The sequence below is a fragment of the Aquarana catesbeiana genome, linkage group LG01, assembly GCF_042186555.1.
Source record: "Aquarana catesbeiana isolate 2022-GZ linkage group LG01, ASM4218655v1, whole genome shotgun sequence".
Lineage (NCBI taxonomy): Eukaryota > Metazoa > Chordata > Amphibia > Anura > Ranidae > Aquarana > Aquarana catesbeiana.
Genome location: NC_133324.1, coordinates 924,006,055 through 924,249,847, shown reverse-complemented (window position 1 = coordinate 924,249,847; position 243,793 = coordinate 924,006,055). Strand labels below are relative to the sequence as shown.

Sequence of the window (243,793 nt, the reverse complement as noted above, 5' to 3'; positions counted from 1 at the left end):
AACCAAATGCGGAAAATCTGAATCAATTCGAATTCGACTTGAATTGAATTCGAAATCAAATTTATTCTATCCGAAATTCGAATTTTGGAAGATGGTTATATTCTTTCTATTCCGTTCTATTCTTTTGTTTTTTTCTATTTTTTACTATTCTATTCTGTTATTTTCTATTCTATTCGAATAAGAATTTTTCTATTCGAAATTTGAATTTTGGAAACCAGTTATATTGTTATATTCTATTCTATTTTATTATTTTCTATTCTATTCTTTTCTATTCAAATTCGAATTATTCTACTCCAAATTAGAATTTTTGGAAGATGGTTATATTCTTTCTATTCTATTAAAATGCTATTCTATTCTAGTCAATTCTATTCTTTTATTTTCTATTCTATTCTAATCTATTCTTTTCTATTCTATTTGCATTTGAACTATTAGATTTGATTTTGGGAAATGGTTATATTCATTCTATTCTATTATTTTCTATTCTATTCTATTCAAATTTGAAGCAACATTTTTATTGTTAACTTACAAGGTAAATGTATCTTTGAAAAATATTATTTTTCATTTTGTTGGACTAACTATAAAAATGGATGCGAACTGTACAACAAAAGCAGAAAATGTATTTGTTACATAAATGAAAGCTTTTTATAGAACATAAATCAAATAAACATTTTCTTTTACATAGAAAGACCTGTATTATTATTATTAAGTGGAAGACAGGGCTAACCACAACTATTCTTAGAAATGCAGATTTAAATGAATAATGGGGCACTGGTGAGCAGGTTACATGCCCCACTTCACAGTCTCCTTCTTAACATTTACGATGAATAATTAGTAGGTTATTATAGTATTGATATCCCTTCTGCTTGTGCATTGTGGAGCCATCTTCTCTATGTTAACAGAAGTCATTAAGGGCGGAGACCAGAAAATGCATCGCTATAGGTAAAAAAAGAGAAATAAGAATTAGTGCTTTTGTAAACCAAAAGTGACTGAAGCCTAAAAGTCCAGAATAAACTTTAGCAGCAACAGCAAGCAATAATTAATTTATCTATATCTCTATAGGGGGGGGGGGGGTTGCCTAAAACTGGAGAGTGCAAAATCTGGTGCAACTCAGCATAGAAACCAATCGGCTTTTCCATTGTCAAAGTAACCCCACAGCAGTAAAATCTGTATATGCAGCATAGCATGCTTGTTATACTCACTGTGGAACTTAAGGGGTTAATCCTCTGCATTGTGTAAAAAGGCTGTTTTATCCTGTATGCACAGATCCTCCCTGCATTGTCTATCTTGGGAAGGCCAGCTAACGCAGGCAGAGTAGCCGACCTGCACATGCTCAGTTGTGTCTTTTATGCTGGAGAGAACATCTCAGAGCTAGCCAGGTCACATGATAATTGACATCACACATGTGGACGTGTATACAGGCTGCAGTGGAAATCTCCTCCTACCTGAACTCTCAGCACTGGAGAGACTGTGCAGTTTATCACTGACCGTGGTATACAGATCAGCCAAGGGTTTTTTCTCTCCCCCCCCCCCCCTTTTTTTTAAAGTTTTGTTTGTTTTAAGTTCTACAAAAAAAACGAGGTTGTATGTGCCTAACACTAGGTAACTGCATTATATGTACGTACATGTTTGATTATACAAGTGTGGGAAAATATGTGTACCCCTTATTGTAACTCAGTTACCCATTATTCTTGTCAATAAAAAAAAGTTTTGATTCATGCAGATCAGCCAAAAAGGTATATAGTGGCGGTATTTTAATGTAAAAAGAAGATTTATAAGCTGTGGGCACTGTGGTGGGGGGGCGATGAACTATTTTCATATTACTGGGTATAGTAACACTTTAATTGAACAAGCCGAAGTTAGAAGCTGAGTGGCTACCATGCACAGCTGCACCAGTTTTTGCACTCTCCAGTTTTTAGTAAATCCCCCACATCGTCATAATTTGCCTGTCTAAATAATTTGTACAAGTATTTTAAGGATATGGAAGGCATTTATTGGTAATGTTTTAATAAGTGCCATGCTCTTTTTTGTATTCCTAGGCTGACAAATGTAAAAACATATGTGTGTGTGTAAATATATATTTTTTTAATACTGTATTTGTGTCTTATTATTACAGTATTAAGCAGACACAAAGTATGAAGTTAGGGCTGGTGTGGCCCCTACAATCTGCCAGATTTGTGCAGACCCTTACAGCTTACATGTGTCATAGCTATGATCACATGATCGGTTCCTATTCGTTAGTAGAGGCCAGAACCATCAGACCTAACATGATCTGACATCTAGGAGCAGGTTCCTGTAAACACAAATGTTAGTTTAAGGCCCACTTAGCACCAGCATCAGTTTAAATACAGACTACAATTGGGAACAGTTTAATTATAATACAACGGGCAAACATTTTAAGGATTCGTAGATGGGGCATAAGGACAGGACACCGGCTTCTGCTCTCACAGCATCCTTGCTGCAGGCTGATCACAAGTCTGGACCATCACAAGATGTGGACTTTGGCTGAAAGTGTACATACCAGCGTGCAGTACAGCATGGAATTAATTTTACCACACTATGTCTATGGACTTGTTTGTGACGATTTTACGTTAGCAAAATAAGTGATTATGAGTAACAAATGCATAAAAACCCAAAAAGTACATACTTTAAAATTAAAGGGAACGCCAGGAAACTATTTTGTTTTATTTTGAAAATATGTTAAAATTTATTTTAGGTTTTTTTAGTGCTGTCTTGGTTTTGTGGGTCGGAATTTCCCTTCAATTCCTACTTTGTCAGCAGGAACAAAGTGATAGAAAAATGACTCTGATGCCGTGTACACACGACCGGACTTTTCGACGGGCTGAATCACGTCGGACTTTGACGACTTTCGACGGACTTCCGTCGAATAGGACTTGTCTACACACGATCATACCAAAGTCCGACAGATTTGACTGTGATGACCTACGACTGGACTAGAATAAGGAAGTTTATAGCCAGTAGCCAATAGCTGCCCTAGCGTTGGTTTTCATCCGTCGGACTAGCATACAGACGAACTGATTTTTCTACCGGACTCGAATCCGTCGGAAAGATTTGAAACATGTTCTAAATTTAAAGTCCGTCACATTTTCAACAGAAAAGGGTCCGCTGCAGGATCCGATGAAGCCCACACAACGGTCGAATTGTCCGACGGATTCGTTCCGTCGGACAAGTGTGGTCAAAAAGTCCGGCCGTGTGTAACACGGCATTATACACAGAGCTGCAAATATACTTTTTTAGGCTGGGTTCACACTATTGCGAATTAGAAAGGTCCTGTGGGTCCGGTTCAGGTGCGAATTAAGGCAAAAATTGGACCTAAATCGCACTTGAACCAGTGAACAGGAACGCACCGGACCCCATGCTGTGAACTGCAGCTGCACATATGTGAACTCGGCCTTGAGCAAACCTGCATGTGGCCCATGTCCACGGTCCAATTGAGTTTTGCTTCAATGGTGTCTTTCCAGCAGCAAAAGCTCTATTTTCCTTTGTTGCCTGCCACTCTTCCAGCTGCAGAGGTATTACTCTCTGGGTATGGAGCATGTGATTCACCCCTTATAACAGTGCTGGTGATTAGCCCAGTGTTGTCACATGTGAGCCGTGAGAGTCTACAAGCCCTGTGTAAAGCCCTTGCTAAATTGACTCAGAGTTTTATACAAGGCCCTTTCCTCACTTACGGCTGCTGAACAGAGCAGCACTGAAGGGCAGAAAAAAATAAGTATTTGCGGCTGAGGATGGGAGAATTTAAAGCGGAACTAAAGGCAGCGGAACTACTTACCTTTCCTCAAATGGTCTTGTTCCTTGTCGGCGCCAACATCTTTTTCTGTGTGCCGGTTTTCCGCCATCTTTATCAGCTGCGAATGCGCAGGTCAGTTTTCATGCAAGGGGACGATACGAATAGGGAGGTGAGCCCTGGTTCACACTGATGCGATTTGGCATGCGATTTGATGTGTCAAATCGCATGCCAAATTGGCGGCAATTGCCAACAAAGGCAGCGTCCGAATCCCTTTAGGTGATTTCGGGGTGCGATTTCCATTGACATCTGTGCAGAAACCTGCAGATGTCGGGACTGACATGCGGAAATGAAATTGTGCGAGTTCAGTTGAACTTCCCCGGACCTGTCTAAACCGGCTCCATTGAGAGCTGGTCACACTCGCCTGTCATGCGCATTGGATGTGGGGAAACCCACAGCCAATTCACATATATGTAAACCCGGCCTCAAAGTATTCTTTTTAATTATCACAGTTTTCCAAAACTATTATTTTCTGCGGTCCAAAAGCTGCATGGCTTATGTAGCAAGGTGGCTAAGAACTGTAATGCCTCGTACACATGATCGGATTGTTGGCCAACAAAATCGTGGAATTTTATCCGAAGGGCGTTGGCTCAAACTTGTCTTGCATACACACGGCACACAAATGTTGGCCAACAATTACGAACGTAGTGACGTACTACGTGGTTTTTCAGCTCTTTAGCGCCACCCTTTGGGCTCCTTCTGCTAATTTCGTGTTAGTAGAAGTTTGGTGAGTGTTGATTCACACATTTCTTTTCGCGTTTTTCATTTAGCGTTTTTCATTTCGCGCTTTTCAGTTCGTTTCTGAACGGCCGTTCGTCAAACAGACATGTTGGGAATCGGAGGAGATAACGTGTTATTTATTATTGGCTTTGGAGTTATTGCTTATTTTTTGGGTTGAATAATAATGATTTGATTTGGTATATTTTCTATATTTTTGGATGCATAGAATGCACTTTTTGGTTAAGTTCTATTGGCAGAGGCAAGGGACACCAACACAGTTGTATCTTTGATCTTAAAAATGACGGGATAATGGTGTTGTGGTAACTTGCCCAAAAAAAAAACATATTAATATTATTCCTGATATCACTAGAAAAAAAAGCCTTTGAAAATTTGTTTGCAATACCTCCATTAGTATCACCAGCAAAGCAGCTTCATTATTATCCCATTAAAGAAGAAGAGAATTGTGCACTGCATTTTGAGATTTCATAATTTGCCACGTCACGAATGTTAATTCTCCATTACGAACGCTAGTTTACAAGACCGATCGCTTCTGGCTCATCCTTGCTTCCGAGCATGCGTATTTGTACTTTGGACTTTTGTCCGACGGACTTGTGTACACACACTCGGAAAATCCAACAACACACAGAAAATTTGAGAACCTGCTAGCCAACATTTGTTGGCGGAAAGTTCGATGGAGCATACATATGGGTCGGACTTACCGCCAACAGCCTGACATCCAACTTTTCCCGTCAGAAAGTCCGATCGTGTGTACGAGGCTTTACTGTCTCGCTGTGACATGCACAACATTACCTACATGGAACGCTGGCCGTTTACCTCAGAGGACTGTTGGGAGAAACACCATAACCCAACTATCTGAACATGTCTCTCGAGGTCCCTTTATGACTGAAACATGAAAGTTTTGCTCAATAGCTCATGTTTATTGTAGGGATTTTGGCTAATTTGGCCAAAATTTGGAAAGCAACTATCTCAGTTGTATGGCTACTGATAGTCTGTGTTCTTTCTGCAGTAACCAGGGGGTATCAGAGTGAAATGTACCCATCTGAAGGCAGTATAGAAAATTTCAGAAGATTTTTCATACATGTGCAGAATCCTCGTTCCTCAAAGCCTCGCCCCTTTGCGATTAAGCCCAAATTATTTTTTATTATCGTGTCACAGTGCAAAATCTTGCACCTCTGCAACCTACATATAAGGCAAATATTGAAAAAGCTCTTCCTACCACTTGTCCAAAGAAACAACAGTTCATGCACCTATCCCCAACTAATCATTCCAATGCTTCACTTCTTGCCTCATCTCATATCTCTCTATTACAGATACTAGTGTGCACCTACCTGATAAGTCCAAAAAGTGTTCTCTGTTTGGCAGCATTTGCAAACGCAATCTGAAAAAAAAAAAACCACAGGATTTTTTATTTTTTTTTAACCTAAATGAAAAAAAAAAAGAGGTTTATACTGCCCCGTGCATGTGCCTATAGCAAGCTGTGTGCTTATGGAGACACATCTGTGGATGTGCTCCTGAGCTGGGCTGTGTGCATCCATAAACACACACACACAAACACAACATGGCTTTGCCCCACCCCCCAGGTCCCTCCTCACAGGATTTGATTGATACCAGCAGATGCCAATGGCTCCTGCTTCTGTGCCTGGGAGAAGAGGGAGAGAGACCAGTGCTGCTGCAGAGGGGCACAGCGCTGGATCGAGAAAGGGAATGCCGTAAGGTAAAAAATCTTTAGGCTTTAAAACCACTTTTAAGTGCAAAAAATTGAAATTTCCGTTATATACTTGTAAATACTTTGTGCCCCCCCCCCCCATCTTCTGCATTTCCTCTCATCCTGCGGCCTTTCCTTTGAGGGCGTAACATCCCATGGCAATCAACAGACTGGTCAGAGAATATTCCAGGGCATTTCAAGGGCAGTAACCAATCAGATTTCAAATTACTAGAATAATCTAATGTGATTTCTGGTTGCTACACATTTCTGCACTTTGCATAATATTATTGCCCTTTTCTTCACCTTCTCCTCAATGAAAAAAATGGGAATGCAAGAAGGGTTTTATTGTGATCCATTCTGAGGCTATGTTTCCACTAGTGCGTCCCCAAAGTCGCGCGATTTTGCCGCGATTTTTTACCGCGATTTTACCGCAACTTTTTACCGCGATTTGAAGCAATGCCTGTATCTATGGACCTCAAGTCGCATCAAAGTGGGACCAAAGTAGTGCAGGGACTACTTTGAAGTCGCTGCGACTTGAAGTCGCACAGATATGAACGGTACTCATTGGAAATCATGGGAAACAATTTGTCATGCGACTTTTCAGTCCCAAGTCGCATGAAAAGTCGCACTAGTGGAAACAGAGCCTGAATGAACTGTTCCCAGTGTAGGCTTTTCTGTGTTGTTCATCTAGGGACACAATGGGGGTTGATTTACTAAAACTGGAGAGTGCAAAATTTGGAGCAGCTGTGCATGGCAGTCAATCAGCTTCTAACTTCAGCTTGTTCCATTAAGCGTTGACAAAGAAACCTGGAAGCTGACTGGTTTCTATGCAGAGCTGTACCAGATTTTGCTTTTGTGTTAGATACTATGGCTTATATCACTGCCTACAGTAAACTAGAGACAAAAAATTAGGCTAGCCCCCTAGGAGCCACGAACCATGTCCTTAACTACCTCCAGCCCGCCATATAGACAAATGACGGGCGGGATGCTCTCCCATTCTGGGACGACATCATATGACGTCACCCCAGTCTCGGGGCACGGTGTCAAGTCACCTGAGACCAGATGACATATGCACTCCGTGGGAGTCAGGAGTGCACCGCTAAGGTAGTGGACCCTAGGACTGACTGCTGCGGATTGAACCCTGGGAGGTTCAGGAAGCAGCTCTACTGGATCACTAACACAGATGCCACTGGGAGCTAGAGCATAGATTCCCCAGGGCTCGGAGTCTAAGAGCCAGCAGGTGTTCACCAGAGCCTCTAGTGGTAAGGATGGACTGTGCTGCAGTCTGTCTCCAGGTCGCGGGTCCCAGGGTCTCACAGCTCACGCTCACGGTAAACTACAGGAGAAGAGGAAGGAGGCAGCAGGTTGGAACAACAAGGATAGTAAAGGGATAAGCCAAATGTCGGCTGACTAGCAGACAAGCATGAACATAACACGCCAAAGGTCAGGGTAACAAGCAGACAGGGATAGTCGAGAATAGGCCAAGGTCGGTAACTGAAATCAGGCGTAAGAAACTCAGCAAGTACACACGAAAGCTAACACACAATGGTTGATCAGCAAGGTTGTCTTGCAATGCCCAAGTTAATATTGTGTTCCTAATTAGAGGCCAGGGTGGAGCTATGCTGAGGGAAGATTATTTAAACAGTCAGGTGAGGGTGGCTGGCCTCTAAAGGTGAACACAGGAGGAAAGATGAGCTGACAGACACACATTACTGCATAACCATAACAGTAACCCCCCTCTTACGAGGCCTCCCCCTCCTCCGCCTGGGCCCAGGCTTAAAGGGAAACTCCAGATGGAACCTCCCCAACAGACGAGCAGCAAAGACCTCAGATGCAGTGATCCAAGACCTCTCCTCAGGACCAAACCCTTTCCAATGTACGAGGTACTGAAGAATGCCTTTACGGAGCCGGGAATCCAAAACTTGACTAACCTTGTACTTTAGATTATCCTCAGAGACCGGAACCAAGGTAGGGAGAGGATGAGAGGACTTATTGAGGACTAAAGGCCTTTTAGGAATGGGTAAGGGCATGAGAAGACCATCAGGAGTCTGAGCAGGGTCCCCCAGACCCTTAGAGCTGAGCTGGACATCCAGCACAGGACCATCAGACTGGGCAGAGGTCAGTGGATCCCTGAGGTCAGGTTGGTTAGAAGGTGATGTGTCACAAGAGAGCCCAGAAAGAAAGGTTGAAAACCCCACCTGACCGAATGAGGCAGTTTATCCAAAGGATGGATTGAGCCTCTTAGACAAGTTTGAATGGACTTAGTAGTAGTAGGGTAAGGCCAGGTTACAGAAGGTCCTGAATAAGAAGAAGAAGGAAGCTCACTGGGCATAGGCTGGACTGGCATAACTGGTGCAGAGGCCGTCTGAATAGCATCGCAGGGCGTAGCGACTGTGGAACTGGTGGATGAGTTAACCTGGCTGTGCGTCCAAGGGAGTCCAGGGACAGGCAAAGGTAAATGGCCATGCAAACTGGAGTGAATGATCGGCTCAGGTTCACAGATGGGCTCCTCTTCCAGAGTGCCACATGACCCAGAGAGTGCCTCAGCCCGACTATTGCAAGAGACACCCCAGAAATCGCTATATGCAGCGGGAAGAGCAGAACATACTGGGATGGTGGCAACAGGAAGTTTCTCTTTTGGGGTGACCTTGAGTAGGCAGGAGGAAACCCAAGTCAAGATCTGTCCAGCAGTCCAGTCAATTTGTGGAGAATGGAGCCGTAACCAAGGAAGACCTAATATGATAGGAGATGAAGCCTTAGGTAAGACAAGGAAGGATATCCACTCCTGGTGGAGTGTCCCTACCGACATCTTAACAGGGAGGGTCTGGAAGCGGATAGGGCCCCCTGGGAGAACAGTGCCATCAATCGCCAAGACCACCAATGGCGTTGAGAGGGGCAAAAGGGTAAGTCTCATGGAAGATGCAGTTCCCCAGTCCATGAAATTGCCAGCGGCTCTGGAAATCCAGATATGCCGAGACCAAACGAGAGGAAGCGCCGACATGAAGGAACACAGAAAGGAGAAGACGAGGAGGCGAAGGTGATATTTCAGGGTCCAATACTCCAACTCCAGATGTATTAGCCCCGAGTGTTTTTCCAGACAAAGAGAACAAGTATCACGAAAATGACCTTTGACCCCACAGTAGAGGCACAGGCCCAGAGTTCTGCGTCTAGCGTGTTCTTCGGGAGATAACTTGGTTCGGCCCAGGTGCATAGGTTCCTAGGCAGGCATTAGGTGCTCCTCGGAACAAAGAGAAAGGACAGGGAGCTCAGGCTGCCTAAAGAACGGGGAGTGCTGGCGTCTTTTTTCCAGAGCCCTCTCCTGAAAGCGAATATCGATCTGGTTACACAAGGTGATGACACCGTCCAGATCAGCAGGGAGGGATCTTCCTGCTAATTCATAAAGATTATTCACAATGGGGAATGGCGCTCCCTATAGGATTCTATGGGATGATCATCTACAGCGAAGGGGGAGGTGGGGGGGGGGGTTTGTTATCCCTTTGTGTCCTACTGTGTGATAGTGTGAACTATACCAAATATCTGAATGAAGTTTACAAAAACACCATAACCCCTAGTGGTGGTTTGCGGTACCACCAATAAATTGTGCCTATATAAGCAATCTTAAGTGATAAAAATCATAAAAAATCATAAAAATGTGAACACAAGAATATAGAAGGTGTAAACTAGACACCTAGAATTGTAATGGAATTTCAAAGAAAAACCACCATATAGTATAGTGGTTTGGCATTTAACAGAGACATAAAAGTGCACCTCTGCCTAATAGTACAAATATATACAAATAACACCAAAAAAATTATAAATAGTGATCATAGTCCATAAGATGATGAATTTTTGCAAGAAAACCAGTGTTCAAATTTTCTTCAAGCAAAAACCGTGACTGGGGTGCTTTCAGATGTTCATAGTGACTTTTGTGCTCCCCCTCAAGGGTCCCCACTCACCGGATCCAACAACCCCAAAGGGGCAAACAGCATAAGATTATCTCCTCCACGATCTCCTCACCACCGCGGTCATGTAAGGCGCCCAGGGTAGTCTCCACTCTCCGTATTGATGATTAGATTATACTCATAGTAGCTCTTGTTTCTGTATATCCTCTTATATGGGGATTTAATTCAAAGCTATGTTAAAAAACAAAAAATCAAGAGAAACAAGGGAGTTTCAGTATGAGGAAACCCTTGTCACTTATTAGAGTGTGTGTCAATTCTCTTGACATTGTTGTAATGTCAACAATGTCAAGAGAATTGACACACACTCTAATAAGTGACAAGGGTTTCCTCATACTGAAACTCCCTTGTTTCTCTTGATTTTTTGTTTTTTAACATAGCTTTGAATTAAATCCCCATATAAGAGGATATACAGAAACAGGAGCTACTATGAATATAATCTAATCATCAATACGGAGAGTGGAGACTACCCTGGGCGCCTTACATGACCACGATGGTGAGGAGATCGTGGAGGAGATAATCTTATGCTGTTTGCCCCTTTGGGGTTGTTGGATCCGGTGAGTGGGGACCCTTGAGGGGGAGCACAAAAGTCACTATGAACATCTGAAAGCACCCCAGTCATGGTTTTTGCTTATAGAAAATTTGAACACTGGTTTTCTTGCAGAAATTCATCATCTTATGGACTATGATCACTATTTATAATTTTTTTGGTGTTATTTGTATATATTTGTACTATTAGGCAGAGGTGCACTTTTATGTCTCTGTTCAATGCCAAACCACTATACTATATGGTGGTTTTTCTTTGAAATTCCATCACAATTCTAGGTGTCTAGTTTACTCCTTCTATATTCTTGTGTTCACATTTTTATGATTTTTTATGATTTTTATCACTTAAGATTGCTTATATAGGCACAATTTATTGGTGGTACCGCAAACCACCACTAGGGGTTATGGTGTTTTTGTAAACTTCATTCAGATATTTGGTATAGTTCACACTATCACACATTAGGACACAAAGGGATAACAAACCCCCCCCCCACCTCCCCCTTCGCTGTAGATGATCATCCCATAGAATCCTATAGGGAGCGCCATACCCCATTGTGAATAATCTTTAAGTCTTTTGGAGGTTACTTAGGGAAGCTCCTTTCAGGGGGGCTGCATACCTCAATCCTTTGTACTAAGCGCAGCCATTATACACATTTATTATCTTCCTGCTAATTCATCCTTCACTCTATCAGAGAGGCCATGTAAAAAGGTTGCAACTAGGGCCTCATTATTCCAGCTCAGCTCAGCAGTCAAAATACGAAAATGAAGAGCGTACTGTCACACAGAAGCGGACTCTTGACGGAGACGTAAAAGAGCGCTGGCCGCTGATGAGACACAACCCGGTTCCTCGAAGATATTCCGAAAAAGTTTCAAGAAATCAGACAGGCTAGAAACCACTGGATCATTCAGTTCCCACAAAGGAGCAGCCCAGGCTAAGGCCTCGCCGGACAGAAGGGATATAATATAAGCTACCCTCGCCCGATCGGACAGGAAGTTTTGGGGCTGGAGTTCAAAATGAATTGTGCACTGGCTAAGGAACCCCCTGCAAGCCTTGGAGTCCCCAGAGAAACGGACCGGAGTTGGCAGTTGTAATGAATGTGTGGCTGCGATAGGTGCAGTAGCAGATAGCGGCTGAGGTTGTTGAACCGGGGGTCCTAATGAGGCCTGAACCTGTTCAAAACGAGGTGCCAAATCCTGAAGGAATCGCATCACCTGGGTCTGATGCGATTCCTGGGTCTCAAGTCTGCGAACTAAGCCCTGCAACGAATCATCTGCGGGTAGCAGCACAACAGCCATGGCTGATTAAACTGCCAGGTCACCTGAGACCAGGTGACAGATGCACTCAGTGGGAGTCAGGAGTGCACCACTAAGGTAGTGGACCCTAGGACTGACTGCTGCGGATTGAACCCTGGGAGGTTCGGGAAGCAGGTCTACTGGATCACTAACACAGATCCCACTAGGACCTAGAGCATAGATTCCCCAGGGCGCGGAGTCTAAGAGCCAGCAGGTGTTCACCAGAGCCTCTAGTGATGAGGATGGACTGCACTGCACTGTGGCTCCAGGTCGCGGCCCCCAGGGTCTCACAGCTCACGCCCACAGTAGACTACAGGAGAAGAGGAAGGAGGCAGCAGGCTGGAACAACAAGGATAGTAAAGGGATAAGACAAATGTCGGGGCGACTAGTAGACAAGGATAAACATAACATGCCAAAGGTCAGGGTAACAAGCAGACAGGGATAGTCGAGAACAGGCCAAGGTCGGTAACTGGAATCAGATGTAGGAAACACAGCAAGTACACACGAAAGCTAACACACAATGGTTGATCAGCAAGGTTGGCTTGCAATGCCCAGGTTAATATAGTGCTCCTAATTAGAGGCCAGGGTGGAGCTATGCTGACGGAAGATTAAACAGTCAGGTAAGGGTGGCTGGCTTCTAAAGGTGAACACAGGAGGAAAGGTGAGCTGACAGACAAACATTCCTGCATAACCATGACACATGGTGATCGCTGGCGCGCTGTGTCCCTAGGACCCAGATCCTATTAAAGAGCCAATGGTGTGGCTCTTTACCCATGTGATCCACTATGTCCAACCACAGCTGATCACATGTTAACACGGAAGTCACGATAATTGGCTCTCCTCGCCTCACACTGAGAGTGTGAGGCGAGGAGAGCCGATCAGCGGCATCTTCCCACAGGGGAGACTGTACAGATAATCAGTGCCCTTCACCTACAGGGGGCCCAGGGGAGTATGCTGCGATTCTGGGGCCTACACGAGTGACGTGGAGGGTGTGGGTAGCAGCTAGGCGACATTTTATGCAGCCTGACCAGTGGTCTCCGGCGCACCCGCTATGGGGGAACCCCAACCTGCCACACTTCCATACCATTCTGGACCCCCACACATAGGCCAGATATGGTATTACAACCTTGAGCCATGTTATACCCCAGGGTGTGTTGATATTGCTCTCAGACCTACTGCTTAAGTACAACCTACCTCAATGGATGAGGTTCAGGTACCTACAATTACGACACGCTGCTAGGGCCCAGTTTCCTCGATTGTCTCTCTTCCAGGCTGACCCCATTGAAGAACTTCTGTCTCCGGGAGACCTTAGTAAATCCCTCTCTACTCTATATGGAATACTCCTGGGCACCGACTCCCCCAAGATAGAAACATTGTGGGAAATATGGCAGAGAGACATACCTTCACTGGACAGGAAGGATTGGGAGGACTGCCTGGAGCACGGCCCCAAGCTAGTCATCTCTTCCAAAGACAGGTTCATCCAGGTGAAATTCCTACATAGGATATACCACACACCCTAGAAACTTCATCTGATTTTCATGTGGGTGCATTTTTTAACATGTTTTGGAAATGCCCAATTATATCGACCTATTGGACATCGGTGTTCAAGGCTACAACTGTCCCTTTTGGTTCTACTGGAGCTGGCCCTACTGGGGGTTCATGAGGATGCACAGCGCCCTCATCATTCCAAACCGTTAATTTCTTACCTTTTACTCTATGCAAAGAAGGAGATTCTCCTGAAATGGATCTCGCCCTCCCCTCTGGCCCTTTCCTCTTGGGAGGCACAGATAAATGAGGCCCTGCCTATGTATAGGATTACTTATATAAATAGTGGCTGTCAGTGGAAATACGATAAAGTGTGGGCCCCCTGGACCTCTACCTAGGTTTAATTTGGCAATTATTCATCATAGTTACTGTGTTATATAGGACTGTAATGCTCCGGCTAGTAGCCCTAATCTCTATACAATGTGCTAGAGGTACTTGATACGTTACTGCATATGTTGTTCGCAACACCTCTACTATTCATCTACTTGTATGTGTTTACTTGGTTTGAAATGTTATGTTCTATGTCAACTTGTATACTGTATTTACTTTACATGACAACAATAAAGCACATTTGAATGTTAAAAAAAAAACCAAAAAAAACAAAAAAACTAATTTATGTAAATAATGAATCGAAACTAATTTTTTTCGTTCTGCACATGTCTAAGCGAAAGAATATGTTAACTATTGTTTAAATAATAAGAAAATGTGAAGTTCAGGATGAAGAGTGCAATCCTCTTACCTGTATCTTTATCGGCCAGGTGAGTTTACTGGTATGGACAAAGAACGTGACATTGGGATTATTACGGAAGTCAAATTCCTTACTGTGTAAAGTACGTTTATACGTCCTGACATTGCTCATGGAGACAATGGATCTTTGCTTCCCATCCTTTGTATCAGCTGCAATTAAACAGGATATTATTAAATCAAGTTAGACAATAGTGTACCAGGTGTCTGGGGTTTAAAGGACAACTGTACCTTTAGTGTGATTTTTCCTGCATCCTAAGTGCAGCCTACCCCTTTCCCCTGCTTCTGCTATAAGAAGCCCTGGCTGGAGTCACGTTCCTAAAAATTCCCACTGGGTCCTCTTTATCATGCACACTCAATTCATTCCTATGTGGAGTTGTACTCAAAACGGCCGCCAGTGGTCAATTCAGAATACAGCTCTCCCCATAGATATGAGAGGGATGGTTGCACTCATGCCCAGAGTGAAGAGGACCAGTAGGGGTGCTTTAGGGATAAAAGGCTGTGCGGCTTGGGAAAGGGCGGCGCAGTGAACATCAATGGAACTGGGAATGGAATGTAAGTACTGGACGAGGTGGACTGCACTCACGGGATTGGGGGTATGCCTTACAGCAGGGATGTCCAACCTGAGGCCCAAGATGGCTATGAATTCGGCCCAGCGCAAAATCATAAACTTACTTAAAAATTTCGATTTTTTTTTTTGGGGGGGGGGGGTTTCTTTGTAAAAATGCATTTACACTTAGTAAACACATGCAGCCGAACAAAATTTGACAGTGCCTCTTCTCTACTGGACTTTTAAAAGTTTCTTCCCCATCTTCCCAAAGAAAAAGATCCCATTCTTCACAAATATGCCTTACTCATGTTATCAGTGTTCGGCAGCACATACAGTATATTTGTGAGAAACTATTTTCAAGGATGAAGCACGCAAAGGGCAAAATTAGAACCAAAAGATCTGATGAGCACCTTGAGAACTCATTGAGAATTGCTACTCCATCCATCCAACCAGATACTGATAAAAACAGTGTCAAATTTCGCTATAGTTTTATGTTGCCCTCTTTTACTATTGTAATAAAAAATATTACAAAAATATTATTAAGATAGGCACATTATCTATATCAGTGATCGTTAACCTGCGATCTGCCCGACTTTTTCTGCTCATCAGCTATCCTTATTGTTAGTGTATTTTATGTGTGACCCAAGACAATGCCTCTTCTTCCAATGTGGCCCAAGAAGGTCAAAAGGTTGGACACCCCTGCCTTAAAAGGACACCTTCTGCTAAAGCCGGGGTAGGCAACCTTAAAGAGGTGGAGATCTACCTGAACAACATGGGAGAAGTCAAAGATTACCTGGCACAGTGTCGCCTCCTCACACCTGATTTAAACCTCTAATTGCTATACTACCTTGTTGCCATCGTGTGCACTGCACGGCAATCATGGGTTTAAATCAGGTGGTGAGGAGGCAACATATCGCTTCTTATTTCCTGCTGCTGGAAACTGCTAGCTGAGATAAGAGGTGGAGTGCAGGTGGTATCACACCGCATGGGACAGGAGCCAGAACTACAAAGGAGGCATCGGCATATGCGGCTCTTGCTCCCTCCAACTTTAAAAGTAGTCCCTCTTTATTGCACTCTGATGCTCTGGAATGACGGGTCAGCAAGCTCAGACCACAATCTACCAGTCACCTGTCCGCGATCTATTGGTAGATCTACAGGTTGCTGACCCCTGTGCTAAAGGTACCGTTTTTATTTGGATAGACTTTGAAAAAATAAACCAAAGAAAAGGACATGAATGAATGAACCCTCATCGTAGGGAGAGCAGGACAAAGACAGTAATGACAATCTGACAGAAATTGGAACATTTCCCGTCCAGACAAAAAGCAATGGAAATCTCCAGACTGCAATAAAAGAATCTCACGGAAGAATGCAGTAGTGATGTTGGGGCCGGTAGATGGCACCACTGCACGTGTCAGGTGTAGTAAGTATCTCAGCACCCCCAAGTATGTCTGATGTGAAGATTCTGCTAGGGAAAGCAAAAATTCCAGGAATGGGCAGCGGGACAGGAAAGTAAAAAGTACTTTTTTTGCAATATAATGTTTTGTTTGTAAATGTATGTTTCCTAAAAACAGGTATTTTCATGAACTCATTCAGGGCAAAAACACAGTCATTGGTATGTAGAGGGTCAAATACAAACTTTTAGCAAAGTCATAAACTGAGGAGATAAAAACCTCTTGGTTTCACAGGAAGACATACATAAGAACAAATCACCCTTGTGGGACTGCATGTTATAAGGAGGAGGGTGACTTGGGCTTTGAAGTCTACAGGAAACCTACCCACAAGAAACCAGTATCTGATTTTTGACTCCCACCACCCACTGGAACACAAACAGTAATGGTAACAACAAAGAAAGATTCTAAAGACAAATGTACAAAGACATTTTGGGAGTGCTTTGGTTAGCTTTTGGCTATCCAGACTGGGCTTTCATTAAAACATCCGCAAGGTCAAGAATAAAAACATTGGGCCATTAAATAAAGGGTACAAGCAGAATGCATGGAGTAATATATTCATTTTGTATGTTGCTGGAGCTTCACGTTTTTTGTTTTTTTTAACAAGCATTGCATCTCTGTGTTTTCAAACCCAGTAATACACTAAGAGCCCTTTCACACCGAGCCGCCTATAGCGTCGGCGGTAAAACGCTGCTATTTTTAGCGGCATTTTACAACCAGATTTGGGGCGCTTTTACCCCCTGCTAGCGGGCGAGAAAGGGTCGGCGGTATCCCAGCACTGCCCCATTGATTTCAATGGGGAGCAGAGGTGGAGGAGCTCCTTCATCGCTCCAAAGAAGCTGCTGGCAGGACTTTTCCTGACGTCCTGCCAGCGCACCACTCTGGTGTGAAAGCCCTCGGGCTTTCACACTGGAAACAATGAAGCAGCTGTTTGAGGGCGGATTGCAGGCGCTATTTTTAACGCTATAGCGCCTGCAAAACGCCCTCGGTGTGAAAGGGGTCTTTGACTGAAGTTGGTACACTGAGACAAAAGCTTGTACATCCAAACATTCCAGAATCCAAACACAAAGTATCTTGATCAATGTAGTTATGTGCAGTCAGTGTAGTGGGTAATGCAGGGACCTATATATTGAGAAGACAAAGCAACCTTTAACAAACGAATAGGGTGAACGAATATGAGGGTAAACTCTACCTTAGAGAAAACAGGATGTTTGTACTCACTGTAAAATCCATTTCCTGAAGTTTACTGGAGACACAGGAAGTCTTTCACTCTTAGGCTAAAAAAACTGTAGGTCAGCCCAGATAACCTCTCCAGCAGTTTTGTAGCAAAGCAATAACAAGAGCATGAACATAATCACAGAGGGGTGAATGTGTGTCCCTTAATGGACTCCAAGAAAAGGCTTTTGTAGCGAGTACAAAAACGCTATTTTTTTCTCTTTCGCTGAGGGACAGCGGAAGTCTTTCACCTTTGGACATCAAAAAGAAGTGCAACTGAGGGGTGGATAATACAGCAAACGCTCCCAGGGCCAAGAAGAAACAAACAATCAAGAGCTGGAGACTGTCTGCAGCTCAGAGCTTCCTGAAGGACCTTACACTTACACCCTAAGTTGGCATCAGACTAGACCACTGTGTCTTATCTGGTGGAGCTACCTGCCAGTTTTCTTCACTTGGTATATAGATGGCAGGTAATGAAAAGTTCTGTCCAGGTTAGCATCTGATCTACCTCTCTTGCTGCAGCAAGACTTCTGGCTCCTCCCTAAAGGCTTATGAACACAATTACTGCAATTTTGCCTGACTGAATCTGGATTCAATGACCTTCTTAGCAGGATGGTCTAATGCTGCAGAGACAGCCAATTTGCCTGAAGTGCCAAGATGTTGATCAGAAGACGAGACTGCACTGATAACCAAGTCCCATGCATTGACAGGGCGCCCAAGACTTCTTCCCAGCCCAACAGGCTACCATTCCTCATGAGGATGTTCCACAAGGTGAGAAGAAGGGACTTCCCTGATTCCAGAGCTGGATTCCTAAGCTACGAGGTCATGGAACAACCTGGTTCTTGGTGCCAATATCAGTCTGTTCAGGGACTTGACTGACTTGTCTCCAACACAACATTCTGTTATCGTGAAAGGACTGAAGTGTGAAGTGGCATTGAGCAAACTGGGCTCCCTCGAAGGAGGCTACCATCAGGCCGAAGACTCTTAAGAAAAAGAGTAGGGTCAAAGAGCTTGAATCTGGGATTGTAGAGTCTGAACTTTCCCCTGTAAAAGAAACACTCTGGCCTGTGCTGTGTCCAGGACTACATCCAGATACTTTAAACAATGAGTTGGTTCCAACGCTGATTTCTGAAGGTTTGGGATCCTGGATTCTTCTATAATGTCTGAAGAGTCAATTTTAAGTTGTCCGACAAAGCCTGCACCTACTGTTCCCTCCAATGGAGGACATATCCCACAGTGGAGATGCCATGATAGTGAATTAGGGCTTTTTAATACTGGGGTCATCACCTTTGTAAACACCTGAGGCATAGCTTCCAACTGTCCCTGTTTTAGAAGGACCGTCCCTGATTTGGAACAAAGTCCCTCTGTCCCTCTTCCCCCCCTCATTTTGGTCTAATCTATATAGTTCTACATAAAATGCACTATTTTATCTTTTAAAAAGTGTTTCCCAGTGCTAAACCTTTCAGCCTATTTCTAAATTGCTGCATTTGTGAATTTCAAAAGCCAGTATACTGGAATAGTAGTGGTAAAAAAATGCACTTGTGGGTTTAACTAATAATTTTTTTTCTATAATTCTCCTTTAAGGGGGGCGTGGCAGGGGTGTGTCCTATGCCTACATAGTTTTTCTAATAGGTGTCCCTCGCACCCATCTGAAAAAGGTGCAGACAAGAGGCCAGAGAGCAGGACCATGAACTAATAGTGTAGGGGCCCCACAACGAGCTGTAGAGAATGCTGATGTACTGAAAAAATAAGGACATGTAGGGATACGTCCTTGATGCCCACAGAAGCCAGACCTGGTGGATTCCATATGGAATTTCTGGGGTCGAATGAAGAAATTAAAAACTTTAAAATCAAAGATGGGGCAGATGCCCTCTTTAGATTTGGGAACAGTGAACATATGGGTGTAAAATTATTGAAACTGTTCTGGCACAAAAATTGGGGCAATGACATCTTTATCCAGAAGACCCGAGGGGGCTCAGTTGAGATCTGCTAATCTATGTGACGACACATGAAGTTTGGAGGTTAGCCAAAAACTATTCAAATTACTTGAAAACCAAGCTTGGCGGTTGCAATGTGACAGCCACAGGAACACCAAAAGACACTGAGTGTTTCTTAACATAAAGAGGAAGAAGACTTTGCTGTCTGTTCTTTAGTATTCTTTATTTGGGTGCTCTTATCATATTGGCATCAAGAGTAGATGTTGTCCCTTGAAGGATATGCAGATCAGATGCTTCTTGGATGTGGGTTTCACGATCCAGCACTTTAGTCAAAGTGTTCTATGTATGCGCACTGACAGGAGAGTCATACGAGAGATAAGCCTAGACGTCTTCAGCAGGCCATCACAACTAAAGTTTAAAGCTTCAGCCATTTGTTCCTAGCGTTCTATAGGGATCAGCTGCAGCAGTGCTAAGATGCCTTTTTCAGGGATTTTGTCCAGTCAGCCATGGTTTGGCACAGTAAAGTCACAGCCAAGATGGGATAAAGAGCAGGGCCTGTCAGTAAGAACAAAGCTCTAGAGCAGGGATATGCAATTAGCGGACCTCCAGCTGTTGCAAAACTACAAGTCCCAGCATGCTTTGCCTCTGGGTGCCATGCTTTTGGCTGTCAGAGTCTTGCTATGCCTCATGGGACTTGTAGTTCTGCAACAGCTGGAGGTCCGCTAATTGCATATCCCTGCTCTAGAGAGAACTTTCAACTGTTTATTGGTTGGGTCCTCCACTGGTATGGTAGACCCTTTGTTAGATGGGACTGTAGGGGTAGACTATTTTTGTAGAGATAATAAACGCTTGGGGGTTGCTAATAGCTTGTCTGGGTGTTTCCAGCCTCAAGAAACAGTTGTAACTGTAGGTGCAATGTGGATTCAGATACAGAATCTGCAGAAGGTGTGGGGGTGTCCATGTGGCCTCTGTGTCACAAGACAACTGGGTGTTTTGGGCCATAACGTCTAGAATGACTTAGTTGAAAACCTCAGCCACCAGTAGGCGCGCTGCGAACACGCCTGGAGCCATTAGTAGAGTTTGAGATGAGGGGATCCATTACAGCTGGACTGTCCTCCCTATCTAGAATCAGTCATGTTGTGACCATGATGAAGTAGGGTAACCTAAGGCTCAGGGTAAGAGGCAAGGCCTCAGGTATTCAGGAAACCCAGAAATCTGGTAGCAGGTGGGAGTTGGATAGCCAGAGGTGAACAAAGTCACTAAATGCACAAAGGATTAAAGTCCCACATGGCTCTTTGCTAGGGTTGCGACTTTTTCTTCAAGCCAAACCCGAACACCTTAGTGGCCTGGGACACCTTGGGGTGCCCCAAGGAAAGTAGTAATGCAATAGCTTGCCGCAGCGAACAGTGAATGTGACAAAATTGCTCTTGCTGACATCATTGCCCTGCCCCCCCCCCCCCCCCCCCCCCAGTGATGCCGAACCTGCTCCCAGGCAGCTGCCTGCAGCTCCCAGACGGCAACAGATTTGTGTTTAACTATCTTGGGTAGCCACAGCCCGATTTTAAATAATGTGTCCGGGTTTCAGTCCGCCTGGAACCTGAACACATGATTCAAAACACGGACTATCTGGGTGAATCCCAGATAGGTGGCAACCCTACTCTTTGCAAGCAGGAGAAGCAGAAGCAGGGAGATGTTTCCTCAACACCATATAGCAGAGTGCACATGCATGCGACACTCAACCCGTAGGAAGATGTCAGCACTCAGTCCCACAGTGTTAACTCCTTTCACAAAATGTGTTCTTAGGTGCCTAGCACCCTAGGTTTTGAGGTTGCTACTAGTGTTCAGCTCGACTGGCTTACTCACAAAGCGAGTCTTCAGAGTCAGGGCAAACACTGAGACAATGCCAGCAAGTTTGGACCTGGAAAGCTTTCTTTGACAATCTTTTTAATAGAACTGCCTGGAAAAGTTCAATAGTGCAATACCCCGGGTTACGAACAAGATAGGTACTGCAGGTTTGTTTTTAAGTCGAATTTGTTTGCAAGTCGGAACAGTACATTTTTAAGTGCAACTCCAGCCTGTGCAGTGATGTGGGATGTTCCGGGTGCAGTCATGTTATTTGGGGCTCTTGTGGCCATGCAGTACTGCAGTGTGGGATGTGTCCGGCGCTGCAAGATGGCCGCTCGGCAGTACCTGAGACCAGTGTGGAGCGCAAGCGGCCAGCAGTGACATCACGACACCTCTGTTTCGAAGGTGAAAAACTTCCTGTATAGCTCAGTCAACAAGAAATATGGACATTGATTCCAGAACAGTGAGGTGCATATTTTGGACAGAGGACAACTGGTCCACAAGAGGTGTGAAAGCATCCATGTACGTCATATCTAATGTTCATTTCCTATTTTTGCTGTTTTTTTTTTTAACAGAAGAGGCTATTTTTGCATGTTTGCCTTACCATATTTCTTTTACACTTTCAAAGGCCTTGTTTCTATGAACAGTTTGTTATTATGTATATCTACACAAGGAATAAATTACCATCAAAGCTTGTTGCCCAAGTGATATTCAGGTCAATGCTCTTTGAGGCATTAATATAAAAGTCCAGGTCCCGATTTCGCTGTAGCTAAATAGAGGAAAAAAAAAAAACAGGTTAAGATACCACAATGATTTCCCTCTCTAACACAAAAAGGTGCACTTAGGAACATTGGTAGTTAAGTACTTAAATTAAATGACAACCCCATACTGTGATTTCTTAAATTTTTACAAAGAACTGGCAGGAATCAGTGCAAGACATGGGTGGCTTTCTGACATTGGTGCTGCTAAGAAGCAAAAAATTAATCAGTTTTGATTCCTACAAAGGCATTGGAGCTACTTAAATAAAAATATGGAACAGCTAATCTGAAGTCCAAGAATTCCTGCAAAAAAGGATTTCTTAAAGTCAAAGTGTGATGATGAGCTGGGCTCATACTTTCTTGTGCCTCAAAATGGGTTAGTGCCGGAGCCCCATCGTGGTTATGGACCAATAGTGGGGAGTGGGAGATGCAAGAGAGCAGTTCCAAGCTAACCTTGAGGAACTGAAATAACTATTTGTAGAGCATATAGTATTTCCTAGGGTGCCCTGCAAGGTAGGTTACATAACCCTCTAGGTAGGGTGCTTGCTCTTAATGTCAGCTAGAGGTTTATAGTGAATACAGGACCACTTTATGTTTGTAGTCAGGGCCGCTGATAGGGGGGTACAACCGGTCCTCTTGTTAGGGGGCCCGAGCACACAGGGGGGCCCACACAGGGAGGGGGATTAGTGATGGGCGACAATTGCAGCACTCTTCCTCCAGTAGCTGAAAGCTTGTCTCTCCCCTTCTCCCTGCTGCCAGCTTTTATCTGCTGAGAAAGAGACAACCCTCCCTTACTAATTCCCCTCCCAGCGCTGGCTCTAAAGTTAGCTCTGCTCATGAGTTTGTTATCTCTGTAACTTTGTTTCTCTCTCTCTCTCTGTCTCTCTATGATCTCACCTTCATTTCTATTTATTAACTCAGTTTTATCTTTTAGATTTAGCAGGAATTCTGAGAGTTATGTTGTATTTGTGTCTGCTAATAATGATTTTATTGTATTTTTAGCAAAATATAGCTTTAATATTTTCTTGGGGGGGGGGGGCTGTCAAGTAGTCTGTCTGGGGCCCTACTATTTCTATCAGCGGCCCTGTTTGTAGTATTTGCCTTTTTTGGGGTTTTTGAATTCACCCATGGCATTACTGCTTGGATGAGATAAACTGAACACACACACACACACACACACACACACACACACATTACATATACCAGGCATACAATTTATTAATTTTTTTGATTTTCAAAAAATCGGTTTATTATGTCGATTTAGTTAAAGTGACATTAAAGCTTCTTTTTTCTTGTATTAAAATAACAAACATATTGTTATACATGCCTACTCTGCGCAATGATTTTGCACAGAGCAGCCCGGATCCATTTATTCTGGGGTCCCCCACTGGCGCTCCTGGCTCCTCCTCTTCGGCGGCTGCCCCCATAGGAAGCGTCCACTGACACAGACAGTGTGGCTCGGCCCTTTCCCCGGTTCCCCCATCACAGAATTTAATTGACAGCAGTAGTAGCTTATGGCTCCTGCTACTATCAATCTGTCCATTGACGAGGGGGAGAGTGCTGCTGCTCTTGTGCACATCGCTGGATCGAAATTGGGCTCTGGTAAGTATAAGGGGTGTCTGGGGGGACACATGCAGCACAGAAGGTTTTTTTTACCTTTATGCATAGAATGCATGAAGGTAAACAACCCTAAGGTTTTAGAACCACTTTAATCTCCATTTCAAATCAGTTCCCAATGATTACTGCCACCTAATCACTTCAGGCACCTGGACTTGGAAACATCCGTGCTGCCTGCAATCATCCAGTATTAAGGCTGACCACACATTTTATACACAATATTCTTGTAAAATGTTCCTTTAGATTTATCCAAACCATATAATATGAGGTCAAACCTAAACACTATCAATTTGTTATGTAATCAGGCAGGCCCTTCCAATGCATAGTTAAAGGGTAACTCCACTTTCATAGCAAAAAAATAAATTGCAAATAAAGAAAAAATAATATAGCGTATACAATTGCGACACAAGTCATATTGTGATTGAATGTTATTAAAAACGACCTTTCCTTTTCAATCTGCAGGGCTGTAATTTTCTGTAAAATGCAATATGGTTACCTGGTGGTGTTCTGTACCAGATGGTGTAGAACGCCCCCCAGAAACATCTCCTGCTTGTGTGATTGGCTCACTGATTTTCCCAGAAGTCTACAATAAGAGCCCTTTCACACTGCTCTGTAGCAAAATCGTGGTAAAATCGCATTTTAATTTTTACCGCGGTTTTGCTGTGTTTCATATGCGTTTCCTGTGCGTTTTTGGGTTGCCTGCACATGTGACTCAAAAACGCACCAAAAATTCAAATTGCGGTGCATTTTTTATGATGATTTTGCCGCAATTTCCATTAATTTCAATGGTAAGCTGCATTTTTGGTGCAGTTTTCAACACTGCATCTAAGATACAACATGCAGAACTTTTCAAAACACAACGCACCCACAGCGCAGTGGTGTGAAATCCTATATAAAGGAGTTGTAAAGGCAGAAGGTTTTCTATCTTAATGCATTCTATGTATTAAGATAAAAAACCTTGTGTGTGTAGCAGCCACCCCAGCACCCCCTAATACTTACCCGAACCCCATCTCTCTCCAGCGATGTCCACAAATGTCTAAGCTGTCTGGGACTCTCCTCCTGATTGGCTGAGACACAGCAGGGGCAGCACTGGCTCTTGCGGCTGTCAATTAAAATCAGTCAGCCAATCAGGGAAGAGAGGGGGCGGGGTGGGGTCGTGTCGGGGTTCCGTGTCTGAATGGACACACAGAGCTGTGACTCAGCTCCTGTGCCCCAATAGGAAGCTGCTGGTTATGTGGGTGCTCGATAGAAGAGAAGGATCTGGGCTGCCCTGTGCAAAACCACTACACAGAGGAGGCAAGTATGACATGTTTGTTGTTTTTTTTTAAATCATTTTTTTTACAATCACTTTAAAGGGAAACGTTTTTCTTGCAGAGTAAAAAATGCAGGAAAAACATATCAGTGTGAAAGGGGCCTAAGATACAAGTCAGATTTCAGGCATCCCCTGCAACAAAAATTTTATTTTTGGTGAGATACTTGCAATGGTAAATATCTTCTAAAGGGATGCAGGCTCAGCTGCTTTCCTCATTAGAGCCCTGCAGGTGCTGCAGCTGGTTGACAATTGGGAAACCACTCCCATTAGATTTCATTTCCCACATGGACACAGACACACACACACACACGGATTTCTTCAGAATTACAAAAGGTAGGAATCTGCAACAAAGTTTTTAAAATCCTTGTAATATAAATTGATCACCGAGAGGGGAATGTTTTTTTCCTTACATGCTGTTTGTAAGGAAAGCACTCTAGGGAGATGTAGTTCTGGAGGTATGCTTACAGTGCCTTGAAAAAGTATTCATACCCCTTGACATTTTCCACATTTTGTCATGTTACAACCAAAAACATAAATGTATTTTATTGGCATTTTATGTGATACAGATAGACCAACACAAAGTGGCAAAGTGGAAGGAAAATTATAAATGGTTTTCAATTGTTTTTACAAATAAATATCTAAAAATTGTGGGGGGGCATTTGTATTCAGCCCCCTTTTACTCTGATACCCCTAACTAAAATCTAGTGGAACCAATTGCCTTCAGAAGTCTCCTTATTAGTAAATAGAGTCCACCTGTGTGTAATTTAATCTCAGTATAACTACAGCTGTTCTGTAAAGCCCTCAGAGGTTTGTTAGAGAACCTTAGTAAACAAACAGCATTGTGAAGGCCAAGGAACACACCAGACAGGTCAGAGATAAAGTTGTGGAGAAGTTAAGCAGGATTAGGTGATTAAAAAAAATATCCCAAGCTTTGAAAATCTCACGGAGCTCTGTTTCATCTAACATTCGAAAATGGAAAGCGTATGGCACAACTGCAAACCTACCAAGATATGGCCGTCCACCTAAACTGACAGGCCGGGCAAGGAGAGCATTAATCAGAGAAGCAGCCAAGAGGTCCATGGTAAATCTGGAGGAGCTGCAGAGATCCACAGCTCAGGTGGGAGAATCTGTCCACAGGACAAATTAGTCGTGCAATCCACAAATCTGGCCTTTATGGAAGAGTGGCAAGAAGAAAGCCGTTGTTGAAAGAAAGCCATAAGAAGTCCCGTTTGCAGTTTCCGAGAAGCCATGTGGGGGACACAGCAAACATGTGGAAGAAGGTGCTCTGATCAGATGAGACAAAAATTGAACTTTTTAGCCTAAAAGCAAAACGCTATGTGTGGGGGAAAACTAACACTGCACATCACCATGAACACACCATGCCCACTGTGAAACATGGTGGTGGCAGCATCATGTTGTGGGGATGATTTTCTTCAGCAGGGACAGGGAAGCTGGCCAGAGTTGATGGGAAAAAGGATGGAGCCAAATACAGGACAATCTTAGAAGAAAACCTGATCGAGTTCCTAAAAGACATGAGACTGGGGCGGAGGTTCACCTTCCAGCAGAACAACAACCCTAAAAACACAGCCAGAGCTACAATGGAATGGTTTCGATCAAACCATATTCACGTGTTAGAATGGCCCAGTCAAAGTCCAGACCTAAATCCAACTGAGAATCTGTGGCAAGAGTTGAAAATTTCTGTTCGCAGACGCGCTCCATCCAATCTGACCTGAGCTTGAGCTATTTTGCAAAGAAGAATGGGCAAAAATGTCCCTCTCTAGATGTGCAATGCTGGTAGAGACATCCCCAAAAATACTTGCAGCTGTAAATGCAGTGAAAGGCAGTTCTACAAAGTATTGACTCAGGGGGGCTGAATACAAATGTACCCCACACTTTTCACATATTTATTTGTAAAAATTATTGAATACCATTTATCATTTTCCTTCCACTTCACAATTATGTGCCACTTTGTGTTGGTCTATCACATAAAATCCCAACAAAATACATTTACGTTTTTGGTCACAGCATGACAAAATGTGGAAAATTTCAAGGGGTTTGAATACTTTTTCAAGGCACTGTATGTCCCCCCCCCCCCCCCCCCAGCAGCTGCCCTCTGCAAGCATGGTGATGATGTCACAGGTAGTGTTAAATGCTTTTTCTTGCTACAGGAACAAGTAAAAAAAAAGAAGTAATGTTGGGACATGCTCTAGAAACAGAGGTTTAGGGGTACATTTTGAGGAACGTCTGGACTTATATTTTAAGTGTTCATACACAGTAAGCTTCCCTAGCAAATTTTGTAGCTGTGATATGCATAAACAGAACAGAACAGAACACACATTCAAAGAGGACCTGCCTTTTCTGTTGGAAGAAAAAACTCTTCACCAGTAATCACAAAATTAAGAGCTGTGTAGTGATAATCGTCTTCTGACGTGAGGCTAAAGGTGAACTGGTAGTCTACCAGCAATGAGTCTGTGCAAAAGAAGAACATTTCATGAAAATAACAGGGCTCAATTTTACATATAGAAAACATACAGTACTGTGCAGAGCACATCCAATTGTTAAAAGGCCATTATCTCAGAAAATAATGTTTTCTGACCACTGTATGTGTGTATAGTACATGTAATGCTAGCACACACACACTATACTAAAGCTGGTAACCTATACAAAGAGATAAATACATATACAGAGTGTAAAATAAGTATTGAACACATCACCATTTTTCTAGGTAAATATATTTCTAAAGGTTTTATTGACATGAACTTTTCACCACATGTCGGTAACATCCCATGCAAACCATACATACAAAGAAACCAATATAACACAAAGTGCACAAATACGGCCCAAAAGCACCGCTCAGCGCTAAGACTAAATGATCCTCTTAAAGTGGTGTTCCGGCCAAAATTATACTTTTTAAATAAAAATACCCCTATAATACACAAGCTTAATGTATTCTAGTAAAGTTAGACTGTAAACTAAGGTCTGTTTTGTTAGTTTATAGCAGTAGTTTGTTATTTTATAAACTTACAGCAGGCCGTGGCCATCCTAAGTGTGGGCATCTGAAGCCAGACTGAATTTCTTCCTGGATCTCATCCTTGCAGATCTCGCACATGCTCAGTGCAGCACAAGCAGTGTAATAGGTTTCAGGTCAGGTTTCCATTGCAACGGCAGTGTCAGAGGAAGTTGCCGCCCCTTCCCAGAAGGCATTGCAAACAGGAAATGATGCGAAGGGCCACGGCCAGGGAGGAGGAAGTGAAAAATGAATACAGCAGATATACAGTAGGTGCTGAGAAAATTTTTTTTTAAATATCCAATTCGTTTACAGTGCGCAGTTTAGTGAGGGATGCTAAAGAGTTGTAAAAGTGGGTGGAACTCCACTTTAAGGTGGTAAATGTCAAGGTTACAGCCTATAATCTTAAATTATAAAAATTAGCAGCTACTGAAAATAAAACAAATATAAAACAAATGGCAATTAAAATTAGTCCAAAATATCATGCGACTTTAAACCACCATAGCAGCGCTCATGTCAATCCATACGCTTATGACACGCTTACATACAATTCCTCATACAAGTAAAAGAAAGCGTCCCATGAAGTGGTTTCAGGTGAATGAATCAGATTTCCTTATAGGTGATAAAAGTTCATAAATCCATGCACCAATCACCCAGGCTTGTCACCACGTGAGGAGAAACTCGCCCCTTTGGGGTTAAACTCACCAGAAATCTGGTAAAATCAAGCATCCCAAATATATCTTTATGTTGCCACTTCTCGGGAGTATCCACTGACTGCTAGTATTCCTATTAGGTGTGGGCAGCTCCAATAAACCAGGATCATATGAGAAAATAAGAAATCATATAGCGTCATCCCGTTTGATTACTGAAGTCAGAAAAGACCCCCCTTACAGGTTATACGTACAAGATAAAACAATTTTCATGAAGCAAAAAATGCAAACCGTACCGTTGCCACAGATCGCCAGCTACAGGGAGACATCAGTGTCAGAAAGAACCGCCGCTCTTGGCTGCTTCCTGGTGGTTCCCAGCTGTCGGTGACCCGCAAACTTCACTTCCGGCTATTGTGTAGATCACAACTGAGGGTGTCCTCAGTCGGAAGTGACGAAACGCGTCAGTAGCGTGATCTTCACGATAGCCGGAAGTGACATTTGCAGGTCACCGACAGCTGGGAAACACCAGGAAGCAGCCAAGAGTGGCGGTTCTTTCTGACGCTGATGTCTCCCTGTAGCTGGCAATCGGTGGCAACGTTACGGTTTGCATTTTTTGCTTCATGAAAATTGTTTTATCTTGTACGTATAACCTGTAAGGGGGGTCTTTTCTGACTTCAGTAATCAAACGGGATGACGCTATATGATTTCTTATTTTCTCATATGATCCTGGTTTATTGGAGCTGCCTACACCTAATAGGAATACTAGCAGTCAGTGGATACTCCCGAGAAGTGGCAACATAAAGATACATTTGGGATGCTTGATTTTACCAGATTTCTGGTGAGTTTAACCCCAAAGGGGCGAGTTTCTCCTCACGTTGTGACAAGCCTGGATGATTGGTGCATGGATTTATGAACTTTTATCACCTATAAGAAAATCTGATTCATTCACCTGAAACCACTTCATGGGACTCTTTCTTTTACTTGTATGAGGAATTGTATATACGCGTGTCATAAGCATATAGATTGACATGAGCGCTGCTAGGGTGGTGTAAAGTCGCATGATATTTTGGACTAATTTTAATTGCCATTTGTTTTATATACAAAGAAACCAAAACAAATAAGTTCACAAATTAAGTTATGTGTAATAAAATGGAATGACACAGGGAAGTTGTTTTGAACACATGAAGGAAGGGAGGTACAAAAAGGCATGGAAAGCCAAGACGCCAGCTGAAATCTGTCAGGAAATGCCTTACAGAAGGAATCTTGCTGCTGGTACACGTCTGCAAGCGCCAGTGCATGTGCCCGGGTCTTGGCCCCAGATGTCCTATTTAAACTGGGCTTGTAAACAGAGTCAGTGCTGTCTGATCTGCAGCTTCCTGTGACCCCTGCTACCTGTAACTTGCTTTGAGATCCTATTCCTGTGTTCTGATCCGGTTTGCCTTTGACTATTCCTGCTTGCTGCCCGTACACGACCCCGGCTTGTCCTTGACTTTGATCCTGCCTGCTTCTCTTATTACCTCGCTGTCCGCCTGTTGCCAACCAAGCCTGTACCCGACCTGCCTCTGCCGCTGCACCTGTCCAGTTTCTCTAACCTGTATGTGCCTGTGTCTATCTGTGCTCCAAATCTCTCAGGACTGATCTGCTGTCTACTGCTGCTGTGCTGACCCAGCTCCTCTACTGCTGCTGTGCTGACCCAGCTCCTCTACTGCTGCTGTGCCGACATCTCATCCCACCAGCATCAGGAACTTCGGAGCAACTCTCCTGACTACCCACCTGCCAGGCACTCATACTATTCTGTACTCTCAGGTCCCCTGTCTACGCTATCATGGGCCGCGAATCAGATACCTAAGGGACGCCTTTGTCTGCATTACTGGGCTCATCTATAAAGGTACGTGGAAACGTGACACTATCAGTAATTAGAAAGCAATCCTGCCCCTTGTCAGTGCAAATTAATATCAGCGGGTTCAATCTCAACTGATGGCCTATAAAAAGGTGTCTCATTGCCAAGGTGTCACACAAGAAACATCTCATGATGGGTAAAAGCAAAGAGCTCTCTCAAGACCTTCACAACCTTATTGTTGCAAAACATGCTGAAGGCATTGGTTACAGAAGGTTTTCTAAACTTCTGAATGTTCCAGTGAGCACTGTTGGGGACATAATACGGAAGTGGAAAGAACATAATTTTACCATAAACAGGCCAAGACCAGGTGCTCCTCGCAAGACTTCTGACAGGAGTGAAAAGAATTATTGAAGGTTTGTCCAAGAGCCAAGGACCACTTGTGGAGAGTGTCAGAAAAACCTGGAATTAGCAGGTACAACTGTAAACAATAAGTAATGCACTCAACCGCCATGGCCTGTATGCACGCTCACCACGCAAGACTCCATTGCTAAAGAAAAAGTATGTTGAAGCTCATTTAGCCCTCATGCACACAGGCTGTTAAAAAAACGTTATGAAAACGCCAGTATCTTTGCAGTGATTTTTTTAAACTTTTTTCAGCTTTTTTCAGCGTTTTTGCAATAGCGTTTTTGAGCGTTTTTGAGCGTTTTTCCGCGTTAGCGTTTTTCCGCGTTTTTTTTTTTTTCAAATTTTTTTTTTTTTTTCAATGGATCAAAAACGCTAAAAAACGTTGGTGAATGACGTTTTTGAGCGTTTTTGAGCGTTAGAGCGTTTTTACAGCTGAAAAACGTCTTTCAGAACCCACTGATCCTGGGTTTTTTTTACAGCTTAAAAACGCCTATGCCACTTGCAGCTCAAAAACGCCTAGGTGGGCATGAAGCCATAGACTAACATAGACAGGCCTTTTTAAGCTGCAAAAAAAGCTCAAAAAAGCAGCTGTAAAAACGTCCGTGTGCATGAGGACTTAAAGTTTGCTGCACAACATTTAGACAAGCCTGTGAAATACTGGGACAATATATTCTGGTCAGATGAGACCAAAACTGAACTCTTTGATGTCATAATACACACCATGTTTGAAGTTCAAATGGCACATCACCACAAAAACAACCTCATACCAACAGTGAAGTTTGGAGGTGAGAACATCATGGTGTGGGGATGTTTTTCAGTATACAGTACTGGAAAACTTCATATCATTGAAGGAAGGATGAATGGAAAAATGTACCAAAGACATTCTTGATAAAAATCTGCTGCCATCTACCTGAATGATGAAGATGAAACGAGGGAGGACATTTCAGAAAGACAATCAACCCAAACACAAAGCCAAGGAAACTCTCAATTGGTTTCAAAAATAGGAAATAAAGCTGCTAAAATGGCCCAGCCAATCACCTGACTTGAATCCAATCGAAAATCTATGGAAAGAACTAAAGATCAGAGTTCATAGAAGAGGCCCACGGAACCTTCAAGATTTGAAGACTGTGTGGAAGAATGGGCCAAAATCACACCTGAGCAACACATGGGACTAGTTTCTCCATACAGGAGGCGTCTTGAAGCTGTCATTACCAACAAAGGATTTTGTACCAAATAATACTTACATTTCAATTAGCGTGTTTAATACTTTTTCCCTGTGTCATTCCATTTTATTACACATAACTCTAGTCTTTTGAACTTTCTGAACGTATTTGTTTTAGTTTCTTTGTATGTACGGATTGCATAGGCTGTTACCGACATGTGGTGAACATTTAATGTCAATAGCACCTTTAGTAATATATTTACCTAGAAAAATTTTGACGTGTTCAATACTTATTTTACCCACTGTATGGGGAATGCTTTACCCACCAAGGGATTTATGCTGTGTACATGCATTCCACGACACAAGGTCATTTAGGGTCTACAGGCAGTCACGAACACCCGAGTTACGAACGACTCCTACTTACGAACGGAGGTGGTGTGCAGTCACTGCCGGCCGCTTGCGCTCCACGCTGGTCCCAAATGCCACAAACAACCTTCTTGCAGCACCAGACACATCCCACACTGCAGTACTGCATGGCCACAAGACCCCCCAATAGAATGACTGCATGCGCAGAAGCACCGGGAACATCCCACATCACTGCACAGGCTGGAGGTACACTTAGAAATATACCCGTTCCGACTTACAAACAAATTCAACGCAAGAACAAACCTACAGTCCTTATCTTGTTCATAACTCGGGGACTGCCTGTATTTATAAAGATTGGTTGGATGACTCTCTCAAGCATTTGCCCAGCCCTCATTCTGACCATACTTTGTTTAATATATTACTTTCCTATAATCATCAGCTCCATCTACTGGCCATAATGTGGTATTTTTCTTGATTCAGGCATTTCAGCAAAAATACCTCATTGCGACAACTAGATGGGGCTTTCATAGGAAATTAATATATTAGGTAAAATAGAGTCAGAATTCACAAGGGCTGGGCCAATGCTTGTGATATTCGTACAGCCATTTTTTTTATTACTAGAACCCAGTTTCCATATACACACCATCCAAGCTGATGATGTATGACACTTGCTGTAACTTTTAAAGGACACATCCTTTTATACTGTATACTATACTATTATTTCTGTTATCAAGATATGTCCAAAAAGCGGCTTGGATCAAATGGTAAGAATGTGATTTCTATGACTAGCTTTAGGGTCCATTCACACCAGTGCACTGCGATAAAGCACACTGCACTGCCAAAAATGCTGCATGTCTGATAACTGGCCTGTTGTAGTACATTAGGCAGTCTGTTAAGGTGGAACTTCACACTCCCAATTAACATTGATTATTTTTAATCCTCTTGCTGCTAGTAAATAGATAGGATAGTATATCATATTTACTGTTTTTTTTTTCACATTTCCACAGTTACTTCCTGGTTTCTTGTCTAGGCAAGTTGTGTTATACATCCCAGGAGCCTTCAAGAGGGGAGGAGAGGAGGAGGAGTTTTCTCAGCTAAGCACACTCTCCTACATGCATGCTTGAGTTAAAGCGGTGTTCCAGCCGCAAACTTTTTTTGAAAGTCAGCAGCTACGAACACTAGCTGCTGACTTTTAATAAGGGCACTTACCTGTCCAGGGGGCCTGTGATGTCGGCCCCCCCAAGGCCGATCCGTCCATCGGATCGGGTGCAGGCGCTGCCATTCTAACTAAGGGAACCCGGCAGTGGAGCCTTCAGGCTTCACCGCCAGGTTTCCTACTGCACATGCGCGAGTCGCACGGTGCTTTCTGAATGGCCCTGTCGTCTTCTGGGATACACAGGTCCCAGAAGGCAGTGGGGGAACAGAAAGGAAATGAAGCCCTGGGCCAAAGAGAGCTAGGACGGAAGTATATTATGTACTTCATTAACCGCTTGCCGACCAGCCGCCGTCATTATACTGCGGCAGGTTGGCACAATCCCGCGAACCATCGTAGCTGTACATCGGCTCATTGGATGGGGATAGCAGGCGGTGCCGATGCAGCGGGGGTGCCGATGCTCGGGGCCGACAGTTGCGATGACCGCCAGCCACGAGCGATCACGGGCACGAGGGACAGAACACGGAAGTGTGTGTGTGTGTGTAAACACACAAATCCCTGTTCTATTCTGAGAGCAGTGACAGATCGTGTCTTCCTATTAGCTAAGAACCACGATCTGTCACTTCCTCTAGTCAGTCCCCTCCCCCTACAGTTGGAATCACCTCCCAGGGAACACATTTAACCTCTTGATCGCCCCCAAGTGTTAACCCCTTCACTGCCAGTGACATTTTTACAGTAATCAGTGAATTTTTTAGCGCTGATCGCTGTATAAATGGCCCCAAAAATGTGTCAAAATTGTCCAATGTGTACGCTATAATGTCGCAGTCACGATAAAAAAATGCAGATCGCCGCCATTACTAGTAAAAAAAATAAATAAATAAAAATGCTATAAATCTATCCCCTATTTTGTTGACGCTATAAGTTTTGCGCAAATCAATCAATATACGCTTATTGCGTTTTTTTTACCAAAAATATGTAGAAGAATACATATCGGCCTAAACTGAGAAAAAATAGCTTTTTTTTTTAAAAAAAAGGGGATATTTATTATAGCAAAAAGTACAAAATATTGTGTTTTTTTTTTTTAAATTGTCGCTATTTTTTTGTTTATAGCGCAAAAAATAAAAACCGCAGAGGTGATCAAATACCACCAAAAGAAAGCTCTATTTGTGGGAAAAAAAAGAACGTCAATTTTGTTTGGGTGCAGTGTCACACGCCACGTGTGACACGTGCAATTGTCAGTTAAAGTGACGCAGTGCCGAATTGCAAAAAATGGCCCGGTCATTCAGCAGCCAAATCTTCCGGGGCTAAAGTGGTTAAAGGTAAGGAAGTAAAAAAAAAGAATAAATTTGTTATCCAAAAACAAGTGGTGGAGGGGTGGTCTTTCCTTTAAGGCCAAGTTGTAAAAGTGGGTGGAACTCCGCTTAAAGGGCAGATGGATTTCAGGAAGTAAATGCTACTTTGACTCATTTGCCCTTACTTGAGATGGCCACGGTCAAAAATGCTAGGGGGGTGTTCTTCAAAGTGATTTCTCAACAAAATAAAGCATGGAGAAATGGATGGAGGGGGGAGTTTACTTTAAATGTTAAAAATGATCTAAATACTGTTTTTGGTTTGTGGTGCTCAGATGCAGTGAAGATCCGCTTTAAAATGAATAAACTACCTTGAAGGCATATTTCAGCTTAACAAAAAAAATAGGCACCCATATTGAAATAGGAAAAAAAATGCTTTTTAAATGATTTTTTTGCATTTGAGCTTTCAAAGCATCGCAATTACAATTACTCTGTCGTGGGTGCAATGCACAGGTATCTGCAAAGACTCTTTTCCCAGCAGCAGGTCCATACAGAGGTACAGATCTTTGGTTATGGGGCTGGAGGAAGTAAACGATGGACTAAAAGTGCTTTGATCTGGAGCACACAGTGCAGCTGGGGCGAATGCCACTTCTGCCCCCCCCCCCCCCCTTGTCCCAGCCCTGATATCTACAAGTCCCTTTGCCACAGTAGTATCTGGGATTTGTAGTCTTTCATTCACAGATTTGTGTGATTGGGTCTATGAAGGCATGATGCAGCTATGGGGGCAAAGCCATGCACAGCTGCACTGCATTAAAAAGAAAAAAAAAAAACAGGATGCTTTGAGAAGAAACCTAAGATTTAGGTAAGAGAGTTCGGGGCTACAGAATGTGACCATGTTTCATGGTACCCCCTAAATATGGGGGCAACATGAACCATGGTCAGAAAGGTGGACTTAGCCTTTATTGCAGGTCAACGCACGGCATAAAGCATTAGAGGATGATGTCTATAAACTCTAAGGAGAGAATTCCAATACCTCAAGACCCTAAAGAGCTGTATATTGGTGGAAATGATCTAACACTTACAATAACACGTTCCTTTTACTGCGTTGCCTCTGTATCGGTTTGTAACATCACACCTAGAATATGAGGAAACAAGAAAGTCAGCTTTGTAATATTGAAAATATTGACTATAGTACTAATACGGAAATGGTTACTAAACCCAGACATAAAAATGCAGTGTATTGTAATGTAGCAATCATTGGATGTGATGGCTGCATTCGTTTGCCTTTTTTCAGGCTCCTATTTCTTTCTTTTTCACCCAGCGATTGGCCAGTAACATACCTTCTGTCTTATGCCGTGTACACACGGGCGGACTTTTTGGCATCAAAGGTCCGACGGTCTTTCCGACGGACTTTTGACGGACTTCCGAACGAACGGACTTGCACACACACAATCACACCAAAGTTCGACGGATTCGCACGTGATGACGTACACCGGACTAAAATAAGGAAGTTGATAGCCGGTAGCCAATAGCTGCCCTAGCATCGGTTTTCGTCCATCAGACTAGCATACAGACGAGCATACAGACGAGCGGATTTTTCGACCGGACTCGAGTCCGTCGGAAAGGTTTGAAACATGCTCCAAATCTAAAGTCCATCTGATTTTGGACTGATAAAGTCCGCTGCAGGTGCGATGAAGCCCACACATGGTCAAATTGTCCGACGGGTTCGTCCCGTCGGACCAGTCCGGTCGAAAAGTCCGCCCGTGTGTACACGGCATTAGGGTGGTTACACTTACTCCTGCACTGTGCATTGTAGCCACCGTTGGACAGCAGCGTTTTCAATTAATGGAAAGGATCGTGTTAGATGGACTATTAGATTCAGATGTACTTTATTAGTGATTAACAAAGTAAAGCCATGCTCCAGCTAACACTTTTTAGACAGTTACAGCAGCAGTTTTGTTCTTTCTTTTGGGATTATTTTGGTATTACATAAATGAATAAAAGCTGATCATTGTGAGCCTTAGTCTAGCTAGGACTAAAGCCCCGTAAACACACTAGTAGTTTTTTTCAACCAGGCAGGGCTGAAAAAAAAAAAAAACTTTCCGACGTTAGTACAGCAAACACTCCTGCTGTGCTACTGTGGTTTGACGGGGGGGGGTGTCCTCCCCCTCCAGAACACTCCGATCAGTGCGCTCAACCATTGGCTGACAGCGTTGATCAAGCACCGGTCTGCAGACCTTTGTCGGTCATGCCCCTTCAACAGGGGATTCTGTCGGACCGACTCCAGTACACACGGACCGAATCTCAGCTAAGTTTTATTGAGCCAGCCTATGCCGCCCGACGTTCGGTCCATGTGTACTAGGCTTAAAGTGGTTGTAAAGTCTGATGGTTTTTCACCTTAATGCATTCTATGCATTAAGATAAAAAACCTTCTTTGCTGCAGCTGCCCCCAGAGTGCCCTCTTTTTCTTACCTGAGCCCATCCATTCCAGCAACGAGCAACAGCCCAGCGACTCCAACCTCTGTCTCTGTCCTCATTGGATAGATTGATAGCAGCGGGAGACATTGACTCCCGCTGCTGTCAATCAAATCCAGTGACAGGAGAGTGGGGGGCAGGGCCAAGTCCTGGCGCCCACACGGGTGCCCCCATGGAAAGCGGCTCTCCGTGGGGGGCACCCGATGAAGGGGAGGAGCCAGGAGCACTGGTGAGGCACCCCAGAAGAAGAGGATTGAGGCTGCTCTGTGCAAAACCCTTGTACAGAGCAGGTAAGTATAACATGTTTGGTATTTTTATTTAAAAAAGTGCCAACCTTTGCAACACCTTTAAGGCTTTGGCTGAAACACGTTGGCTTTTTAGTGGGTTTGATTGGATGTCCCAGATTGCTTATCTTTTACCAAATAAAGCACAGTGAAGGATTATTATCAGATTCCAGCTTTCTCTGTTAATTTAATACTTCAAGGTTAACCAGTTCAGCTCTTTGGCTGTAAAGTGAAAGTAATCTGGCAGCTGTATAGCCGCCGATCCCTTTCAAAGTGCGGAGGCACAGTTCCCCCCCTCCTGTTGAAACTGGCATGAAGTGCATGCATAGGGAATAGCTATTTTTGGTTGCCATGCCCTGGAAATGCATTTGTGACAGACTCACTCGGGACAGAGGCTTTTTGAGGGGACTGAATGCTAGCCTCTTGCCTACTGACTATGGGCCCTGGCTTTTAAGGCAACACTACTCTTTGTCAGGCATATGCCTGTGGACCCTTGGAGTGATGTTACTTGGGATTCAAGTCCATGTCTCCCCAAGACACAGACTCTGGGATCCATGTTAAGGGCCTATATGCCACATTTCCAGCAAGGACGGCTTCACACTGTGGGACTCATAGCAGATGCCGATGTCATCAGCAAGCCACCAGTCTGGGGTTGTCTGCTATAATGTGTTTATTGCAAGTAGGTCTAGTGTGCCTCCTAAGGGTCTTTCACCCATTGTTATTTGTGCCAAGTAACTCAGCTATTGTCTACTAGCACACTACCCTTGTGGGCTGTGTGTACTTATGATAATGTGCATCGTAATGGGTGAGCTCGCTGACGGCAAGTTGGACTTGAATAGTCTGGGTGGGCACTGAGTCATCCAGGTGTCTAATTAAGGTCATGTTTAAATTATATGTTGGTTGTTATATTATATATTATATTCCTGTGTGCAGGTTGTATTGTTAGGGTAATATGATCAGGAGGGGGAATGTCCTCCTGGGGTGTATAAAAGCCTGTATTCATGTTCAAGTAAACAGTTTTTATCCTGGTTTACTCCAAAACTGGAGTTGTCTAATTCTTGAGGTGACTATAGCCAGATTCACTGGTCTCATGTTCCAGAGCTTTGGGAATCAGCTTCTTGGCGGGGATACCCAGTTAGAGTGTCCAGAGTCCGTTACACCGCTCACAGACGGACCCCAGCGCATCTAGTGTGAAGGAACCATTAGTGTTAATGTGATAGCAAATCTGTTTTTTGGCCATGCCGGGTAAAGCAAGAGGTTTTCTTTAATGCCCTTTCTCTCCTTCCCCAGCAGCATATATATAATTTTTCTTAACCCCCCACCACCACCACCACCATCACTTCACTCCGCTCAGCCTTAAATCCTGTAGCATTATCCATCCTGGAACTAAAACAAATCAGAAAATTCTTGGAGGTCCAAAACAGATTGGTACTCACAGCTGACACTCTTTTCCTACGATCCCTTTTGTTTTACAGAGACACCTATCGCTGTTGCACAAAGTGGCATGACCATTGCATTGGCAAGCTGTTGTCGAAGAAAAAAAAAATGACAAGGAGGAGTATTGAGATAAAATGGTCCAACGTGAGAAGGCTTAGTAGAAAGTTGTGAAGTTCAGTAGCACAGGTTTATTGGTTACTCACGCTGGCAAGATCCCCCATTTATCGGATTTCCTTTGTAACCAGGGATGCAGGTATCGCAGTTCTTGCCAGAGGTCAGGTTCTCGCACTTTTCACAGATGCTTTCATTGATACACTTGCTGTGTCCGTTACACTGGCAGGCTACAAAGACAGCACACAGAAAACTTTACATTTACTGTATCTAAATTAGTCCTTTTGAAGTACCACTGTATCTGTATACTACAAAATCAGTCTGATGGTACATGGGGCCTGCATACACAAGAACCAAAGGGACATGGGTAACTTTCCATATAACAAAGTATATAGTGGGGTTTTTCAAAGTATAACTATAAAAAAGATTAATAACACACTACAAGATAACATAAAAAAAAAATCAGCTTTTGCTGCAATACTCACCTTCCATCCATAGCTGTTTCCCACAGTACTTCTTTTCCTCCACAAGATGTTCTCAGTCTTCTGAGTTGCATTATAGCTTTTTCTGATCCAGGGCCTTCACAGGACCATCCTCAGCCTGTGATTGGACAGTGAGAGGAGAAGGGAGCTCCAGTCCAGTCCAATGTTCATGGACTGTTCATCTCCCCAGTCTGAAATAGGTCAAAGAGGAAAGTTCCCACCAAAGATGCAAGGCATCAACATGTTCAGGTTGAGGCGTTTACAGATTTTTCCCTGACCCTCAACCACAACAACCGAAAAAGGAAAGGGCAGAAAAGGTTGTTTCTCTACTTAATATGGACAAGCCTCCCACCTGGGTTTCAACTTGCTACCCCTTGCAAACTTTGGGTTTTGACCATTACCCTATCTCCCGACCTAAGGGGTAATAGGTCAACAGTCGCCTCATCCACTGAGTTGCTGTTATACTCCAGAATCGCTTGCCTGACCCTCCTCAACCGAGCCTACTGTTTCTGGACCAGCTGTTTGGTGTGCAAGGAGATATTGATTACTGAGTCTCCAGTAATGAGTTTTTAGAAACCATGAATCAGACTGAGACAGAAGTACAGTTAAAGCCGGGTTCCACCCAAAAATGGAGCTTGCACTTTTCGGAATCCCCCCCCCTCCGGTGTCACATTTGGCACCTTTCAGGGGGGAGGGGAGAGCAGATAGACTGTATAATCCAGGTATTTGCTCCCACTTCCGGGCATAGATAGCCGCAGTATCCGCGGATATCTTTGCCATATCCGGCACCTCCTCCGTCCCCCCCGCTGTCTTCTGGGAGACACACAGCTCCCAGAAGACAGCAGGGACCAGTGGGATCGTGCAGTGTGACTAGGGAACCAGGCTGTGAAGCCACAAGGCTTCACTTTCTGATTCCCCTACCAAAGATGGCAGTGCGAGAGCCGAGGGACAGATCGGCTTCGGGTGCCGACATCGCGGGCGCCCTGGACAGGTAAGTGTGCATATTTTAAAAGTCACCAGCTGCAGCATTTATAGCTGCTGACTTTAAAGAAAAAAAGAAAAAAACGGCGGAACTCAGCTTTAAATCACACTTGTTTAATAATAATAATAAAAAGGTAAACAGAGTAAACGTAGTCAAAACATAGCCAGAGTTCAGGAACCGCAATGGATAGTCAGACAAGCCAAAACGTCAGAGAGTCAGAGATGAGCGTAGTAGAATCTGGATCCAGAATTCAGATCCAGAATCTGGAATCTGAAGCCAGAAGGAATGTCAGCAAAGCAAGTCTTTAACAGGAACACAGGAGAGCGTCTCTAGAGATGTGACCAAGGCGAAGGCAGAGATCATCTGGGCTTGACAACTTAAGTAGGTAGGAATGACGAGCAGGATATCATCAACAGGTGAGTCACTGTGGAGAGCAAGGAGCTGGCAATTCGCTGACAGCTGAGCGGCCAGCTTTAAGAAGGAAGGGCTGAGCCCAGCCCTGACACGAGTCCACAGGCAAACAACCACTACGCCCAAACATCAGGAAGAAAAGAGTGTATCCCATGGCTTTGTGTACTGTAAAATTATAGGCCCAGACAACTTCACCCACATGCTGGTGCCATCAATCCTGTTGTTCCTCTGTGGATGATATGGGGTGGTGTGAGAATTTTGAATCCCACTGAGCTGACACAGTTCGTTGAAAACTTGTTGAGACTCAAATCTGACAGGATTCACTCCAGGCATACATACGGTTGCCTGAATATGCACCAAAGTGTACTATAGAGGCATGCATAAGTTGAAAAATCTTCAACACAACTGACTGAGGGACCACAACCTGGAAAATGTGCCGCTGATCAGAGGGGATTCGAGCCCGCTGGTACAATACTCCCTCTAGATTTCTAGGCAATCCTGGATCAACTGTCGGACTTCAGCTGAAAGGGCTGAAGATGTTCTCTCGGAGAAGGCTTCTTATGTCTGCAAAGGAACTGCCATATCTGTGAAATTTACAGGTCCTGCCATTGCAAGGCAGCCCATTCTTCTAGATTTACACAGCATTGGCGGGCATTTGGGTAGCATAGACGATCAACACATTCCTGGCGCTGCCTGAACTAATACAGGAGCCAATACTGGTGTACATCTCCCTGCGGCTGCTCTACAGGTAAGCGAGATAGGCATCCACGCTGCTTTGCAGCTGCCCCAGCTTGTAGTTGATCTTGTAGTAAAAGCGAGCCAACCGTGCCACCGATCACCTGCTGGGTGGAGTAAAAACTACACCTGTCAGTCCCTACAAGCTGGAACACCCAAAGCCCCCCCTGGATACACAGGAACAGAGCCAGGAACTTTGGCAGGGAGATCTCACTATTTGTAATATTGAGGGTATAATAAACTCGCTCAGAACTAAAGGATCGATTTTTGGATGTGCTGACCCGTTAAAAAAAGAGAACATCACAACACTGTGTTTCTATGAAGCTATTAATAGATGTATCCGCTTGGACTATAGGTTAAGATATTCTGGCAGTTCACCATTTTTGTTACAGTACCTGGACACGTGATAAAGGACCAGTTCTCTGCAGGACATATGCTGGCATCCAAGACGATGTCCAAGTTGCTGGACTTTGTAGTTGCTGACCTGCTGGCCAGTTCTATTGGTCCGCGGTAAGAGCCCTCCATACATTGCCCTTGGCCTGTATTACTGGGGTCCATACACCAGCCACAAGCAGGTTGTTCCAGACACTGAGCACATGTATGATATCCAGAACAGTTCTCTGCTGCAGAGGAAAAAAAGAAGAAACAAATCACTGGAGGAAGCCATGTAGAAGAGAATACAATGCTTTGTATCTTACCCTGGTGGACTCCATTAAGGGCTAACTCCACATTTCATACTATGCTACATCCATATTTGTTCTTGCAAATATGGTGCATTTATTTTTTTATTTTTTTTTGCAAAATGTGGACCTAGTCTTTAAAGTGACACAAAAAAAATCTATTCAAGTATGTATTCTTAACTCAAAAATCCTTCTATTACTTTCAGCCTCTACCAAATCTCTAAATCTCTTTTTTACTGCTGTGGTCTGACCTCCTGTAAGAGGGAGGCTACATTTCTTCTCCATGGTCACACTGTATGTAGCAACATATCCATCCTCTCTTACTCTCCCCAGAGATGGGATGTGAACTATGGACTAACTTGCACTGCTTGTTCCAAACAGATGGAAGCAGTGGCAGCTGGTGCTCAAGCCACCCCCACCCCCTCCTGTCGCTCGCTCTATCGCCGCTTCACCTGCTCCCCCATCGCCTGCCAGGCCCCCCTGCTAGCCCTGCATGTACCCCATCCAGGTTGCAGCTTCAGAAGCTTACCCCCTGTGTCTCCTCCCCAATTCCCAGCAGTCGCTTCTTCTCCCGGCCAATCAGGACCTAGGACTCGCTACCAATCAGGTCTTAGGACTCCGGGCCAATCGGGTCTCGGGAACCGCTACCTGATTGCCCGGGAGGAGAAGCAAGATGACATTAGTGAATATTATTTCGCTAATGTCAGACAACTGCTCCCCGAACTCACCCTTTTTGAAGCCAATTAGAGCCTCAGGCACTAATCATGTGCTTAAAAAAAAAAACCCATTGAAATCCATGCACCCTGCATGTAGATTAGGAGCCAAGCGAAGGGATTAGGGGGTGGCGTCCCTGCTCCCTGGATGAACGGCCGCCACTGGATGGAAGTGAAGGGGAAAAGGAGAGGGTCAGGAGCTCACAGAGCACATTACAAGGAGGCAGAAAAACACAGTAAGGCATCATTCTCACGAGGCGGATCCGCTGCCTCGGTGTCCGCCTCTATCCGCCAGCTCTGCGGGAGATCTCTCCGTTGATCTCCGCTGAGCCAGCGGATGACAGGTCCCTCTCTGCTCACTGAGCGGGGAGGGGCCTGTCGAGCGCGGCTGCTTCCTATGGAGAGATCGGACGAAAACGGACAGCATGTCTGTTTTCATCAGATCTCACCCGATCCAATCCGCTAGGGATGGATGCGAACGTAGGGGCATCCGTCTGATTTTAGCAGATCGGACCGGGTCGGATGTCACCGCTGACATCTGTCAATCCATAGACTAGCATGGAGCGCCCGTTCAGGTCCGCCGTCAAAATTGACAGGTGGACCTGAACGGTCCGACAGTGTGAAAGGGACCTAAGAAACAATTTCATGCAATAGATTGCTGGGACATTTAGTGGTGGACATTTATGTATTATTTTTTGGAGAATGAGACAATTGTTTAGTGTCCTTTTAAGCTTATTCAATATATCAATGCAAAGTGCAATGACAATATATACAACTCATAACAGACAATTCTAATTTCCATTTTAAATTAAGATCATTTAAAAATTCTACTTGTTAAAAAGAGAAAGATTAAAAAAAAAAAATGATTTTGATTAGTGGAATCACTAATCACTGGAAACTGCATTTTGCTCTCTGCCTAAGTAAATATTGCCTGCTTATGAATGCTGCCAATGTTTTCAGTGTAATTTGGGAGTATTGGGTTTAACTGTAAGTATTTAAGCCTGTACTATCAGCTTAGCAAAAACCTAGTTCCATGCTGTCTATGCAATAACATCCCATAGACTTGAAGGAGATGTACCCTTACAGCAGAAGCAATGTTCTGTGGAAGGTTTATGGGACAACAGCTCACATCTTCAACCTCTCCCTCTCCCCAGACACCTTTCCCTCCCTGCTCAAACATGCACTGGTTACATGGCTGACATTTCCCCTCGGCGTGTCTTCCGGGTATCGCGGCTCTGGCGCTGTGAGTGGCCGGAGCCGCGATGTCGTCACTCCCGCGCATGCACGCGGGAGACTTTTTTTCCGGCAAAGTCCGGCGGCTGCCGGGCTTTCAGCCGAGAATCCCCTGTGCGCATGCGCCGCATGCGCATGATTTGGCAGCTCATTGCGAGGGGAATATCTCCTAAACCGTACAGGTTTAGGAGATATTTTTTTTACCTACAGGTAAGCCTTATTATAGGCTTACCTGTAGGTAAAAGTTAAAAAAAAAGGTATACAACCGCTTTGAAAAACCCGCAATGGACCCCACCTGTTTGAATAACTTAAAGTGATTGTAAAGCTTCGATTATTTAAAAAAAAAAATAACAAACATATCATACTTACCTCCACTGTGCAGCTCGTTTTGCACAGAGTGGCCCTGATCCTCGTCTTCTGGGGTCCCTCAGTGGCTCCTCCCCACATCAGATAGCCCCCTAGGAGAAGCGCTCTCCCGGGGGTTACCCTGTGGGCGCGCTCCCGAGTCCATCATTCGGCATCCATAGCCACCGAATGTATGACTCGGCCCAGCGTCATTGCATTTGATTGACAGCAGCGGGAGCCAATGGCTGTGCTGCTATCAATCTATCCAATCAAGAGCCGAGAACCCCGGGCAGAGGCACAGCGCGTCCCCACTGGGTGAAGTTCCAGGGCTAAGGTAAGTAAAACGGGGGGGGGGGCTGGGGTGCCGGTCACTGCCATCTCCCTGCTCCTGTTTGCCTCCAAGCTTCTTGAATGCATTGTGGCGGCTGGTGCTCAAAATTTTTGGGGGGGTGCAAACAAACTGAAAAATTCTGAAAAAAAAACCACATCAATTGCAGCCTCACTGTGCCATGAAACGCAGCCACTGTGCCATGAAACCCAGCCACTGTGCCCATCGAATGCTGCCACTGTGCCCATCGAATGCTGCCACTGTGCCCATCGAATGCTGCCACTGTGCCAATTCCTTCACTGACTTCCCCTAGCCCATCGTATAAAATTCTAAATACTAACCACAACATACAAGGCCATCCACAACATCGCCTCCAGCCATATCACCAACCTCATCTGCAGATATCGCCCAAATCGCCCTCCGCTCCTCCCAAGACCTCCTGCTCTTTAGCTCCTTTGTATCCTCCTCCCATGCTCAACTCCAAGACTTCTCCATAGCCTCTCCCACCCTCTGGAACTCCCTGCCCCGGTATGTCCGGTCAGCCCCTACCATGTCCGCCTTTAGGTGATCCCTGAAATCTCACTTATTCAGGAAAGCCTACCCCACCTCCACCTAAGAACTGTACTCGGGCCACCTTTATCAGATCTCCCCCTCCCTTTAGATTGTAAGCTCCATGAGCAGGGCCCTCCTGTCCCTTCTGTATTCAACTGTATTGTAATTCTGCTGTCCCCCTCTACATTGTAAAGCACTGCACAAACTGTTGGAGCTATATAAATCCTGTATAATAATAATAATCAGTATGAAGGCAGTACAGCACTCAGTTTTTAACAGCAGGGCTTCAGACAGCATGGGAGGTCGCAGACGTAGTGTGGGTATAGATGGACTTGCGTTGGGTTGGATGGACACAGCCCTGTGTATTAAAGTGGATGTAAACCCTTGCATATACCCAGGGAAGTGAACAGCCTCAGATGATACACAGAGATTAAACAAATCTCCCTACATAAGTTTTACATGTATATCTGCTGTCTTCGGCTTGCTATATTCTTTAGAAAGCAAATATTGTGTTACAATTTGTTGTTCCTGTTTCAGCAGTGGGAGTGGAGTCCTGTCATACACCGTGTGAGAGCTGATTGGAGAATGGGCACACACCCCCTCCACATAGGCAGAGGAACGTAGATACTTGCAGAGCTGTGCTGTGAATAGACCACCTCTCTGCTAATCTATCTCTACGCACCTACCCCGACACAAATTTCCAGCTGAATGAAAGAAATTGGCTGCACCCCGACGCAATAGAAGTCCATTTATTGAATATTCCATAAAAGGGTACATGGCACACACAAACAGGTGTGATGGCCAGAACAGTGGTGGATGCGTTTCACACAGCTACACTGTGCTGTAGCTGTGAGAAACGTGTCCACCTCTTTTCTCTTCAGTCTTCCATGGCAGGCAAGCCCGGGCTTGTCCCCTTACGAAGAGTCCCACCCCAATTGATTTCATTTGAAATTACTCATCTGGAGCGGCGGTCTTTGTTATATCTCACAAATTTCCAGCTGCTTTTATCTCCAGAGTTGGAGACCTTGTCAGAAGTTATGCTGATAACAGAGGAATGGAGCAGCAGAAAAAAAAACGTGACTTAGTGCTTTGGAGAGAGATAAGTAAACGCTACAGATTTATGTTCCCAAGTCAGATTTCATGAATGGGGTTTACATCCATTTTCAGGGGGCTAGGGAAGAGGGCTGAGGGTTTTTGTTTGTAAAAGGTGTGCATGTACTTTCAGGTAAACACAGGCTCAATAGCTCAAATAAACAGAGGTCTATGTGTAAAAAAATTCCCATGTGGAGATCTTAAGAATTTGCACAGGCACAAATAAAATGATTGCCATGTTGTTTGTAATAGGATAAACTCCTAGGATCGTCAGCGCCATCTATTGGCCACAATGCAATATTTTGTTTCAATTAGGTATTTCTGAACAATACCGCATTTTGGGTACTAGATAGAGCTGATGATCATAGGAGATAATCATATTACAAAACAATATGGTGATCTTTTGTTGTGCCTGTGCAAATGCTTAAAACATTTGCACATTGAATTGTTTATACATAGACCCCATAGTGCTTACTGCAATACACTAAACCCTCCCATGAAATGACTATACATTCCCTCTAAAGGTATACAACATGCAAAAGCACTCTTAGCCCAATTAATTGTCCCCAGTACAACTGGTTTCTAATATTTCAATGAACAGAATTTGGTTTGCATGCGTTTGTATTTTGCATAGTGCCAGATTTAAAGCTCAACTGCAAGCTCAGTACCTCTACCTACAATAGTCCCCTCTCCCTTCTGATGCTTTTTCAGATATCTCCAGGCCAGTTACATGATGCCCGGGGTCCTCCTCTTTCTCTGCTGATGCAGAAACTGGCACGGACGTGATGATGTCTGCATTGCTCTCTGCTTTAATACACTATGAATGAAGGGTGCAGTGGGGGGGGGGGGGGGGCAGGGCCATGACACCCATTCATTTATAGTATGTCATCAGTCCTCTGGTGGAATGACACATGACACTAATGCCGCGTACACATGATCGGAATTTTGGTCGGAAAAAGGTATGATGGCTTTTCCTACGGAATTCCGCTCAAGCTTGCCTTGCATACACACAGTCACACAAAAGTTCGCTGAACTTTCGACCGTCAAGAACGCTGTGACATACAACACTACGACGAGCCGAGAAAATTAAGTTGAATGCTTCTGAGCATGCGTCGAATTGTTTCCAAGCATGCGTGATTTTTTGCGCGTCCAAATTGCATACAGATGAACGCATTTTCGGGTGGGAACTTTTTCCGACCGAAAAACAGAGAACCTGCTCTCAATCTTTTGCTGGCTGGAATTCCGCCAGCAAAAGTCCGATGGAGCATACACACGGTCGCATTTTCCAAACCAAAACCTCTCATCGGAGTTTTGCTGACAGCATTTCTGATCGTGTGTACGGGGCGTTAGACATCTTGTGGCAGAAAAGAAGTACTGCTCGAGACTCCAACTTCAGTCTAAAAGTTTTCCTTTTTCTTTTCTTTTCAGCACAACAGACTTATTGGCTGGCTTACTAGGTGAAAATAAGGTAGGAAAAGCCTAAAAAAAGAAAGCAAATGCAGCCATTGCATCTAAGAATTGGTAGGCTGCAATAGAATTCATGTTCGCTTTTGGATTTAAAACCACTTTAAGATATGTAGTGCCTGCTGTTTATTTTGTAAAATCTGGTGCGGGGAAGGTTTCAGGGAGGACTGGAGGGATTTCAAACAAGGAGTTGGGATTTAGGTGGAATTCAATTAAATACTGTATGCAAACATACCACAAAAAGCTGCACGCACAGTTAAAAGTATATATGTGTATTGAGAACGATTAACAAATGATTCCCACCATACACAGTCAACCAGATAACAACATTATTTCATGTCATCTGCCCACCCTCTACACAATGGATCAGCAGGATACTGCAATAGAAAACATGGGTGTCACCTGACTAGTTATGCAATGTGGTATTAGAGAAATCGCAAGATTAGCTGAACAGAATTACAAATCCTTTGGCAAGTAAACGAGTTAATTCAAGATCTCGGTGAAGTCCTTGCACCTCTCTCTTTACACATGAAGCAGTTAGTTCTTTATCCCTAAATCAGTAAGCCACCAATTGCCCCACTCTCCTCCATAATATGACATCATACGAGAGAGAGAGGGAGAGACAGACAGACAGACAGACAGAGAGAAAGAGAGACAGAGAGAGAGAAAAACAAACAGAGTAAGAGAGAGAGAGAGAGAGAGAGAGAGAGAGACAGACAGAGAGAGAGAAACAGAGAGACAGAGAGAGAGAGAGAGAGAGAGAGAGAAACAGACAGAGATAGAGAGAGACAGAGATAGAGAGAGACAGAGAGAGAGAGAGACAGAGAGAGAAACAGAGAGAGAGAGAGAGAGAGAGAGAGAGAGAGATATTTGATCTTCTAAATCAAGGGTTCTCAAACTGGTGGCCCTCCAGCTGTTGCAAAGCTACAAGTGCCTCTGTCTGTGATAGTCATGCTTGTAACTGTCAACCTTGCAATGGCTCATGGGACTTGTAGTTTCACAACAGCTGGGGGGCCGCCAGTTTGAGACCCCTGTTTTAAAAGGAAGAGAATATACGTACAGGGATTGTTGACCGAGCTGACCCACCACTCCATGCACTGTCCATATGGGAAGTTGGGTACGTAAACATCGGCATCCACACACTGTTTCATGTTAGCACACCACATGCAGTCATAACTGCCGTTGATACACTCTGAGTACTGCGTCCGGGAGGCACAAGGAGTCGGGCACGGCCTGCTGCTTTGTCCAGCTACAAGTCCAAACAATTAGAGTCAGTTAGTTAACAGATACATTAAAATACACTAAATTCAAGAACAGATATATACAAGCTAGGGATCAAGTGTATGTAAACCCTACCAATGATCTTCTCTTATTTACTCATTTTTGATCTGTTAAATTCACCATTAAAAGTACTTTATCTTTTTTTTTTATATATATATCTTTTTGATAAGCACAGAAAAACAATATATATAACAATTTCCCCAATTTCCCTTGGGGATTAATAAAGTATTCTGTAAAATACTGGTTGATCTTAAAAGTCTCAAAGCTACAGACAGCAGGCTGATGCCAATTAGTTCATAAGCTTAGAGCAGCCATTCTCAACCAGGGTTCTGTGGAACCCCCAGGACCCCCCCCAGAGGTTGATAGGGGTTCCTTAGGCTCTGGCTGATTGACCTTCAATTCGATGGTGATTGCATAATTCCAGCTCCAATGTCACTTGGCAAAATGTTTTACTTTTCTGTAGGGTGGAATTTTGACCACTAATGTAAGGGGGGGGGGGGGCTTTTTTTTACTGACCACTAAATGTTAGCATCTTTCCTCCCGCTGACCTACAATTAGTTTGTTTTAACAAGGGGTCCCTGAGACCTCAAAGTTATTTCAAGGGTTCTTCTGGGGTAAGGAGGTTGAGAAAGGCTGGCCTAGAGCCTCTGCAGTAAGCATCAGTACAAAATTGGGTGATTATGGCCACAAAGTCTTGTACAACTGCAGTACAGGCTCCTGACAATAGGAGAGTGTAAGCTGGGGGTCACCCTTAGCAGTGGGACCGTGCCCTCTGTGATTAGATACAGACATGTAGGGACCCCGTGGTACTGATGAAACCAAGCTCAGGGTATGAGGTACAACCTAAAAAAAACCAAAACAAGCTGGTAGCAGGTGAGGGTCAGATGGCCAAAGGTGGCCAAAGTCACTGTGGATGCGCAGTAGGAACAGGCCATATTAGGTCAATGATGTCACAAGCATCAATATACCTTTGTATACTTGCAGCTGTGGGACATGGAATCTCCCATCCGCAGCTAATTAGCCCAGCAATGACAGCTAACTTCAAAGTTAACAGGGGTCTCTTTTCAGGTGATTGGATAACCAAGGTTTGTAAGTAAAGATTATGAACTTCTTTAGAAAATTAACCAAATGTTTGAATGTTGAAATCTCAGAATTCTAAATAATATCTCAGCATAACAAATTAGGTATTAATCTCAACCCTGAGAACCCTTTTCAGTGGCTCCTCACATCTTTCACCTGAAAGAAACTGCCCTTCATTCTGGACAGATCAAATACGTGTACCCTGACCTCTACTGTGGCCATCACCATCCATTGACAGATCATTTTTAAGACCTATGTTTTGAAACATCAGGAGCGTATGTTCCCTGTCGCTGCTCACTCTCCCCAAGCAGTGGCAATTCTTGGGCTCTTCATCACTGGACCTTGGTTTTCCAGGGCTCTAGGCTGCCATTTTGTCTTTAGTCCACACCTTTATCAAGATGCATAGGGTGGACGTGGCTGCATTGGGTATGCTAGCTTCAGGCATAAGGTCCTGCAGGTGGCAGGGTTTTCCCTGCTTTATTTTGGGTGTCCTTCCCTCTCTGCTTTTATACATTACTGAGGAAGAATATAACAATGCTGTATCCTCCAACGAATGCTGGAGTAAATAGGATTTTGTTTTACTGTAAAATAAATGTCTTCAGGAATTCAGGGAACAGTCCTGCTATTGCCCTTATAGTTCCTTTATTCTATTGGCCTGTTGTCATGGAGTGGGCCCAGGTTACGTGATGACATCGCTCAAGGAAAGTTGGTTCATGACAGCCTGGGCTCACAGAAGGTGGTTTGAATGACACAGGCTGTCATTAATTTGGGATACTGGTGACATCTAGTGGCAAAGAAGTTCTGCAGGGGACAGCTCCAGATAAAAAGGTAAAAAAAAAACAAATAAGTTCTGATTTAATAATTTTTCATTATTCACATGAAAGAGGTCAGCTTATTGTAAATACTCTTAACAGTATAAACTGAAATAAAAGTATATGTATAAGTGGGGAACACATTGAAAGTTACAGCTGGACACATCATTAACTTATCAATACTTATCAATAATTGTTTTGGTTCATAGCGCAGGTGATATCATAAATTTTGAATCTTCTAACATTGTATTAATGTTTTAAAAAACTTTTTTTTTCTTTGTAACTTCCGATTCCAATTCCAATTCTACTGTATTTGTACATGGTAACAAATTTGCTTACAGTATTACTCATGCTGTTATATCACTGAAAGCCTGCCATACCTTCTGAACAATAGAACCTTTAGGCCGGGTTCACACTGGTACGACACGACAGTCGTACGACTGTGGATCCAACTTTTCCCTGGGACTTGCAGTCCGACATCCAACCGACTTCAATGAACAGGGATCCGACTTTGATCCCACACAGTACAGGCACTGTGTCTGGTATGAATCTTTAGGGGAACTCCATGCCAAATTTGTTTTAAAAAAATGGCATGGGTTCCCCCTTCAAGACCATACCAGGCTCTTCAGTCTGGCATGGATTTTAAGGGGAACTCCCCCATGCCGAAAAAAACGTTGTGGGGTCCCCTCCGAAATCCATACCAGAACCTTATCCGAGCACGCAGCCCAGCAGGTATGGAAAAGGGGTGGGGACGAGCGAGCGCCCCCCCCCCCCCCTCCTCCTGAACCATACCAGGCCACATGCCCTCAACATGGGGGTGGTTGTTTTGGGGCAGGGGGGCCCTGCGCCCCCCACCCCAAAGCACCCTGCCTCCATGTTGATGGGGACAAGGGCCTCTTCCCGACAACCCTGGACATTGGTTGTCGGGGTCTGCAGGCGGGAGGCTTATCGGAATCTAGAAGCCCCCTTTAACAAGGGGGCCCCCAGATCCCGGCCCCCCACCCTATGTGAATGAGTATTGGGTACATTGTACACCTACCCATTCACCTAAAAAAAAGGGTCAAAAATAAAACAGAGTACACAGTTTTTTCAAGTAATTTATTAAGGCAGCTCCGGCATCTCTTCCGATTTCTTCTCACTCTCTGGCTCTTTTCCCTCCTCCGCTGACGTCTTCTGCCTCTGCCGGTTCTTCTCCGCTGATGTCTTCTAGCCCTCTCCAGTTCTTCTCCCTCTGTCCGCTGTCTTCTTCCTCTGCTGGGTCTTGTCCGCTGTCTTCTCGCTCTTTTACCGGGTCTTCTCCGCTGTCTTTTCCCTCTGTTCTTCTTACGATGTTGACTGGACGCTCTCTCCAACTCTAATGTTAGGTGCGCAGTGTGCCACTACTTATATTGGCATGGGGCGGGGGCCTGGTATGGTCTTGGAGGGGAACCCAATGCCGTTTTTCTTTTTAATTTGGCATGGAGTTCCCCTTCAAGATCATAAGAGCACAAGTCGCTTGCCAAAGTCGGATCAGTTAGGACTGCAATCCAACTTTGATCGGACTTCAGTGATATTCAATGGGCTGAAGTAGGATCAAAGTCGGCCCAAATTAGGGCAGGGAGCATTTTCAAAGTTGGACCGACTTTTGTCGGACCAGTTAAGACGGCTCTCATAAGGAAACATTGCTTTTCACACGTCATGCCACATGAGCTCCCAAAGTCGGAGCGTTTGTCGTACCAGTGTGAACCGGCCTTAATGATGTGAAACACCCACAAAGCCCTGGTAGCCAAATGTGCAGCAATTTCCAATTTTGTAATAAATTTCTTTTCTCAAGTGTAATTAGTCAGTCCCTATGTTATTGAAGTACTGTATAACTAAAGGTAAAACTTTTTTGTTTTAGTTTTGGATGGAGTGGAGAGGGATAAGAACACCTGTCAGTATTTTTTTTTTGTCCCCTGATTTACCCTCTCTATTTGTCCGGTTTACCATTATCTTTAAAAGTAAAAGTAAAGAAAATCCCAAATTTTGGGTTGTGGCCAAAAAATTAATAGAGGGGAAATCTTCCAATGGTGACACTAGTTCTGGTAGCCTGGGGGCCCCAAGGGATTTTCTTTGAATTTGCGGGGATTTCCTCTCACTTCCTGTTTGGCTGTGGGACAGAAAGTGAAGGAAAATTTCCAAAATGGTACACAGATGGCAAAAAAAAAATCTAATGAAATTATAACCCTCCTTTGCTCTTTCCAAATGAATAAAAAAAGTTTTGCCTATGGTTCTACTTTAGGCTTTGTTAAACTTCCTGTTTACTTTCTTGTCTATGTACACACAAGAAAACATTTATTTAAAAAAATCTGACAACCTTTAAGCTCTGTACATTCCTGATTGCGTCGATCCCACTGGCAGTTCTGGTCCATGGAGCAGCTCTTACAGCTAGTCTTCTTGTTGCAGTAGAAACTCTTCGGACATTGCTCATATAATGCAACTGCCCCCTGTCAAACAGAAGATACCCGTTACCCCAATAATTTAAAAACAAAAAATGTCATACTGATAACCCCTGTCACACTTTGACCCATAACTGGGCTCATCGGGTCTTAAAAGCCCATTCTCTGACCCACCTACAATTGGGACGGAAAGTATTCAGACCCCTTTAAATTTTTCACTCTTTGTTATATTGCAGGCATTTGCTAAAATCATTTAAGTTCATTTTTTTCCTCATTAATGTACACACAGCACCCCATATTGACAGAAAAACACAGAATTGTTGACATTTTGGAAGATTTATTAAAAAAGAAAAACTGAAATATCACATGGTCCTAAGTATTCAGGCCCTTTGCTGTGACACTCATATATTTAACTCAGGTGCTGTCCATTTCTTCTGATCATCCTTGAGATGGTTCTACACCTTCATTTGAGTCCAGCTGTGTTGATTATACTGATTGGACTTGAATTGGAAAGCCACACACCTGTCTATATAAGACCTTACAGCTCACAGTGCATGTCAGAGCAAATGAGAATCATGAGGTCAAAGGATATGCCTGAAGAGCTCAGAGACAGAATTGTGGCAAGGCACAGATCTGGCCAAGGTTACAAAAAAATTTCTGCTGCACTTAAGGTTCCTAAGAATACAGTGGCCTCCATAATCCTTAAATAGAAGATGTTTGGGACGACCAGAACCCTTCCTAGAGCTGGCCATCCGGTCAAACTGAGCTATCGGGGGAGAAGAGCCTTCGTGAGAGAGGTAAAGAAGAACCCAAAGATCACTGTGGCTGAGCTCCAGAGATGCAGTCGGGAGATGGGAGAAAGTTGTAGAAAGTCAACCATCACTGCAGCCCTCCACCAGTCGGGAATTTATCGCAGAGTGGCCCGGCGGAAGCCTCTCCTCAGTGCAAGACACATGAAAGCCTGCATGGAGTTTGCTAAAAAACACCAGAAGGACTCCAAGATGGTGAGAAATAAGATTCTTTGATCTGATGAGACCAAGATAGAACTTTTTGGGCTTAATTCTAAGCAGTATGTGTGGAGAAAACCAGGAACTGCTCACCAACTGTCCAATACAGTCCCAACAGTGAAGCATGGTGGTGGCAGCATCATGCTGTGGGGGTGTTTTTCAGCTGCAGGGACAGGATAACTAGTTGCAATTGAGGGAAAGATGAATGCGGCCAAGTACAGGGAAATCCTGGACGAAAACCTTCTCCAGAGTGCTCAGGACCTCAGACTGGGCTGAAGGTTTACTTTCCAACAAGACAATGACCCTAAGCACACAGCTAAAATAACGAGGGGAGTGGCTTCACAACAACTCTGTGACTATTCTTGAATGGCCCAGCCAGAGCCCTGATCTCTGGAGAGACCTAAAAATGGCTGTCCACCAACGTTTACCATCCAACCTGACAGAACTGGAGAGGATCTGCAAGGAGGAATGGCAGAGGATCCCCAAATCCAGGTGTGAAAAACTTGTTGCATCTTTCCCAAAAAGACTCATGGCTGTATTAGATCAAAAGGGAGCTTCTACTAAATACTGAGCAAAGGGTCTGAATACTTAGGACCATGTGATATTTCAGTTTTTCTTTTTTAATAAATCTGCAAAAATGTCAACAAATCTGTGTTTTTCTGTCAATATGGGGTGCTGTGTGAGGAAATTTTCCATTAATGAGGAAAAAAATGAACTTAAATGATTTTAGCAAATGGCTGCAATATAACAAAGAGTGAAAAATTTAAGGGGGTCTGAATACTCTCCGTCCTAACTGTATACTCAGTTTTGCCCTCCCCTGGTTCTGTTACTTCTTTGAGGCCAGAGTCCAAACCCTGTGTAGGCTACATATCAGATGGTGTAGGAGCTTACGCGGGGTGGATGTTGTTCCTCCTCACCGTACAGTGTTCAGGTCTGGTGACTGGCTGCTCAGACCTAAGCATTGCATCCTAGGAGGAGGTTCCTCCATACCGAAAAGTACCAGATCTTTTTCAAGGGTTCAGAGAGAGGGAGCACTGCAATGGTAGACAAAAGTGGGTGAGGTAGGGGGGCTTTCAAGAGACTCTGTCACTGTGGCTTAAATGGGCAAAAAAAACCTGAGTTTTTTTTTAACACTAAAGAAGAGGTTATACGTTGCAACCAAACTGGAAAATAAGTTACACTATAGGTTAGAAAATCAAGCAGCATTGCTGATTTTTTTTCTTCTAACTACAGTACATGTGCCTGCAGATATCCAGGAACATTCGCCCAATGTGGCCATTTACCAATAATTTTGTGAACGTTAAAGTGTAAATAAATGCATTGATTTAACAGTTTCAAAAACAGTTACATTCCTGACATGTACAGAGAATGTAACTAATATTGATTGTGCGCTCAACCAAACTGTCAAACCATCAAATGTCTGGTGTCATACCTGACCACATGTGCACCATTATGGCAGCTGAAGATCAAACAGAGGCCAAGATGGCAGCTTCTTTGGCTGAAAATGATAGGAGGGTTTAGTTCCACTTTAACATGTTCTACAGGCACAACCATGACCCCAGACTGATTTCCCAGCTAAATGTTCAGCTGTCAAGTCATGAACACATGGTGAGCTGCTGTCCAATGTTTATAGGTATCTAAACCCAAGAAAAACATGTAATCTAACTATAGCGCTTTTGGCCCTGGGGGCTCAAAGCACTTATTTAGTAAGGCAGCCATCTTTACCCAATTAACCTTTGGAGTGTAAGAAGAAACTGGAACATCCAGAAGAAACCCACGCAATCACAAGAAGAACATGCAAACTCCATGTAGGCAGTGTTAGCACTCCAATCTGAACCTGCAATCTCTGCTGTGTCTGCCAGTATCTCTTCTCAAGTGTGATCAGTATCATTTCTTGCCGAGCCACCTGAAATGCAGGACAGCTCCCTGCCCGATTTCTAAGACAACCTTCTCTTGTATCTTGTTTTTCTTGAACCTTAAACCCTTTGCGACTCTCATGAACTTCCTATTTAAGCCAAGCCTTTGTACTTCGTGTTTGCCAGATTATTGTGCTCTCTCCAGCCAATATCTTGTTCTTGTCACTCCTGCTGCTGTACGTATCTTCGTTACCACTCATTATGGACCTTTGGCTTCTTCCTCAACTACGCTTCTGCTTGATCCCAACCTGCAACCCTTTGTTACCGAGCATTGGCTTGTTTACTGACTACGCTTTTGCTTGATCCCTAACACCTTTATCTGCTACTAGACCCTGGCTTGTTATCCTCCTGGTGGGTTGATCCTGAAGGCCGCGACTTGGTACTAACACACAGCAAAACCCAAATACACCTTCAGGAGCGGTTAGTGCTTTGACCCTGCACCTCCGATGAGCCTGCGTCATCCACCAGGGTGACCTGCTTGTATACCTATCCTGCTAGTCGGGGGAGCCTCTCTGCTGCTATAGATATCAGTCTCTGAGCCTGACCCCTGACCATGACAAGTGTCGTGGTCAAGATTTGGACCAAGGACCCTAGTGGTGCAAAGCAAAAGTGCACTAAGTAGCAAATGTCACTATACTGCATCTTGCCAATCCTTGGTTGTGGTGGCTAGCATCGTTTTCCTTTCTCAGACTTGTTATCCCTCGTTTTTACCTGCTGATCCTGCCAGTAACACATTTCCTTTTCTAGAGTGAAAATGCTCATTCACTGTACTATGTCAATAGGGGAGCAGCATTGTCACCCTAGGACATGAAGTGTGTTAGGAAACACCTACATAGGGGGAAATTGTTGTGTGATTCATAGTGATGATCCAGCTTGGGATAACAATGCTGAATGCAGAGGATATAGGACAGCACTGAATTTCTGGCAGGATCAACAGACATTTTTTCACACACTGTTATCTGTATATTTTATACATTTATAAAAGTGCAGAACAAAATGCTTTTGATTATATAATTACTGCCCAAAAGGGAACACATAAGGGAAGTTAATTGCTAGGGTTCCCTTCCTCTTTGCAAACATTCTCCAAGCTAAACAAGTAACCATTTACAACCAGTCTGTAAAGCAGTGCAAAATATATTGGCATTATATAAACAGCAATATTAGCACGAGATACATGCAAGACTTGATTATTTCCAAGAATTGAGTTACTGACCTGACTCGCTGTGCAGATGTTACTAAGAGTATTACACCGGTCATCACACCACTGGCAGCCATTTGTATTTAGCGTGCAGCTAAAGCAGTCAGTATACTGAGTGCAGGTACTGTCAGGGTCTGGATCTGCAGGACAGAAGAAATATATAGGGGACGAAAAGGGTGGTAATCACAGAATGGGTACTTGCATTCCACTGTGGAAGGCAGTGCTTACTTTGCTTTTCTCAATCCCAGAAACTTGTGGGCCACCTAAAATCCATCAAATCAACTTCACTTCTAATTTTTGAATGGGGACAAAGAATTTCTGTTCACCTGGCGACTGTTAGGAGGGATGATTTGGCGGGAACGTTGGATGGCTTGTCCGTTTGACTGTTGGTGCCTTTTTCCCTGGCGTGACGTTAGTGGGCGGCTGTGTCCATATAGGCTCCATTCATGAGAGGCTGATATACTCTGGTTGTTTTATCTATTCTCTATGCTTCACTTTTGTATCACTCTGGACTGGAACTTTTATGGTTCAGTTTCAGGTAATTTATTTTCCTTCACCATCATTTTCATTTGGCACTTTTAGGTATTTGGCTCCAATCCAATTTCTCGCATGATTCTACTCTCTAACTCTAATTATTTATGTAACCTCTCTGCTCCTGCTTGGACTTCACTGACACTTCTCATTATAATAATACTGTATTATCTGTCCTGCCCTTTACCAAGTACAGGACACGTTACACAATTTATAAACTATACTGTTCTCATAACTAGGGATGAGCCGAACACCACCAGAACCTGCGAAGGGACCGAAAGTTTGCACGAACTTTAGAACCCCATTAAAGTCTATGGGACTCGAACGTTCGAAATCAAAAGTGCTAATTTTAAAGGCTAATATGCAAGTTATTGTCCTAAAAAGGGTGTGGGGACCCGGGTCTTGCCCCAGGGGACATGTATCAATGCAAAAAAAGTTTTAGAAACGGACGTTTTTTCGGTAGCAGTGATTTTAATGATGCTTAAAGTGAAAAAAAATAAAAGTGAAATATTCCTTTAAATATCGTACCTGGGGGGTGTCTATAGTATGCCTGTAAAGTGGCACGTGTTTCCCGTGCTTAGAACAGTCCCTGCACAAAATTACATTTTTAAAGGAATAAAAGTCATTTAAAACTGCTTGCGGCTTTAATGTAATGTCGGGTCCTGGCAATATGGATGAAAATCAGTGAGACAAACGGCATGGGTACCCCCCCCCCCCCCCCCCGTCCATTACCAGGCCCTTTGGGTCTTGTATGGATATTAAGGGGAACCCCTCACCAAAATGAAAAAAAGGAAAGGCGTGGGGACCCCTGACCCTATATACTCTGAACAGCAGTATACAGGCGGTGCAAACAAGACAGGGACTGTAGGTTTGTTGTTAAGTAGAATCTGTTTGTAATTTTGAACTGGTACATTTTTAAAGTGTAGCTCCAGCCAAAAAATCTATTTTTAAGCTTTTTGCAAAACATAGGGAAGGGTTATCACCCCTGTAACATTTGTTTTGCTGTCTGTGCACCTCTTCAGAAGATTTCACCTCACTTTCTGTCCCAATGACAAATGTTTTTTGAAAATTTGGGGTTTTTAGTGAAACAAGGATTGATGATAAAGCATCAGTGAAGAGGAGACACGTTTTTTCCATATTAACTCTTACAGGAGAGAATTTCCCTTCCTATGGGGTAGATTTCATCTCACTTCCTGTTGTCTCCTTCCGTTTGCAAGTTTGTAAGTTGGATGTGTGAAAGTGCCCTATATACTCTGCAGAAATTGGGGCCTTAGGTGTTGGTGTTGCCACAACACTGTAAGCCCCCACAGTTACTGTTGGTGGGCGCAGGAACAGGACTGCTGTGAAATTTTAGATCAAGAATTGTAATTACATGCCATTGTTGAACAGTGGTAGAAAAATTGGGCCTTTGGTGGTGGTGGTGTCACAACACTGTAAGTCCTCACAGTTACTCTTAGTGGGCGCAGGAATGGGCCCTGCTGTGAAATATTAGATCAAGAATTGTAATTACATGTCCCTGTTGAACAGGGGCAGAAAAATTGGGCCTTACACTGGTGCCACGAAACTGCAACCCCTCACAGATGCTATAGTTGGAGCGCAGGAATGAGCCCTGCTGCAAAATATTGCATCAAAAATTGTAATTATACGCCCTAGTTTAAACAGGGGCTGAAAAATTGGGCCTTGGGCACTGGTGCCACAACTGACCGAAGCCTCAGCAACACGTCGTCCAGGAGGACCAGGAAATTGTAACCTCCCAGGCTCTGGAAACGCGTTGCACAAACCTTTCTGCAAGGCCTCCCGAAGATGTTTCATCCTCTGCTCCCTCTGCGATGGCAAGATAAGGTCCGCAACCTTACCCTTGTAACGTGGATCAAGGAGGGTTGCCAGCCAGTAATCATCCCCTTGATACCACGAATACGAGGATCCTTCCGCAGGCTTTGCAGGATCAGGGAGGTCATGCAGCGTAGGTTTGCTGAGGCATTCGGTTCAGAGTCCTCTGGGTCACTAAGGACGACATGATCCGCAGCCACCTCCTCCCAGCCACGTACAAGTCCATGGGTTTCTTCGGACTGTAAATGATCCCTTGAAGACTGCTGCTGATGCTGAGTGCCAGGCTCTACCTCCATGCTGACACAATCATCCTCCTCCTTCTCCTCCTCCTCGTCCTCTTCCTGTGTGATCGGCGGGCATGCAGAAACACTGTCTGGATAAAGGGGGCCTTGAGAGGTAAGGAAGTCCTCCTCTTCCTCCCTCTGTTCTGCCTCAAGTGCACTGTCCATTATTCCACGCTGCGTATGCTCCAACAGGTGGACAAGAGGGGAAGTGTCACTGATGCATGCACTGTCATTGCTCACCATCCTTGTGGCCTCCTCAAATGGTGAGAGGACAGTGCATACATCCCTGATCATAGTCCACTGGCGTGGGGAAGAAAAAAAAAAGGTCCCCTGACCCTGTCCTGGTGCCATAGTCGCATAGGTACTCACTGATGGCCCCCTGCGTGTGCAGCCGCTGCAGCATGGCTAATGTTAAGTTCCACCTGGTGGGCATGTCACAGATTAGGCGGTTCTTGGGCAGGTTAAATTCCTTTTGGAGGTCAGCCAGCCGAGCACGGGCGTTATATGACCTGCGGAAATGCACACAGACTTTCCTGGCCTGCCTCAGGACATCCTGTAAGCCCGGGTACCTGCCCAAGACCCGCTGCACCACCAAGTTAAGGATGTGAGCCAAACAGGGCACATGGTTCAGTTGTCCCTGTCGGAGGGCGGAGAGGAGGTTGGTGCCACTGTCGCAAACCACCATACCTGCCTTAAGCTGGCATGGCGTCAACCACCTCTGAACCTGCCCCGGCAGAGCTGATAGAATCTCTGCCCCAGTGTGGCTCCTGTCCCTCAAGCACACCAGCTCAAGCACCACATGGCATCTTTTTGCCTGCGTGCTTGCGTAGCCCCTTGAACGCCTACGGAGCACCGCTGGTTCCGAGGACAAATCAGCTCAGTAAGAGGCCATGGAGGAAGAAGAAGAGGAGGGGGTGGAGGAGAGAGGTGTGGCAGAATCACCACTAGTAGAATTTTGGAGGCGTGGTGGCGGAACAACCTCCAACACTACTGCACCCTGTCCTGCATCCTTCCCAGCTGCCAGAAGAGTCACCCAGTGTGCGGTGAAAGATAGGTAACATCCCTGTCCATGCCTGCTGGACCATGAGTCAGCGGTAATATGCACCTTACCACTGACCGCCCTGTCCAGTGAGGCCAAGACATTGCCTCCAAATGCCAGTAGAGAGCCGTAATCGCCTTCTGTGAGAAAAGGTGGCGTTTGGGAACCTGCCACTGAGGAGCCACACATTCCACGAACTCACGGAAGGGGGCAGAGTCTACCAATTGAAAAGGCAGCAGTTGAAGTGCTAGCAATTTAGCCAAGCTAGCATTCAACCACTGGGCATGTGGATGGCTGGGAGCGAACTTCTTTCGGCAGTGCAGCAGCTGGGGCAGGGAAATTTGCCTGGTACAATCTGACGTCGGTGTACAGATAGCAGATTGCCCGCAAGTACTTGGCTGTAACACACAATTATACACCTTCATTCCTCTCAGTGCAGGTTTCAGAGAGGACTGAAGGAATAGTGGGGTTGGAGATCCCAGCTGATGAGGAGCAAGGAGAAGTCCGCTTTGTTCTTTGGTGTGGGTCTTTTAGGTACGCTTGCCAACGAACTGCATGGCAGGTCAACATATGTCTGGTCAAGCATGTGGTGCCCAAACGGGTGATGTTTTGGCCACGCGAGATACGCTTGAGACATATGTTGTAAATAGCAGTGGTGGGATCTGATGCACTCGTCTCAAAAAAGGCCCACACCAAAGAACTTTTGGAATAACATGCAGAGACAGTAGCACCCTGCACATGCGGAGCTCTGCGTTGTGATGCAGTCAGTGTGCTGCCCTTAAGCTGGCCCCTGGAGGGCATCCTGCCTCATTGGAGATGTGCCTCCTCCTCCTCTCTCCTATCAGGCACCCACGTGGAGTCAGTGACCTCATCATCCCCTCCCTCCTCATCACTGGAGCAAACCTGGCAGTATGCTGCAGCTGGGGGAACATGACTGCCAGATTGCTGTCCTTCTTGGGCACCCCCTCTCTCTGGGCTCACGTTACTGCCTTCCTCTAGCTGGGTACCATCATCGGAGCCTTCAAAACGCTGGGCATCCTCCTGGAGCATGTGCCCAACACTATGGTCAAACAGTTCGGGGGACTCCTCAGGAGGACATGGTGGGGCTAGGGAAGGAGTGACTGATGCCATTGAGCCGAGGGAAGGGCAGCTGCTTTGCCAGACAAAGTACCCTGTGCCTGAGTGAGAGAGGATGAGGAGGATGAGGATGGCTTGGTCATCCACTCTACCAAGTCTTCCGCATGTTGCGGCTCAACGCGGCCAGCTGCGGAAAAAAAGGACATGCGTGTCCCACGGCCACGTGCTGATGAGGATGCACCATCTCCACGACCAGCACTGTTGCCTCTAGACAGAGCCTGCTTGCCCTCTTTTATTGGCTTGTGACTGTCTGCCTCTTCTTGTTGGCCTTCCAGACATACTAATGGCCTGCAATGAGATGTAGCTGCACAAAGCTGGGATGAGTATATACAGTCAGGTCCATAAATATTGGGACATCGACACAATTCTAATCTTTTTGGCTCTATACACCACCACAATGGATTTGAAATGAAACAAACAAGATTTGCTTTAACTGCAGACTTTCAGCTTTAATTTGAGGGTCTTTACATCCAAATCAGATGAACGGTGTAGGAATTGCAACAGTTTGTATATGTGCCTCCTGCTTTTTAAGGGACCAAAAGTAATGGGACAATTGGCTGCTCAGCTGTTCCATAACCAGGTGTGTGTTATTTCCTTATTACCCCATTTACAAAGAGCAGATACAAGGTCCAGAGTTCAGTTCAAGTGTGCTATTTGCATTTGGAATCTGTTGCTGTCAACTCTCAATATGAGAACCAAAGAGCTGTCACTATCAGTGAAGCAAGCCATCATTAGGCTGAAAAAACAAAACAAACCCATCAGAGAGATTGCAAAAGCATTAGATGTGGCCAAATCAACTGTTTGGAACATCCTTAAAAAGAAAGAACGCACCGGTGAGCTCAGCAACACCAAAAGAAAACAACTGTGGTGGATGACCGAAGAATTCTTTCACTGGTGAAGAAAACACCCTTCACAGGGTGGCCCAATCAAGAACACTCTCCAGGAGGTAGGTGTATGTGTGTCAAAGTCAACAATCAAGAGAAGACTTCACCAGAGTGAATACAGAGAGTTCACTACAAGATGTAAACCATTGGTGAGCCTCAAAAACAGGAAGGCCAGATTAGAGTTTGCCAAACAACATCTAAAAAAGCCTTCGCAGTTCTGGAACATTCTATGGACAGATGAGACCAAGATCAACTTGTACCAGAGTGATGGGAAGAGAAGAGTATGGAGAAGGAAAGAAACTGCTCATGATCCAAAGCATACCACCTCATCAGTGAAGCATGGTGGTGATAGTGTCATAGCGTGGGCATGTATGGCTGCCAATGGAACTGGTTCTCTTTCTGAAGTGTTTCGGCCAATATTATCTGCTCATATTCAGCAAAATGCTTCAGAACTCATTGGACGGCGCTTCACAGTGCAGATAGACAATGACCCAAAGCATACTGCAAAAGCAACCAAAGAGTTTAAGGGAAAGAAGTGGAATGTTATGCAATGGTCAAGTCAATCACCAGACCTGAATCCGATTGAGCATGCATTTCACTTGCTGAAGACAAAACTGAAGGGAAAATGCCCCAAGAACAAGCAGGAACTGAAGGCAGTTGCAGTAGAGGCCTGGCAGAGCATCACCAGGGATGAAACCCAGCATCTGGTGATGTCTATGCGTTCCAGACTTCAGACTGTAATTGACTGCAAAGGATTTGCAACCAAGTATTAAAAAGTGAAAGTTTGATGGATGATTGTTAATCTGTCCCATTACTTTTGGTCCCTTAAAAAGTGGGAGGCACATATACAACTGTTGTAATTCCTGCACCGTTCACCTGATTTGGATGTAAATACCCTCAAATTAAAGCTGAAAGTCTGCAGTTAAAGCACATCTTGTTTGTTTCATTTCAAATCCATTGTGGTGGTGTATAGAGACAAAAAGATTAGAATTGTGTCAATGTCCCAATATTTATGGACCTGACTGTATATATATATATATATATATATATATATATATATATATATATATATATATATATATATATATATTGATACTGCAGCTAGCAGAATCAACTGCCTCCCTGTAGTATTATTAGTATGAGAACACCAGCAATTGTCTTCAGGTAGCTTTAGGTGCACACTGTGCAGAGGACACAGTACACTAACTGTAAATACTGCAGCTGCCTGCCTATGGTATTATTAGGATCAGAACAACAGCAAATGTCTTCAGGTAGCTTTAGGTGCACACTGTGCAGAGGACACAGTACACTAACTGTAAATACTGCAGCTGCCTGCCTATGGTATTATTAGGATCAGAACAACAGCAAATGTCTTCAGGTAGCTTTAGGTGCACACTGTGCAGAGGACACACTACACTAACTGTAAATACTGCACCTGCCTGCCTGTGGTATTAATAGGATCAGAAAAACAGCAATTGTCCTCAGGTAGCTTTAGGTGCACACTGTGCAGAGGACGCACTACACTAACTGTAAATACTGCAGCTGCCTGCCTGTGGTATTAATAGGATCAGAACAACAGCAATTGTCTTCAGGTAGCTTTAGGTGCACACTGTGCAGAGGACGCAACTACACTAACTGTAAATACTGCAGCTGCCTGCCTGTGGTACTAATAGGATCAGAAGAACACCACCAATTTTCTTCAGGTAGCTTTAGGTGCACACTGTGCAGAGGACACAGTACACTAACTGTAAATACTGCAGCTGCCTGCCTGTGGTATTAAAAGGATCAGAACAACAGCAATTGTCTTCAGGTAGCTTTAGGTGCACACTGTGCAGAGGACACAGTACACTAACTGTAAATACTTCAGCTTCCTGCCTGTGGTATTATTAGGCTCAGAACAGCAGCAATTGTCTTCAGGTAACTTTAGGTGCACACTGTGCAGAGGACGCACTACACTAACTGTAAATACTGCAGCTGCCTGCCTGTGGTACTAATAGAATCAGAAGAACACCACCAAATTTCTTCAGGTAGCTTTAGGTGCACACTGTGCAGAGGACACAGTACGCTAACTGTGAATACTGTAGCTGCCTGCCTGTGGTACTAATAGGATCAGAAGAACACCACCAATTTTCTTCAGGTAGCTTTAGGTGCACACTGTGCATAGGACACAGTACACTAACTGTAAATACTGCAGCTGCCTGCCTGTGGTATTAATAGGATTAGAACAACAGCAAATGTCTTCAGGTAGCTTTAGGTGCACACTGTGCAGAGGACACACTACACTAACTGTAAATACTGCACCTGCCTGCCTGTGGTATTAATAGGATCAGAAAAACAGCAATTGTCCTCAGGTAGCTTTAGGTGCACACTGTGCAGAGGACACAGTACACTAACTGTAAATTCTGCAGCTGCCTGCCTGTGGTATTAAAAGGATCAGAACAACAGCAATTGTCCTCAGGTAGCTTTAGGCGCACACTGTGCAGAGGACACAGTACACTAACTGTAAATACTGCAGCTGCCTGCCTGTGGTATTAATAGGATCAGAACAACAGCAATTGTCTTCAGGTAGCTTTAGGTGCACACTGTACAGAGGACACAGTACACTAACTGTAAATACTGCAGCTGCCTGCCTGCCTGTGGTACTAATAGAATCAGAAGAACACCACCAAATTTCTTCAGGTAGCTTTAGGTGCACACTGTGCAGAGGACACAGTACGCTAACTGTGAATACTGTAGCTGCCTGCCTGTGGTACTAATAGGATCAGAAGAACACCACCAATTTTCTTCAGGTAGCTTTAGGTGCACACTGTGCATAGGACACAGTACACTAACTGTAAATACTGCAGCTGCCTGCCTGTGGTATTAAAAGGATCAGAACAACAGAAATTGTCTTCAGGTAGCTTTAGGTGCACACTGTGCAGAGGACGCAACTACACCAACTGTAAATACTGCAGCTGCCTGCCTGTGGTATTAATAGGATCAGAACAACAGAAATTGTCTTCAGGTAGCTTTAGGTGCACACTGTGCAGAGGACGCAACTACACCAACTGTAAATACTGCAGCTGCCTGCCTGTGGTATTAATAGGATCAGAACAACAGAAATTGTCTTCAGGTAGCTTTAGGTGCACACTGTGCAGAGGACGCAACTACACCAACTGTAAATACTGCAGCTGCCTGCCTGTGGTACTAATAGGATCAGAAGAACACCACCAATTTTCTTCAGGTAACTTTAGGTGCACACTGTGCAGAGGACACAGTACACTAACTGTAAATTCTGCAGCTGCCTGCCTGTGGTATTAAAAGGATCAGAACAACAGCAATTGTCTTCAGGTAGCTTTAGGCGCACACTGTGCAGAGGACACAGTACACTAACTGTAAATACTGCAGCTGCCTGCCTGTGGTATTAATAGGATCAGAACAACAGCAATTGTCTTCAGGTAGCTTTAGGTGCACACTGTGCAGAGGACACAGTACACTAACTGTAAATACTGCAGCTGCCTGCCTGTGGTATTATTAGGCTCAGAACAACAGCAATTGTCTTCAGGTAGCTTTAGGTGCACACTGTGCAGAGGACGCACTACACTAACTGTAAATACTGCAGCTGCCTGCCTGTGGTACTAATAGGATTAGAACAACAGCAATTGTCTTCAGGTAGCTTTAGGTGCACACTGTGTAGAGGATGCACTACTGTAAATACTGCAGCTGCCTGCCTGTGGTACTAATAGGATCAGAAGAACACCAGCAATTTTCTTCAGGTAGCTTTAGGTGCTCACTGTGCAGAGGACGCACTACACTAACTGTAAATACTGCAGCTACCTGCCTGTGGTACTAATAGGATCAGAACAACAGCAATTGTCTTCAGGTAGCTTTAGGTGCACACTGTGCAGAGGACACAGTACACTAACTGTAAATACTGCAGCTGCCTGCCTGTGGTACTAATAGGATCAGAAGAACACCACCAATTTTCTTCAGGTAGCTTTAGGTGCACATTGTGCATAGGACACAGTACACTAACTGTAAATACTGCAGCTGCCTGCCTGTGGTATTAATAGGATCAGAACAACAGCAATTGTCTTCAGGTAGCTTCAGGTGCACACTGTGTAGAGGACGTACTACACTAACTGTAAATACTGCAGCTGCCTGCCTGTGGTATTAATAGGATCAGAACAACAGAAATTGTCTTCAGGTAGCTTTAGGTGCACACTGTGCAGAGGACGCAACTACACCAACTGTAAATACTGCAGCTGCCTGCCTGTGGTACTAATAGGATCAGAAGAACACCACCAATTTTCTTCAGGTAACTTTAGGTGCACACTGTGCAGAGGACACAGTACACTAACTGTAAATTCTGCAGCTGCCTGCCTGTGGTATTAAAAGGATCAGAACAACAGCAATTGTCTTCAGGTAGCTTTAGGCGCACACTGTGCAGAGGACACAGTACACTAACTGTAAATACTGCAGCTGCCTGCCTGTGGTATTAATAGGATCAGAACAACAGCAATTGTCTTCAGGTAGCTTTAGGTGCACACTGTGCAGAGGACACAGTACACTAACTGTAAATACTGCAGCTGCCTGCCTGTGGTATTATTAGGCTCAGAACAACAGCAATTGTCTTCAGGTAGCTTTAGGTGCACACTGTGCAGAGGACGCACTACACTAACTGTAAATACTGCAGCTGCCTGCCTGTGGTACTAATAGGATTAGAACAACAGCAATTGTCTTCAGGTAGCTTTAGGTGCACACTGTGTAGAGGATGCACTACTGTAAATACTGCAGCTGCCTGCCTGTGGTACTAATAGGATCAGAAGAACACCAGCAATTTTCTTCAGGTAGCTTTAGGTGCTCACTGTGCAGAGGACGCACTACACTAACTGTAAATACTGCAGCTACCTGCCTGTGGTACTAATAGGATCAGAACAACAGCAATTGTCTTCAGGTAGCTTTAGGTGCACACTGTGCAGAGGACACAGTACACTAACTGTAAATACTGCAGCTGCTTGCCTGTGGTACTAATAGGATCAGAAGAACACCACCAATTTTCTTCAGGTAGCTTTAGGTGCACATTGTGCATAGGACACAGTACACTAACTGTAAATACTGCAGCTGCCTGCCTGTGGTATTAATAGGATCAGAACAACAGCAATTGTCTTCAGGTAGCTTCAGGTGCACACTGTGTAGAGGACGTACTACACTAACTGTAAATACTGCAGCTGCCTGCCTGTGGTACTAATAGGATCAGAAGAACACCAGCAATTTTCTTCAGGTAGCTGTAAATACTGTAAAAACACCTGCCTGCCTGTCAGTAGGAAGAGAATAACAGGAACAGATCTAGCTAAACTGAATACAGTGTATATATATATATATATATATATATATATATATATATATATATATATATATATATGTACACACACAACACCTAGCATGCATATATATAAACAATACACTGTAAGTGCAGCTAACTGACTGGCCTGCCTACTCTATCTAACTTAAATCAAATGACACTGTCTCTCTGTCTATCTCTCCACCGCCTCAACACACTACACAAGGCCCCAACGGAAGCGGCCTTATATAGTGTGGGGCGTGTACTAAACCCCCTGAGCCATAATTGGCCAAAGCCACCGTGGCTTTGGCCAATTATGGCTCTCTGTACAGACGGCGCTGTGATTGGCCAAGCATGTGGGTCATAGTGCATGCTTGGCCAATCATCAGCCAGCAATGCACTGCGATGCCGCAGTGAATTACGGGCCGTGATGCGCCACTCGAATTTGGCACGAACGGCTCATAACGTTCGCAATTCGACGAATGGAAGAACAGGTGATGTTCGAGCCGAACATGGGTTCGACTCGAACTTGAAACTCATCCCTACTCATAACAGTCCTTGTTTGGTTTCAGCACTCATGGCTATCCTTATTGTTCACTTCTTGGATATCTACCCCCATGGATGGTTTCCTTGTTGGGCTTTGGGCCACTCTACGCCACCTCAGCTCCCAGTGGTGATGCCCTTAGGGGGTCTCCGATCTGTAGTGCCATACTCTTACCATATAGTTAGATCTGTAAGTACTTTAGACTGTGGGGACTTTTTATGGGTTTAATCTTTATTCATACGTCTTATTATCAACCCCTTTTCCTTGGCAGGGTCAGACCATACAGATATCTCTACTATTATATATTACACAATTCAAGTCACGTACATGCTCCTGAATCCATGAAATGCGTAGAGCTGTATAATGCCGTGTCTTTACTTATTATACGCAAATTATGTGATATCAACTGTTTACTCTATGTGATGACCTGTTTTTATTACATGCAAATTTGTGTGTGTGTGTATATATATATATATATATATATATATATATTTATTAACGGCATTGATCCCATTACGTTATCATGTTTAGTATTATGTACCAGATTATTGATATTATGATTATTAATTTCTGTATACCTATGAGCTTCATTTAAAGCCCCTTTCACCATTCTTATTTAGACAGGGATGGAGGCACTGGACCTTACCAGGTCACCGCCTCATTTAAAGTCCCAAATTGTTCTGTTCTTTTCCTCATAACTTCTAATTTTACTCCCTCTCCAAGAAATCAGCACTGCCTCCCTTCCTATTAAAGAGAATATATAGTGAAGTAGAAAAGAGGCCACCACAGATTACTTTTTTCTAGGTAAGGTAAAAAAGAAAAAAAAAATTATAAAGCATTGTCCAATTTGCTCCAATAAAAAAAAAAAATCCTTATTGATGTCCTAAAGCAGGGGTCTCCAAACTTTCTAAATAAAGGGCCAGTTTATTGTCCTTCAAACTTTAGGGGGCCGGACTGTGACCAGTAGTAGTAGAAAATGTCCCAGCGTCAGTGGGAGCAACAATGCTTGCCAGGCTTGGGAATAGGAAAATTACATAGTAGTAGCCAGTAGCAGGAGGAATAGTATCCTATCATTGATATTAGTTGAAGGAATAGCGCCCTCGATGATGTCTGTGGGAGGAATAGTGCCCCATCATTGGTGATAAATTGGAAGAATAGTACCCTGTTGTTGGTGTCAATGGGAGGAATAGTTCCAGATCCTTGGAATCAGTGAAGGGAATAGTATCCCATCATTGGTGTCAGTGGGAGAAATTATCCCCCATTGTTGGTGTCAATGGAAGTGGGAGGAATTACTGTATGTGCCACTGTTGGTGTCAATGGAAGAAATAGTGCTTTATAGTTGGTGTCGGTAGGAGAATAGTGTCTTGTATCAGTGGGAGGAATGGTGCCCCAAGGGCTGTATAAAGGCAAACCAAGGGCCGCATCAGGCCTGAGGGCTGCAGTTTGGAGACCACTGTGAGGCAAATTGAATACCTTATAAATAATAATAGCTCATTATATTTTGTGCATTTACCAAAACAAACAAGCCTCAACCATCTACAGAATTCCCTAGTTACACCGATGATCCTCTGACTTCAGTACAAAATTAAAGTGACACTAAACTCTGGTTTAAAAAAAAATGTTTTCAAGTATGTATTCTGAACTAATAAGTACGGCTGTTTGAAGACAACTTGTTAAGGGTCGGTTCACACTGGGGCAACACGACAGCCGTCCTACTTTGGATCCGACTTTGCCCTGCGACATGTGTCCGACTTTCAATGAACGGGGATCCGACTTGGATCCCCGCCACTGTGTTTGGTATGAATCTTTAGGGGGAACTCTGCGCCAAATTTTTAATAAAAAACCGGCATGGGTTCCCCCTCCAGGAGTATACCAGGCCCTTGGGTCTGGTATGGACCTTGAGGGGAACCCCCTACGCCGAAAAAACGGCGTGGGGGGTCCCCCCCAATCCATACCAGTTATTTTTCATGCATTAATGTTTATTTATAAAACCTAAATATTATATAACTATAACAAATCTAAAACAAGGGATACAAATATGTATAAAAGCAACTAAAATGAAACTGAATCCAAACCATTATAGGTTTCCTTTTAAAACAAAGAAAAAAAACCAAAAAGACTGATGGTCTCTTGAATTGGGATGTATTCAGCATTTAACAGGAGCGGTAATAGAGTAATAGTTTGATCACTGCGATGGATACAGACATGGTTAAGGAGGATCACAAAGAATACGTACATGTGATAAGAGGACATGATGTCATGGCATCTTTTTGTTGGTCTGGAGATGCTTGTTCCCATGACAAACACCGAGATGTACTGCTGTCCCAGACACAGCGAATTCCCGGTCCTGCCCCCAAACAAGAAGAGCTACTTGTAAAAGCTTCACAACTCGTAGATGTGAACATCAGGACGTCGCTGAGCAAAAGGCTGTTGAATCCTCCAAACACAAAGAGTGTTCTGAAAGAGAGAAATGGCCTTACAAATGGACTTGCATTGGAGTCAGATGTGCTCCTTAATCAGTATGACTATATAACCTTAAAATGAACCAAAAACTGCTTCAACAGAAACTAGCCTGAAACATTTGTAGCGCTGGTAGATTTACAATCTACCGCAGGTTAGGTAAATTTAGTAATTTGGGCGTTAGGAAGGTAAAAGTTCGCCTCTGTTCCAGCTTGGCTGACATTGTGTGTGTTTCCGTGCTGACCGGTGGGTGTCGCTGTTGCCACTGGTCAGTGTTGGAAAGGCAACGTGTTGAAGTGTATAGATGCTCCTCTGTCTCGGAGACAAGCTCGGTGGAGGTGGTCCTCCGAGTTGCATTCTGGGAAGAGGGTATTTATGGGACAGACGCCATATTCTGGGGTCGTTTTACAGCCACCTGCTGGACCTCCTGGCCGACAGGTATGCGTTAGGGAGCTACCTCGTGGTCCTCCGACCGGGAGGCCCACGATACAGCGGCCCAGGGGTGGGTCCAGAGGCTTGTCTGGGGCCTACCACCGCAGCCGAGGAATGGTCCTAAGCTATCGGTCTTGTGTGACGAAGCTGGACAGCCAAGGAAGATCCCAGGGGAGGACCCGTCTTGGAGAGATCACGCGGTGAGCTGGTCTATGAAGGGGCCTGGTGACTCGGTTGAAGGACGTATCCAAAAGAAGTAACTATACAGCATAGTGTTGCCGGTTCGGCTTAAAGGTTCAAGCACTGTGACTGACTTTCACTGCAGAAAATCTGATACATCCTGTGGCAGAGGATCGTACAGATTTATTCCCCCAAGCGAGTCTGTGGCAAAGACTTTTGATTCGTGCTACATACTGGCTGCTAGACCGGTGAGAGAGGCCTATCCAGACGAGCAAAGAGTGTGTCCCACAAGGGGAGCCCATTCTACATAATTATCTGAATTCTACCGGGACATTTGTCGCTAAGATTCTATAAGAAGATATTTGCGTTTCTCCTGAAAGTTTCCTTTTCCGCCTCTTTCCTGCCACTTCCTAAAGTTTGACTGTTTAATAAAGCATTGAAAACGTACTCCAATGTTGGTGCGTGTGTCGTCCAGCAGTAAACTCAACGGAACCCCTAGACCCGGTGTCGGTGAAACAGAGGGAAGCAAAGTGAAGGTAACAGACCTGCTTAAACCAGCAGCTCCGCAGAGAGTTATTGCTACACATTTTTATGGTAAAACTTCTTGCACCTCATGGCGTTGGTTTTCAGATTCCTGTTCTTCAGTGGGGCCCCAGAACCTAAGCCAATGCTGGACACAGGGCCTTGACTTCTGCCAAAGTTGAGAAATGGCTCTGACCTCTCCTGGCACTAAGTCAAAATTTCACTGGGCAGTAGAGGCTTTGGCATTTCACATTTGATGCTTAAAGCATACTGTACATGTACGTTGTCCTTTATTCTCTCCTTGCCCGCTGAGCTTACATAGAACTGAGGACTGTGTCTCTGCCTCCATGGCATAGTGTTTGGCCGAAGGCCAAGCACCAGCACTGGCAGAAAGGGAAGTCACATGCTGGGAATGAAACAGTGAAAGATCCATGGAAAGGTATGTGTTGCTGGAGAGGGGTGCCTTGCCCTGCATTTCAAGTTGCTGCTTCTTAAAAGTTCTTGTGCTTGGGATTTTTCTTATCAATTGTATTCACAAAACGAAAACAGTTATTCGTGTTTTACCTGTTTCTTAGTACTGCAGAGTGCCCGTAGCGACTGACATCCTGATGGAGTGCAAGTGGAGGCAGTAATCTCCAGCTGTCACAAGCTGATCAAAGCAAAGAAAATATATCAAAATTATGCATATTGTTAGCTCCATCTAGTGGCTATAATGCCGTATTTTTTTCAAATACCACAGTCAATATAATACTGCATTATGGCCACTAGAAGACCTGGCGATCATAAGAAATACACGTATTAGACACACTACAGAGATTATTCAAGATGGCTGTGCAAATGCGTATCAGATAATAAACTCTTCTGATTCTCTCTCACTTTCTAACAAACCCATGTGTAGCACCCTCTATTGTGCTAAAATTGATTTTGTTTTGTTAGTGTAGTTAAATTTGTTCAGGTTTGGCTGGCAACAAAGCCTGTGTGTTTTTTCCTGGGTTGAGCAAAGATCCAGGGAGGGGTGGATGGCTCCCAGGCAGCATCACTGAGACCTCCCCCCTACTTCTAGAAGTTACTGGAAATTTTGAGAGGAATGGGAAGGGAGGTAAGGTGGAGCTGCCTGGGGTATTCATGAGGGCCCTGACCAATCCCCAACAGATGGGTTGGCAGGGGGAGGACCCCCTTAAATACTCAGGGTCAGCCCAGCTAGGGGCAGTGGAGTTTGGGTGGAAGCTGGAGATGGAGTGTTAGGCTTTCGGAGGCCTTTGAGAGTTACCCTGTTTCCCCGAAAATAAGACAGTGTCTTATATTAATTTTTGCTCCCAAAGATGCGCTAGGTCTTATTTTCAGGGGATGTCTTATTTTACCATGAAGAAGAATACGGTACACATTTATTGATTTCCCACCCCCTTATGATCCTCCTGTGCCATTTTGACCCCCCCCCCCTTTAAATCCACCCTGTGTCATTTTAAGTGAGTCCCCCTCCCCCCACCCCTGTGCCAGTGAACAGTGGATTATTTAGTCTCTCCCCCCTCCCACCTTCACCAGACATTCCACCCCCCCCCTTTACCAGACATCCCCCCCACCCCTTTATCAGATATCCCCCCCCCCCACCTCAGTCACCCCTGTGTATCTATGCCAGATTCCACACAATGTGCCCGACTCCTGCCCCGTGTGACTCACTCACTGTCTAATTGTGAGTCAGCCAGACTCCATCAGGGCAGAGCGAGCAGAAGATGCCAGCTTGTCCTGGCGGTGGCACGGACTCTCTGATTTAAAGAGACCTCGCATTGCCTGAACAGTTCCGGCTCCGCTGTGGCCAATCAGTGAGCTGCGCGGCGGCGCCCGCCTCTACGGTCCAGAGGAGTCAGACGCTTTAGGGTAGCTTTGGGGGCCTTATTATCGGGGAGGCCTTATTATCGGTGGGATGCCTTAATATCGGCGGGATGCCTTATATTAGAGCGAGAAGCAGAACTGGAAGTAGGTCTTATTTTCGGGGGATGTCTTACTTTCAGGGAAACACGGTACTCCCTAGCCTGGGGGTGTGAGGTGAACTCAGGCCTGGGCTCGGGTGCAGAAGGGACCCTTCTCATGACACATGGAGGGATCCTGGCCAGGACGCACGGGAGCAAGTAGAGGGCAGCAGGAGGATACTGTCAGGCAAATCTTAAGGGTGGAAGACAGCCAGGTGGGCTGGTGAGTGTTACAGTCGGGAGGACTGAGAGACAGCCTGAGAGGACTGGGTGAGAGCAGTCTGGGATGGGAGCCAGTCAGGAGGACTGTGGTGGAACGGGCAGGAGAAAGGGGCAGCTGCAGCCAGGCGGGCTGGCAGTGCTGGGAGCAGTAGCCACAGATAGGACAGCTGTGCACTGGGACTTTCTTTGCTACACCATAGGGGGCCGCGGTCCCTGCCTGTAAAGGGCATTTGTTACTGGTCTAACTGAGCCGATTGTTAGACCATGCAAACAGTGCCAGCTGGTCCTGGGTGTTGTAGTTCCATAAGCAAGTGTTGTGCTGGAGGAGAAGGAGTAAAGCAAGTATGTGCAGGAGGCACAAATACAGTATATACTGTGTGTATATAGTTGTCCCTGAAGACTTTACTACATTGATCAAGTGGGCATCCCATATTCCTCATTCCTATGCAACTTTAATCCCCTAAATAATAAAAAACAAAAAAAAACAAAGCTGCTCGGACTGTTTCCTGACTCCGTGTGCTGTGGAAAATGTGGTGTGCCTGGCTGTTCTGGGTGGTGGAACCATTTCACCAGTGGCTCCTGCAGGGGTAGTGCTACACATGTAAGCTATGAATATCTTAAGAGATGATAGAAGCTGTCCTATTGCTTGCTGTCATTGTACTGTGTGGGGCAAAATGTATGCTTCATTCATTCTCCTGTGAAAGAAAAAGAAGCTGTCATACAATGCTCAAGTCACATAAATCCTTGTTTATTGGCCCAGACAAACACAATGACAGTCCCGCCCATGGGACCCAATGACAATGAGAATCCCTTGGACAAGAACTGTGCTTATGGTTGTCTGCGCCAATAAAGTGGCAACAAAGCTAATAAAGGGTCTGGAGGATCTTAGTTATGAGGAAAGGTTGCGAGCACTGAACTTATTCTCTCTGGAGAAGAGACGCTTGAGAGGGGATATGATTTCAATTTACAAATACTGTACTGGTGACCACACAATAGGGATAAAACTTTTTCGCAGAAGAGAGTTTAATAAGACTCGTGGCCACTCATTGCAATTAGAGGAAAAGAGGTTTAACCTTAAACTACGTAGAGGGTTCTTTACTGTAAGAGCGGCAAGGATGTGGAATTCCCTTCCACAGGCGGTGGTCTCAGCGGGGAGCATTGATAGCTTCAAGAAACTATTAGATAATCACCTGAATGACCGCAATATACAGGGATATGTAATGTAATACTGACACATAATCACACACATAGGTTGGACTTGATGGACTTGTGTCTTTTTTCAACCTCACCTACTATGTAACTATGTAACTATGTGACATGCTCAGTGTATGGCGGCTTCTTTCTCTTCTTCCTGTGTATTTGGAGTGTGGATGGTTTTATCTGCCATCTGCACCCGGTCCTCAAGGTAGAGGTTTTGGCTTAGGAGTGGAGGAGGAAACCTATTATGCACATTTATTCATTCCCATTCCCCTGTGTTGTGGCTGTATTGAACTCAAACGTATATTTTTGACTCTGGTGTCCGTTTATGAAGCAGTGATCAGCGGTGATCCCGAGGATCACCGCAGATCACAGTCCATAAACAGTTTATGAAACAGTGATAATCGGGGGAGAACATGTTTGAACTTGTTCTCCCGCCGATTATCTCTACACACAGAGAATCCTCATTGAATGACACAGTAACGGCCAGTTTATGAAGCGGTGATCTCACCGCTTCACTGGCGATCTGTATCAGAATTCACACTCCCAGGTTCACCAGTTCAGAGGTGGTGAATCGGGGAGTGAAGAGGAAATCTGGGGGGATCTGAGGGGGAAGGAGGAAGATTTTTAACTTCCTTATGCCTCGTTCAGACCCCCCAACACTGTAAGCATGTCCCCCTGTCATATTTATGTGTATACATATTTATACATATATACATATAATGTGTATATGTATATATATATCATGTGTGTGTGTATACATGTATATATAGTGTGTGTGTGTGTATACATATGTGTATAATGTAGGGGGACACATTATTTTATTAACATTAATCCACGCCGTTGAGCGGTGATAATTTATCACTGCTTGATAAACTGACATCTGGTGCTGTAATCTCGTAAAGTCTCACGAGATTCCAGTATCAGGGGACGTTCTCCACTATTTGAAGCATTTGTAGATCACTTCACTCCTCCAAAGGTGAAGCGATCTACACCGCTTCATAAACTGGCACACAGAGGAGAAGATTCTTCACTGTGAATGCCGGAGAATGAAGCAGTGAATAGATTTCACTGCTTCATAAACGGACACCTTAGTACAATGCATCTATAATATATACAGATCAGTAAAAAAAGTGGCGTTTTTTACTCTAACGTGCAAAAGGCCTTAATGATGGATGTATTTTTATACTAGTGGAAAGGGATTTTTATACTGCGGATATACAGATGAATATTAGAAAATTACACACTGTAAGACCAATAAAAAAAGGATTTTTAATACAGAAATGTTGGCTTACTGAAAAGTATGTCCATGTACAGTATAGTATGCACTGAGTACTTGGTTGGGGCTCCTTTTGCATGAATTACTGCATCAATGCGGCGTGGCATGGAGGCGATCAGCCTGTGGCACTGCTGAGGTGTTATGGAAGCCCAGGTTGCTTTGATAGCGCCTTTCAGTTCATCTGCATTGTTGAGTCTGGTGTCTCTCATCTTCCTCTTGACAATGCCCCACAGATTTTCTATAGGGTTTAGGTCAGAAGAGTTTGCTTGGCCAATCAAGCACAGTGATCATTAAACCAGGTATTGGTACTTTTTGCAGTGTGGGCAGGTGCCAAGTCCTGCTGGAAAATTAAATCAGCATCTCCATAAAGCTGGTCAACAGAAGGAAGCATGAAGTGCTCTAGAATTTCCTGGTAGAGGGCTGCGCTGATTTTGGACCTGATAAAACTAAGTGGACCAACACCAGCAGATGACATGGCTCCCCAAATCATCACGGACTGTGGAAACTTCACACTGAACCTCATGCAATTTGGATTCTGTGCCTCTCCACTCCTCCTCCAGACTCTGGGACAGTGGCGGCCTGTCCATACGGGGCGCAGGGGCACCGCACCCCTAATCCATGCACCCAGCCACTAATTTACACGCAGGGCACCAGACGAATGAATTCAAATAAGGTTTTTTTTTGGTTTTTTTCAAAGCACGCGATTAGAGCTGGAGGCTCTAATTACTTTCAAAAAAGGGTGGGCTTGGGGCACAGAGCCCTGCGCTCCGAGCCTACCCACTTGTGTGACAATAGCAAATTAATAATCGCTATTGTCTTACTGATTTTCTTCCCGGCCAATCAGGAAGCAGCTCCTGAGATCAGATTGGGCGAGAGGAGAAGCACGGGCTTCCATTCTCCTTCCTCCTACATCATCCAGGCGCGCCTGACATTTTGGCTCAGCTCCCCTGGTCTTAAGTCCCGCTTCCCGCGGGGGTAAGTGCGGGGATGGTGGGGGGATGGACTGTTTGCCCTCCCAAATGGAGCACCAGCCGTCACTACTCTGGGACCTTGATTTCCAAATGAAATGCAACATTTTCCACAGTCAGTGATGATTTGGGGAGCCATGTCATCTGCTGGTGTTGGTCCACTGTGTTTTATCAAGTCCAAAGTCAGCGCAGCCCTCTAGCAGGAAATTCTAGAGCACTTCATGCTTCCCTCTGCTGACCAGCTTTATGGAGATGCTGATTTCATTTTCCAGCTGGACTTGGCACCTGCCCACACTGCCAAAAGTACCAATACCTGGTTTAATGATCACTGTGCTTGATTGGCCAGCAAACTCGCCTGACCTAAACCCCATGGAGAATCTGTGAGGTATTGTCAAGAGGAAGATAAGAGACACCAGACCCAACAATGCAGATGAGCTGAAAGCCACTATCCAAGAATCCTGGGCTTCTATAACACCTCAGCAGCGCCACAGGCTGGTTGCCTCAATGCCACTCCATAATAAATGCAGTAATTCATGCAAAAGGAGCCCCAACCAAGTATTGGTACTGTAGACTTGCTTTTCAGTAAGCCAACATTTCTGTATTAAAAATCCTTTATTTATTGGTCTTTTGTAATATTCTAATTTTCTGAGATACTGAATTTGGGGTTTTCACTAGCTGTAAGCCATAATCTTCAAAATTAAAAGAAAAAATGCTTGAAACATATCACTCTGTGTGGAATGCATCTATATAAAATAGATGCGTTTCACTTTTTGAATTGAATTACTGAAATAAATTAACTTTTTGACGATATTCTAATTTTATGAGATGCACCTGTATGTATCTCTAATAAGGACACAGACAGGGGTAAAAAAATGTTTCTAGTGCAATAGGCACCCATAGACATAGGATGGGTATTTCAGAATAGGCTGGAGGTATTTCAGTTTATCACCTTATCTCTTTGTAATGGGAGGAATAGCATCCTCATCTGCTAGAAAATGAATTGCACACGTGTGTGTATGAACTACCCTACTGCTGGGGACTGTACCAGAGAGATGTACCATAATACCACAAAAATCCTGTATCAGACATATGGAGACCATCATCCATAAACAGTACTGGGGAACCAAAACTAGCTTCAATCTGAATGCAAATCTCTCCTACTCACCCATGTCATAGGCCAAGACGTCAGAAGAAAAACACTTTGCCCCCTGGCTGGTTTGTGTGTCATTGTGGGTGTTCCCGCCAAACACCAGCATGTTGCCACTCAGGATCTCCGCCGTGTGCAAGAAGCGAGGGAAGCGGCTATATTTTAAGATTTTCCTAGAGAAAATAACGATGGATAGCAAAACATTATTATTTGCACATACTGTATATCTGAAAACCTTTTGCTGTTAATCTTCTAAAACTGCGTTCATACTTATGATTTTTAGTGCATTGTGTAAAAAAAAAAAAAAAAAAAAAAGAAGAGAAATCCTCTTTGCCACATTGTTCCTTTCCAGTTTTTCATCAAAACACACCACACCTTAAAAAAATATAAAAGTGATACTGCCTTCTTGGATCCAGGTGGCAAGGTATATCCAGCACATTTTTCAGCTTGGCCCATCATCCCCCATAATTTAACTTACTACATAATCTAGACCACTGGGCTCCAAACTCCGGCCCAGGGGTCAGATGCGGCCGTTTACTTGCTTTTATCTGGCCCTTGGGGCACGATTTCATCTACTGAAACCAACAATCGGACATAACCCCCCCCCCCCCCACACACACACACACACACACTGAGCCCAAAGAAGAAACACAATTCCTTTCACTGACAATGATGATGGGGCACAATTTCTCCAAATGACACCAATAATTGGGCCCAATGACACCAATGATGGGGCACAATTCCTCCCAATGACACCAATGATAGGGTACAATTCCTCCCAATGACACCAATGATAGGGTACAATTCATCCCACTGAAACCAAGGATGTGGCATTGTTTTTTTTCCACCGATGTCAGGACCTTTTCTACTTCCAGTGACCACAGTACAACCCCCCTAAATTCTGAAGGACAGTAAACTGGACTCCTGCTTAGAAAGTTTGGAGATCGTTGGGGAAGGCCTTTTTCTGTTCCAGCATGGCTGCACCCCTGTGCACAAAGCCAGCTTCATAAAGACATGGTTTGATGTGTTTGATGTGAAGGAAGTTGAGTGTCCTGCCCAGAGTCTTGATCTCAACCCTACTGAACACCTTTGAGATAAATTGGAACACTGATTGTGAGACAGATCTTCACATCCAACATCAGTAACTGACCTTAAAAATGCCCTTTTACTTGAATGGGCATAAACTCCCAGAGACAAAGCCTATACTGCAATGGTGTGATACTACAACCCTTCCAAATTACAGTGAAAATAAGAGCCACACCTGTGCTCAGACTACAGCCGCACATACTGTAGACAGACATCAAACAAGAAGGATGGCGAACACGATGTGTTATGCTCATAAAAATCATCTTTACTATAGATCCATCAGGAGTTAATAGTATCCTGTGCACAAGTGTCAGGGCTGGGCTCAGCCCTTCCTTCTCTGAGCTGGCCGCTCAGCTGTCGGCTAACTGCCAGCCCTCATCTCTCTCCACAGTTTACCAGCTGTTGTGGATCTGCTCGTCAGTCCCGCCTACTTAAAGATCTCCAGCTCACTTCATTCCTGCCTTCGCCTTGGTCACATCACAAGAAACCATCTCCTGCGTTCCTGTTTAAACACTGGCTTTGCTGACATCCCTTCTGGCTCTTTATCCTGCTTGCTGTTCCTCTACTTGGATCCCTGACTTCTGGCCTGGCTGATTACCCAATCCGGTTACTGGACTCTGGCTTGGCTGACTACACGATCCGGTTACTGGACTCTGCCTATGCTTTGACTATGCTTACTTTATTTACCTTTTTATTTTTATTAATAAACAAGTGAGATTTTACTGTACTTCTGTCTCAGTCTGGTTCATGGTTTCTGACAACAGGAAGGGTTGACGCATTTCAGCCTGAGTGGGCTTTAGTCATACTAGGCCCACCCAGGCTGAAACGCGCCAACACTTCTTGTGTCATAGAAAAGTCTGTGTATTCTGTGACATAGAATACTTTTTACTTCCAAAGGATCTATAATAGAGAATATTTTTATGAGCATATCACACCACGTTGACAGGCTTCTTGTTTAAATTCCCACAGACACCGTCCAAAATGTTGTGGGAAACCTTCCCGAAAAACAGGAGGCTGGTGAAGCCACAAATAGGAAAGCAACCTCATAAGAATGCCTGTGATTCTCACTTATTGTTAAACAGACAAATGGACTTTGCTCTCCACTGGAGTTTATGAGAAATGCAAGAAGCCAGGTATTGATAATCATACCAACATTCACACAAACATGAGTCTTTTAAGAACTGTCTCTCTCTGAAACCAGTCTTGGACTTCTGCTGCTTCACTTAAAACCAAAAATTCGAAGCACCTACCGGGAATCAGGATTCAGATGCTATATCCGTAAGAGAGGTAAACACTTACCACATACGTCTGTCCACGTCATACTTGTACAGGTCACCAGCGAGTCTGTTACTACTGCCGGGAAAGGTTTTATAGCCCCCATGGATGTAGATGGATCTGGTGGTTTTATCGTAAACACTGCTGTGTCCATATCCTCCTTGCACTATAGCACCCCGAGTCTCCACTATGTCCCAGGTATTTGTGTCTGGAGGAAAGAGACAGGCTTACACAAAAGTTCTGCTTGAATGCTCCTTCACACAATGTAAGTCTGTAATGATTGGACAGCAAATTATTATTATTCTTATACAGGATTTATACAGCGCCAACAGTTTCCGCCTCGCTTTACAAAATACAGGGGTACAGTACAACAACAATACAGTTCAATACAGAAGGAATAGGAAGGCCCTGCTCATGGACCAAAAGTGACAGCGAATCAAGTTTTTGCTCATGTTTAATGGTAAAAAAGCCATAATGAATAAAAAATTATAAATGAATGTTAATTAAAAACAAACATAAAAAAATATAAAAATAAAATGGTGCACTTTCGATTTACCGCCTGGGTGGTTATGCATATCAAAACGGTTGATCAATTTTGTTTTGCTGGTGGCAAAAATCACTATTTCAAGAGCATGGAAGACCTCGTCAGCGGCTTTCAGTAGCATGAAACATAAAATGACGTGGATTATGATTCATGAGAAGGTTGCTAGTATTGTTCATGATTTTGAACAAACCTGGGAGCCTTGGGCAACGTATATACATGTGCCTCTGTCACTAACCCCGGCTTCTCTTTCCCTCCCCCCTCCTTTCTTTTAATTTTTTTTGATATTTTGTGTTTACGGTGCTGTTTAAGCCATTACATCCATATCAACATGGCGGTGGTGATCACAATATGGATGTTTTCAAGTCCAAAAGGTGCCTTTTCGGTGTTGATTTACACCCCTAATGTCATAACTTATATCTCCTGTATCTGTTTATGTATTTCGGTCTTGGAGATCTGGTTGAGAGACACTACACCACGTATACAAATCTCTGATAATTTTTTATTACCATGCTCCAGATGTTTATTTTCTGTCATTGGCTGATATTGTAAGGTCAACTTTTTGTGTTCTCTTTATGAAAATAAAAATGTTCTTTTATCCGGCATGGATCTACCCAAACTCTTTTAAAGCTTGGACAACATCAGGCATTCAGACACTAAATGACTTCATAGCATCTAAATCATTCCTTTCATTCCCATCGCTTAGAGAAAAATATGATCTACCAAACTCTGAGATATTTAGATATCTCCAAATCAAAAATTTCTATACACCATTCCTAAAGGGGGATACACCATTATCCCAATTATCCATTTTTGAATCAATCTGTACAAAAGATCCATTTGCTAAAGGTACAATTTCATCACTTTATAATCAATTATATGGAATAGCAAATCTTAATAGACCCTCTTACGTTCAGAGGTGGGAGGAAGACCTGGGACGAACTTTAGAAGACACGGACTGGTCTAACATATGGCTCACATCTAAGTCATCTTCACCCAACATCTTAGCACTGGAGACAAATTATAAAGTCCTAACTCGCTGGTACCTTGTACCCGCTAGAGTGGCAAAATATTCACCTAATACCTCAGCTCTTTGTTTTCGAGGATGCCCAGAAATAGGCACATATTTACACATATGGTGGACGTGCCCAGTAATCCAAACCTTCTGGAAGGAAGTCTTCGTGATTGCATCTAAAATATTTAAAAAAATAATACAACCAGATCCATATTTAACTTTACTTAATCTAAAACCGGAATGGTTAACACTCTCTCAATTCAAACTTATGATCCAACTAATAACGGCTGCAAAACAAACAGTGGGCAAGGCATGGAAATCTCCTACATTGGTACTAGCAGAAACAATTCACAGAATGAATAATACAATGTCCCATGCTAAGATGGTAGCCATCGATCAAAATCAAATTCCAAAATTTGAAAAACTTTGGCATCCTTGGATAAAACAACAGTTCCTGTCAAACTTCAATGACTCTGTCCTGTTGCCATGGTAACAGATTAAATGACTTACAGAGACACCCATTCTAAGGCTTCAAAGAGAACTAAAAAGAATAATAAACTGACGAGCGGGACAACCTTGTGGACCATACCTCTACCTTTCAACCCTTTTTCTTCTTTCTCTTTCCTTTTCTCCACCTTACGATTAAAGCTCATTATCAGAATTTATTTGACCTATATACACTCTACTTGTAAACAATATGTATAATAGGTATAAATCATTTAAATACCTACAAAAGTAACTAAGGAAATGATATATATATCTTTAATTTAGGTTTACGTGAACCCAATGTTTAATATTTGAAATTTCATGATATTTACCTATATAAACCCTACTGTAAAACAATGAGCTTACTTTATAGATCCTTGTAAACTTACTTTATGTATCTTTATAACATTGTATACTCAATAAACTTCTTTTGACAAGGAAAATAAAAATGTTTTGTATGTAAAAAAGGTGCACTTTCATTATTTGAATTACAAAGAATATAACACATTTTTTACCAAGTACGCAGCACCATGGAATTCTGGGTGGCATTGTGGGAGGTTGAGGGGCACTGTGGTGGCTATAGGCTCTCAGGGGGCCTGGGGGCACTGTGGCCAACTATGGAATGTGGGGGGCATTATGGGAGCTGGAGAGGCACTGTGGGAGGTTAAGGGATCTCTAGCTGGCTAGGGGCACAGGAAGAGGAGGTCATGGCACAGCAGAGGCTGAAAACCACTGATCTAGGAAACATGTGACATGGAGCTCAAAGCTCTCTCTGCTGGCTGAGAATACAAACTATTTACAGTATCTGGATTGCTGTATATACAGTGCATCCTGAAAGTACTTTCAGCGAAAGGTGTGCGTAGCCCATTGCATTAGGGTGTGCACCCCAAAGCTCAAAACACACATGAACACCACTTGTCGTTACAGGGAGGAGACTCTGATGGTAGGAGACAGTTGATTGGGAGCATATTACGTTACACCCTAAATATAGATGTAATGGGTTCCTAAATTTGAGCCTAGTGTTTATTATAATGGGGGCATTTACACTGGATAATGCCCCCATTATTATAATGCATGTACTGTACATGGGGTGATTAGGGTGTGCCCAGGCACACCCGGCACACCCTGTGCGCATGCCTATGCTTACAGCGTTTCACTTTTTCCACATTTTGTTATGTTACAGCCTTTTTCCAAAATGCATTAAATGCATTAATTTTCCTCAAAATTCTCAAAACAAGAGGTTTGTTTGAAATCTTTGAAAAATTTATAAAAAAAAAAAAAAAAAATCCCATGTACATAAGTATTCACAGCCTTTGCCATGACACTCACTTGTGCTCAGGTACATCCTGTTTCCAGCCATCATCCTTGAGATGTTTCTACAACTAGATTGGAGTCCACCTGTGGTAAATTCAGTTGACTGGACATGATTTGGAAAGGCACACACCCAGTGTTGGCCCATCCATTAGGGGCGCCAGAGTGCCACCCCCTCTATCCACGGCCACCACCCCCATGCTCTAGCCACGGCCGCTATTTTGACAGGACACCGCCAGCCCCTATTAATTAATGCATCTGGCCCCTTTCAAGACACCGGGCATGTGAATTACAGCCGCGGGGGTGGTTTTTTGAAGAACCTGATTAGAGCCAGAGGCTCTAATAGGGCTTCAAAATAGGGTGGGCTCCTGGCGCAGAGCATTGCACCAGGAGCCCACCCAAGGTGTTACAACAGCGAATGAATATTCACTATTGGAACACTGATCCTCAATCCAGCCAATCAGAAGCAGGTCTGATACCTGTTTTCCGTATGACCGAAAGGAGAAGAGTGCCAACTGGCCGCCGAGGAGGAGGGAGGAAAAGGAGGTCGCCGTGAAGCCCGTGGAGAGCAGGGGAAGGGAAAGCCGTCGCCCCCCGCCGAGCAAGGGAAGCCGCCGGTGAATGCTGCTGGGGGGGGGGTGTTGGGGTGGGCTGTACCCCCCCCAGATTTTAATTGTGCCCCCCCACACCTCCTCATACAGCACAAACATAAGCTACATTTACACTGGCAATTAAGATGGTGCAAACTGTAATTCCTCCTGCAGCTCTCGATGGGTAGGTGTGACTTCCAGCCCCATTTACTATAATGATAGTTCGCCAGCAGCTGCACCTATTCACGTCTCTCTACACAGCCAGCCATTACCTGCGGTGATCACTGCTGGGTGAACTTTGTCTGCATCCAGAAGCAATCACTGCAGGTAATCACTGGCTGTGCGGAGAGCCGCAAATAAGTGCGGCCGCCGCCGACCTGTTATTGTAGTGAACGGGGCCCACAGCTGCACCTACCCGCCGAGCGCCGCAGGAGGAACTGCTCCTCAGCTATCCTTATTGTTAGGCTTAATGTACACGGGACGTTTTTACAACCTCTCCTGAACGATTTAACTTGACAGATAGTAACCTACGTTTCAAACGTCCGTTTTGCCGCGTTTAGCCGCGTTTGCGTTTAGAAGAGGTTTTCCAAAATAGCCAAAAATGAAAAACGCCTGTAAACGAAACGCGACTTTTGGCGTCTGAAACGTCAGAAACGTCAGAAACGTCGGCGTCTGAATTCATTTCTTTGCCTTTAAAGAAAAACCTATAAACGCAACTGCCCAAAAACGTCATTAAACAAACCTGTGTACATGTACACATAAGATAACATTGGATGAGTTCAGGGGCAGCTAAAAAAAAGCATCCAACTGCCTCTGAACGTCCGTTCACCAGCAGCAGTGTACATGAGTGTATTTTATGTGCGGCCCAAGACCATTCCTCTTCTTCCAATGTGGCCCAGGAAGGTCAAAAGTTTGGACACCCCTGATTTAAACCATTCCTAGCATAAAAAATCTTCAATTTATTCAGAATTCTATAGGAGGAGGACCCACATTCTGGGAAAACTATTTTTTAGACAATAAGTTCTGGGAAGCGATGGCTCACACAACAGGAATTCACGCTGAAACTATTGTTCTATTCCAGCGAAGCAACATTTACATTTTCACATGTTCAAATAATCCAAAAAAAAAAAACACATGACTTGTAATAGCTGTTTCCGTTCAGGAAAAAGACTAGTGGTGTCAGCCTTTTTATTTTGTTTTTTGCAGGAACGCTTTATCCTCCTTTTTGTCTGGTTTTTGGTTTTGCACATTTGTTAACCACTTAAGGACTGAGCCTCTTTCTGAGATTTGCTGTTTACAAGTTAAACACATTTTTTTGCTAGAAAATTACTTAGAACTCCCAAACATTATACATTTTTTTTCCTAACACCCTAGAAAATAAAATGGCAGCCATTGCAATACTTTCGGTCGCACCCTATTTGTTACACTTTTTTTGGAAAAAATACACTTTTTTGAATTAAAAAATAAAACAGTAAAGTTAGCCCAATTTTTTTTTATATTGTGAAAGATAACGTTACGCTGAGTAAATTGATACCCAACATGTCACGCTTCAAAATTGCGCCCGCTCGTGGAATGGCGACAAACTTTTACACTTAAAAATCTCCATAGGCGACATTTTAAAAAAATTCTACAGGTTGCATGTTTTGAGTTACAGAGGAGGTCTAGGGCTAGAATTATTGCTCTCACTCTACCGATCGTGGCGATACCTCACATGTATGGTTTGAATACAGTTTTCATATGCGGCGCTACTCACGTATGCGTTCTCTTCTGCACGTGAGCCCAATTTTTTTTTATATTGTGAAAGATAATGTTATGCCGAGTAAATTGATACCCAACATGTCACGCTTCAAAATTGCACCCGCTCGTGGAATGGCGACAAACTTTTACCCTTAAAAATCTCCATAGGCGACGTTTAAAAAAATTCTACAGGTTGCATGTTTTGAGTTACAGAGGAGGTCTAGGGCTAGAATTATTGCTCTCGCTCTACCGATCATGGCAATACCTCACATGTGTGGTTTGAATACAGTTTTCATATGTAGCGCTACTCACGTATGCGTTCGCTGCTGCACGTGAGCTCGGCAGGACGGGGCGCGTTTAAAAAAATTTTTTTTTTCTTATTTATTTTATTTTTTATTTTTACACTGTTCTTTTAAAAAAAAAATTCTGTCACTTTTATTACCTTGTAATAGAAAAAAAGCATGACAGCACCTCTTAAATATGAGATCTGGGGTCAAAAAGACCTCAGATCTCATATTTACACTGAAATGCAACGTTGCTACTGCCCTGCAATGGTTCCCCTCACTCGTCTCCATGTCAGGCTAGGGAAAGGATCCGATCGCCTCCGCCGCTGTCGACGGCTCCAGAGGGTACCGGAGCGCGGCGGGAGGAGGGCCCTCTCCCTCCGCCGATAAAAAAGTGCTCTTGCTGCGAATCCACCGCAGAGACCACTTTTATCTGAAAGTGGACCGCCGGCCGAAGTAGAGGATACCGGGGTTATGGCAGCTAGCTGCTGCAATAACAACAATATTCCTCTTCAAAGTTAGGATGTACAGCGGCGTGCGGCGGTCCGTAAGTGGTTAATATAGTCTGCGTTGCATTTGAATTTCCAATACCTTTTGCAATATGCAACAGTATATTTTTTTCAAAACAGCTGCACCCAGGTTGGATTTGATTTCAATCACTAGTAAAAAGGCTTCATTTAAAATCAACTCAAATTTAAATCATCATTTTTAAAGAGCAACTGTCATCTCTGTCCTGCAGCGCTCCTCCTCTGACCCGCTTGTTGACTCACCGACAGTCCCATTCACTTTAATGGGATGGCTGGTGATGTGGAGGTGACACAACAAGGTGAGGGGCGTGGCGGCAGCAGGTGGGTGGATGCCCGCTAACGGGCGCTGCCATAATGGATCTGAAATGACAGGAGCTCTTTAAATGTAAGGACTCACTTGCTGGTAGTTAGAATCTTTAATATTTGCAAACAAAATGAAGGTTTCCTATGTAGAATAATAAGCTGTCAGGTTAGTAAATATTCTCAAACTGGGTCTCTTTTCCGGCATTGCTGCCATTTTGCTCCTCAAGGGAGGAATAAAGAACTTCAAGCTATGTGCAGAAAGGACACAAGAATCATAGCTGCTTAGAAGGTTTCACTTTCATTTTTACTGCTTGCCCTTCCTCCTCACACTAAAGCCCTGTACACACGATCAGTTTTTTCAGACGAACGTTCGTCCGTTTTTTTTTTGTTGCATGCTAGTCTTATATCGAAAGTGAAGAGGTTACTCACCATACGAAAATTCTCGTACGACAGAATTCAACTTCAGAAGTGACGTCATGTGTTGAATAATTTTGTATGTATTCTTTCGTCTTGCTCTTACGATTTTTTTTTTTTCGGACGAAAACCGTACAAATTAAACGAAATTCGGACGTTGCGTTTCCATCAGACAAAAATGTTATAGTCTGTAGATCCAGCTTTTGTCATCCGAAAAATGTAAAAATCGGCTGTCGAAAGCACCTTACTAACAATCCGAATATCGTCAGATCGTTCGTCGGACAAAATGTGACTTACAATTTTCATATCATGTGTACCTTTAGAGCCTGGTACAGATGCATTTCTCTTCAATCATACAGTTTGTAGTGCACACAGATTTGCAAAACAACGGGATAAAGGAATATTCCTGAACTTTGCTTTATCTCATGGTTACTGTGAAACTGTTTGAGTGCATCAATGCAGTGCATGTTATTCTCAGCTTGCAGAGCTTGGATTCATTGGATGAGTTTACCAAAAATGTAAATATTGCAGAATATACAGCCTCATGCTACATAACTAAGCTCCATTTCGCCCTGAACAAACTAAATTATAATGCCGCGTACACACGGTCGGACTTTTCGGCTACAAAAGTCTGACAGACTTTCAACGGACTTTTGGCGGACTTGCGGCAGACTTTCTTACGAGCGGACTTGCCTACATACGATCACACAAAAGTCCAACGGATTCGTACGTGATGACGTACACCGGACTAAAATAAGGAAGTTGATAGCCAGTAGCCAATAGCTGCCCTAGCGTGGGTTTTCGTCCGTCGGACTAATATACAGACGAGCGGATTTCTGGGTCCGGCGTAGTTACGACGTAAAGATTTGAAGCATGTTTCAAATCTAAAGTCCGTTAGATTTGCGGCTGGAAAAGTCCGCTGAGAGTCCGGGGAAGCCCACACACGATCAGATTGTCCGCCGTATTTTGTCCGTCAGCGTCCGTCGGACTTTTGTAGATGAAAAGTCCGACCGTGTGTACGCAGCATTAATGTGTCTGAAATAGAAAACTATCTTTGGATAGATTTTTACTCTAAAAGCATTTTATTGAAATAAATTTGATAAAAATCAACAAAATCTGATTTAAATTAAAAAAAAAAAAAAAAATCATATATATTTTTTTTTTTTTATTTAAATCAGATTTTTTTTTATTTTTATCAAATTTATTTTAATAAAATGCTTTTAGAGTAAAAATCTATCTAAAGATAGTTTTCTTTTTACTCTAAAAGCATTTTATTAAAATAAATTTGATAGAAATTTAAAAAATCTGATTTAAATAAAAAAAAAATCATATTTTTTAAATTTTTTTTTTAAATCATATTTTTTTTGATTTTTATCAAATTTATTTTAATAAAATGCTTTTAGAGTAAAAATCAAAAAATCTGATTAAAAAAAATAAATCATATTTTTTTGCTTTTTTTTTTTTTTTTTTAAATCATCGATTTTTATCCACCCTGGCTGCACCATGTACTAATAAAAATTTAACCTTGAGCTTGAGATGATGTCATCAGTCTGCTTCAGCTAGGAGGACGCATTTCCTCAGTCTCCCCCCCCCCCACTGATTAAACTGTACATTATAACAGGTTTGTAGCAACTCTCTAACTTTGTAGCAGGGGCTGTCCTCTGTCAACTATTTGCGAACACAGCCCAGTACTGCACATGCACCAAGATATAAAAGTACATGGTTGTGTCATCTCTTAGCCAGCATCATATTTCAAGGAGCAGTGCAGACCCTGCATAATGAATGAACAAATATGTCTTTATAATACTGGAGAAAAAAAAGCAAAAAGTATTGCTTTGTGGGTACTGTGATCTCTGTGAGAGGTAATACATACCTGGAAGTGCTACACTTACACATTATTTAGCATGTTGCACTTAAAGCAATATTAAACCCAACTTTGGCACTTTCCAAAATATTAAAAGAGGAGTTTGGGTTTTAAAAAAAAAAAAAGTTTTATACTCAGTGGATGTAGCAATCAATCATAGACATGTGCAGGATGAAAAAATTCGTTTAGTTTAGTTTAGTTTCGATTCGTTATTTAACTTAATTCGTTTAGTTAAATTCGTTGCATTCATTACATTCGTTTTCGGAATTCGTTTCGTTTTGTATTCGAATTCGAAAAAATTCGACCGCATTCGAAAAAATTCAACCGCATTCGAAAAAATTCGACCGTATTCGAAAAAAACTATCAAATTCGAAAAAATTCTAACACATTCGAAAAAAACTGTCAAATTCGAAAAAATTCGACCGTATTCGAAAAAAACTATCAAATTCGAAAAAATTCTACCACATTCGAAAAAAACTATCAAATTCGAAAAAATTCTACCACATTCGAAAAAAACTGTCAAATTTGAAAAAATTCTACCACATTCGAAAAAAACTGTCAAATTCGAAAAAATTCCACCACATTCGAAAAAAACTATCAAATTAAAAAAAAAAAGGTTACTACATTTGAAAAAAATATTAAATTCGAAAAAATTCTACCACATTCGAAAAAAACTGTCAAATTCGAAAAATTTCTACCACATTCGAAAAAAACTATAAAATTCGAAAAAAAACAATAACTGAATTTGAAAAAGTAAACTATATATAACCATTTTGCGAAATTTGAAATTCGTATAGAATGAAATTGAATTCCAATAGAAAAGATTAGGATAGAATAGAAAGTATAAAAGAATAGCATAGAAAAACAATAGATCAGAATAGAAAAAAATATAATATATTGTATTCTAAGCTTTTCTATTTGAATTCGAATTCATTCTGTACCAAATTCCAATTTTGGAAGATGGTTAAATAAATATATTATATTTTTTTTCTATTCTGTTCCATTGTTTTTCTATGCTATTCTTTTCTATTCTATTCTAAACTTTTCTATTCGAATTTGAATTAATTCTATGCGAAATTCGAATTTCGGAAGATGGCTTCTAAAATTAGAATTTCGTATAGAATGAATTCGAATTTGAATAGAAAAGATTAGAATAGAAATAGAATAGACTAGAAAAACAATAGAACAGAAGAGAATAAAATATAATATATATATTTTTTTCTATTCTGTTTCATTGTTTTTCTATGCTATTCTTTTTTATTCTATTCTAAACATTTCTATTCGAATTTGAATTCATTCTATACGAAATTCGAATTTCGGAAGATGGCTTCTGAAATTCGAATTTCGTATAGAATGAATCTGAATTTGAATAGAAAAGAATAGACTAGAAAAACAATAGAACAGAACAGAATAAAATATAATATATATATATTATATCTTATTCTATTCTGTTCTATTGTTTTTCTAGTCTATTCTTTCTACTCTATTTTAATCTTTTCTATTCAAATTAATTTTATACGAAATTCGAATTTTGGAAGATGGTTTTATATATATATATATATATATATATATATATATATATATATATATATATATATATAAAACCATCTTCCATCGAATTTCGATTTCATTCTATTTCATTCTGTTTCTGTATAACCATTTTCGGAAATTCAAATTTCGTATAGAATGATTTCGCATTCAAATAGAAAAGATTAGAATAAAATAGAAAAGAATAGAAAAGAATAGAAAAACAATAGACCAGCATAGAAAAAAAATAAAAATAAAAAAAATATATATAAATATATATACCGTATTTATCGGCATATAACACGCACTTTTTTCCCCTTAAAATCAGGGGAAAATCATGGGTGCGTGTTATACGCCGATCCCTTGCGATCCTGAGCTGACAGATCTTCAAAATCGCCGACCGCGATTTGAAAATGGCGCCGAAATACACAGAGCCGGTCCTCGGCTCTTCTCAGCCACTTTCGCTTTCACTCGAGCGCCGCCCGAACCTAGCCGAGTGTACTCGGCTAGGTTCGGATAGCTCCGCTCACAGTCACGCCCATCCCGGGCGGAACTACGAGTGGAGCCGAAAGTGAACGAGGGCCGCCGAGAAGAGCCGAGGACCGGCTCTGTGTATTTTGGCGCCGGCGGCACCATTTTCAAATCGCGGTCGGCGATTTTGAAGCTCAGGATCGCAGGGGATCACAGGATTTTCAAACTGCGAGCTGCAAGGCTGCACTGGGGCAAGGCTGCACTGGGTTAAGGCTGCAATGGACACTGGGAAGGCTGCACTGACAAGGCTGCACTGACATGGCTGCACTGACATGGCTGCACTGGGGCAAGGCTGCACTGAGAAGGCTGCAATGATGGGCATTTAAATGTAAGTTTTTTTCCCTTAAACTTCCCTCCTAAAAGTTTTTTTCCCTTAAAATTCCCTCCTAAACTTGGGGTGCGTGTTATACGCCAGTGCGTGTTATACGCCGATAAATACGGTAATTTTTTTGTATTATTCTCTTCTATTGTTTTTTTATGCTTTTCTTTTCTATTATTTTATATTCTATAATAGTCTTTTCAATTCAAATTCATTCTATACGAAATTCGAATTTCGGAACATGGCTTCTGAAGTTTGAATTTCTTATAGAATTAATTCGAATTAGAACAGAAAATAATAGAAAAGAATAGACTAGAAAAACAATAGAACAGAATAGAAGAAAATATAATATATATATATATTATATATTATATTTTCTTCTATTCTGTTCTATTGTTTTTCTAGTCTATTCTTTTCTATTATTTTCTATTCTATTCTAATCTTTTATATTCAAATTTGATTTCGGTCTATATGAAATTTGAATTTTGGAAGATGTTTTATATATATATATATATATATATATATATATATATATATATATATATATATATAAAATTTTCTATTCTGTTCCATTGTTTTTCTATGCTATTCTTTTCTATTCTGTTCTAAACTTTTCTATTCGAATTTGAATTCATTCTATACGAAATTCGAATTTCGGAAGATGGCTTCTGAAAGTGGAATTTCGTATAGAATGAATTCGAATTTGAATAGAAAAGATTAGAATAGAAAATAATAGACTAGACAAACAATAGAACAGAATAAAATATAATATATATATAATTTTGTGTATTCTGTTCTATTGTTTTTCTAGTCTTTTCTCTTCTACTCTGTTCTAATCTTTTCTATTCAAATTCGAATTAATTTTATAAGAAATTCAAATTTCGGAAGATGGTTTTATATATATATATATATATATATATATATATATATATATATATATATATATATATATTATACATATACATATATATATATTATACATATACACACACACATATATATATAACCATCTTCCGAAATTTGAATTTCTTATAATATGAATTCGAATTTGAATAGAAAAGATTAGAATAGAGTAGAAGAGAAAAGACTAGAAAAACAATAGAACAGAATAGAATAAATTATATATATTATATTTTATTCTGTTCTGTTCTATTGTTTGTCTAGTCTATTATTTTCTATTCTAATCTTTTCTATTCAAATTCGAATTCATTCTATACGAAATTCCACTTTCAGAAGCCATCTTCCGAAATTCGAATTTCGTATAGAATGAATTCAAATTCGAATAGAAAAGTTTAGAATAGAATAGAAAAGAATAGCATAGAAAAACAATGAAACAGAATAGAAAATTATATATATATATATATATATAACATCTTCCAAAATTCGAATTTCATATAGACCGAAATCAAATTTGAATGTAAAAGATTAGAATAGAATAGAAAATAATAGAAAAGAATAGACTAGAAAAACAATAGAACAGAATAGAAGAAAATATAATATATATATATTATATTTTCTTCTATTCTGTTCTATTGTTTTTCTAGTCTATACTTTATTATTATTATCTGTTCTAATCTTTTCTATTCAAATTCGAATTCATTCTATACGAAATTCAAACTTCAGAAGCCATGTTCCGAAATTCGAATTTCGTATAGAATGAATTTGAATTGAAAATACTATTATAGAATATAAAATAATAGAAAAGAAAAGCATAAAAAAACATATATATATATATATATATATATATATATATATATATATATATATATATATATATATACATATTCTATTGCTTTATTATTTTATATTCTACCTTATTGTTTTTTTTAGAAAAACGTTTTCTATTTTTTTTTAATTTGATTATGTTTTCGAATTCGATTCGAATTCGTTCGTTTTTTTTCGGATTCGTTTAAATTCTTTACTTTTGTCATTCGGAAATTCGGATGCATCCGAATTTCCGAATAATGAAAAATTCGTCCGAATTTCGATTCGGAACGAAACGAAATGCACATGCCTACAATCCAATGCTACATCTGTACCCCACGACTCTAAGACCACGAACTGAGCGATCAAACACCGCTGATTGCTCAGTTCTCAGTCTACAGCTAGTGACTGTCCGTCACCGTCTCTCTGCTCTGCCTCCCTGCGCTCACTGAAGGGCTAGACTGTGGAGGGTGCGGGAGCAGCTGGCTCAGGCTCCCAGCGGATCACTGAGAGGCTGAGCCAGCTGGCAGTCTAGGCATGTGGGTGGATCCCAACCATATGGGCAGGATCGTTTTTTAGAGGCTGGATTGGCTCTGTGAAGTCAGCCAACAGCAGGCTTTAGCCCAATGTCGCTGAAAACAGGTCACAGGAGTGCAGAAGAAACTGCACTCTTGTGATCCCCAGAAGTATAGTCCAACAAGCTTGGGCTATACTTCTCCTTTAAGGCCTGATATACAGTATGACTTACTTTGAAAGTACCTTTAAAATCTTTTTAGGCTGAAAAAAAAAAAGCTCAGCCAGGTGTCCAAGTATAAATCATCCCCAATAGATGATACAGCCTTAAATTGTACACATAGGTATATGCAGGACAACTCGTGCACCGGCCGCCCGATTTGTACTTGGCTGATCTTTTTAATCATGTTTCCTAATACAACTGATTGACATTTGCTAACATTTTCTCTGCTGCCTTCAGCCTGTGTGTCCACGCCCACTGTTGAGGAGTACTTCATTTTCCTGCCCACGGTGGTGTCAGAGCTGGGCTCAGCCCTTCCTTCTCTGAGCTGGCTGCTCAGCTGTCGGCCAATTGCCAGCTCCCATCTCTCTCCACAGTTACCCAGCTGTTGTTTATTCTGCTCGTCAGTCCTGCCTACTTAAAGCCGTCCAGCTCACTTGATCTCTGCCTTCACCTTTGTCAACATCACAGAGACTTTCTCCTGCATTTCTGTTGAAGACTTGCTCGGCTGACGTCCCTTCTGGCTCCTGATCCTGCTTGCTGTACTACTACATTTATCTTTGGCTCTCTGACATTTGCTTGGCTCACTACCCAATCCAGTTATTGAACTCTGGCTTGTTTTAACTACGCTTACTCTGTTTACCTTATTATTACTACTATTAAACAAGTGTGATTTAACTATACTTCTGTCTCGGTCTGATTCATGGTTCCTGACAGGTGGTTGTCAACCTGTTGGCCTGCAGGTGTCCCCCTGTTTTTTCCCCTGTGCTGTACTTCTTGGATGTCCTATGATCCATCCACCACAATTACTGCTGCTCTATTATTCCTTATTGGGTCCTGAAGAAGCCGCTTGATTGGCGAAACGCTGACCTGGCATACTTGGGTACCGTTAGCATACAGTGTTTATCCTGCTATTATGCCCCTTTATACCTACCAGAGTCTTTCGGCACCTGTATAAAGCTATATGTAACAAATCAACAGTACTTATTGGATTGTGTTTAGGCTCTTAAGCCCTTGTTTTATCTTTGAATTTTAAATTGTACAAATAAAAATGCTATACATTTTGTTTGCGTCTCCCATGTTGATACATATAAAGTCCGGTATTTAAGTCTTGGTGTATGCCAGCCCCATACCTCCTCTAGAGTGCTCCTAATTGAGACAATTATACACTAAGTGTCATGTCTGTCTGCTGCTTTCCTTTGCCATCAGCATGAATCACTTCTGACAATTTTTCCTGACACCAAGAAAGAAAAGGTGACAGGAGAGTGAGCTCCTGTACACAGCCTTTGATTAAAAGCCTCAGCTCTGTTCCTATGTGAAGGGGGCGTGCCCTTTCCCTCTCCCTCACTGAGCTCTGCAGAGTGTAACTTCAGCTCTCCGCCCCATTTTTTTCTGACAGCTCAGACAAACTTTATAAATACTGAACTTTGAATGGATGCAAAGAAGAGAAGACTGCAGATAAACAGGTACAACTTATGTAGGAGGCTTTGTTTCACCTCTGTGTATCACCTGAGGCCAGTCACTTCACTGGGTATATGTAAGGGTTTACAACCACTTTAAGCCCACCTTACCATAACCTTTCTGGTTGTACTTTCTCAGTTTCCTAATGAATACCCTGGGAATCAATTTGTTTCCAGCGGATAATCCAGAAAGGTCAGGAGTTTAGCATTTTCAAAGCGCGATTCACCTTGTGATCTTGCTTCCTTCATCACCAGGTCACGATCACGGAAGTGGAGCAGCTTGAAGGTGAAAGTGCGGGGTGGTGCTCCCTGGGGCCCCCTGGTGGAGGGTATGCGATGAGCCCTCTCCACTGTAATAAATGGAGAGAAATGTGCCGAGGGGCGTAGTTGTTGCAATAAACATTCGGCAAAGGATCTGTACCCTCAGCCCCCTCAGGAAGGCCCAGAATGCGCAAATTATTTCTTCTATTGCGATTTTCTGCATCTTCAGCCTGGGCCTCTAAAGTCTTAACCTTAGTTTTTAGCGTATGAAGGTCAGCTCCATGATCACGTACCGTATCTTCGGTCTGAGAGACCCTCTGCTCCACTTCAGTCATTCTGCCACGAAATGTGTCAAAGTCCTTCCAAATAAACTCCACATTGGCCTGTATATGGTCCACCTTGTCTGATAGGGTGGTTATGGCCTGCATTACTGCCTTAAAATTAGCTGTCGTAGCAAGCAGCCGTTTGGGATCCTCGGCTTGGTTCTCCATACGAGCAGGGGTTTTATTGCGAGGCTACAGCCTTGCCCACGATGTCTGGCACCGCGGCCTTTTTCCGGGATTTTATTTGGGATTTTCTCCTATGCATGCCCCAGAGAGGCGGCTGGGGGAACACAGGGGCACCGTTTTTGGCAAGTCTGCACCCTAGAAGCTGAGGATTAAGTGCCGATCCTTAGGAGCTCAGACACTACACGTCTGTTACCAGCGCCATCCCGGACACGCCCCCTTGGAATCAATGTGTAGGGATAAAGTGGTTGTAAACCAGTGAAGTGAACTGGCCTCAGGTGATACAGAGATGGAACAACTCCCCCTAAAAAAGTTGTACCTGTTTATCTGCTGCCCTTTTCCCTATGCAGCCTCCTAACCCCTTCATGTCAACAGTACACATGTATGCTGCCTCATTGGACTGCACTTTTGCGTATCTATTTGTGCTGGGAGCACGTTGCACAGCACTGAGGTCTTAGCAGGAGCTCGTAATAATGGTCGGGATCCGAAACTCCCAGTTCTGGGTCACCTGATCACTGTGATAGCCTTTCTCTCTCTGTGAATGGAAAGGAAAAATACATTGTATCTTTCTCTCTCCTTGCAGTGAAAGAAACAAACATCTGTGTGTAAAAAAAAATAAAGAAAAATTAAAATAAATTAAAAATATCTAGGTCAAGGATCGATCTAGGTCAGTGCCAGAGTTAGTGTTTTGGGTCAAGTAAGGGTCAAAGGGCAGGACGAAAGCCCAATTTGTTCTGAAAAAACAAAACAAAAAAACAAACAAGGTATAATACCCCTGGATGCACAAAGCAGTTGTATTGGTATGTACAGTTTTACTAACAAATGTCAAAGTTGCAAAATTGTGCTTAGGTTTGTTTTACCTTTAGACATGAAGGGGCTAAAAAAACACATTTTACACAGCATTTCTGAGCTTTAGAAGGCAGGGATCTCATGTCATACACTGCACAGAATAGAGAGGAGATATCTGAGTGAAGTCTGAGACCTTAGCGGAGGAAAAGGATGTCGGAAAAACAACAGCAACAAGCTTTTTATATTGTGAATTATATGCATTATACCTTTATAACCAGCAGGTGGCACTGCAGTGTTATAATGTGTATTCTATGGTAATGTCATAAGAGGAAGTGTTTGCTTTCCTCTCTGTCCACTTGTTTGTTGTCCTCCTGTTGCATGATAAAGACATGCTTGATATCCTCCATGATAGTAAAGGTATACTCTGCATACAACAAGCTTCCAGCACATGACTCAATAACCTGCTAATAGGTTATTGGCCCAGGCATCCCAGCAAACCCAGCAGCACCCAGGCACTGGAAAGAATACTCAGTGAATCAGTGAATACTGTATACAAGCAGCTGAAAGATGACAAGTGGTTCGGGTGTGAAGTCTTCAATCCCAAAGCTGAATAATGCAAATTACTAGCTATGGAAGTTTAAACTGGAAATGCTTTTTAGCATGGATGACTTATGGCAAGTGCTGAATACAGACAGACCTACAGACGGAGAAACGGAAGAATGGGACAGAAGAGATAGGCAGGCAAAAGCAACAATAAGCTTACTAGTGGAAGATGACCAGCTTATTATCCACATAGGAACAGAGAAAATGGCCAAAGGTATATGGACTTCATTACAAAAACTGCATGAGCGTTCCAGTCTCAACAGTAAGCTCTTTCTACTAAGAAAGCTATACAAGCTGAGACTAGAAGAAGGCCAGCATATGTGTGTCCATGTAAAAGCTATGCTAGAGATCATAGAGCAGCCACACACCATCGGAGAGGACAGGAAAGATAACCATATTTTTGCCCTGCTCCTCTACAGCCTTCCAGAGACATACACTGCTCTTATTAAAATGGTTGAAAACCCTTACAGACCACTTTTACCTACAGGTAAGCCTAGATTAAGGCTTACCTGTAGGTGCAAGAAATATCTCCTAAACCTACACGGTTCACGGGAGTGACGTCATCGCGGCTCCGGCCAGTCACAGGGCCGGAGCCGCGATACCCGGAAGTCACTCCAGGAGATATGGCGGCGACGAGGAGGGGAACGAGAACCGCTTCGGGGGCTTCGATCTCAGGTAAGTAATTTATAACGAGCTAGAATGCTATGCATACTAGCTCATTATGCCTTTGTCTTGCAGGGTGCTTTTTTTTTTTCCAGATGGTTTACTTCCTCTTTAACACTTTAGAATCCAGACCCGAGCAGGAGCTGACACTGGAATGTGTCAAAGGCAAGTTAAATCGATGAATATGACAGAAGGAAAGAAAATATGCACCATGATGACAAAGCTCTTAAGATGTACAAAGACACAAAGCACAACAAAGAAAGCAGAGCCTGTTTTCGCTGTAAAAGGACTGGTCACTTAAAAAAGGACTGTTCTATCTGGATAGCTGAGCAGCGAAAGCTAGAGCTATCCACAAAAGAAAGCGTCAAAGCAGCCACAAAAGAAACTGCAGATACATTACGGAGTGGTACCTTTAAAGTGACACAAAGCGGCAAGCCACGCAGCTGGTGTATAGACTCAGGTGCGACAAGCCACATGACTAGCGATGAGACCTTCTTCACAAAAATTGATTGCAGTGCAAAAGACAAAGTTTTCCTAGCAAATGGGAAAAGCATCACTGCTGAAGGTAAAGGCCAGGGCTTCCTGAACTGCATTACACCACAAGGCAAGCAGAGTATCCTTGGAAAGAAAGTGCTGTATGTTCCAGAACCAGAAGGCAGCCTTCTATCAGTGAAAAGTCTTGCAAACAGCGGTCTCACAGTTAAGTTCCAGGGTGATGAATGTACAATTCACAGGGGGCACATGGGCGCCGCCCCCCCTCCAGGCAGTCACAAAAAAAAATTAAAACTGGCCCTTTAAAAAAAAAAAATACAAAAAAAAGTCCTTAAGTGCATTGTGTTCGGACGCCGGACACAGTGCGACGCCGGACACAGTGCACTTATGGGAAGCGCACGTCTATGTAATCACGATATTGCAGACGCGGAGCTTCATTTGTGGGCATTTATCCCGCCTTGCGGCGCTTTCGAAAGCACCGAGTAGCTTCTGCCGGGAGGTTTGATTGACATCCGATTTTTATATCACTTCCTGTATTCTCTCTCCCATTGCGCCCGGGACAGAGAAAACCGGAAGTATGAGGAGCAGACTCCTCTATCGCCACTGTGGAAGGAGACACCACAGGAGAGGACAACAGCAAGGTAAGTACCACTGTGTGTGCTCCCACGGAGAACGGGGGGCGGTTTGATGTGACACAGGCTGGCTGCATTTGGTGGGACACAGGCAGGGCTGCATTTGGTGGGACACAGGCAAGGCTGCATTTGGTGGGACACAGGCAAGGCTGCATTTGGTGGGACACAGGCAAGGCTGCATTTGGTGAGACACAGGCAAGGCTGCATTTGGTGAGACACAGGCAAGGCTGCATTTGGTGAGACACAGGCAAGGCTGCATTTGGTGAGACACAGGCAAGGCTGCATTTGGTGAGACACAGGCAAGGCTGCATTTGGTGAGACACAGGCAAGGCTGCATTTGGTCGCACACAGGCAAGGCTGCATTTGGTGGGACACAGGCAGGCTGTATTTGGTGGGACACAGGCTGCATTTGGTGGGACACAGGCTGCATTTGGTGAGACACAGGCTGCATTTGGTGAGACACAGGCTGCATTTGGTGAGACACAGGCAGCGTTTGGTGAGACACAGGCTGTGTTTGGTGGGACACAGACTGCATTTGGTGGGACACAGACTGCATTTGGTGGGACACAGACTGCATTTGGTGGGACACAGATTGCATTTGATGTCACACAGGCTGCATTTGGGGGGACACAGACTGCATTTGGTGGGACACAGACTGCATTTGGTGGAACACAGACTGCATTTGGTGGGACACAGACTGCATTTGGTGAGACACAGACTGCATTTTGTGTGACACAGGCTGCATTTTGTGTGACACAGGCTGCATTTTATGTGACACAGGCTGCATTTTATGTGACACAGGCTGCATGTAAGGAGGGACTCCGCTGGGGGCACCTGATGTAAGGACGGACTCTGCTGGGGACACCTGATGGCATCTGCTGGCAGGCGACGTGGCTAGTGATACGCTCAGGGCTCCCAGTGATTCTGCATTATGGTGAGTTGAATGATTTCATTTTATATTACAATGTAATAATAGAAATAATGTGCTTCAATCATCCTGACACCATAACAACCATGGTGTCGGGATGATTGAAGTGCTAACACCAGGTGTTTGGAATATCTTTATCTGCTGTTAAACTTACTAGAATACACATATTTCTATTGTTGTGTAGGATCTGGGCCTGCTGTCCCTCCATCATCTCAGACGCTAACCACACCACCTTAGAGCCACGCCCACCATTTTGCTGAAAAAAGGAAGGGCGGGGTCTGGCGCCCCCCATCCTAAAACTTCACCAGCCGCCACTGATTCACAATAATACGAGATTCCTCGCAAAAGGAAAACCGGATGATCATCTATACAGGCTCATCACCACAGACCAGCAAGCCAATATAGTCTCTAATGACATACACAGTAAATGTATTCACTTATAGCACAGAAGTCCAGAAGCTATACAGCAGGACATTATAAAGAGAGGTTTATCAGAAGATTTGACAATAGCGCCTTGCAAAGTGCTCGTGATAGGCAAATGCTGTATGGAAGCAAAAGCCACACCTGCTCCCCTACCATAGGCATCTCAAAGAAAAACTACCCACGCCCTGCAGCTATTACGCAGTGACGTATGCGGTCCAAAGAAAACTCCCACGTCAGGTGGGAACAGATATCTACTGACTTTCCTTGATGATGATTCCAGGTACTACTTATTTGATGAAACACAAGAATGAAACTTCAGAGAAACATCAAGAGTTTGTTGCCATGTCTAGCAACAAATTCCAACACAAACCAGGAATAATACACACCGACAATGGGGGAGAATACATAAGCAAAAAAGCGGCCTCATACCTGAAGAGACAAGGAATAGTACACCAGACAACCACACCATACACTCCTGAACAAAACGGTGTAGCAGAAAGGAAAAAAATCACACTCTTATAGAAATGGCCAGATGCATGCTGTCGAATGCCAACCTACCTCAAAAGTACTTGGGAGAAGCAGTCATGACTGCAACCTACCTACAGAACAGACTACCCTCGAGAGCTATTAAAAGTACTCCATTCGAAATGTGGCATGGATCAAAGCCTAGAATAGGGCACATCAGAGTGTTTGGATGTAAAGCATATGCCTATATTCCAAGTGAAAAGCGATCCAAGCTGGAGAACAGAGCCATAGGAGGCATTCTAGTAGGCTACAGTGAGGAAACGAAGGGTTACAGAATCCTGCACCAAAAGACTGACAAAGTGACAATAAGCTTTATAAGTGTTTATTTGGATGAGAGCCCATCATCAGAAACACAGATTCCTGAAAGCTGTGAAGTGAATATGTCAAGCAAACCAGAAGAAAAGGTCGACCAAATCGAACCTGTGCAGGAGTCAGAACAAAAGGTGGAACTCACATTGCCTAAATCAAATTCCCCACCAGATAACACTGAATTGCTTGAAGTCAGAAGATCCACTCAGACTACAAAGGGGATACCACCCCGGAAGCTGTCATGCACTGTCAAAATACACAGCACACTTGAACAAACATCCTAGGAAGACATAATAAAACTGCCAAAACGTGAAGCCAATAAATGCAAAAAAAGCAGCAGAAGAAGAATTAAAGTCACTTCAAGAAAATAAAACCTGGACAATCACAAAGCTCCCTCCTAACCACAAAACTATAGGAAGTAAGTGGACTTTCAAAGTAAAGTCAGACGCAGAAGGGAATATCCACAAATACAAAGCCAGACTAGTTGCCAAGGGTTACTCCCAGAAATTCAGTGAAGATTACGATGAGACATTTGCTCCCATCGTAAAACACTCCATCAGAGTGCTTCTGAGCGTTGCAGCTGGGAAGGGCATGCAAGTCAAACACCTAGACGTTAAAACTGCTTTCCTATATGGAGACATTAAGGAAGATCTCTACAAGAAGCAACCACCAGGCAGGATCGTTTTTAAGGCAGGGCAAAGGGGGCAGCTGCCCAGGGCCCCATCATTGTTGTGAGGCCCAAAGCAGCTGCCTCATACTTGCCAACTATCCCAGTTTAAATTCCCTTGAAGTTTTAGTCCCGTGCTGTGTCCCAATATCTCAGTGTAAAGTTCTGTTGCTGCTGCCCAGCTCTGCCCTTTTGCCATGTACAGATGACTCACCTGCAGACCTTGTGTTTACATGTAAATAACCTGCATTAATATGTAAATAGTCGTGGACCACGGCATTGATATGTAAATAGAGGAGACATTCATATATATATCATGTCCCCCTGAGGTCATATCTACCATCACTTCTGCTGAATGCTGCCCACTGGGGAGGTAAAGGAGCATGCTTGAAAGTCCTGCCCACAACTATAGTCATTAAGCTGAACATCAGCCTGTTCTGCAAAGATAAGCAAATTAGAGGTGGAACCCTTCTTTAAAATAACATGGTGCCATAGCACCCTGAATTTTGGTGCATGTGAATAGTCATTGCGCCGTAAGGATATGCAGTAACCTCTAGGAACCAATCAGTGAGCAGTAATAATGTGTAGTAACCTCTAGCAACCAGTTAGTGAGTGATATAGATGTCCAGTAACCTCTATAAATCAATAAGTGAGCAGTATTGATGTACACTAATCACTAGCAACCAATCAACAAGCAGAAGTCATGTGCTGTAACCTCTAGAAAATAGACAGTGAGCCATAATGTGTGCTGTAAACTCTAGCAGCCAGTCAGTGAGCGGTAATGATACACTGTAACCTCTGGCAACCAATCGCAATCGCTAGCCTGATCTCATTCAGTAAACTGATTTTGAGTCTAGCAGCTATTTATTGTATGTCTCAGAGCATGTGGAGAGTGAAATTGCATAGAAGAGGGGGCCCAAGAAAATGTTTGCCCAGGGTCCAATCAATAATAAAGACGGCTCTGCCACCAGGGTTTGAGCAAGGAGACAACCTTGTGTGTAAACTTCAGAAGAGCATCTACGGTCTTAAACAATCTGCAAGGATGTGGAATGAGAAAGTTAACAAAGTGCTTACCAGAGAGGGATTCTCACAAATAAAAGCAGGCCCCTGTCTCTACTCCAAGAATCAAGAAGACAAATGGGTATACATCCTTATCTATGTTGATGACATTATAACTTGTTTTGAACAAGAAGGGGATTACAATCAGATAGTTCACAAGCTGAAAGAAAAAAAAATGAAATCAAAGAACTTGGGAACATTAGCTACTATCTGGGAATCCAAATAGAGAGAAGAAGATGGAAGTTATCTCAACCAATCTCAGAAATCTTGGAACAATTTCATATACAAGATGCAAAGGCAGTGAAAACTCCTATGGAACCAGGCTATCAAAAGAGCAATGAAGCAGAAAACTTACTACCCAACAATATGTAATCGCAGCACAATCGGTAAGCTGCTATATATTGCCACTGTGACAAGACCAGACATAGCCGCAGTAGTGGGCATACTATGCAGGAAAGTCTCAGCTCCCTGTCAGCATGACTGGAATGCAGTAAAAAAGAGTGATGCAGTACCTCACAGGAACAATTCAGATGAAGTTACGATTACCAGCAACATCCAATCCAAAACTGGTCGGATATGTGGCTGCTGATTGGGCTGGGAACTGCACAGACCGCAAATCCACAAGTGGATTAATCTTCCAGTATGGGGAAGGAACTATAAGTTGGTCTAGCCTGAAGTAAACAACTGTCACTCTATCTTTAACTGAAGCAGAGTACATTGCAGCAGCACAAGCATGTCAAGAAGCGATATGGATATGTCAACTTTTTTGTGGATTTAGGGAAAGACATGTCAAAACCAATTCCCATTTTTGAATACAACCAGGGATGTATAAAGCTTACACAATCAGAACGGGTCAATCCTAGGACCAAACATATTGATGTCAAGTGTCACCTACTGAGGGACAATCAAGAACAAAGTGTTATTGACATTCAATATTGCCCATCAGAGGAGATGACTGCTGATGCACTCACCAAGCCTTTGTTAAAGGAACTTCATAGTTATATCCAGAAGAAGCTGAATATAATTTGACAAAGCACATGCTGTTGAGAAGGGGTGTTGGAAAAACAACAGCAAGTAGCTTTTAATATTGTGAACTAATTATAGAACTAATTATATATATATATATTTAACACTGCAGTGTTATAATGTGTATTCTATGGTAATGTAATAAGAGGAAGTGTTTGCTTTCATCTCTGTGCACTTGATTAAAGACATGTTTTGATATCCTCCATGAAAGTAAAAGGTATACTCTGCATACAACAAGCTTCCAACGCATGGTTCAATAACATGGGACATATTCCCCTCCAATCAGTCTCATAAGGAAATGTACACAACTGAGGTTGTCAATCTTTTTCTGTGTGCTAGAGGGGTGTGGGCTGTCCCCCCGGAAATATGTGGTGTCAAAACTACCTTTCACAAGTGACTCATGCAGATAGCAGAGGTAAAACAGCAAATGCTGTAAGAACCATACTTGCAGCTTTGGATTGGGGCTAGTACACACTATAGAGTGATATGCTTTGTTCATTTTCATTTCAGTGGTTTACAACCACTTTAAGATTCAACAGCAGTGTGTTTCAAACAAAATGATTAAAAGGGAGTGGGTCCTGCTGGTGGTTACCTAAAGTGTTGTTGGGAGGTGTCATAACATATTACTAAACAAAGGGTAAAGATATGAATTATCTGTAGAACAGGCATGTTTAGGCATTTTGCAAATTGTTTCAAGTTTCTTTCCACCTACCAAAGTCATACTGCTGAACATAGGGTATGAAGCTGTAGAGAGGACAATGTCCAAAGAACACCAGCATGACCGGACCACCACCATTTGGATTCACTATGTGTGCAGAGTGGCCAATCACAGAGTAGCGTTCCTTGCCCTTTGGAAAAAGCTGAGCCCATGACGTATTCTGGACATGAAACACCCACAACTGGTCGGTGACCTTCCCAGTGGTGTCGATTTTACCCCCATACATGTACAACTTGTCCTACAAAAAAAGAGCAGAAGGAGGTTTATTGGCATTAAAAACGAATGTATCTGATTTTGGATGCAAGTATGAATAATGATAAACTACTGTGCTCTTTCCTGTGTCTACGTTCCTCTACAAATATATTCTCTTTAGGGATTTCAGAATATACAGTACACTGTACTTTACTAATGGCCCCAAAAGACTAAAACATTATACTGTATACCTCATGTCTAAAGACTGTCTGAAAGGTGTCCTTCAAGAAGGAAAGTCATGGACAGTGGCGTCACTACGTGACACTATGCACCTGGTAAATACCTGCCAGAGGGGTGACACCATCAAGTAGGAAGTGATTTCCAACCACGATGGTGTCACCCCCATCCGTGACAGCACAGGGTACTGTGGCAAAGCTAGACAGGAGAGAGCCAGATTGGGGGACAGCCCACACCAGGTGACACCTACCCTAGTGACACCACTATTCATGGACACTCAACATTTGTCTGCTGTTCTAAAAGATGCTGAATGTGGAGCCTGCTAGGATCTGCTTTGACTTTGAACATGAGAAGGGAGTGAATCTATTGTCTTCATAAAAAGACAAACAAATCCACCAAACTAGGATTGAAAAAAATCAAAAATTTCTTGAAAGATGAAAGCCTTCAGGAGACTTTCAATGTTCTTGTATTACTATTTTCCCACAATGCATCACATTCTGCGAATGGGTAATGTAGATCCTGTCATTCAACTGCTCCTCTTCCTTTCACAGAATGTGATACATTATGGAAGATTAGTAATATGACTTCTGTGAGTGAGCACTGGATATCTTGTCGTTCAACTTCTCCACCTCCATTCACAGAATGTGATGTGTTGTGGAAAAGTAGTAATATGAGTTCTGTCAATGGGTGGTGGAGAGCCTGTCATTCAACTGCTCCTCCATTCACAGAATGTGATGTGTTGTGGAAAAGTAGTAATATGAGTTCTGTCAATGGGTGGTGGAGAGCCTGTCATTCAACTGCTCCTCCATTCACAGAATGCATTGCTTTGTGGAAGAGTAGTAATACGAGTTCTGTGAATAGACAGAGGGGATCTTGTCATTCAAATGCTCCTCCCCAATTTACAGAATGTACTGTATTGTGGAAGAATATTAAAAGGAGAAGTACGGCCAAAGCTTGTTTGGCTGCACTTCTGTGGCTCACAGGAGTGCAGTTCGTTCTGCACTCCTTTGACCCGTTTTCAGCAGACAGCCAGCTGAAGTCTGCTGTTGGCTGACATCACTGAGCCGGTCCAGCGAAAAAGATCGTGACCACATGGCTGGGATCTGCCCACATGCCTGGATTGGCACCCAGCTCAGCCTCTCACTGAGCCGCCGAGAGCCTGAGCCAGCTGCTCCCGCCCCCTCCACAGCCCAGCGCTCCAGTGAGCACTCAAGGGGCAGAGCAGAGAGTCAGGACTGACAGTCAACAGCTCTCTGCTCAGGGAGCTCTGAGAACTGAGCGATTGGCGGTGTTTGATCGCTCGATTCTCAGCCTTAGAACCGGCGGGGGGGGGGGACAGATGCAGCATCGCAACTATGCTGCATCCACCTAAGTAAGTATGATTCTACAATAAAAAAAATACTTATACTTCTCTTTTAACTGCTTGCCAACCAGCCGCCGCAGTTATACTGTGGCAGGTTGGCTCAGCTGCGCAAATCGCTGTAGCTGTACGTCTGTCCCTTTAACAGCTATAGCAGGCGCGTGCCAACGGCCACCCTCGATCATTCCACAGAGAGCCAGAAACAAACTCATCCTCGATCTGACAATGGAGTAGAGAGAGATTGTCTGTTCCTAGTGATCAGGAACAGCGATCTCTCTCTACTCCCTGTCATTCCCATCCCCCCCCCACAGTTAGAAACACCTCCCTAGGGAACACTTAACCCCTTGATTGCCCCCTAGTGTTAACCCCTTCCCTGCCAGTGACATTTATACAATAATCAGTGGCTATTTTTAGCTCTGATCACTGTTCCCAAAAAAGTGTCAAAAGTGTCCGATCTGTCCGCCGCAATGTCTCAGTCCCGCTAAAAATCGCTGATCACCGCCATTACTAGTAAAAAAAAAAAAAATCATAACAAAAATGTCATAAACGTATCACCAATTTTGTAGACGCTATAACTTTTGCACAAACCAATCAATACAAATGCGATTTTTTTTCACTAAAAATATGTAGAAGAATACATATTGGCCTAAATTGATGAAGAAATTTGTTGTTTTACATTTAATTTTTTTTGAATATTTATTATAGCAAAAAATATTTTTTTTCAAAATTGTCGGGTTTTTTTCGTTTATAGCGCAGAAAAATTAAAACCGCAGAGGTGATCAAATACCACCAAAATAATGCTCTATTTGTGGGAAAAAGAGGACATCAATTTTGTTTGGGTACAGCGTTGCATGACCACGCAGTTGTCAGTTAAAACGATGCCGTATCGCAAAAAACGACCTGGTCATTAAGGGGGTAAATCCTTCCAGGGCTGAAGTGTTTAATATTGGTTCTGTGAATGGGTGGTGGAGATCCTGACATGAATCCGCTCCTCCATTCACAGAATGCAATGCATTGTGGAAGAGTAGTAGTATATAGTTCTGTGAATGGGCAGTGGAAATCCTGTCATTCAACCGCCCCTCCTCCATTCACAGAATGGATTGCATTGTGGAAGAGTAGCAATATGAGCTCTGTGAATAGCGGAGGACAGGCAGGCAGCGCAACTTTTCACAGTAGCAGCGACTGCTGTTAACCTTCACAGCACCAGAAGACAGCTGCTCAGGGCAGTATCTGATGACTGAAGGGGGATACTGCAGGGAAGATTTTTAGCAGACGCAGTCTCCACAGGTAATAGAATATACACCATTACACATAACTACATATCTAATGTGCTTGGTGCTGTATCCCCAAATCATTTTCTAAACTTCAGCTTCAAACCACCTGTTATTAATTTCTAGAGTCTAACTTTATGGGTCCCCAAGTCCAGAGTTGTACCTTGTATCCTGCCACAGAATGGCTATATCTTGCAGCGACAGAGTTGGCTGAACTGCTCAGCGGAAGCCACTTACGGGAGACGAGGTCATACCTGTCCAAGACACAATCCAGTAACTGACAATGAGCTGCTGTCAGAGCTACGCAGGCTCTAATGCTTCTAAAACAATGAAAACCTCCCATTGGAATCTATGCGTTCAGCGTCCTGCATGTAAATTAGGGGCCGGGCACATGGATTAGGGGGGCGGCGCCCCTGGGCCCCATATGGATGGGACGCCACTGATAAAGCTATTCTCCTTCGATGGAAGCTCCCCGACCCCTCTACAGTTACAGGATGGAGCGCACTGCTAGACTCAGTTCTCCCTTTGACAAAATTAACCGACTAAAAACTGGTTCTAAAGCCTCAGGGTATCTAAGCATTAAGGTTAAAAAACCTTCTGTGCTGCAGGAGTCCCCCAGCCCCCCCCCCCCCCCCTTACTCTTCCCTGAACCCAATCCGATCCAGTGATGTGCACAAGAGCAGCAGTTCCCTCCTCATTGGGCAGACTGACAGCAGCTGGAGTCATTGGGAGTGGGGCCAAGCTTTTCTGTATTTATGAAGTCAGAAACATATAGGAAAATTCCACCTTTTGCGTAAAAAAAATATTTTGCAACAATGTGCATTCATTTTTGTTTTGCATTGAGCTTGCAAAGCCTTGCAACTGGCTCCTGCAGACCCTTCCTCCACCCTCTGGTCCAGGGCTGGGACAAGAGGTGGGCAGGAGGGGCAGCTTCCCTGGGCACTGTGGTAGCATGTGAGGTGGGGAGGGGGGGCGCCACAGGGATATTGGGGGGGTGGGGATTTGTGTTGGAAGGGGAAATTTGGGGGAGCGGCAGGAGGTAAGTGTTGTTCTAGGAGGGGAAATTTGGGGGGGGGGTGCTAAGAGTGGCGATTTAGGGGGATTTGTGTTGGCAGAGGGGGATGGTAGAAGAAGATTTGTGCTAGGAGGGGGAATTTGGGGTGGATTTGTGCTGGGAGGGGGGGGGATTTGAAGTGGGGGGGGGGATATGTACTAAGATGGGAAATTTTAGTGGTAGAGGACTTGTGCTGGGAGGGATTCATTTTTTGGGGGGAGGGCATTTGGGCTGGGGGGCATTGGGGGATGGGGGCAAATATTTGAGCTGAGAAGGGGGATTTAAGCAGGGGGTGGATTTGTACTGGGAGGAGGGGGATTTATGCTTAGGGGGGATTAGTGCTCAGTGGTTTTGTGGGTGGAATTTTGCTGGCACAAAATGATCATACATCTTGGGGGGGGTGCAGTTTGGCATGTTTACCCTGGGCTCTGGATGACCTTGACCAGGCATCTAGAGCCCAAATGTTCAGCTATGGAGATGGAGGAAGTATTGGTGGACTACTGTGATGACTGATGGGACTGTAGGGTCTTGAAAAAATGACTGGCGCTGGTTGGGTAAAGAAACCTGTAATCCTGTAAGTGGGGGTGCCAGTTTGGGTGTGGGGGCTGTGCATGCTGACCATGTGTCCATTTGTGTGGACTGTTCTCGCTAGCAGGTGCTACACTTGGGTTAAATTACCCCCAATATTACAATATATATCTATATGTAGCACAATCTACCATAGGGAGGTGCTAGAGTGAGGATCTTTGTAAGGGAAACTGTCAGGCAGGTAAATTTAGGCAGGCCTATGCTTCAGGCTAGGCTTGCTTGTTTTGATCGGGGGGAGTGGTTAGTGCAGCAGTGGGTGTGACACAGTGGCGGCCCGTCCATAGGGGGCGCCTGGGCGCCGCCCCCCCCCCCCCCTCCAGGCAGCAAAAAAAAAAAAACAAAAAAACAAAAAAAAAAAAAAATTTTTTTAATACTGGCCCTTTAAAAAAAAAAAAAAAAAGGAAAAAAAAGGTCCTTAAGTGCACTGTGTTCGGACGCCGGATACAGTGCGACGCCGGACACAGTGCACTTATAGGAAGCGCCACGTCTATGCAATCACGAGATTGCAGACGTGGCGCTGCATTTGCGGGCGTTTAGCCCGCCTTGTGGCGTTTTCTGATGCACCGAGTAGCTTCCGCTCGGCCATAGCAATACATACTACAGGCGGCGGGCGGAAACTACTTGGCACTTCAGATTTGATTGACATCTGCCCTGAGTCAGATGTCACTTCCTGGTTCTCTCTTTCATTGCGCCCGAGAGAGGATGCAGGAAGAATGCTGGTGCCAGTGTGAGGAGGAGGACACCGCAGGAGACCCAAGGTAAGTACCGCTGTGTGGAGAATCGGGGGGACACCTGCTGAGGGGGGGCTCTGATGGGGACACCTGCTGTGGGGGGGCTCTGATGGGGGACACCTGCTGTGGGGGGCTTTAATAGGGGACACCTGCTGTGGGGGGTTCTGATGGGGGACTCTGATGGGGGACACCTGCTGTGGGGGGACTTTGATGGGGACACCTGCTGTGGGGGGCTCTGATGGAGGACACCTGCTGTGGGGGGCTTTAATAGGGGACACCTGCTGTGGGGGGCTCTGATGGGGGACACCTGCTGTGGGGGGACTTTGATGGGGACACCTGCTGTGGGGGGGCTCTGATGGGGGACACCTGCTGTGGGGGGCTCTGATGGGGGACACCTGCTGTGGGGGGGCTCTGATGGGGGACACCTGCTGTGGGGGGGCTCTGATGGGGGACACCTGCTGTGGGGGGGCTCTGATGGGGGACACCTGCTGTGGGGGGCTCTGATGAGGGACACCTGCTGTGCAGGGCTTTAATAGGGGACACCTGCTGTGGGGGGCTCTGATGGGGGACTCTGATGGGGGACACCTGCTGTGGGGGGACTTTGATGGGGACACCTGCTGTGGGGGGACTCTGATGGGGGACACCTGCTGTGGGGGGGCTCTGATGGGGGACACCTGCTGTGGGGGGCTCTGATGGGGGACACCTGCTGTGGGGGGGCTCTGATGGGGGACACCTGCTGTGGGGGGGCTCTGATGGGGGACACCTGCTTTGGGGGGGCTCTGATGGGGGACACCTGCTGTGGGGGGGGCTCTGATGGGGACACCTGCTGTGGGGGGGGCTCTGATGGGGGACACCTGCTGTGGAGGGACTCTGATGGGGGACACCTGCTGTGGGGGGACTCTGATGGGGGACACCTGCTGTGGGGGGACTCTGATGGGGACACCTGCTGTGGGGGGGCTCTGATGGGGAAATCTGCTGTGGGGGGGCTCTGATAGGGAAATCTGCTGTTGGGGGACTCTGATTGGGACACCCTGCTGTGGGGGGGCTCTGATGGGGGACACCTGCTGTGGGGGGGCTCTGATGGGGGACACCTGCTGTGGGGGGCTCTGATGGGGGACACCTGCTGTGGGGGGGCTCTGATGGGGGACACCTGCTGTGGGGGGCTTTAATAGGGGACACCTGCTGTGGGGGACTCTGATGGGGGACACCTGCTGTGGGGGGACTTTGATGGGGACACCTGCTGTGGGGGGACTCTGATGGGGACACCTTCTGTGGGGGGACTCTGATGGAGACACCGTGCTGTGGGGGACACCTGCTGTGGGGGGCTCTAAAGGGGACACCTGCTGTTGGGGGCTCTGATGGGGACACCTGCTGTGGGGGGACTCTGATGGGGACACCTGCTGTTGGGGGGCTCTGATGGGGACACCTGCTGTGGGGGACTCTGATGGGGGACACCTGCTGTGGGGGGCTCTGATGGGGGACACCTGCTGTGGGGGGGGCTCTGATGGGGGACACCTGCTGTGGGGGGACTCTGATGGGGGACACCTGCTGTGGGGGGCTTTAATAGGGGACACCTGCTGTGGGGGACTCTGATGGGGGACACCTGCTGTGGGGGGACTCTGATGGGGACACCTGCTGTGGGGGGACTCTGATGGGGACACCTGCTGTGGGGGGACTCTGATGGGGACACCCTGCTGTGGGGGGACTCTGATGGGGACACCCTGCTGTGGGGGACACCTGCTGTGGGGGGCTCTAAAGGGGACACCTGCTGTGGGGGGCTCTAAAGGGGACACCTGCTGTTGGGGGCTCTGATGGGGACACCTGCTGTGGGGGGACTCTGATGGGGACACCTGCTGTTGGGGGGCTCTGATGGGGACCCTGCTGCTGTGGGGGGCTCTGATGGGGGACACCTGCTGTGGGTTGCTCTGATGGGGGACACCTGCTGTGGGGGGACTCTGATGGGGACACCTGCTGTTGGGGGGCTCTGATGGGGGACACCTGCTGCTGTGGGGGGCTCTGATGGGGGACACCTGCTGTGGGGGGCTCTGATGGGGGACACCTGCTGTGGGGGGACTCTGATGGGGGACACCTGCTGTGGGGGGACTCTGATGGGGGACACCTGCTGTGGGGGGCTTTGATGGGGGACACCTGCTGTGGGGGGCTCTGATGGGGGACACCTGCTGTGGGGGGACTCTGATGGGGACACCTGCTGTTGGGGGGCTCTGATGGGGACACCCTGCTGTGGGGGGCTTTGATGGGGGACACCTGCTGTGGGGGGCTCTGATGGGGGACACCTGCTGTGGGGGGACTCTGATAGGGAAATCTGCTGTTGGGGGACTCTGATTGGGACACCCTGCTGTGGGGGGGCTCTGATGGGGGACACCTGCTGTGGGGGGGCTCTGATGGGGGACACCTGCTGTGGGGGGCTCTGATGGGGGATACCTGCTGTGGGGGGGCTCTGATGGGGGACACCTGCTGTGGGGGGTTTTAATAGGGGACACCTGCTGTGGGGGACTCTGATGGGGGACACCTGCTGTGGGGGGACTTTGATGGGGACACCTGCTGTGGGGGGACTCTGATGGGGACACCTTCTGTGGGGGGACTCTGATGGAGACACCGTGCTGTGGGGGACACCTGCTGTGGGGGGCTCTAAAGGGGACACCTGCTGTTGGGGGCTCTGATGGGGACACCTGCTGTGGGGGGGCTCTGATGGGGGACACCTGCTGTGGGGGGCTCTGATGGGGGACACCTGCTGTGGGGGGGCTCTGATGGGGGACACCTGCTGTGGGGGGCTTTAATAGGGGACACCTGCTGTGGGGGACTCTGATGGGGGACACCTGCTGTGGGGGGACTTTGATGGGGACACCTGCTGTGGGGGGACTCTGATGGGGACACCTTCTGTGGGGGGACTCTGATGGAGACACCGTGCTGTGGGGGACACCTGCTGTGGGGGGCTCTAAAGGGGACACCTGCTGTTGGGGGCTCTGATGGGGACACCTGCTGTGGGGGGACTCTGATGGGGACACCTGCTGTTGGGGGGCTCTGATGGGGACACCTGCTGTGGGGGACTCTGATGGGGGACACCTGCTGTGGGGGGCTCTGATGGGGGACACCTGCTGTGGGGGGGGGCTCTGATGGGGGACACCTGCTGTGGGGGGCTTTAATAGGGGACACCTGCTGTGGGGGACTCTGATGGGGGACACCTGCTGTGGGGGGACTCTGATGGGGACACCTGCTGTGGGGGGACTCTGATGGGGACACCTGCTGTGGGGGGACTCTGATGGGGACACCCTGCTGTGGGGGACACCTGCTGTGGGGGGCTCTAAAGGGGACACCTGCTGTGGGGGGCTCTAAAGGGGACACCTGCTGTTGGGGGCTCTGATGGGGACACCTGCTGTGGGGGGACTCTGATGGGGACACCTGCTGTTGGGGGGCTCTGATGGGGACCCTGCTGCTGTGGGGGGCTCTGATGGGGGACACCTGCTGTGGGTTGCTCTGATGGGGGACACCTGCTGTGGGGGGACTCTGATGGGGACACCTGCTGTTGGGGGGCTCTGATGGGGGACACCTGCTGCTGTGGGGGGCTCTGATGGGGGACACCTGCTGTGGGGGGACTCTGATGGGGGACACCTGCTGTGGGGGGACTCTGATGGGGGACACCTGCTGTGGGGGGACTCTGATGGGGGACACCTGCTGTGGGGGGACTCTGATGGGGGACACCTGCTGTGGGGGGCTTTGATGGGGGACACCTGCTGTGGGGGGCTCTGATGGGGGACACCTGCTGTGGGGGGACTCTGATGGGGACACCTGCTGTTGGGGGGCTCTGATGGGGACACCTGCTGCTGTGGGGGCTCTGATGGGGGACACCTGCTGTGGGGGCTCTGATGGGGGACACCTGCTGTGGGGGGACTCTGATGGGGGACACCTGCTGTGGGGGGACTCTGATGGGGGACACCTGCTGTGGGGGGACTCTGATGGGGACACCTGCTGTGGGGGGCTTTGATAGGGGAAACCTGCTGTGGGGGGCTCTGGTGGGGGGCTCTGATGGGGGACTCTGATGGGGGACACCTGCTGTGGGGTGACTCTGATGGAGACACCCTGCTGTGGGGGGCTCTGATGGGGGACACCTGCTGTTGGGGGCTCTGATGGGGGACACCTGCTGTGGGGGACTCTGATGGGGATACCTGCTGTGGGGGGACTCTGATGGGGACACCTGCTGTGGGGGACACCTGCTGTGGGGGGCTCTGATGGGGGACACCTGCTGTGGGGGGCTTTGATAAGGGACACCTGCTGTGGGGTGCTTTGATGGGGGACACCTGCTGTGGGGGGCTCTGATGGGGGACACCTGCTGTGGGGGGCTTTGATAGGGGACACCTTCTGTGGGGGGCTTTGATAGGGGACACCTGCTGTGGGGGGGCTTTGATAGGGGACACCTGCTGTGGGGGGGCTTTGATAGGGGACACCTGCTGTGGGGGGGCTTTGATAGGGGACACCTGCTGTGGGGGGGCTTTGATAGGGGACACCTGCTGTGGGGGGCTTTGATGGGGGACACCTGCTGTGGGGGGCTCTGATGGGGGACTCTGATGGGCGACACCTGCTGTGGGGGGACTCTGATGGGGACACCTGCTGTGGGGGGACTCTGATGGGGACACCTGCTGTGGGGGGACTCTGATGGAGACACCTGCTGTGGGGGGACTCTGATGGAGACACCTGCTGTGGGGGGACTCTGATGGAGACACCTGCTGTGGGGGGACTCTGATGGAGACACCTGCTGTGGGGGGACTCTGATGGAGACACCCTGCTGTGGGGGACACCTGCTGTGGGGGGCTCTGATGGGGGACTCTGATGGGCGACACCTGCTGTGGGGGGACTCTGATGGGGACACCTGCTGTGGGAGGACTCTGATGGGGACACCTGCTGTGGGGGGACTCTGATGGGGACACCTGCTGTGGGGGGACTCTGATGGGGACACCTGCTGTGGGGGGACTCTGATGGGGACACCTGCTGTGGGGGGACTCTGATGGGGACACCTGCTGTGGGGGGACTCTGATTGGGACACCTGCTGTGGGGGGACTCTGATGGGGACACCTGCTGTGGGGGGACTCTGATGGAGACACCTGCTGTGGGGGGACTCTGATGGAGACACCTGCTGTGGGGGGACTCTGATGGGGACACATGCTGTGGGGGGCTCTGATGGCAACTCTGATGTAAGGGGACAGAGGCTGTATTTGGGGGGGGCAGAGGCTGCATTTTGGGGGGGGACAGAGGCTGCATTTGGGGGGGGAACAGAGGCTGCATTTGGATTTGGGGGGGAGACAGAGGCTGCATTTGGATTTGGGGGGGAGACAGAGGCTGCATTTGATGTGACACAGGCTGCATGTAAGAAGGGACTGCTGGGGACACCTGATGGCATCTGGTTGTAGGCGACGTGACTAGTGACACACTCAGGGCTCCCACTGATTCTGCATTATGGTGAGTTGAACGATTTCATTTTATATTACAATGTAATAATAGTAATAATGAGCTTCAATCATCCTGACACCATAACAACCATGGTGCCGGGATGATTGAAGCGCCAACACCAGGTGTTTGGAGTATCTTTATCTGCTGATTGTTAAACTTTGTAGAATACACATTTCTTTTGTTGTGTAGGATCTAGGCCTGCTGTCCCTCTCTCCCTCTCCCTCCATCCCTCGTTCATTAGAGCCACGCCCACTATTTCGCTGAAACCACGCCCATTTTCACCAAGTGGGAGGGGTCAAAAAGGAAGGGCAGGGTCTGGCGCCCCCCCATCCTAAAACTTCACCAGCCGCCACTGGTGTGACACCTGTGCTTTAGTTCTGTGGCCCCTCCCCTGCTTCCAGGGAGAATGTTCTGGAAGAGGGGCTGGGCCTAGGACTGGAGTGGCAGGCAGCTTGTGTGGGAGCCCTGACCAATCCCCAACTAGAATTGGCAGGCCCCCCATATAAGCTGAGGTAACAGGCCACTGGGGAGGAGTTGTTGGCCGGAAGACGTGGAGAATGGAGTACTAGGCAGCAGCAGGGGCCCCATCCCCATCTGGGGGGGTGTGAGGCCTAACGGGGGAGCCTGGCAGAGCTGGGAGGGAGCTTCATCTTTACACGGTCATTGATGAAGTGTTCTGGAACAGAGGGGTTGGAGAAGCTGCCGGAAAGTATGTCCAGTTAAAGTTCTCCATCATGGACTCGGGGCAGAGGAAGGTCGGTGAGTGGACCACAGTGGAGTTCTGGATAAGGCATGCCAGGGGAGCTGGGCGCGAGGCCAGAGGAGAGACTGTGGGGAGAGTGTCAAATCGTTGCGGCCTGAGGGCACAGGATTTGCAGGCCGGACTAGCTGGGAGCAGTAGTCCACCAATCAGCACATGCTACTAAATTACTAGGCTGCCAGGGAGAGGTACTGCAGACCTTACAGTGCAACCAATTCTAGCCAGCAACTGAGATTGTTCAGAGTGGTCTCTTTTGTCAAAGGAGGATGATGTGACGGGAAGAATAATGATCTACAGTGGAAGTTTGTGCAGGGGGGTGGAAGTCCTGGGAGCAACAGTCTGCAGGAGATACGCAGAGGAGGAGAAATAGTCTGCATGGTGGTATGCAGGGGAAGCGCCTGTAGATGTTATGTGTACATCGGTATCTCACGGCTCAACCTTTTGTTCTAATTCATAAATATGATGGCAAAACAATTGTTCTATGAGCATCCCATATTTCCTTTCCCCCAACCAAGTTATATTCCCCAATAAACAAAACAAAACAACACAAATGACTGTCTCAGAAAAGTGATAGATGGAGGTCTGGCAGCAGGGTGACATGGTGGATGTTAGTAACTAGTAGCAACCAAGCGCTATATATATATATATATATATATATATATATATATATATATATATATATATATATATATATATATTTATATTACACACGCACACTATTTAGGTAAATAAATTCATAAAATATAAACTAGGTGGGGTTCTCACGCCATAACCATCTGGTAATTGGAATGGTTGAACATGTAGCCGCCCACAATCCACATGACATCATCCACCACCACGGCCTTGTGAGACGCTCGGGCCAGCTGTGGGAACGAGAACTCTTCTCGGGTCCAGAACGACTGGTTGGCTGGGACTGGGACTGAACAGCCGGGACCTGAAATAGCCAAAATAATACATATGAAGCGGTGACCCCCACACCTCCAAAAAATCTCAGCCCAGTAGCAATGGGGCATCACTGACCACTGTATTTTCCATCACAGTCGTTAAGGGGTGTATTTAAAATAAAATTAAAAAAATCTGAGATATTCATCCTATAAAACTGCATATACATTTGCTCTGTGCGAATGAGAACATAATCTAATGTTATTAGGCTTTTTTTTTCAATCCAGGCTGAATGTAATGCATTGATACAAAGTAGAGTGAATTAAAAAAAATACTGCATTATGGCCACTAGATGGAGCTGATGATCAAAGGAAATAAATACGTATACAGTATTTTCCCGATTCACTATGTTTTAATGAATTAATAACATTTGATCCGGTGAGAAAATAGCCTAGGGACAATGGATTTTGTCCCCATGTACATGCAGTTTCACAGGACAAATAGTTGTGAAATATTTTTTTTATAAATACACCCCTAATGCCGCGTACACACGAGTGGAATTTCCGTCGGAAAAATCTTGGATGGTTTCCCGCTCAAGCTTGGCTTGCATACACACGGTCACACAAAAGTTCTCTGAACTTTCGACCGCCAAGAACGCGGTGACGTACAACACTACGACAAGCCGAGAAAATGAAGTTCAATGCTTCCGAGCATGCGTCGAATTGTTTCCGAGCATGCGTAGTTTTTTGCGCGTCGGAATTGCATACATTAACGGAATTTCCGTCAAGAACTTTTTCTGTCAGAAAAATAGAGAACCAGCTCTCAATCTTTTGCTAGTGGAAATTCAGACAGAAAAAGTTGGATGGAGCGTACACACGGTCGGAATATCCGACCAAAAGCTCACATCCAACCTTTTTTGACGGAAATTCCGACCGTGTGTATGCAGCATTAGAGTTGCTGTGCATTGGTGTTAATCTATTTCCTCTCTCTGGCCGACAACGCTATAATGTTACTTCTGAATCTCACTTCCTAATAGCGTTGTCAGACCCGCATGTCCCTTCCTGTTAGGGTTGCAACCTCATCCCTTTAAACCCGAACACGTATTAATTACACAGGTTCTGTGGATAATTAAAGTGGAGTTCCACCCACTTTTACAACTCTTCAGCATCCCTCACTAAACTGTGCACTGTAAACGAATTGGATATTTTTGAATTTTTTTTCTCAGCACTTACTGTATATTTGCTGTATTCATTTTTCACTTCCTCCTCCCTGGCCGTGGCCCATCGCATCATTTCCTGTTTGCAATGCCTTCTGGGAAGGGGCGGCAACTTCCTCTGACACTGCCGTTGCTATGGAAACCTGACCTGAAACCTGTTACACTGCTTGTGCTGCACTGAGCATGTGTGAGATCTGCAAGGATGAGATCCAGGAAGAAATACAGTCTGGCTTCAGATGCCCACACTTAAGATGGCCACGGCCTGCTGTAAGTTTATAAAATAACAAACTACTGCTATAAACTAACAAAACAGACCTTAGTTTACAAACTAACTTTACTAGAATACATTAAGCTTGTGTATTATAGGGGTATTTTTATTTAAAAAGTATAATTTCGTCCGGAACACCACTTTAAGGTGGTAATAAAACTCACTTAGTGCCTTACCTGCAGTAAATTAGCCTCAGAACCTGTGTAATTCATATGTGTTTGGGTTTAAAGGGATGAGGGGGCAACTCTACTTCCTGCCCTGGTGACATATGCATGTTGGATGATGTTGCATAAATGGGGATTCACAAGTGTGACAGTTCAATGTCTCCGGAAATAAACATAGCTTGTACTCACCCTGCCAGCCTGAGTTGCAGACACATCCCTTGGTGCCTTTCAGATTGCACACCCCACGATCGGGCTCTCCACAGCTGTCCAGGCAGTACGGGATGTCACATGACTCTCCTTTCCAGTTCTCGGCACAATCACAGTACACTCCGGTGCCATTCCCCGCCACACACATCCCCCTTCCAGAGCAGTTGTTGGGACAGGTGTCAATGCTGCAACATAAAGGAAATCATGTGAATACCATAAACCAGAACAAAAATGGCGGGGGGATTATTCTTTGCATTGGACTATAAAAAGATGGGAGCGATATTTACAAACATCCCAAAGTTTTTTATTTTCAGGTTATTGAAGTTCATTAGATTGAGATTCAGCTTCTACAAAGTCCAGCTGCAAGAACAGCATTCACACAAACTCGAATAATCCCCGTAATGTATGCATTATCTGTAATATAATTTTCGATTGATTTCCTTTGATTGACAGCTCCATCTAGTGGCCATAATGCGGTATTTTCCTGAAGTGCAGCACTTTAGGAAAATACTGCATTGTGGCCACTAGATGGCGATGACGATCATAGAAAATAAATAGCAAATGATATTTCACAAATAATAAACAAATTGCAGGGATTATTCACAACAGCTGTGCAAATGCTAAGACATTTAAGACATTTGCACAGCAATTTTTTTAAATAAATAGATGCCATAGAAAGCAAACTGGAGTGACTGGTTTTTGGCCATCTTCACTGGCCGATGCAGGATGAGGCTGTCATTTTGGAATACAGAGATCGGGGCCGGCTGATGTAAGCTGAGCTGCACATGAGCAAACTCAGTTTCCATGCTGGGGATTGCTGCGAGCGGCCAGGTAGGTGCATTTTATTGCAGAAGAGACATCACATGTCTCTTCTGCAAAAAAAAAAAACTTGTTTGCTCGTACTGAACAACAGCAAATCTTAAGTTCTGCTTTAACACCATTGCATTCTGGTGTGCATGCTTTAATGCAGCCCATTCATTTAAATCAGTTACCTAATGCACCAGATTGCAGAAAAAAAAAGCTGCATGCACCAATGTGCAGCAATGCATGGGCTGTCCTCTCTTCCCAGGCCATTGTAGTGCTTACGCCACACTGTGCTTGCATTTTAATACTTCAGAGTCTACTGATAAAAAAATTGATAAACAAATGTCAGAAACATTTGTGCAAGTTGAACGAAATCCTGTATTAACCGCTTCAGTCCCGGAAGATTTTACCCCCTTCCTGACCAGAGCACTTTTTGCGATTCGGCACTGCGTCGCTTTAACTGACAATTGCACGGCCGTGCGACGTTACACCAAAACAAAATTTACATCCTTTTTTCCCACAAATAGAGCTTTCTTTTGGTGGTATTTGATCACCTCTGCGGTTTTATTTTTTGCTCTATAAACAAAAAAAGAGCGACAATTTTGAAAAAAAAGCAATATTTTTTACTTTTTGCTATAATAAATATCCCCCAAAAATATATAAAAAAACATATTTTTTCCTCAGTTTAGGCCGATCTGTATTCTTCTACATATTTTTGGTAAAAAAAAAGCAACAAGCGTATATTGTCTGGTTTGCGCAAAAGTTATAACGTCTACAAAATAGGGGATAGTTTTATGGCATTTTTATTATTAATTTTTTTATTAGTAATGGTGGTGATCTGCGATTTTTATCGTGACTGTGACATTATGGCGGACACATCAGATACTTTTGACACTATTTTGGGACCATTGTCATTTATAAAGCGATCAGTGCTATAAAAATGCACCGATTACTGTGTAAATGACACTGGCAGGGAAGGGGTTAAACACTAGGGGGCGATAAGAGGTTAAGTGTGTCCTAGGGAGTGATTCTAACTGGGGGGGGGCTACTACTGACATGACAGCGATCAATGCTCCCGATGACAGGGCGCAGTAGATCTCTGTCATGTCACTAGGCAGGACGGGGAAATGCCTTGTTTACATAGGCATCTACCCATTCTTCCGCTCCGTGACATGATCGCCTGCAGTACCCGTGGGCACGGCCACGCTGTATGGCAGGCCCACTAACACGCCAATTAAAGGGGATATACAGATACGCCCATTTGTCCACCGCTGCCATTGTGCCGACGTATATCAGCGTGCGGCGGTCGGCAAGTGGTTAATGACTGCATCGTCAGCTCCATCTAGTGGCCAAAAAAACTATACTGTTTTTTTGGCCACTAGATGGAGCTGACGATACAAGCATTAATTTCCTAGAAAAAATACCGGATGTTTCATTTAACTTGCACACAGTGTTAATTTCGTTGACTAAAACGACTAAAACATTTTAGTCGACTAATTGAATACTATTTAAGTCAACTAAAATACGACTAAAACTAAAACAATTGAGCTAACTAAAATACGACTAAAACTGAAATGCCATTTTAGTCAAAAGGCTAAAATGGGACTAAAACGAAAATGCCCTTTTAGTCAAAAGACTAATGCCGCGCACACACGGTCGGATTTTCCAACGGGAAATGTTGGATGTGAGCTTGTTGTCGGAAAGTCCGACCGTGTGTATGTTCCATCGAACATTTGCTGTTGGACTTTCTGCCAACAAATGTTTGATAGCGGGTTTTCCGCCAACAAAACTTTGTTGTCGGAAAGTCCAATCGTGTGTACACAATTCCGTTGCACAAAAGTTCACGCATGCTCGGAATCAAACAGAAGGAGCGGCACCGGCTATTGAACTTCCTTTTTCTCGGCTCGTCGTACGTCTTGTACGTCACCGCGTTCCCACGTTCGTAATTGTTGCCCGACATTTGTGTGACTGTGTGTATGCAAGACAAGTTTGAGCCAACAACCTTCGAACAAAAATCCACAGTTTTGTTGGCGGAAAATCCGATCGTGTGTACGGGGCATAAGACTAAAGGCCCGTACACGTGATCAGACTTTTTGACAACAAACATGCAAATTAGCTGTTTTGGGGCAACATCTGACCGTGTGTACACTCCATCGGACAAACTTTTTCGGTTTTCATCGGACTTTTGTTGGCTGTGCGAACGGACAAACTTGCCGGCAACAAAAGTCCGATAGAGCAAAGTCCGATCGTGTGTACACAAAGCCATCAGACTTTTGTACAAACTACAGTACCTGCCCGCTAGAATGTTTCCAGCGCGATCCCATGGGGATGAGCGAGCGCCCCTCCCGAACCATACCAGGCCGCATGCCCTCAACATGGGGGGTGGGTGTTTTGGGGCAGGGGAGCGCCCTGCGGCCCCCCCACCCCAAAGCACCTTGTCCCCATGTTGATGAGGACAAGGGCCTCTTCCCGACAACCCTGCCCGTTGGTTGTCGTGGTCTGCAGGTGGAGGGCTTATCAGAATCCGGGAGCCCCCTTTAATAAGGGGGTCCCCAGATCCCGGCCCCCCACCCTATGTGAATGAGTATGGGGTACATCGTACCCCTACCCATTCACCTGGGGAAAGTGTCAATAATAAAAAAAAAACACACACAAAGTAATTTATTAGGCAGCTCCGGGGGTCTTCTCCCGACTTCAGGGGTCTCTTCCGACTTCTCCGCTCTCTCCGGCCTCTTCTCCCCATGTCCGGTTCTTCTCCCGCTCTCCGGCCTCTTCTCCCGCTCTCCGGCCTCTTCTTCAGGTCTCCGGTTCTTCTCCCGCTCTCCGGTTCTTCTGCCGGGCTCCTCCGCTATCTTTTGCTCTTTTGCCGCTCTTTTGCTATCGGTGGCCCAGTCTTCTCCATCGTCTTGTTCCTTCTTCTCTTCTTCCGGTGTTGACACGACGCTCTCTCCCACTGTAATGCCGTGTGCGAGGTGCGCAGCGACTTGTATAGGCACGGTGACCCCGCCCCTTATGACGTCACAGTCCCATCATGCCCCGGGACTGTGACATCATAAGGGGCAGGGTCACCGGGTGACACCACTGGTGACCACCTCGCGCACGGCATTACAGCGGGAGAGAGCGTCCTGATGACTGAGAAGAACTGGAGAGCAGGAGAAGAACCGGAGACCTGGAGAAGAGGCTAGGGAGCGGGAGAAGAACCGGACACCGGGAGAAAAGGCCGGAGAGAGCGGAAAAGTCGGAAGAGACCCCCGAAGTCGAAAGAAGACCCCCGGAGCTGCCTAATTAATTACTTTAAAAACCTGTCTAGTGTGTTTTTTTATTGACACTTTTTTTCCCCAGGTGAATGGGTAGGGTTACCCCTTATCAAAGGGGGCTCCCGGATTCCAATAAGCCCTCCCCCCGCAGACCCCGACAACCAACAGCCAGGGTTGTCGGGAAGAGGCCCTTGTCCTCATCAACATGGGGACAAGGTGCTTTGGGGTGGGGGGGCTGCAGGGCGCCCCTCTGCCCTAAAGCGCCCACCCCCCATGTTGAGGACATGCGGCCTAGTATGGTTCGGGAGGGGGGGGCGCGCTCGCTTGTCCCCACCCCCTTTCCTGACCAGCTGGGCTGCGTGCTCGGATAAGGGTCTGGTATGGATATTGGGGGGGACCCCCACGCCGTTTTTTTGGCGTAGGCGGTTCCCCTTAAAATCCATACCAGACCTAAGAGCCTGGTATGCTCCTGGAGGGCAACCCATGCTGGTTTTTTATTTAAAATTTGGCGTAGAGTTCCCCCTCATGATTCATACCAAACCTGTCGGCAATGCTTGTCGCTCATCGCGAAAGGAAAAAACACAGCTCGCAGGTGTCAAATCTTGCCGGTACAGAAGTTGACCAAAGGGTAGCAGTAAAGAGCTGAAAACCCATGTGATTTGGTGAAAGTTGGATGGAAAAGTCCTGCCGTGTATATGCTTAATTAGTTTACGGCCAACGCCCTTTGTACAAAAATCCACGGGAAAGTTTGTACAAAGTCCTATCGTGTGTATGAGGCTTAAAACTGAATTGAAATTTGACTTCAAAATTAACACTGGTCTGTAGTGCATGTACATACCTCAATACCATAAATAATAACATATTAGACTTTTCACTCCAGTAGTATATAATGAGTTTGGAAATTGTAGAGAAAGGTTAACTAATGCATTACAATTTAATTACACCCATTAGATTTCAGATTTTAGACTTTAGACTAAAATGTACTGGAGATTTAGTTGACTAAATACGACTAAAACAATTGCAAAAGACTAAAATGGGACTAAAATGTAATCAAAATTTGCTGCCAAAATAAACACTGCTTGCACAAATGTCTCTGACATTCATGCAACACATGTTTTATAGATAGACCCCTGTATACTTTTATGCAATGCACATTACCACACATGTATGGTATGAACAAGGCACATAGTAAAAAAAATAGTTTTCTATGCGTCTTTGCATTGAGCCTGCATTGATGAATGCAGTTTAGTAGACATGATGTGAATGAGTGATTATTGAAGTGCAAACCGCAGATCTGTCAGCAGGGCATGATCTGTGGCATTCACTGCTCCTGAAATGGCCAAATCAGGCAACTGTCAGCTCATGTTTATAGTTGACTATGGCTGAAGGAGTGCTAGGGATGCCATTTATTTTGCCAACTGGCACTGTGCTGTTTTACCTGTAGCTTATATTAAACCCGGACACTGCATAAGCAGCATCGCTGTAGAAATGCAGAAAAGCGTATCCAGAGGTAATGGCAACTTCTGGAACAACTTTGTTACTTTCCTTCTCCGGAACAATAAGGCCGCTGAAAAACAACAGATTAAAAAAGAAAGGTTTATTATTTTTTGTTTATAATATAATATATATTTATAATATATTTATTATTTATTACAGGTACTTGTATAGTGCCATCAATTTACAAGCGCTCAGGGGGCTTACAATCTAAGATCCCTAGCTCATACATATACTAGGGCCAGGAGCCAGTTAACCTCCCATCATGTCTTTGGAGCGTGGGAGGAAACCCACACAAGCACTGGGAGAACATGCAAACTCTAGGCAAGTAGCACCAAGGTTGGGATTTGAACTGACAACCCTGGTGCTGCTAGGGGAATGCGCCAACTTCGTAGCCACTGGGCCGCCCAGTCCATTAGCACCTTTTATGCTATTACTATGATGTTTCCCTTTTAAAGGCTAATATTCACCTTTTGTTATATCAACTGGCCCATGCAGACAAGGGGCCCTGGTAGTATAAAATACACAATACCATTTGTAAAAATATCGTTTAGCTCATTCTCATCTGTTCTCCAGCGATGCGGTGTCCGGGAGTTCCCCACCGGCGGCTGTCATGTTCAGTCCGGTGGCTTCCGGGGATTGATCCCCGGCCATTTCCATTGGCCAGGCTAAGACGACATCCCTTGGCCACATGCATTGGAGTTCAGTCATCTCAATGATGCCAAAATTCTACACTGAGCTGTGCATATGGATAGGCAGGTAATGGAAAGGGGGGGGGTCTATACTAGGGAGGAAAGAGGGGTCTGTACTGAGGGGGCAGGCTGGGGGAGATTGGAGGAGATTGTGCTGTAGGGTGTTCATCTGTACTGGGGTGGTCTCTCTGTACTGAGGGGTCTGTGCTGGGGGGGGGGGGTTAGTTTGTGCTGATGGGGTCTGTGCTGGGGGAGTCGGTCTGTGCTGGGAGAGTTGGTGTATGCTGGGGGAGGAGGGTGTTGGTCTGTGCTGATGGGGTCTGTGCTGGGAGAGTTGGTCTTCGCAGGGGGGGGTCATCGGTCTGTGCTGATGAAGTCTGTGCTGGGGAGGGAGTCGGTCTGTGCTGATGAAGTCTGTGCTGGGGAGGGAGTCGGTCTGTGCTGATGAAGTTTGTGCTGGGGAGAGTGTCGGTCTGTGCTGGGGAGAGTGTCGGTCTGTGCTGGGGAGAGTCTCGGTCTGTGCTGGGGAGAGTCTCGGTCTGTGCTGGGGAGAGTATCGGTCTGTGCTGGGGAGAGTGTCGGTCTGTGCTGGGGAGAGTGTCGGTCTGTGCTGGGGAGAGTGTCGGTCTGTGCTGGGGAGAGTGTCGGTCTGTGCTGATGAAGTCTGTGCTGGGTAGAGTGTCGGTCTGTGCTGGGGAGAGTGTCGGTCTGTGCTGATGAAGTCTGTGTTGGGGAGAGTGTCGGTCTGTGCTGGGGAGAGTGTCGGTCTGTGCTGGGGAGAGTGTCGGTCTGTGCTATGGAGAGTGTCGGTCTGTGCTGGGGAGAGTGTCGGTCTGTGCTGGGGAGAGTGTCGGTCTGTGCTGGGGAGAGTGTCGGTCTGTGCTGGGGAGAGTGTCGGTCTGTGCTGGGGAGAGTGTCGGTCTGTGCTGATGAAGTCTGTGCTGGGGAGAGTGTCGGTCTGTGCTGGGGAGAGTGTCGGTCTGTGCTGGGGAGAGTGTCGGTCTGTGCTGGGGAGAGTGTCGGTCTGTGCTGGGGAGAGTGTCGGTCTGTGCTGGGGAGAGTGTCGGTCTGTGCTGGGGAGAGTGTCGGTCTGTGCTGGGGAGAGTGTCGGTCTGTGCTGGGGAGAGTGTCGGTCTGTGCTGGGGGGGAGTCTCGGTCTGTGCTGGGGGGGAGTCTCGGTCTGTGCTGGGGGGGAGTCTCGGTCTGTGCTGGGGAGAGTGTCGGTCTGTGCTGGGGAGAGTGTCAGTCTGTGCTATGGAGAGTGTCGGTCTGTGCTATGGAGAGTGTCGGTCTGTGCTATGGAGAGTGTCGGTCTGTGCTATGGAGAGTGTCGGTCTGTGCTGGGGAGAGTGTCGGTCTGTGCTGGGGAGGGAGTCGGTCTGTGCTGGGGAGAGTGTCGGTCTGTGCTGGGGAGAGTGTCGGTCTGTGCTGGGGAGAGTGTCGGTCTGTGCTGGGGAGAGTGTCGGTCTGTGCTATGGAGAGTGTCGGTCTGTGCTATGGAGAGTGTCGGTCTGTGCTGGGGAGAGTGTCGGTCTGTGCTGGGGAGAGTGTCGGTCTGTGCTGGGGAGAGTGTCGGTCTGTGCTGGGGAGAGTGTCGGTCTGTGCTGGGGAGAGTGTCGGTCTGTGCTGGGGAGAGTGTCGGTCTGTGCTGGGGAGAGTGTCGGTCTGTGCTATGGAGAGTGTCGGTCTGTGCTGGGGAGAGTGTCGGTCTGTGCTGGGGAGAGTGTCGGTCTGTGCTGGGGAGAGTGTCGGTCTGTGCTGGGGAGAGTGTCGGTCTGTGCTGGGGAGAGTGTCGGTCTGTGCTGGGGAGAGTGTCGGTCTGTGCTATGGAGAGTGTCGGTCTGTGCTGGGGAGAGTGTCGGTCTGTGCTGGGGAGAGTGTCGGTCTGTGCTGGGGAGAGTGTCGGTCTGTGCTGGGGAGAGTGTCGGTCTGTGCTGGGGGGGAGTCTCGGTCTGTGCTGGGGGGGAGTCTCGGTCTGTGCTGGGGGGGAGTCTCGGTCTGTGCTGGGGAGAGTGTCGGTCTGTGCTGGGGAGAGTGTCAGTCTGTGCTATGGAGAGTGTCGGTCTGTGCTATGGAGAGTGTCGGTCTGTGCTGGGGAGAGTGTCGGTCTGTGCTGGGGAGAGTGTCGGTCTGTGCTGGGGAGAGTGTCGGTCTGTGCTGGGGGGGAGTCTCGGTCTGTGCTGGGGGGGAGTCTCGGTCTGTGCTGGGGAGAGTGTCGGTCTGTGCTGGGGAGAGTGTCAGTCTGTGCTATGGAGAGTGTCGGTCTGTGCTATGGAGAGTGTCGGTCTGTGCTATGGAGAGTGTCGGTCTGTGCTATGGAGAGTGTCGGTCTGTGCTATGGAGAGTGTCGGTCTGTGCTGGGGAGAGTGTCGGTCTGTGCTGGGGAGGGAGTCGGTCTGTGCTGGGGAGAGTGTCGGTCTGTGCTGGGGAGAGTGTCGGTCTGTGCTGGGGAGAGTGTCGGTCTGTGCTGGGGAGAGTGTCGGTCTGTGCTATGGAGAGTGTCGGTCTGTGCTATGGAGAGTGTCGGTCTGTGCTGGGGAGAGTGTCGGTCTGTGCTGGGGAGAGTGTCGGTCTGTGCTGGGGAGAGTGTCGGTCTGTGCTGGGGAGAGTGTCGGTCTGTGCTGGGGAGAGTGTCAGTCTGTGCTATGGAGAGTGTCGGTCTGTGCTATGGAGAGTGTCGGTCTGTGCTGGGGAGAGTGTCGGTCTGTGCTGGGGAGAGTGTCGGTCTGTGCTGGGGAGAGTGTCGGTCTGTGCTGGGGGGGAGTCTCGGTCTGTGCTGGGGGGGAGTCTCGGTCTGTGCTGGGGAGAGTGTCGGTCTGTGCTGGGGAGAGTGTCAGTCTGTGCTATGGAGAGTGTCGGTCTGTGCTATGGAGAGTGTCGGTCTGTGCTATGGAGAGTGTCGGTCTGTGCTATGGAGAGTGTCGGTCTGTGCTGGGGAGAGTGTCGGTCTGTGCTGGGGAGGGAGTCGGTCTGTGCTGGGGAGAGTGTCGGTCTGTGCTGGGGAGAGTGTCGGTCTGTGCTGGGGAGAGTGTCGGTCTGTGCTGGGGAGAGTGTCGGTCTGTGCTATGGAGAGTGTCGGTCTGTGCTATGGAGAGTGTCGGTCTGTGCTGGGGAGAGTGTCGGTCTGTGCTGGGGAGAGTGTCGGTCTGTGCTGGGGAGAGTGTCGGTCTGTGCTGGGGAGAGTGTCGGTCTGTGCTGGGGAGAGTGTCGGTCTGTGCTGGGGAGAGTGTCGGTCTGTGCTATGGAGAGTGTCGGTCTGTGCTGGGGAGAGTGTCGGTCTGTGCTGGGGAGAGTGTCGGTCTGTGCTATGGAGAGTGTCGGTCTGTGCTGGGGAGAGTGTCGGTCTGTGCTATGGAGAGTGTCGGTCTGTGCTGGGGAGAGTGTCGGTCTGTGCTGGGGAGAGTGTCGGTCTGTGCTGGGGAGAGTGTCGGTCTGTGCTGGGGAGAGTGTCGGTCTGTGCTGGGGAGAGTGTCGGTCTGTGCTGGGGAGGGAGTCGGTTTGTGCTAGGGGGGGCGGGGGTGTCGGTCTGTGCTGGGGAGAGTGTCGGTCTATGCTGATGGGGCCTGTGCTGGGGAGGGAGTCGGTCTGTGCGTTCATTCAGAACTCCTGACTGCACTATAGGTACTGAGGGGAATCTTTCAAAACTGGAGCAGACAGTTGTGCATGGCAACCATCAGCTTCTATATTTCATTTTCAAAGCTTAACTGAACAAGCTAAAGATAGAAGTTGATTGGTTGCCATGCGCAGCTGCTCCAGTTTTGATCAATTCTTCTCATTGTGTTGTACATTTCATGCTCCTGACCTCTGTACTAAGACAATTCTAATGTAACCCTGACAAAGGGGGAGTGGTGTTGCCTCCAAAACACACAGGATGCCTTTATTTTATTTTTTACCAATATTTAAAATGATCTTGGACTCTTTCAATCTGGTTTTAGTCTAGAACTGTATTTGTAATAAAAAAAAACCTAACAATCGTACTATCCATCCCATTATGTCCAAAAAAATTACATTTTTTTTTCTTTTTTTGCTGACTGTCTCATTGGATCATTAGACAGATTTCACTTTACTTTAAAGCTTTTTTTTTTTTTTTTTTTTTTTTTTTGTGCAGACCTTGTTTTTGTGCAGCTACAACAGAGGAAATCCTGGGGAGAGTGTAGGTCTGTGCTGGGAGAGTTGGTCTTCGCGGGGTATGTGCTGATGGGGCCTATGCTGGGGAGGAAGTCGGTCTGTGCTGGGGGGGAGAGTCTGTACTGAGGCAGATATGGGCTGGGTGGGGAAGATGTTTGTACTTGGAAGAGGGAGTAATTTTGCTTTTAATCTGTAAAGTGGCTGTGCGTTCATTCAGCACTCCTGACCCCTGCACTATAGGAACTGAGGGGAATCTTTCAAAACTGGAGCAGACAGAATCGGAAGGCGTTCTGCATGGCAACCAATCAGCTTCTATATTTCCTTTTCAAAGCTTAACTGAACAAGCTAAAGATAGAAGTTGATTGGTTGCCATGCACAGCTGCTCCAGTTTTGATCAATTCTTCTCATTTTGTTGTACATTTCATGCTCCTGACCTCTGTACTAAGACAATTCTAATGTAACCCTGACAAAGGGGAAGTGGTGTTGCCTCCAAAACGCACAGGATGTCTTTATTTTATTTTTTAACAATATTAAAAATTATCTTGGACTCTTTCAATCTGGTTTTAGTCTAGAACTGTATTTGTAATAAAAAAAACCTAACAATCGTACTATCCATTCCCATTCTGTCCAAAAAAAATTACATTTTTTTCTTTTTTTGCTGACTGTCTCATTGGATCATTAGACAGATTTCACTTTACTTTAAAACTTTTTTTTTTCTTTTTTTTTTTTTGTGAAGACCTTGTTTTTGTGCAGCTACAACAGAGGAAATCCTCTCTTAGCTGATACCAGCCCCCCTTGAACAGTTTCTCCTCTTTTATTGTTATTAGAAAAACTCAATTTTTTTTGATTCACTTTTATTCTCTGTAACATTGCCCATCAGGACAAATAACGAGAGTAAATCGCCCTAGTGGAACTCAATAAACACATGATAGGAGCTCTAACCATTCCCTACTTTAGCCATAACAACTGCGCTTTAAATGAGTTCTGTGGTCACTGCATACACTTTCATTTTAGAACATCAGCATTGTAATAACAACAATATAAACAATAGTTATTATTGGCCATCAAATATAAGCTTACTTGAAAAATTTCCTTTTTTTTTGTCAGGTCTTTCTGTCTGCTGGCCATCTCTTCCCGCAACTTCCTGGATGTTCATACTGTACCTTTGGTTTAGCTTTGATTTTTACAGGACTACATATCCCATGGTACCTTGCTGCCTGCAAGCAGCGATCCCTGTACTGACTGTACCCTGTACTGACTCCGCCTCCTGAAGCTCCTCCTCTCAGCACCTCTGTAGATCAGAAGGCGGGCTCTGTGAAATGTGTGACACAGCAGTGCCTACTCACAGGACATATCGACTACGTGTCACAGAATTCAAGGAAAGAAATGTGTGAGGATCTTCACAAACTTTGAGATCATTCAGATTAATAGGGATAGGGTAGAAATAATTGAAATACAATGTGGAAAGGAATATATGATATTACATTTTATCCATAGATACGCTTTAAGTCTCTAATTGTTGGCAAGGGAGTGAAAAGAGATGGATAAAACCGCAATGTGTTTATAGCTAGATCATTACCCCAGAAATTTCCCACTACACAATAGGATCTCCTGCTGCAGCTATTGTATTCTGTCAGCTGGCGCCAGCAGCTGTCAGAATACCCAAATAGTGTCTGCAACTGATTGGACAACTTTCCACCGGCTCCTTTTGGTTTTTGATGTTGGGCAGGAGGGAGGTGACAGAGTTTGGCCAGTTTATCAGGAACTGGCCAAAATTCAGTCAGTGTATATCCAGCTTTAGAATCTGTCCTAATATGGCCATGTGATAATGGCATTATTGACCTAATACAGCCATGTGGCTCACAACATAATTGACGGCCATGTGGCTTGTGACATCACTGACCTAAAATGACCATGTGGCTCATGACATCACTGACCTAACATGGACATGTCACTTGTGCCATCATTGGCCTATAATAGACATGTGGCTTGTGACATTATTGACCTAATATGGACATGTGGCTTGTGACATCATTGACCCAATATGGATATATGGCTTGTGATATCATTGACCTATAATGGACATGTGGCTTGTGACATCATTGACATGTGGCCATATTAGTTCGATAATATCACCAATTATATTATTCTCATTGACCTAACATGGACATGTGGCTCATGACCGCATTGACCTAATATGGACATGTGGCTCATGACCTCATTGACATAATATGGACATGTGGCTCATGACCTCATTGACCTAATATGGACATGTAGCTCATGACCTCATTGACCTAATATGGACATGTGGCTCATGACCTCATTGACCTAATATGGACATGTGGCTCATGACCTCATTGACCTAATATGGACATGTGGCTCATGACCTCATTGACATAATATGGACATGTGGCTCATGACCTAATTGATCTAATATGGACATGTAGCTCATGACCTCATTGACCCTATATGGACATGTAGCCCATGACATTGTTGACCTTATATGGACAGGTGCCTTGTGACTATATTGACCTAATATATACATGTGGCTTGTGATATCATTGAACTATAATGGATACACTATATTACCAAAAGTATTGGGATGCCTGCGTTTACATGCACATGAACTTTAATGGCATCCCAGTCTTAGTCCATAGGGTTCAATAATGAGTTGGTCCACCCTTTGCAGCTATAACTTGTTCAACTCTTCTGGGAAGGCTGTCCACAATGTTTAGGAGTGTGTCTATGGGAATGTTCAACCATTCTTCCAAAAGCGCATTTGTGAGGTCAGGCACTTATGTTGGACGATGTCTCATCCCAAAAGGTGTTCTGACCTCACAAATGCGCTTCTGGAAGAATGGTCAAACATTCCCATAGACACACTCCTAAACCTTGTGGACAGCCTTCCCAGAAGAGTTGAAGCTGTTATGGCTGCAAAGGGTGGGCTAACTCAATATTGAACCCTACGGACTAAGACCGGGATGCCATTAAGGCATAGGTGTGCGCAGCCTATTGTATTAGGGTGTGCACCTCAAAGCTCCAACACATATGCCTTTATGACATATTAACCGGCCTCTTCCCCACTCGACATCCTAAAACAATGGGGGGGGGGGGGAGAGACTGGGACAAGAGGGGTGGCATACATTGGTACCTACCAATCCCCTGTATTTTCCTCCCATGGCAGCTGAATATCGGCGAGAGGAAGAGAAGGAGGAGCGTCCTTTTAGCTGCTGCAGAAGAAAATAGAGATTGGTCCCTTAATTTCCACTCCAGCCGCCTATCCTGTCCAGGTTCTGGGGGTCGGCAAGTAAGGATCGCGGGTTACCTGTCACCTGCCCACAATTGATGGGTTGCCAACTCCATGATTAGATTGTGCCCAGGCACACCTGGCACACCCCTTGCGCACACCTATGCATTAAGGTTCATGTGTGTGTAAAGGCAGGTGTCCCAATACTTTTGGTAATATAGTGTATGTGGCTTGTGACATTATTGACCTAATATGAACATGTGACTTTGGACATCATTGAAGTAATATTGACATGTGACATCATTGACATAATAGTTCAATGATGTCACAAGCATTCTCATTCTTTTATGTATGTGTAGTTGTGGGGCAGGGAACTCGCTACCCGCAGCTCATTAGCCCAATAATGACAGCTTACGTCCAGGCTCGGCCGAACATAGATTCAGCCTGAACCCAATCATGAATGCTCATCCCTACTCTGCAGTATAACAATATTGGAATTCACGTCAGATATTTATGACCCCCTTAGGTCTTGCAGGCTTGTACATTTACTTTATACGGTCGCCTCTATGAATCCCAGTATCCTTATTAATTATTGCAGGGCATATATCATATACTCTATACTGTATACAGGGTTGTCTAATAATAGAAAACCTGTTTTTTCACACTTGTAACTAAGCTGGTAGTACCAACACACAACCAGAGAAGAGTAAATGATTACCTGAAAGCAGCGACCAGAGGAGCATAGATGGAGTCGCCATCATACACGTAGAGATGATCCCAGTTGCACTCCGTAGCAAAGTGATGGAAATGGAGACGGAGCACTGTGTTGGGTCTGGAGACAGAACAAAAAAACACATCACTTTTTGTTCTTATTCTGTGGCTGCAGCATTCACAATAGAGCTGCACGATTAATCGTTAAAAGATCGTGATCTCGATTCAACCCCCCACGATCTTAATATCTTAATCCAGCATTTCCAGGATTCATGCTATAAGTGCAGAGCAGATCCCTGCTCACAGCTGTCAAAAATTAAAAAAAAGCAGCCGACAACAGTGGTGGCTGGTGCAAACCAACTGAAAAAGTGTGGAAAAAAAAAACATCAATTGCAGCCTCATTATAACCATCAAATGCAGCCACTGTGCCCATCAATTGCAGCCACTGTGCCCATCAATTGCAGCCACTGTGCCCATCAAACTCAGCCACTGTGCCCATCAAATGCAGCCACTGTGCCCATCAATTGTAGCCACTGTGCCCATCAATTGCAGCCACTGTGCCCATCAAACTCAGCCACTGTGCCCATCAAATGCAGCCACTGTGCCCATCAATTGCAGCCACTGTGCCCATCAATTGCAGCCACTGTGCCCATCAATTGCAGCCACTGTACCCTACCCCTCCTGCCCGCGGCAAGTGGTGTCCTCCATGCGTCGCTTCCCGTCCTCTCCTCCCAATAGGTGTCCAATCACAGCACCTGACGTTTCAGCCAATCAAGTGACAGGTAACAGACCCAAGCATTGGCGGAGAGGCGGTTCAGTGTTAGGAAAGCGAGTATTTATTCGCTGTTCTAACACACCTGGGTGAACTGCGAGCACCAAGCATGTTTCGCTTTAAAACAACCCTTTACTGACCTCTGTAGCTAGAGGCACGGTGGAGCAATTCATCCTCAAAGTTGGTAAGGTCATTCAACCAACCACAAATGAGTGTTTATGAAATTTAAAGATTATAGTTAAAATATTGATGGGAGGAGGAGCAAGGGTAGTTGAGTCAGTGCTGGGAGGGAGGAACTGAGCTGCTACAAGAAAAGCTTGAATATTTCCACTGTGATCTTTAACCGCTTCAATACCGGGCACTTTTAATCCCTTCCTGCCCAAGCCATTTTTCAACTTTTAGCGCTGTTGCACTTTTATCATTTTATAATTTTTGTAACACAAACAGAGCCTTCTTTTGGTGGTATTTAATTACCACTGTCTTTTTTACTTTTTGCTAAAAAAAAATCCTGAAAATAGTAATTTTTCTCCTTCACCGATGTGCGCTGATGAGGCGGCACTAATGGGCACTGATAAGTGGCACTGATGGGCATGTATAGGCGGCATTGATAGGCATTGGTGGGTGGCACTGATGAGCAGGCACTGAAAGGCAGCACTGACTTGCATCACTAATGGGCACAAATTGGCATCACTGCTGGGCACAGACTGGCATCACTGCTGGGCACTCTTGGGGTTGCACTGATGACCAGTGCCCTGATTACCTGTACAGGTCTCCCCCTGTGGGGAGATGCCATTGATCGGCTCTCCTTTACTCACACTCTGTCAGTGTGAGGCGAGGAGAGCCAATTACCGGCCCTTCATTGCTTACATGTGATCAGCTGAGATTGGACACAGCTGATCACATGGGTAAAGGGCCGCGTCATCGGCTCTTTACCAAGATCGGGGTTGCGCTGTGTCCCAGGGACGCAGGCGCGTGAGCACGGTGAGACTGGGGAGACATCATATGTCGTCGTCCCAGAACGAGAGAGGATCCCGCCTGCCGCCATTTGTCTATACGGCCGACGGGAGGTAGTTATGGAGAAGTATGGGCTTTTAAAAGAAAAACAAGCATCCATACTCACCTCCATGATGCATCATCTGTGTGATGCTGCAGCTCTCCCATGCTGACTCTAACACTAAGAATTTAGCAATCACATGATCACTGACTGCTCAGTTCTCGGTCTGCTCCAAGCGGAGAGCGGTGACTGTTAGTCACGGCTCTCCGCTAGCCTCTACCATCTCTCACTGGAACTCCAGGCTGAGGAGGAGGCAGGCACGGCTGGCTCAGACTCTTATCGCTGAAAAGCAAAGCCAGCTGTCAACTAGGCGGCAATATTGTCAGGATCTTTCCTGATCCTGGCGAGGCTCTGCTGGGCTGCTTTCACAATGATGCGCTGTGGGTTAGCTGCACTGAGGCATAGACTTCTATTGGATCCTGCAGGTGTCATGCACTTTCTGAAAGTGCACCAAGCCCACAGGATATAATAAAAGTCTATGGCTCAGTACAGCTAAACCTGCAGATCAGTGTGAAAGCAGCGTAATTACCCTTTATTATAAATGCTAATGTGCCCATTGCATACTTGCCAACAGTCCCGATTTTCCCGGGACAATCCCGATTTTCAAACCCCTTGTCGTCCCGATTAATGTTGGCAACTATGCCATTGCAAAAGTGCAGTGAATGTGTTGTTTAATACACTGACCTTTTCCTCTTCCACCTACTGCTGGCATCGCTCTCCAGAATGCTAGAAAGGTCCCAGGTGAAGTACACTTGGTATAACTCCACATGGGACAGGAGTCAGCGCTACAGAGGAAGCATCAGCTTTTGTGGCTTCTGCTCCCTCCATGGCCGCTTGCTTCTGCGTCTGGCTCCATGCACTCTGGTGCGCTGGGATGGCAGGTCAGCAACCCATTCATGGTGATTTGGGCTTGCCGACCTGCCATCCCAAAAGCACAGGCATGCACTTGAGGTAGCGAGCCACATCAGAGCGCTCATGGTTGAGCACCCCTCTTCTAAAGGGTTGGATACTAATTAAAAGATAAGCAAAAGAACAAATGTGATCTCCCATTATTTATTCCAGTTTTGCATTTAGGACTACAGAGGAGATTTCATCCACAGGATCATTTCTCTCCATATATTTAGAGCACACATGAATACTGATCAGGGAGCTCACGCACTGGAACGCGGCGTCTGAGTGACGGGATCGCAGCGGGTGGCCAATAAGAGGGGAGGCAGCAATTAAATTAAAAAATGTTAGACTCTGTGACTATTACCTTCCTTCTATCAGCCAGGTGCACTTTGTTTTATATTTATAATTCCCGGGTCCGTCTGTCACAAAACCGCTCGGTCCCGTTAACCTGGAAACAAAAAGAAAATAACCATCTGGAGCAAAGCTTCTCTCACCATGGTCTGTGATCCACTATATTGCCAAAAGTATTGGGACGCCTGCCTTTACACGCACATGAACTTTAATGGCATCCCAGTCTTAGTCCCAGACTTCAATATGGAGTTGGCCCACCCTTTGCAGCTATAACAGTTTCAACTCCTCTGGGAAGGCTGTCCACAAGGTTTAGGAGGGTGTCTATGGGAATGTTTGACGCTCGCAGTCTCCACTCTAATTCACCCCAAAAGGTGTTCTATTAGGTTGAGGTCAGGACTCTGTGCAGGCCAGTCAAGTACCTCCACCCCAAACTCACTCATCCACACTATATTGCCAAAAGTATGTCCCACCCCTTCAAATCATTTGGTGGAGGGGATATTATGGTGTGGGGTTGTTTTTCAGGGGTTGGGCTTGGCCCCTTAGTTCCAGTGAAGGGAACTCTTAAGGCGCCAGCATACCAAGACATTTTGGACAATTTCATGCTCCCAACTTTGTGGGAACAGTTTGGGGATGGCCCCTTCCTGTTCCAACATGACTGCGCACCAGTGCACAAAGCAAGGTCCGTAAAAATGAGCGAGTTTGGAGTGGAGGAACATGACTGGCCTGCACAGGGTCCTGACCTCAAACCATTAGAACATCTTTGGGATGAATTAGAGCGGAGACTGCGAGCCAGGCCTTCTTGTCCAAAATCAGTGCCTGACCTCACAAATGCGCTTCTGGAAGAGTGGTCAAACATTCCCATAGACACACTACTAGACCTTGTGGACAGCCTTCACAGAAGAGTTGAAGCTGTTATAGCTGCAAAGGGTGGGCCAACTCAATATTTTTTTTTTTCTCAATGATTTTTATTGAAGGTTTTATAAGGAACATAGTACATAATATAAAAAAAGGGTATATTGATATACACATTCAATTGATGTACATCTTGGAAATTATTACATTACTTTTGTTGTCAATACATCAGAGAAACAATCATTGTAAGCAGAATAATTCAATTGTTCATATTATTTTTCTTTGTTTTACTTTATCCTCATTAACAGTAACATTAACCTTTGGGCCATATAGACCAGTACTTGTCAAAGGATGTGCATTGTAAAGAATTTATTGCTAAGAGACGCTCAAAAGTGTAATTTCTATGAACCACTTTGGTAATGTCTGACATATTGATGGCTGTTGTGGATTTCCAGTTTCGTAAGATCAGTAAACGTGTCTCTAGTAGTATGTGTGTTATGACTGGCCTAAAGTCTGTATGGAATTTTTCTATGTTCAGATGGCGAATTGCCAGCGCCGGGTCTGGGGGTGTGAGTACTCCTGTTATTGTAGATATCATTCGAAATACCTGATTCCAAATGCATTTAACTGAAGGACAATATCAAAGCATGTGTAGTAGGTTTCCTATTTATCAACAGGTTCTCCAGCAGTGTGGTGAAGCTCCAGGGAAGAATTTCGCTATTCTATATGGAGTGTAATGCCATCTGTTTGCCATTTTGATAGCTACAGTAATTCCCAGTGTTTGACACAGTGAGAGGCTTTGTGTATTGCCCTGAATGCTTGTTGCCATTGTTCTACTGGAACTTCTATACCTATTTCTTCCTCCCATTTTTTCATTGCTATAGTTTTTGTAAGTGTGAGTTTATCTCTGGTATTGTTATAAAAAAAAAAGATATACCTCTTGTGTGTTGCTTAGTTGTGGAGTAAAATTGCCATATTTTGCTCAGAAGGGATATAGTCGGTGTAGGTCGAGATTTGATGAAGTGTACAATCCTCAAGCATGTAAACCTCTTATCCGTTGGAAGGTGATACTACGTCATGAGTTGTTCCACAGATTTAGGTTGTGTACCATTATAAAGGTCTGATATATGTGTTATGCCCTTAGTTGTCAAGTCTCTGACTGACAGCATTGGAATCTTTGTCTCTAAGAATGTTAAGGGGATTTTGTAATGTGTGTCCTGAGTGTCCCTACATGTTTGTCCCATTATGAATCTCCACGCTTTTAATGATATCTGCGTTGTAGGATACATTGTTTTTGTGTCCCACGGTATCCACCTGTCTGTCATGAGTAGTAAGGGTAAAACTTTCGTCTGTACTGTTGCCTTTTCGATGTCCACCCATAATGATGTATCAGTTGTTTGGAACCAATGTTTGTTTTGGTCTAGGCGTACTGCCCAGAAGTAGTCATGTATGTCTACTAGTCCTGCGCCACCCGCTTTTTTATGGGATGTGAGGTTATTTCGCGAGCATCAGGCTTTTTTCCCATTCCATATATATCTCCAGCCAAGGTTTGCAATGTTTTTAAGTAGAACAAAACACAATAACAACCCAGCGCCAATGGTGGGCTACCTGGAGTGCTCTAAATAAGACATGTGGTATATGACTCATATGTAACTACCACACCACGTGTCAGACATTTTGTATATATACACCATAATCTATACAAAAAAGAAAAGAAAAAGAAAAAAGAACACCCCGTGCAGCTGGACCAACCGTAGCTGGTGGATACAGATCATAACAGAAGACAAACAAATACAGCCCAGCGCTCAGGGTGTGCTAAAAAACAAATTGCAACAGACATAAAAAAATTTAATGATTTAATAAACCAATAAAAAGTGTAAATTGATAATAGTAACAATTGAATGATTAAACCACAATGTGTAGGAAAAATTATAAGCTGTTGCAGAGAGCACCACAGTAACACAGAATTAAGGCAGAATTAAAAAAACACAATAGCCAAAAATGTTTTCAATGATAAAAGGTAACGCATTAAATAGTTCAATGTTAAAAGGTATCGCATTAAATAATAACATGTGAAAGTCACTTGCAGTAGTGGACAGTCAGCTCTCTGACGACAGGAGGCCAGCACAGGAGATTCGTCCAGAAGAAAACACATTGTGGTTTAATCATTCAATAGTTACTATTATCAATTTACACTTTTTATTGGTTTATTAAATCATTACATTTTTTAATGTTTTTAAGTAAATGTTGAGGGATGTTCAATGGTAGGGTGCGGAATATATATAGTATTTGCGGCAATATCATCATTTTGTAAGCTGCAATTCTACCCGACCAACTCAATATTAAACCCTACGGACTAATGCCCCGTACACACGGTCGGATTTTCCGATGGAAAATGTCCGATCAGAGCGTGTTGTCGGAAATTCCGACCGTGTGTGGGCTCCATCGGACATTTTCCATCGGATTTTCCGACACACAAAGTTTGCGAGCAGGCTATAAAATTTTCCGACAACAAAATCCGATTGCGTCAATTCCGACCGTGTGTGGCCTGTTCCGACGCACAAAGTGCCACGCATGCTCAGAAGAAATTGCGACACGGAACAGCTCGGTCTGGCAAAATTAGCGTTCGCAATGCATACAGCACTTTCATCACGCTGCAATGTTAAAAATGGTTTAATACAGCGCACTCTCTTCTTCTTTATAATGTGACAAGAATTAAGTAGTTTTGCTGCTCATATTCACACACACTTCTCACAAACTTCTTTCTTTATTTTTTATTGGGATTACCTGAATATATTGTTATTTGTCACATCTGACATAAATAATTTTTTTTTTTTTTTTTTTAAGCCATTTTTATTTTGGATTTTATGTTTGTATTTTTTCAAAGGCTGATCTTTGTGTAATGTTATTTTTAGTTTTACTCCAGAATATTTTTGTGTGTGTTTTGTGTGTCAAGTTACCACAACACCATTGATATCTTTTATTATTGAAGCTCAAGGAGATTGTTTGGTGTTGGTGTCCCTTGTTAATTTCACATTGTATATTTGAAATGTACCTGCCTCCTCACAAACAAACTGTCCTTTTTGAAGTAAAACACACATAGGCAAGTATAATTCAAACCAAAAATCCTTTATTAAGGGCTCAGAACCAAACAAAGAGGGAGGCAACGCTGGATAAACAGCACAAATTAGCGAAGCCTTTGACCCCCAGGGCAGACATCAATTCTTGAACATCAAAATTGGTGGCCTGAGGAGTCCATATGTAAGGGAGGGCAGTCTGGTCCAGAAGTCCCAGAGATCCGGAAAGCAACAGATGACATCTGCGTCCCCAGGCTGTGGTACCACAAGAGGCTGCATCTTTTGCCAGACCAGACTGGATCCAGGGTCCTCACTCTCTGGTCTTCCTTCCACGCTGTGGCTCTGCTGTTGGAGATGTGGCAGGAGGAGGAGTAGGACCTGGAGGAGGAGGAGGACTAGTAAGACCTGGAGGAGAAGGAGGAGGAGGACCATGTGTGAGGAGGAGGAGGACCATGTGTGAGGTCACAAAGGTGTGTATCAGATGTTATTTGGGCCTTCAGCCCCTTATTGAGAGCCTCCAACATTAAGGACTCACACATGAGTTGTTGTCCCTCCTCCATCCTCTGCATTTTACAGGCAATGATGGCAGCAAAGTCCTCCTCCACGGTGTGTGGTGCTCCCAGGGCCTCTGTAGCCTTCCAAAAGAGGCCTATGGCAGCCTCCTCTAGGGCACTCCTCCTCCTGCCACTTTCTCTTTGCAGGTGTAGGGGAGGGACCTGCATATCAGGCAGCCTGCTCGGCCCGGCCACCTCCTGGCTGAGACTTCCCTGTGTATGAAAAAGGAACATGGTTTTAGTTTTTGCATCATCAATCACAATCATAAATTAGTACTCCAGACTAACATCTAGTTAACATCATTGATTGGACAAGCAGAAATATTTAGAGGAATGCTATACCTGGCTCAATCTGGGCTCCTCCACATGTTGTTGCCTGGAAGGCCCAGGTTGGGCTTCAGAAGCCTCAGCTGGGGGGGAAGGAAGCGTGGAAGGAAGACTGGAGAGTGATGACCCAGGTTCACTCTGGCCTGTCTGTCACAAAGCCGGTCAGTCCCGTTAACCTGGAAACAAAAAGAAAATAACCATCTGGAGCAAAGCTTCCCTCACCATGGTCTGTGATCCAGTATATTGCCAAAAGTATTGGGATGCCTGCCTTTACACGCACATGAACTTTAATGGCATCCCAGTCTTAGTCCGTAGGGTTCAATATGGAGTTGGCCCACCCTTTGCAGCTATAACAGTTTCAACTCCTCTGGGAAGGCTGTCCACAAGGTTTAGGAGTGTGTCTATGGGAAATGTTTGACGCTCGCAGTCTCCACTCTAATTCACCTGAAAGGTGTTCTATTAGGTTGAGGTCAGGACTCTGTGCAGGCCAGTCAAGTACCTCCACCCCAAACTCACTCATCCACACTATATTGCCAAAAGTATGTCCCACCCCTTCAAATCATTTGGTGGAGGGGATATTATGGTGTGGGGTTGTTTTTCAGGGGTTGGGCTTGGCCCCTTAGTTCCAGTGAAGGGAACTCTTAAGGCGCCAGCATACCAAGACAATTTGGACAATTTCATGCTCCCAACTTTGTGGGAACAGTTTGGGGATGGCCCCTTCCTGTTCCAACATGACTGCGCACCAGTGCACAAAGCAAGGTCCGTAAAAATGAGCGAGTTTGGAGTGGAGGAACATGACTGGCCTGCACAGGGTCCTGACCTCAAACCATTAGAACATCTTTGGGATGAATTAGAGCGGAGACTGCGAGCCAGGCCTTCTTGTCCAAAATCAGTGCCTGACCTCACCAATGCGCTTCTGGAAGAATAGTCAAACATTCCCATAGACACACTACTAGACCTTGTGGACGGCCTTCCCAGAAGAGTTGAAGCTGTTATAACTGCAAAGGGTGGGCCAACTCAATATTTTTTTTTTTTCTCAATGATTTTTATTGAAGGTTTTATAAGGAACATAGTACATAACATAAAAAAAGGGTATATTGATATACACATTCAATTGATGTACATCTCGGAAATTATTACATTACTTTTCTTGTCAATACATCAGAGAAACAATCATTGTAAGCAGAATAATTCAATTGTTCATATTATTTTTCTTTGTTTTACTTTATCCTCATTAACAGTAACATTAACCTTTGGGCCATATAGACCAGTACTTGTCAAAGGATGTGCATTGTAAAGAATTTATCGCTAAGAGACGCTCAAAAGTGTAATTTCTATGAACCGCTTTGGTAATGTCTGACATATTGATGGCTGTTGTGGATTTCCAGTTTCGTAAGATCAGTAAACGCGTCTCTAGTAGTATGTGTGTTATGACTGGCCTAAAGTCTGTATGGAATTTTTCTATGTTCAGATGGCGAATTGCCAGCGCCGGGTCTGGGGGTGTGAGTACTCCTGTTATTGTAGATATCATTCGAAATACCTGATTCCAAATGCATTTAACTGAAGGACAATATCAAAGCATGTGTAGTAGGTTTCCTATTTATCAACAGGCTCTCCAGCAGTGTGGTGAAGCTCCAGGGAAGAATTTCGCTATTCTATATGGAGTGTAATGCCATCTGTTTGCCATTTTGATAGCTAATTCCCAGTGTTTGACACAGTGAGAGGCTTTGTGTATTGCCCTGAATGCTTGTTGCCATTGTTCTACTGGAACTTCTATACCTATTTCTTCCTCCCATTTTTTCATTGCTATAGTTTTTGTAAGTGTGAGTTTATCTCTGGTGATGTTATAAAAAAAAGGACATACCTCTTGTGTGTTGCTTAGTTGTGGAGTAAAATTGCCATATTTTGCTCGGAAGGGATATAGTCGGTGTAGGTCGAGATTTGATGAAGTGTACAATCCTCAAGCATGTAAACCTCTTATCCGTTGGAAGGTGATACTGCGTCATGAGTTGTTCCACAGATTTAGGTTGTGTACCATTATAAAGGTCTGATATATGTGTTATGCCCTTAGTTGTCAAGTCTCTGACTGACAGCATTGGAATCTTTGTCTCTAAGAATGTTAAGGGGATTTTGTAATGTGTGTCCTGAGTGTCCCTACATGTTTGTCCCATTATGAATCTCCACGCTTTTAATGATATCTGCGTTGTAGGATACATTGTTTTTGTGTCCCACGGTATCCACCTGTCTGTCATGAGTAGTAAGGGTAAAACTTTCATCTGTACTGTTGCCTTTTCGATGTCCACCCATAATGATGTATCAGTTGTTTGGAACCAGTGTTTGTTTTGGTCTAGGCGTACTGCCCAGAAGTAGTCATGTATGTCTACTAGTCCTGCGCCACCCGCTTTTTTATGGGATGTGAGGTTATTTCGCGAGCATCTGGCTTTTTTCCCATTCCATATATATCTCCAGCCAAGATTTGCAATGTTTTTAAGTAAATGTTGAGGGATGTTCAATGGTAGGGTGCGGAATATATATAGTATTTGCGGCAATATCATCATTTTGTAAGCTGCAATTCTACCCGACCAACTCAATATTGAACCCTACGGACTAATGCCCCGTACACACGGTCGGATTTTCCGATTCGGTGTTGTCGGAAATTCCGACCGTGTGTGGGCTCCATCGGACATTTTCCATCGGATTTTCCGACACACAAAGTTTGAGAGCAGGCTATAAAATTTTCCGACAACAAAATCCCATCGCGTCAATTCCGAGCATGTGTGGCCTGTTCCGACGCACAAAGTACCATGCATGCTCAGAAGAAATTCCGACACGGAACAGCTCGGTCTGGCAAAATTAGCGTTCGCAATGGATACAGCACTTTCGTCACGCTGCAATGTTCAAAATGGTTTAATACAGCGCACTCTCTTCTTCTTTATAATGTGAGAAGAATGAAGTAGTTTTGCTGCTCATATTCACACAGACTTCTCACAAACTTCTTTCTTTAATTTTATTGGAATTACCTGAAAATATTTTTATTTGTCACATCTGACATAAATATATATTTTTTTAAAGCCATTTTTATTTTGGATTTTATGTTTGTATTTTTGTTTAATGTTATTTTTAGTTTTACTCCAGAATATTTTTGTGTGTGTTTTGTGTGTCAAGTTACCACAACACCATTGATATCTTTTATTATTGAAGCTCAAGGAGATTGTTTGGTGTTGGTGTCCCTTGTTAATTTCACATTGTATATTTAAAATGTACCTGAATCCTCACAAACAAACTGTCCTTTTTGAAGTAAAACACACATAGGCAAGTATAATTCAAACCAAAAATCCTTTATTAAGGGCTCAGAACCAAACAAAGAGGGAGGCAACGCTGGATAAACAGCAGAAATTAGCGAAGCCTTTGACCCCCAGGGCAGACATTAATTCTTGAACATCAAAATTGGTGGCCTGAGGAGTCCATATGTAGAAGTCCCAGAGACCTGGAAAGCAGCAGATGACATCTGTGTCCCCAGGCTGTGGTACCACAAGAGGCTGCATCTTTTGCCAGACCAGACTGGATCCAGGGTCCTCACTCTCTGGTCTTCCTTCCACGCTTCCTTCCACGCTGTGGCTCTGCTGTTGGAGACGTGGCAGGAGGAGGAGTAGGACCTGGAGGAGGAGGAGGACTAGTAGGACCTGGAGGAGAAGGAGGAGGACCTGGAGGAGGAGGAGGAGGACCATGTGTGAGGTCACAAAGGTGTGTATCAGATGTTATTTGGGCCCTCAACCCCTTATTGAGAGCCTCCAACATTAAGGACTCACACATGAGTTGTTGTCCCTCCTCCATCCTCTGCATGTTACAGGCAATGATGGCAGCGAAGTCCTCCTCCACGGTGTGTGGTGCTCCCAGGGCCTCTGTAGCCTTCCAAAAGAGGCCTATGGCAGCCTCCTCTAGGGCACTCCTCCTCCTGCCACTTTCTCTTTGCAGGTGTAGGGGAGGGACCTGCATATCAGGCAGCCTGCTCAGCCCGGCCACCTCCTGGCTGAGACTTCCCTGTGTATGAAAAAGGGACATGGTTTTAGTTTTTGCATCATCAATCACAATCATAAATTAGTACTCCAAACTAACATCTAGTTAACATCATTGATTGGACAAGCAGAAATATTTAGAGGAATGCTATACCTGGCTCAATCTGGGCTCCTCCACATGTTGTTGCCTGGAAGGCACAGGTTGGGCGTCAGAAGCCTCAGCTGGGGGGGAAGGAAGCGTGGAAGGAAGACTGGAGAGTGATGACCCGGGTTCACTCTGGCCTGCCAGAGAATGCAGCCTGTCATAGTACCACATCCTGGGGACATAGATGTCATCTGCTGCTCCGGATCTCTGCGAATCCTGGACTTTCTGGCGCTCCCTTACATATGTGCTCCTCAGGCCACCAATTAGGATCTTCAAATATGTGATGTCTGCCATGAGGATCACCTGCTTCACAATTTCCAAAAATTGATCCAGCGCTGCCTTTCTCTTTGTTTGGTTCCTGTAATGTGGGTGGTTGATCTCCCACAGACAAGGCAGCTCCCTGAACATGTCAATGAATATTGCCATGAAGTCAGTATCTTGAAAGATATCCATTTTCACTGCAAGACACAACACAAGACAAACCCTAATGTCAGCCAAAACTCTCCTAATCTTGTTACAATATAGGCCTCAATGTAGAAGCAGTATAGGCACAAGTATGTCTCTTACCTTCGTTCTTACGATCGGCACCTCCAATGCTCCTTCCTCCGCTCACAGATCGTACGTAATACGCACGTGTGGTACGCTTTATACACACTGCGCATGCGTGTAACTCCGCCCGCCCCTGACGTTCTTTCTAGTCTATTCCCCGCCCCTTTTCGTTCTGCGCAGTGGGGGAAGAGCACATGGCGGATACACAGCAGGTGCGTGCTAATTACAGGAATGAGGAGGAGGAAAGCCCGGATCCGGAGACGTCCCGATCCAGAAGGAGATTTAAGGCCTCAAATATGTCCTTTGGGGAGATGTTGGAGATGGTGGACATCCTGAAGAAGGCCGACTATGATGGAAAGTATGGACATTACCCCAACCCCAATGTCAGAAAGGCCAAGATCATGGCGAAAGTAGTCAAGAGTCTGCACCGGAATTTCGGGGTACGACGATCGAAAGATCAGCTCAGGAAGCGGTGGTCGGACCTCAAATTACGAGAACATGAGCAGTACAGAAAGATCCGGAGAGTGCTGCAAAAAAGTAAGTAGTTGTGCTGTGTTCCTATTCTTTATGTTTATGACGTTCGTGCTGCTCCATGTGCTTTTCTTAAAAGTGTACATTTTAAAATGTCAACTTTCATGTTCATGGGCACATTATTCATTCGTATCAAACATTTTTCTTTCGGACTATAAAACACCATTGTTTTGGCCATATGCATTTGGCCACATTTTTTTAAGCCCTACTTGTATGAAACTAATTTGGTGGTGTAGATGGCTTTGTTACTAGAATGAAATGCAAACTAGATTCTGTGTAAGGAGAGGACACTGAGCAGCTGTTTTCACATCTGGACGCTGGAGCACTAGTGTGGGACACCAGAACACCATTTTTATTAAGGGGGGCCACACAGGTGTACATCCCTGGGAATTACAGATCAGTTAGCCTAACATCAATAGTATGTAAACTCTTGGAGGGGATGATAAGGGACTATATACAAGGTTTTAGTAATAAGAACGATATCATTAGCAGTAATCAGCATGGATTCATGAAGAATCGTTCTTGCCAAACCAATCTATTAACCTTCTATGAGGAGGTGAGTTGCCATCTAGATAAAGGAAGGCCCGTAGACGTGGTGTATCTGGATTTTGCAAAAGCATTTGACACAGTTCCCCATAAACGTTTACTGTACAAAATAAGGTCCATTGGCATGGACCATAGGGTGAGTACATGGATTGAAAACTGGCTACAAGGGCAAGTTCAGAGGGTGGTGATAAATGGGGAGTACTCAGAATGGTCAGGGGTGGGTAGTGGGGTTCCCCAGGGTTCTGTGCTGGGACCAATCCTATTTAATTTGTTTATAAATGACCTGGAGGATGGGATAAACAGTTCAATCTCTGTATTTGCAGACGATACTAAGCTAAGCAGGGCAATAACTTTTCCGCAGGATGTGGAAACCTTGCAAAAAGACCTGAACAAATTAATGGGGTGGGCGACCACATGGCAAATGAGGTTCAATGTAGAAAAATGTAAAATAATGCATTTGGGTGGCAAAAATATGAATGCAATCTATATACTGGGGGGAGAACCTCTGGGGGAATCTAGGATGGAAAAGGACCTGGGGGTCCTAGTAGATGATAGGCTCAGCAATGGCATGCAATGCCAAGCTGCTGCTAATAAAGCAAACAGAATATTGGCATGCATTAAAAGGGGGATCAACGCAAGAGATAAAACGATAATTCTCCCACTCTACAAGGGTCTGGTCCGGCCGCACCTGGAGTATGCTGTCCAGTTCTGGGCACCAGTCCTCAGGAAGGATGTACTAGAAATGGAGAGAGTACAAAGAAGGGCAACAAAGCTAATAAAGGGTCTGGAGGATCTTAGTTATGAGGAAAGGTTGCAAGCACTGAACTTATTCTCTCTGGAGAAGAGACGCTTGAGAGGGGAAATGATTTCAATTTACAAATACTGTACTGGTGACCCCACAATAGGGATAAAACTTTTTCGCAGAAGAGAGTTTAATAAGACTCGTGGCCACTTATTACAATTAGAAGAAAAGAGGTTTAACCTTAAACTACGTAGAGGGTTCTTTACTGTAAGAGCGGCAAGGATGTGGAATTCCCTTCCACAGGCGGTGGTCTCAGCGGGGAGCATTGATAGCTTCAAGAAACTATTAGATAATCACCTAAATGACCGCAACATACAGGGATATACAATGTAATACTGACACATAATCACACACATAGGTTGGACTTGATGGACTTGTGTCTTTTTTCAACCTCACCTACTATGTAACTATGTAACTATGTAGGTGCTCCAGTGTATACTATAGGGGGGTCACCATCTGTGAAGCTTGTACAAAACAGGTAAAGTATTGCAGCTTGACAAAGGACACTGAAAATGCTACATCTTGGAACTCGGCTAAAATTGACAATTGTACCCCACTTCCAAGCAATGTTTCCTATTTATAGTTCTGCCATCAAATATCTGTGTGCTAAGTATAGCATTTTTGTTTTACATAGGGGAGAAAAGACTAGGAGGACACCCCTCATCCGAGGAGACCACAGACCCCCCACCTCTGGAAGAAGGGGAAATACCCCCAACCCAAGAAGAGCAAGAGGAGGAAGAAGACGTGGTGGAAATTGTCACCACAACAGGTGAGTGTCTGCGACCACAGGCTCAGGTAAGAGATGGATGCCGGCATATTTTTAAAACCTGTTTTTGTTTGTTTTCTCTCTTTTTAGGTGATTGTGATGTTGTGGATCCAGATCCTTTCACATCAGAAAGTGCCCAGATCCTGATCGGGGAGATCATGGGGTGTAATTTACAATTGGAAAACCTCAAGAAAAATATCAATGATGTTATCCAAAAAAATAAGAACATCACTGATGTTTTGGGGCGAGTTTAAAACCCCTCAAAATCACTTTCTTCTTTTGTGTTCTACAAATTTTAAAATGTTTTAGCGATTTTTCTAAAAACTAAATTTGGAGGATGCACACAGTGTGCCAATATGTGCTATCTGCCATCACGGGAGATCAATGGACACGTTTTGGGGGTGCAACCCCTTCCTCAATAATAAAGTAGCTATGAGGAAGGGGTTTCTCCCCCAAAACACGTCCCTTGATCCCCCGTGATGGCAGCTAGCACATGTTGACATTGGTAAATTGGTGTTCATCTTCCAAATTTGGCTTTTCCTGGGGTGACTTCACCCCATCTGAACGCAATATCAAACACAGTTCCTAAATACTGATGTCTGATATTGCCTTCAAGTTCTACCAAATGTGAACTTTGTAAGTTCCAAGATTTGTGTCTTGTTGGTTTTACACATGCCTGTTTTATCTTAAATGGACATTTCTATTTGTGATAATGCAACCCCAAAAAATGTTATACAACAAACATGTTGGTTTGTTTTAAAAACCTTTTCTAAATGCACATGTGATTGTGCAGGTATTAAAATGATTGTTAATGAAGAATGTGTGGATTATTGTGTCAACGCTAAAACACTTTGGTGGTGATGTAATTGGTGTTTTCTGTGAAAATGGGGGTTAGTTCCTAAGGGCAAATCCTCTTTGCACTACAAGTGCAGTTTCAGTGCAGTTGCAAGTGCACTTGTAGTGCAAAGTGTCTTTGCCTTTAGTAAATAACACCCAACAGTGCTTTGTATAAGGTTACACAATCACGCCATTTTCAGGGCTCCCCACATTTCTGACAGGGTCAGGTAAAACAAACACAAGCAGGAAATGTCACCAAAGATTTGTTTTTTTTTTTTTTAATTATTTGATAAAGGTTTCACAAATTGTCTGGCAAAGTGATGGGCCCCCCACCCGCAAAGAACTCAAGGTATCTTAACCGGACATCACGGGCACTCAGGGAGGGCAAGCCAGGACGGCCACTTTCAAGCGCCGTCAGGGTTGGTTCATTGATCATTCCGGCCTCAGGCCCAACTGAGCCAGCATAGTTGGCAGAATGTTTGCGTAAAAAGTTATGTAGAACACAGCACGCCAGGATTAGATGATTAAGTTTATACTCCGCCATATGGATGGGTGTCAGAAATAGGCGGAACCGGCTGGCCATGATTCCAAATGTGTTCTCCACCACTCTTCTGGCCAGCCGGTAATTAAAAACCCTGTGTTCCGGGGTGAGGGTCCTCATCGGGAATGGCCGCATAAGATGGTCCCCCAGCACAAAGGCTTCATCCGCAACGAAGACGAATGGGAGTCCTTCCACATTGTCTTCTGGAGGTGGCAAGTCCAAGCTGCCATTCTGGAGACGCCTGTAAAACTCCGTCTGGGCGATGACTCCACCATCAGACATCTGCCCATTCTTCCCCACGTCCACATACAGGAACTCATAAGTAGCCGACACCACCGCCAACATCACTATACTATTGAACCCCTTGTAGTTGTAATAGTACGACCCCGAGTTGGGTGGTGGGACGATGTGGACGTGTTTCCCATCAATTGCCCCTTCGCAGTTAAGAAAGTCCCACCGCTGGGCAAAGTGGGAGGCCACAGTCTGCCATTCCTGTGGCGTGGAAGGAAACTGTTGAGGAAAAAGAAAAAACATTATTATTATTGCACATAACCATGGAAAGCAGATTATAGACACAAAACATTCTTGGCCAACATCCAGATCACATTTATTAAGGGGAATTTTACAACACCAAAGTATAAGTTATACCTATCATATTCCCCCTCCCACCCCCTCTCATGGGCCATTTCTAACATTATAGGGGGGGGGGGGGGTGATCTTGGACAGGTAACCCTCTTCACTTCATTGAGAGATGAATGCCTAAATACAGGGTATTACTTGGAACAGCCCCTCCTAAGTTACACTATTGGCAGCCCACTGGACAAGTAAGAAGTGTCATAATACAAAGATATAAATACACATTGTACACATTAGAGCACATTTTGACATTCTGCTATTACCTATCAAGATAATAATAGGATACAAAAACTTGAAACAGTACCATTTGAAAGTATACAGGCAGGCCCTTGCACTACATGCTTTGGGGAATTCATCCATACATCTGACCACAAAAGAGATGGGTATAGTGTGTATGGGTTTGGCAAAGTCAGCAGATAGATGATTGGGGATAGATAGATAGTTGGTATCCGTTGACTTAGCAGTTGGGGGAGGGAGGGTTAATAAAAATTATTTGGGACACTACAAAAAAAAGCCTCTGGCACTCTGCCTGAATTTAAAGCACAAATCACATTTATAAACATTTTAGGGGGTGTTTGGGGTAAAGCACTACTATGGAGTTGATAAAATACATTGTTAAGTGACTACATGAGGTGAATATAGGGCCAGAAAAACATGCTGGGAAGGTTAGTGAAGGCAAATAGGTATGAAGGACAAAAAAAAAGATTACCTAAAAATCCAGCATGCATGAGAACAAAGGGGACATTCACAGCATATTACAATCATGGTAATTAGGGAATGAGGAAAGAAATACAATATATTAGTAAACATTCAATACAATAAAATGTGATATTAAAGGATAAAAATCTTACCTTAATATACTCCTTCTGCAGGACCTGGATGATGGCAGAACAGGTCTCTGGGATAATAATCCCCAGAGCCTGGGGGGAGATGCCTGTCGAGAACTTGAGATCCTGCAGGCTTCTCCCTGTCGCCAAGTACCGCAGGGTAGCGACCAACCTCTGCTCCGGAGTGATGGCTTGCCTCATGCAGGTATCCTGCCTGCTGATATAGGGGGTCAGCGAAGCCAACAAACGGTGAAATACGGGGTCCGTCATCCTGAGAAAGTTCCTGAAATCATCAGGATTATTCTCACGGATCTCACGGAGCAAAGGCATATGAGAGAACTGGTCACGCTGAAGCAACCAATTCTTGGTCCATGAACTCCTCCCCACCCTGTTCATGGACTGGACTTGTGTCAAGGTCAGGACCCCAACACCAAGCCCCCGCACAGCACGAACTCTACGAGGAGTACGTATACGCAACATGGCTAGAAAACGGTCGGCTGCTCAGAACGAAGTAACAGAACGCACTGAAGAACAGCAAGGCCTGTGAAGAGCGACCTGAAAAACAGCAACGAGCGGGTAAGATCGCACAGAAAACTCCGATACGAACTTACTGCACGCACTGAAGAGCAGATACAAACCCACAAGCACAAACTGAACCGCAGAAAACGATCTGAAAGCCACGAGTCTGAAAAAGCGCGAATCGTCTCTCACCAAACTTTTACTAACACGAGATTAGCAAAAGGAGCCCAAAGGGTGCCGCGCTTGGTTCTGAACTGGCCTTTTCTAGTCTCGTCGTACGTGGTGTACGTGACCGCGTGGTTGGCGATCGGAAATTCCGACAACTTTGTGCGACCGTGTGTACGCAAAACAAGTTTGAGCCAACATCCGTCGGAAAAAATCCTAGGATTTTGATGTCGGAATGTCCGAACAAAGTCCGACCGTGTGTACGGGGCATTAGACTGGGATGCCATTAAAGTTCATGTGTGTGTAAAGGTGGGTGTCTCAATACTTTTGGCAATATAGTGATATGTCAGATCCACATATGTATCTGAAATGTGCTGTTTTCTACTGGGAGACCAAGTTCCAAGGCTGCAACAATACACAATCTACATTGTCATAAACCCATGTATGTAAAAGAGCTTTTAACTTTAAGATACTTAACCAACGTGACCCCATTGAAAGGTTTCCCTTCCTGTTCTTTTTTTATTTCTGTTCTGGCTCTGGTGGCAGCTCAAATTTTTTAGTCCTCGTTTACATTCTGATAGTAAGTGCCAGGACAAGATATATATACAGTTGTGCTCATAAGTTTACATACCCTGGCAGAATTTATGATTTCTTGGCCATTTTCAGAGAATATGAATAACACAAAAACTTCTTTTTCACTCATGGTTAGTGTTTGGTTGAAGCCATTTATTATCAATCAACTGTGTTTACTCTTTTTAAATCATAATCACAACCGAAACTACCAAAATGACCCTGATCAAAGTTTACATACCCCAGTTCTCAATACCATGTTTTGCCCCCTTTAACATCAATGACAGCTTGAAGTCTTTTGTGGTATTTGTGGATGAGGCTCTTTATCTTCTCAGATGGTAAAGCTGCCCATTCCTGTTGGCAAAAAGCCTCCAGTTCCTGTAAATTCTTGGGCTGTCTTGCATGAATTGCACGTTTGAGATCTCCCCAGAGTGGCTCAATGATATTGAGGTCAGGGGACTGAGATGGCAACTTCAGAACCTTCACTTTATTCTGCTGTAGCCAATGACAGGTCGACTTGGCCTTTTGGATCATTATCATGTTGGAATGTCCAAGTACGTCCCATGCGCAGCTTCCTGGCTGATGAATGCAAATGTTCCTCTAATATTTTTTGATAACATACTGCATTCATCTTACCATCAATTTTGACCAAATTTCCTGTGCCTTTGTAGCTCACACATCCCCAAAACATCAGCGATCCACCTCCGTTTTTCACAGTAGGAATGGTGTACATTTCATCTTAGGCCTTGTTGACTCCTCTCCAAATGTAGCATGATTGTGGCCAAAAAGCTCAATTTTGTTCTCATCACTCCAAATGACTTTGAGGTTTGTCTCTGTGCTGTTTGGCGTATTGTAAGCGGGATACTTTGTGGCATTTGCGTAGTAATGGCTTTCTTCTGGCGACTCGACCATGCAGCCCATCTTTCTTCAAGTGCCTCCTTATTGTGAATCTTGAAACAGCCACACCACATGATTTCAGAGAGTCCTGTATTTCACCTGAAGTTATTTGTGGGTTTTTCTTTGCATCCCGAACAATTTTCCTGGCAGTTGTGGCTGAAATTTTAGTTGGTCTACCTGACTGTGGTTTGGTTTCAACAGAACCCCTCATTTTCCACTTCTTCATTAGAGTTTGAACACTGCTGACTGGCATTCTCAATTCCTTGGATATCTTTTTATATCCCTTTCCTGTTTTATACAGTTCAACTACCTTTTCCCGCAGATCGTTTGACAATTCTTTAGCTTTCCCTAATGACTCAGAATCCAGAAACGTCAGTGCAGCACTGGATGAAAGATGCAAGGGTCTGTCAGGAGTCCAGAAACTCATTGTCCTTTTATACACACACCAATTACAAGCAAACAGATCACAGGTGAGGATGGTTATCTTTAATAGCCATTCAAACCCCTTTGTGTCAACTTGGGTACATGTTATCAGGCCAAAATCACCAGGGTATGTAAACTTTTGATCAGGGTCATTTGGGTAGTTTCTGTTCTCATTGATTTAAAAAGAGTAAACAAAGTTGATTGATAATAAATGGCTTCAGCCAAACACTAACCATGAGTGAAAGAAAAGTTTTTGCGTTATCAGTCATAGTCTCTGAAAATTGGCCAAAAAATCATACATTCTGCCAGGGTATGTAAACTTATGAACACAACGGTATAGGTATATATATATATATATATATATATATATATATATATTTATATATTTATATATACACATACATTGTGGTAGTGTGTGGTGTGCAGATACCCGATACAGTAGTACCTTGGATTACAAGCATAATCCGTTCCAGAAGAATGCTTGTACTCCAAAGTACTCGTATATCAAACCGAGTTTCCCCATAGGAATCAATGGAAACTCAGATAATTTGTTCCACAGCCACTACTTGTCTATGCAATACCACATGTGGCCAGAGGTGGGGGGGGGCGGAGACACTCGGAAACACTGGGAGAAGCTCAGAGACTCAGTTTCCGAGTCGTCTCCGAGCGGCTGCCAGTGTCTCCGAGCTACACCGGAGCCCCCGCACCTCTGGCCAAATGCGATACGGCACACCCCAGAGGCTTGAATCCTGCTCGTCTTGCGAGACAACCCTCAAAAACCGAGTCAGGATTGAAAAAAAAAAAACAGCTCATATTGCGAAACGCTTGTAAACCGCATTACTCGCAATCTGAGGTTTTACTGTAATTAGATTTTGATTTATTGCCCTCTCCGAAGGTAAAATGCGCACTTTTTTTTTCTTGGTCCTTTTATGGGTACAACAACAAATAATGCACACATATATGGTATCCCATGTCAAAAGTAGGAAAACTTACTTTAGGCTTTTCTTTGGTGGTGGGTCCTGGTAATGGCAAGAAACGTATGGATAGACTTTAAAAATACAATTTTTCTTACTTTTATGGGACAGTTTTCCTTTGATAATGAAAAGAAATCAGGAGACATTCATTACCATTTACAATCAAATGAAGGCCCACGTTATCTTGAACAACGCAAGATATAAATCAATCTTTTAATTTATTTTTTCCCCTCTTAGGGCTTATTCACATGGGCAGTTGGGGAGGGGGCGTTAAAAATACACAGTTGAGATGTGGTTTTACAGCCCCTCAACTGACCCCATGGCATGATCAGTGGACAGTATGGCAGCTAAACGGAAACCGCTCAAGTTAATGGGGCCATGCTGCAACCTCCCTTCAACTGTTTGTAATGCACGTGCCTGTGTGAGCAGGTAAGCGGGTTTTTGAGGGTTAAAACAGGCAGTGAGAAGGAAATATATCGCTTCCCAGCTATGAAAATCGACTCACTACTTTTTCAGAGGGATGGCAGGGGTTGCTGCAAGTGTGAATGAGCCCTAACCTTGGGGCCCCATTCACATCTGAGCGTAGCAGAAACATGCGCATTTCTGAAAAAACAGCGTGTGACGTGCGTTTGGGTGCCATTCATTCTTAATTGCACATCTAATGCACTAAAAAGTCAGCTCCAAAAAAAAAAAAGATCCAGGAACTAGTTTGGCTTGTTTCTGGAACCTACGGCAGCTCATTCACGTGAATGGGCTACCCTACATGCCATACCAAAAACATATTTAAAAAAATGCTCATGTGCCACTCAGGTGTGAGGTGTGAGTGCAGCATGACAGCGGAGTTGGCCTTAAAGCATATTCCCCAACTCCCCAGTGAATCCAGAGTTGTCCAGTGTCAGCCGACGCTCTGTTTCAGCACTCTGGGTTCTGCGCCGCAATCTTCTCCTCTGACGTCATGAGAGGCCAACTGCCTTTTCCGGGTTCTTTCAGCTGATATCCCGATGATGTGCAGTGACACATGTGCATTGTAGCAGAGATTGACTTGAAGCCTCCTAAGATGTGTGACATCAGTATCCCTAGTGTGTTTTATTAGAGAACCATCAACTCTTGACATCATCGGTAGGCCAATTGTCTTCTCCTGGGTTCTTTGAGCTGGCCTTCTGATGATGTGCAACGACACATGTGCAGTGTAGCAAAGATTGACCTGAAGAAGCCTCCTAGGATGTGTGACATGAGTATCTCAGGAGGCTTCGGGCTGGAGGGAGGGGCATCATTCTTGCCTAGGTGAGAAACTTGGAAGTGCGAGGGCCAGAACCCACTGAAAAAGTACCAAACACCCCCCATAAACATAATAACCACTTGTGAAGGGGGGAAGGGGTGCATGAGTCAAATCATGGGGAGTCATAGATGAGGATTGTACACCAATTTTAAAGTTTGTTTTACCTTTACGGGGTTAAAGGAGAAGTATAGCCAAAGCTCTCTCAGGGATCACAGTTCATTTTGCACTCCTGAAACCTATTTTCAGCTGACGTCACAGTGCCAGTCTAGGCTCTGAAAACATATGGTTGGGATCTGCCCAGGAGCCTAGACTGGCAGCTGGCTCAGCCTCTCAGCAAGCTTTTGAGAGCCTGAGCCAGCCCCTCCACAGCCCATTGCTCCAGTGAGCACTGGAGGGGCAGAGCAGAGAGCCGGTGAATGAAAGTCACTGGCTCTCTGCTCATGGAACACTGAGAACTGAGCGATCAGTGGCGATGCTGCATCCACCTAGGTGAGCATACTTTTTTTGGAGGGGGGGTTCTCTTAACCCATACTTCTTTAATGTGTATCTAAAATTAAAATCAGTGTTGCAAGATTCCTGACACATAGTTAAAATTGTATGTAAAGGCAAACATTGTTTGGATATAGATCGGATGGGTTAGACCCACTGCTGAGTTTTTGATGCCATCTCTTTCTCCACTGAGGATAAATACGCCTCTGTAGGCCCCGTTGACACTTCTGGGTGGCAAGAACGTGGCAGGTGGATTGCAGTGCCGTTCATTCTTAACGGCTCCTGAAATGGACCAGCAAACGCATGTTCGCTAAATCATACCACAACACGTGGTAACTTATTGCCGTGCATTGTAGTGCGGTGCGATTAAGAAAAAAAAAAGGGTGCCTGCGCTTCCTTCTTGTGATTGTCATGTATGGGCTGCCCTTTGCACAACTCATCTAAACACATAGGTGCAGGACTTTGTTTTAGGCTGGGTTCACTTATATGATTCGGAAAGGAATTGAACCGCATTCCTATTCAAATCACATGCCATCTCACACCAAATTCGAACAAAAAAGATGCAGGACCCTTTTTTTTTCCGCACTGGAATCGAATCGCATGGGTGTTCACACCTATGCTGATTCTGTCAATCGCACTGCGTTTTGCAAAGTGTTTTGGGGTGTTAACTTAACATTGACACTCCCTAGCCGTGCGATTTCTGTGTGGTGAATGCACAGGATTTGCTGCGTTTCCGGCACTGCATGTATTTGAACTAAGCCTTTAAGGGGATGTAAAGGCAGAAGGTGTTTTATCTTAATGCATCCTATGCATTAAGATAAAAAAACATTTTGTGTGTAGCAGCCTCTCCAGCACCCCCTAATTACTTACCTGAGCCCCTTCTCTCTCCAGTGATGTCCACAAATGTCTAAGCCATCCGGGACACTCCTCCTGATTGGCTGAGACACAGCAGTGGCCCCATTGGCTCATGCGGCTGTCAATCAACGTCAGTCAGCCAATCAGGGGAGAGAGGGGGCAGGCTCTGTGTCTGAATGGAGGCACAGAGCTGTGACTCGGCTTGGGTGCCCCCATAGCAAGCTGCTGGCTGTGGGGTCACTCAATAGGAGGGAGGGGCCAGGAGCAGCAAAGAGGAACCCGAGAAGAGGTGGATCCAGACTGCTCTGTGCAAAGCCAACTCTACAGAGGAGGTGAGTATAACATGTTTGTTATTTAACCACATGCCGACCAGCCGCTGCAGTTGTACTGCGGCAGAATGGCACGGCTGGGCGAAATGACGTTATGTAACGTCGTTTCGCCCTGTGGCCACTAGGGGGCGTGCGCGTGTGCCCCCTTGATCCGATGCGAGTGCCCAGCGGCCTCGATCACCGCCGGGCTCCCGCGAACGCTCGGGGCACACGGAGAACCCGGAACTGTGTATGTAAACACAGTTTCCGGTTCTCTGAGGGGAGAACTGACAGATCGTCTGTTCATACAGAGTATGAACAGCGATCTGTAAGTTTCCCTGCACAGTCCCCTCCCCCCTTCAGTTAGAACACAAACTAGGACACACATTAACCCCTTCACTGCCCCCTAGTGTTAACCCCTTCACTGCCAGTGACATTTTTACAGTAATCAGTGCATTTTTAATCGCACTGATCGCTGTATTAATGGCAATGGTCCCAAAAATGTGTCAAAATTGTCCGACGTATCCGCCATAATGTCGCAGTCACGATAAAAATCACAGATCGCCGCCACTACTAATGAAAAAAAAAATAATGAAAATGCCATAAATCTATCCCCTATTTTGTCGATAACTTTTGCGCAAACCAATCAATATACGCTTATTGTGATTTTTTTTGTTACCAAAAATATGTAGAGAATGTAAGAATACATATCGGCCTAGACTGAGGGAAAAAAATGTTTTTTATATATTTTTTGGGGATATTTATTATAGCAAAAAGTAAAAAATAATGCGTTTTTTTCAAAATTGTCGCTCTTTTTTTGTTTATAGCTCAAAAAATAAAAACCGCAGAGGTGATCAAATACCACCAAAAGAAAGCTCTATTTGTGGGGAAAAAAGGACATTGATTTTGTTTGGGAGCCATGTCGCACGACCGCGCAATTGTCAGTTAAAGCGATGCAGTGCCAAATCTCAAAAAATTGCTCTGGTCTTTGGCCAGCCAAATGGTCCGGGGCTTAAGTGGTTAATAAAAAAAAAAAAAAAACTGCCTCATGCCGATATACGTCGGCAAAGTGGCACGGGTGCGGAAACCATACCATACGTCGCTGCGTCATCTGCGGCTAACTTGTGCGTTCCGCTGGAGCGCGCCCCGCAGAATCGATGTTCATCGGTGGCCCATGATCGTATCGTCCCCTATGTAAACAAGGCATTTCCCTGTTCTGCCTACTACTCCCAGTGATCGGGAGCAGTGATCTCTTTCATGTTCTAGTGAGCCCATCCCCCCTACAGTTAGGACATCCTGAGGGAACAGTTAACCCCTTGATCGCCCCCTATTGTTTAACCTCTTCCCTTCCAGTGACATTTACACAGTAAATCAGTGTATTTTTATAGCACTGATCACTGTATAAATGCCAATGGTCCCAAAAAAAAAAAGGGTCAAAAGTGTCCGATCTGTCCACCGCAATGTCGCAGTCATAATTAAAAAAAAAAGCAGATCGCCGCCATTACTAATAAAAAAAAAAATTAAAATGCCATAAATCTATCCCCTATTTTGTCGATAACATTTGCACAAACCAATCAATATACGCTTTTTGCGATTTTTTTTTTTTTTTTTTTACCAAAAATTTGTAGAAGAATATGTATCAGCCTAAACTGTGGAAGAAATTAGTTTTTATATATATTTTTTGGGGATATTTATTACAACAAAAAGTAAAAAATATTGCTTTTTTTTTCAAAATTGTCGCTCTTTTTTTGTTTATGGCGCAAAAAATAAAAAACGCAGAGGTGATCAAATACCACCAAAAGAAAGCTCTATTTGTGGGGAAAAAAAGGACGTCAATTTTGTTTGGGTACATTGCGCACAACCACAAAAAAGGGGCCTGGTCATTAAGGGGTCCAATCCTTCCGGGGCTGAAGGGGTTAAAAGATCATGCCTCAACTGTGAGCCAAGTGTTTGGCTTGCCGTTGTTCTGACATATAGTGTCCTCCTATCAGATAGTGTCCGCCCCGTACTGCGCAGGCGCAGCGCCTGCGCAGTACGGAGCAGCAGGAGATGCCGAAAATGTCCGAAGTTGATCAGCTGACCATCAGCTGTACATGGCGCTCGGGCACCTGTTAGCGATGGCTGTGTAAGAGGGCCCCTCGCGGGCTCGCTTCGCTCGCCATGCTTCGGGCACGGCCTCGCTGCGCTTGGCAACTATTTATTCTAACTCTGTGTCCACTTGGATAGTAGGGAATGATCCTGGACATAGGGTAAGAATAAATGCGCAGGCGCCGTGTACAGCTGACGATCAGCTGTTGAACTTCGGAGACTTTCGGCGTCTCGTTTGTCCTCCGTACTGCGCCTACGCAGTACAGGGCAGACACTTCTGGATAGGGGACTGTATTGGACAAGACACCGTTGCGGCACAGTCCACTGACCCCAATGGGGGCAAGTCTGACAGATGGTGCCAAGACAGGAAGTAAAGGGGTGTCTCTGGTAGGGCTATTAACCCTTCCATACTCAATACAAAAGTAAAACTAAAAGTTATGGCTTTACATACACTTTAAAGCCCAGCTCTAAGAAGAGTAAATATCTCCCCCTTGCTAGGGTTAAATGCTTGTTTAGTTCTATGGTACCAGAAAAAGCAATCCACCTCTCTCTCATAGGATGCATTAAGGTGAAAAAACACGAAGGTTTACAACCCCTTTAACCCATGCAGCGCAGGTGCAGCCCCACTGCAAGGGAGGATTTTTACTTTTCCTGGAGTTTAACTTCTAGAAACATGTATTTCTTACAACAAAGTACAAAACGTAGGAATCACCCTGCACAATATATTAATAATACATTGTAGACCAGACATAAAAAAAAGATACAGTGTACCCCACCTACTGTATGATCTGTACATCATGTACTGTATACAGTATATATACATAGTGTACCCCCCCTTTTTCCCTGGCAGGGCACACAAGGCACCTCTTTGCTGTATGACCTGTATGCACTGCACCCCTCTGTTATCAGCAGTGTAATTATAGTGATATAAGGAAGGTTGGCACTCACATGACACGGCCCCCGCAGTGCTGGCACAGCTCCTGGTTCACTGGCAGTGCTCTCTGGTCTGGTCCAGCCTGCTTGTCACACTCCTTCCCCACCACCAGCAGGCACAGCCATAGCAGTAGCAGCAAAGACAGCCTCATCATTCTCCTCTCTGTCTGGGATCTGCTCCCAAATAACAAAACATCTGGCATGCTGTCTGCTCTGACTCCCAGGGGGCGGGACCAACACTCCTCTCCTGACAATGCTGCCCCCCTGGAGGGCGGGGCCACATTTCCTCACCTGACAGCTCCACCCCTCATGTCTCCCACTCATCTGCTTCTCTCTGCCTGGGACATATAGCAATCCACAATCCACTTAGAGTTGCCACCTCATCCCTTTAAACCCGAACACCTTTGAATTACACAGGTTCTGAGGCTAATTAAATGCAGATAAGGTACCAAGTGAGTTTAATTACCACCTTAATCAGCCACAGAACCTGTGTGATTAATATGTGTTCGGGTTTAAAGGGGTGAGGTGGCAACCATAAATCCACTGCAGATCACTTTTTAGAGGGACGGCCAAGGGCTGCAGCTAGTGTAAACCCCAAAGCAGCCCTAAAGGTTCTGCTTAGGACAGTGGTTCTCCACTCCTGTCCTCAGAGCCTACTAACAGGCCACATTTTAAGTATTACCTTGGGGAGATGCAGGTCAGGTGCATGCTTTGGCCAATCATCATACAGCAATGCACTGCGATCTCACAGTGCATTATGGGGCGTTCCGCGGCGTTCGAATTTCCCGCGAACGCCCCATAATATTCGCTGTTCAGCCAACGGGCGAACACCTGATGTTCGACTCGAACATCCAGGTTATCCTTAAAGTGGTGTTCCTACCAAAAAAAAAAAAAAAATACATGAATGTGCATAAAAAAAAAAAAACATTTGGAAATTTATTATTTTTTTTACTCACCTCTAAATGCCTGTTGCTAGGGGGTCCCATGTAGTCTGCCTCATTTAGTGCCTGGGCTGGTGTAATCACTTCCCCTCGGCACAGGAAGGCTCAGCTCTGCTCCCTCCCTTTTGTCAATCATCTGGGACCCATTACAGGTCCAAGATGACTGAGCGGCCAATCACGGCGTGCGGCGCCGCTCGCGAATGAGCAGTGGGTGCCCGGCTGTGAAGCCACAGCCGGCGCCCACAGTTGCAATGCCAGCGCCGCCAAACGGAGGGGGAGATGAGCGGGGCTCCGATCCCCCGCATAGCTGGACCCTGGGACAGGTAAGTGTCCGATTAAAAGTCAGCAGCTGCAGTATTTGTAGCTGCTGACTTTTAATTTTTTTTTTTTTTTTTTTTAATGGGAACTCCTCTTTAATCAGGAATTTGACATTTTGGGCTGACAAACACTTTAAGAATTCAATCTGTAATTGCAGTAAACATTATTTATGAATGCTTAGTAAAAGATTTGCACCTATCCTTGCACTCTACATTTTTTGCAATAATCAGCTGATGATTGTTTGTTCCCTTTCAATCCAATGTATTCTCCAGCCTTGTACTACCAGCTTTATAAAGAGCTGCAAAAAACTGTAGACTAATCCCAATGGATCAAATCCAGTGGTGGCCCGTCCATATGGGGTGCAGGGGCGCCAACCTCCTAATCCATGCGTCCGGCCCCCTAATCTACATGCCGGGCACTGGATGTATGGATTCCAATGAGGTTTTTTTTTTTTTTTTAAGCAGGTGATTAGAGCCAGAGGCTCTAATAGGCTTCAAAAAAGGGTGGGCTTGGGGCGCAGTGCCCCGAGCCCACCGAGTTGTGTGACAATAGATAATTAATATTCGCTATCTTCTTCCTGATTCTCCTCCCTGACAATCAGGCAGTGGGTCCTGAGACCCGTCATCCGAGAGGAGAAGCGATCCTATTGGTCGCTGAGGAGAAGGAGGGAAGAGACGCAGGGGAAGCTACCGTGAAGAACCAGGAGGAGGAGACGCAGGATGAAGCGCTGCCCGTGACCTAGATGGGGTAAGTGTGGGGCTGGTGACCAACCGGGGTAGCAGCGGGATCAGCCGCCACTGATCAAATCTATTTTTTTACTTTATAGTCTCAGTGTAACTATTAAACGGTAGGAGCAGCATCTAGGGGAAGAAAGGCTCTTTAGTTAAAACAAGATCAGATTTAGAGTCTACAGTAAGTACACCTTTAAAAAAAAAAAAAAGTACAATACCTGACTGCTGCAGATTGTTCGTCCAGGTCCCTGAGGTATGGGCTTTTAGTTGGGGAGCTGGAGGAAGTGTCAGTGGACTACAAGTACGGTGACAATTACACTCGTGTTCCATTGAGAGCTACAAGTCCATCTGCCGTGGTGATAGTTGGGACTTGTAGTTCATTCATTCACAGTTAATATGAATGAATGACAAAACTGTGCGGGTGGAAAGTCGAGCCAATTTTTCAAAGGTGATAGCTGCTTACATTAGAGGTAATATAGTTACTTAGTTAGTCAGGTTGAAAAGAATACACAAGTCCATATACTGTAGTTCTACCAAAAAAAAAAAAACATACAATTTTTTAAATATCTTTATTAATGATATTGGGTCTGGGATTAAAAGTACAATTTCAGTCTTTGCAGAGACACTAAGCTATGCAGTAGAATAACGTCCTTACAGGATGTCTCCAATTTATACATCATACTGTAACTGGGGGAATCAATAGTGAATGATCTGGGTGTTCTGGTAAATCTTAAGCTCAATAGTAGCATGCAATGCCAAGCTGCGGTTTCCAAAGCAAGTCCTTTCTTGTATTAAGAGAGGTATGGACTCCAGAGAGAGAGATATCATTTTGCACCCCCTGTACAAATCATTAGTAAGACCTCATCTGGAATATGCAGTTCAGTTTTGGGCACCAGTTCTCAAAAAGGATATCGGGGAACTGGAGAAAGTGCAGAGAAGGGCAACCAAACTGATAAGAGGCATGGAGGAGCTCAGCTATGAGGAAAGATTAGAGGAACTGAATTTATTCTCTCTTGAGAAGAGGAGAAAAAGGGGGGATACGATCAACATGTACAAATATATAAGGGGTCCATATAGTGAACTTGGTGTTGAGTTATTCACTTTAAGGTCATCAGAGAGGACAAGGGGGCACTCTTTACGTCTGGAGGAAAAGAAATTTCATCTCCAACTACAGAAAGGTTTCTTCACAGTAAGAGCTGTGAAAATGTGGAATAGACTCCCTCCAGAGGTGGTTCTGTCCAGCTCAGTAGATTACTTTAAAAAAAGGCCTGGATTCTTTCCTGAATGTACATAATATAATTGGGTACTAACAATTATAGGAAAAGTTGATCCAGTGAAAATCCGATTGCCTCTCGCGGGTTCAGGAAGGAATTTTTTTCCCTGCTGTAGCAAATTGGATCATGCTTTGCTGGGGTTTTTGCCTTCATCTGGATCAACTGTGGGTGAAGAATTGTGTATATGGGATTGCAATATTATTATTATTATTTTTTTTTTTTTTTTTGGTTGAACTAGATGGACTTGTGTCTTTTTTCAACCTGACTAACTGTGTAACTGTGTAACAATCCCATATACACAATCTTATACCCACAGTTGATCCAAAGGTAGGAAAAAACCCCAGCAAAGCATGAAAAAATCCCTCCTGATACCCTCGAGAGGCAATCGGATTTTCCCTGGATCATGTTTACCTATAAATGTTAGTACCCAGTTATATTCTGTACATTTAGGAAAGAATCCAGGCCTGAATAGGGAGAACAAAATTCTTGTTTTGTTGCTGTATGAGGATGGGCTCCTTTCAACAACCCCAGGACCTGTTCTTGTGCTCAAAGAGAAAAGTAAAATTAATTTGAAGCACCAGTACATCATACAATAATGACAATCAAAATACAAGGTCTTTGTTTAAAAAATAATTGCCATTTGGATGTTTTCAGCATCTTCAGTGCAGGAGCAGTGTATTGCTTGTATTATGATTATCTCCTGTCTGTCGGTGCCATCTAGTGGGCATAATGTGATTTTCTTTTCTTTTTTTGATAGCGGTACATGTCAGAAAAATATTTAATAATGGTCACTAGATGGCGCTGATGATTATAATTTTAGTACAGAATCAAACAAACAATGAGGTTGATTTACTAAAACTGGAGCACTCAGAATCTGGTGCAGCTGTGCAGGGTAGCCAATCAGCTTCTAACTTCAGCTTGTTCAATTAAGCTTTGACAATTAAATCTGGAAGCTGATTGGTTTCTATGCTGAGCTGCACCAGATTTTACGCATTCTCTTTTTAGTAAATCAACCCCAATGCGGTGTTCACTTGTGCAAATGCTGAAGACACCCACTTGATGAATTTTTTTTATACATAGACCCAGAGCTTTTTCAGCAGGAACATGAAGGAATACAGTTCCGGCACAGCTGGCACTGAATATATGTAATGGCAAGGGGTGTTGGCAAGTCCTGTAGAGTCTATTGATGCCGACTGCTGGGGGGGATCTCTTGTCGCTAGAGAGAACTTATTGTTGCTTATCCACTTTAAGACTAGGCCTTTTCTGGAACTTTTTGTTTACAAGTTTAAATTAGTATATTTTACTAGAAAATTTATTAGAACCCCGAAACATTATATATTTTTTTATAGCAGATACCCTAGAGAATAAAATGGCGATTGTTGCATTATTCTGTGTCACACTGTATTTGCACAACGGTCTTTCAAAAGCAATTTTATTTGGAAAAAATACATTTTAATGAATAAAAAAACCACTAAAGTTAGCCCATATAGACAAGGAAAGGCAGTGGTCATGGGACTTTATATGAGGAATGTCACTAAAAAAAAAATGTAAAAATGCATGGATTAATGCCGCGTACATACGATCGGAATTTTGGTCGGAAAAAGCTCTGATGGTTTTTTCGGCAGAATTCCGACGGGATTTCGCTCAAGCTGTCTTGCATACACACGGTCACACCAAATTCTGACCGTCAAGAACGCGGTGACGTACAACACGTATGACGGGACTAGAAAAGGGAAGTTCAATAGCCACTGCGCCACCCTTTGGGCTCCTTCTGCTCATCTCGTGTTTATCTCGTGTTAGTAGAAGTTTGGTGAGAGACGATTCGCGCTTTTCAGACTCCTGCATTTTCAGATCGTTTTACTGCTGTTCAGTGTGGTTTTCAGTGCGTGTAGTCAGTTCGTATGTGTTTTTCAGTGCGTTCTTGTCCGCTCTTTTATGATTTTCAGCTCGCTCTTTACAGGCCTTGCTGTTCTCCAGTGCGTTCGGTTAGTTCGTTCTGACCAGCCGACCGTTTTAAAGCCATGTTGCGTGTACGTACTCGTCGTAGAGTTCGTGCTGATGCGGGAGCTTGGTGTTGGGGTTCTTACTTTGACCCAAGCACAGTCCATGAACAGGATGGGGAGGAGTTCATGGACCAAGAATTGGTTACTCCAGCGTGACCAGTTCTCTCATATGCCTTTGCTCCGTGAGATCCGTGAGAATAATCCTGATGATTTCAGGAATTTTCTCCGGATGACGGACCCCATTTTTCACCGTTTGTTGGCTTTGCTCACCCCTTATATTAGCAGGCAGGATACCTGCATGAGGCAAGCCATCACTCTGGAGCGGAGGCTAGTCGCCACCTTGCGGTACTTGGCGACGGGGAGAAGTCTACAGGACCTCAAGTTCTTTACAGGCATCTCCCCCAGGCTCTGGGGATCATTATTCCAGAGACCTGTTCTGCCATCATTCAGGTCTTGCAGAAGGACTATATTAGGGTAAGTTTTCTCCTTTAACATCACAATATATGGATTTAATGTATGCTAATGTTTTGTATTTCTTTCATCATTCCATAATTACGCTGATTGTAATATGCTTTGAATGTCCCCTTTGTCCTCATGCATGCTTAAATCTTTTAATGCTCCTTTTTTGGCCTACATGCATATTTGCCTTTGCTAACCTCCCCAGCATGCTATCCTGGGCCCATATACACCTAGCCTAGTCACTTAAACAATGTAGTTTGTCAGCTCCATTGTACTACTTTACCCTAAACATCCCCTATAATGTGTACAAATGTTATTGTTGTCCTTAAATTCATGCAGAGTGTCAGAGGCTTTTTTTGGGCTCACAAACTCATTTAGAACCCTCTTCCCCCCCCCTAAAACTTGGACAATGGGCCATCAGAGGGGGTGAGAAATCTGATAAGTGGACCATATTTTTTTGTCTTTAAATACGCATTAAAATCAATTTTATACTGATGTTGGCCAAGAATGTTTGTCAACCTGGCGGAGTACAAACTGAACCACATTGTTTTATGCTGCTGCATCCTGCACAACTTTTTAAAAAGAAATGCTCCAAATTATATAGCCTCAGTTGGGCCTGAGGCCGGACTTTGGGAACCAACACTGATGGCCGTGGAAGCTGTCCGGCCTGGCTTGCCCCCCCCCCCCCAAAGTGCCCGTGAAGTGCATGAAAAATATGTTGAATATTTTATGGGTAGGGGGGCCATTGCTATGCCAGCTAATTTGAAAATATTTTTTAACTAAACTAAAAATTGATATGATAAAATCTTGAATTGGATTTACTGCTTGTGTTTGTTTTATCCGTCTCCAAGGTTCTCCTAGTGCACTTGTAGTGCCAAGTGGTTTCACATTATTTAAATAACACCCATTGTCACTGTAAACACCAACTTAATACAAAAAGTGTTATTGAGCATTGAAAGAAGAAGCCACATTGTTGAGCAGAAAGCCTTTTACTCTGTGCACATTCACATGTGTGTTTTATAAAACATTTGGCGGTAAAAACAAAAAATCTTTTTTTTTCAAAGTTTTACCTTGAAATTTTTTCAAAAATACAGAAACAGGCATGTTTCCAAACATAACATACACAACTCTGGAACTTACAAAGTTCAACATTGCAAAAAAGAAGGCAATATCAGACATTTTATAGTGTGAAAAAGGTCTTGATCTTGCCTTCATCAGATGGGGTGAAGTCACCCCTATAAAAGCCAAATTTAGATGGACACAAATTGTGAGTCAAAATGGGGATTTCCTTTCTGATCCCATACCTAATGTCAACATGTGTTATCTCCCATCATGGAGGATCAATGGACCTGTTTTGGAGATGCAACCACTTCCTCTCACCTACTAGAGTTGGGAGGAAGGGGTTGCACCCACAAAACACGTACATTGAAATCCCCTGATGGCAGATAGCACATGTTAACACACTGTGTGCATCTTCCAAATTTGACTTTTAGAAAAAAAAATCCAGGAATCTTTTTAGGATTTAGATTCTCCCTAGTATCAATCATGTTCTTTAGTCTTTGTTCAATCTCCTTGGTTTTTTCTTTGATAAGGTCCAAATCACAACTACAAAACATGATTTCCTGGATCAGCCGTTGTGCAATGTCACTGGTGAAATGACTGCATTTTGGTACCACAACCTGAACATCACCTAAAATAAAAATACACACCATGTATTAAAAATATGCAGGCATACATCTATTACCTGAATCTGTGGTGTCCGACACTGACCTGTTGTGGTGCCAAATTAGAGCACTTCTTCCACCTCTCCTTCCTCCACATCCTGAAGTACCACAATACTCTGCTCCCTTTCTTCATGAGGTGTGGTGTTGCTGGTGTCCTCCGAAGGAGTGAGCCTTTTCTGCCCTATGAGAATGAAACAAAAGGTATACTTAGCACACAGATATTTGTGGACAGAAATATGAATGTGAAACATTGCTTGGAAGTGTCGTACAATTGTCTGTTTGGGCAGAGTTCCAATTTGAAGACATGATTAATTCCCTTAACCAAGCTGGAATACTTACCTTTTTTTGGATAAGTTTTACACATGGAGACACCCCAAGTATCCACTGGAGCACCTGTGTGGGTCACCCTAAAAAATGTATTCTGGTGTCCCACACTAGTGCTCAGAGTCCAGATGTGTAAACAGCTGCTGAGTGTCCTCCCCTTACATTACACTGAATCATCAAAATTATCATGACCAAATATAGTTAACCCTGTATCTGGCAAAAACATTGTATTTAGTTGGCAAACGAACAATGTTTACTACGACCGAGTACTGTGCCCACGAACATGAAAGTAGCCATTTTAAACTGTACAACAGTAAAGAAAAGCACATGGAGCAGCATGCAAGTAATAATAAGAATAGGAATACATGACAAGTACTTACTTTTTAGAAGCACTTTCTTGATCCTTCTATACTGATCCTTCTCCCTTAATTTGAGGTCCGACCAGCGTTTCCTCAATTGCTCCTTGGATCGTCGTACCCCAAAATTCCGGCGCACACTCTTCACACAATTTTAGTCATGATCTTGGCCTTTCTGACATTAGGGTTTAGGTACAGTCCATACTTCCCATCATAGTCAGCCCTCTTCAATATGTCCACCATTCCATTCCACCTATTCAAAGGACATATTTGAGGCCTTAAATCTCCTCCTCCTGGATCGGGACGTTTCTTGCTCCGGGCTTTCCTCCTCGTTACTGCTATTAAGCACCAGCTGTGTCTCCGCCATGTTCCTCTCCCACTGTGACGAAAGAGACAGGGCAGGGAATATTCTAGAAGGAACGTCAGGTCCAGGATTCCCTGAGATCAGCAGCTGCAGCAGATGACATTTATGTACCCAGGCTGTGGTACTGCTCCCTTAATTTGAGGTCCGACCAGCGTTTCCTCAATTGCTCCTTGGATCGTTGTACCCCAAAATTCCAGCGCACACTCTTCACACAACTTTAGTCATGATCTTGGCCTTTCTGACATTAGGGTTTAGGTACAGTCCATACTTCCCATCATAGTCAGCCCTCTTCAATATGTCCACCATTCCATTCCACCTATTCAAAGGACATATTTGAGGCCTTAAATCTCCTCCTCCTGGATCGGGACGTTTCTTGCTCCGGGCTTTCCTCCTCGTTACTGCTATTAAGCACCTGCTGTGTCTCCGCCATGTTCCTCTCCCACTGTGATGAAAGAGACAGGGCAGGGAATATTCTAGAAGGAACGTCAGGTCCAGGATTCCCTGAGATCAGCAGCTGCAGCAGATGACATTTATGTACCCAGGCTGTGGTACTGCTCCCTTAATTTGAGGTCCGACCAGCGTTTCCTCAATTGCTCCTTGGATCGTCGTACCCCAAAATTCCGGCGCACACTCTTCACACAACTTTAGTCATGATCTTGGCCTTTCTGACATTAGGGTTTAGGTACAGTCCATACTTCCCATCATAGTCAGCCCTCTTCAATATGTCCACCATTCCATTCCACCTATTCAAAGGACATATTTGAGGCTTTAAATCTCCTCCTCCTGGATCGGGACGTTTCTTGCTCCGGGCTTTCCTCCTCGTTACTGCTATTAAGCACCTGCTGTGTCTCCGCCATGTTCCTCTCCCACTGTGACGAAAGAGACAGGGCAGGGAATATTCTAGAAGGAACGTCAGGTCCAGGATTCCCTGAGATCAGCAGCTGCAGCAGATGACATTTATGTACCCAGGCTGTGGTACTATGACAGATTGCATTTTCTGGCAGGCCAGAATGAACCCGGCCAGCACTCTCCAGTCTTCATTCCGTACTTCCTCCCCCCCAAGCTGAGGCTTCTGACATCCAACCTGGGCCTTCCAGGCAGCAACATGTGGAGGAGCCCAGCTTGAGTCAGGTATAGCATTCTTCAAAATATTTCTGGTTGTCAAATTAATGATGTGAAATATATGTTAGTTTTGATAACTAATTTCTGATTTCACAAAGTGTTTTACATATCAATAGACAGTAGTGGCCACAAATGATTGGGACAAGAATGAAAAATGTTGGGGTCAGAATTATAGTCTTTTCTATTTATTAACATTAAATTTGCAACAGTCATGAGTTGAAAATTGTGTGTGATTGATGAACCAAAAACTAAAACGATGTCCCTTTTTCATACACAGGAAAGCCTCAGCCAGGCCGTGGAAAGTGGGGAGGTGGCCAGGAGGTGGCCGGGCCCAGTACGTCCCTCCCCTCCGCCTTCCACCAAAAGTGGCAGGAAGAGGAGTAACATGAAGGAGGTGGCAATTGTCCTATTTCTGAAGGCTACTGCGACCCTCAGAACCCCCCACAGTGTTCAAGAGGACTTTGCGTACATTACAGCCTGCAAAATGCTGGAAATGGAGGAGGGCCAACGCCTCTTATGTGAGGAAGTAATGTTACAAGCCCTAAATAAGGGGTTGAGGGGCCAACTCTAAAGTCAAAGCAACATTTTTTTTCCACCAATGGAAAAGAAGTCATACCTTTTGGGCTGAGCTTATTATAATTTTTATGATCCTATTGTCTCAGATGGTATTTAGGAGCAGGATAGATGCCATGAGAGGACACTCAATCACAGACTCAATAACACACGCAGACACACACACTCTACTCATCAACTCATACCTCTACATTCATGAAGATTCCTGGACACCTTATGTTTTGAAACTTGGAGGTCGCAAGAAGTAATTCCTCTTTAAGAGTAGTCATCTTGAAAGCCACGGCAGCTATTCTAAAATCTCTGGTAACCAGCATTTCAGACCAGTAGTTATTTTGGAACGGGTAATTATGTTGTGTTGATTTTTACCTTATATACATTTGTGTTACCTTAAATATTTACTTATTGATTATTATACAGTTGAATAACTATTTCCTCGCGAATCATAACCGCCTTGTAGATTTTTCTCTAAAAGATTACATTTTCAATATTTTTCATTTGCACATTTTCCACCTTATTGACATAACAAACGTCTAATTTTATTTCACGTTGTTAACCACTTACTTACCTGCAATATAGTAATGGTTGAAATTGTGAAAAACAGACGTTCTGTCTTATTATCATTTTTACAAGGTTATTGATTCTACAGAAAAGTTTATCATTGCTGTGTCCTTTCAAAGGTACTACACTCCAATTTAGCGGGTGTTTCAATTGATATTCAAGCTTTTATGTAGCACAATTTATATTTTAGTTTTATGTAACATTTGTTTTGTCAACCAATTTATATATAACTATTTTGTATGGTTATATGTCTGGCAAGTTTATCATTGCTGTGTCATGTCAAAGGTACAACACTCCCATTAGCGGGTGTTTCAATTGAGACTCTTAATTTTATGTAGCACAATCGGTATTTTAATTTTATGTAACGTTTGTTTTTTGTCAACCAATATATATATAACTATTTTGTATGATTATGTGTCTGGTGAATAGATTTCATATTTTTAGACTGTGGTGATTATTGATTGATCCTGTATCTTAAAAATATTATCGCCTAAAAATTACTCAATCATAAATACCGTGCAGGGAAATTATCCTCATAAGCACGACAGCATGCAGGTCCGCTCTTTTCTTCTGTAGTTCCAGTGGCTGGGTTTGGTATTATCTAATGCACTGATGAATGATCCTCGTGCCAGTATTCACACTAAAAAGCTAAAATTGTATGGCCAATTATGCATAGAATGAATACATTTATAGCAATGAATGGGAGTGCAAAATGCATGCATTGGCTCAGCTAGAAAAGTTTTTAACAAGTCAGAGATGTCTCCCTGGATCGGGGACAGGTAAGTATAAGATTGGGAGGGGGAACTGGCGGACAGGGGGTGTTCTCATATAAGTGCAGTAACACTTTAACACTGTAAAACTAGATACTTAATTAGCATTGAATGCTCACAATATTTGAGGGCTAAAGTGAATTAATTCTTGAAACAGGATCGATATTTATTTACACTGTGCAGACGTCAGATATGACAGCATGGATGTTAACTGCTGCAATATATCAATATGCAATAATAGCTTAACAATAGTTGCACACTGTGCAGGTGAATAGCAGGAACACAGCTTCATGGCAATACATGCTCAGCTCACACAATATGAACAGGCTTGCAAATAAACTGAAAATAATTAACATTTTGAATTAAAGACTAGCAAAAGTAATTAAAGGGTATGTAAACCCTAACAACAAGCTTCTTTTATTTGATCCCTTTTGATTTGTTAAAGAAGTTGGGTAAGTAGATAACTTCCTGTGCTAACTGGAATTAGTTACATCATTCCCAGTTTTCTCCATAAACTACAGAACACCACCCATGGTATGGAGAAAAGAGAGAGGGAGGTGTTCTCCAATGCTTACACACTACCTGTGTTGCGTACCTGTATGCAGAGCCTGAGATGACAGTGGCTTCTTGTACAGTTCCTGTTCAAGCACCCTTAGAAGTTGAGACAGGGTCTGCAAGGGCAACAGAAAGGCACAAGTGCCAGGGTGCCAACCATTTGGCCTGGAACTTGAGAGCACTGGTATACAGGGAGCAGGAATACAGCTATTAGTACACTGACAACTCGTGCTAGGGTGGCAATGCTGCTTCTCTATAGTGTAGATACAGAGATACAAAAGATACTATAAGTGAATGTTGTCACTATAGCTAAGAAACAAATGTAACACAGATACAGGAAACCTCATACATGCTTCATCATATTATGGTATGCTATGCCTGTTAAAATATATTCCTGGTATCCAAACACCTCACAAAGATGCTGGAGATGCCACCTGGCCCAAGGAACAATGGTCCATGTGTGGGACTGCCCACTTCTTTCTCCATATTAGAGCAAAATATAAGAATCACAGGAACACACCTAGTACTTTCAACCTACCAACTTAATACAGTATTTCTCTTTCTTAAAAATATAAAACCTTACTAACCATTCATCTGGTAAATGCAGCAAATGCATTCATCCCCAGATTCTGGAAATCCTTGACTATGCCAACCAAAAAGAAGTTGTTTTAAATGATTGATTGCAAGAAGCCATGTCCATTACTTTTGGACACCAATGTTGCTTTCTTGCAGACTTGGACTAATTAGGGTTTCTTTAGGCCAAGAAATACAAATTAATTACTAAATTACGTTTTAGCGTGATCACCTCCTTTCCCTCATAACAGCATGAAAGCCATTTCCTCAAGTGATCTCTGATTGTTTTAGATTCATACATTACCTTTTCACCACATTCAAAGGCAATAATCTATTACTGTCTGGGTTCCTGAATTGCTTGTCCCACTGACCCTCCCTGTCCTATTGTCTATTAGTTCCATGCTACTGAATATTATTTTTTTTATATTGGCCTATATGGTACAATTATTTACAATGATCTATTTCAGGCTTTTATTGTTGCATTTCCTGACCTCAACCCATCGACTAAGAAATGATTAAGTCAAATGGGTGCATTCCGAGTTGACTTGTACATAGCCAAACTCTAATGCCCCGTACACACGGTCGGACTTTGTTCGGACATTCCGACAACAAAATCCTAGGATTTTTTCCGACGGATGTTGGCTCAAACTTGTCTTGCATACGCACGGTCACACAAAGTTGTCTGAAAATCTGATCGTTTTAAACGCGGTGACGTAAAACATGTACGTCGGGACTATAAACGGGGCAGTGGCCAATAGCTTTCATCTCTTTATTTATTCTGAGCATGCGTGGCACTTTGTCCGTCGGATTTGTGTACACACGATCGGAATTTCCGACAACGGATTTTGTTGTCGGAAAATTTTATCTCCTGCTCTCTAACTTTGTGTGTCGGAAAATCCGATGGAAAATGTCTGATGGAGCCCACACACAGTCGGAATTTCCGACAACACGCTCCGATCGGACATTTTCCATCGGAAAATCCTACCGTGTGTACGGGGCATGAGTCAGAACTTTGGCTCATGTGCATTTATGTGCATTATAGTACTGGACATGTCATTTGATTATCATTAATATATTATATTTTTGTTCTTGGTTTTGTATATTCTTTATTAAAGGCTAACTAGTGTTAAAAAAGGGTTAATAAAGGGCCAGACATGAACTTTCACTTAGAAATAAATAGGCTTTTAGCTTTACAGGAACCATGGACGTTGCTAATGCTGGGACACTGAGCTGGACTGGCCTGGGGTGCATGTACCCCTTAGCTAGAGCCTCCCTGCCACTGCTGGACTAAAAGGTATCTATGCAGCTGTGCCTTTTAAGAACTTACTGTACTATAAGAAGATACCCCTTGCTATAAAACACAAGAATATTAAGAGGTTGCTCACCAGTGTTAATTTAGTTGACGAAAACATTTTCATCAAAATTTTCATCAGCAGTCTTTTGATAGCGACATAAACTTTGACGAAAACCAATTCCATTTTCATTAACAAATGAAAACTAAATGAAAATGTAAGGGAGAGACGTTTACCTTTGTGAATGTCAGAAACCATGAAATCAGACCGAGACAGAAGTACAGTTAAATCACTCTTGTTTAATACTAAAAGTAAAAAGAACAAACGTAGTCAAAACATAGCCAAAGTTCAGTAACCATGATATATAGTCAGCCAAACCAGAAGTCAGGGATCAGTGTAGTGGAACAGCAAGCAGGATCTGGAGCCATAAGGGATATCAGCCAAGCAAGTCTTTAAACAGGAACGCGGGAGATAGGCTCTGTGATGTTGACCAAGGCAAAGGCAGAGATCCTCTGGGCTGGGCGGCTTAAGTAGGCAGGACTGACGAGCAGGATATCATCAACAGGTGAGTAGCTGTGGAGAGATAGGAGCTGGCAATTAGCCGACAGCTGAGCGTCCAGCTCAGAGAAGGAAGGGCTGAGCCCAGCCCTGACAATCCCCCACATGAGGCCCATAAAGGCCAGATTTGTGGAGAGCACGACTAATAGTTGTCCTGTGGACAGATTCTCCCACATGAGCTGTGGATCTCAGCAGCTCCTCCAGAGTTACCATGGGCCTCTTGGCTGCTTCTCTGATTAATGCTCTCCTTGCCCAGCCTGTCAGTTTAGGTGTGTGCTCCTTGGCCTTCATAATGCCTTTTGTTAACTAAGGTTCTTTAACAAACCTCTGAGGGCTTCAGAGAACAGCTGTATTTATACTGAGATTAAATTACACACAGGTGGACTCCATGTATTAATTAGGGGACTTCTGAAGGCAATTGGTTCCACTAGATTTTAGTTAAGGGTATCAGAGTAAAGGGAGCTGAATACAAATGCACGCCTCACTTTTCACATATTTGTAAAAAAAAAATTGAAAACCATTTACCATTTTCCTTCCACTTCACAATTATGTGCAACTTTGTGTTGGTCTATCACATATAATCCCAATAAAGCACAATTACGTTTTTGGTTGTAACATCATAAAAATGTGGAAAATTTCAAGGGGTATGAATACTTTTTTAAGGCACTGTATGCATAGACAGCAGGAAAATGTGTGTATCAGTCTGTAGACTGTAACTGTCCCTGGAATGAAAAGACACCATGTTACCCCTATGTGAATATTTATGGTGTGGAGAGACATCGTTATACCCAGCTGTATAATGTACCAGGTGAGACATTAGCATCTGCTGTGGCTCCCAATGCTCCAATGCTTCTATGAGTAAATGTTTTGTGGGGGTCACAAGTCACATTATAATGGGGTTTAGAGGTGACTTTTCTTCAGTTCCTTAACCTCGTGCTAAACTTTTCCTCCTCCAATCTTCTCCCAGCTCCTTCATGCACAATATAACCCATGAAATACCACGGTACAAAGTCAGATCTTCCACTAATTACATTCACAGTTCTGGCTCTACATCCAGGAAAAAATAGAAACACTGCTAACATCTCTTCCTCCGGAGAATTGGGCATTAACATTTTAACAAGTTCATTTTCATTTTTAAATTTAGTACAAGTTGACTACAGTGTAAACCATAAATACAGTATATATTCTTATCCTTGTATCTCTCACGGGTGCCTTGAAAAAGTATTCATACCCCTTGAAATTTTCCACATTTTGTCATGTTACAACCAAAAACATAAATGTGTTTTATTGGGAATTTATGTGATAGAGCAACACAAAGTGGCACATAATTGTGAAGTGGAAGGAAAATGATAAATGGTTTTCAAATTTTTTTACAAATATGTGAAAAGTGTGGGGTACATTTGTATTCAGCCCCCCTGAGTCAATACTTTGTAGAACCGCCTTTCACTACAATTACAGCTCTAATGCCCCGTACACACGGTCGGACTTTGTTCAGACATTCCGACAACAAAATCCTAGGATTTTTTCCGACGGATGTTGGCTCAAACTTGTCTTGCATACACACGGTCACACAAAGTTGTTGGAAAATCCGATCGTTCTAAACGCGGTGACGTAAAACACGTACGTCGGGACTATAAACGGGGCAGTGGCCAATAGCTTTCATCCCTTTATTTATTCTGAGCATGCGTGGCACTTTGTCCGTTGGATTTGTGTACATACGATCGGAATTTGCGACAATGGATTTTGTTGTCGGAAAATTTTATATCCTGCTCTCAAACTTTGTGTGTCGGAAAATCCGATGGAAAATGTGTGATGGAGCCTACACACGGTCGGAATTTCGGACAACAAGGTCCTATCACACATTTTCTGTCGGAAAATCCGACCGTGTGTACGGGGCATTAGTCTTTTTGGGGATGTCTCTACCAGCTTTGCACATCTAGAGAGTGACATTTTTTCAGATTCTTCTTTGCAAAATAGTTCAAGCTCTGCATGGAAAATGTACGGAAACCCCCCTAACGGGGCTTTAAAGCAGCCAATGAGTACAAAGTAAATAATCAAAACGTAATTTTATTAATACAAAAAGTAGTATAAAACAAATCAATTCTGACCAGATTTTGTTTGTTTGTTTGAACTGATTTGTTTTATACTACTTTTTGTATTAATAAAATTACGTTTTGATTATTTACTTTGTACTCATTGGCTGCTTTAAAGCCCTATTAGGGGGGTTTCCGTACATTTTCCATGCATTAATGTGGGGTGCGCAGCCCGTTTGTCTGTGCTCATGTGAGTGTCTCTTGTTGATTATTCATAGTTCAAGCTCTGTTAGATTGGATGGAGAGCGTCTGTGAACAGAAATATTCAAGTCTTACCACAGATTCTCGATTGGATTTAGGTCTGGACTTTGACTGGGCCATTCTAACACATGATTATGCTTTGATCTAAACCATTCCATTGTAGCTCTGGCTGTATGTTTGGGGTCATCGTCCTGCTGGAAGGTGAAACCAGTGTCAAGTCTTTTGCAGACTCTAACAGGTTTTCTTCTAAGATTGCCCTGTATTTGGCTCCATCCATCTTCCCATCAACTCTGACCAGCTTATCTGTCCTTGCTGAAGAAAAGCATCCCCAACAACATGATGCTGCCACCACCATGTTTCATTGATGGTGTATTCAGGGTGATGTGCAGTGTTAGTTTTCTGCCACACATAGCGTTTAGTTTTCAGGCCAAAAAGTTCAATTTTGGTCTCATCTGACCAGAGAACCTTCTTTCACATGTTTGCTGTGTCCCCCACATGGCTTCTCGCAAACTGCAAACAGGACTTCTTAGTGCTTTCTTTCAACAATGGCATTTGTCCCTCATTTTGGTCTGATCTATATAGTTTTATATAAAATGCACTTTTTATCTTTGAAAAAGTGTTTCCCAGTGCTAAACCTTTCATTAAATTTCTAAATTGTTGCATTTGTGAATTTCAAAAGCCAATATAAAGGAATAGTGGTTAAAAAAAAGCCCTTGTGGATTTAATTAACCTTTTTTTTTTTGGTGAATTCTCCTTTAAGAGGGTGTGGCAGGGGCGTGTCCTATGCCTTCATACTTTTGCTAGTAGGTGTCCCTCATTCCCATCTCAAAATGCTGGGAGGTATGCAAGACCCTTGCAATGACAGGATACATGAAATACAATTTACAGAAAAAAATAGAAGCAATAGCAAATCCTCAACATGAGGACCATTACAATACAAACTAGAAAACAAATGGATTGCATCCAAAAACAAACTAATAGCTGTCTTCTTCTACTACACATCATCAGAGGTAGAATAAAGGTACATTAATATATTCCATATAAGCTGGTCCAAAACATCATGTACTTGTGCCACTTTAAAGAAATACAAATTGTCAATTATTTAGCATTAAGGGTATGGGGAGAGTAACACCATACATCCATACCTCCCAACATTTTGAGAAGGGAATGAGGGACACCTGCTAGCAAACGTATGTAGGCATAGGACACGCCCCCCTGCCACACCCCCTTAAAGGAGAATTAACCAAAAAAAAGTTTAATTAAATCCACAAGGGCTTTTTTTTTACCACTACTATTCCTTTATATTGTCTTTTAAAATTTACAAATGCAGCAATTCAGAAACTGGAGGAAAGGTTTAGCTCTGGGGAACACTTTTTGAAAGATAAAAAGTGCATTTTATATAAAGATCAGACCAAAATGAGGGACAATTGAGGAGGAAAGAGGGACAGAGGGACATTGCTCCAAATCGGGGAAAGTCCCTCGAAATCAGGGACAGTTGAGAACTATGTACATCCCATACTTTATTATATTTGCGGGATAATCCTCTATGTTCATATATCATTTTTTCATAAGGAAGAACCTGTTTGACCGCTTTCAGCCTTTGAGGGATCGAGGGGGAGGAGGGGCGCATCCATTTTAGGACAATTTTCATGCTAGGAATAAAGTTTCTCTCAAGAGAGTCCTGGACTACCTGGGCACAATTCCCTTATCTAAGAGCCCTTATAAACTCATCCCTGGGGTAGGAGGAATAGGGGTGGGGAAAATAGAGGAAAGGAGGTCCTAAACTTGTTTACAATAGCACAAGATTTTGTGGCAAGACCAAATTGTAAACCACAGATATTGCAAAAAAAAAACCCCTACAAGGAAATGGCATAATGTGCTAGTATGCCTCGCATACTAGCACATTATGAAAAACTCACTTGGAACAAAGCCTTCCAGCGCTGTAATGTCACCGCTGAGAGGGCTGACATGTTCCTGTCTTTCTTCCAGGTTCACACGCTCCGGTTATGTGCCTCGGTTCCGGCACGTAGCTGTGAAGTGCCGGCAAGGTGTGTTACACCTTCAGAGCGCAATGCGCTGGTGATGTCACTGACTGCATGCAGGGTGACTATCTCCTAAATGGTGCAAATTTTACCTGCAAGTATGCCTTATTATCGGCCATATTATAGGCTTACCTGTAGGTATAAATCACCAAGTGGGGTTTACAACTGCTTTAAATGTAGGATCAACTCCAGGTTGGGTACAGCGTAGGCAATTTGAAGTGGGATTATGCTTTTTTTGTATATAGTCAGGCTGGGGTGAGATATGCTTGGTGTATAATAAAAATTTGTTTTACTAACCCCTTCCCGCCGACAGTACGCATATATGCGGCCTCAATGAACTAGGCTTTTTTCCGTGGGGCCCCATATATGCATATCTGTCTTTGTGCTGGGAGCAAGCTCTCACAGACCTGGCTTTCACTGGGAGCCCTGGATCCCGTACTAATGATCGGCACCCAGAACTCCTGGTTCCAGGACACCTGATCAGGGTCAGTATATCTGTGGATATTTTTTTTTAAAGATTTTTTTTTAATTAGTATCAGTGTGTTTTAGGTAGGATAAAAAAAGCAAAATATGCACTATTGTTTCAGAGCTGTACTACGGGTACAAACAACAAATAACGTACACATGTACACTGTATGTGGTATCGCTGTGATTGTCGGGAACAGGAGAATTTGTTTTGGTATTATTTTCTTTGGTGGTAGTTTATGGTAGGTTATGGTAGTAGCAAGAATTATACAGCTACATTTAAAGTGGTTGTAAATCCACTTAAAAAAAAAAAAAAAAAAAAAAAAAAAACTAACACCTGCAAGACAAAGGCATAATGAGCTAGTATGAATAGCATACTAGCTCAGTATGTAATACTCACTTGAGATCAAAGCCCTCGCTGCGGTGCCTGTACACCGTTCCGGCAGCCGACATCACTCCCGGGGGTTACTTCAGGGCAGTGGCATCGCTAGAGGGTGGCTTTTGGGGCTATAGCCCCGAATCTGGGGCCCATAACCCCAAGTCTCTGCAGGGGTCCCCAAGGGGAGGGTGGGGACCCTGATGTAAGTGGGGGGGCTCTCTGGGGACCCTGATGCAAGGGGGAGGCTCTCTGGGGACCCTGATTTTAAGAGGGAGGCTCTTTGGGGACTCTAATGTAAGGGGGGGCTCTCTGGGGACCCTTCTATAAGGGGGGCTCTCTGGGGACCCTGCTGTAAGTGGGGGGGCTCTCTGGGGATATGCACACACACACATATATTACTGTATATACATGTGTATCCCAGCCCAAGTGTATGACTTTCTTTACTACGCTGCTATGGGCTCTAGCCCCAGATCTTTTGTACACCTAGTAATGCCCCTGCTTCCGGGTATCGCAGCTCCGGCCAATCACAGCGCCAGAGCCTGTGCGCGGTAATGGCACACTCACTGAAGCAACGGCACATACATGCCATTACTTCAGTTTGTGTCAGTGCGTATGTGCCGAAATAAGGGGGATATCTCCTAAACCGTGCAGGTTTAGGAGATATCCTGGGTAGCTGCAAGTAAGCCTTACTATAGGCTTTCCTGCAGGGGCGTTGCTAGGTCTACAAAAGATCTATGGCTAGAGCCCATAGCAGCGTAGTAAAGAAAGTCATACGCTTGGGCGGGCAAACAAGTATATATATATACAGTAAAATACGTGTGTATGTGTATATCCCCAGAGAGCCCCCGACTTACATCCGGGTCCCCAGAGAGCCCCCCACTTACATCAGAGTCCCCAGAGAGCCTCCCCCTTGCATCAGGGTGCCCAGAGAGCCTCCCACTTACATTAGGGTCCCCAGAGAGCCTCCCCTTTAAATCAGGGTCCCCAGAGAGCCTCCCCCTTTCAACAGGGTCCCCAGAGAGCCTCCCCCTTGAATCAGGGTCCCCAGAGAGCCCCCCACTTACATCAGGTCCCCAGAGAGCCTCCCCTCCCCTTGGGGACCTCAGATTCCCCAGATTCGGGGCTATAGCCCCAAAAGCCACCCCCTAGCGACGCCACTGCTTACCTGTAGCACAAAGTGGTCTGTAAGGGTTTACAACCACTTTAAAGATATATATACATCTCATCCGCATCCAACCCTGATGAGCGAGCAATGATCTCGTGAAATGCGCGTTGGGTTTTCTGATGCGTGCATTTGTATATACTGCATTGTATAACGTTTGTATCAACTTTATTTATTCTCTTCATTATGTGCAAATCCATTGGCTGATATAATATGCTATATTATCCATGTATATTAATTTTAATAAACATTTATACTGCTATTACTCTTGTTACTCAGTGGCTAACTGTGACCACCTCATTTAAAGTCCCAGGGCGACTCTCTCCTTTTTTGCATATGCATATAGGGATGGAGGTGTATCACTGGTGACTTCAGACCTTTTATTTTATTTTGCTTCTATTGAACCCGGGTGGAAGACACCCATTTAGCCCAAAAACTGGCCTGCTGTCACCACCAGCCACTGTTTTCACAAATATATTTCATATACATGTTTTAGCCTTTGGCCTTGACTCCAACAGTGGTGGTGTTCTGTGGCCTTTGTGTCCTTTGCTGTCTCCTCTGGCGGTTGGCGGTTTTTGTCTGGCATGGGAGCTGCGATATGCTAAGGGAGATTCATGTCTCCTGCTGTCCCCCCCCCCATCCCATGGACTTTGTGGAGAGGCCACCGGCATATCGGCGCTATGCTCCTACACCCATTGGGTGGCTTCTGTGGTTGCGCTGTCACCCAGTGGCAGTGCAGTTTGTCATCTTGAATGGATGGCAGTCCACTGCGCATGCATACTCCCATTGGTAGCTGACGCCCCAGCGTCGGCACACCAATCCATGCTCACATGGTGTTGGGAGCGGAGCGGACCGGACCCCTTCGGGGATGTAAGTCAGGGGTGAGACATGGCTGAGATCACTTCCTTCACTCACCCATACTATGCACACCACAGAGATTTCCATTGCTGTTCAGCTGTTTGTATATCAAGGTAGATACACTCTCCCCACCCTAGCACTCACCTGGTGCTTTATTTGCATTCCCTGCACTTTTTTGTTTAATTTATTACACTGCTTTTCACACAACCTTTTCCTTTTTTCTTTCCCAGACAAACACATTTTTTCAGGATTTACTCTCTTACCCATGGTCTGTATGTCTGCTTCATTATTGGATCAGGTTAGTCCACATATGTTTCTATACAAATAATTGTACAACTTTTGTCTACTCTGCTTTTTTAGTAAAGCTTAAAACATTTACTTATGCTAGAGTATACATGCTCTCATACAAAAATATTATTACATTATATAACTTGATGTTCATCTTACTATATTTGGCAAATCATTGAGACATATACATTTATGTTTACAGCTGATATCTATCAAGCTACATACTGAGACAATTAGGACCATTCACTTTCACCTACGCCATGTCTGCCGCCTGGCATCCCCCTCCCCCGGGGGTACCCGTGTCCGTCTTCTCCCCCTCCCCCCGCGTGGCTGTGAGTTGTGACGTGAACGCTGTCAGCCACACAGGAGGATAGGATTACGAGCTCGCGGAGGAACGGAGGTTGACCGAGGGAGGGGTGAGATTACTACCCAGCAGCTGCACACCTCGGGTCCGCCGTGGCCACTGGTTATATGGTTTTATCCACAGAGTTGAAGCTTGCTGTTTATTGCACGATTTCTGCTGTTTTAACTTTTACACAATGTGAGTGCTATGTGTGAGGATTGCAGTGATTTTAATAAATTGTGATTGCTGATTTACACTATTGGAGCATTTATATATTTTTTCATGTGGATCCATTGAATACCATTACCGTGAACATCGTATATGTCATTTACCCTGGAGTGTGGTAAAGAAAGCGTGTTTTGCCTTGCATGAGAATGCTGGCATTTCATATCGGTGAGTGTATGTCTGGAGGGTGTGATTCACTGACACGGTGGTGAGGTGGAAGACGCACGGAGTCACTCATTATTGGACATCAATTACTGAGAAGACATTTGTTTGGGACACTTGATTATTATTTTTTCCGTCACCAACTTAGTTATCACTTGCAGCTTGTTTGAAGGCTGTCTTATGGTTTATGGACTTTATGTGCAGTGTTGATTGTTGCAGCATGGATTGAAATATTTGCACAATTTATTTCTCACCATTTTTTGTCATATATATATGTTTTTATATAGATATATACATTTTCATATTTCACCATCACTGATTTTATGCATTTTGGTTCACTGTAATTAGTGTACTACACTTAGGTGTTTAGTTTATAAATAGAGGGTATCACCACTATTGTATACTGTAAGGTATACTCTTATTGTCTCTGAGCGCCTCCTATTTATCCTACGTGTCGGTTTACCGTTTTGGTGTCTAACCGACATTTAGGATTAAATTATTAGTTGATCCACAAATTTATTTAAAGGGGGCAGCTCGACATTATTTGTTGTTCACCATTATTTGTTGTTCACCAGTTTTTAATTATTATTTTATTATCATTTTTGCATTGTTCTGCATTAATTAAGCAATCTTTAGGTTCAATTCGGGTGTCAGTAGCGCGGTAGAGGTGTTCTTCGTGAAAAGGGCGTTAGTTTATAGGATACCTATTGTTACATGTGATACACTTTATCACGACAGAAGAATATAAACACTAGGTCACATAAGTGATCACAGAGAGCAGTGGCAGAGACACGAATTACCAGAGGAACCCTCTTCCTACTTCACCTCCTCCAAACCATTCCACTTTGCTTCTTCCCCCACCTGAAACTGCCCATCATTCACGATTCCCATATACAACAACTACATGCAACACTTCCCCCTAGGCCTTGGGGCAATCACGACCTTACCTCCCTTTCCACCCCTTAGCCTCCCTACACTTACCTCCTACTCGCCATTCCTATATCCCGAAATCTCACACCCAATATATGATATTAACTCCATCATCTCACGACATATACCTGCCACCTATGACAGACAGCAGATAGAACTCCAACGTCCTGCTTTCCTATGATCAATTCATCTTATGGCATGCATACCGAGCTTTCTTTTGTTCTTCTACTAGATTTGTACATACATCTGAACATGCTTGCTGTTTTACCTTTATACCTAACATAGCGGTTGCGCCTGCACATTTGCATTATATTGTTTTGTTATGTTCTGCAAACTTCTCAATAAAAACTTTTGGAAAAAAAAAATACAGGTATGTATCAGGTAGTGCCATTTCTGCTTCAGCTGTAGGTCGCTGTAACGTAGTGAGTTTCATCTTACATCTTCTGTTGTAAACTGAAAGTACAAAAAGTTAAAGAACGATTGGAGGACAACCACAAGAGAGTGTGAGAGAACATACTGTACAAACATTTGGGTAGGAGAATTATTTTAATTAAGTTTACTCTGCCTCCCGCTGACAGCGATAAACCATATCATCTGATCTAAATACATCAATTTAGGATAGCAATGCTTGTGTACATGAGCTTTAGGCCCAAAATAGATTTTTTTTTTCTAACCACAATTTAGTTCTCTAACGAAGGGGACAACAATTACAACATACGCTCAATGAAGATAAAAACAGGATTTTTGCACTTACCGTAAAGTCCATTTCTTGAAGTTCATTAAAGGACACAGGATCAATAGTAATTTTGAAACAACTGAGTTACACTACTGGAATTGGACATTGCCAAACCAAAAAAAGTTGCTAGCTAGCCAGATATAATCTCTCTCACTCCAAGCATGTTTCAGTTTTGTAGAAAGCAGTATTGTAGTAGTAGAGCATAAACGTAGAAGGGTGAAGCCTATGTCCCAGACATTCCAACCTGCTAAAACCCATTTCAGGGAGGTGGCAACCCCATTTCAGGGAGGCGCTTGAGGAGCAGCTGATTTGCCTTCAGCTGTGTGGTAGAAGGGCCTGCCTGATTGCATACAAGTTGAGGGTGTTTGGGTTTGGCCTCCTATTGTATGGTTTTGGTGAATCTAGACCAGAGTTGCACGGGAGAATTGTATGGTGTATGGCTAGCCTAACTTTGCACAGATGTTTTTTACCACATGTGTACATGGTTCATTACCTTTTTTGCAAGGTTCCCATGTGTTTTGAGTTGATTTAAGAGCTGTGGTCTTCAAAGAGGTAGATTAGTTGTTTATTTCACATAGTAATTGGTTTAGTGAGATTGTTACTTATCTATTGATATAAACACATATATTGGAAGAACCTGTCATATGGTCACTGCCAATATTATACTATGTATAAAAAGAATAGAGACAGGTGCATAAACACTGCACTTTGTCGCATTTTTATCTACCTCATATAGTTCTGCCCATACACTTGAAGACAACTCATCGAGAGATGTGATTGCTTCAAAGAAAGACGTTCAGCAACGTTAATGTTGTTACCTGATTGGGATTAATGCATCCCATACGGAGTGATGCAAGGTTTTAAATGAGCACTTTTGTGAAGCTGGAGTGGCGGGGTTATCAGAGAGTGATAAGTTTCACAATCCTTTATATGTTGCAAAGAATAATATTCACACATGTAGGAATTGAAGCAAAAGCATTTATTCACACATAGACTCCTGTAAATCAGGAGACTTTTGGTCGCATTATTGCGACAGGACGCCAGTTTCCTGCCCAGCTTCCAATTCACATATGTCACCACGTTTTTTGAAAGTTGAAATCATCATGCATATACACATACACACACATATAAAGAATTGCTTTTCATCATTATTTTTATCTTTATGTCGTTAAAAAAAAAAAAAATTTTTGCATATATTTATGCACCATACACACATATTTAGTCTTTTCTTGTAGACACTGATAGTGGTGTTGGATGCACATCTTTTTATCACATGCATATAGACCTAATTCCAATTCTCATCCTATACACCGTTTACATTATACCGCAGCCACCAGCTCACATAGTTTGCCCATACTTGCGCCTATCCGTATGATAATTTATACGTTTGAACGTCAAATTCCAGCACCCATCTCATTATTGTGGTTTTGAAAAATAACAAACATGTTTTTCAAAAACCTTGAATAGAATTTTTTATTATTTATATATGTTGACATTTGCCAATATGAATACATTTCATTTATATATTCATGTCTTCATTAGTGAATCCACTATAGGACGCACATCCAATCACATCTATGCCAAAAAGACCCCACACAGACTAACGATCAGCTGTTTCAAATCAGATAATCAATATGTAGTCATGTGGTAGATAAATTATGTGTATATAAGTGGTGATCACTTTCGTACAAACCAGCTATGAGTAAGCGCTCTATGGGAGCGTGAAACGCGTTAGCGGTTATGCTGCATTATCCCAACAAAGCCATGTACGGATTTTAATCATGTTATTACTTTTTCAATAAAGAGGATTTTATTTTTCACTTTTCTAATCCGGAGTGCGGCTGTCCAGATTTTTCCATCACACACATACCATTGGAATAGCAATTGCCGGCACCTGGGGCTCTCACAATCATCCACATAGCGGAGGACGGGAAGCTTGAACCCGATCACCTAGAGCGGTGGTAATTATCCTGTTTATTCGGCCACTAGCAGGGGTTAAAAGCACCTCTAAAACAACGATAAAGTGCCGGTAAAACTAGCGGCACTTTACCACCGACACCCCCACCCTGTCAGTGTGAAAGGGCTCTTAGTACATCTCATAATACATCATACATCTGTACATTACATACATTATACATCTGTAGGTGGACTAGTGAGGCACAGGAAGGGACAGGGGCTGTGTATCTAGACAAAAAAAAAAAAAAACATCTAGAGCAGGGGCAGTCCAGAGCACATGTAAAGGGATGCTGGGGATGCCAGCACACTGAGTGTGACTCACCTCATTCTTTCTCCCTGTAGCCCAAGATAGAGATGGGAGGGGGAGCCATTGAAGTTGGTGGAGACAGTGCGGGGTCCCAGTTTGAGGAATTCCCACACATCAGCACTCAGCAGCGACTGACTAGAACCCTCTTAAGGAAGAGGATGGACACAGAAGAGGAGGGAGGAGAGAACTCTGGCACTTCGGTGCCCCCACCTATGCAGGCGCCCGGGTGAAAAGCACCCCGCCGCATCTGCCTAGGATCGGCCCTGCCACTGCCTTCCCTGGCTTAGAGGAGGGGGTGGCTTGGGCTGCTGCGGCTGACACCCGGGAGATCATGTCGCACTCACGGGTGTCCGTGAGCCCGCCATCAAATGCGGGAGAATCCCGTGAGTTGCGGGAGACTTGAGATCTCTGACGTCCCTTAATGAGCTTCAAGAAATGGAGATTTGTAGATTTCACAGCTTTAGAAATTACTGAATCAAAGAGACCCCTGTCTCTCAAGATTGGGGCTTCAACAGCCATGCCATTAAAACCAGAGGAGGGAGATCATTCCTTGGGATAGGAGATCCAGACGATCTGGCTGCCAGGAGTCTGTTCTATCAGAGTACCACATCCACCTGGGCCAGTTCGAAGCTATGAGGATCACTGGAATGCCCTCTTAATCCTTTTTGTGTAGATGATAAAGCAGTTTCAGTGGGGAAAAGGTGTAGATTACATTGAACTAATCTCAAAGGAGCTACCAGAGCATCTACCACTACTGCCAGAGGATCTTTCCATTTCTGCAATTTGGCTTTGAGCAAAGGTCCTGGACCTCTGTAATGAAAGACAAATGGAGCCGAGATACACATACCCGAGTGTTCTCGGCTTTTTTCGACCCCGCGGGGTGAAACTCCAGGCAGGTGGTGTCGTGGTCGAGATTCGAACCAGTGAAACTTTTTACTGCTAGGCGAAAGTGCTAACCACTACACCCCTGTGCTGCCCATAAATTAGGCAAATATGTGTAATAAAAAAAGGGGTATTTAATGAAAAGAAATTTTGTACTCTTTCCGCAAAGGGCCAACAAAAGGTACAGTATACAATCAAAACAGAGGATAACAACCTGCATATGTCAACAATGAATGATGAGAAGTATACATACTTAGAAACCATAAAAAGGGACAATGAACATATCAAGCATTATTGATGAAAGCGTTGATATCCCAGTCTATGTTTATACCAAAAGGGGCACATGATTTTAATTCATAAATCCACCTAACCTCCATTTAAGAAACACCAGTTGGGAACAGGCATAGATGACATCCTCCTCCCGTTTGGCCATAAACAATATCTAGACGCATATTTGAGTACCCTGAAGAAGCAGAGATACGTCTTTGAAACACGTTGGGTGACTCTATGCTCAAGAACCCTCTAAGCTTTTGCTGGGAAGCATCATTTATTGACAATATGATTCATGTTGTTCACACATTGAGATACTACTTTTTATGAATATGTTTTATCTATATTTTGTACAATAAATATAAAATTTAAACTAAATACATTGTTTTTGTGCTCATCTCAGGGACAGCATCACATCCTTAAAAGTTCTGGTTCTATTTGGGAAAGATAAACTCTTTCCAATTTTTTGTATTCAGCATTATAGGATTTGGATGTGATCTGCTGTCCCTAGAACTGGCTTCAAACTTTATTTCCAATGTTTTATATGTCCTGTTTGGATGGCCGTTTTAACTAAAATGGGGTTAGACAAGATATTGCTTTGTATATTCATTTTACGAATATATTTATGGACGTCTGTGAAAGTATTGAAATGATTCATCTGTTTGGGTGGAACAAATTTTAGACCTTTATCCAACACTAAAGTCTACTCATATGTAAGGACCGTCTTACTCAAGTTGAAAATGCCTTTCCCTTTTGTGTCCTTCTCCTTTTTCCTCCTTAGTCCCCTAGTGCCTCTCCTTGTTCGGGGCCCCTTTTTCTTCCCCTGGAAACTTTGGGAAACCCCCACCCATTTGGTAGGGGAAAGTCCTGATTATAATTATTAGGGGGTTCATTGTGAGTATCTCTATCATAGGGATAGGGGCCATGTCATCATCCGTCATCGGGGAGTATCTATTGGCTGGGCACACTCTTTGATCTTGAGGGGTTCCATAAGGTCCTCTAGGATAATGGTTAGATGATCTCTCATCCTCCTACCAGAACGTGTATATTGGCCTTTCCCAGATGGGTAATGGTCTCTCTGAAATGATCCCTGATAGGTAGAATGTTTAGATGTATGATCGCTATATTCTCTTGAATAATACCCATAAGGTTGAGTTTGGTTATTCATAGGGGTTCTTTGACTGTTATGTCTAGGAGGTTGTGATCCTTTTTTGGGTGATCTCCCTTCTCTAATGGGCAATCTATGAGTATCCCTATAAGAATTTGAACGTGTATTGGTCCCTGAGGCAATAACACCTTGATGTTGAGTTTGCATAGCTCAATCATCCTTTTTTTTGCCATTTGAAGACAATGCCAGATTGATAATCTCCAACATCACAGATATACTTCTTTTTCTTTTAAATTTTTTGTTTGCGTTTCTCTTTCTCAAGAGTATTCCGCAAATTAGAAGAAAGAGAAATATATCTAGCGTCATCCTTGAATGGCACCACCTTTTCTCTAATTTCCTTGATTTCTTTATCAAGTGAAACCAGTTTAGTTTTTTATAATATTTGCTAAAAAGCCTAGAAACTTGAGACCGGCCTTGTGACGGACTTTGGACACCCTGTTGGGTATTTCCACCAAGAAGCTGCGTCCCAAGTCCTGGAACACGAGACCAATAGATCTAGGCTATAGAAACCCCAAGGACCAGACAACACCAGTCTTGGAGTACACCAGAAAATGAACTGCTTTATTTTTAGAAACACACTGAATTTATACAGCAAACCATCAGATAAGGGCTACTGCCATTATCTCAGAGAAAGGTCACCTTACACAGTAGAGCTAGTCCTATTATCATAACAATGACCTTCTTACACAGTACGCCTCCCCGGACTAACTTGCATAAGAAGCCACAAGCAATTAGTGACCAGCCCTGGATTTTATATGGACCCCACATTATAACACAGAGTTCTCCAGGCCATGGTTCACCTGCAGCCCAAAGTCTGTGACAGGCCTCATTGAAGTATTTAAACCATGACTAAAGTTCTGATTCTCCTTTATTGGGATTGACTTCCCAACAAATATTCCGTGGTACCATCTGTTCATTAGTGTATTGTTCCAAATAGGCTACATCCCATTGAGTATGCAACTCAGAGATCATTAAGTTTTTAAGTCTAATGAACAGCCCCTCCAACTGAGAATCAGCAGTTTCATTGGTTGTGAATACCTCCTCTGTGTTAAGATTACAGAATGCTCTGTAGTCAAAAACATCCATATCTAAAAACTGTAAATAAATAAACAGACAATTGTGAAAGAATGAAATTAGTCACCGCTGCAATGACAATGTTCGAAAAAGCTGTATGGAAAAAGAAATGTAGTAATCAAAAAAGCAGCTGGCAATCACACAACAGAACACTTTGTGTGAAAACATAAAAAACAAAAGATTGCCGTGCTAATAACTTGTGAACAAAATAATAACAAAATAATGGTGATTAGTCTATAAAGTATCCAAACATGAAGAAATCCTTGAAATCGTGTCTCTTGAGGTGATAGATGACAGAAACACCCCAAGTGCACTTTCCATTGTGAAAATAAAAGGTGTGCCCTTACCGGATAGCTAGACTCCACGTTGTAGTAGCCTAGTATGACATACTGTAGATTCACACATCATTGAAGATCCCTCCATTGGAAACAAATGAAAATGTCATTAAAATCAGCGTTTTCTCCCTTTCCTTCTCTCTCATAGAAGTAATATAAAGGAAGAGAAAGATTGCCACATAGTGTAAAACCCTGGTGGTTTATTGAAATTATCCACAAGTCCAACAAAACATGGAGCAGCACCATGGAGGAACAGTTGGGTTTGGCCCACAAATAGATGAGGCTGTCCTTAGAGCTTCTGTTGAGGCACAGGAGGACAGGTTGGGAGTGCCAGTGGCATGTCTGTTCCTGGGATGGACAGGAGGCCATATCAGAATTTCTTCTGATCTAACACTGAGGGACTGCCGAAAGGCAAAGGGAAGTCAGTGTGTGAAGGCATTGTGGCATCGCTTCCTTCTTCTTCTTCTTCTTCTTCTCTAGATAGATAGATAGATAGATAGATAGATAGATAGATAGATAGATAGATAGATAGATAGATAGATAGATAGATATACTAGACATACTGATCCAGCATGCCTAGAATCACTTTAGAAAATTAGTTCATTGAAAATACACAGTATTGTGTCATATATATTTGTGAGTATAAAAAGACTGCTTTTACATTGGCCTGTTTATTTGTTGCATTATTTGCACTCCCGGGGTCTGGCATGGGTTCAGGGCTGATGTACACTCAGAGCGTAACATTTCATTCTGCAGGACATAACACTGTCCACACCCAGACGTTGGGATAAGGGTCTCTTTATGTCACTGTTATCATGTGATATCTGATGGAACAAAAGGAAAAGCCACAAAAAACAGAGAGAGAGGGGATGTGTGAAAAAGATCACACAAAGTGGGAAGGTTACAACATCACTCATCTCTAACAAACATTTAGCGTGTGACCTTATTTATATCATTATAGCAGAACCAACAGCTAATCATAATATTCATTCTTAATTATGACAGAGTAAACAGATTTTTTTTGAAGTGGACAAGGAGTCCTGAAACAACCTCTATAAAAACATGGGTTGATGGGTTGCATTGCCCTGTAAAAGCAAAAGGTATTCACACACCGTCACTTCCAACACAAGTCGTGCAAATCATTTATTTATGCTTTTGTGGATAACTGTGGATCCAGTACCACTGCCTTGTTGCACAAGCTGAATAAAACCTTTTATTTCAACTCATATACTGCTGTTTTGGGCGTATTAGAACAGGTTTAATGCAAATTTGTTGGTCTTCACGCATGCAATTTAAAAACCATGGTTTTAATATATTCAAAAGAGAGGGGGGAGGCAGAGTGATACTAGACAAAGGACCTAAAGTGCCTGTCATTTTTCTATGGTAATGAGCCCTTGAAAAAAGCCAATTTGCGGTTCCCCATGGCGCAGAGTCTAAGCCCCAACCTGCTTCTTCACCAGGATCCCTGATGGTGGGGATGGACTTGCAACAGACTGAAACCAGGTGCAGTGGCGGACAGTCAAATTTTTTTCAGGGGGACGGTAAACAGTATGCCCCCCCCGCCCCCCCCCCACACACACACACCGGGTCAGAAAACGTGTCTCACACCCACTTCTGATTGGCCGGATTGAGGATCAGTGTTTCAACAGCGAATTTTCATTCGCTGTTGTAACACAGCTGGGTGAGCTCTGGACGCATCCTCTATGACCCGAGCCCACACGATTTTGAAGCCTATTAGAGCCTCCGGCTCTAATCAGGTGCTTCAAAACAAAAACCCTGCCGCTGTAATTCATGCACCAGGTGCCCTGAAAGGGGCTGGACGCATGACCAGGGGGCGGCCGTGGTGGCCATGGATAGATTCATGCTATGCATGAATCTAACCATTGCATATAGGGGGGGTGGCGAGGAGAGAGGGGTAGCGCCCGGGCGCCCCTAATGGACGGGCCACCATTGACCAGGTGGCGGCCCCCCAGGCCCGGCTGAAGATGCAGAGACCACTCACATATGCAGGGTAAAGATGGCAGGAGACAGAAGAGCATATGAGAAACAAGCCATGGTCAGGGCATGCGGCAGGCAGGCCAAAATAGTAGACGAAGCCAGGGTTGGTACACGGGAAGTCAGACACGGAAAGCAAGAGCACGGAGAAACTACAAAGTTGATCAGGCAATGCAGGCTGTACTGAGCATGTCTTCATATAAGGAAGCAGACTAGGAGGCGGATCAGAAAGTAATAGAAGAGAAAGGGATAAAAATCAAGTTTAAGCATACGCCCATGGGAGAACACAGAAGCCATACTCACATGTGAGTAGAACCACAGGAAACTGCAGGCTAAACCATGGCAGTGTCATCCCAAACAAATTAATGGCTACAACAAGGTAAAAAACAGGGACTTTCTAGGATGGCACCCAGGGATATAAATGAACCTCCTTTTTTTTAAACTACAAAGAACAATAGTTGTCCTATTTCAGAGATAGCAGGTAGTGGACCAGCAGAACCATCCTTGCTATTCCATTAGTTTCAATATAGTGATCACAATTGGTTTATGGCATCATCTGGTTACATCCATGAAAAGGTACACTCATCTTCACCAGGGAATAGCTACTGGGTCCTCCTATATGGGACTATGAGGCAGAGAGGTCCAAGACTCAATGTTGCCCTGTCATAAGGTGGTAACATTGGAGGAAACCTCCTCCTTTCAAATCCAAATTCAAATCAAATCCAAAGAGTAGGAATGAGTCCAAAGATCAATGTGTTGACCGCAACACAGTTGTAATTTTTTACATTTTTGTATGAAGTGACTAATACATGTGGAAATTCTTTTTTAATACCTGCGTTTTGAATTTATATCCATGAGTGCCAGTCTGGAAAGTCCCTGCTTTTTAGCTTGTTGCAGTCATAGTTTTAATATATTACAGTGGTGAGGATTAACAAGCCAGCAACAGAATGCATGAAGCTTGACAGATCTGTATGCAAAGACGTAGGTGGCTCAAATATGAACAATTAGTTAAACAATAGCTATAGCAGTTCATGCAGCTACCAATGGACCTGGGGTGAAGAGGGACTGATTGGGGGGCTGTTTAGGCAGTTTAAACATAGATGCCACATATCATCACTATATTATTAAGGATTGCAGAGGCTGCTGTTGGCATTAACCCTGTACCTCCTGTGACATTTCCAACCAAGAAGAGCAACATCAGACGTACAGGAGAAGACTTCAGAACTGTCACAGATTCCCCTTGAAGGTTGTACAGTAAAAGGAGTATTTTTAGTAGTTTTAGCTTTTGTTTTGCTAATGTAAATGTATTGCCCTTGGAGCTTCAGCATTAAAAGTAACCGTGTATAACTCAACTACTCAGTTCAGCATTGGAAGGAGTAAGAGGGTTTAGAATTTACACTGAGATCTGAGATGCTAAAAATGTAGGGGGAATCAAAATTTTGCTGAGGTCACATGACCCGTAGTTACACCTGAACATTAGCAAATCTGTACATTTGATTAGTTCCCCACTACCTGTGACCCTACATAGACGCAAAGACAATGCAAGCAGTGACCTCTATGCTTATAGGGTATGATATCTTAACATGGTCCCTGCTGCTAGTAAGGATGAGGGGTATTGATATCATTAAGATTGGAGCTACTGAAGACTTCCTAATGTCCATGTACATTGGCTGTGTTACTGAAGGTCTTCCGGGAACAAGAGAGCAGTCACAGGTGGCCAGTCCTGCCGGCCGTAACCTGTGGCAGATGTAGAACAGAAACATAGAATCTAAGGAACAGCAGATAATCTTCTGTAGTTCTGTTTTGTTTTTCATGATTACTGTCAATTGATTTATTAATTTACTGGTGGTAGATGTAATTTGCAAGCAGAAACCGAAAAAGTGCAGGGACATCTTAGGGTAAGTGCTCCCTATGGACTGGAGGTCGTCATGGCTTTCCAGGGGCCTTACAACACAAGGAAGCCTCACTCTCTCTTTTTATTTTTGCAAATCAATCAAAAACAGTGTAGCGCTACTTCAAGAAAAAACAAATATGAAACATCAAATGCAAAAACATATGTGCACCAACATGCGGTGTAAATGTGTGTATTTCTATGAACAATTGGTAAAGAACAAGCGGAACTTTAAAGGTACCAAAAATAATACATCCGTTTCTTTAAAATGACAATAAATGTTCAAAAGGCATATGTCAGAAACCATGAATCAGACTGAGACAAAAGTACAGATAAGTCACACTTGTTTAACACTTCAATACCAGGCACTTATACACCTTTCTGCCCAAGCCAGTTTTCAGCTTTCAGCGCTGTCGCAATTTGAATTACAATTGCGCGGTCATGCTACACTGTACGCAAACAAATTTTTTATCATTTTGTTTCCAAAAATAGAGCTTTCTTTTGGTGGTATTTGATCACCTCTGCGATTTTTATTTTTTGCGCAACAAATTAAAAAAAACAGAGTAAACGTAGTCAAAACATAGCCAGAGTTCAGGAACCGGAACAGATAGTCAGACAAGCCAAAACATCAGGGAGCCAGAGATGAGCAAAGTAGAACAGCAAACAGGATCTGGAGCCAGAAGGAATGACAACCAAGCAAGTCTTTAACAGGAACACAGGAGCGCGTCTCTAGAGATGTAACCAAGGCGAAGGCAGAGATCATCTGGACTGGACGGCTTAAGTAGGCGGGACTGACGAGCAGGATATCAACAGGTGAGGCACTGTGGAGAGCTAGGAGCTGGCAATTAGCCGACAGCTGAGCGGCCAGCTTTGAGAAGGAAGAACTGAGCCCAGCCCTGACAGTACCCCCTCCTCAATGACCCCTCCCCCTCAGAGGACCACCAGGCTTGTGAGGAAAACGTCTATGAAAATCGCGGAGGAGGACAGGGGCATGTACATCCGAAGAATAGGGAAAGGCCCAATAAATCAAGGTGTGAACTTCAGAGAGGGAACACAAAGTCGGAGGTTGCGAGATGACAGCCAGACCCTGTCCCCAACCTGGTAGGAAGTCACAGGCGGCGTCTGCGGTCAGCATGGAGTCTGTACCTATCATTAGCATGTCGCAAAGCCTCCTGGTCATGTGCACAAGTGGAACGAAGACCACGGAGATGCTCCTCTAATGCACAAATACTCTGCAGAACAAATGAGTCAGGCAACATGGAAGGCTGGAAACCATACTTCGCCATAAATAGAGACAATCGGGAAGCAGAATTCAAGACACTATTGTGAGCAAACTACGCCCATGGTAAGAGGTCTGACCAGTTGTTATGATTGTCAGAAATATAGCAACACAGGAATTGCTCCAAGGACTCAATGACTGATTGTCTCGTTCTGCGACCCCATTAGACTGCATGTGATAGGCAGAGGAGAAAGCAAGCTGAATTCTCAACTGTGCACAAAAGGCTTGCCAGAACCGGGACACAAACTGACTACCCCTGTCCGAGACAATCACCTTGGGTAGCCCATGTAAGCGAAAGATCTCCCGAGCAAAAATGGAAGCCAGTTCCTTAGAAGTGGGCAACTTCTTAAGTGGAATACAATGGGACATTTTATGCCTCGTTTCCACTGAGCGGATCGGTTCGGTTCGGTACAGTTTGAATGGCCTCGAATGGTCTGGTCTATTATGGTGAGCGTTTCCACTGCAAGTGGGACCACAAGGGGGCCATACAGGGTTTAGAAAAAATGCTAGTGTGATGTCATATTTGTGCGACAGGAAACCTGAGCATCGACAGCAATGGAGATCATCCAGCAGCTCATCTTTTCTCTAGTTGCCTTTTGGTTCTTCATATTTAAAAATCATACCGCACTGTATGAGAGAAGGTTGCGAGCGGCAATGAGAAACACAGCAGAAAAGAAAAGAAAACTTCTAGCTTGGATATGTAGCCGAGAGGAGAAGTACACCTTTATGCGGCAAAGACAAAGACGGCAGCGCTATAGGGTAAGCAAACTACCTACCTGACACACACACACTGACTTACCTGCCTGACACACACACTGACCTACCTACCTGACACACACACACACACACACACACACACTGACTTTCCTACCTGACACACACACACACTGACTTACCTACCTGACACACACACTGACCTATCTACCTGACACACACACACACACACTGACTTACCTACCTGACACACACACACACACACTGACTTACCTACCTGACACACACACTGACCTATCTACCTGACACACACACACACACTGACTTTCCTACCTGACACACACACACTGACTTACCTACCTGACACACACACTGACCTATCTACCTGACACACACACACACACACACACACACACACACACACACTGACTTACCTACCTGACACACACACTGACCTACCTACCTGACACACACACACACACACACACACTGACTTTCCTACCTGACACACACACACACACACACTGACTTACCTACCTGACACACACACACACACACTGACTTACCTACCTGACACACACACACACACACTGACTTACCTACCTGTCACACACACACACACACACACACACACACTGACTTACCTACCTGACACACATACTGACCTACCTACCTGACACACACACACACTCTGACTTTCCTACCTGACACACACACACACTGACTTACCTACCTGACACACACACTGACCTACCTACCTGACACACACACACACACACACACACACACACACACTGACTTTCCTACCTGACACACACACACACTGACTTACCTACCTGACACACACACTGACCTATCTACCTGACACACACACACACACACTGACTTACCTACCTGACACACACACACACACACTGACTTACCTACCTGACACACACACTGACCTATCTACCTGACACACACACACACACTGACTTTCCTACCTGACACACACACACTGACTTACCTACCTGACACACACACTGACCTATCTACCTGACACACACACACACACACACACACACACACACACACTGACTTACCTACCTGACACACACACTGACCTACCTACCTGACACACACACACACACACACACTGACTTTCCTACCTGACACACACACACACACACACTGACTTACCTACCTGACACACACACACACACACTGACTTACCTACCTGACACACACACACACACACACACTGACTTACCTACCTGACACACACACACACACACACTGACTTACCTACCTGTCACACACACACACACACACACACACACACTGACTTACCTACCTGACACACATACTGACCTACCTACCTGACACACACACACACTCTGACTTTCCTACCTGACACACACACACACTGACTTACCTACCTGACACACACACTGACCTACCTACCTGACACACACACACACACACACACACTGACTTTCCTACCTGACACACACACACACACTGACTTACCTACCTGACACACACACACTGACCCACCTACCTGACCCATTGACCCACCTACCTGCCACACTTACCAAGAATAAGGAAAAATGTATATGTTGTATGAATATTTTTTTTATTTTATGATCTGTTACCATCTGTGTTTTTTATTTTTTTAGATGCTTCTCCTCTTGGCAAAGCAGCGCCGCCGACCAGTCATTTGGGCTCTTCCCCGCGCCAATGAGTGGTGGGATGTGACCGTCCCGGGATTCACACACACACAGTGGGTGCACAACTTCCGAATGTCTGAGGAAACCTTCTCTTACCTTTGTACAAAGCTACGTCCAGCCATGGAGAAACAAAACACCAACTTCAGAGCCTGTTTACCTGTGAGGAAAAGAGTTGCCATTGCACTGTGGAAGCTGGCTACCAACAGTGAATACAGAAGTATAGGTCATCTTTTTGGTGTCAGTAAATCCTCTGTGTGCCGGTGTGTGCAGGACTTCTGTAAGGCTGTCTGCACATTGCTAGCTCCTGAATTAGTACATTTTCCGGACAGGGAAAAACTTAAAGACATGGCTGACTACTTCGAGAACAGGTGGGGCCTTCCACAGTGTGTTGGTGCTATTGATGGCTCACACATACCAATAATAGCACCACAGGAATACCACACTGACTACTTTAATAGAAAAGGCTGGCATTCCATCATCCTCCAGGGAGTAGTGGATGGAAAAGGACTGTTCTGGAATGTGAATGTAGGAAAGCCTGGGAGTTTGCATGATGCCCGGGTTCTAAGATTGTCCACATTTTGGGATTGGGTTGGCCAGGGAGGCCTGTACCCTGTGTGCACTAAGAACATTTGTGAGGTGAATGTTGGCTATTATGTGCTCGGGGACTCTGCCTACCCTTTACAAAATTGGCTCCTGAAACCATTTCCTGACAATGGCCGCCTGACACCAGAACAACAAACCTACAACAAGAAAACATCCAGGGCACGGGTTGTAGTGGAAAATGCTTTTGGAAGACTTAAGGGTAGATGGCGGTGTCTTATGAAGAGGAATGACAGTGACATTAAACTTGCCAAATCCATGGTGCTAACTTGCTGTGCTCTTCACAATCTTTGTGAAAGTCATGGAGAAGACTTCCACCAGGATTGGAATACATATTCAGAAGAGCCAGTAGTGATAGCAGCACAGGATATGGAAGAAGAGTGCGGTGAAATACGTCAGGCTCTGATGCGGCACCTCAATGTTTAATTTCCTTAAATTCTTTTTCTTTCTCGAACATCACGGGACACAGAGCCACAGTAATTACTGATGGGTTATATAGGTATCACTGGTGATTGGACACTGGCACACCCTATCAGGAAGTTCAACCCCCTATATAATCCCTCCCCCTTGCAGGGATACCTGTTTTTACGCCAGTGTCTTAGGTGATGGACGTGTAAAGATGTCCTGTGCTGAGCTCCAAAGGGAATATCCTAAGATCCTATACTGGGGCAAGCCAGGCGAACCGGATCCATTCAAAGTGTCTTTTCATGGCCGAATTGAATGGTACCCGGGCCTCGTGTCCGAAGAAACGAGGTTTTACCCGTAATGCTTCTCTTTTTAGAGAGCTGGACCCCGCAGATCAGAAAATGGCTTTAAACTTCCTAATTTCTGGCGAGGTGCTTTACGGTCCCAGAACTGTTGGATCCCCCTACTGATGGGGGCCCCAGTCTCTGACGGTTTTTTCAAACGGAGCCCACCGTGAGAGGTGAAGATTGGGTCTGTGTAAACGGCACCCTGCGGCTGGATAAGGTAAGAGGAGATTCCACAGAATTTTTGAGTTCTAGTGGCTTTTCTCCTTTAAGGTAAATGCATGCTATGCCTATTGTGACCACCGGGGGCTGCCAAGAGCACAAACCTACACATGCTGAATGTCTGTCTCAGGTGTTGTAATCGCTGTGTATGTCCCAGCGTATCAAGCAGGCTGCAAGCAGGTAAGGTGGATGGGGGGATTTCTCATGTTTGAATGTTCCCCCCCAGGCTAGAGAGGGGCCACAGGGGTCTAGAAAGTGGTTATACCACCCGGGCTCTGTGGCCTAATGGCCACCATCTCTGAAGATAGCCGTTCAGGCAAATCTTGTTACCAGTCTCCCTCCTTCCCCCCCCCCATCCCCAGCCTTTTCTCCAGAGCATGACAGGAGAGTCGGCAGTGCGGGAAGCGCTCGTTTTTTTTTCAAAACTCGAGGGGGGGGGGCGGTAGAGGAGGGGGCGGGATGTCAGCACAGAGTGTTTAGACTCCCACTCAGGCCAGCTGCAGGCTATTAAAGGCACTCTGTACAGGTGCACTCAGCCTTCTGAGAGACACAGAGCTGACGGTCGCATGTAAGGTGGGACACAGGCATTCTCCTAGGCAGCATTTACTGAAGTAACACCAGACTGAGCATTGGGTAGCAAGGCTTTTAGCCAGACTACATCGCTCAGCGGACAGTGTTCATTTGTATACCTCACACCTTGTTGCTTTGCACTATGGGTAGAAGAGGTTCAAGCACCCCAGGAACCAGAGACACTAGGGGATCTCGTTCAGGTTCTGAGGGCCCCCTGTCGGCAGCATCCTTCCCCCCTAAAGATGGGCCAGGGACGGCTAGCCAAGGAGAGCCATCGGGGTCACCTGCTTCTGGCACTTCAGCCCCTGTATATATTACACAAGAGGTTTTTTCCTCAACCATTAATGGTCTAGAGGAAAGATTAATGGCCGTGATTACGTCTTCACTCAGTGGAAGAAAACGCACTAGGCCTTCCTCTGTTCCCAAAGACCCTCAGACAGAGGAGCTCTGGGATAAAGGAGATGAATCCCTTTCAGAGGATCAGGATGGGATGGATGATTCCTCTTCGGAGGATTCAGGTGGAGAGGGACCCTCTTCGACTTCCCAAGAGGAGAAAGTCTTAGTGCAGATCCTCACTGGATTGGTCCGCTCCACATTTAAGTTGCCCATACCTGAAACTGCTAAAGAATCCTCTTCTGCTTTGGGGTCACTGAAACCTTTCCAAGCAGCACATGCTTTTCCTGTTCATACTTTACTTGAAAAGCTTATTTATTCTGAGTGGGATCACCCAGACAAACGTTTTTTTCCGCCGAGAAAGTTTTCAACACTTTATCCGATGGAAGAAAAGTTTATTAAAATGTGGGGAATACCAGCTATTGATGCCGCCATTTCCTCCATAAATAATAGCCTGACTTGTCCTGTAGACAATGCTCAGATGCTCAGGGATCCTGTAGATAAAAGGATGGAATCCCTATTGAAGGATGTTTTCTCCTTAGCAGGATCAGTGGCCCAACCTGCAATAGCAGCGATTGGAGTCTGTCAATACTTAAGAGACCATGTTAAGCAGGTCATCAAAGTATTACCTGAACAGCAGGCCCAGGGGTTTGCTAACCTTCCAGCGGCCTTATGCTTTGTGGTTGACGCCATTAGAGATTCTATCGTGCAAACCTCCCGTCTTTCACTGGGGTTGGTGCATATACGTAGAATCCTATGGTTGAAAAATTGGTCAGCCGAAGCACCATGTAAGAAGCTACTGGCTGGGTTTCCATTTCGTGGTGCAAGGTTGTTTGGAGAGGACTTGGATAACTATATCAAGAGAATCTCTTGTGGGAAAAGCACTCTCTTACCTGTCAAGAAGAAGAGTAAGCGTCCCTCTTTCAAACGGACTCTTTCCCCAGCGCCGGGGGCTTCAGCCTCCCAGGCAGTCTCGACGGCCGCCTCCATCGGGGTCCAGAGACAAGAGTCAACCCCAGGGACAAAAGAAGTCCTGGGGAAAGAAGCCTACTAGGCAAAACACTAAGACCTCTGCATGAGGGGGCGCCCCCGCTCACTCGAGTGGGGGGAAGACTGCGACAATTCTCAGAGCTCTGGCAGGAGGACTTCCAGGACAGATGGGTAGTCTCCACGGTAACCTTAGGGTACAAGCTGGAGTTTCAGGAATTCCCTTCTCCTCGGTTCCTCAGATCAAATGTTCCCAGAGACCCAGAGAAGAAGCAGTCGCTCCTTCTAGCGTTAGAGCGACTTTTGTCGCAGGAGGTCATTATGATAGTTCCCGCAAAGGACCAGGGATTGGGCTTCTATTCCAACCTTTTTACGGTCCAAAAGCCAAATGGGGATGTCAGGCCCATTTTGGACTTAAGGGATCTGAACCGATTCCTAAGGATTCAATCCTTCCGCATGGAATCAATTCGAACAGTAGTTCCCACCCTGCAGGGAGGAGAATTTCTGGCATCAATAGACATCAGAGATGCATATCTGCATGTGCCCATTTTTCCTGCTCATCAGAAGTTTCTGCGCTTCGAGGTAGGAGGGCGCCATTTCCAGTTTATGGCTCTGCCCTTTGGGATAGCCACTGCACCTCGAGTGTTCACAAAGATCTTGGCTCCTCCTCTGGCCAGATTAAGGGCTCAGGGTATAGCTGTCATAGCATACCTAGACGACCTGCTCTTGATAGACCGGTCGGTAGCCTCTTTGAATGGAAACTTGAGGACCACGGTCAGGTATCTAGAACACCTGGGTTGGATCCTCAACTTAGAAAAGTCTTTCCTAAAACCAGTAAGAAGACTGGAATATTTAGGTCTGATTATACATACAAGCCAGGAGAAAATATTTCTACCCCAGGCAAAGATCACTGCTTTGAGAGAGCTGATTCTGACAGTAAGGACCAAGAAGGGTCCCTCAGTCCGCCTTTGTATGAGGCTACTAGGGAAGATGGTGTCTTCATTCGAAGCAGTTCCCTATGCTCAGTTTCACTCAAGAATGCTGCAACACAGTATTCTGTCGACCTGGAACAAGAAGGTTCAGGCATTAGACTTTCCGATGCACCTGTCGCATGCGGTGCGTCAGAGCCTCAATTGGTGGCTCATACCCGAAAACCTGCAGAAGGGGAAATCCTTTCTACCGGTTACCTGGACGGTGGTAACAACAGATACCAGTCTGTCAGGTTGGGGAGCAGTTCTGGAACAGGCTGCGGTCCAAGGAGTATGGTCCAAGACAGAGAGGACCTTACCCATCAACATTCTGGAGATCCGGGCGATACATCTAGCTCTAAAAGCCTGGACTATCAGGCTACAGGGTTGTCTGGTCAGGATCCAGTCCGACAATGCCACAGCAGTGGCTTATGTCAATCATCAGGGAGGCACCCGGAGCCGAGCTGCTCAAAAAGAGGTGAACCAGATCTTAGTCTGGGCAGAGATGCATGTGCCATGCATATCGGCAGTTTTCATCCCGGGAATAGAGAATTGGCAGGCGGACTATCTAAGTCGCCAGCAGTTACTTCCAGGGGAGTGGTCTCTGCATCCCGACGTCTTTTGGGCCATATGCCAAAGATGGGGGGGTTCCAGATGTAGATCTCTTTGCATCCCGATTCAACAACAAGATAGACAGATTTGTGGCAAGGACAAAAGATCCTCTTGCATGCGGGACGGATGCGTTGGTGATTCCGTGGCATCGGTTCTCACTGATTTACGCATTCCCGCCTATTCTGCTACTACCACGACTCCTTCACAGGATCAGGCAGGAAAGGAAGTCGGTACTTCTGGTGGCCCCCGCTTGGCCCAGAAGGACTTGGTATGCAGAAATAGTAAGGATGACGGTAGGTTCCCCGTGGACACTACCGGAACGCCCAGACCTGTTATCTCAAGGTCCAGTGTTCCATCCTGCCTTACAAACGCTAAATTTGACGGTTTGGCTATTGAGACCCACGTTCTGAAGAGTCGTGGGCTCTCAGGTCCTGTCATATCTACCTTGATTAATGCAAGGAAGCCAGCTTCCAGGATGATTTATCATAGAGTCTGGAAAGCTTATATAACCTGGTGTGAATCCAGAGGTTGGCATCCCAGGAAATATGTCATAGGTAGAATCCTTGATTTTCTACAGATGGGATTAGAGATGAAGCTGGCCTTGAGTACCATCAAGGGCCAGGTCTCTGCTTTATCAGTATTATTTCAGCGGCCACTTGCTTCGCATTCTTTGGTCCGAAACTTTATGCAGGGGGTGATGCGTCTTAATCCTCCGGTTAAAGCGCCCCTAAACCCCTGGGACTTGAATTTGGTCCTGGCTGTGTTACAGAAACGGCCTTTTGAACCAATAAGTCAGATTCCTTTGGTCTTGTTGACAAGGAAATTAATTTTTCTGGTGGCCATCTCTTCTGCTAGAAGAGTATCAGAATTAGCAGCTCTTTCCTGTAAGGAGCCTTATTTGATTATACACAAGGATAGAGTGGTACTACGCCCTCATCCTAGTTTTTTACCGAAGGTGGTTTCTGATTTTCATTTAAACCAAGACATTATTCTACCTTCCTTTTTTCCAGATCCCTGTTCTCCGGAAGAGAGATCTCTACATTCGTTAGATGTAGTAAGAGCAGTTAAGGCCTATCTAGGGGCAACTACTCAGATCCGCAAGACGGATGTTTTGTTTGTGCTGCCAGAGGGTCCCAATAGAGGACAGGCAGCGTCAAAAGCTACCATTTCTAAATGGATTCGACAGTTGATCATTCAAGCTTACGGTTTGAAACAGAAGATTCCTCCGTTTCAGATCAGGGCACATTCCACAAGGGCTATTGGTGCTTCTTGGGCAGTGCATCACCGGGCCTCTATGGCTCAAATCTGCAAGGCCGCAACCTGGTCTTCAGTTCATACATTCACCAGATTCTATCAGGTGGATGTGAGAAGGCATGAGGATATCGCCTTTGGGCGTAGTGTGCTGCAGGCAGCGGTACAGGGTCCTCAGGTCTGATTGCACCCTACTTGGTCGTGGTTCCCCCCCCTCAGGTAGCATTGCTCTGGGACATCCCATCAGTAATTACTGTGGCTCTGTGTCCCGTGATGTTCGAGAAAGAAAATAGGATTTTTTAAAACAGCTTACCTGTAAAATCCTTTTCTTTCGAAGGACATCACGGGACACAGAGGTCCCACCCCTCTTCTAATACACTATATTGCTTGGCTACAAAACTGAGGTATCCCTGCAAGGGGGAGGGATTGTATAGGGGGTTGAACTTCCTGATAGGGTGTGCCAGTGTCCAATCACCAGTGATACCTATATAACCCATCAGTAATTACTGTGGCTCTGTGTCCCGTGATGTCCTTCGAAAGAAAAGGATTTTACAGGTAAGCTGTTTTAAAAAATCCTATTTTTACAAGTTTTAGTAAAGTATTACTGTATTGTTAATAAAGTGTTACATTAAATCAGACATACTCAAAAAATTCTCTCATGATTTTTATTTCACAAAAAAAAATTTCTATATATTCTAGAAAGTTAAAGTGTGAAAAATATATTTAAAAATAAGCTTTTTTCTATAAAAACTTAACTTAAATGTTGTTTTTTTTAATGAAACATGTACAAGTGTACAATTCTGTGCTGCATGAAAGGCCATACTATCTGGGTGGTAACCTGGGATCACGACTTGCTCCAAGCACTTGAACAAGCTGACCAAGGACACCAAGGAAGGCCTGGTTGAAGGTAGACAACTGCTCCATCTGCTGCCGGGCGATTTCTGCCTCCTGGCGCATAGCTTCCTGTGCATCCTGACGCAGTGCCTGAAATCGCCTCTCAGAAAGGTTCTCAATCCTTTCCAGCTGCCTTTCCTCTGATGCCCGCATATCCTCCATGACTGTGCGCAGATCCATCTGCAACCGTCTCCTTTCACCTGTAATATACAAAAGACCAGAATAGTTTTTGGAAGCCTAAGTTTGACCACTGTAACCCCCTTTCTCATCTACCCCACCAGACTGTACCCCCTGCTCTCCTGTCCCACCTCTGTTACCCCTGATATTCTGCCACAACTCTGTTACCCCTGCTCAGCTGCCCCGGCAATACACCTCCTTTCACATCTGCCCTACTGCTCTTATGTCCACTGCTGAAGCCCCTTCTCATCTGTTCCACCACTGTACCCCCTGCACATCTGCCACACTGCTGAAGCCCCTTCTCATCTGTTCCACCACTGTACCCCCTGCACATCTGCCACACTGCTGAAGCCCTTTCTCATCTGTTCCACCACTGTGCCCCCTGCACATCTGCCACACTGCTGAAGCCCCTTCTCATCTGTTCCACCACTGTACCCCCTGCACATCTGCCACACTGCTGAAGCCCCTTCTCATCTGTTCCACCACTGTACCCCCTGCACATCTGCCACACTGCTGAAGCCCCTTCTCATCTGTTCCACCACTGTACCCCCTGCACATCTGCCACACTGCTGAAGCCCCTTCTCATCTGTTCCACCACTGTACCCCCTGCACATCTGCCACACTGCTGAAGCCCTTTCTCATCTGTTCCACCACTGTACCCCCTGCACATCTGCCACACTGCTGAAGCCCCTTCTCATCTGTTCCACCACTGTACCCCCTGCACATCTGCCACACTGCTGAAGCCCCTTCTCATCTGTTCCACCACTGTACCCCCTGCACATCTGCCACACTGCTGAAGCCCCTTCTCATCTGTTCCACCACTGTACCCCCTGCACACCTGCCACACTGCTGAAGCCCCTTCTCATCTGTTCCACCACTGTACCCCCTGCACACCTGCCACACTGCTGAAGCCCCTTCTCATCTGTTCCACCACTGTACCCCCTGCACATCTGCCACACTGCTGAAGCCCCTTCTCATCTGTTCCACCACTGTACCCCCTGCACACCTGCCACACTGCTGAAGCCCCTTCTCATCTGTTCCACCACTGTACCCCCTGCACACCTGCCACACTGCTGAAGCCCCTTCTCATCTGTTCCACCACTGTACCCCCTGCACATCTGCCACACTGCTGAAGCCCCTTCTCATCTGTTCCACCACTGTACCCCCTGCACATCTGCCACACTGCTGAAGCCCCTTCTCATCTGTTCCACCACTGTACCCCCTGCACATCTGCCACACTGCTGAAGCCCCTTCTCATCTGTTCCACCACTGTACCCCCTGCACATCTGCCACACTGCTGATGCCCCTTCTCATCTGTTCCACCACTGTACCCCCTGCACATCTGCCACAATTCTGATTTATTTTAATAAAATGCACAATTGCAACTATCATCATGTCTTACCAGTGTGCCGGGGTGCATTGGGCGTACTCTGTGGTTGGCTACTCTGTGATTGGCTACTCTGTGGTTGGCTTGAGGAAATAGTACTGGTGCTGCTGAAAGAGGTTGAAGGTCCATCGTCGTTTGATGCATCATTGGAGACTCCATCACTTGTTTCTGAAAATGCACATATGGTTAAATATATATTTTTAAATGGTTAGCAGAGCAAAATCCTATGTATAATAAAAAAAAAAACTCACCAAAGGGGTCTATCATGGATTCGAGCATTGAAGTTGCAGAGTCCAGACCTCCCTCCCTGCCTTGGTTTGCTGGCCTATGACCGTAAATGGCGTCCATGGCGTCGTACCACTTCCAAGTTCTCCGACTGTTTCCACTACGGCTGTTGTCGTCCTTAAATTTTTTATATTGGCCTTTAAGCTTCTTAAGCTTTGCCCTACACTGACCCGACGTGCGTTCAAATCCCTCGGCTGCCATCCGCTGAGAAATATCTTTGTACACCTTTTCATTCCTTACTGATCCATCAAGCTCACTCTGAATAACGCTGTCACCAATTATGCTAAGGAAAGTAGATAGTTCCTGTGATGACCAAACACGGCTGTTGTTAGCAGGTATCCTTTTCCTTTAATTCTCGTTTTATGCATGTGTTTGAGGCGCTTTCCTCTGACATCATCAGAGCACAGCAGAGGGTTTTGTGACAGCCAATCAGTGGAAAAGATCGTATGACGCCGGTAACTCCGCCCTAAGCGAACCGTTCCGTTTTCTATGGCCCCACATCTGAAGCAGGACCCTGAATGGAGCGGTACGGTTCGTTTGTATGGCACGCTTTCGTAATGGAAACACCCAAAATAGCGTACCGTACCGAACCGAACCGAACTGATCCGCTCGGTGGAAACGAGGCATTAGAGAACCAGTCAACCACCATAAGAATAACTGTGTTGCCCTGGGAGTTGGGTAACTCCAGCATGAAATCCATAGACAGGTGGGTCCAGGGCCTCTCTCCATTGGGTATGGGTTGTAGGAGGCCCACTGGAAGGTGTCGTAGAGTCTTACTCTGAGCACACATGGAACAAGCAGCTATGAAGGCGGTTACATCAACACGTAGACTAGGCCACCAAAATTGTTAGGAAATGGCCCAAAAGAGCTGAGTCTTCCCAAGGTGGCCAGCAGCCTTGGGAGAATGGTAAGTCTGGAGCACGGCAGTACGGAGACTTTCTGGGACAAAGCAGCAATCACAAGGTTTCTCAGGAGGAGCATGGACCTGAGCAGCAAGAATTTTGTCACCCAAAGTGAGACTGGTGCGAACCGTAGCCAGAATACGATCAGGAGGAATCACAGGAACTGACTCCATCCAAGTGGAGGAAAAATGTTGTGACATAGTGTCAGCCCTTACAATCTTAGTACCGGGTAAGAATGAGACAATGTAATTGAAACTAGACAAGAAAAGTACCCATCGCGCTCTTCTGGGAGAGAGGTGTTTAGCCTCAGACAAGAATGTGAGATTCTTATGGTCAGTAAGAATGAGAACCGGCACAGTGGTACCTTTGAGGAGATGTCTCCATTCTTTCAGGGCTAAAATGATCGCTAACAGCTCTAAGTCACTAATCTCGTAATTGCACTCCGCAGGTGACAATTTCTTAGAAAAGTAGCCACAAGGATGTATAGCGCTCTCAGAGGTAGGACGTTGAGACAGAAGGGCGCCAACTCCAGTCTCAGAAGCATCAACCTCAAGGATAAAAGGTAACGTAGGATCAGGATGTGCCAACACAGGAGCAGAAACAAAGGCAGCCTTGAGACTCTCAAAGGCCTTAATGGACTCCTGAGACCAACTCTGTGGGTTACCAATTACCATCCTCTCTGGTCATATAAGTCAGGCTCTTGACCAGAGACGAGAACTTACGTATAAACTTCCAATAATAGTTGGCAAAGCCAAGAAAACGCTGCAGAGGACGTAAACCCACGGGTCAGGGCCACTGTAGGACTGCTGAAAGTTTCTCTGGGTCCATCGAAAAACCAGCAGTGGAAATGACATAACCCAGGAATTTAACCTGTTCACGATGGAATTCGCACTTCTCCAATTAACAATAGAAATTGTTCTCTCTTAGTTTCTGAAGCACACGACAGACATCTGTGTGGTGGCTCTCCAGGGACTTGGGAAACATGAGGATATCGTCGAGATAAACCACCACACATAACTGCAACAAATCTCAGAGGACATCCTTAATAAATTCCTGGAAAACTGCTGGGGTGTTACAAAGGCCAAAATGCATTACGAGGTACTCATAATGGCCTGTTCTGGTATTAAACGCAGTTTTCCACTCATCGCCCTCCTTAATCCTCACGAGATTGTATTCCCCTCTCAAATCAAGCATTGTGAAAACCATTGCTCCCTTGAGGCGGTCAAATGACTCCGTAATCAACGGAATCAGATAGGCATTCTTAATCGTGAAACGATTGAGACCCCTATAATCAATACAAGGTCTCAGTTCACCACTCTTTTTCTTCACAAAGAAGAAACCAGCACCAGCAGGAGACGAGGGTTTGCGGATGAAACCTTGAGAAAGTGCGTCTGCAACATACTTCTGGAGGGGGTAAGACACCAGGTTGAAGGTCAATTACGCAATCAAACAACCGGTGTGGAGAAAAACTACCCAGCTGTCTCCCAGGGGCACATTCCCATACCTCATCCTCCATGTACAGCATGTTAACGCTAGCTTCACTAGCCATGAGCATTGTTGAATTCTATTAAGGGGCGTTTTCCCCTGTATATGTTGGACGTTAATGTTGCTCAGCTGGCCTCATACATGTGTGGAGTGTAAGGTTTTGCCTGCCCCTGTTCAGAAAATCTGAAGCTCACTTACTATTCAGAATTTAGAAAATTAGTTGCTCACCTAGGTCGTGTATATACAATAGCGCATTCCAATTTAAGATAGAGAGATTTGTTCTCTCATCTGTTACGTCTTTGAACCTTGGTCATGTCCTGAAGAAGCCTAACGACGAAACGCGTAGACACACAAGGGCTCACTGCACTAAGAACACAGATGTATATATATGATGGTTTTTACTCTTTTTGAAGATTATGTTTGTATTTTGTATTCTCTCAATAAATGTGATTATTTATATTGTTTTTTTCTCCATTGTTTCCTGGCTATTAAAGTCCGATCTTTGGTAGTACTCCTATTAGTACCTCCCTCTTTTCCTTTGTCAAAGACTTCGCTAAAATAGCGGTACTCCTCCGGCAGAGAGGAGGGTGAAGAGGTGCACAGGACCTTGGCTACCTTCTGGAAGCATGTCTTACTGCATTGTGGTGACCAGGAGAGAACCTCAGCACAGAGCCAATCAAAAGAGGGGTTGTGCCTCTGTAACCAAGAATAACCAATAACCAACAGAAACTTAGGTAAGGAAATAACTTGGAATTGGATTATCTCATTGTGAAGAGCCCCTACGGCCATGGACAACGGAACCGTCTCATGAGTCACATGGGCAGGCTGTAGAGGTCTTCCATCAAGAATGGCAAGTGGAGTGTCACGCAGCTGCAGCGGTATCGAGTGCTTCGATACAAAGGCAGCATCAATGAACAGGCCTGCAGCCCCAGAGTTGATTAGAGCCTGTATCTTGACGGACGACTCAGACCAAGAAAGGGTAACCGAAACCAGGGGCTTATCCTTTTGGATAACTGGGAACGAATCAACGCCACCTAAGGTCTGTCCGTGACAGAACCTCAAGGTTCGGGAGTTCCCTGGACAGGTAGGACAAGACTTCAAAAAGTGACACGCCTGGCCACAATAAAGGCACAATCTCTCCCTCCTAATGTCGACTAATAGGTGTCTCTATTCTGGACTTGGAGACTAATTTGACGTGGTCTCGAATACGGTGAAAGAACGGTCTTTTTGTCTTGCCCACATATTTGTGGGCAAAACAATTGTCGACATATGGGTCTCTTCCATGCATTTAATCTGTTGAAAATGCATTTTTTTGCTTTGGAGTACTTACCAAAGAATGAGAGTGGGGGTGACAATGACAAGCTACTTTTACAGGGGAAAGCCCGGTGGATTCATAATCTATCAGCTCTCAAACCGCCAGGACTGAATGATGCATTCAGTTTTAAGCCATTCCTATGAATTAGGCTGTCTATATGGTTCAAACTCCCCCGTCTCTCATTCTCTGGTTTAAACAAACTTAATAAGCTGAATAAATTTGGCAATACTGTTGTATCCTTTCCTCTTTTCCCCACTTTTCACCTGGCTACATATAGCCATTTCTCCAAATTGATTAGTTAAATAAATACTTATTAATTGTTTATGTTATGTTTTTATCTAGGAAAAGCTGTGCTGTTTTGTTCATATATCTATGTATATGATGAGTCGTAAGGTGTGCCATATCCTCAGATGCAGATAAAATAATTTGAGATCATTAACTATCGTAATCATGTTTTCATTTACGACTGGATAAACTGGGTTGGGGGACAAGTAACCATACGGACGCCCTGGGCACTTGCTGCATCAGTGTTAAACCAATCACTTATGTTTTGCTTGGGCCCTTAAGCGCTAGTAATAGGAGCATGTCAAATTCCTCTATAACAGCCTTAGGACTAGGAGTCAGTTATCTGATCTCCATGTCATATATGGAGAGCCCTTTGCCTGTTACACTAATGAGGCGGATTGGATATTTGTCCGCCCATCCCCTCTGACTATCTGGCAATTATGGACTTTCCAAAATGGCGAATTGCGACCACACACGTTAGCATGTGTGGTCACATCTGCCGCCAAAGATCCAGACATGCACAATAGAGCTGTCAACACGCCCGCGCCCCGCCGGTGACGTCAGACTCTAGTGGGACGGGGGAGAGCTTAAAATGTGGCGGTTTGCCACCATGCACTGACAGGGAATCCTTGTGAGAGTGTATGTGTCTCCTCTCTTTCCCCCTTCACAGCAAACTCTTTCTTGAATTTTCGGCACATGTAAGTACCCTTTGACCCAATATGCTCATTGGTTGTATACTGTTGGGGAGGGGGGCTCGGGGTTCACTGGTCAATATTTGCCTGCGTTTGCAGGAAAGGAGGCCACATTTTCTTCAGCCACAGATGATTTATCTCTACCTGCTACTTTAAAGTGCTGACGCCCCCGTCCAATTGACCTTTGGGCTCCAGCCCTATCCAGGATGGGAATAATCTATATGAACATATTTAGGAAGTCTTAGATATATGTATATATATATATATATATATATATATATATATATATATATATATATATATATATATATATATATAAATATATATATATTTTTATTAATATATATATATATATATATATATATATATATATATATATATATATATATATATATATTCCTATTAAAAGGAAGCAATGTATTTTTCTCTTAAGATTATGCTGGCTGATTTCCCAGGAAAACAGATTTGGCAGCAAGGGTGATGCTGATCTACATCTGGGTCTGGTTAGGGTCCAGCAAATACTTTCTGCTGGTTCTCTACAAGATATCCCAGCAATAAACGGTATCCCGTTATCTTGGGGACAAAAAAGATCACATGGGTTCTACACTATTGCAACTCTGAATAAGGTAACTTTGCCTCACTTTAAAATTACTATTAACCCTTTTTTATGATCCTGGTTTAATCAATTAGGGCCATAAAGCTAAAAACTTACATGTGGATTTTATACATTTCAGAACTCTTATCCTCTCCCTATGGTTGCATATATGCCCCTATAATTCAGGCTCCAGTCTAGGAATCAGAGTTTTCCGATCAATTCAAGTATCATTACGAACAAAAGCATCTGGTAGGCATGCATTCTCAGCTCGTTATTATTTTATACTTTATACATATATTTTATATTTTATACAATCATGATTTAAGATGTGTTATGTAATTTTTTTGACACTATTGTCACAATAATCTTCAAGTACAATTATTCATAATTGTTTGTTTCTTCTGTAGTACTTAACTTCATGCAGCACTTTCAAAAGCTCCTGAGGAAGCTCTTATAAGCGAAACATGTAGAGTAAGAAGTGGTTGCACATGCTATATGAATTTTTATGCCTTTTGAACATTTATTGTAATTTTAAAGAAACGGATGTCTAATAAAATTTATATTTTTATAAATCTATTTGCATATTATTTTTGGTACCTTTAAAGTCCCGCTTGTTCTTTACCAATTGTTCCTATTTACCTAATGGGATGTGGTGCCTAGTTCTGACCTCTCATTGCCCAGTTCCAAAATTAGGTGTGTGTTTGTATGTTTAATAAATGTCCCACATCCAGCAAAAAATGCTTTGAGTTTTTCTGCTGGATGTGGGACATTTATTGAATAGCAATTCACGTTTAAATTGCATGTTGGTGCACATATGCATTTGATTTTTGTTTTTGCATTTGGTGTTTCCTATTTATGTTCATTAATGGTGTAGTGTTACACTGTTTTCGCTTTGTACACATATGCCTGAGAGTGGTGTAGCGCTACTCCCGCAGGAGCCGCTGGTGAATGAAATATCTCCCACCCTGCACAGCCAGGCACACAGATTTTCCACAGCAACACTGTAGTCAGAAAACAGTCATTGCAGCTTTGTTTTTGTATTTTATTAGGGGAATTGAACTTGACTAGGGTTGAGGGTATTGTGGGATGCCCACTTGATCAAACTCAGAACTCTTCAGGGACAAAAACTATATACAGCTTGTAAATACACTTCTCCTTCTACCACCAGCACAATCTTGCTTGTTGAAGAACAACAACAACTCCCAGGACCAGCTGGCATTGTATGGATGGTCTGACAAGAGCACAATCAGACCATAGCAAATGCCCTTTGCAGACAGGGACCATGGGCCCCTTTGGTTGTGTAGCAAAACGTAGTCCCAGTGCTCTGCTGTCCCACTCATGTGGCTACTGCTCCCAGTACCACCTCTTCAGGCACTGCCAGCCCGCCTGGCTACAGCTGCCCCTTTCACTAGCCCTCCTGGCTAAGACTCCACAGTCCTCCCAGACTGATTCTGCATCTGTCTCAGACTGCTTGCACCCAGTCCTCTAAGGTATGCCTCTCTGTCCTCTGACTGTATCACTCAACAAGCCCTCCTGGCTGTCTTTCTTCCTGGAGATTTGACCGGCAGTGTTCTCCTGCTGTCCTCTCCTTGCTCCCATGCCTCCTGGTCAGTATCCCTCCGTGTGTCATGAGAAGGGTCCCTTCCGCACCCAAGCCCAGGCCTGATTTCACCCCCCAAGACTAGGGGGCACCTCAAGGGCCACCGACAGCCTAACACTCCATCTCTATCTTCCTCCCGAACTCCACTGCCCCCAGCTGGGCTGACCCTGAGTATATGAGGGGGCCTGCCCCCTGCCAACCCATCTGTTGGGGATTGGTCAGGGCCCTCATGAATACTCCAGACAGCTCCACCTTACCTCCCCTGCCATTCACCAGGAAGTTTCCAGTAAGTTCTAAAAGTAGGGGAGAGGTCTCATTGATGCTGCCTCCGAGTCATCCAGCCCTCCCTTAGCTGCTCATCCGTTTATCATCTGTTTTTTTTTTTTTTTTTTTTTTTTACATCCACTACCAATGCAAAAACAGATGAAAAAACGACCATTTGTCAGTTTGTATCTGTTTTGCATCTGTTTTGCCCACCGATCAGTTTTTTAACGGAAGAAAAAAACGGAGGTTGACGGAAGCGGATGTAAATGGGTGATCATCCATTTACATCCGTTTTTCCATAGAGATGCATTGATGTCTGCTTTTCATCCGTCAACGGATGAATGAAAAACGGACAAATGGACAGCATGTGTGAAAGGGGACTTATGCCCCGTACACACGGTCGGACTTTGTTCGGACATTCCAACAACAAAATCCTAGGATTTTTTCAGACGGATGTTGGCTCAAACTTGTTTTGCCTACACATGGTCGCACAAAGTTGTCGGAATTTCCGATCGACAACCACGCGGTCACGTACACCACGTACGACGAGACTAGAAAAGGCCGGTTCAGAACCAAGCGCGTCACCCTTTGGGCTCCTTTTGTTAATCTCGTGTTAGTAAAAGTTTGGTGAGAGACGATTCGCGCTTTTTCAGACTCGTGGCTTTCAGATCATTTTCTGCCGTTCAGTTTGTGCTTGTGGGTTTGTATCTGCTCTTCAGTGCGTGCAGCAAGTTCCGCGTGACTTTAAGTAGTCATTGTATTCTTGTTCGTTCGTTACTGGTTTTCAGGTCGCTCTTCACAGGCCTTGCTGTTCTTCAGTGCGTTCTGTTACTTCGTTCTGAGCAGCCGACCGTTTTCTAGCCATGTTTCGTATGCGTACTCCTCGTAGAGTTCGTGCTGTGCGGGGGCTTGGTGTTGGGGTCCTGACCTTGACACAAGTCCAGTCCATGAACAGGGTGAGGAGGAGTTCATGGACCAAGAATTGGTTGCTTCAGCGTGACCAGTTCTGTCATATGCCTTTGCTCCGTGAGATCCGTGAGAATAATCCTGATGATTTTAGGAACTTTCTCAGGATGACGGACCCCGTATTTCACCGTTTGTTGGCTTCGCTGAATCCCTATATTAGCAGGCAGGATACCTGCATGAGGCAAGCCATCACTCCGGAGCAGAGGTTGGTCGCTACCTTGCGGTATTTGGCCACAGGGAGAAGCCTGCAGGACCTCAAGTTCTCAACAGGCATCTCCCCCCAGGCTCTGGGGATCATTATCCCAGAGACCTGTTCTGCCATCATCCAGGTCCTGCAGAAGGAGTATATGAAGGTAAGATTTTTATCCTTTTATATCACATTTTATTGTATTGAATGTTTGCTAATATATTGTATTTCTTCCCTCATTCCCTAATTACCATGATTGTAATATGCTGTGAATGTCCCCTTTGTTCTCATGCATGCTGGATTTTTATGTAATTATTATTTTATGTCCTTCATACATATTTGCCCTTCAATAACCTCCCCAGCATGGTGTCTCCTGGCCTATATTCACCTCATGTAGTCACTTAACAATGTATTTTATCAGCTCCATAGTAGTGCTTTACCCCAAACACCCCCTAAAATGTTTGGAAATGTTATTTTTGATTTAAATTCAGGCCAGAGGCTTTTTTTTTGTGGTGTCCCCAAATTTTTTGTAACCCTCCCTCCCCCAACTGCTAAGTCAGCTGATCCCAATTCTCTATCCTCAATCATCTATCTGCTGACTTTGCCAAACCCATACACACTATACCCACCTCTTTACTGGTCAGATTTATGGATGAATTCCCCAAAGCATGTAGTGCAAGGGCCTGCCTGTATACTTTCCAATGGTACTGTTTAAAGTTTTTGTATCCTATTATTATCTTGATAGGTAATGTCAGTATGTTCAAATGTCCTCAAATGTGTACAATGTGTATTTATATCTTTGTATTATGACACTTCTTACCTGTCCAGTGGTCTGCCAATAGTGTAACTAAGGAGGGGCTGTTCCAAGTAATACCCTGTATTTAGGCATTCATCTCTCAATGAAGTGAAGAGGGTTACCTGTCCAAGAGTTCCCCCCCCTATAATGTTAGAAATGGCCCATGAGAGGGGGGAGGGGGAATATGATAGGTGTACCTTATACTTTATTGTTGTTAAATTCCCCTTAGTAAATGCTATCTGGAGGTTGCCCCATAATGTTTGTGTATAATCTGCTTGCCATGTATCTTTGAAAAAATAGTAATGTTTATTGTTTTTTCCTCAACAGTTTCCTTCAACGCCACAGGAATGGCAGACTGTGGCCTCCCACTTTGCCCAGCGGTGGGACTTTCCTAACTGCGGAGGGGCAATTGATGGGAAACACGTCCACATCGTCCCACCACCCAACTCGGGGTCGTACTATTATAATTACAAGGGGTTTAATAGTATAGTGATGTTGGCGGTGGTGTCGGCTAATTACGAGTTCTTGTATGTGGACGTGGGGAAGAATGGCCGGATGTCCGATGGTGGAGTGATCACCCAGACGGAGTTCTACAGGCGTCTCCAGAATGGCAGCTTGGACTTGCCACCTCCAGAGGACAATGTTGAAGGTCTCCCATTTGTGTTCGTTGCTGATGAAACATTTGCGCTGGGGGACCACCTGATGCGGCCATTCCCGATGAGGACCCTCACCCCGGAACAGAGGGTTTTTAATTACCGGCTGGCCAGAGCCCGAAGAGTGGTGGAGAACACATTTGGAATCCTGGCCAGCCGGTTCCGATTATTTCTGACACCCATCCATATGGCGGAGTATAAACTGAACCATATAATACTTGCCTGCTGTGTTCTCCATAATTTTTTAAGAAAACATTCAGCCAACTATGCTGGCTCAGTTGGGCCTGTGGCCGGAATCCCAAATCCATCAACACTGACGGCGCTTGAAAGTGGCCGTCCTGGCTTGCCCTCCCTGAATGCCCGTGATGTCCGGTTACGCTACCTGGAGTTCTTTGCGGGTAGGGGGGCTATCAATATGCCAGACAATCTGTGACACCTTTTTCAAATAAAAAACAACCAAAAGAAATTCTTTGTGGACATTTACTGCTTGTGTTTGTTTCAGCTGACCCTGACAGAAATGTGTTGAGTGCAGAAAATGTCGTGATTGGGTAACCTTATAAAAAACACTGTTGGCTGGTACTTCCTAAATGCAAAAACACATTTCACTACAAGTGCACTTGCAACTGCACTGACCCTGCACTTGTAGTGCAAAGTGTATTTGCCCTTAGGAAATAACCCCCATTTTTGCATAAAACAGCAATTACATCACCCCAAAAGTGTTGTAGTGTTGAGACAATAATCCACACATTCTTGAGTAAGGCACTTTTTTATACCTGCACAATCACATGTGCATTTACCAAAGGTTTTTAAAACAAACCAACATGTTTGTTGTATAACAATGTTTGCAGTAGCATTATCAAAAATCGAAATATCCATTTCAGATAAAACAGGCCTGTGTAAAACCAACAAGAAAGCCAAAAAACTTGAACTTACAAAGTTCACATATGGTAAAACCTGAAGGCTATATCAGACATCAGTATTTAGGAACTGGGTTTGATATAGCGTTCAGATGGGGGGAAATCACCCCTGGAAAAGCCAAATTTGGAAGATGCACACCAATTTACGAATGTCAACATGTGCTATCTGCCATCAGGGGGGATCAAGGGACGTGTTTTGGGGGAGCAAGCCCTTCTTCAACGCTACTTTATAATTGAGGAAGGGGTTGCACCCCCAAAACGAGTCCATTGATCTCCTGTGATGGCAGATAGCACATGTTGGCACACTGTGTGCATCCTCCAAATTTGGCTTTTCTAAACATTGAAAAAATTTTGGTAAGATTGGACCACGATAAAACAGGTGATTTTGTGGGGTTTAAATTCGCCCCAAAACATCAATGATGTTATTATTTTTTTAATAACATCACTGATTTGTTGCTGGATGTTTTGCAATTGGAGATTACACCCCATGATCTCCCCGATCAGTATCTGGGCACTTTCAGATGTAAAGCGTTCTGGATCACGATCACCTAAAAAGAGATAAAGAACAAAAAAAAAGGTCTCAAAAATCTTCCACCATCCATCTCTTCTACCTGAGCCTGTGGTCGCAGACACTCACCTGTTGTGGTGCCAATCTCCACCACATCTTCTTCTTCCTCCTGCTCAGCTTCTTGGGTTGGTATTTCCCCTTCTTCCAGAGGGGGGGGGTCTCTGGTCTCCTGGGATGAGGGGTGTCCGAGTCTTTTCTCCCCTATGTAAAACAAAAATGGTATAATTAGCACACAGATATTTGATGGCAGAACTAGAAATAGGAAACATTGCTTGGACGTGGGGTACAATTGTCTATTTTAGCCGAGTTCCAAGATGTATATTTTTTATTGCCCTTTGTCAAGCTGCAATACTTTACCTGTTTAGTACAAGCTTCACAGATGTAGACCCCCTATAGTATACACTGGAGCATCAGTGTGCCCCCCCTAATAAAAATGGTGTTCTTGTGTCCCACACTAGTGCTCCAGTGTCCAGATGTGAAAACAGCTGCTCAGTGTCCTCTCCTTACACACAATCTAGTTTGCATTTCATTCTAGTAACAAACCCATCTACACAAACAAATATTTGGCATCCAAGTAGGCCCCCAAAAATGTGTGAAAATGCATATGGCCTAAACAATGGTGTTCTAGAGGCCGAAAGAAAAATGTTTGATACGAACGAATAATGGGCCCATGAACATTAAAGTTGTCCTTTTTAAACGTTACAATTAATAAAAGCATATGGAGCAGAACGAACGTAATAAAGACAGAAAGAATAGGAACACAGCACAACTACTTACTTTTTTGCAGCACTCTCCGGATCTTTCGGTACTGCTCTGGCTCTCTCAACTTCAGGTCCGACCACCGCTTCCTGAGCTGATCTTTAGATCTTCGTACCCCGAAATTCCGCTCAAGACTCCTGACCACTTTCGCCATGATTTTGGCCTTTCGGATGTTGGGGTTGGGGTAAGGCCCATATTTTCCGTCATAGTCGGACTTCCTCATGATGTCGACCATCTCCAACATCTCCCCAAACGACATATTTGTGGCCTTAAAACGTCTCCTTCTGGATCGGGACGTGCCTGGATCCGGGCTTTCCTCCTCCTCGTTGCTAGAATTAGCACGCACCTGTTGTAACTCCGCCATCATGCTCTTCCCCCACGAACGAAAAGGGGCGGGGAATACACTAGAAAGAACGTCAGGGGCGGGCGGAGTTACACGCATGCGCAGTGTGTATAAAGCGTAACACGCGTGCGTATTACGTACGATCTGTGAGCGGAGGAAGGAGCATTGGACGCGCCGATCGTAAGAACGAAGGTAAGAGACAAACTTGTGCCTATACTGCTTCTAGATTGAGGCCTATATTGTAACAAGATTAGGAGAGTTTTGTCTGACATTAGGCTTTGTCTTGTGTTGTGTCTTGCAGTGAACATGGATATCTTAATGAAAGACAATGACTTCATGTCATCATTCATAGAGATGCTAAGTGAGCTGCCCTGTCTGTGGGAGATTACCCACCCCCATTTCAAGAACCAAGCAAAGAGGAAGGCAGCACTGGAGCAATTGTGTGAAATTGTGAAGCAGGTGATCCCCACGGCAGACATCACTTATTAAAAGATTTTCATTGGTGGCCTGAGGAGCACATATCTGAGGGAGCGCAAGAAAGTCCTGGATTCACAGAGATCCGGAGCAGCAGATGACATCTATGTCCCCAGGATGTTGTACTATGACAGGCTGCACTTTCTGGCAGGCCAGACTGAACCCAGGTCATCCCTCTCCAGTCTTCCTTCCACGCTTCCTTCCCCCCTGGCTGAGGCTTCTGACGCCCAACCTGGGCCTTCCAGGCCACATGTAGAGGAGCCCAGATTGAGCCAGGTATGGCATTCCTCTAAATATTTCTGCTTGTACAATCAATGATGTTAACTAGATGTTAGTTGGGAGTACTAATTTAGGATTGTGATTGATGATGCAAAAACTAAAACTATGTCCCTTTTTCATACACAGGGAAGTCTCAGCCAGGAGGTGGCCGGGCCGAGCCGGCTGGCTGATATCAAGGTCCCTCCACCCCCCCTGAAAAGAGAAAGTGGCAGTAGGAGGAGTACCCTAGAGGAGGCTGCTATAGCATTCTTTTGGAGGGCTACAGAGGTCCTGGGAGCACCACACACCATGCAGGAGAACATTGCTGCCTTCATAGCCTATAAAATGCAGAGGGTGGAGGAGGGCCAAAAAGCCATGTGTGAGGCCCTCATATCGGAGGCTCTGGAGAAAGGTATGAGGGGCCAAATTACAACTCACACACATCTTTGGGATGGTCCTCCTCCTCCTCCTGCAGGTCCTCCTCCTCCTCCTCCCTCTCCTCCAGGTCCTCCCAGTCCTCCTCCAGGTCCCCCAGTCCTCCTCCTCCTCCAGGTCCTACTCCTCCTCCTGCCACATCTCCAACTGCACAGCCACAGCCGTGAAGGAAGCGTGGAAGGAAGACCAGACAGTGATTGCCCTGGGTTCAGTCTGGTCGGCCAAAAGATGCAGCCTCTTGTGGTACCACAGCCTGGGGACACAGATGTCATCTGCTGCTATCCGGATCTCTGCGAATTCTGGACCAGACTGGTCTCCCTTACATATGGACTCCTCAGGCCACCAATTTTGATGTTGAAGAATTGATGTCTGGCGTGGGGGTCCCAGGCTTCGCTAATTTCTCATGTTGATCTAGTGTTGCCTCCCTCTTTGTTTGGTTCTGATCCCTTAATAAAGGATTTTTGTTTTGAATTATACTCTCCTATGTGTTTTACTTCAAAAAGGACAGTTTGTGAGGATTCAGGTACAATTCAAATATACAATGTGAAATGAACAAGGGACACCAACAACAAACAATCTCCTGGAGATTAAATAATAAAAGATATCAATGGTGTTGGGGTAACTTGACACACAAAACACACCCAAAAATATTCTGGAGTAAAAATAAAAATAACATTGAACAAAGATCAGCCTTGGAAAAAATCCAAACATTAAAGAAAAAAAAAGGCTTAAAATCCAAAATAAAAAAAAATTAAAAAATATAAAACTGTCAGATGTGACAACTAATAACAATATATTCAGGGAATCCCACTAAAAAAAACACAAATAAAACTTTGTGAGAAGTGTGTATGAATATGAGCAGCAAAACGACTTAATTCTTGTCACATTATAAAGAAGAAGAGAGTGCGCTGTATTAAACCATTTTTAACATTGCAGCGTGACGAAAGTGCTGTATCCATTGCGAACGCTAAGTTTACCAGAACGAGCTGTCCCGTGTCGGAATTTCTTCTGAGCATGCGTGGCACTTTGTGCGTCGGAACAGGCCACACACGGTCGGAATTGACGCGATCGGATTTTGTTGTTGGAAAATTTTATCTCCTGCTCTCCAACTTTGTGTGTCGGAAAATCCGATGGAAAATGTCCGATGGTGCCCACACACGGTCGGAATTTCCGACAACACGCTCCGATCGGACATTGTCCATCGGAAAATCCGACCGTGTGTACGGGGCATTATACTTCTAGCACACTAGAGGGTGCTACAGTGGCATAAAGTGTGAGCAGCAACCTAAAATAGAGAGGTGAATTTTATTTGGTATAGCAGCGAAAGGGTTTAATTTGATTAAGTAGTCTCTTTTTTTTTGATGTTCAAGCCCGGCTGCATACAGTGATCTGGCTCCTATTTGTGTCATTTCAGGAGGGAAAATGTAGAATACAAGTGATCCCATCAGTTCTTCCTCACACACAGGTCCCTCATGCACAATATATGCAAGGACAGGAGTCAACATAACTGTCAGATAAGGGTACTCACCGAGGCCGAGATGCTGAGAGCGGTAACCTCTTGCGACTAAGCGCACTCCACTCCTGGAGATGGTACAGGGGGTGAAGGGCACAAAGAGGCATGAGTCACCAACAGGCAGGCCAGGTCTTGCGTGAAGATCACCAGGAAGGAGACAGCTGTGCAGGACTGAGAGATGCTGAAGCTCAGGGAGGTAGATGAGCAGCTAGTCCAACAACAGGCCGGGGGTCAAACCCCGATGACTGGCAAGAGTCTCTTAGATAAGCAGAACAGCCTTGTGCTAGAGACTGATAGCTGGTCTGCAAACAGGCTGATAATTAAATGCTGAAGACTGATAGGTAAGTCCGTAAAAAAGGCCGAGGGTCAAACACAGGTAACTGGAGGCAAAGTCTAAGAGCAAGCCAGGGGTCAAGCACTGGAGACAAATAACAGAGTCTGAGAGCAGGCTGAGGGTCAATCAATGGAGACAGGAAGCGATATCCGTAGGCAGGCCAACGGTCAAACACAGGAGGCAAGTAGCGAGGTCCGAGAGGCACGCCGAAGGACAGATGCAGGAAGAGATCAGCGTAAGTCAAGGTCAATCCGGGTCACAACGGGTAATCAAGAATCAGGATACAATCAGGAAACACACAGGAAGCTGAAAGACAAACCAGCAACTTGGCCTTGGCACAGAGTGGCTTTTATAGGCAGTGGGAGGTGCAGGTTGTGCGTTCACTATTGCGTACGCACGTTCGCCGTTCTGCTGAATTGCGCACGCGCATTATCCGTTTAGCTGAATTGCGCACGCGCATTAGCGTTCTGCTGTATTGTGTCATGGGATGCACCGGGGTGCCCCTGTACTGTGCATGTGCTTAGGAAAGCGGCGATATTGGCGAGGCTGGTACTTGCTTCTTTCCTGACAATAACTATTTGGAAGGCTTCGATTTACTGTGGTTACAGAACAGGGCCCCCGGGACTACCCACATGCCATGGCTGAGGACAAAATTACAGTAACCCTGCCACCAAGGGGGTGCATCTCGGACTATGAAGATCATCAGGTCTTCCGTCACTCAGCCACTATCAGCTAGCCGATCCCCTTGACAGCATCTGTGTAGACAAAACGTACATTGGGGCAGGGCGGAGCTTGTGTTGACGTCACCAACTCCTGTCTGGAGCCGTCACCAGCATTGTTTTTTGATGTTAGGTACAAGGGGTAGTAAACTGCTGGCTTTTTTTTTAAACCCGCAAGGCAATGTCATAATGTGTTAATATGCATCGCGGGCCCTTTACCACGTGATCAGCTGTCAGCCATCTATCAGTGCCCATCAGTACTGCTAATCAGTGCCCATCAGTGCTGCCAATCAGTGCCTCATCATCGATGCCTCCTGATCAGTGCCCACCAATGCCACCTATCAGTGCCCATCAGTACCACCTATCAGTGCCCATCAATGTCACCTATCAGTGCAGCCTCATCAGTGCCTCCTGAGCAGTGCCCACCAGCGCTGCCTTATCAGTGCCCATCATTGCAGCCTATCAGTGCCCATTAGTGAAGGAGAAAAATTACCTGTTTGCAAAATTTTATAACACTTTTTCAAAATTTTCGGTCTTTTTTTGTTTGTTTAGCAAAAAATAAAAAACACAGTGGTGATTAAATACCACCAAAAGAAAGCTCTATTTGTGTGAAAAAAATGCTAAAAAATTTAATTTGAGTACAGTGTTGCATGACTGAGTAATTGTCATTCAAAGTGTGAGAGCACTGAAAGCTGGAAATTGGCCTGGTCAGGAAGGGAGTAGTGCCCAGTAAGCAAGTGGTTACGCTTCTTTGAGCTTTTTTGAGCATAAGCTTTTTTTTTTTTTTTTCACAAACCTTCCTCTCAGCTCATTTTATCTTTTTTTTGTGCATTTTCGAGCTTCCTCATGCTTTTTTTTTTTTTTTTTCTTAAGGCATTCACACAGCAAATTTTTTATTAATAGACCACCAAGAGAAGACCTGCACAGAAGCAAGCCAACAATTCTGTGTGGGAACCCATCATTGTCAGTGTAATCAGATAAAGTACCAGTTGACCCACTCAATGGATCTTTTTGGCAGCATAGTTTCCAAAATATTAACTATGTTACATACCAAAAGATTTCTGTTGTATGAACACTAATCCGGCATCTTCTTATTACTGAATCCCTGGCCATTGAGCAGGCTTTTGTCATAGGAAGCTGCAGAGCTGATTGATGTCTTTAACATGTTAATGTATTGTATCACAGTCTAGTGTGTGCTAGATGAAGTATAGTTTTTTTTGTTAGTGTAGGTAAATTTAATTAGTTCAGAGCTAAGCCTGAGCTGTTGAATCTGGGTCAGAGTTCAGTGACTCGGGGCTGGATGACTCATCCTAGCAGCTCTCTGGTGCCTCCCCCTGTTTTCTGGTACATTGGGGAATGTTCTGGACCTAGTGGGCAGGAGGTGAGGAGGAGCTGCTTGAAATATTTATGAGGCCTTGGCCAATCCCCAGGAATGAGCTGGCAGGGCAGAAGATGGAGACAGTGCTGTGGAGACTGTCGGTGGCTCTAAGGGGTGCCCCCTACTGTGAGGGGGGTGACCAGTAGTGTTGGGCGAAAGGTTCAGGCCAAGCAAAAGTTCACCCAAACATCATCCATTTGGGTGTTCTCTGAACACCCAAATTTTCTGTGCGCTTGGCGGGATGTTTGCCTGCCAAGCGCACAGTCAATATGTTGTTAAGGAGCATGCCCAGGAAGCTGGCTGCTGTGTCCTTAACAACAAATGAGTCATCAGCTGATTGATGATAGATCTGCATGGGGAGGATTTTTTTTTTTTAAACCGTCTACTGTTTTTCTTTATTTTTGACACTGTTTTTGGTGAATGAGTAGGGGTACAATGTACCCCGTACTCATTCACATGAGGGGGCAGGATTCCGATAAGCCTCTTGCCCGCAGATTCCCAGAACCACCGCCCTAGGGTTGTTGGGAACAGGCCCTTGTCCCCATTAACATAGGGACAAGGTGCTTTTGGGTGGAGGGGAGAGCACCCACCCGCCCATGTTGAGGGCATTTGGCCTGGTATGGTTCAGGAGAGGGGGGGTGCTTAATCGCCATCTCATTTCCTGGCCTGCCAGGCTGCATGCTCAGATAAGGGTTTGGTATGGATTTTGGGGGGACCCCACACTTTTTTTTTTTTTAATCTTGGTGTGGTTTCCCCTTAAAATCCATACCAGACCCAAAGGGCTAGGTATTGATTGGGGGAGGGGGGACAACGCGTTTTTTTTTTTTTTTTTTTCCTTTCATATTACCGGGCGGGCAGTTGCAACCATGGGCCAATTTAAATGTCAATTCACTCACTTTTTTTTTCTTTAGAAATGTAATTTTTGCTGCAGATGAACCATTTTGCAGGCAGACTAAAAGGACCCCCAGGCAGCGCAGAGGGGCAGTCTCAGCTCACCTTGGCTGTGCTGTTCTCAGGCAGGGAGGGCCGTCCGCACTTGGCTGGGCTCGAGCAGAGGGGCGGTCTCAGCTCACCTGGGCTGTGCTGTGTCGGCTGTGCTTGGCTGTGGTCGGGCGGGGGGCTGTCCCCACTCAGCTCACCTCGGCTGTGCTCGGGTGGGGGGGCAGTCCCCGCTCAGCTCACTTTGGCTGTGCTCGGCTATACTCGGGCAGGGGAGCGGTCCCCGCTCAGCTCACCTCGGCTGTGCTTGGCTATACTTAGGCAGGAGGGGGTGGTCCCCGCTCAGCTCACTTCGGCTGTGCTCAGCTATGCTCAGGCGGACAGTCTTGACTCACTTTGCTTGACTCACTTTGCTTCGCTTTGCTGGGCTCAGAGGAGAGGACGGTCACAGTGATGTATCATGTAAGTAATGATGACCGGCAAATGTACTAAAAGAAGGATGCTGACCATGTCCGCAGCCCCTGACCATGTCCGCAGCCCCACTTCCCCTGACCATGTCCGCAGCCCCTGTCCATGTCCGCAGCCTCTGACCATGTCCGCAGCCCCTAACCATGTCCGCAGCCCCACTGCCCCTGACCATGTCCGCAGCCCCTGACCATGTCTGCAGCCCTGCAACCCCTGACCATGTCTGCAGCCCCGCAACCCCTGACCATGTCTGCAGCCCCGCAACCCCTGACCATGTCTGCAGCCCCGCAACCCCTGACCATGTCTGCAGCCCCGCAGCCCCTGACCATGTCCGCAGCCCCTGACCATACCCACAGCTCCTGACCATGTCCGCAGCTCTGCAGCCCCTGACCATGTCCGCAGCCCCTAATCATGTCCGCAGCCCCTGATCATGTCCCCAGCCTCCAACTATCTCCTGTATCATGTCTGCAGTCTATGATGATGTCTGCAGTCTCTGACCATCTCCTGTATCATGTCCACAGTCTCTGTCCGTCTCCTGTATCATGTCCACAGTCTCTGACTGTATCCTGTATCATGTCCACAGTCTCCGACCATCTCTTGTATCATGTCCGCAGTCTCTGACCATCTCTTGTATCACGTCTGTAGTCTCTGACCAGCTCCTATAGTATGTCTGCAGTCTCTGGCCAACTCCTGAGGTGGAGCTATAATAGGAAGAGGTGGAGCCTAAAGAGGAAGGGGTGGAGTTTACAGATGAAGGGGTGGGTCTTAAAAAGGAAGGGGTGTGACAAATTCAGATGGGGGGGGCGCCCGATTTTAGTCTTGCATAGGGGAGCACAAAACCAAAATACACCACTGCCCCCAGGCACTATATTTAAAGGAATTTTTATTGTTTCACTTTAAGCATCATTAAAATCACTTCTACTTTAAAAATTAACATTTAAAAAAAAAATTGCATGGATACATGTCCCCCAGGTCAGCATCTGGGACCCCATACAATTTTTATGGCCAATAACTTGCATACAGTATAAGCCTTCAAAATGGGGATACTTGATTTTTCAAGTTCGGGTCACTTCAATGGGGTTCGGTATTCGGGTCTGAACCTTTGCGACGTTCAGGAGTTCTGGTGCGAACCGAAGCGGGGGGTGTTTGGCTCAACTCAAGTGATTGTGGCTTGGGTGCTGGAAGGATCCTGCCATGACACATGGGGCTCGGGTGATGAAAGGGTGATCCTGCCATGACACACAGAGGAAGCCCTTCCTGGAGGCATGGGAGCAAGTGAGAGGACAGTGTGAGTAGGTCAGTACTACTGGGGACTAACAAGAGGGAAGACTGCCACATGTAGCCAGTTCTCCCTGAAGACAGAAGTGTGCTTAAGTCTTCATCCCTTCCCTTAGAGGGTGGGCTGGTGAGTGTCAGTCTGGAGGACCGTGGCAGAGAAGTTACCCTGGAGGGCTAGTGAAAGGGGCAGCTGCAGATAGGTGGGTTGGCAGTGCCTGGAGAGGTGGTGCTGAGATCAGTAGCCACAGAAGAAAGAGTATTTTTTTGCTATACAACAGGGGACCTCGGGTTCCTGCCTGTAATGGACTATTGCTACAAATCTGACTTAGGCCCTTCTAGATCTACAAACAGTGATTCTGCTGAAGCCAGCAAACAAGTGTGTGCAGGTGAAGTGTAATGGAGACTGTATATAGAAGGATGTCCCTGAAGTTGTCGCTAAAGTTTTGCTGAGGGACCTCCCATCCCTATCCAAGTTATTAACCCTCAATAAATAAAAAAGAAAAACAAAGTCACAGACTGTTCTCCGACTCTGGAGTGCCTGTGAAAATTGGGTGTGCCTGGCTGTGCAGGAGTGGGGGATCCAGTTCATCAGTGGCTCTTAAGAGGGCGCTACAGTGTTGTCAGAGGTTGTTTTCAATCCTTTTAAATCTGCAGCTTTCACTAAAACAATATGTGGTGATTCTGCCACGCAAAGGCAAAAGTGGCAATTAAAGGGTAAATCTACTTTCATGTGAAAAAAAATTAGCAAATAGATAAAAAATAATATAGTGTATACAATTGCGAAGTCATATTGTAATTGAATGTTATTAAAATTACCTTTCCCTTTCAAACTGCAGCTGCTGTAATTGTCTGCAAAATGCAATGCAATATGGCTATCTGGAGATGTTCTGTACACAGATGGTGTACAGAACGCCGCTCCCCCACCCAGAAACATCATTTCCTGCTCGAATGAGGGGAACGTTTTTTTCTCAACAAAAGTGGAGTTACTCTTTAAGCACTCTTTGGGTATCTACTGAATGGTTACAAAATAGAGTAACCTTTGACATGCTCCAAATTTGGAACCATCATACATCACAACAAAGCTCTCCTAGTGTATGAGATGCCTTTAAGACTACTGATTCTACTTCCAACAATACTTTTGTGGAAAACAAACTGCAAAGTTGGTCTAAACTTCCAATGAACCTTACTAAAATAATTGATTTACCTAAATATCCATATGTATATAAGGTATTGATGGTCCTTATCCCCAAAAAAGTTCTCCCAAACCCTGGGAGATGCCTCTATTTCCTCCCACCCAGATGACTGAGAGCTGTTACTTTGAAAATGCCACAGTGCGGTATTGTATGGTACAGTATTGTATTGCAATTTTTCTCCAAAAGTAAAAATGAACACCTTTTAAATAAAAATAAATAAATAAAATAAAAAGTGTCTTTATTTGTTTGCGTGGAAAGCTGTATTGAGTTCTAACTGACATTCATTAATTAGGCTTTACTTTGTTTTGTTTTTTAAATAAACCTCTGTGCCATTTTGGAGCATTAATCAGTGCTGGAAACAAGCCTACAACATCTAATATTTGATGTCAGATCCTTTGCAGCTCTACAAAATAGGTTGGGAGTAAATGATTGTCGAGTGCTTTGTTTTTCTGGATTATTTATTGGCTATATTATAAACAGGAAGCCAAATTCTAAGAGAGTTATGATGACTGTATAAGCATTTTGAGAACAAGAAGGTAAATTTATTGGTTCAACCTTATCAGATTTTGGCTGGTACTGAACTCCACATTTCACCTTCCAAAACGCGTACGCTCTGTAAGTAAAGCAATTTTAACTCTTTAATCATTGTTATGGTAAATTTGCTTGTTACCATGTTAAGCTATCATCTAGGACACCAAAATTTTTCTCTTTTAATCCTTATTTTTTTGATCTTATCTAAATCTTTGTTTGAGCAATTGATGTTTCTGGCTATGTTAGCCCTATTTGGAAAAATATAAATAATACAATGTAACACCCTCTTATCCCTAGGCAGTGGTGGAGAACCCCCAGGTGCCTCGGTGGGCTAGCATTTCATCTCAGGGTAGAATTCTCGACTTTTTGTGAGGTGGAAGGAATTGGCGCCAGTTACTTTGAGAAGGTTAGCTGGGTTTATTAAGGCCAGTAAACCCATGGATTGGGGCACAGGATACAGTACAAAAACAAAAATGCAGATTCCTGGGTCTCTACTCAAAGTCAATACAGAAGAAAGGACCAAATCAGCATTCTGTATTCTCTAGACCAGTGGTCTCCAAACTGTGGCCTATGGTTTGGATCTGACCCTTTGTATGCCTTTATCTGGCCCTTGGGGCACTGTTCCTACCATTGATATGAGGCTGTGTTACTCCTTTTGATATGAGGCACTATTCCTACAATTGACAACAACAATGAGGCACCATTTCTTCCACTGACACCAACAAAAGGGCACTATTCCTTCCACTGACAGCAATGAAATGGCACTATTCCTCCCACTAATACCAATGGTGGGGCACTATTCCTCCCCCTGACACCAATGATGGGGCACTATTCCTCCCACTGACACCAATTATGGGGCATTATTCCTCCCATTGATGCCAATGATGGAGAACTATTCCTCCCTCTGACACCAATGATGGGGCACTATTCCTCCCACCGATACTAATGATGGAGCACTATTCCTCCCAAAAATAACAATGATGGGGCACTATTACTCCTCCTACTGACCACCAAGTCTGAGACATTTTCTACTCCAACTGAAGGTGGGGATTTATACTCTCACAGGACACAGTCCAACCCTCCTAACGTCTGAGAGATAGTAATCTGGGCCATTGTTTATAAAGTTTGGAGACCCCTGCTCTAAAAGGTAGAGCAGAGTTAAAGCAGCATACATACTCTTTGAATGAAGTAGCAGAACGTGCAATGTCCACAGCTTGTACCCAGCACTTCTGGACACTCTTCAGCAGATGAAGTTTCAGCCCTGATGCTCCAACACGGGTAGTCACCTTCCTGCACCTCCTCCTTGATATACAGTATACCCTTCAGCAAGACAGAATGAAGCTTCAGGCCCCAGACTTTGACTCTACTTAACACAGCACACCAACCAAGGCAGTTATTTAGATTTAGCAACCGCACTGGGTTAGATAAATTTAGTTTTTGGCTTTGCTGTACGCAGCTGAGCAGCAATTTATTTTCTAGGTCTGGGCAGGCCTCCCTAAGCCTGGTGGTTGATTACTCCTGCCTGCCTCTGGAAGAAGCTTCCAGAAATAGATTAGAAGGGCTAGCCATTGGGTTTTAAATATTTACCTGACGTCAGCCAATCCATGGGATAGGGGCCCAGAAGGTGTGACTGGGGAGAAGATAAATATTTAGGAGTGTTTGTTCAGAGCTCTCTCTGTCTGGGGCCTCTGCCCCTGGAAGGTAGCCTGTGTTACTGAAGAGCTGTTGCTGTTAGGACTCAGCATGTGCTTGACTGAGGGCATGAAGGAGCCTGGATTAAAGAGAATTTGCTGGATGACACTACCTTCAGAAGCTGGTCTGAAGAAGGACCCCTTTTGCTGAAGAGTGTTGCATTGAAACTGGTTGGGGAGCTGTCTCTTGGCATTGTGAGTAGGACTTTTGCCTATAGGTTCAGCTGTGCCTGTGTTTTGACAGTTAGACGCTAGAGGTGCCTAAAAAAGACTATAATTGCTCAAACAGAGTCTTAGGCTAACCGGTTGCCCTCTCTATCTCCAGCATCACTTAATGCTCCTACTTTGCTTGAGAATCTGTCCTCTGTTCACAGAAGCTTGTTTTTATAGATATGTTATATTCACCTTCTCATGCGATACTATTTACTTGCTTTTACTGTATTGAAATAATCAGGTCTGGCCCAAGACAAAATATCACACCCACCAAAAAGCGGTGGTGGGGGAGAGGGGTTCAGACAGAGGCAGTGTTGATGGGGAGGTTCAGACAGAGGCAGTGGTGGTGGTAGGGGGGGGTTTCAGACAGAGGCAGTGTTGATGGGGAGGTTCAGACAGAGGCAGTGGTGGTGGTAGGGGGGGGTTCAGACAGAGGCAGCGGTGGTGGGAGGTTCTAACAGAAGCAGCGGTGGTGGTGGGTTCAGACAAAGGCAGCGGTGGTGGGGATGGGATCAGTGGCACTGGCACTTACTTGCTCTCAGTGTTAGTCGTGCCTCCAGTGATGCCTCTCCCAACATGGGGTCTCCACGCATAGCAGAAAGCTCCTCCCCCTTCACGCTATTGACCATCAGCTAGTCAGCTGACTTTTTCCTCCAGTTTCCACCTCCTGTCCTGACATGGCACCTGTCTGCAGCAATGGGGGAAGCTACGGAGAGGATGGGTGGGCGGTCCACTGTGTGAGTATGGCAGTGAGTGCTCTGCTGACTCCCATCTTTACCTCTAACAGCAGTGACGCCTGGCCCCCTTTACAGTGGGATAAGCGACGGGCCTCCCCACAGTGAAATAAGCAACAGAGCTGGGCAGGGTGCTTGGGCGTCAATTTGCCACCCCTTTTGAAGTGCCGCCTGGGTCTAATGGACTCAGCAGGACCCATGGTAGGGCAGGCCCTGCAAATAATGTTCATTCTTTCTGTTCACCTTGCTAAACCTAAATAAAAATAATGGACAAGAGAATCTGTACTCTAATGTCTACGTGTGATTTGGAATATCCTGTACGCCCATCCCTCTACCCACCTGTGTTCACATACTGCAATAAATCTTAAAAAGAGAGCTCTAGGCTGAGCCAGAATGTTGTTGGTGTGCTCTGGTCTGGCAGCTTCTGAGCAGGTATGAGACATCTGTCTATTTCCAGCGCCCCCTCCAGGGGTTAGTGCCACATAAAAACAACTCTTTTTAAAGATTTTAAGGATTTTCAAAAAGAACACTCCTGCATTAGAAGGCAGTATGTAAACATTGTCTGCCTAAAACAGGACTGGCTATTGGTATTAGACTAAGGATCGCCATATAACAGCAATTTGCTAGAACTAAAGTGAAAAAAAAAAAAAGAATTCTAGAGATATGCATGGGCAAATCTATTTACATTTTTTTTTTGGCCTGACATATATTTTAAAAGAGGGAGCAAATATGATTCTTTTATAAATTAGACTGTATAGTTACAGTATGATAATTTAAAACGCAGCTCTATGTAAAACATTTTATTTGTTTAGATTTGGAAAGTTTAAAGTATTATTTTACCAAAATGGTAAAGTTTTATTTTTCTGAAACGAAAGTAACTGATGCTTGGAATAAACTACAGATGTAGAAGAGGTAGTGGACAATAAGTGGGACAACTTGGGACAAACATAGATCAATACTCAGACAAAAAATAAATAAATAAATAAAAATTGGGCAGACTTACTTTGTCTTTTTTCTCCCATCACTCTTCCGTGTTTCTTTAAGGGTTTGAATTACTGTGTTTCCTTTGGATCAACATGCTTAAAGCAGTATTAAACCCAAAACCAAACATTGATTCCATTGCGGCTTACCAATTCTTAGATTTGTTGACTGCATTAGTTTTCTTTTTTTAGGCTTTCTTCTATTTTGATTTGGTGATCTGGCCTGTAAGTCTCTTTATTTTCAAAAGAAAAAGCTCTCCTGCAGATGTATCCATTAGAGGGAATGCAGCCACCACATCTAACATTAGTAAGCTGCAATATATTACAGGACGTAATTTCCGGTGTACGAGTCCAAACAACATCACTTCCGGTTTCCGTGGAACGCATGCTGGATGCAGCGTTTCCTTGTTTTTACCATTGCAAATATCTCATGTGTTTTATAATTTGCCAGCCTGTAAGTACCTATCCACGTTTGCGCAAATAAAGCGCATCTTACTGTACTTCACTATTAGCATTTCTTTCATTTTTTGGTGCCATTATCCACCTATGATCATCATGATGGGGCAAGAGTTTTAGTGGATCTTTCTGTGAATAAGCCATTGATGGCCAACGTTTAAGCCCGATTGATCCCTGGACTAAAAAGCCAGGGGTCCATTTATTTTGGTGAGTGGGGACATAGGAGGGGTGTGTGATGCACCTTGAAGTTTGAAAGCACCACTGCACTTTATTGATTGGAGCACAATCTGCACAAATTATGTGGACGTTTTTTCACGTATTAATTTGATTTGTATATGTTATTGTGAGCGCTGTAATTTCCATTTTTTTCTGTTTGTCAAGTGTTAGCACTTTGTATACAGCAGCTGCAATCACAAATTTAATATAATTAATCATTTTCACTTCTAGTGCGAGTTAATATATTTATATATATATTTTTTTTCAATATTACATTTTTGGTTTTGGGTTTAATACCGCTTTTTTTGATCAGATAAAACTTCATATATAGTAATTCCAACTTTGTATTTACCCGATTGACCGTTCCACATTAAGACCAATATTATTTATAAATCACACCTAAAAGAGAAACAGTTGTGCTAGAAAGAGGGGCAGATGAATTTGATTTCTAAAGAGGGACTGCCCCCCCCCCCCCAAAGAGAGACAGGTGGCACTATGTAAATGTATTAATCTATGGTGTGGTACATAGCACTGTGACAGATCCATATTCTTCATGCCATGTCAGTAATGTGACTTTCACAGCATCCCACATAGCAAGCACTAACTCCCCTGCACCGCAGTCGCCTCTCCTCCTCTCATTATTTGTGCTCAGCCAAGGGCAGCAAAGGAGAAGCCAGTCGACCTCTGAAAAATGAGATTTCTAAGCAGATTATTCTTGTGTTGTGTGTTCGGGATTGCTGCACAGTATTTATGAATTAATAACGCTCAAACAACTCATTTGTGGAATGGCTGTGTCCTGCCGAAGCTCCAGTTATCAGCCTGGCTCTGGAGGGATACGGTCTCAGCTCCCATATGACATTCAGCAACATTTAATATCACACAGCTGACATGGTCTGACCGATTGATTTATCATGCATTTTATGCTTCGTCTTGCTGGAAAAACAAGATGATTTCCTATGACCTGTACGTATGCCAGATGTCACACTTAACCCTTCAAGTCCAATCTCATCTATTTCAGGCGAATTCTTCTCTTCTTCTCTAGCATATATCTTCTCTTAAAACAAAACTAAACTGCAAGGAGTCCCAAATGCAATTGCCATAACATGCAAGGATGCACAACATACCTGCACATTATGGCAAACTTGGGACCAAGTCGTAAGAGAGGCCAACAGAAGCAGCCAACTCAGGCAGCATTCATGGAGGCACGGTAGGAGGCGATTCTGAGGCCAGAGGGTCCATACCGGACACTATGTCCTCAGTGCAGCTCATGATAAAATCATAGGCTCAGCATTTCCGAGCTCCCTTCCCAGCCACTGCTCCTGTCACACAGGCATGACAACATGGCCCTGGGCAAAATGGTCAGTATGGCCTTGGGCAGACTTAGCCACTAGTTTTTTCCTCCTCTGGTGATGACAGGTCTGCTTTCCTCCTCAATGTCCTGTATGCCATTACCATCTTCTCCTGGTCTTCTATGGCTATTGGGCAGCTCTTCCTCTCTCTTTAGCCATGGACTATATTGCCACTCATCTTTATGTCCATCTTCTTTTGGTCTTCTTTCTTTGGGCATCGTCTACTGTATATTGCCCTTTGTCTTAATGTCCATCTTCTTCTGCTGTTTTCTCTCTTCGGCCATGGTCTACATTGCCCCTCATTTTTATGTCCATCTTCTTCAGGGTTTTTTCTCTCTCTGACGATGATTTATATGGCCCCTCATCTTTATGTCCATCTTCTTCTGGTCTTCTCTTTTTTTCCACTGGGCAGCCACAATTCCATGTTCCACTTCATCATTCTGCTTGCTGCTGCCATCTTCTCCTGCCTTTCTTCTCTCTTTAGCCAATAGGAAGCCACTGATGATGTAACTCCTACACATGCACACTGGAGTCACATCATCCCAGCACTTGACTCTATTCAGTTGACTGGTTATGTACACTGCACTGCGCATGCTGCTGTGACAGGCAAAAAGCCAACATGTCTTGGCAGTGCAAGAGCTTTCCGCTAAATCCTGCCCCCTCACTTCCTATTGGCCCTTCAATGTAATGGACTGCTGCACTGGCCAATAGGAATGTGCTGGAGGCAGGAAGGGCAGATTTGTGAGGGTGCTGTAGGTATCTGGGTACCTCTAAGTGCCTGAACTCTATACCTTCAGTAGACTCCTAGGCAGGTGCCCATTGCATGTTGTTATTTTATTGTGTTTGCCACTGTTATTGTGATTTGGTGCAATGTATCGTTAAACATTCTGGCTTATTGCTGCAGGGGTCGGGTTGCGTGTGACTTCTTCCTCTGCAGGTGGGTCATTCCCTGCATTTTGGGAGATATGGTATATATTGGCAGAGAAACGACTCCAGGGAGAGAATCCTATGGAAGTAGATTTGTGAGGACCAACTGATGTGATTTCTTTTCTTCTTTGCCACCCCTTCAACCGGCTCATTCTTCAGGGAATACAAGTTTCATATACTTTGGTTGCTATGGACATCATCCATCTCAGGTATGGGCCAAACTAGGTTTTCATGCACTTTTTCTCAGTAATGCTGCTGGGGACAGTATATTGATTCAGCAGCACAGCCATTCTACCACAGCCAAATCGCACAACCAATTGTATGCAATCCATTGTACATGTATGTGGAAGATGTCTTGGAGAAAGATGTGAAATGTACATGCAACTCTCTAGTCAGTAAAGAGGACATGTTTAGGTAAAGAAGTGGTCGGTGTTATTTACTGGGAGAAATGTTCAAGTAAAGAACAAGTGTAACCTTGGTGTATCAACAGAACACTAACTTTGGGAGTGAAGTCATTCAACCCTCCAGGTTTAGCAGCCTTGTGTTGCTGCAGAACGTTAGCACCAGGTGGACCTTTGTGGTTAAGATAACTTTGTGGATCACACATTTTAACCAACTGAGTTGGAATACTCTTTCAGAAGATAGATACCAGTTTGAAGAGGAAGCAGGTGACTGTGGCGGATGATGATGGCCCTATTTAGTGGGAGGACAGGTGCACTTCAAATCTCTCATCTCTTGGCTTGGTCCTCATATTGGAGCCATTTGTGGCGCAGGACTGGCCTATAGACCTGGCCTTGGGAGTCACGAGAGCAAAGCTGTTGGTCAATAGAAGTGAAGTAACTTCCTGAGGTTTGTGCCTACAAGAATCATGTGTCAAAGGAGGACATGAGTGACTGATGAGAAATGGGTCTTGTTCTGCATCCCCATCTTGAAACGCTAAAGGAAACAGAATGAGAGAGAAGGTTTATAATGTTTCTTGGTCCCTGGCATGATGAAGTTACTGCCATAAGAAAAAAAAAGTGGATAACTACTTTAATGGCTTGTGGCTTCTGACCTGTCCTCTAGGGTGCAAACTCCCCCTCCCCACAAGTTGACTCTTTAAGGAGAACCTGTCAAAAGATAAATGTATATTTTATTACTGATGATTTTTTTTTAAATGGTAGTTGTCTAGCTGTCAACTTTCAGGTTCTAATGTATATCTAAAAACAAAATTGTAATCCTAATTTGCATGAAGTAGGGAATAGTTAACCCTATCAGGTATGTTTGCCTTTGTGTCCCATTTGGGATATTTCCCTTAATTTCCTGTTTTTTAGACACAGCAGGAAGTGAGAGGAAATCGCTTCCTTTTAGACTGCTGTCACTGGAACATGTTTGGAAGATTACCCCTCTATTCACGTTTTTTTTCGTGACTTGAAATTTTGGATATTTCCCCCTATTTTTTCTCACAGTCACAATGGTCACCAGAACAAATATAATTATAAGTTATACAGGATTTATCTTGTATATAGTGCCAACAGTTTGTGCAGTGCTTTACAATATAAAGAGAGACAGTAAATTTACAATACAATTAAACGGTTAGGAGGGCCCTGCTCGTGTAAGCTTACAATGTACAGAGTATGAATAGCCAAAGTGGGGACACCGACTACAATAAAAACCTTGCAACCTTAAATCCTGACCACTCCATCCGAAACCAAAAAATAAACGTGTTTTACGTACACTTTAATACTTTCTGGCTCAATGGCCTTGCATAAACATTCTCCCATTTGTATTTTCTGCATAGTATGGGCAGATGATCTGGTGGCTGCTAAGGGCTACAAATATTCCCATTCAATCAGTTTGCATGAGATCTACAATTCTTTTCTTCTGGTATTATAAAAGCATGATGTGAAATAATTCGTATAATTATTACAGAAATGTCATCTCTCTAGCCCAAGCCTTTATGCAATGATCCTCTTATCAGCCTTTGATTGTCTGTCCCAGCTTGCCTCTTCTGAACCTTCTCTTCGTATAAGAGTTTCTTTCATCCACAGACCTCTAATAGCTGCAGAGAATCAAGGCAGCCTGGGAGTTTTAAAAAAGCTCAGCATTTATCCTTTCCACAATTAGAAAAAATGAGATGAAAGAGCAGCATTTAGCTTGCATCTGAATGACATCTCCGTGGCACGTGGCTTTACAAGGGCAGCGTGCCATACCGTTAGTGTGGGAGTCTGCATTCGGTTATCTGAGGACTTTCATTTTTGTATCATGTTAATAAGGAATTTGCATTTAGGGCATGTATGACTGCAGTGAATCATCCTGCCAGATAGATGAGAAAATACCAATTATTTAAATAGGTAAAATTATATTATATATAATTGAATACACAGGGCCAGATTAAAGGGGAAGGGCAAAAGGAACCGTTGCCTTGAGTCTCCACCATAAAGGCATGCCCACCAGCGACAGACTGAGTAGAGGAGGAATTTTCCTCTGGGGCCAGCCTCCACTCCCATTGATTGTTCAGTGGCTCCCCAATTATCCAACCTCACCTCACCCAATGACACATCTGAGAAGAAATTCCTGCTCTCACTGCTCTCCACTCACTCTGGGAACAACTTCCCCAATGGTTCGCACCTTCATCCACTCACTCTGAGAAGAACTTCCTGAGTGGTTCTCACAGTTTTCCTCATACTCTAGGAAAAACTTCCTTGGTGGTTCTCCCCATGGTCCACTCACTCTGAGAAGAACTTCCTGAGTGTTCCTCACCGCCATCCACTCACTCTGAGGAGAACTTCCTGAGTGGTTCTCATCCTTTCCCCCTCACTCCGAGAATAACTTCCTAAGTGGTATTCATTGTTTCCCCCTCACTCATATACTGTAGTTACATATTTGGTAAGGCTGAAAGAAGACACCAGTCCATTCAGTTCAACCTGTGTGGGTGTGTGTGTATGTGTTTATGTCAATAGTATATCGTATATCCCTGTATTATGTGATAGTTTAGATGCCCATCTAATAGTTTTTTTTAAACTATTGATGCTCCCTGCTGATACCAATACTTGTGAAAGAGAATTCCACATCCTTACTGCTGACAGTAAAGAACCCTCTGCGCAGATTAAGATTAAACCGCTTCTCTTCCAATTTCATTGAGTGGCCACATGTCTTTTCAAACTCTCTCCCACTAAAAAGTTTTTTTTCCTATGCTAAGGTCAACAGTAAGGTATTTGTATATTGCTATCATATTCCCTCTCAAACGTCTCTTCTCTAGAGAGAATAAGTTCAATATTTGTAGTCTTTTCCTCTAGTCCCTTTATTAACTTTGTTGTCCTTCTCTGAACTCTTTCCAGTTCTAGCACATCCTTCTTGAGGACTGGTGCCCAGAACTGGATGACATACTCAGGATGCGGCCGAGCCAGAGTCTTGTAGAGTCGCAGGATTATCATTTTATCTCTGGAGTAAATCCCCTTTTTAATGCATAAATAATATTCTGTTGTCTTTGCTTACAGCATTTTTGAGTTTTATGCCATTGCTTAGCCTGTTATCTAGTAGAACCCCTAGGTCCCTTTCCATCCTGGATTCCTCCAGCGGTTCTCACCCGAGCGGGTAACTTGCATTCATATTTTTAGCACCCAAATGCATTACCTTACATTTTTCAGCATTTAAACCTCATTTGTCATGTAGTTACCCACTACATTATTTCATTTAGGTCTTCTTGTAAGGTTTCTATATCCTGTGCAGAAGCAGAAGCTCAGAGAAAAACTTTCCCCCTCACTCCGAGAAGAACTTCCTGAGTCATTCTCATCCTTCCCCCCTCACTCTGGGAAGAACTTCCTAAGGGCTTCTCATTGTTTCCCCCTCATTTCGAGAAAAACTTCCTAAGTGGTTCTCATCCGGTCCCCCTTCACTCCGAGAATAACTTCCTGATTGGTTTTCATCCTTAACTCTCACTCTGAGAAGAACTTCCTGAGTGTTCTCATTACCATCCACTCACTCTGAGAAGAACTTCCTGAGTGTTCTCACTGTCATCCACTCACTCTGAGGAGAACTTCCTGAGTGGTTCTCATCTTTTCCCCCTCACTCCGAGAAGAACTTCCTTAGAGGTTCTCACAGTTTTCCCCTCACTCTGAAAAGAACTTCCTGAGTGGTTTGCACCTTCATCCACTCACTCCAAGAAGACCTTCCTGAGTGGTTCTCACCTCTTTCCCCACACTCTAGGAAAAACTTCCTGGGTGGTTGTCCCCATTGTCCACTCACTCTGAGGAGAACTTCCTGAGTGGTTCTAATCCTTTCCTCCTTACTCCGAGAAGAACTTCCTGAATGGTTCTCATTCTTTCCCCCTCACTCCGAGAAGAACTTCCTGAGTGGCTCTCATTGTTTTCCACTCACTCCAAGAAAAACTTCCTAAGCGATTCTCATCCTTTCCCCCTCACTCCGAGAAGAACTTTCTGAGTGGTTCTCATCCTTTCCCCCTCATTCCGAGACCTTCCTGAGTGGTTCTCATTCTTTCCCCCTCACTCTGAGAAGAACTTCCTGAGTGGTTCTCATTGTTTCCCCCATTACTCCGAGAAGAACTTTCTGAGTGGTTCTCACTGTTATCCCCTCACTCTGGGAATAACTTCCTGAGTCGTTCTCACCGCTATCTCCTCACTCTGGAAAAAGCAGAGTGATGACAGGAGAGAACTGCATGATGGTCCAGCAACCAGCAGAGCAGTATTCACACACTACCGGACCAGAATCTTGTAGAGTGGGAGAATTATCATTTTATCTCTGGAGTAAATTCCCATTTTAATGCATACTAATATTCTGATGGCTTTGCTTGCAGCAGCTTGGCGTTGCATGTCATTGCTTAGCATGTCATCTAGTAGGACCTCCGGG

At 44.5% G+C, this 243,793-nt stretch overlaps 2 protein-coding genes across 2 annotated transcripts; one reads left to right on the top strand and one right to left on the bottom strand.

Moving 5' to 3' along the window:
• Window positions 1-619: 619 nt before the first annotated feature.
• On the bottom strand, window positions 620-163,712 carry LOC141120641 (attractin-like). The gene is made up of 24 exons (XM_073611026.1): window positions 163,497-163,712; window positions 138,989-139,072; window positions 135,915-136,028; window positions 127,074-127,202; window positions 121,557-121,759; window positions 119,603-119,771; window positions 110,405-110,495; window positions 107,176-107,419; window positions 82,259-82,442; window positions 79,892-80,046; window positions 73,658-73,742; window positions 71,736-71,956; window positions 57,943-58,067; window positions 53,725-53,854; window positions 49,277-49,465; window positions 42,205-42,432; window positions 39,292-39,429; window positions 39,088-39,175; window positions 35,975-36,027; window positions 27,374-27,489; window positions 22,018-22,102; window positions 14,334-14,491; window positions 5,875-5,924; window positions 620-933 (listed from the first exon to the last, which is right to left on the bottom strand). Exons 1-24 carry the CDS (start codon window positions 163,682-163,684, stop codon window positions 906-908), a joined length of 3,255 nt encoding a protein of 1,084 aa, XP_073467127.1. The 5' UTR covers window positions 163,685-163,712; the 3' UTR covers window positions 620-905.
• Window positions 163,713-199,572: 35,860 nt separating this feature from the next.
• Window positions 199,573-202,466, top strand: LOC141128051 (uncharacterized). The gene is made up of 2 exons (XM_073615100.1): window positions 199,573-199,776; window positions 201,390-202,466. Exons 1-2 carry the CDS (start codon window positions 199,573-199,575, stop codon window positions 202,464-202,466), a joined length of 1,281 nt encoding a protein of 426 aa, XP_073471201.1.
• The last annotated feature ends 41,327 nt before the right edge of the window (window positions 202,467-243,793 follow it).

Bases quoted from the DNA above. Each gene is read 5' to 3' on its own strand.
- LOC141120641 (XM_073611026.1), bottom strand. From the start codon at position 163,684: ATGCCAGATGTTTTGTTATTTGGGAGCAGATCCCAGACAGAGAGGAGA. The intron at 73,743-79,891 runs GTGAGTAGGAGA...TGCTTTGATCAG, and splicing joins CGTCTTGGCCTATGACATGG to CTTGTGACAGCTGGAGATTA. The intron at 934-5,874 runs GTAGGTGCACAC...TTTTACCTATAG, and splicing joins ACACTTTTTGGACTTATCAG to CGATGCATTTTCTGGTCTCC.
- LOC141128051 (XM_073615100.1), top strand. From the start codon at position 199,573: ATGGAGATCATCCAGCAGCTCATCTTTTCTCTAGTTGCCTTTTGGTTC. The intron at 199,777-201,389 runs GTAAGCAAACTA...TTATTTTTTTAG, and splicing joins AAAGACGGCAGCGCTATAGG to ATGCTTCTCCTCTTGGCAAA.